Source organism: Sarcophilus harrisii, chromosome 1 (genome assembly GCF_902635505.1).
Source record: "Sarcophilus harrisii chromosome 1, mSarHar1.11, whole genome shotgun sequence".
Taxonomy (NCBI): Eukaryota; Metazoa; Chordata; class Mammalia; order Dasyuromorphia; family Dasyuridae; genus Sarcophilus; species Sarcophilus harrisii.
In genome coordinates this window covers 372,246,625-372,534,982 of record NC_045426.1, presented here as the reverse complement: position 1 = coordinate 372,534,982, position 288,358 = coordinate 372,246,625, and the positions used below count along the sequence as shown (strand labels likewise).

The 288,358-nt window shown below is 33.4% G+C and overlaps 1 protein-coding gene across 1 annotated transcript; it reads left to right on the top strand.

The window, feature by feature from the left end:
* Positions 1-61,560: 61,560 nt before the first annotated feature.
* PIK3C3 (phosphatidylinositol 3-kinase catalytic subunit type 3) lies at positions 61,561-240,812 on the top strand. Its single transcript, XM_031946013.1, has 25 exons — positions 61,561-61,702; positions 65,054-65,242; positions 68,379-68,522; positions 73,045-73,174; positions 83,607-83,693; positions 85,351-85,446; positions 87,695-87,766; positions 90,118-90,222; positions 91,022-91,114; positions 104,977-105,162; positions 113,393-113,547; positions 114,583-114,673; positions 117,972-118,039; positions 129,611-129,716; positions 130,730-130,846; positions 132,904-133,035; positions 141,715-141,843; positions 142,986-143,055; positions 145,313-145,377; positions 151,259-151,343; positions 158,756-158,830; positions 196,118-196,286; positions 205,014-205,104; positions 221,406-221,531; positions 240,413-240,812. Exons 1-25 carry the CDS (start codon positions 61,635-61,637, stop codon positions 240,425-240,427), a joined length of 2,664 nt encoding a protein of 887 aa, XP_031801873.1. The 5' UTR covers positions 61,561-61,634; the 3' UTR covers positions 240,428-240,812.
* Positions 240,813-288,358: the final 47,546 nt, after the last annotated feature.

The following is a 288,358-nucleotide window of genomic DNA, read 5'->3' as shown; positions in this document are numbered from 1 at the left end:
TATCCTATCAAATATTAAGAAGGAATGATTATAGCCTAAAGACATAAAACCTTTATCTCATCAAATCTTAAGAGGGAAAAGTTATAACCTGAGGCAGAGTAACTAAATAGGATAATTAGAGAAACTGGGTCAGGACATTAAAAGGGAACTGTGGCACAACAAAGGCTTACAAAGTACCTTATAAAAACTATCATATTTGATCCCTAAAACAACCTTGAAAGGTAATATTGTTATTCTAATTTTACAGATGAGGAAACTGAGATAGAGATTTGTTGTTTGTGTTTGATTTTTCCTAAGTGACTTGCCAAAAGTCACATAGCTAGCAAACATCAAATCAGATTTGAACTCAGGGATTCCTGACTTTAGATCCAGCAAGCTATTATTCATTGCACCAATTTGCTGCCTCATATAAGTTCATCCATAAAAGTCTTCTCATGTATCTTTGATCTATCTTATGGACCAATGTGTTCATTGTCCTCCTTATGTCCCAGAAGCATTTCCTTTGTTAATATTCTTCCAAAAATGGAATATTTTGATTAAGTCCCTAACCTAATGCTTTTGTGTTTTAAACTATCCAAAAGGAAAATAACCATCTTTCCATTTTCTTTGTTTCCCAAAAAAACTGTGCAGATTAATAAAAGGTTCTGTTTTGAAGGATTTTGAAGGATTGGCACTTTAAGAAATGTTTTGTGCACTAGCACCATGGTATCAGACTCAAATAGAAATAGAAGTCATCAAACAAAAAATTTTTATTTAAAAATTTTTATTTATTTTGTTAAATAATTCCCATTTACATTTTAATCTGGTTGAACCATGTTCTAGAATGTTTTTAGGCTGTGTATTTGAAATCTCTGTAGTTGAATACTTGGGTCAGAAGGGATGATCAGTGTCTTTTTGTTTGTTTAACCATACAAAGACAAAAAGACTCACTCATATTCAAACAGGACTGGACACTGAAGAACAATATCTATGGATACACCATGATAGGATGACAACCTCTAAGAATAAAAGAATGGATCTAAGAGTACCCTGCAAGAGAACAATTTAATCAGTGAAATCAAGCTCAAATTTCCTTTACTGGAGAATTTCTACTAAGGTCACACTTTTTACAATTTCCTCCAAAGCTAGGATGGGTTATTGCTATGTCTTAAAATTGACAGATCTCATTGAAAAATGAAAAATGCAGTAAATCACCTAGATGTTTTGTCTACTAGTGGCAAACATCCAGTCATTTCCAGATAACTGGATATTTGGCCTTGTGTAGATGAGCCTTCTGGATGACTGGATGATTTTTTTTTTCTTTCCAAATGTTTAGTGACTTGAGATGGTCAGATGCTGAGTTTGCTTCCAAAATAAATGGGAGTAGCTACTGTCAAGAGTACATAAAAATGACAATCTCTTTGTTTGTTTGTTTTCTCCAAGCCCTAGCCACCAATAAAATATCAATATTCAGTTACAAAATAATGCAAGATAAGAAGCTCCTATCTTATTTTGTAAACTCAAATGCAACTGTATTTAGAATGATATATATACTTATCAAGATTTTATTTGGTAAATAGGTAAAGTAATAAAGTAACATATAAAGAAGATGATAATATGTGAACATTGAACTACAAAAATTATTCTGGGAGAATAAATTGGGTTACAGTCACTTTAGGAGTTCAAGTTGGCTATCCATTGGCAACTAGATTGACTTTGGACTCAGAATACTATGTGTCTATTTCTCCTAATGAACAATGTACTAGTAAAATGTAGAGTTTTGTTGTTTATCCAAGGGAATAAGGATGTATTCTGAATTGATTACCAATTGTCTGGTAGTAACAATGCCAAATAAATGATCTGTTCCTCACTATCATACATACACTTTTCCATTTTAATGTGCTTTAGTGCACAGATGTGCAATTTTTCTCTTTTTATAATGAAAGCTTTTGATGTTGACATTCTAAGATTTCAACTAAAATATATTAGTAATATATTGAATATATATTGAATAATCACTACCATATATATCATCATGAGTTCTGTCAATACCTTTACCTCACCCCTGCTTTTTAGCTCTCTTTTATAAGCAACTTGAGGACAGTAGATATCTTTTTTTTTAATTTATTTGTATTCTTGGTACTTAATTCAGTAACTATCACAAAGGAATAGTTCCATAAATAATTATTGACTTGATTCTAGAATTACAGTTAATTTCTAGCCAGACTTTCAGATTTTTAGGGGCAGGGATCACATATTAATTCCTTTTGATAGGTGGAGCACTGAACTTGGAATCAGGAAGACAGCTTTCTATCTATGCACTTATTAACTGTGATTGTGAATAAGTTACTTAATCTCTCTTAGCCTCAGTTTTCCCATCTATAACCTAAGCATAATAATATCATCTACTTCACAGAGTTGTGAGATCAAATGAAAATATACATGTATAACATTTTGCAAATATAAAGTGCTATGTAAATGTTAATTATTATTAACACTCTTCCTATATGCTCATATTTCTTCTATAACCCTCACATAGTGATAAGTTATTGAACACAGTGCAAGTTTATTTTGGGGCTATTAATTTTTTGATAGTCCAGCATTTGGCCAAGAAAAAAAATTGCTCGCGCACACACACACACACACACACACATACATGTGTATACACCTTTATAGATATGTGCACACATATACATACATACATATATACAACAATATATGAATAGTATAGATAACAAATACTATGGAATTTAGAGGGGGAAAAAGTTTATGGATTGGAGTAGTATATGGAGATTTCAAGGAGAAAGAAGTACTTAAGCTGGGCCTTGAAGGATGAATAAGCTTTTTTATGAATTTATCTAAGTAGGAAGATCATTCAGGAGTATGTACAAGGTCACAGAGGTGAAAAAAGAAAGGCTAAAATGCTTAAAAATTAGTAGAGAGATCTTCATGGCTGGAATGATCACTGCTACATCCATATAAATCTTTCATTCTTCTACTTCTAGCCCATTAGTATTTTGACTCTTGCTATAACCTCATATCCTACAACTCCTATTTTCTCAAAATGATCCCTTCATAGTCCCTAATAAAATGTATCTATCCTTTAGACAAGCATCTTTTCTATCAGGAGTTCTTGGGCCATTCAAAACTCCCAGAGCCTGAACAAATCCCACCTAACTCCCATAGTAGCTAGTGCCCACTAAAAGAAAAGAGAAAAAATTTCTCTCCTGGCTGTAGCACATAATCACACTTTACACTAACAACCCCTTAGCAAGTTCTGAGAAATTCAAAGTGACAGTGCTAAAAGCCTCTAGAGGTTGACTACAAAAACAAATGGGGAAGAAAGCTCAACCCACCCTTTACTGACACCCCCAGTCTGTTGACCCAGGACAGCCTCATTTAGACAGCTTAGTATTTCACTTATTTACTGCATAGGGGTGGTAGGTGGCAACCACCATTCAGGAGAGTGGGATCTCAGCCTCTGGCAACAAAATAGAGGGTGTTCTGTCTTCTCGAAGCTTTGTATTCTCCTAGGAGCAAAGAAGATAAGCCATTGGCATTCTTCTCAGTTCTCAAACAACCAAAGAAAATGACAAGTATTTCCTTTTTCTCCACAAATTAAACAATATTTTGGGGGCCTCCAAAGAGATGTCATTCTAGTTGGAATAAAAAAATGGCTAATATTTGCATGGTGCTTTACAGCTACACTGCACATTACATACCTAATTATATGTGATGCTTCCAATAAACTAGTTCATAGCACAAATAGTATTTAATCATCATTTTACAGACAAGGAAACTGAGGATTTGTCAGATTAAGAAATTTTCCCCAAGGAAACCTAGCTAATAAATATGACAGACCTAGATCCCAACTCTAATGTCTTGGCTGCATGTCTGCTTTGGGGAGGATAATTTCTATTATGTGATACTCTCATCTTGTCACTTCCTCTAGGCAGAAAACATTTTTAAAATAAGTGGGTTTAATTCAGGTATACTTTGTGGGTTTCTATAATAGAGAATTAAATCAGAATATTTTCTCCCAAACAAAAATCTGTCTATATGGTCCTACTTTTCTAGAAATAATGACTGACATTTATATAGCACAATGAGGTTTATAGAAGATTTTACCTACATTATTTCATTTTATTGTCATAAAACTTCCACAAGGTACTACAGGAGTTTTTGTAGTTCTTGTCTTGGATTGGTGATGGTGGTGGTGGTGGTGGTGGTGGTAGTGGTGGTAGTGGTGGTGATGGTCCAGTATATGTTTGTGATTTTATATAAGTAATTTCTACCAAACTTCCCTCTACTAATGCTAACTAGAAAATGTTAGAGAATTACCTGGGGACGGTGAGATTAATTGACTTGTTTATATTTCAGAGTCAGTTCCTGAACCCAGGTAACGTTTTCCTGATTCAGAAACCAGTATCTATAATACTGCTTTGTCTTTTTTTTTATTATAACTTTTAATTTACAAGACATATGCACGGGTAATTTTTCAGCATTGACCCTTCTGTTCCAACTTTTGCCTCCTTCCCCCACCCCCTCCCCTAGATAGCAGGTAGTCCCATACATGTTAAATATATTAAAGTATATGTTAAATGCAATCTATGTATACATTTTTATACAATTATCTTGCTGCACAATAAAAACTGGATTTAGAAATAAGGTAAAAATAACCTGAGAAGGAAAACAAAAATGCAAGCAAACAATAACAGAAGGAATAGAAGTGCTATGTTGTGGTCCACAGGCATTTCCCTAGTTCTTTTGCTGGGTATAGCTGGTTCTCTTCATTACTGAACATTTGGAACTGATTTGGTTCATCTCATTGTTGAAGAGAGCCACATCTATCAGAATTGATCAACATATAGTATTGTTGTTGAAGTGTATAATGATCTACTGGTTCTGCTCATTTCACTCAACATCAGTTTATGTAAGTCTCTACAAGCCTCTCTGTATTCATCCTGTTGGTCATTTCTAATAGAACAATAATATTTCATAACATTCATATACCACAATTTATTCAGCCATTCTCCAATTGATGGGCATCCATTCAATTTCCAGTTTCTTGCCACTACAAAAAGGGCTGCCGCAAATATTTTTGCACATGTGGGTCCCTTTCCTTTCTTTAATATCTCTTTGGGATATAAACCCAGTAGTAACACTGCTGGATCAAAGGGTATGCACAATTTGATAACTTTTTGAGCATAGTTCCAAATTACTTTCCAGAATGGTTGGATGAATTCACAATTCCACCAACAATGCATCAGTGTTCCAGTTTCCCCGCATCCTCTCCAACATTCAGCATTATCTTTTCTGTCATCCTAGTCAATCTGAGAGTTGTGCAGTGGTATTTCAGTTGTCTTAATTTGCATTTCTCTCATCAATAATGATTTGGAGCATCTTTTCATATGGCTAGAAATAGTTTCAATCTCTTCATCTGAAAATTGTCTATTCATATCCTTTGATCATTTGATCAATGGAGAATGGCTTGATTTATTATAAATTAGAATCAATTCTCTATATATTTTGGAAATGAGGCCTTTATCAGAACTTTGTAAAAATGTTTTCCCAGTTTATTGCTTCTCTTCTAATCTTGTCTGCGTTAGTTTTGTTTGAACAAAAACTTTTTTAACTTGATATAATCAAAATTTTCTGTTTTGTGATCAATAATGATCTCTAGTTCTTCTTTGATCACAAATTTCTTCCTCCTCCACAGGTCTAAGAGGTAAACTATCCTATGTTCTTCTAATTTATTTATAATCTCATTCTTTATGCCTAGATCATGAACCCATTTTGATCTTATCTTGGTGTACGGTGTTAAGTGTAGGTCAATGCCTAGTTTCTGCCATATTAATTTCCAATTTTCCCAGCAGTTTTTATCAAACAGTGAATTCTTATCATTGTTTCTATTGGTTCCATTTAGTACCTTGTTTCTTCTGGCCCATGACATCTCCTTTTAAGATCAGATCAATCATACTGAGCCATGCTAAATTAGATAATTATTGTCTCTATCAACTCTAATGACTTAACACTTTGTAAAGATTCCAACACAACCCCACCACATTCTCCTAGTGAAAATAATATGATATTCTGGGTAAGCAAAGTCCACTGATAATCCAAAAGACTCCTTTTAGTAACCAATTGTATTGAATAAGAAGAAAGGGCCTTGAAGACCAAGAGTATGAATACCCTTGATAGAACATCTCAGACAGATAATCCATCATCTTCCAAATGGAGACTTTCAATAATGGAAAAGCTTCAGTGTATGAGATAGCCCATACTATTTCTGGATAACTCTAAATGTTAGGAAATTTTTCCTAAATTGAGCTGAAATATGCCCAATTTCAGTGAATTACTTATAGTTTTGCTATCTGGGTGAAGGCAGAAAAAGTCTAATCCAATCCACCTTCCATGTGGCATTCTCTGAAACACTGGAAGACAGTTTTTAAGAGTCCTATTTCTTCTCTTCTCTTGGCTAAGGATCTACATTCCCTTTAATTTTATGATCTATTTGAAGTCCTTCATTGTGTGGCCACCTTCTTCTAGATATACCATGAATTATCATTGTCTTAAAGATGATGCCCAGAAATTAATATAGTACTCTAACAGTGGCTTTATGGTGGCAGAGTACAATGGAATCATCACCTTCCTCATTCTGAATACCATATACTTATTAATAATGCAATAATGTGGTAAATAAAATAGAGGGTTAGCCTTGGAGACTAGAAAAAGGGGTTCAAGTCCTATCTCTGATTTATACTACATGTGTAATCTTGAGTAAGTTACATAACCTCTAGCTACCACACCCTTCCCCCCAAGACAACTCTTAAAGAATAAAAGTTGCAATTTAATTTAATAAATAATGCATTAAGTACCTTCTATGTGCCAGGCACTGTGTTAAGTGCTAGGGATACAAATAAGAAAAAAAAAATTAAAAAGACAGTTTTTTCCCTTCTAAAGAAGAAGATAGCACATAAAATGAAGGGAGTAGGGTGACACAAAATGGAAAAGGGAAGGGAAGGGGTTCACCTTGTTCTTTGAAGTTAAAAACAAGCAGGGCTACAATTAAAAATTGGAGCAAGTTGCAAAGTTCAAATGCTTCCCTCTACAAGGGAAAATTTTAGAAGAATTTAGCACTCAATTCTCCACCCCTCCAAGCAGAGCTACTAGTAGTAAGAGTTCCCTCCTAGGGAACCTAAACCAATGAAATAAGAAATTTGGACACAAAACAAGAAAGATAACAGCTTTTGGGGATTGTGCTGCTAACTCATTCAACTTAATGTCCACTAAAACCCCAAGTATTTTTTTTCCTTAACCACTTCTCTGTGTTATTTTTATTCAGTCATGTACAACTCTTCATGACCCCATGTTCAATAGAGGTTTCTTGGCAAAGATATTGAAATGGTTGTCATTTCCTTCTCCAATAGATTAAGGTAAATAGATGTTAAAGGACTTGGTCAAGGGTCACACAACTTATAAGTGTCTGAGGCTGGATTTGAACTCATCTTCCTAAGTAAACCCAGAGCTCTACCCACTGAACCACTGTCCCAAGTCTCTAGCATATCTCTACTCTTCTGCATTTATGTAGTTGATTTTTTAAACTTAAATATAGAACTTCATATTTGGTCCTTATCAAATTTCAACTCATTAAAAATAATCTATCATTCAGCCACTGAGACCTTAGTTATTGATTCTGCCATCCAATACTTTTTAGCATCTAACCTCTTCCACAGCTTTATGTCATCTACAAATGTGATAAAGTATGTTATTTATGATTTCAGCCAATTCATTTATTATCTATCTATACATATCTTGATATAGATGTAGAAAAGAATAGGACCAAGGAAAATCCTTGTAGCAGTCCAATGAAGGAATAATTATAGAATCTTAGAGTTATAAGACACTTCATAGATCATTTAATCCAACTCATAAATGAATAAGAGTTTCTTCTACAACCCAATTAGTAGTCACCTAGTTTTTTCTCGGTAAAAGATAATTCACTATGTCTCAAAGCTCGTGTACTGTAGTTTTTACATAATTCTAATTACTAAGAAGATTTTCCTTATGTCACGTTTATACCTAGTTTTGTTTTCTGTCAATGAGTATAAACATTTAACTTTTCTATTCTTTGTAACAACTCTTTTGAGTATTTTTGGACAACTAAATCCTTTCTCTTTATCCTCCACAACATATAGATCTATTCTGTTTTAACCTAAACATACTCAGGGTCTTCAATTAATACCCTTATAACATGAACTTGAAGTTCTACATTATCCTGATTACCCTATTCTGGATCCTCCCAAGTCAACCAATATCCTTTCTACAATATTTTTACCCAAAATAAACCCAATAGTCAAAATTCAATCTAACTATAGCAAAGTATAGTTACACTATCACCTTCTAAACGTTGAATACTATGTCCCTCTTCAGGAAACCTAAGATAACTCTCCTAGTTACATTATTATATTGCTAAGTTTAAAGACTATTAAAACCCTCAGATCTTTTTCAGACTATTTTAACTGGCCATATCTTCCCCAGATTATGAAGCTGACTTTTTAACTCAAGGTGAGACTTTACATTTTTTTTTCTTTTGAATATATCAAGTTTGAAGTCCTAATGGAACATTCTTTTTATTTATTTTTTTTTATTTAATAGCTTTTTATTTACAGGATATATGCATGGGTAACTTTACAGCATTAATTGCCAAACCTCTTGTTCCAATTTTTCACCTCTTACCCCCCACCCCCTCCCCCAGATGGCAGGATGACCAGTAGATGTTAAGTACATTAAAATATAAATTAGATACACAATAAGTATACATGACCAAAACGTTATTTTGCTGTACAAAAAGAATCAGACTCTGAAATATTGTACAATTAGCTTGTGAAGGAAATCAAAAATGCAGGTGGGCATAAATATAGGGATTGGGAATTCAATGTAATGGTTTTTAATCATCTCCCAGAGTTCTTTCTCTGGGCATAGCTGGTTCAGTTCATTATTGCGCCATTGGAAATGATTTGGTTGATCTTGTTGCTGAGGATGGCCAGGTCTATCAGAACTGGTCATCATATAGTATTGTTGTTGAAGTATATAATGATCTCCTGGTCCTGCTCATTTCACTCAGCATCAGTTCGTGTAAGTCTCTCCAGGCCTTTCTGAAATCATCCTGTTGGTCATTTCTTACAGAACAGTAATACTCCATAATATTCATATACCACAATTTATTCAGCCATTCTCCAACTGATGGACATCCATTCAGTTTCCAGTTTCTAGTCACTACAAAAAGGGCTGCCACAAACATTCGTGCATATACAGGTCCCTTTCCCTTCTTTATAATCTCTTTGGGATATAATCCCAGTAGTAACACTGCTGGATCAAAGGATATGCACATTTTGATAACTTTTTGAGCATAGTTCCAAACTACTCTCCAGAATGGTTGGATTCGTTCACAACTCCACCAACAATGCATCAATGTCCCAGTTTTCCCGCATCCCCTCCAACAATCATCATTATTTTTTCCTGTCAGCTTAGCCAATCTGACAGGTGTGGACTTTACATTTTTCTATATTAATTTAATCTTGGTTGACGAAGTCCAATCTCTTAGTCCATCAATAATATGTTTAAATTTTTAATCTGGTATCTGGTATATCACCTATCTCAGTTTTATGTCATATGAAAACTTAATAAGCATTCTATCCGTTCCTTTATCCAAGTAAATGACAAAAATGTTAAACAGCATAAAGCCAAATAGAGATCTTTGGGGCATTCCTCTGGAGACCTCCTTCCAAGTTGACATCACTTTAATCTGACATGAGTCAACTAATCACAACTATTCTTATGTAATCATTAAACCAACTAAAAATTCACCTTTGTTATAGTATAGCCTGCACCTGCTTTTCTTGTACACAAGGATAATATAAGAGACTTTTTTGTTGACTTGCTGGCATGCAATACCATGTTTGTAGCATTTCCATAATCTATCAATCTAGAAGCCTAGTAAACCTATCAAGAAAGAAAATAAGGTTACTTTAACATGGCCTGATCTATGCTGGCTCTTAGACACAGAACCACAACATGTTACAACTAAAAAGAACCTTAGAGATCATTTAATCTAACTCTTTCATTTTACAGATGAGGAAACAGTCAGGACAATAAAGTAACTTGCTTGTGCACAGAGAGTTCATGCAGAGCAGGGCTAGGACTCAAACCCAAGTCTTTGAATATTAAATCGAATGTACTTTTTACTAGATCACAATTTCTTCTACAATAATCACCACTTCCATTTCTAAGAGCCCACAAACTATTGACTCAGTAAGAGAGAAAGGAAAAGAAGAAGAAGAAGAAAGAAAGAAGGAAGAAAAAAGAAGAAAGGAAGGAAGGAAGGAAGGAAGGAAGGAAGGAAGGAAGGAAGGAAGGAAGGAAGGAAGGAAGGAAGAGAAGGAGAGAGGGAGGGAGGGAGGAAGAAGGAAAAGAAAGAAAGAAAGAGAGGGAGGGAGGGAGGAAAAAGGAAGGGAGGGAGGGAGGGAGGAAGGAAGGAAGAAAGGGAGGAATGGAGGAAGAAAGAAAGAAAGAAAGAAAGAAAGAAAGAAAGAAAGAAAGAAAGAAAGAAAGAAAGAAAGAAAGAAAGAAAGAAAGAAAAAAAAAGAAAAGAAGGAAGGAAGGAAGAAAGAAAGAGAAAGAAAGAAAGAGAAAAGAAGGAAGGAAGGAAGGAAGGAAAGAAAGAAAGAAAAAAGAGAAAGAAAGAAAGGAAGGAAGGAAAAGCTTTTAGTAGTAATCATAGAACTCATTTTGTTGTCTGAGATGGTAGTATTTCTGACATTTTAATAGGACTGTCACTCTTCTGTAGTTTCCTTTTATTTTATTTTTGCTTCTACTTTCAGTAAACATCTTTTTTTTTAAATATTGAAGTCATCCATGAGTTCCCTATATAGCTATATTGTTCTCTTTAGAGAACCCTTTCTTTACCATTTAACTCCTATGTTTTATTTTGTTCTTCAGAACATCCCAAGTTATTTGGGCCAACTTCCCATGTAGAATTTTACAACATGGAGTTCTCTTTATTCTTTCCCTGAAGAAATCAGTTGTCCTAAAACATAGAATGCATTATATATAGTATTCTCTTTCTTATTGAGTATCTAAGCTGGTATATTAACTTTTTCTAAGACTTTCCTTAATTTATACCTTATCAAACAGTTACTTTTCAGTGTTCAGTGCCAGGTTCAAATAGCATCTCCCCTAGTCTTTTTTGTTTGTTTGTTTTTGAGAATGAAATTATCAACAAGGCAAGATAAGAATTTTTCAGTAATTCTGCTTAAAGCAGAGAGAAACCTCCAGGAGATATCCAGATGGTAGATTTCCCCCATCACTTGTCAATTTTATCTGCTTCTTTGAATCATTACCCATTTTCTCCTTCTTGGTCAGGTAGTCTGTGGTCTCAGCACAAAAGCACTTCTTCCTCTATTGCTTTTCAATCCCTTACCCTGTAATCTGCTTATTCTTGGTCTTCCTAACAAAAATATATGATTTACAATGCTATTCCATCCCTTTTATCTGCTCTATTCCTTTGGAATAAGGTTATGCCCTTTCATTGCTACATCCCAGTCATGAGCTATACCTCAATAACTCCAAGTTTTATTTGTAAGGTAATATTTGCTTTTTTCATTAAGATTTCTAGGTCATTTTGTTTATTCCCATAATCTCATCTTTATGAACACATAGAAGAGAATGAGTATTTTTGCTGACCTTCATTTTCTCCAAGGATCTCTCTTGCTTTTACATAGGATCAAAAGGATGGCAGGTTTAAAGCTGAAAACTGACCTGAGAGGTCAACTAGTCTAATTCTTCATTGTGCAGATAAAGAAACTGAGGTCCATTGAAAAGTGAATTGCTTAAGACCATGTGGGTAGTAAGTATCAGAATGAAGATTTGAACCCATGGTCTCTCACCAAATTAATGGGGTTTTTTTATTATTATAAAACCTTCTCAAACTATTTTCTCTTAAATTTGTCAGTAATGATTTTTTTTAAAAGGATTAAAATGATTCAGGGTGCTTACAAATTATATGCTCTCTTAAGAAAGCAGCACTGGGCTTCACTTCCATTTTATGCCACACATTTCTCACTCTCCCCATTCAGGGCCCAGGAGAAAGAATAACAATACTCCATTTGTGCAGCACAAGAAAGAGACACATTTTATGGATCCAGAGAAAAATCTCACATTCACAAAAATCATTGAGTGAAATAAGAAAAAACGTGAGAAGAAAGAAAAGAAGGAAGGAAAAATAAAGAGAATAAGGGAAAGATGTGACATTGAAAAGAAGTGTATGAAACTGAGTTTTTAATTTTAAGAGGAATTTAAATTCTCCACAAGAAAAATAAATCAAAGGTACTTTTATAGGGTGACTAATACATTAATAACTTACAAGAAGAGCTGAGCTCTCAGGTGGAGCCTAGTTCAAGGACAAAGAGGCAAGCTTCTTTCTAATACACACATGGGATCTTTAATAACCTCACTACACAGAAACCTAGGATCCATATTACTAAGAGGGCTTCATCAACATCCAGAAAAGGGTGCATCTCACTAAGGTGTGACTATTGACTAACAGTCCTATGTGAATCACCTATTTGTCTGATTATTTACAAGCAAACATACAATTATTCCTGAGCTAATTGGGAGATTTCAGCTTTTCATTCCAGCAGGGCTTTAGTCCTCTCATAGAACCTTTTACAGTATGCTACATCACAAAAGGGTTCTTTATCTTTTTTTTGCAAACACACACGTGCACACACACACTCACACATACACACATATATATCTATATTTTTTTTAAGTGAGCTTCACTGGATGTCATTTCCTCTAAGAAGCTTTTTTTTTCCCCTTTCCATTAGTGGAACACTCTAATTACTGCATAATCAAAAAAAGTGAGCAGCAAATAGCTGCCTGACTTCACCACATTAACAGCATGGTGCAGAATATGTCTTAACAGTCCAGTGAACTGTCAGTGGCAAAAGTAATTGGAAATTGGTAGGCTATTTCACTATGTGGGGGTGGCAGGAGTTGTTCCTGAGCTTTGTTAATAGGCAAATCATTTTAGGGCAAGTTGGGATTTTGGAGTTATTTTGTAAAGATCTTTCATAATGTAGAAAAAGTTAAGCTGTCCCTCCAAACATTCCAATTATAAGTTAAATGGCTTGGTATTTGGGGTAATTCCATCTAGTGCTAATTCCCCAGTCAGAAAATGGCCTCTCTCCCTGAGCCTGGGGTTAATAGAGTGCACTAGGCCATTCTTATCAGAGGGTGGGAAAAGGGTGATTAATTTACAATATAAATAAGAGCATAGAAATGGGAAAGAAAACTGATTCTGAGATCTGGATTCATTCCATTTTCCTGGAGAATTGTCAGGATATATATTTTGTTATTGTTTTAAATTGAGCTTTTGTAACTATTTAAGCATACCCCCAATTCCAGGAAGAACTCCCAGCATGGATGAAACTATATACAAAAGAATATGCTTCAGGAGGCAAAATTAATAGACATAGAAGGACCAGATTCAGTGGAGTCTGTGGAGATATGACTGTGAGGCTTCCATTCATGTTCCTGGAGCATTATTTGGTTAGCTAATATTTTTACTCTTTTGAAAAAGAGAAACATGAGGTGTTAAGCAGCCCTATTGATGAGCATGAACCATCATTGATGTTTGTCTTCCCTTTAATCATAATAATGCTGGTAGTGATAATGATATCCCTTTGTAGCACACTCACAATGTGTTTCTAAGCGATGGAGAAAAGCAGCAGGTGAAATAACTACCAATCTGCTGATCGTGTTAAGAAAAGAACCAACTGTTCTTATTCCTAGATCTTATCCCTCTGATTCTAGGGAAATCTTTCTCTTTGTAAAAAATCTATCATTAAATAAAACAAGATGTCCAATTGTCTTTAAAAGCTTAAAACCAGATTAAGATTTTTGGGATAGCCTATATATGAACATTAAATAGTACAAGCAAGAAAGATTCAGAAATCCTTTCTATCATCTTTTCCTTAAGAGGCAACCAGCATCTTTGCACCTCCAAAATAAAAGTACTAATAGGACTAGCAAAAAAGAAAACGATGAGAGGAATCATTAGAATCCTTGCAATTTTTCTTCTGTATCTATTTCTACTTTTCAGGTACTCTCCCTGCTCAACAGCCCAAGCATCTTCAATCCCCAAGGATTCCTGGGATCTATTCTTTTAGGGTCCATTTTTTCTTTACATATAAATTCATTTTTCCTAGTTGATTTTATAGTCAGCCATATCTGGAACCTGTTTCCTAGTCTTATCTCCAAGTATAAAGGAAGCAATTTTTTTTCTACCTGGCTCCCAAAAAATCCACTTGTGAGGCTCAAGCTTCACCTAGTTTTCAGTTTTTTCCTTCTTCTTGAAGTTCTAGAGAATGGGACTCTTGAAAAATCTTACTTTGGTTCTTGTCTCTATTGGGTCCCAAAGAGGCTTCCAGGAGGCATTTTGCACAACTATTTTGTTCATTCTCCTGAAAGTTCTCAATGACTTGTACCTTGGAAGTCATTTCTTGATTTGACTCTTTTCTTTCTTATTTTATTGCTAATCAATATGTCTGAAGTGAATTGGCTATTTGGATAGTTTTAATAATGAAGAACAATCTAATTGATCAGTTAAAGGATTTCTAACCAGAGATTCCTATAAATGTACTTACTTTAGCCCAAACATTGATTATCTAGTGGTAGAAATTCTGGCACAGTATCAGCTTCATGGCTATATTTTGGAGAAATGTAACTTTTTGTGTTCTAGTGGACAATATTAAGCTAATTTCTAGTTTGACTATGGCCTTTGTACAAGACTAACCTTGAGTTTTCTGTCATACTTTCCACCTGAACTTCTGCTTAAGAGCTAGAAAAGGAAGAGGAACACAGAAACCATAATCAAAGGATAAAAAGAAAAAAAAAAAAGAATTGTCAAATGGATGGGATTATGTAGCAACCAATTTCATAAAGATCTGGCAAGGTGTTGAACTTCAATTGAGATAATTACATAGAGCAGAAAATAGAGGAACCAACTGATGGAACCAGAAAAAAATGGGGTCCCTTGATATAAAGAAAACTAATAATAGAAGATGTGAGAAGGCTAAAGCTTTTAATATATTTTCCACTTTTGTCTTTTCAGAAAAAAATTCAGATGGGTACAAATGTAAGATGTGAGTAGAGTATTGGAAGCCAAACCAAAATAGCAAAGGGCATGTCAGCTAATACTGAGACAAATGTAAGTACTCACATCATTAGAATCTGATGATGAGCACCCTTGGTAGTTAAGAAATAAACAGCTATTTTTATGGAGACAGAACTCACTCTTTTAAAAGAAAATAATGATTGACATAAATCTTGACAGATGATTGAAAAAGATCAAACATTAAATGTCCATCATTTAAAGGGAATAATTAAAAATCAATATATTTTTATTGAGTATCTGCTACTTCATTCACAGGGATAGATACCATGGGACAAAGAAGTATATGATATAGATCCCATCCATGAGCTTGCACTTAAGGTTAGGAGACAAGAGGTAGGTAAAGAGTTCAATGACATATAAATTAAGTAACAATAGAAGACTATAGTACCAGAGTTACTTCATCTGTAGTCTATAATGTCAAATTCATGATGTTATGCCAAGAAAGTGGTACAGCAATTGGTACCAAGAATTTGGAGAAGAGATTGCTATGTGAGTGGTCAGGGAAGGTTTTAATGGAGGAAATGGGACTTAAGTCTGACTTTGGAGAATCAATAGGTTTTGGATAATCAGAGGATAATCCAGTAAATTAGAGGATAGTAAGCTCATCATTAGCACTTACGAAGATGATATAAAAGCCATCAATCAATTTGAACCATTTAAAAGAACATGAGATACTAAGCCATCAACAGAGCTTGGAGAAGAGCAAATCATTTCAGATCAATTTAATTTTATGATAGAGTGGCAGATTACATAGGAAAGGAAGAAAGAGATAGAGGTGATTGATCTTGATTTTCAGGAGGCTTTAGACTCTGTCCCAGTTGACACTCTCACAGACAGATGAGGAATGGATGGTTGTCACAATAATGCTGTTTACTGAGCAGCTCAATAGTATCCCCAGGGGATTCATTCTTGGCCCCCTTTCTATTTATCTTTATTGATAACCTTGATGAAAGAACTAAGAATATGTTCACCATATTTGAAGAAGACATTAAATTAGGTGATGTTAATACCGTGAGAAGACAGGAATAAAATGTAACATGACCTTGACAAATTTTAAAAATGGCCCTTTGGGACACTGTACAATTCAAGAGAGACAAAGGCAAGATAATATATTCACTTAGAGCAAGAATGAGGGGAAATGAATTGGGGGAGGCAGAATGATAGAAAAAATATTCTCAGGTCTGTGGCTTGACCACCATATATGAATCAGCAAAATTATCAATGTGATTTGAACATATTTTAAAAGGGGAAAGTAAAAACCATCCTTTCATCTCTGTATTATACAAGCCTTTATCATAAAAAAACATACACAGCTTTTCTAGATACATGTTTAAAATTTATAAAGGAGAAACTAGATAGAGCACTGGACTTGGAGTCAAGAGGACCTGAGTTTATATTTGCATCAGACCCTTGGCATTTACCAGCTTTGTGACCCTGGACAAGTCATACATACAATAACAAAAGTACAAGGCGAAATTAGGGAAATTTTGGAAAAGAGTGACTTAAAATGACAAAGAACATCTAAAATAGGTCAGAAGTATTGTTAAGAAAAATGAAATAATGTTATTAAGTGTTAAAAATGAATGGTTCTAATGTAAATAAAACATTGCTGTCTATAGATTGGCTTCAATGTTGACATTGGTCAAGTTCCATAATCTCTTTAAGAGATTAAACTCTGAAGTTCTTCAATCCAAAAACAGAAGAGCAGAAATTTTCAAAGGGTCCTTGAAACCCTAAAATCTTGTGGATAACATTTTATAATATGAAGAATTCCATGATGATGTTCCTGAACATCTGATCAATTATTCTCCATGTCCAAGAAGTTTAACAAAAAAGAAAATAGGCTTACATTTAAGCCACAGAGATTTTGTTTATACCAACACCATTATCAACACCATACATATACACATACACCCCCACACATACACTTCTATAAAGATGATGGAGCTAAATTAAGAGCTATGCTTATCTACTAAGTCTGGAATAAATGACATTTTAGGACTCGTTCCAGTATGTTTCAATTATTTATAATGTACAATGAGTGATTACTCTCATTTATTTCTATAAAGAATGGACTTAAGGAACAATAATGACTAATGGAAAGCATGACATGGCAAAACCCTCATGTAGTCAGCATGAAGGGAGAAATATTCAGTGTAAGTGAAAATTCTTGATAATTGAAGTTAACTTGTTCAATAACCAAAATCTGTTTTTGCTTTTGATGGAAATTTTCTAAAATGTGATACATTTTCTGCCTTCTTAAGGAGAAGATATTAATCATAATATAATCTTTTTTGATGAATCAGTTTCAACATTATAAACCTCCACGTTTTATACAGCCTAGTCCTGAATCTTCTGAACTTTTTCCTCTCCTCCCTTACTGTCAGTCTGTCAGTTATTAGTTCTTTTGTCATTATGTTTTTGTCTCTATCCCAGCACTCACTTTCTTCTTGTTTATTGTTTCTAATCTGCTGTGGACTGTGAAACCAGAAATTGAGTTTGTTAAGAATTTCATACTAAAAAAAAGTCAATAGAGTAATGGCCTGAGGGCCTAGGCTGAGGAGGGTGTAGGGAAGCATAACATTTTCTAGTATTCAAAGACCTTTCTTACATATTTCCAGTTCTGAAGACTATGTTCCAGAGGGCCGAGGTTCCTAGAAGTCTGACCTCTGAATAAGTGGACTGTTACTATGTGTATTTTCTCTAGGGAGTTATAATGTGCTCATATAGTCCCTAGTGGCTGTTAGATTGAAAATAGAAGTGTCAACACTGGGGCAATAGTAATTTGCTAATCTTTGAGGGAAGTTATTTATTTCTGACAGTGCAAAAGGAATTATTAAGGCATGCATTCATTCCATTAGTTTAGATGACACTTAGGTGGTAATGTTTTTGTTCAAAATGATCTTTTGAGATTTGGCCCTTAATGAAAAATATCTTCTCCAATCATTAGAAATTCTTTGTTATTTTCCAAGGATGTGAGATAACTTATCATTGTATATCAGGGGAATAATGCTATTAGGATTTTGTTTCAAATTACATAAATCAAATTAAAAACAAGTATTTCTGGAGAGTCCAATGTGCAGAACACATGCAGTTCCATGTTAGGTGTTAGAAGAGCATCATGTTTCCCACTCAACTGGAATCATGTTACTTGAGTTCAGTGAAGGGTATTATTATAACCACACCCAGTTTTCTTAAGTCCCTACCCCAGAAGAGTAAGAATCTATAAATTCAGTTCTAGATACCTAGTGGCTACTCAATAGAACAAAGCAAATAACAAAGCAATAATCAGCATGTAGGAAGAATGGCCTTGATTCAGAATGCCTAGGTGTACTTTCTCTTCATGATGGTCACACTTAGAAGTGCTACAGAGGACCAGATAAGAAAAACTATTGAACAACAGCAACAACAAACGGGAAGAACATTTCAGGTGTGTTTTGTGGTTTAAAAAAAAAAAAAAAAAAAACATATCTCTAAACCTGGATTCCTCCATTATTTTTAAGTCTTGTTTTATATGAATGTCCCCATAAACTCAGGGTGGTCTGTAAACCCTTGGGGGTCCTTAAGAGACTTTCAGGGGTTCTAAAAGGCTAAAGCTATTTTTATAATAACACCAAGACATTATTTTCCTTTTTTCATTCATTCCTTTTTCATTTCATTCTCATTCTCTCAAGTATAGAGTGGAATTTTCCAAAAGTTACAGGAGATATGCATTAAAGATTTAACTGCAAACCTGAAGACTCATATAATATCTCATCTGCAGAATTATACTTTTGCCTTACAAATGAACTTATCTATAGACAGCAAGTTTGCTTGTATTTATCTAGTATTAGCAGCATGTTGAGTTTAGAAAGGAGTTAGGATTCAAGTAATCAGAGTAGAGAGCCTATGTTGAAGAGTAATAGGTAAGGGGGCAGCGAGGGGGGTGCAGTGATAGAGCACCAGCCCTGAGGAAGAGATGGAGGGAGGAAGGGAGAGAGAGAAGGAGGAAGAGAGGAAGGAAGGAAGGAAAGAAGGAAGGAAGAAAACTAGCATTTATTAAATACTTACTCTACATCAATCCCTGCTTAACCCAATGTTTGTGAATTTCTTTCTTTCTATGTTTTTTAGTAGTATAATTAGTTTGCTTTATAGTTTGCATTTTTGTTTTACAGTTTTCAAAACATCTTTCTGAGAAGGGGCCTCTAGGAGAACTAAAAGAGTCTGTGATACAAAAAAAAAAAAAAAAAGGTTAAATATCCTTGAGTTAAATAAATAAGACTTTTAAAGCATGTAAGTGACTTTTCCAGGGTAATAGAGGTAAAAGCAGGGCTAGGAAAAGAATCAAGTTTTGTTTTGTTTTGTTTTCTTATTCCAAACTCAGTGCTCTTTCTGATATAATACATGTGTATGAATGAATGTAATAGGAATTCAAAAAGTTAAAAAAAATAGTAGGAATAGGTTTGGCTAATTTTTTAAGACTTCATTTAGGAGTTAGGATTCTAATAGGACTCAGAAGAATAATTAGGATTCAAATTAAATATGAACCAAGGCACAGAACACAGAAATAGCATGTTGAGTTTAAAAAGGAGTTAGGATACAAGTAACCAGAGTAGAGAGCCTATGTTGAAGAGTAATAGGTAAGGGGGCAGCTAGGGGGGCACAGTGATAGAGCACCAGTCCTGAAGTCAGGAGGACCCAAGTTCAAATTTGGTCTGAGACATTTAACACTTCCTAGCTGTGTGATCCTGGGCAAGTCACTTAACCCAATTGCCTCAGAAAAAAAAAAAAAAAAAGGAAGAAAAATTCAAGAATTCAGAAAATATTTGGGAGCCAAAATATGTTCTAAAGAAGAATGGCATGATGCTTTGGGAAAATTAGTCTGACCATATTATATAGGATGGATTGAAAGAGAAAGAATTTCATAAACATTCATTGTAAAAGAGCACATATATGAGGAAAAATCTGCCTAAATCTACAACTAATAATTGTTTTCCTCTCTAATACTTAAGATCTTTAATAATATTAGGAAAATATATAAAGAACCTTCCTTCAACCAAGTTTTCTTTGGACACCTCATTTTGGTAGAGTGGTAAACCTAAGTTCTCAAAGGAGAACATAGTTAAGACCTTGTGAACATCAAAAGTTTAAGAAAATGAGCCACCACAGATCCAGGAAGAGAATCCATGAAGTGTTTTGTGGACAGCAAACCTAATGCCAATAATAAATCTTTAAGAACTACCTTTGGAACTCAGCTATGACCAAAAATAAAAAATTAAAATTAAAAAAGCCTACATAGCATGTTTTGGGAATCACAAAAGAAAATTACCCACATTTTTCAGAATCAAATAACAAAATGAAAACAAAGAATCCATCCATAACCTTTTGAAAGAAAGTTCAAAATGAAAATTCCCAAGAATATTCCAAAAGGAAAATTATATAAGCCTACAACCAAAAATAATTTACCTAAACTGAGTATAATCCTAAAGAGGGAAAATTGAATCTTTAGTAAAATAGGAGACTTTCAAGCATTCCTGATTGGGGGAAAAAAAAAAACTGGAGCTGACTAGGGACTTTGTAAAAATAAAGTATTTGAATTCTAATGAGAGAGGAAACAATTGATATAAGCATCTCTTCAGAACTATAAAGTCAACAAGAGTCACAGATGGGGTCAAATAAATTAAGAGGGCCTAGATGTATTTTGTTATTAATTTCATAATCTCAACAGAAAAATAGGAAGGCAGATAGGGAAAAGCTATATTAGGGAAGAAAAAGGGAAACAAACAGGTAGAATTTATTATTTCAAGTAGAAGTTTGTACAAACAAAACGGGGTGGAGAAAGTAGACATTATTTAAACCTTTCTGATATTAAGTGAAGTGAGCATAAATCAGGAGAATAATATATATTGTAACAACAACTCTGGAAACACATAGCTTTGATGTCCTTTCTTTCTCTGGAGATTCTTCTTGAAGTTCTTTTTTTCTGTATGATTGTAGGTAATAGATGTATTTGTCCATCTACTGCTTAGCTTGGCTTGCTCCTCAAAGAATATTCTGTTTCAATATTCTGTTTGACTGGATAGGTCAATTAGCTATTAGCCTAGGTCAAGCAGTTCACTATGCTGCAGAGCTGGCTCCTCAGAAACTTCAACTGCTTCTATGTTGGGCCAACCAGTTTGAGCAATTCTTGAGTACTGTTGCTATTATATTGGGGCAGGTCATTTTTATGGTCAGACAGTCACTACTGAATTGGACAGGCAAATTATTCTGGCATCAAAAAGCTACTACCAGGCAAATTATTCAGCCCCTGGCCTTTTCACAAGGTGCAGAGTGTTTGTAGGATGGACCAATCCTGAGGACTCCCTGAGTTACTTCTTCAGTTGACAGTTGCCGTCTTCATCAAGCTCTAGACTCCAGCTGCATATTACAGCTCTTTTTCAACTGTAATGTTACCATGCTTTTCTTAGGAAGGACAATTATGTCTTAGCCTAAGACTGAAAATAAAAACTCACATTACACAGTGCTTACTCTGTGCCAGCACAGGGCTAAAGGCTTTTTATTAATTATTATCTCCTTTAATCCTCACAACAACATTATGAGGTAGGTGGCTATTGTTATCTCCATTTTACAGATTAGAAAATTGAGTCAAAAAGGTGAAATAATCTGCCAAAGTCACACAGCTAAGTATCTGATGATGAATCTGAACTTAGGTCTTCCTGATTATAGGCCTCAGTGCTCTATGTACTATGGCAAACTCACTTTTATCTGCTTCAGAACTCCATCTTAGTCCTGTCCTTTTCAACATTCCTCCTAGATCAGAAGTGACTTTTCTTAGTGAGGAATTACACCTTTACTTTATTGTGAAATAAGTAAAGTGGGTAAATAGATACAGACTCCAGTTAGGTCTTTTAAAGATAAATAGTTGGGACAAAGAAATTATTTGTTTTGAGACAAATTCATTATTTCTCTGCCTTCTTTAAAAGCAATAAAACTATCAAAACCTCAGGTTCCTAAAGAATAGTGTTTTCTATTTTTTTATAGTTCAGTATCTGTTTTTCTCCTGATATTCATGCTAAAACTCAGTAGATTAAAGGATTACAAATACAAGTAGAATTATTTTTGTTGTTGCTTTAGCAGATGTCCTAGGTCCTCAATTAATATAGAAGATACTGGAAAGAAAGATTCAGATATTTTTATCTGAAAGAAAAAAGAAAGATCAGTAGAGAGATAATTATGGTGGGACACATGAGTATGGAGATAATGTCCCAGACAGTATAATATTTATTGAATGTCTATTTCAGAGTACTATACTAGTTTCTAGTTAAGATTTTAAAAGATAGCCTCAAGGAACTTAAAATCTACTGAGGGGAAAGATGCCAATATAAAATAAAGTAAGAACTCATACTTAGTAACAAATTTATAGGGGAGTTTAATACTAAACCCAAGTAGATAAATATGAGAAGAAAAAATCTCTGTCTAATGTAATCTACAGGTTTCAAATTAGGGAAAAGCTTAAAAATAAGACTAGTTAAAAGTCAGTCAAACAAAAATATCTCTATGTATAATTTGATTTATATTGTCTCATTATACTCCCTAATTTAATATGGATACAAAATCTATTTAATTGCTTTATACAATAATAAAATAATATTTTTAAATGAAAATATTTTAAATGCAAGCTAATTCTTTCCTTATTCTAAATAATTTCTATTATATTTAAGTTTAAAACCACTTTCCAAAATCACATTAAATTAGCAACTATTACATTGTGATGTAATGACATGATTAAATATGTTTATCATGTATATGATATAGATATGACATGGCATAGATATGACATCATTAGATATGTCTAATCAGGTTAAATTGGGAGAGTGACCATGCCTTAGTGTGGTAACTTAATATCATCCAGAATGTAACAACTTTTTGATACCAGTCCACTGGTAAATTGCAATACTATATTACAAATATACAAATATTTAATACAAATATTAAAAGGTATTCAAAACCAACTTGCATCAGCAAATTTTGAAATCAAGGCAAAAACCAAATTAAGTGATGAACAAAACAATGACAATATCTAGATAGTGGATAAAGATGATGATGGCATTGAGTCATAGGGAGAGGGACTGACTGGAGAAGACTTTTGCTGAATTTAAGTGTATCTTTTCCCCATCTGCCTTCCAGAGTCTTCTTTTAAGATTATTAAGTAGGCTTTTGTTGCAGTAGGCCCTAGTATAATTCCCACAGCTACTCCCTGAGACAACTAAGAAGGGGAAGGGACAGTGACTATCTTGTTCAACAAAGATGGGTCTTTGTTGCAGTGGGCCCTTATCAAATTTCCTGAATTGACAAAATTATTGTTACCCCACACTTATTTTATTCAATCAAAAGGCCAAGTTATAGATGTCAATAACTCCTGAAGTAATTTTTCTTGTATAAAAGAACTTACTGATACCCTATTTCTTTATGAATTCCTTTTAGGAACTTAGTCTGCTTACTAAGCATCATAATGACTGGTTCATTAGGAATTTAGTCCACTTACTCAGCATCATAATAGTTCATTAGGAACTGCCCACTTTATGATAACAAGTTCTCTAGGAACTTCCCCTACTTTATGGCATCTTTCTCCTTATTATAAATTAGTGAATTAGGAACTTGCCCTTCTTATTATGTTGCTAATTGCTTATTATGTTGCTAAATTCATCTTATGGCATTTTCCCCCTTGTTAATGGTGACTTCCACTAGGAAGTTTAGCCCTTGTCTTTCCCCTTGTTAATCTCCAAAATCTCTTTTGAAATTTAGCCTGCCTGTCAATGACATAATAAATTTTTGTCTCTTGATTAGGAGATGGTCTAAGCCTACAAATTCATTTCAGCAAACTCAAGACATTAGTCTGAAATCCCAATATATTGGACAATACCATTAATTTACTCTGATTTTGGGGCTATTTTCTTAACCTCTTTAAAGCTTCCATATAAATATTTGTTGAAATTAATTTAATTAAGGTTATTTAAAAGGGGAAGCTTTACTTTGTTTTTCTAGTCTGAAATCCCTAGGTTTTCTGTACCATTTGATTTCTGGGCTTCTATCCAAATCCTAAAGAAAAGCATACCTACTACAATGTAATTATACCTTCAAATAGACAGAAACAGTGTGATTGTCTATTCCCAATCAGAAGGGAGCAATTTTACAACTCCTAAAGAACACAGAAACATTGTCTCTCTCAAAAGGAAAAATTGTATACAGTGATAAATGCTGATGCAAGATTGTTTAAATTTAAATGCATTAAAATTCTCAAAGTTGCCTTTAGCAACAAGTAGCTTCAAAGCACATTTTTTGAACTGCTTTAGATTCCATTCTTTTGCAGACTTTTCAGTTATCAATTCAAGCTTATATCAGAATATAATTTTTTAAAAAGATTTTCAAAGTTCTTGAGAATTTATAATATTTGGTACAAAAGCAAAACAAAATAAAAATCTCATTAATTTGTTATGTATGAGCCTCTAAAGTGAAACTGGGTTAAATTGTATTATTGTTCTAAATCTGAAAAAAAAAAAGTGCTCAAAATATTGTAAACAAAGTTTCAAGAAGGAACGCCTACTATTTAAAGGAGAAAGTTTATCTGGTTAAAAGAACAAAGTTAATATCTATCTATCTCTATAACATAGCTAATAAACATAAACCATCACTTTTTAAAGCTTGTCTTATTACAAATACAAATTATTTTTTTCTCTATTTTTGAGCCAAATTTCTGTTAATTTCTAATCAGCCTATTATTGAGTTACTATAACGAATAAAAAATGATGATAAATTGCATTTCTTCCAAATGACCTTCCCAATTAATCTCAATTAGTGGGTTGTGGGTGAATTTGAGATTCAAGTATGGAAGAAATGAAAACTATTATTGTGTTGAATTATTTTGCTCTTTGTTGCTCTTCTTCCAACTCTTTAAACTAGTAAATACAAACTCTTATTTCTCTGTTTCCTGGCTTCTTCTTAAATGAAGTTTTAGGAGTCTGCTTCACTTTAAAATAGTTGACAGCATCCCAAATATTTGAAAGGAACCCACACCATGTTCATCGCATGGTTTAAAGTGTTTGAGAGTCTAGGAGGGAAAGTATTCATCTATGAGCTGGTCTTGGCAGGTATGTAGGAAAATACTGATAGCCACATCATTTATTTGAAAGTGCATCCATGTGAAACTTTTAAATCAACACTTGCATTTGGTTATGCCTTGAAGTATTTCTGTTTATCTTTGTAATCAGTTGCAGTCCAGTGGAAGTACATGTGGTATTACAAATCAGGTTGAAAAACAGAAATTGGGTGAGTCTAGACTGTAATTAAACTGGAGCTAAAAAAAATTTTGCAAGTGAAATCCTGCATATCTTAAAAAGAAAAAAAGAAAAAGAAAAGAAAACTTGATAGAGAAATAACATGATAGACTAGTCCAAAGATGAAATTGCACCTTTGTTTAGTTATTTCTTTTAGAAGGGGAAACTACTAGGGAGCACCATAAAGCTAGATGTCTTCTAGTAATTGAAATGATAAATAGATAGGACTGGGCAAAACCAGAGGTAGTTTGGGGTTTTGAGCAGAGTACTGCATTTACAATCTCCAACTTTTCTTGCTTAATGTGTGACTCTGGCTGAAATAATGATCTTTTTTTCTCTTTTAAATAAATCTTTCTCTGCTTCTAACTACCAAGAGAATATTATGAAAACATTCAGAACTAACATTAGAAAGCAAACATAGCTGAAAACTGAGCATCAGCATTGTAGAAAGACCTCTAATAGTTGAGAGAGAACCAAAAAAAAAAAAAAAAAAAATCACTGCAACCAAATTATAAACAATACCCTTTCCTTATGGGTCTAGTGTCTAGGGATACACAATTCCTACTTTTCAGGAGGAAAAAACTACCTGACTTAATTAACATTTTTCCCCTCAGGGCCTTATGCATCAGTGAGACCAAGCCTATACTAAACCATTAGAGGATGAAAGCAATGGTAAGAGGGAAGAGAAGAATAAAAGCTTGGGGTCTGAGTTTCTATAATGCTAAAGACATTTACTGTTTTTTTTTTTTTCCTCTAGGTTTGTCTATCTATCCAACAGAGGTACTGTACCAGAGATTAATGATAAGAAGCTGAGTTAGAAAGCAATACATGTCCTTCAAATCCAAAGGAGTTGGTCAGAAAAGGCAGGGCAGAGCATATAGGCCTGAAATTCTCAGGCTTAAGTGCTCTCCATACATATTTTGGCAGCTGTGATGAGCTAGAGATAACAGAGAACTCTGCTGCAAGGCACTTCCATTCCCTGATTCATTACCCTCTCTATAAGCTTCCAAGACAGAACGCCTTTACCATTTTACTGTTATTTGAATTTATAGCCACCCATCGAGTTTACCCAATCACACATTTGTTTTGAATTAGTAATTAACTTTTAGTAAGATGGTATAGGTGCTCAAAGAGGACCAATAGCTTTGATGTAAGAGCTTGCCAAGTCCTTTTGTTCATCTGTCTGGGTATCCATCTATAACTCAACTCTTACCTGTGATTCCACATATGCTGAAGGAGCCCAACTAGTAAAATTATTTTGACCAGGATGGTCATAAATGAGGGGCCAGTAAAACTATCCAGTAAAACTATCTTGATCAGGATGGACACAAATGACAGGTCTCAAACCAATTGGCAAGTCAGGGAGATGTCCATCCCAAGCATATGAAGGTTTCTCCCTGTAGAATGAGATGAGAATAATTTGTTCCAATGGCCAAGGAGATGGATGAAGCATGCATTTTGGAGTACTTAGAGTTTGGTCAGACATGGAAGATGAGGTCACCCACCACATCCTGGATCATCGCCAGTCATCCTGACTTTTGTCTTGCCCCTCAATTTCTATGACTGGAAGAGAAAGTAGGGCTGATGGCTGTGAAAATATGTCTCAATTAAATACAATTCACACATGAATCAAGATAACATCCTATGATGGCATTAGTCTATTCAAAAATAAAGGACAAACAATAACTCCTTATAGCTTGGATTAGGGAATTTAAGAATTTGTAACTTTCTCCTGCCATTACTGGTCACCTGATCTTCACAAACATAATATATTACTTGGTTCTCTTCTGAATGATCTCATTTTGTGCTTCCATATTTGTTCCACCAACCTTTCTGGAAAAAAAACACTATCACTTACTCATCTACTTCTGCTAAAATATAAGTGCATAGAAACAGCTAGGTGGCCTAAATAAATAGAGCACTGATCCTAGAGTCAGGAGAACTTGTGTTCAAATCCAGTCTCAAGCACTTGACATTTACTAGCTGTGTGATCCTGGACAAATCACCAACTGCTTCACCATAAATAAATAAATGCATGAATAAGCAAATGAAAATAAATATAATATACTCAAATTTCTGTTTTGTCCTCAGTCTATTTATTCAGGATGAGAGAGAGAGAGAGACTAAGGGAGGGAAGAAGGGAGAAAGAAGGAGAAGGAAAAGGAAGAGGGAAAAGAAAAAGAGAGGAGAAGAGAAGGAGAGAGACAAGAGGAAAAGGAGAGAAAGAAAAGAAGGGGAGAGGGAAAGAAGGAGACAGAACAGGAGAGGGAGAGATAGAAAGGAAGGAAGAGAGGGAGAGGAGTAGGGGAACAGAAAGAAGAGGACAGGGAGAGGGGAAGAGGGAGGAAGAAAGGGAGGGGAAGGGTGGGGGAAGAGACAAAGAAGTAGAAGGAGAGAGAGAGTCTTTGTCTTAATGGAGCTTGTGATACCACAAAACTAGACAGACCACTCAGAAAACAATGGGGAAATATTAATTGCTAAACTACATAATACAGGTGATTAGTATAATTCAATAAAAGTAGTGTTCTGATATGGGCTAGGTAATTAAAGAAGGCTTGATTTGAAGAGGCAGAAACTGAGGAGTATTTTGGAGGTTTTGAAAGATAAAGAGGAGATACTATTTAGGCCAACTAAGCTATTCATCAAACACTTCAGCTAAGTTTTAGATTCATTTGGAACAATGCAAAACCCAAAGCAGTTGCCCAAACAGATAAAATACAGAGACCCCCAAATTCCTTTAAATATTTTAAAATTCAAAGAATTATATAAAAGAGTTCTAGGAAATTGTCTGGTTTTCTTTTCTTTTTAAATTTTTAAAAATATCTTTAAAGTTTTGAGTTCCAAATTCTATACCTCTGCATCTTCTTAAGACTGTAAGTAATCAGATATAGGTTATACATGTGCAATTATATTCATTCCCAAATTAGTCCTTTTATACAAGAAGACTCAAGTAAAAGGGAAAAAAATGAAAGAAATAAATGAAAAATAACATGCTTCAGCATGTTTTCAGTCAATATCAGTTCTATCTGTGGAGGTAAATAGTTGGTTCATCATTAATCTTTTGGATTGTCTTGGATCATTGTATTGTTGAGAATAACTAAGTTATACACAATTCTTCACTGAACAACATTGGTGTTAATGTTCTCCTGATTCTGTTCATTATGCATCAGTTCATGTAAATCCTTCCAGATTGTTTCTGAAATCATCCAGCTTATGATTCTCATAACATAATACTATCTCTTTATAATCATATTCTGCAGCTTGTTTAACCATTTCCCAATTGATGAGCATCTTGTTGATTTCCAATTTTTAGTTACACAAAAGTGCTGCAATAAATATTTTTTGTACAAATAAATCCTTTCAGGCAGAGTCAAGATGGTAAAGAGGACACACATTTCTTTCTGACCTTCTCCCATGACCCTCAGACTAATTAGCCTCTGAATTAGCACTGGCCTGGCAGAATCCACAAATATTGGGAGTATAACAAATTACTAGCAGAAGATAATTTCAAAGATGGCCAGAAAAGATCTGTTTCAATCAGTCACAGAGGGAGGCTGGCCAAGCACAAGCAGGCCAAGCACAGACGCCAAGTGCTGGCATTGTAGTCCCAGGGCAGTGCACAGCAGAGAATCTACAGGGAGGAATCTACAGCAATGTTGGCCACTCTGCCCTGGCTGCAAGCCAGTAGATCAGCAGAGAAGTTATAAAACATCTAACACGAACACAAAAGGTAAATAGTAAACACTGAATTGCCAGAATCTCACAGGATCTGGCCATGCCCAACTACCACCTAGAGTGAGTTGTCATGGACTCAGCACAGCCAGCACTGACCCAGCACAGCTGCTGCCCCTGTTTGTAAAGGAAGCTTGGAAAACTTTCCGTGCCCTAAAAATAGATCTTAATTTTTAAAAAAAGAGAGAATTAACAAAAACAAAAAGAACTCTGACCATAGATAATTTTTATGGTGAAAGAGAAAAACATTTCAAACCTGGAGGAGACTAAAAACAGATTATTTCCAGATGAATCCCCAAAAGGGGATATAAGTTGATCCCCATCACACAAGACTCTCCTAGAAGAAATTTAAAAGGATCTTAAAAGAGAGCTAGAAAAAAAATGGGGAAAGAAAATGAAAACTTTGCAAGAGGATTTGAAAAAGGCAACACAAAAAAAGACTTAGTGAAATGGAAAAAGCATATAGCTCATTAAAAGATAGATTTGACAAAATGGAAAAAGAAAAAAAAACTTAGAAAAACAGAATTTGTGAAATGGAAAAAGGAAATAGCTCCTTAAAAAACAGAATTTGTGAAATGGAAAAAAATTCCATAGAACAAAACAACTCATTTAAAAATTCAATTGGACAAATACAAAAAAACAAAAAACAAAAAACCCAAATAAGTCCTTTCTTCTTCTTTTTTTAAATGTCTTTGGGATTGGTTGGTTGGTTAGCTGTTTATTTCCTTTATTCAAAGACCAAAATGATATCACTGTGTTAGAGGTAAGTTAGTGGATCCAACTGTGACTGATCAGACCAATATGAGCTTAAAATGCTTTGCCATAGGTAGGTCATAAATAATCCCTATAAACATTTGAGGTGGCTTCTTTAATTTTGGGCATCTGGCATTTTTTTCAGAGCTAATTCAATTCTGCTTTGCTCACAGAGCACAGCACCTTTTTTGATGAAAGCACACCATGCTGGAAATCCTATGCCAGTGTTTCCCATATCATACAATCAATTTTCAAATTATTAAGAGAGATGTTGAGAGAGTCTTTGTAACTCTTTTCTGATCACCTTGTAAGTGCTTGCCCTATATTTGTTTTTTTGGCAATTTTTACCTCAATTTTATTAATCTCTTCTTTGATTTTCAGGATTTTCAATTTGGTGTTTAAGTGGGGATTTTCAATTTGTTACTTTTAATTTTTTTTAAACTTTCATGCCCAATTCATTGATCTGCTTTTCTCTATTTTATTCATGTATGCATTTAGAGATAAATTTTCCCCTAAGCACCACTTTGGCTGTACCCAGTAAATTTTGGTGATTGCCTCATTGTTATAGATTTTTTAATGAAATTATTGTTCTTTTCTATGATTTGTTCTTTGACCCTCTTTTTTTTTTTTAGGATTAATTGTTTAGTTTAATTAATTTTAATCCCTCTTCCATTGTCCATATCTAATGTAATTTTAATTGTAATAATGTAATTTTATTGCATTATAATCTGAAGATGAAAAATGCTTTTCTGCATTTGGTTGTGAAATTTTTATGTTCTAATACAAAGACAGTTTTTGTGTATATACCAAACTCTGCTAAAAAAAAAAAAAAGGTACATTCCTTTTTGTTCCCATTTAGTTTTCTCCAGAGCTCTATTATACCTAACTTTTTTATAATTCTGTTTCATAATTCTGTCCTTAATGTTTTTCATGTTTATTTTTTGGTTAGATTTATTTAATTCTGAGAAGGGAAAGTTGAGGTCCCTTACTAGTATAGTTTTCATATCTATTTCCTCCTATAATTCATTCAACTTCTTCATAAATTTAGATGCTCTACCATTTGGTGGATATATATTTAGTACAGATAGGACTTCATTGTCTATGGTACTTTTAGCAATATATAGTTTCCTTCTTTATCTCTTTTAATTAGATTTATTTTTGCTTTTGTTTTGTCTGAAATCATTATTACTACCCCTGCTTTCTTTGCTTCAGGTGAAATATAACAGATTTTCCTCCAGCCCCTTACCTTTACCCTGTGTATATCTCTCTACTTCAAATGTTTCCTGTAAACAACAATATTGTAGGATTCTGCTTGTTAATCCATTCTGTTCTCTGATTCCATTTTATACATGAATTCATCTCATTCCATGTATAGTTATGATGACTAATTGTGTTTCCCCTCCATATTATTTTTGTTTATATATCCCTCTCTACTTCTCTTAGTCCCAACTCTTTCCATAATCACAAGTGTTTTACTTCTAATTACTGCCTTCCCCCATATACTCTTCCTTTTTTCAGTTCCTATGCCTTCTATTATTCCCATCCTTTTTTACTTCCTTATAGGGTAGAACAGACTTCTATATCCAATGAGTGTGTAAATTATTCCCTCTTTGAGTCAATTTTATAGCAATTGAGTAATTTGAGTCAATTGATAGTAAGATTTGCCTCACTATCACCTCACCTCCCCTATATTACAATAGCTTTTTCCTGCCTCTTTTATGTGGTATCCCATTGCATCATTCAATTTCCCTCCTCCTTTTTCTTGCAATACAGTTTTCTTTCTCACACCTTTATTTTGTTTTGGGAGGTATCAGGCCATAAAAACAATAGTAACAGAGTCTTTGTGGTGGCTGGCCCTGTAGAAAAGATCTTGTTGCTTCTCTTCCTGGGGATAAGGCATTGCTTCTGGGTCTCTCTGCTAGTAGGCCCCAAGGATGGGTCTTCTTGACCAGTCCTGGGGCAGAGATTCACTAGTGGTCAGCAATAAGATCAACCCTTATTGTTGGTGTTGGTTGGTGCTGACAATGGGAGAGCTGGGGTAGGACTTTGCTTCACTATACAGACACCTCACTTGCCTAAGGTCCTCTGGTTTCTTGGAGTCTCACTGTTGGATTGCTCCAGGCTCAGAGTCCTTACCAAGATCTCTTGCTATGAAGCTGGTTACTGCCATCACTACTCTTGACCCTTACTTCCTTCCCATCCTTTCATGCTTGGCGAGTAACCAGCTTCCCCAGTCTCAGACTAATTCTGATATGGTTTTCTAATTGTTTTAAGAGGAATTAGGAGAGCTTCAGATGACTTAATTACTTCACCATCTTAGCACTGGATGTCCTCTCTGGCTTTCAGTGAAATAATTTTACATTTTGCGATTGAACTTAAAACAAATAAACATGATTTTATATTATAGCACAACATAAACTTGCTTTAAACAATAATCTCAGTCTCAATAATAGGCCATATAATCCATCTCTTCCTATGTACATTTATCATTTTAAGAAATGGGCAAAAAAATAGAAGTATGATATTGTAGAAAACATTTCCTAACCACTTACTGTGTACAGATTCCTCTGCTAGGTATTGAAGAAGTTTAGATAAAAAGTGACCATGGGGCAGCTTCAGGGCTTCAGCCCTAAAGTCAGGAGGACTTGAGTTCAAATCTGACCTTAGACCAGTTGTTCTCAAACTTTTGTTTTCAGTACCTTTATCCTATTAAAAATCATTAAGGATCTCTCCAAAGAGTTTTTTGTTTATCTGGATTATATTTATAGACATTTACTATATTGGAAATAAAAACTATTTTTGAATTTGTAGACCCTCTAAAAGGGTTTCAGAGATCCCCAGGATTCTCTAGACCATACTTTGAGAACCACTGCACATTTAATGCTTCCTAGCTGTGTGACCTTGGGCAAGTCACTTAACCCCAATTGCCTCAGGGAAAAAGAAAGTAATCTCTACCCTCATAGAGCTTACTTGTAAAGGAACTTTAATCTGATAAATATTATATGAGTCCATTAGCAAGTTACAAAATTATATTATATTAGTTCTGAAAGGAAAATATCATTACTAAGCAGAGTGAAAGTGAACTAAAAGAGAATCTGTTTAAGTCAGATTCTAAAAATATAAAGTTATTATTATGAATCTAGGAAAGAGCCTAAGCAAAGGTCACAAGTTTAAGAGAACGTGTTACAAAGATTTCTAGTTTGATTAAACATTAAGTAGCAAGAGAAGGAATATGGAACCATCATTTTTTAGGTGATTAGTCTATCCAACACAGAATTTTTTCCCCTAAAACTGATCATATTTTTTTCCTTGATATCTTTTACTTAAATAGACATAAGACAAATATGCACATGGCTTTTTATACTTTAATTTTTTCAATTAAAAATTTTATTAAACTAATGCAGAGAAGATTAGAAGGGAAGCAATAAACTGGGAAAACATTTCTACAGTCAAAGGTTCTGATAAAGGCCTCATTTCCAAAACATATAGAGAATTGACTCTAATTTATAAAATATCAAGCCATTCTCCAATTGATAAATGGTCAAAATATATGAACAGACAATTCTCAGATGAAGAAATTGAAACTATTTCTAACCATATGAAAAGATGCTCCAAGTCATTATTAATTAGAGAAATGCAAATTAAGACAACTCTGAGATACCACTACACACCTGTCAGATTGGCTAGAATGACAGGGAAAGATAATGCGGAATGTTGGAGGGGATGTGGGAAAACAGGGACACTAATACATTGTTGGTGGAACTGAGAATACATCCAACCATTCTGGAGAGCAATTTGGAACTATTATCCAAAATAGTTATCAAACTGTGCATACCCTTTGATCAAGCAGTGATACTACTGGGCTTATATCTCAAAGAGATCATAAAGAAGGGAAAGGGACCTGTATGTGCACGAATGTTTGTGGCACCCCTTTTTGTAGTGGCTAGAAACTGGAAACTGAGTGGATGCCCATCAGTTGGAGAATGGCTGAATAAATTGTGGTATATGAATATTATGGAATATTATTGTTCTGTAAGAAATGACCAACAGGATGATTTCAGAAAGGCCTGGAGAGACTTACACGAACTGATGCTGAGTGAAATGAGCAGGACATGGAGATCATTATATACTTCAACAACAATACTATATGATGACCAGTTCTGATGGACCTGGCCATCCTCAGCAATGAGATCAACCAAATCATTTCCAATGGAGCAGTAATGAACCGAACCAGATACGCCCAGCGAAAGAACTCTGGGAGATGACTAAAAACCATTACATTGAATTCCCAATCCCTATATTTTTGCCCACCTGCATTTTTGATTTCCTTCACAAGCTAATTGTACAATATTTCAGAGTCTGATTCTATTTGTACAGTAAAATAACAGTTTGGTCATGAATACTTATTGTGTATCTAATTTATATTTTAATATATTTAACATCTACTGGTCATCCTGCCATCTGAGGGAGGGGGTGGGGGTAAGAGGGTAAAAATTGGAACAAGAGGTTTGGCAATTGTCAATGCTGTAAAGTTACCCATACATATAACCTGTAAATAAAAGGCTATTAAATAAAAAAAAAAATTTTTTTAATGAATTTTATTACCCTCTCACTTACCATCCTTTCTTTAAAACCTTTATAACAAGTATGCACAGTCAAACAAAAGAATGTTCCTTATTGGCCATGTAAAATATTAATAATCAGTTCCAGTCTGCAGCCTGAACCTATCGCCTTTATGTCAGGAACTGGGTAATATATAAATATGCTTTTGTCTATGGTATATTCATTCTTGGTATAAAAAATAAAGAGAGCTATTTAACTTTCTGTCTGACTCTTTTATTCAAGGTTTTGCTCAGGAACTACTAGTCTGATCTTATTATTTCCTACATTAATTTCTCTTCATTCATGCCAATCTAAATAACTACTTTTCTAAATTATTTCCCTCTGTTTTAAAGTTCTCCTTTTTTTTTTCTAAAACTTAAATAGAAGATTAAATAGAATATTGTTTTAAATAGAAGTTCTCTGTAGTTTTCAATATTTTCAGGGTTGAAAATGTTTAAGATGAAAGGTACCTACATCTATTAGAAATAATGTCTTGGAGAAAAATACAATTGCCTATGTAGCATGAACAAGGGAGTCCTGAGTCACCTACCTTGCAAATCTTCTTTCTAATCTGAGAAATTGCTTGAAGTTAAACTATTCAAGATTCATTATTTTGAATTAAAATGTGCCTTTCCAAATGTCCTGCTTAAAAGCACAACTTCCCCAAAGATTGAGATTGTCATTCATACCTTAATGTAAATTAGTCTGTACAGAGGTCTGATGAACTATGGTATGTGGGCCAAATCCAGCCCACCTTTTATTTTTATACTGCTACAAGTGAAGAATGTTTGCCTATCTCTGGTTTGTGTGATCACTGGTTTCTAAAACAGCAAGAGAATGGATATGAGGTTCCTATATGCTTCAGTTCAGTGAGAGGACCTTGAATAGAGAAGGGAGCAAAGAAAACAAGGTGATAGATTTCAATATTTCAATACTTTAATACATTAGAAATAAATTCACCCTATTTGCAACTTTGATTATGTAATGCTCAGCCAAGATTTTTTTCTAACTGATCCCTCTCTCTCCAAAACTCAAACTAGCTTTGAGGTCACATATTATCTATTCAATATCATCTACCATAATCATCATGAAGCATTTATTAAAGGTCCTCACAGATCTGTGCCTGATAATAATGCTGAATGACAGACAGGATGCAAAAATCCCTTGAAAGAAATAATGATGTGTTGAATTTAGCAATAGATATTTAATGGGCAAAGATGTAAAGTCCTTCAAATGGGTTCAAAAGAATCAATGGCACAAGGATAGAATAGGAAAGTTCTGGCTGGACAATACTATACTTCCCAAAGGATATACATTGGTATGTATAGAGCATGGGCTAGGACTGCTGGCATATCTGGGATGGGGAGAGGACCATATCATCTCCTTCTCTTCACACTCTATTTACATGCTTATGCACAGGGGGCTTTTACTTAACTTCAAACTCAACATGCATAATACAGCTGCCAAAAAGCTAATTCATACTGAAGCTATATTGAGAAGTAGATTGCTAATAGTAAAGTAAATTAGTTTTCCCTTATCTCTTCCCTGATCAGACCGTATCTGAAATATGTTACAGTTGCCATATTTTAGGTAGTACATTAATAAAGTAAAAAGCTTCCAAAGAAGAACAACTGGTATAAGTGAAGGGACTGGAGACCACGCCTAAGGGGATCAGTTGAAGGAACTGGGGCTATTTAGCCTAGAGAACATAAAACTTAGAGAAGGTATAACTGTCTTCAAATATTGGAGAGCTGTTACTTGGAAGAGGACTCTGACATGTTCTGTTGGTCCCTAGGAGCAATGGGATAAAATTGCAGAGGCAAACTTCAATTTAATTTAAAGATAAACTTCCTATCAATTAGATCCAAATCATTGGAGGCCTTCAAAAAGAAACTTAATGGCTATGTCTCTGGGATGTTGTAGAATGGATTCCTGTGCAGCTATGGTTTAGACTGAAGTTCCTTTTAATCTTGAAATTACATTATTTCAGTAGCCTACAATTATAAAGTCACATTGATTCAAATATAGAATCACAGGAAGTAGAGAGAGCCAATAAAACTATTAACTTAATATAAAACAAATACTGTATGTAGTTAAGTTTTTACCTAGTGGTGCTGAAGGTTTGGTGCAGTACTAAAAATTATAACAGTGGTCTCAAGCCTCTTGCAGAAGTGGATCTATTTACAGTTTATCTAAAGCCTAATGAAAAGTGATGACATATGGAGAAGAAGTGCTACTGCTTCAAGTCTTTAGTCTAGACTGTTAGGATATGAAATTAATAAAACATTTTGCATGGTGTCAGGAAGGTCTAAGTTCAAATTTAATTTCAGACATTTTCTGGCTGTGTAATTCTGAGCAAATAACTTCCCCTTTATCTGCCTCAGTTTTCTCAACTGTAAAATAGGTAGCATAACAGCCTCTACTTCCTGGAGATATTATGAGAATTGAATGAAATAATATTTGTAAAGTAATTGTCACATGATATAAGTGCTTAATAATGCTAGCCGGAGAAATGATTTTTATAATATCTCTAATAGAGTCCTCATTTATCAAATATATAGAGAATTGAATCAAATTTATGAGAATACTAGTCATTTTCCAATTGAGAAATGGTCAAAGCATATGAACAGGCAGTTTTCAGATAAAGAAATTAAAGTATAGTCATATGAAAAAACACTCTAAATCACTATTGATTAGAGAAATGCATATTAAAACAACTCATTCCTATCAGATTAGCTAAATATGACAGAAAAAAAAATAATAAATGTTGCAGGGAATATAGAGAACTAGGACATTAATGGAATTAAGTGGAATTGTTAATTTATCCAACCATTTTGTAAAGCAATTTGGAGCTATGTCCAAAGGGCTATAAAATTTGCATATTCTCTGATCCAACAACGCCACTATTAGGTCTGTATCCTAAAGAGATAAAAAAAAGTGGGGAAAGGACATATTTTTACAAAAATATTTGTAGCAGCTCTATTTGTGGTAGTAAAAACTTGGAGTGTTTATTAATCAGGGAACAGCTGAACAAGTCATGGTGTGTGATTGTCATGGAATATTATAGTGCTATAAGAAATGATGAATTGGTTGATTTCTGAGAAACCTGGAAAGTTTTATATGAACTGATGTAGAATGAAGTGAGCAGAACCAGGAAAATATCATACACAGTATTAGCAATACTTTACCATGATTAACTGTGAATTGACTTAGTTATTCTCAGCAGCATAATGATCCAAGACTATTCCAAAAGATCTAGAGAAAGAATTAATGGATTCTAAATGCAGATCAAAATATACTATTTTTCACTTCCTGTATTTTTTCATGTTTTTTTTTTTTTTCCTTTGAGTCTGTGTCTTCTCCACAATATGACTAGCAGGGGCAGCTAGGTGGTGCAGTGGATAGACTACCAGCCTTGAAGTCAGGAGGACCTGATTTCAAATCTGGCCTCAGACACTAAACACTTCCTAGCTGTGTGACCCTGAGCAAGTCATTTAATCCCAATTGCCTTACAGGAAAAAAAAAAACACCAAAATATGACTAGCATGGTGATGTTTTTTACATGATTGAAGATGTATAATATATGTTAAATTGCTTACTGTCTCAAGGAAAGGGGGAGAGTAAGGAAGGAAGGGAGAAAATTTGGAACTCAAAATTTAGAAAAAGAGAGAACACTTAAAATTGTCTTCACATGAACTTTGTAGAAAACAAAATATTGTTTAAAAAAAGAAATGTTAGTCGAGTATCAGTATGTTGACACTGGGCATGAGAAAACTTCACTCTTTCAATTATCAATTGCCTCAAGTGAGTCTACTCTCTTCTACATAATATCATTGGCCATTTATGACTCTTTTGAGCATGGTGGAGAGTGGGGAATGGAGTGGGATGCTAAGAGGAAGGAGGGACCTTCAATTCGTACACCAGCTTCTTTGGTTAATTCCCAGTTTGAATTATTTCTGGAAGTCTAGGCAGAATAAGTCAGATACTGCTCCTCTGAGCTCACTATTTCCCCAAGAGCCACTTGCTAATTTTCAAGGTGCTTCAGCATATTCTGTGGGGAAAGCAAATGCTCATCAAAATGGAGAAAAATCCTGAATCTTTATTTCCCCTGAAGCTTCTTGAGCTCTTGAAGTGCAAAATAGACAAAGAAGCTCAAATCATGCAGAGGAGCTGCTCACATTTTAAAAGGCAGTCTGAGAGTGGCAGCCAGCACTAGTTGGGAAGTAAGACACCTTCAAAAAAAAGGCAGCAAAAAAGTTTGTAGTTTATTCAGGCAGATGTGTTTATTTTAAATGTGGCTTTGTGAAGTGAGGGGCAGACAGGGATGGGGAGGAAAATTGCCTGGGGTCAGATAATGACCCTGCCCCAAGGCAAGCCTGCCTCTCTCTCTTTTGAAGTCCAAGTTTATACCAGGATTCAGGCCAGTTTCTTAATGATGTATCTATCCTTTGTGTAATCTCTGATTGATGGGACATAAAAAGAGAAGGAGAGAGAGAGGCAAGAGAGTTTATGAATTTGCCATAAGATTCAAATCACAACAGGGGCTCTGCTAGTCTCCTTAGGCATAAAATTGCACTAGATGAAGATAGGTACTGTATTTGTTGATGTTTCAGTTGCTTACTCTTTTCATTATATCTTTGCTTACTCTGTTAACAACCTACTGAACTTGCAAAATCTGACTACTCCCCCCCTCCACCTTAATTCAAATTCTGTGACATAAAGCACAGAGAAATGGAAATCTTAGCTTTTTTAATCACAGCTGTTCTATTGAGCCACAGCTGAAACTAGACTTATTTGCCTACTTTCTCCCATCCTTCCATGATATGTCCCAAGATTGTTTAATAAAATGGTTTTAAATGCTTGCATTGAATAAAAAAAAAAAGAAATTAGTGTATTAAAATAAATAATTGGAAGAAACTATTAAAAAGGTCTTACTTCAATGTAATTTAGTTCAATAAGTTTGACTGTCTATGGTCTGTGAAGCCCCATTGTTACTAAGTGCTGTGGGAAACAAAGTTAAAAGAAGACCTGGTTCCAGCCCTTTAAAATGGTTCCAATGAAATTGAGAAGGTAGATGTTACCAGGATTGTTCATATTTCATGACAAGCATTCTCATTCGCCATCAATATTGTTAAGGGAGTTGCTCCAAAATCTGGCAAAACTCCACAAATTTCCATTATCCTTAGTTTCTTTATAGAACTGATTCTGTAAAACACAGGTTCCCTTCTTTCCTTCCTCTCATGTTCACAACTCTTAATCTGGTTGACCCAGCATCTCTTTTCCTATGAGAACTTTGCTTGAGCCTCAGAACTATGTTAGACAGATAACTTTATTGGCCAAGGCTTTGTCATTGCAATCCCCACTCACTTGAATTGGATAGTCATTAGGATCTGATGCACTCTCAATCTATCCAGGTAAATAAAGATAGTGGGCTTCTGCTTCCTAGTACTCTCTTATTTTTCAGTTTGCCCACCACTCCCCTTGCTTAATAAATGGGAAGTTCTTATTGCCATAGACTCACTATGAACTTTTCTTGCTTCTAGTCCTGTTTAACTTGAGCTTCTTTCATTTTGTATCCTATTTCTTCTGAGTTTGAGTTTCCATATTTTGGATCGAGGAAGTACATATTCTCTCTCCTACTTGTATGGCATTTCTCACCAAATATTTCTCCCAATTCTGCAGTTTTATTGTTATTTTGGTCTGCTGCTTCTTCACAGAAGGAACATTATTGACAAGAAATTCTTCACTTATTTTGGTAACTCTTTTTGCTCTGTATTAGTTTATTTGAGATCAGTTGGGTCAGTCTTATCCCGTCTCTTCCCGATCCAAGGAAGTCGTGCTACTGAATCCGTGCTACTGAATCCTTTATGTTATATTAGAGACAAAACTGAGAGTATCAATGGACTGATTGACCCCAATCCTCTTTGTTAAAAGTATGTTCTCAGGTTGGCCTAATCTGTGTGTACCCTAAGAACTAAAAACCTCCATGACACCCAGTGGTGGATTTCTATAGCTCAAAGTACTCTTCCCCCATTTTGGACATTTGCCCTAAAAGCAATGATACATGAGCCATCACATGTTACAAAATATCTTGCTAGAAGGCCTTCCAAAGCTAGACATTTCTAAGATTTGCTTAATGTATACCTGTCTCTCTACTCCTTGGATGTATCTCCATTTTCCTGAAGCACTAACAGGGAAGCAATTCTTATGCTCCATAACCTTCAAATGGAAAATCTGTATCTATTATATTTATCCCCACCTATCCCCCAGTTATTTTTGTTTTCTTATTCAGTTGCTCAGTCATGTCAGACTCTTTATGATCCTATGGACCATAGCAAACCAAACCTTTTTATCCTACGTTATCTCCCAAAGTCTAGCCATATTCATATTTCTTGCTTCCATGACATTTAAATATCCTTCTCACCTTCTGCTATCTCTTTTTCTTTTTGCCTTCAACCTATTCCAATTTCAGGATCTTTTCTAATGAGTCCCTTCTTCTCATAATGTGGCCAAAGAATTTAAGCTTCAGCTTTGACTTCCCATTGAATAGTTTGAATTAATTTTTAAAAATATTTACTGATTTGATTTCCTTGCTGTTCAAAAGACTCTCAAAAGCCTTCTCTAGGACCAAAATTCGGAAGCAAAGATTTTGCAGTATTCAGTTTTTCTTATAATCCAGCTCTCACAGATATATATAATTTTGCAGACCTTTGTCAACTAGGTAACATATCTACTTTTTAGTATACTGTCCAGATTTGCCATATCTTTCCTTCCAAGAGCAAGTGTCTTTTAATATCATGGCTACCATTGCTGTCTGCATTGCTTTTTGAGACCAAGGGAATAAAATCTGACACTAATTCCATCTTTTTTTCCCTCTATTTGCCAGGAAATGATAGGTCTAGTTGCCGGATGTTAATTTTTCTTGATGTTAAGCTTCAAGTTAGATTTTATCATCTCCTATTTCATATTCATAAAAAGTCTTCTTAATTCTTCACTTTCTGCCACCAGAGCGATATAATCTTCATATCTGAGATTGTTGATATTTCTCTTGGTAACATTAATTCTGACTTTTGATTCAGCCAGCCTGCTATTTCATATAATGTACTCTATATATAAGTTAAATAATTAAGGTGACAGCATACAGCCTTGTTACACTCTTTTCCCAAAGTTAAACCAATTAGTTGTTCCATGTTTGATTCTAACTGTTGTCTCTTGATCAACACACAGGTTTCTCAGGAGACAAGTAAGACAATCTGTTGTTCCCATTTCTTTGTAGACTTGCCACATTTTTTGTGATGCATACAATTTAGAGGCTGTAGTACAGACAATAAAGCAGAAGTATATGACAGTTTGTTTGTTTTGCATGTTTTGTTTTCTGTTTTTTTCTGAAACTGCCTTACTTTTTTCCATAATCCAAAGAATGTCAGAAATTTGATCCCTTATTCTTCTACTTTTTCAAAAACCAACCTATATTTCTAGTAATTCTCAGTCTACATATTGTTGAAACCTAGTTTGCAGAATCTTAATAATAACCTTGCTGTGTGTGAAATTATCACAATTGCACAGTAATTTAAACATTCTTTGGCATTGTCCTTCTTTAGAAGTGAGATATAAAATTATGTTTTCTAATATAGTAATCACTATTAAGTTTTCCAAATTTGCTGGCATTTTTAGTGCAGCATTTTAACACATCATCTTTTAAGATTTTGAAATATCTCTTTTGGAATTGTCACCCCTACTTGCTTTATTGCTTGCATTTTTGTTTTTCTTCCCAATATACATATATTGTATTTAACATATACTTTATTATATTTAACATGTATGGGACTACCTGCCATCTAGGGGAGGTAGGGGGTAGAGGAAAGAAAGAGAAAAGTTGGAACAGAAGTTTTTGCAAGGGTCAATGTTGAAAAATAACCCATGCATATGTTTTGTCAATAAAAAGTTATAATAAAAAAAATCTAAAATAAATAAATATCTAAAAAGCTCTTGCCAATAATATTAATAATTAATAATAAAAGTAATAATACAAAATGAAAGAAGCTCAAGTTAAACAGGACTAGAAGCAAGAAAAGTTCATAGTGAGTCTATGGCAATAATGGCATTTTAAATAGACACACATTAGTGTTAGTAGATATTTGAAGTGCACTAAACATCCCAGAAAGTCTTTTGAATTATGCTAAATTGGGGGGCAGGGTGGGTGGCACATTGAGAGGGTGGTGGTAGAAAAAATGACAATTATGTCCATACTTTATGATTCAGAGATCCCACTACAAGGCATATGAAGGAAGCAGTTAAAGAAAGTTTACACATGCTTGGAAGTATTTAGAGCAAAACTCTTTTGTGCTAGCAAAGAACTGAAAACAAAACAAGCAAACATTGAGATATAGCTTAACAAATTATTGTGGAGTCTCTGAATGTAATGGAAAATTACTGCATATCTAAATATCTAAATAGACCTATTTTACAAAAAGAAATTGAACAGATCACAAATGAACTTCTTAAGAAAAAAGCACCAGAACCAGACAAATTTATTAGTTAATTTTATCAAACATTCAATGACAAAGTAATTCCAACATTAAATAAATTATGTGAATTAATAGTGAAAGAAGAGGTCCTACCAACCTCCTTTTATGTAACAAATAGGGTACCAATACCTAAACTAGGAAAAATAAAAACAAAGAAAGAAAATTATAGATCAATTTCACTAATGAACATGTATGCAAAAATCCTAAATAAATTTCTAGGTAAAAGATTACAATATATTATAAAGATTATACATTATGACCAAGCAGGATTCATACCAGGAATGCAGGGGTAGTTTAACACAAGGAAATGTATTAACATAATTGATTATACTAATAATAAAAATTATACGAATCATATGCTAATATCAATAGATGCAGAAAAAAGCATTTAACAAAGTAAAACTTTTTTTTGAAAGTATAAGCATAAATTAATTTTTCCTAAAATTGAAGAGAAGCATTTACTTAAAACCATTAGCAAGCATTATTTGTACTAAGAATAAGTTAGAAGTCTTCCCAGTACAATCAAATGTGAAACAAGAATGTCCACTGTTACCAATATTATTCAGTAATGTATTAGATGTCCTAGCAATAGCAATAATAGAAGAAAAAGAAATAGAACTAATCAGACTAGGGAATGAGATAAGAAAACTACTTTTTTTTTTTTTTTTTTTTTTTTTGCAGATGACATGATATATTTAGAAAATCCTAAAAACTCAACTAAAAAGTTAGAAATATATATCAATTTATATATTCAATGCCATTTCAATTAAATTACCCCAAAATTATTTTATGGAGCTAGGAAAAAATCATAACAAAATTCATTTGAAAAACAAAAGGTCAAAAATATCAAAGAAACTAATGGAAAAAAATATAAAGGAAAGAGGATTACAGTAACAGATCTTAAACTATATTATAGGGCAGTAATTATCAAAACTATCTGATACTGGCTAATAGAAAGCTAGAGATTATTGTAACAAAGTAGACATACAATCTATAGCAGCAAACAAATATAATTACTCAATGTTTGACAAGTATAAAGATTTAAGTCTTTGGGACAAGAATTCATTATTTGGCAAAAATTTGTTGGGGAAGCTGGAAAGCAGTCTGGCAAAAATCGGGCATTAACCAATATCTTAAACATTTATTAAGATAAGATCAAAATAGATATATTAGATATAAAGGGAGATATTACCACAAAATATGAAGAATGTAGAACATATTACCCATCAGACTTATGGATAGGTGAACAATTTATGAATAAGCCATAGACAAAGAGCATTGTGAGATATAAAATGCATAATTCTGATTATATTAAATTAAAATGGTTTTGTACAAATAAAACAAATGTAGTCAATATTAGAAGGAAAGTAGAAAACTGGGGAGAAATATTTTTATAGACAGATCTTCGGATAAAGATTTCATATCTCAAATATATAAAGAATTTTGTCAAATCTTTAAGAATGGTAAGTCATTTCCCAATTGACAAATGGCCAAAGGATATGAACAGGTAGTTTTCCAGTGAAGAAATCAAAACAATTTATAGTTACATGAAAAAAATGCTCTAACTCATTATTGATTAGAGAATTGGAAATTAAAACAACCTGGAAATATAATTTTACATCTATCCAATTGGCTAAAATGATAGTAGGGGAAAGTGCAAATGCTGGAAGGGATTTAGAAAAATTGGGACTTTAATTTATTATTGGTGTATTTGTAGCTGACTCAACCATTTTGGAGATAGGTTTGGAATTATGTCCAAAGAGTTATTAAACTACCTACACTTTTCGACCCAGAAATACTACTATGAGGTCTGTTTTCCATGATGATTATGGAAAATATGAAAGAACCTATATGTTCTAAAATATTCATCTCTCTTTGTATTGGCAAAGAGCTAAAAACTGTGAGAATGCCCAATAATTAGAGAATGACTAAATGAATTGTGGTATAAATTCATGTTTGAATATTATTCTGCTATAAGAAATGATGAATTCAATGATTTTAGAAAACTATGAAGAGACTTCCATGAAACAATGAAGAGTGAAATGAACAGAATCAAGAGTACATTGTATAAATTAACAGCAGTATTGTTTTAAGAACAATTTAGAGCAATCAAGTCATTCTATTATAAATAACCAAATTAACCTTAAAGGTCCCTTGAACCTTTTGTAACGTACCTTGGAGCACTATGAGAACTTCAACAGACTTAGAAAAATTCTGTTGAGAGCTGATATTATTTCTTTTGGGAAAAATAGATTTTCTAAAGTACAATGTGAAATAAATTCAGTAACCCAGAAGTCTTTTGGGATCATACAGGCAAAAATGTACTCAGAATTGAAACTACTGATAATATGTTTTGCCATTAATTTTTTAAAATATTCTTATAATTTTACTATCAGCTAAATTTTATTCAGGAATTGTTTTCTCTTCATTTTCCTTCAATTGACATATTCTAGGTTTCTTTACAAATAGGTAAAATAGGACATTTAAAAAACAAATGGCACAAATTCATGGTAGCAAGTGATAGGAATATCACAAATAGATGGAAAAGTTCAGGGAAAAGGCTCTAAAGATACAGTAATATAGAGAACATGGAATTTGGAATCAAGAGACTTCAAATCTTGGGTCCAAATCTTGATTCTCCACCTTTTGTTACTTGTATATGACCTTAGGCATAGTCCTTAGGCAAGTCCATTCACCTTTCTAGGCCTCAGTTTTTTCATCTAAAAAGCCAAGAAATTAAGACTATATTTTAAATATTTGTTCCATGAAAAATTCCTTTCATATCATTGGAACATTGAAGAACAGGTTGGGTTTTATTAAACAGATTTGATAAAAAGTAGTCCAGTCAGTCAACAAGCATTCATTAAGTAGTTGCTGTATGTCAGTCACCATTTCTAAGTACTAATAGTTCAAAAAGTAAAATAAATAAATAACGTAGTCCCTGCTCTCAATGAACTTACATTCCAATGGGAATATAAATTACAAGGAACAGCATGAGCAAAAGCTCAGGGGCTAAAAGTACTAGGCAGAGAAAGGAAGATTGGGATGAGATTGTGGAAAGCCTTAAGCATTAAGCTAAGAAAATTGTATTTTATTCAGTAGGTAATAAGGATCCATTAAAAAGTCATGAAATAGAGGGGAAAAAATAGTTACTTTAGGAAATAATTATTGATGGTGGTAATGGTGATGAGTATCAGTGATGATAATAAAGAGGAGGAGAGTGATGTTGATGGCATAAAAAAGCAAGTATATTACCTGAGACAACTTTTCCTGAGTTTCATCCTACTATCTGGGAAACATGTAGGTATTAGGCAGCCTGAATAATTCGAGGGACTAAATTCGAGGAAGGTCTAGGCCCTGAAGGAAGAGACATGAGAAACTATCTTTTCCTGTCATTTTAGCCAATCTAAGAGGTATGTAGTGGTAACTCAGAGTTGTCTTAATTTGCATTTCTCTGATCAATAATGATTTGGAATACCTTTTCATATGAGTAGAAATAATTTCAATTTCTTTATCTGAAAATTGTCTGTTCATATCCTTTGACCGTTTTCCAATTGAAGAATGGCTTGATTTCCTATAAATTAGTCAATAAATTAGAGTCAATTCTCTATATATTTTGGAAATGAGGCCTTTATCAGAACCCTTAACTGTAAAAATGTTTTCCCAGTTTATTGCTTCCCTTCTAATCTTGTCTACATTAGTTTTGTTTGTACAAAAGCTTTTTAACTTGATATAATCAAAATTTTCTATTTTGTGACCAATAATGATCTCTTGTTCTTCTTTGGTCACGAATTCCTTCCTCCTACACAAGTCTGAGAGGTAAACTATCCTACATTCTTCTAATTTATTTATAATCTCATTCTTTATGCCTAAATCATGAACCCATTTTGATCTTATCTTGGTGTATGAATGTCGGAGAGGATGCAGGAAAACTGGGATACTGATGCATTATTGGTGGAACTGTGAATGGATCTAACCATTCTGAAGAACAATTTGGAACTATACTCAAAAAGTTATCAAACTGTGCATATCCTTTGATCCAGAAGTGTTACTACTGGACTTATATCCCAAAGAGATCTTAAAGGAGGGAAAGGGACCTGTATGTGCAAGAATGTTTGTGGCAGCCCAATTTTTTGTAGTGGCTAGAAACTGGAAATTGAATGGATGCCCATCATTTGGAGAATGGCTAAGTGGATTATGGTATATGAATGTTATGGAATATTATTGTTCTTTAAGAAATGACCAGCAGGATGAATACAGAGAGACTTGGAGAGACTTATATGAACTGATGCTAAGTGAAATGAGCAGAACCAGGAGATCATTATACACTTCAACAACAAGAGTATATGATGATCAATTCTGATGGAAGTGGCTATCTTCAACAATGAGAGGATCCAAATAAATTCCAATTGATTAGGAATGAACAGAACCAGCTACACCCAGAGAAAGAACACTGGGAAATGAGTGTGGACCACAACATAGCATTTGCACTCTTTCTGTTATTGTCTGCTTGCATTTTTATTTTTCTTACCAGATTATTTTTACCTTTTTTCTAAATCCAATTGTTCTTGTGCAACAAAAGAACTGTATAAATATGTACACATATATTGTATTTAACATATACGTTAACATGTTTTACATGTATGGGACTACCTGTCATCTAGGGAAGGGGGTGGAGGGAAGGAGGAGAAAAGCTGGAACAGAAGTGTTTGCAAGGGTCAGTGTTGAAAAATTACCCATACATATGTTTTGTCAACAAAAAGCTATAATAATAATAAAAGAATTGCATAAAAAAAGAAGACATGAGACATAGTGGGAAGAAAATATTAAATATGATCAAACTCTCTATGGATTCCCAGAATGTAAAGTGAATAGGAGAGCCAAATTCAAATTCAGCATATTTTTATGAGTATCTACTATATGAAAAGCACAATTCAAAGCACTGCAAGAGATACGGAAATAAATTATGGAGTCCATTGGAGGAAGGCTAGGGCAGTACATAGTTCCAACTTATACACAACAACAAACAATAATATAAATATAATTTATAGTATTATATAATAAATGATATTATATATGAACTCATAAATGCACAGTGATGAGTTCCTGAGTAGCTAGGAAAAACTAAACTCCTCTTCCCTTCATAAAAACAAGGCTTTCCAGCCTCCCAGAAAACAATTCCTTTCTTCTATTGGAACTTTTTTCTTTCTCAGAAACTTTCTTAAAAACTCACTTTCCTTTCATTGTATGGTTTTCTTTCAAACCTGGTGTTGTGCCTAAATAGTTATCTCTCAGTACTTGCTTAATAACCTCTGGGGTATTTTTTTTTTTTTTTTTCTGTCATACATCTCAAAGGAATCTGGCATATATTTTTTTTATCTTTTCCCTTTAGGGCATTTTTATATTAGTTAAATGAATGGCTTGAAACTCACAGACATATAGCTTTGATAACTCCAACTCCAATTTGCTATGGCATCATTACATACATTAAAATCACAGAGAAAAACTTAGAGATTGTTGAATCCAATCCCCTCATTTTACAAATGAGGAACTTGAGTCTGAAAAGCTTAAATTGTATTACTCAGGGTCACACACAGAGCAAGAAAGTGATTGGGGTAGGTTCAACTCAGCAAAAATCCTGACTCCAAGCCCAGCATTCTACACAGTAAAGTTACCTCATTGCCTCAGATTTATAAATTCTCAGTAATTTAAGTTTCCTCTCTTCCCAATCTACTGGATGCACTCAAGTAAACAGAATTGGCACAAATCCGGATGGCTATTTGGCTTTTAATAGAATGTCACACATATAATGAGAAAACTTAAATCAATACTGCTACAAGAGATAAGAGTTCTAAAGGGGCTGGCCACTCCTTTCCACATGACAACTGGATTGGGGGAAAAAAAGAACACTACAGTTGTTTTCCATTTGATTCTCTCCTCCATTGGAGAAACTTGGAATGGAAGAGACGCTGAAAGCAAGTTCTGTGGAACAGGTTCCTGATGACAGGGGAGCATAGAGGAGAATTTCCATCTCAGTCTTAGCAATGTGTGTGCCTGGAAACCAGTTGGATGCAGGCAGAAGCTGGATTGTGACTTCCATTTTCCAGTACTCCAAGTCTGAAGATTTCTTTTCAGAGGTCTTGTCGTGATAAATTGAAAACTGTTCAAGACACAACTCAGCTCACACCATAAGGACCTTTTTTGGGCCACTATCTTATCTCTATCTCTGCTATTCTTCACTCTTTTCAAGTCCAAGACCAATGAGGACTTTTACTAAGTTCCCCCCAGAGCAGACCTCCGATAGAATTCATCTAGCTCCCAGACATCCAAAATTCTCATTGTTCTGCAGAAAGAAGCCATAGAAATGATAAATACAAAAATGGGCCTCAGTATTCAAGAGGAGGAAAAGACAGTTTCTGACTGGGGAGAATGGAGAAGGCTATATGGACAAAGTGGCATTTGATTGGGTACGATTTTATCAGTCTTTGGTGGATCCTTATTGCCAGTAGGAAAGTTTTTCACAAAATGATTCTATCCTCCTTTTCCAGCTTTATTGCACATTATCCCCTTAAAGCAGTCTACATTCAAGTCAAATTGTCCTCCTCTATGTTTTAAAATTGGCATTCCCTTCCCTTTTCACAGATTGCACTACATCCCAGGAATGAAGTCCTTTTTCAACTCCATCTCTTAAAATTCTTGGCTTTCTTTAAGAATCAACTCATCTGCCATTTAAAAGAAATATTCTCTGATCCCTTAGTAACAACTCAATGTTCTTCTTCACTTTAAATTGTCTTATATTTGCTTTTCTGTTTTTAAATCTAATCCTCCAGTAGAATATAACTTCCTTGAAGTCAGAGACTTTTGATTTTGTTTTTGGATTTATGTAGGAGTACATTGCAAGTAAAAGACACTAAGTATTTATTCCTTTATTTGATATGAGTTATGGGAAAAACCACATATATGTGAAGGCAGATGAGAGAAGGAAAAGTTCATAGATTGATGAGCAATGCAATTTATTTGGAACATTGAAGAATATGAAGGACAGTAGGTATAGATTGGAAATATGATATTGAGAGACGAATTCTAGATGAAGAAGTTTATTCAGAATCCTGAAGGATCCTGGAAGGTTTTTCCTGGTCAGAGCTGTATTTCAGGAAGGTTAATTCATCAGAAAATTATAACATGATATGGAAGTGTCAGAGATCCTTAATTTAATAATCCTGACTCAATTTGTTAATCAAGAGTCACCTATGAATTAAAAAAGATAGGTTGTACTACATACTAAAGACTGGTGACTTTTAAAGGGGGTGCTCCAGTCAGTCTGTGATTTCTTTCAAAAACACAGATCATACAGCCTTTTATTCACCATGAAATTTTCAACCATCATGTCTTGAATCAAAGTCTTTGAGCTGTTGTAACCTCCCACTTCGGGGCTACTGATTGCCAGGGCCATACATACCAATCTTCCCCAGATAAACATGGAAACTAGGCAATGTTAAGGTGCCAGTCTTTATTTATTGGTAATCTCAGCAGGGGTTAGCAGGAAGCAAGAGCAAGTGTATGTCCTCTGTCTCTCTCTCTGTACTTCTCTGAATTTCTCTACTTCTCTGTTTCTCTCCGCATTCTTCTCTTATGCCTATGACAAAGCTGGCCATTCATATTTGCTCTCCTCTGGGACTACCCCGTGCTTAGCCCACTCAGCACTGTGGAGGTGGATCCACAGAAGGGAGACACCTGGAGTTAGTGCTGCGTCCTAAGAAAAGATCTAGCTTAAGAACACACCCCTCGCCATTTCAAAGAAACACCTGTAAGACACAACCTCCTGCCTCAGAGGCCAAGCCCCCTTCTACCTCCTGGGTCCACCTTACCATCTGACATGGCGTACATGGCAATTCTCAGGAAAGTTTCTAACATATCCCCCTTTCTGTTTAGCAGGGCCACTAATATAAACAGCTTTGATATTAAAAATATAAGAATATATCTACATATAAAACATAGGCTTAGAGTTAAAAAAAAAAAAGTACAAAGATGCAATAAAGGGGATAAGAAGGGAAGTATGTTTGAGATTTATCTATGGCAAAGGAATGAAGGTTTCATCTTCTGTAGATACTTCAGGCTGACAAGGAGCATATAGCTGGCCCTACCCAATGGGTCCGGACTGAAGAGGGGAGAGAAGTGACTTGTAGGCAGCAGTAGCAGCAGCATCCGGTACCAAATACCAAGATCAAGTCTAAGGTGATTTCAGGTTGACCAAATGGTTGGTATTTCTGGAATTCCTCTGAAATCCAGTGGCCTTCCCCATCAAGACCTGCAAGACATAAATATCCCAGCCCGCTCCAGAGTATTAAGGTTAGACCTTGCCAGTGTCCTTCCTTGTCCTTTCAAGGGACTTTTTGAATGTTCTGATGCTTTATCCACATCCACCCGTCTGGCTCTCTAACATACTACAGCTGTGTCACTGGGCATGATCACGGGCAAACTTAGACCCTGACCCATTTAGGCATTCCTGCCTTCCTGTCTCTCAACGAGGCTGTTGAACCTTCCCTTGCAGGGCCTGACAATCCTCACTTGTAACCTCTCTCTCAGAGATTACTGATTGCTAGCATACCTAAACCCAGGCCGTCTGATGTCTCCAGCCACTGCCTCATGAAGCAGTGGTTCTTGTTCAATAGAGCACCTGGACACAGGAGCTTGTGAGCTCAAACTTAAAGACACTGGAGCCAACATTCTTACATCTTTTTATCATTTCTTCAAGGCTTGCATCCTTATCCAAGGAGGACATGGCTTTCTGGCCGTGGGCGTTAGTATTCTCTCTAGCTGATTTCCTGATAAAAAGAGCAGCTGTTTCTCCTTTACCTACTAAACTCTCAACAGCCACCTGTAGGCCAGCCACAAAATCAGGGAAAGGTTCTATCTACTGTTGAAGGCTAGGAGAGCCTGCAGCTCCTTAACATATGGAGATTCAACCCTATAAGTGTTAACTGCCTCTTTCAATTCCTTAAATTTCTTCCACTCTAATGGGGCCCATGTTCTTTCTTGGGGGCCATCAAACATGCCAAATCCTTGCTTCCTGGTTCTTTTCGTCTGCTGCCCTCTGTAACATACATCCTAATTCTGCCTGTAAATCTGTCTACTTCCTGCTTCTTTCCCCACTGCCTCTTCCTATTATGTCACATTTACTTTTGGCTCACTTTAATCAGTATTAGGGTCTTGTCTCCCTTTTCATGATTGGGCCAGTGGAACTCATGAGTCCCTGGCCAAGTCCATCCCTGTATGAAGATGAGCCGATCTTAGGGTCTCGTCTCCCTTCCCATGATCGGACCAGCCGAACTCATGAAGTCCCTGGCCAATCCTGTCCCTGTTCGGGTGCCATTTGTAAACTCCCACTCCGGGGCTACTGATTGCCAAGGCCATACATACCAATTGTGCCCAATACACATGAAAACAAAATGATGTTAAGGTGCCAAACAGCCTTTCTTTATTGGTAATTTCAGCAGGGGTTAGCAGGAAGTAAAAACAAGTGTATGTATGTCTCTGCATTTCTCTATCTGCATCCCTGAATCTCTCTATATCTTAGCCTCTCTCTACTTCTCTCTGCATTCTTCTCTTTCGCCTATGACAAAGCTGGCCATTTATATTTGCTCTCCTCTGGGACTACCCCGTGCCTAGCCCACTCAACACTGAGAAGGTGGATCCACAGAAAAGAGACACCTGGAATTAGTGCTGCGTCCTAAAAAAAGATTTAGTTTGAGGACACATCCCTCACCATTTCAAGGTAAGACACAGTGTCCTGCCTCAGAGGCCAAGCCCCCTTCTACCTCCTGGGTCCACCCTACCAGCTGACATGGCATACATGGCAATTTTCAGAAGGAAAGTCCTTAACAGTTTTGCTTGGTTATTATCTTGGGATGAGGGGCAATCTTTCACAGTTATGGAGAACTAGTCTTAAAGCAGGAACACTTATGTTTAAGTTCCACTTGTAATATATATGTGAGATCCTGGGAAAATCACTTAATCTTTCAGCGTTCTACACCAAAACTTCTTAAACTGGAGAAAACCCTATGCATATGTTTTGTAAATAAAAAGCTTTAATAAATTTTTTAAAAAAGTAAATGGAAGTCAAGAAATGGAAGAAATCAGTATAGATTTCTTTCTAAGCAATTTGTAGTTATAAGTAGATATATGAATTTCATATCCAAATTTATATAATACCGTACATATGGTAGCAAAGGAAGGATTTTTAAGCATAGTAGAAACCTAGATATATTTATAGGCACTAGGAAGCTGCTACTAAAAATGAGAGAGAGGTGAAGAGTGGTCAAAAGGGTAAATTTCTGTTAGAGGTAGAAGGCGAAAGGCCAAGGACACAAGGAGACACAAGGACAAAGTCATCTCTTTGTCAAAGGGTGACACAAAGAAGAGAATAGGAGATGCTCTTGAGGAGTTTTATGGTTGAGACCAGGGAAGAATAGGAAATTTATAACATATGGTCTCTATCTTTTCCTAAATATTTGAATATTTGAAGAGTACAAAATAGAGGAAATCAGAAAAAAATTGAAGAGTTGTCATGCAGCAGTGGGTTCAGAGTAGGGAACATAAATTTGTGTTTCTTCAAAAAAATTTTGATTTTATTCATTTAATAAAAATAGATTTTTTTTTCTTTTTCTTTTCTCCTCCAACATTGGAAAAGAAGAAGAGAAAAAACCCTGTAACAAATGTGCAAAGTTAAAAGAAATTTCCACATTAGCCATGTTCAAAATTATGTCTCACTTTATAATTTGAGTCTATCATTTTTTTTTTTTTTTTTGAGTGGGACACCATGTTTTATCACTGTTCTTCTGGAGTCATGTTTACTCATTGAATTGCATTGATAAGCATTTTAACTTTTCAAAATTATTTTTATAGTTTTGGGTTAACATATAAATTGTTCTTTTTGATCATTTATTCATTCACTTCCTAGATTTCTCTGAAAAAAATTTTTTTTATCATTGCTTAAAGCATAAATACTATTCTATCATATTCATTATACCATAATTTGTTCAGTCATTCCACAATTGATTTCTAGACTCAGTTTCTAGTTATTTGCTATTGCAAAATGAATTGCTACAGTTTTTTGTACATATGGATCTTTTTCTTTTTTCTATAATTTTTTTTTTTTTTTTTTTTTTTTTTTTTGGCTAACGGCCTTGTTTCCAGGACAAAGGATATACATGGTTTAATGAGTGCAGTTCCAAATTGCTTTCCAAAATGGCAGTACCAATTCACAGCTCCACAAATAGTACAATAATGTGTTTTCCTGCAGCTTCACCAACCTTTGTCATTTTCTCCTCCCTCCCTTTTTTTTTTTTTGCCAATTAGATTAATATGAAGTAGAAATGTGTAATGGGCTGAAGCTCGAGTTGATGCACTGAGGTTCCTAGCACGTCCAGCTGATTTTAAAATATGTGGTCATCACAGAAATGCATTTTGTATTAAATATTCTATCCATTACTAGTCATCTTCATTTACTTAATTAAAATTAATACAGAACTTTTTTATATAAATATTAAGAGTTTGTGTTTCTTCCTTTGAAAATTAGTCATATTCTTCAATCATTTATCCAGAAGAGAAAGGTTCTTCAAGAACACAAACATATAAGGAACCTAGGTGGCATAGATATATGATTTCCTCTAGCACTGTTCAGCTGATTATGTTTAGGAAGAGCGAAAGTACAGAGGAAGTGAACCTGAGTTGGGACTGGCCTGATATAAAGGGGTGAGAGAACAAGGAGAAAAGGAATCAGAGCCAGAAGATAGTGTGTAAGAGAACAGGTTAATCTCTGGATAAAGGTATGAAAAGGAGATAAGACCAGAGTAGGTGTGGCGAATTGGGAAAAAAAAGGGTGTGCAGAGTAATGCCCAGTAGATTGTAAGGATGAAGAATACATTCTAAAGGAGTGGAAAAATGGGAAGATGTAGTCAGAGGAATTTCAGAGTTTGAGATTCTGCAGGTAAAGTGATTATAAATAAAGATGAGATCAAGATTTATCAGTCCTTGTGTGTATAGCTGAGGTGGAGTTCAGGTGAAGAGGTTGATGAATTGAGAAATCATTGTTCTAAAGAGGACCTTAAAATATGTTAAAGTTCCCCAGTATTTTGACAGTGGTTGAAGTAATGAAGAAAATCATGTGTTATGAGTCATGTGTTGATGCTCTTAAGAAATAGATATCTGCATCCAGGAGCTAGATAGGGCTGGGTAAATGAATGTGGTAAGCCTCAAAGGATAAGGAGTTGCTCATTATTATCAAAAGTATAAGGATCTAAAGGTGGTAGTGAAGTAAAGAATGTCTACTTCTCGTCTAAATCTTGAGAGGAGATAGGGTGGATTGGGATGCTATATCTTTTAGGGGTTTGGTGAGTACAAAAAAAGTGAAAGAGAGGGTCATTAATAACAGCAGAAGGCACAACAGAACTGGAAGGCAGAGTAAGATAAGGACTCAGGAAACGTAGGATTAGGATAGATGGGCATTAGGAAAAGAAGAATGTTAAACTGAGAAACTTTTTTTTTTTTTTTTTTACCTTGAGATTCCCTGATTTTAATTTGGGTAAGGGTCACTGTCCCCCATACTGATATAAAGGCAGGAAAAATTCCTAAAAAAAAAAGTTTAGCTGGGAATTATATCATAGAATGGTAGGATACCAATGGGTGTAAAGGAGAGTGGGGATAAAGGAAAATACTAAGGTACAGGTAGGTTCTTTTATAGAAGAGAAATAACTAAGAAATAACTAACAATCATAACTTGGCCTTCTGATTGGCTACAGTAATTGTAGGGTTTGTCAATGCAAGGAATTGAACTAGGAATTCCAACCTAGCTGCAATAAAGGCCTACTTAGGATAGCAAAAAGGCCTAATCAAAACCAAAAGGTCCTTTTAAAAAGATATTGGTGTCAGTATTCCTCCTTGCTTGCCTCTGGGAGTAGCTTGGCTTCCAGATTATTTACAATAATTCAGCTAGCTTCCAAGGACTAAGGACCTCTTCAGTACTACTTACTATGACCATTTTACAGTTGAGAAAACTAAGGCATGACTTGGCAAGGGTTACACAGCTTGTTGATATCTGAGGCCAGATTTGAACTCAGGTCTTTTTGACTCCAGATCTAGCACTTTAACCACTATGCCATTTAGTACCCTGGGTTCATATCTTTAAAAATATCTCCATGTTTGTTGGAGAAGAAAAAACTTTTTTTTAAATAACTTTTTATTGCCAGAACCCATGCCAGTATAATTTTTTACATTATCCCTTGCACTCACTTCTGTTCCGATTTTTCCCCTCCCTCCCTTCACCCCCTCCCCCAGATGGCAAGCAGTCCTATACATGTTAAATAGGTTACAGTATATCTTAGATACAATATATGTGTGCAGAACTGAACAGTTCTCTTGTTGCTCAGGGAGAATTGGATTCAGAAGGTATAACTAACCCAGGAAGAAACACAAAAATGCAAACAGTTTACATTCATTTCTTAGTGTTCTTTCTTTGGGTGTAGCTGCTTCTGCCCATCCTTGATCAATTGAAACTGAGTTAGATCGAGAAGAAAAATTTTTAAAAAGAAATAAGTAGAAAATAGAAAACAAGTCAAAAATGAACCTTACAAATTACTGATCAATGAATAAGTCAGTTATCATTTATTAAATACTTTATAATAAGTACTTGTTTTAGCAGCTGAACAAAGAATAGATGAGAGGCAGGCAGACCCAGCAGCAGACTATTGCAGTTGTATTGTTCTCTTGTTTGGTTTCCTTGGGGTCTCTGGGAGCAGCCTTTGTTTCAGTTCAGTAATCACCACACGAGTAGCCAGGAGTTAAAGTCCAAATCCTTTATTGTCTCTTTCAAAGTCTTGTCTCCTTTCCTGGGGCCCGGTTAGCTTTTCTTAGAGGCCTATCTATCTCTCTCCCTGATTCAGAGAGCTTGAGCTCCTGCCTTCTTCTCTCCCCTCTGAGTCTCTCTGAATGAGTGCTTGCTAATGGTCCTAGGTTAAATGCTCTACACTGAGTATAAACCAATCATTATATCACTAGGAAACCATTATTTGTTATAAGATTAAATCAATCATACTGAACCATGCTAAACCAGATAACCATTGTCTTTATCAATTCCACTTTCTTAGCACTTTGTAAGAATCCTTTGTTTCAAGTTCAGAGTTCTGACCCATAACAGTAGTAATTCAGGTTTGAGGTGCTGCGCACCTATATTAGAGTAGTATAACTGTCAGAGACATATTCAAAAGATGTGAAGGTGAAATTGGCTGGTCTTGGCACCAAATTGAATAAATGGAGTGAAAGATGGTAATGTTTCCTTGGAAGCCTGAGAAACTAGGAGGTTGATATTGCCCTCTATAGTAATAGAGAATATCTTCTCTATTACAGGCAGTGTTTATGAGGAAAATAATCAGTTTGATGAGGTCCTGAATGGTGGGTGTGATAAGCCTAGAGAAACTTGAACTGATGATGAGGCTAGTGGTAGTGAAGAGATGTGACGTGTCATTTATATGCTCTCCCAAATAATCCATTTTCAAAAAAACCTTCATTAGAAACTACAGTCCCCTTTAAGTTATAATTACATCTTTCCTCCTTTCTTGGCCAAACTCCTTGAAAAAGTTATCTGTACTTGCTGCCTCTACTTTTCTCACTACTTAATATAGTTTCTGACCTCATCATTTAACTGAAATTGTATTCTCCAAAGTTATCAATGGTTTCTTAAACGCCAGATCTGCTTTTTTGTTTCTTTCTTTGTTTTCTTCAGTCTTCATCCTTCTCAACTTTCTTACAATATTTGATACTGTTGACCACCTTCTCCTCTTAGATACTCTCTGGGTTTTCCTGACATTACTCTCTCTGACGGTTTTCCTGTCTAATCACTCCTTCTCAGGCTCCTTTACTGACACATCAACCACATCATTACCTCCATCTGTAGGTGTTCCCCAAGGTTTTGCCCCAGGTCTTTTCTCTTTTTCTTTTATACTTTCTCTTGTGGTAACTTCAGCAGATCCTATGAGTTAAATTCTTATCACTATGCAGATGATTCTTAGATCTAAATATTCAGTCTCTCCCCTGAGCTTCAGTCTGTTATCAATTGACCAGTCAACATTTCAAACTGTCTAGGAGTCATTTTAAACTCTATATATTTAAAACTGAATTCATTATCATTCCCCTGAAACCAGAAATCTTAATTTGTGAATTAAAAAAAAAAAAAAAACTATTACTATATGGTTATTTTTGTAATCCTATATATTTTATTTTATGTACTTTTTAAACACCATATAAGTAAGTAAATAAATAAATGCAAGACACTACACTAAAAACTAAGAATCAAGAAAAGTTTCAAAATTGATTTTTCAATTTTTCAAAACTGATCTTTAAGTGAAACTGAAGATTCTAAGAGGCAGATAGGATACAAGAGTATATTTCAAATATTAGGGAAATGTTTGTGAGAAGGCATCCTGGCTAGAAATGAAATGCTTGAATAGTAAGGTTAATTTGCCTGAAATTATAGAGTACATGAAGTAGGGGGAAGAAATATTTATTTAATATGGAAATATAGTCTGGACCCAAATTGTGAAGATCTTTAACTGTCTTACAGACAATAGGGAACCAGATAAGATTGATACCAGACAAAACTTAGAACAAAGTACTAAAATGAGACTCTAAAAAAGATTCTCAGTACCACACATGTTATGCCTCAGTTTCCCTGAGTTATTATGCCCTGAATAAAATTATTATAGCCCTACTCTTTTGTTCCTTTCAATTAGGACTGAGGTCTTGAAATACCCCTCAATTATAAAACTCCAAATGCCTTATCTCACGTGCTTGCTAAGATAATTACCCCTCTTTTTGAGTATTGCCCCTCACCTTGCTGTCTTCTGCCCTCAACCTCCTTATCTTGACCCCCATCCTGTCAGGACTAAGTTATTTATGATCCTTTCCTGGAATTATGGCTTGTCTGCCCACCCAGTGTCCTAGCTCCCTTAACTGCCTTACTCAGGCCATATATCCTGTGTCACTAAAACAAAAACAACAAAAAAAAACCTATAAAAGGTCCCTGCCTCAATTGCGCAGAGTTGAATGATTTTTGAACATGAGTCCCATTAGACCAGCTAGTTTAAACTCTCCACAATTAAAATATTAAAAACCAATTTCTGTCTTGCCTCAGTTTCTCCAGCATTACAATTGTCACATAGTAAATAAACTAATTTTAAATGAATTTTTTTTAAATTAACAAACATATATTTTTTTCCCTCTACTGAAAAAAGAAAAACAAAACTCATAACAAATATGCCCAATTGGAGAGTGGCTGAAGAAGTTGTGGTATATAAAGGTAATGGAATGTTATTGTTCTATAAAAAATGTTGAACAAGCTTATTTTAGAAAGGCCTGGAAAGGTTTACATGAATTGATGCTGAGTGAAACAAGCAGAACCAGGAATACATTGTACACAGTAACAGCAAGAATGTTCGATGATCAGCTATGAAAGACTTGGTTCTTCTCAGTGGTTCAGTGATTTAACACAATCCCAATAGATTCGGACAGAAAATGCCATCTGCACCCAGAAAAAGAACTAAGGAGACTGAATGTAAATCAACACATGCTATGCTCACTTCTTTTTTCTGTTTTGTTAAATCTCTCCTATGTTTTTCCATTTTGCTCTGATTTTTCTCTACCATCATGATTCATAAAGCATTGTGTTAAAAATAAATAAAATCTGTCAATAAAAAGTTATTATAATTAAAAAAAGGTGTCTGTATTAGTGTTTCTAATAAAGACTTCATTTCTAATAAATAAATAAAAAATAAGCTTAAAAAAATGCACAAACAAAACAAATTTCTATATTAGCCACATTTTAAAAAGTCACATTCTACATATTTAGTCATTCATCTCTCCACTTAATTAAATTCCTTTCAATTGAATCTCATCTCTTACCCTCAATTTTTATAACTTCAATATTCATACTTTGAGTACCTTAGCCTTCCAATTATTCAATTTTCCTCTATTACATGATTTCTTTTTTTTCATTCTATCTCCCCACTGGAGAGAGTGATCACTTTAGCTCTTACCATCTACTCAAAACTATGCCTCCAGACTTTTGAATCTTCAAATTGTTCTCTTCGATCACGACCTACTGTTCTTCCATATCGCCTGATGCCTTACTCTTTTTTTAAAAAATTATTGTTAGTACACACTGCTTTATGCATCATGTTGGGAGAGAAAAATCAGAACAAAGGGGAAAAATCGTAGAAGAGATAAAAAATAAAAACAGAAAAAAGAAGTGAACACAGCATGTGTTGATTTACATTCAGTCTCCTTAGTTCTTTTTCTGGATGCAGAAGGCATTTTCTGTCCAAAGTCTATTGGGATTGCTTTGGATCACTGAAACCACTGAGGAGAACCAAGTCTCTCTCATAGCTGATCAGGGCAGGGACTTCGTTACATACTCACTCAAAGGCCTGGACCATAACCTCTTCATCCCTTACATCTCTTCCACAGAGTCCTTCTCTTTTTTGAGATGAAACTCAAACACAAAAAGAAATGGTGATTACAAAATTTCATTTATTTGTTATTTAATTGAGAAGCAAATTGGGAGATGGGACTAGAGTTTGCACTGAAGTATCCGCTTAATAAACTCTATAAAAGAAGCTGGAATAGTCAAAGGGAAGGAATCTTTCTGGGAGTGTGTAAACAAAGTCAGAGATCAAACCTGTGATTTCTGAAAATTCTGAAAATCTTTTAACAAAGAGTAAGATGGGAAAGCTAGTTTGCTTCCTGTTTGATGATATATGGGTGTCTGAAATTCCATTTTTAGCCTTTATTTGGGGAAAACAGCTGGTACATTTGATTGTCTTAAATTCAACACATCCCAAACTCACCCACCTTCCTAAAGTCGTGTTACTATAGGGAATATTCCCGTATCCTTAGTCTACACGAAGCCTTTTTGATGCCCTTTTAATGCGGGTGTGTCCCTTTTATTGAATATTTGCAATGTATTTGCTTGGGTATAGCTGTTTGCATCTTGTTTCCCCGATTTGACAGTGAGCAGGGCCAGTCTTTTGCCTTGGTTTGCATCCCTAATACTTGGCAGGGTATCTGGTATACAGTAAACGCTTAATAAATGCTTGCAGATTGACAGTGCAGAGCAAAATAATAGCTTCTCTCTGCGAAGGCAGGATAGCACATCACAGACCTAGAAAAGGCAAGCCTGCCCCCTCCCCCCCCTTCCACGTATGACAACTTCCGGGACGCTGCTTTCCCTTAAGCAAGATGACAACCGAACGCAGGCGCATGCGTGCCTCTGCTCCCCGCGAAACATTTCTGCGACGCGGGGTGAGGGGGGCGCTCAGGTTCTCTGAGTTATGATTGGTTAGAGTCGGCCCAGGGGGCGGAACCGGAAGAGACTACACAGTGTTGTGGTACGGTGCCCTGTTGGATCCTGCCTGCCCGGGTCTGAGCTTCGGCGCCATGGGGGAGGCGGAGAAGTTTTACTACATCTACAGCTGTGAGCTGGACATCAACGTGCAGCTGAAGATGTGAGGGCAGCGGTGGGCAGGGCTTGGGATAGGCCTGAGTGGTTGGGCCGGGCCGGGCCGGGCCGAACTGCCGCTGGGGTCCCCGGGGAGGAGGGGGGCATTGCCCGGGAGCCTGCGGCCCGAGTGTCGCTTTGCATGCCCTGCAAGCTTCAGGCGGGGAGCGAGCAGGCCTGGAGAGGCGCCGTAGGGGGAAGAGGCGAGACTGGGTTCTGCGCCCCGTGCGAAAGCGCTCGTTCTGCCGATGTCCGCGTCCTCACCGCCAGTAGCTGGCGTTTGGGAAGTGCTCTGTGTTTGGAGAAAGGCGTTCTTATTAATCGCACTGGCGGATGCAACTGAGAATAAGAGAGGTGAAGTGACTCGCGCAGCGTCTGGCAGCTAATCAAAGTCCGAGGCTATCGGAACTCGGCGTCTGACGCCAAATGCGGCCCTTGGTACTTTGCCGCCCGGCTGTCTCTGAAGTGAACTCGGAGCGGTTGTTAAAAACAAAACGTAAAAGGAAAAGCTTTGGTACCGTCTTCTATGGGAACCCTTTCCTGATCCCTTCTGTTGCCTCTTGGGGATCCTCACGCTTTCTAAACAGGGGGCCAGTTCACCGTCCCTCAGACTGTTGGAGGGCCGGGCTATAGTAAAAACAAAAACTTTGTCTGTGGGCCTTTAAATAAAGAAACTTCACAGCCCTGGGGGAGGGGGATGAACGTCCTCAGCTGCCGCATCTGGCTCACGCGCCGCCGTCGTTTTAAGGACCCCTAAAATATGAGTTTAGATTACTTTATACGCCTACCCCCTACCTACCCCACTCAGTAGAATGTATGATGTCATCTTAATGATTGGCTCTTTTTTTTTTTTTTAATAATAGCTTATTTTTCAAAATACATGCAAAGATAGCTTTCCACATTCATCCTTGCAAAACCTTGTGTTCTAAATCTTTCTCACTTTTCTCCACCCCCTCCCCTAGACAGCAAGTAATCCAATATATGTTAAACATCATGTACACTTTTTCTTAAAGATAAAAGACTGTGATTTAATTGGTGTAGAGAAGTATTACTTCTGTCAATGTAGACCAGTTGCCACTTTGCTAATTAATTAGTAGAATCGGCTGGATGCTTTGAAAGGTTAAGATACTGGTTCAGGATCACACAGCAAAAAAAATGAGTTAATAATTGTGTATTAAGTGCCTACTAGGCATTGGATGCAAAAATAAAGGCAAAATGGTCTCTGGCTTCAAGAAATCTATTCGAATATAGATAAATACAAATATAAATACGAATATAGATAAATACAAATATAAATACGAATATAGGTAAATACAAAACAGGTAAACATTCTAGGAGTAATGGAGGAGACTGGAATCATGTTATTTAAGCTGATTCACAGAGGAGACCAGGCAGAGAAGAGAGGGGGATTCCAAATATTGGAGTACCCATTTCTAAGACATAAAAATGGGAGATCCCATGTGGTATATTATGAACAAACAGTAAGAAGAAGTAAGAAGAACAGTATCATTGAGATTTTAAAGGCGAATAATGTTTAATGAGAGTGGAAAGGGAACATCAGAGCAGTTTGGGAAGAAGTTTTTAACGCTGAATGGGAGCTTTTATTTATACTAGAGGTAATTGGGAGCTTTATTAAGATGGGACCAGCTCTTCCTCATTATGTAGCCAACTTTTTATAAGCATTATATACAGCTATTTTGTATAAATAATTTGCTAAATTTGGTAAATGTGTGTTGAAGTAGATGTAAAAGATTTGATAGATTTAGTTTGAAATTGAAAACATTTTTCGAGATATATTTTGAGAGACTATAGAGAAGTTATTATTAAGCTAGCCCCCTCGTTATTAAATTATGCCATCTGTTATTACCTCTTAACATCAAGGCAGCTTTTAATTAATCAATAATTAATGTGTAAGACATTGCTAGGACAACACATAGCTCTTGCTTCCTGTCTTGTTCTTAATGTATACTTACTATTTTTCAAGAAATATTGAAATAATTTTAGTATGCACAATTTAGTTACCTTTCCCCTCCTTCTTATTCCCTTGACAACAATGCTAAATAGATGCTGTCAGGCACAGTGAACTTATCTTTTATAGTTTCTAAATATTTTTCATCATTTTCCCTTCCTTTTTGTGGTATTTGGAAATGAGTATAGGTTGACCAGAGATTTGTTTAGGAGTCCTGTCCAAGTCAACAAGATTTGCTTATGATTTAGGATTTAAACCCTTTTAACAAAGAGTAAGAATATCCAAATAACAAGATTATTTGATTATGGGGTTGGAATGACTCTTAGTAATCATTGAAACACTTTGTTTTGTAGATGAAGAAACTGAAGTTAGATAGGTTTTATGACTTGGTATAATAATGATTTAGTGACTTCTCTTTTATGGAAGAAGTTACAGATCACATGAAATGTAAAAATTTCCTGGCCTTTGAAAAAGTCATTCATGTTGGGTTGGGATTTGGAGATAACCCTGCGATTAGAAATTTAAAAAAAAAAAAAAGAAACTTTTAAAACTTGATTTATTTTTTAAGCATTTATTGACAGCATTGTATGAGGAATTCAGTCTTATGCAATGGAGAGCCAAAGACACAACAAAACAACAAAACTGCCTTCAGGGAGTTTACATTCTGTTCTCTTCTGTTGTTAGAAGTTAAAAGGTCTTTAAACTGGTTTACCTGACAAGCAATTATTGAACATTAGCTGTGTATAATAAAAGCACTGAGACATTTCCCCCTCCCTAACATCCCAAAAGTATTTGCTTTCAAGAAGCATAATTCTTTCAGGGAAAAACAGCATGTATTCACATAAATCAATTTAAAACAAATGCAAAATAATTTTCTAGAAGAGTATTAGCAATTGTGAGGAAAACGAGTAAATCAGAATAGATCCTGTAGTTGATCCTGAACTGAGCTTTGAAGGAAACTAGAGATTCTGAGCAGCAGATAAGAGGAGGAAAAATATTCCAGTGACAGGGAACAACCTGTGAGAAGATAGCAAGAGAAAAGCTATGTGGGTAGACATCAGGCAGGCAAGTTTGCTCAGAACATGATATATTTAAAAAGCTTTAAATGCTAAAAAGGAATTTGTATTTTCTTATAATGGCATTAGGGAGCCACTGGAATTACTTACGAGTAGGGGATTACTGGTCAGAGCTGTGTTTTAAGCATATAAATATAGCCACTTTGCAGGGGAGGAATTTTTATTAAACCAATTTCATATGTAGTTTTAATAAGTCCTTTCAATCTAAGTCACTTCTCATTAATGTTAATAGTTTTTTTTTTTTTTTTTTTTTTTTTTTTTTTTTAATGATCATCACATTCCTAATGCATTGTTATGATTCTTTTGCTTTCAGAGGAAGCCTGGAAGGAAAGAGAGAACAAAAGAGTTACAAAGCTGTCCTAGAAGACCCTATGTTGAAGTTTTCAGGATTGTACCAGGAGACCTGTTCTGATCTTTATGTTACTTGTCAAGTTTTTGCTGAAGGGAAACCTTTGGCTTTGCCAGTGAGAACCTCCTATAAGGCTTTTAGTACAAGATGGAAGTAAGTATTTGTTTTTTTTTTTTTTTATGTTGTGAGATTTTGTAGTCCCATTTTTCTTTTACTTGTTAGATGTATTTTTAGCTGACCTATAGAGAGGAAATTCTTAATTAGATGTCCCTTGACTTTTATGGTCTAGAAATTCAAAGTTTCTTACCATGATAGGATAATATTTTAGTTATATTAGAACTGTCTTAAGAATTGATATTTAAGTATATTTAGTATTGAATGTATTAAAATAAGGAGATAAGCATTTTGGATTTTGTTAAAACAATACAGAAGCATTCGTCCTTCAGGTAGATTTTTTTGTGCCTAATCCATATTGTTGAACACCACCTTGGAACAGCAAAAACCTGGGCTGTATCTGTCTCAGTCAGGTATGAGACTTATATATGTGGTGTTAGATCTCTGTCTATCCATTTTTGTTATAGTTCTTTTTTTTTTTTTTAATAAAGTTCAAGGACCTTTATCATCCTGAAAGATGCCATTTCTTTTGTATAAGAATGTGGTTTTGGAAACAGTAAAATGGTGGTATAGTAGATGGCATACAGGACTTGTATTAAAGAAAAACTTGGGTTCAGTTCATGCCTGATACCAGCCAAGTGAGTCTTAGTGAATCACTTGATCTTCTCTGTGTCTTAAGTTTTCTCATCTGTATAATGTTGAGGTTGCATATGATGGCACCTTAAATCTATGATTCTCTAACACCCTTCTGCTTTTATCATTCTGCCTTATATTTGAGCCCAGAGAAAGTTTTAAAAAAAAGTTCACTGTACTGTAGTTTGAACGAGTACTTTTGAAAACTCAGTTGTGCAATCATCATGCAAAATACTTGGTCAAAAAGGCAAGGAATTCTTTGGCTTTCAGAAGGATTAAGAAAAGACAATGAAAATTGCCTTTTTTTTTTTTTATCTGCTCTTTCCCTCCTATTTAAAAATTAGTAATAGGAGTATTACTAGGTAATTACTAGTAATAGGAGTAAAAAATAGTAACATGTAGGAGTAACAATTTAGGGAATAATTAACAATTAATGGGACTTAGTCCAGTAGTCTGAAAGTAAGATATTTTATCTGATGTGATTACAGTCAGGATAAAATTGTATACTGTTAGAATGATTGTACTTTAAATTATGAAGGGGACAATAAATATTTTAGCAAACTGAAATGCACTTTAAAAATTTTATTCTTTGAAAATTCATTCTATTCTTTGATATACTTTGCTGATTCATGAGAAGACAGAAAACCACATGTTAGCATTATCTGTATTTTATTGAATTTTTATTTATTTTGTTAAATATTTCCAAAATATCTTCTAATCTTATTGTGGGTATACTGCCCAAGCAGCATGTTTGATACCTGTTAGGTCAACCCCTTCCTTCACTTTACAAATGAGAAGTTTGCCTAAGATCTCAATAGCAATTTGTGACAGAGTCAGGACTGAAATCTTAACAATCTTTCCATGGTGCCATTTGTGGGGAATTCATATTCTGTGAATACTTGTTAAGAGGGATGGTGGAGGTGGGGAAACCAAAACATTATGCATACTTTGATTTTTCCAATTAGAAGGTAATTTTTAGTTTGAGAATATCAAAAATTCCCAGGTTTTTCTATGTGATTAAATACAATAGGTTGCATATTTATCATCTAGTTCTGCCCTTCTGATTTCCAGAAGCTCTGTTCTGTAGTTTTTAATGGGTATAACCTAAGAGTTGAAAAAGGAGGTTTCACTTCTTGGCTTTGTTGCTGATGTGTTCTTTGACTCTAGTCTAGTTAATTAACCTCTCTGCAGTTTGCCTCATTGGAAAAAGAGAATAATGCCTATTATTACCTTTTCAGCCTGGCTTACTGTGTAGGTAGAAATTAAATGAATTCACTTAATTACTTAAGCTTATCTGTAACTTTGAATGATTTTCTGAAAGTATGTGCATTATTTTTTAAGAACTGCTCAGAGACCATTTTAGGTATTTAGCAACTTTTAAGAATTCTCCATAAAATTGACAGGTAGCTATTATTATTTCTGATGTTTTTCAAAGGCTGGTGGTATATACAGCAATTAGTAGTTTGTTGTTGTTTTAAATTCCATTTGCATTTAAATAAATTGCAGGATATTTTCTTTTCTTACCAGTTCTGACTGTGAGCCAAATTTCCTTTGTATTCATTGCGTAGCATTGGGATATGCCCCTATGAGAATAATTTTGTGTGAACAGAAGCTTTTTTCCCCAAATCATTGAGTGTGTCTTCTGTGTATTACTTTGTGATTATAGTAATCACTTGCATGGTGTCCTTTTGGGACTGTGGAAAGCTTCTGCTGATTAGGGGAGTTCTAATTATCAAATGATTCCAGTGTGAAGCTTTAATGTAAAAGGATACTTGTTAGAGAGAAAAAACATTAAATTTGGAGTCAGAGGACCTGGATTTGAATTCTAGGTCTGTTCTAACTCACAAACTGGGGCAAACCTCTTTATATTTTCTCTGATGTCCATTTTCTTATCTTTAATTGTCAATCACAATGCCTGCTATGAGTGATTGGGTTATTGAAAAAGGCAAATGAGATAATGTATATAAAGCACTCTTTAAATTATAAAGCAGTATATAAATGTCAGTTATTAAAGGGAAGAATAGAAGGTAAGAAAAGACTTAACTTTTTTTTTCTTTGCATTTTTAGGAATAAGTATCCTTGGTAAGATTAATATATGTGAAAGTGCTTTGAAAATAAAAGATATAAAGTTATTAATGTTAATTAAATGAACATTTAAGAAAAGAACATGTCTCAGTTAAAGGAACAGTACTTGTCCAGCTGTAATATTTCAGTAATTACTAAAGCAATACCCTACATATTATGAAGGAGAAAGATCTTTTCTTTTTCCCTTTTATGGTGTTTCCTACATCTTTGTGAAAGTGCTGTGAATCATAAAATAGCCTGGTAATCATTTACCTTAAGAAAGATTATTTTTTATTGTATTTATATTTTCTCTGTTTTTTATTTTGTTGGGTTTGTTTTAATTTGCCTTAAGTTTGATTCTTTTTAGCCTTGGCCTGTTTTTTTTTTTTTTTTTGAAGGTCAGTTCTTTGAATCTTTTCCTATTTATAGTCAGTTTAAGTGAGAACTCAAAAACTAACTATGCAATTTCATTTTATAGTTGGAATGAATGGTTAAAGTTACCAGTGAAATATCCTGACTTGCCTAGGAATGCTCAGGTGGCTCTGACAATATGGGATGTATATGGACCTGGAAAAGCAGTCCCTGTAGGAGGGACAACAGTCTCGCTCTTTGGAAAATATGGGTAAGTACTTTCTTTGCCTTACCCTCTGTCAAAATTTTGGCTCTCCTGTCACAGTCTTTGGAGAGGAATGGTACTTTAAGGCCCAGCATGTGCCTTAGTTGCATGCATGCTGGGAAATGGATTCAGGCTCAGTGCATTTCCTCGTTATTCACAAGAATGAGAAATTACTGAGCCAGAGGTATGCCTCCTCCAGAGTGTCATTGTTTCCCATTTTCTCCTACTCAGGAGGGCTTTGGTTGCCATGGAAAAACAAATGCAAAACCCTATATTACTTTCTATATCTTATTGACTGACAGCCCTTGAGAAAGTGATAAACAGTCCTTTAGAACAGGCTAAAAAGATTTTGGCAGTAGTAGTAACCATCTCTCTGTATTTTCCCCACCCTAACTTTTTAGAAGAAAAACATTTTGCCTTTATAATCTTTGTGTAATCAGTAAGCTACATATATCATACTGTGGTTTTTGTACAAGGACATTATTTTAGAGCTTTCTTTCATTTTTTTAAAGCAGTATTAGTATCTTATTTCAAGATTTATTCATATTTATTCAATGTTAGAATGACTTTGGACAGTTGGTATAGGGCAAATGATTTTATTGAAAAGAAAAACTACTTTATCTTCCAGATAATTAAACCAAAGCATTTTATTATCCCATTTAATAATATCTCTAAAATATGAGAATGCATTTTTTGTTTTTCATAGAGATGTAATTCTGTCATAAGAACTAAAGAAATGAAAGAAGTTAATATTAGACAAACTGAACCTATCCATTACAGTTAAGTTAACTTAACTTAATGTAAGTAAATTAAGTTAAGTAAATTAAGTCATTGAGGCTTTCTAAATCATATTTGCCTTTTCTCTTGCCTGGCAGAGGTAGTTTGAGGAACAGTTGAACAGTTCCTAATGTTTGTATAAAGGATGCTGAACAACTCAACCTACAGATTCAAATGATACCTTTGGTGGCTGTACTAGTTCAGAAATGTTTGCATCATATTTCCCCCTCTTTATTCCTGACTATTAGGACTGCAATGCTCTTGCATGGCATTGTCAATATTGACATTGCTTTTGTGTGACATTATGACATAGTGTGGGTGCTATCTCATAACGGCATTATGACATAGTGTGGGTGCTATCTCACTATCTCATAACCCAATGCCACTCTGGGATTGATATTTAACTACAATGCCATATATACGTTTGGGTAGCATAGTTTCTTATAAATTTCTTTTAAAAGATGTCCCTAAAACATTCAGGACACTATCAAACAATTAAGAGAATTTAGAAACATTTTTTTGCTAATATCTGTGTGTGTGAGAGAAGAGAGAGATACATTGTGTTTCTTTTTAAAAAGCTGGTTTCCTTTATTAATACTTATTTCTTTACACTTCAACCACTTTGACTTTAGCAGTTTCTCTTCCATGGCTGAGTGTTCAAGCTGAAACAGAGCTTCTTAGTGAACAGCTTAAGAATTACGAGTCTAATTTATCAAGATAAGGCCAGGATAACTTATTTGCCCTGAATGTGAAATGATAGCTTGGATTATCTCTAAGCAGCCAAAGAATAGATTGATCTTTCAGTTGAATTGGCCTAGAACCAGAGGCAATCTGCAGAAGATTTCTCCTGCAGATGTTGCTTCCAAATGTGAATTTTGAAGTTAAGAGCTGTTGCTACCATAGGACAACTTGGCACTAAGAATTGGAGCAGCAGCAGCAGCTGTTGCTGGAGGCTGGGCCTGAGTCTGGAGGAGAGCCCGCCTGCTGTGCCTGTTTCTCTGTCCTGCCTGGTAAATTTAATTTCCCAAATGGTCACATTGCTGTGTTCTTCTTCTGGCATGCCACCTGGAAACTGGGAAGCTCTGAGCTGAGGCTCCATTAGTGTCACAAGAATGGAGATGATTTGAGTTGATCATTTTCAGTCACTTGGCATAACCCTTCCCTCCTCAACATAGGTGACCCTTAAATCACTTGGTAAATCAGCTTGCTGCCAAATATGTGTATTTCTTGTTCACTTGAGTTTAGCTAGTCAGAGTACTCAGTTTTGAGAACTCTTTGTTATTGTATTTACATTTACTGGTATTCTTTATTTCGGTTTTATATGGCACTGATAGGCTTTAATTTCAGGTACAATAGCAAATCCTGTTTATTGTATGCTATTGCAAAACATTAAGGAAGCATTTATGTAAATCACAGTTCTTGTTTCTTCTCCTCTTTTTTTTTTTTTTTAAAGATTTTAACTAAGGTTATATATCCAAAGGTTAGAATCCTCATCATCACTACTTTCTTTGTTGGACCTTTTAAGCTCTCTGAGATAGTCACTATACAGAAATTTTTGTAGGATCAGACATGATTCATTTTCTTGTGGAAATCAAATGTTAGATGCTCATTTGTTTTTTAGAACTTGCTACCTAAGATCTTGCATTATTACTTGAACATTGTTTTCATATCTAAAAGATTCCAAGGAAACCATTTTAGTACTCTTTGGGAAATACATTAATAAATTATTGTTCCATTGTAACAATAGTTAAAATGCAAGGCACATATATTTATATCTATGACAGTGTCTTTTTAAGAGAGGCAAAATGTTTTCGTGGAAAGAATACTACATTTGAAGTCAGAAAACTTAGATTAGAATCTTAGTTTTGCTACCTATTAGCTGCTGTATAACTGGACAAAGCAGGTAATTTTGCCGATTGCTTAATTTTCTGAACTATAAAATAGTGATAAAGTAATACCTACTTGAGCTAATTCACTGAGTTGTTGGAAACCACTATATAAATGATTTTTTTTTTTTCTGTAGGAATACTTAGCAGTAGATATTCTTAGAATGTAGGATAAAATAAATTTTAATTATTTAATAGTATGTAATGTATCTTTTTGAGAATATGTATCTTTTTTTTCAAAAGTACAAGATATAAACATAAAAGATGCCATTTTCAACCTACCTAGCATTTACAAATGCTTTGAGGAATAGAAATCACATATGTACCAGAATGAAATTTTTCTAGCATTTAAGGTGATTTACAACTTTAAATTGAGATACATTTATAAGTTATCAGTGGTTGAAAAGGAAAGCAAACAAGCGTTAAGTTAGTAGTATAATGTAGCAGTCTAATAATCATCCAAAGTCCTTTGAATTCTGCTTACCAGCTTATTCCATTGGTAAGTCTAGTTTTGGTATAGCTTTTCAAGTGGAAAATGATAATTAGAAAGGAATAGGTGCATTCCATTTTAGAATAAATATTCTGAATTTAATAGATATTTCATTATTTTATTAGAACTGTAGCCTCATCTCTGGCATTCCATTTGTAGGTGTGAAATACAAGCCAACTGTGGCTTTTTAAAAATCCCTTTTGGTTCTTATCCATTTTCATGTCCTCTGAGGATTTATAGAATGATACATTAGGAGCTTTCTGGATAGATAAAAATCTATTTAAAAAATATTTTGCAGATATCAGAATTAATACTTGGGTTGTCTGTTATCCTTCATTCATGGCACATGAGTGGTCCACAGACTTCTAGTCATATGTATTTATCCTTGGATTTGGGGTGAAGTTTGATAAGATGCACCATCTTTTTTGGGGGGAGTTGGAAGAAATATGTTTAAATGACCCTAATTTCATATTTATTTCTTTCAAAAACTTACCACAATGATATTTCAGAAGATCCATGATTTCATCTGACTGGATTTTTCCTTTGCTCACAAAGTTCACAAAACTTTTGCACCTGAAAGTAGATATTTTTCATTAGCTGCTATAACTAAAAAAAAATCATTATTTAGTGGTCTGCCTTGGTGAATACTTCCTTGTTGCAGAAGAAAAAGAAAGCTCTTTATTTAGTGAGAGAATTTATTTTTTCACAAATAGCTATAAATTAAGCACCTTGTATTTTCAGAGCACAGTTATTTAGTTGCAAAAGGAGACAAGACCCCTGTTCTCATGAATTTCCTTAGAATCTAATTAATGGGCAAATATTTTGCATTTTCATTTCATCCCCTTTAACCATGATGCTTTTCCATTGGGAAAAAATGTTGAACTAGATGACCCTTAAAGTCCTTTCCTGCTGTATGATGCTGTAATTGTATGGAAAGAACTGGATTTGGAATCAGAATCTGGTTTGAATCCCAGGTCTGTTACCTGTGTAATGTAGGCCAAATCCCTAATTTCATCAGGCCTTAATTTACCAATTTCTAAAAAGGAGTTTAGATAATTTTAAGAATTTCTCTATGGTAAAATGCATATAGATTCCCTTTCTGTCACATATACACACATGTATTCTCTTTCGTATTATCCACGTCTTTAGTTTTTAAATGAAATATCAGTGCCCATAGAGGGGGAAAATGGCATGTGAAAAACTATGACTGTTACATGATTTGTGATTGCTTTGTTAATTGCTTTACAACTCACTGTGGACTTAAAAGCTTGGCAGTAGAGACGCTCATTTCTTCTGTGTGCTTAGGAATCTAAACTTTGCCATAATCAGCTGCATTCATTTATTTCCTTTACTGATACATACCCCCTTCCCTTAGCATGTTCCGCCAGGGAATGCATGACTTGAAAGTCTGGCCTAATGTTGAAGCAGATGGATCTGAACCTACAAAAACTCCTGGCAGGACAAGCAGCACTCTCTCAGAGGACCAGATGAGTCGATTAGCTAAGGTAAAGAAGAAATAATTAGAACAGGTGGGAAGCTTTTTACTATGTCTTGCTTCAAGGAATATTATTAATTCTAAGACACTCTTGAAAATGTGGGCAAAGGTGAGAGAACTTTTGTTAATCAAGAATTACACATTAGAGTCTTCTTCCTTGTTTGTTACTGTATCTTTAAAGATGCAAATGTTATAGATTAGATACTTATTTTGGTTTTAGAAAATAAAGAAAACTCCTTTTTCCCTTACAAAGATGTATTTCTTTAAACAAATAATTAGATTCTAAATTACTTGTAGTAAGTTGTATATTTAATACTGCATCTCATCATTATTCTTCAAAATTAGAGGAAAGGGATTATTAAATAACTTTTAGCTCTAAGATTCTAGATTTTAAGTATGTGTATCCCTAGCACCTAGTACAGTATCTTGTACATAATAGGAATTTATTATTTGTTGAAATGATTTTAAATCAAATAGTTGATTAAATGTTTACTTAGTGTTTACTCCATGTATGTAAGTCATTGTGAAATAAGTGCTCTTAACTTTTGTTTGGGAAGAAAATTTCCACAGACTAATCTGCTAGCATGTTATTTTTATATCCTGTCATTGGTTTGGATGACTCTTTTTGTCTAGAGAAAACTTCTATACCAGGTGTTGTTAAAGTAGTTTTTCAATCTGGTGCTTCAAGGTTAATATGGAAGAAGTCTTAATCATGAAGAATGAAATCTTGAATTGGCTAGTATTTGTATTTCATCTTAAAATTTTTGTTGACTACTCCCCTTAATTGCATTTCTCCTTTATATAAAATGATACCACAGCTACCTAATGATTGAGCATTTTATTTAATATACTGTTGTCAGTTTTAAAAATTTGGTTGTCAGCTTGCCTTTTTGAGGCAAACATTTTTGAGATTTTGTTCATTCTTGAATAAGAGGGATTGAAAGTTGTGAAGCTATAAACATGTCCGCCTTCTCTTTCAGTGATTTATCATGGCAATAAAATAACTTTTCATTTAAGCTATTCTATGAGTCTTTTATCAAGCTAGCTAATCTTGAGTTTCTAATAGAAAACTCATTAGAGTCAGCTCATTTATTGCCTTCAGCCACTACAGTGTGAACAAGGTTGATTCTCAAGTACAATGAGAGTATAGTGTATGTTGAAACAAAATCTCTTAAGTTGTTTCTAGAGATATGGGCAAAGTTGTAAATCTCAGGTCTTTGAAGGGAAAAGGACAAGGAAGAGAAATAGATTGCTTTATAATTGCCCTATTAATCCACTTTGTTTCTATATTAAAAGAATTATTTAAGCTCTTGCATAAAATGTTCCTAATTATTTTTGATAAAAGAATTTGTATTAATTTATTATAACAACCAATAATGTGACTTTTTCCCTTCCAGCTTTATTTACAGAATGCAAATGTTTATGTTTCTGACATGGTTCTATTGTATGTATAGATTTTTTTTGTTTGTTAATGGAGTTTTAACAATATATAATCAGACTTCAAAATTTTGACTCTGATGTTTATATGGTAGCTTGTTTACTTGTTGTTATTATTATACTTACAAATATTCTTAGTTTATGTATCATATTAAAATTTGTATGGTAGTTTAATACTTATACTTTGAAATAGTCTTATTTTTATGTATAATGGTACATTAGAATTATTACAAATGATATATAAAAAATAATTAGAACTGGCTAACTCTTGAAGACCTTTGGGAAATTTACCCATTTCCTAAATTAGTAACAGTCTGAATTTTATATTGGATATTGTCAGGTGCCAGTGTTGTAAGAGAACATGTATAATACTTGAATTAATACTCTTGATTATCTCAGAATCCTTCGGTGATCATTAGGTAATATATTTTATACTTCATTTTATTATAAGTCTATAAAATGGCAATGAATACAAACCCACAGTCAACCCTACTCTTTCCCCACACACATTTTCTGGTGCTGATTGGAGTCATGAACTTGTCAATATACCTTATCCCCCTACTTGTAGTATGCTTTTTAAAAAATTTATAAACTGATTGAAATTTTTAGATTATGCTATAGTGTTTTGCCCTTCATTTTTATTCAATGATGTACCCTAGAGTATAAATTTGAGACTACCAAAAGCAGTATTTCCATTTTTTTTTTTTTTTTTGGCTGAGGAATTGGGGTTAAGTGACTTGCCCAGGGTCACACAGCTAGGACATGTTAAGTGTCTGAGGGAAGATTTGAACTCAGGTCTTCCTGACTTCAGGGCTGGTTTTCTATCCACTGTGCCACCTAGCTGCCCCTCAGTAATTACATTTTTAGGGGAAAAAAATTTCATGAATGAAGCATGACTGAAAGATTTGTTCTCTCTATTTGAGGAATATTTCTTGGCATTTTTGACCAACTGTTTCATTGGCTCTTTAAAATATATATATAAATTATGTTTGTTTTTTTTACCAGTTACATGTAAAGCAGTTTTTTTTTTTTTTTTAACTTTGAGTTTCAAATTCTCTCCCTTCCTTTCCATCTCCCACCTGCATTGAAAAGGCACATGTGAACTTATGCAAAACATTTCTATAAAAGTCATGGGACAAGAAAAAAAAAACACCATACATTCCCTCCTCCTCCTCCACAAAAAAACAAAACAAAACAAAACCCGAAGAACAATAAAATTTAAAAAAGGTATTTCAATCTATATTTAGACACAATAATTTCTTTCTCTAGGTATAGGTAGCATTTTTCTTTATAGTCCTTCATAGTTGTCTTGGATCACTGTATTGCCAAGACTAGAAAAGTCATTCATAGCTGATCATCCCACATCATTGTTATTACTTTATGCACAGTACATTTCACTTTGCATGAGCACATGGAAGACTTTTGAGGTTTTTCCGAGAGCATCTTGCTCATCATTTCTGTAGCACAATAGCACAATAAATTCCATTATAATCACATATCACACTTTATTTAGCTGTTCCTCAATTGATGGGGTTCCCCTCAATTTCTAATTCTTTCACCTGAGAAAAAAGCTGCTATAAATATTTTTCTGTGTGTAGGTTCTTTTTCTCCTTTTAAAAAATATCTCATTTGGAATACTTGCCTAGGTCAAAGAGTTTGTATGACTTTACAGCCTTTTAGCCATAGTTCATATCTTTTGATCATTTATCAATTGAGTAATGGTTCCTTTTTTTTTTTTTTTTTAAATAAATTTGACTCGGTTCCCTACACCCTTGAGAAATGAGGCCTTTATCAGAAAAAACTTGATTTGAAATTTTTGTTACAATTACTATTGCTAATTTATTCCCTCCCATTTATTTTCTCTCTCCTTTCCCTCTGTCCCTTCTTAAAAGTGTTTTGCTTTTAATCCACTTACCTCAATATGTCTTCTTTTCTATTGTCCTTCCCCCTTCTCATATCCCCATACCCTACTACTTTCCTGCAAGGTAAGATAGATTTTTATACCCATATTGAGTATGTATGTTACTTCCTCTTTGAGCCAATTCTGATGAGAGTAAGTTTACACATTCTCCTTCTCTTCCCCGTCCCCCCAACCCCCTCTTGTCCCTACTGGAAAAGCTTTTTCTTGGCTCTTGTAGAGAATTTACAGCATTTCACTTTTCACTTTTACTTTCTCCCAGGAAAGGAAACTGCTTTTTTCACAGTTTTCTCTGTCCTTTTAAATATGTGGTCTTATTTGTTTTTCACAATAAACCTGTTAGGCAAGTATTAGTCCCGGGCTTGAAGTTAGAAAGTCCTAGTTAATGTTACTAGCACTGCCACCACCACCACTACTACTATAGCACTTTTAGAGTGCTTTACAGTTTCTGAAGCATCTTAGAAATATTCTCCCTTTCTATCCTATAGCAATCCTGAGAAGTAGGTGGTATTATTCTTCCCTTCTTACAAATGAGGGAACTGAGGTTAGCAGAGGGTAAGTAATTTGCCCAGGGTCATAATAAGCTAGTTTTTATCTGAAGCTGGATTTGAATTCAGGTCTTTCCAATCCTTTGGCAGCTAGGTGGCTTAATGGATAAGAGTTCTGAACCTTGAATTCAAATCTGGCCTCCCTCAGATATTTAATAGCAGTGTGATCTTGGGCAAGTCACTTAACCCTATTTGTCTCAGCTTCTGTAAAATGAGCTAGAGAAAGAAAAGGCGAGACTATTTCATTATTATTATCAGTGTAAATCTGGAAAGTAATTTAAACCTCTTTACTTAACCTCTTTCATTTTTACTTTCTCATCCTTAAAAAGAGATTGGTGATAATAACTAGCATTTACCTCAGAGAGTTGTGAGCTCAAATACAGTAATGTATATGTATATAATGGCAAAATTTACTAATGTATATAGTAAAGTATATAGAACTTTTGTTGAACATTTAAGTCCTCAGTAAGTATCAACTATTATCAATAAATCCCTTCTAAAAGTCTCAGTTTCTTTATCGGTAAAATGCAAGAGTAGGATGAAATAACCTGTAAGGCCATTTTCCATCTCTAACTTATGATCCTTTAACTTTAATTTTCCTTTCAGAAATATGACTAGAAAGTCAGTCAGGAAATATATATATTTTGTAAGTTGGTTTTGTAAATTGGTCTAATTGTATTGAAAAATCATTTGGAAGTCTAGAAGAAAAGTGACTGAATTGCTCATCTTTGACCCACCCATACTATGCATATATCTTTTTTTTTTTTTTTTTTTTTTAATTTATTTAATAGCCTTTTATTTACAGGTTATATGTATGGGTAACTTTACAGCATTAACAACTGCCAAACCTCTTGTTCCAATTTTTCACCTCTTGCCCCCCACCCGCTCCCCCAGATGGCAGGATGACCAGTAGATGTTAAATATATTAAAATATAAATTAGATACACAATAAGTATACATGACCAAACCGTTATTTTGCTGTACAAAAAGAATCAGACTCTGAAATATTGTACAATTAGCTTGTGAAGGAAATCAAAAATGCAGGTGGGTATAAATATAGGGATTGGGAATTCAATGTAATGGTTTTTAGTCATCACCCATAGTACTTTCGCTGGGCGTAGCTGGTTCAGTTCATTACTGCTCCATTGGAAATGATTTGGTTGATCTCGTTGCTGAGGATGGCCAGGTCCATCAGAACTGGTCATCATATAGTATTGTTGTTGAAGTATATAATGATCTCCTGGTCCTGCTCATTTCACTCAGCATCAGTTCGTGTAAGTCTCTCCAGGCCTTTCTGAAATCATCCTGTTGGTCACTATGCATATATCTTAAGGAAAGGCAAAAAATGGCAAAAAAAAAAAAAAAAAAACAAAACAGTCTAACACATGACAGAATAGTCACAGCATTCGTTGTATAGGCCAAAAAGCTGAAACAGTGAGTGCCCATCAATTGAGCTAAACAAAATGTAGTATATGATTCAAAGTATCATTGCATTGCAAGAAACTAGAAGCAGCACTAACATACAAATTCAAAATTGCAGTGACTAAAGTTGATTCCAGGAAGTGGAGGAGGAATCATGCCTCATCTTTTTGCTAATATGGTAGGCTCTGTGGCTGCAGAATGATTTGTAGTAACTTACATTTGGGCTTTGCTAAGATTTTTATGTTACATGAGGATATTCAGTGGGAGAGAGGTATCATTGGAAAATTAATTCTAATATTTAAAAGTCAACTAAATTTACTGGGAAAGAAAAACAAAACTCATAATCATCCTTGAATTCTGCCATTGTCTTTGTGCCAAATTTTATCTATCAGTAAGAGCTTTTGTCTGCTGGTAAATATGCTTGATAGCTCTACATATGCTTTTGTCTCTGTCCAATTTTCCATTAAAGAATTATTTCTTTTTGGATAAGATTGTCAGAACCTTTTGCTGGATGTTAAACTTCAACATATTCAAAATGAAGTCTTAATATTTGACCTCATTTATTCCTTTTCCATTCCTTTTTGAGAGCACTATCCTTTTGAGTCATCCTGGGTGGCATGCTTATTGCCTGTTCTTTAGAGTTCACCTTGGTGACACATTGCAGCCTATTTGTGTCTACCATGCACCCTACTTGTCCTCTTGAGGGTGTTGGAGGCATGATATTCCATATTTTGCTGCAATAAGCAGCACCAGTAAAATGTTAGTATTGATAAAATGGATGGGTCTTTCCTTTCATGGCATGTTTGAGGTCAGTAAAAAGGAATTGGCATCATCATTTTCATCAAAAAAGCGTCACAGAGCTTTCGAATTGCCTGAATTTTATACTATGTGTAGGCTGGTAATATGCACTCGATTTGGTTTTTGTTTGCTATTTTCATAATGATGGACATATGAGAATTCTTTGGAAGCACTGGATATAAATACCAATGCTAAATGGTCGAATATTTATCAGTAACTATTAAATTACTTTTGTCAAAAACTTTTAGTTCTGTCCATCGTCACAAGTGGACTAAATGAGTTTTTGCCAGTTTCATATTGAGCCCTAAAAGTCTAATGATTTATGTTCTAATCTTGTTATATGAACCAACAACACCATCTATCTATAGGACTGTCCCATGATATCTCCACTTTCATGAACATACAGTTTTTTTAATTTCTTTTTTTTATTATAACTTTTTATTGACAGAACATATGCATGTGTAGTTTTTCAACATTGTCCCTTGCAATGTCCCTTTGCAATGTTCCAACTTTTCCCTTCCTTCCCTCCACCCCCTCCCTAGATGGTAGGCAGTCTCATACACGTTAAACATGTTAAAGTATATCTTAAATACAATATATGTGTACATATTTATACAGTTCTCTTGTTGCACAAGAAAAATCGGATTTAGAAAGGTAAAAATAACCTGGGAAGAAAAACAAAAATGCAAGCAGTCCACACTTATATTTCCCAGTGTTCTTTCTGTGGGTGTAGCTGGTTCTGTTCATCACTGGTCATTTGGAACTGAATTGGATCTTCTCATTGCCGAAGATATCCACTTCCATCAGAATTGATCCTCATATAGTATTGTTGTTGAAGTGTATAATGTTCTCTCCTGGTTCTGCTCATTTCACTTAGCATCAGTCATAAACATATAGTTTAAATGCTTTTGGGAAGATGGGAACCAGGAATAAGAAACTAATTTTCTGAATCACATAATAATAATAATAGGTTTTTAGGGCTCTTTGAAGCTCAGACATTGTTTTGTGCAGTTAAAGGTCTAGGTTGTAAGCCTACAGAGTAGTATTTTTGGGGGAATGTGTGTGTGTATAGTATACATGGCTTTTTAAAGAGCCAGCCATTTTGTAGAATTCTTATTCATTCCTCTCTCATAGAAGTTATGTCAGAAAGAGACCAAATTTAAGAGAAAAGATTTTACCTTTTTTTAGTGATATAGTCAGTATTATAGATATCAAGTACTATATTCTTAGTTCTTAGTATTTGTTTATTCATTTTTAGACACTAGTTAAATACTTGTCTGACAAGGCAAGTATTTTAGAAATAGCACTGATCTAGAAATCAGGGTATCTGGGATCTTGTGCTTGTTCCCCAATAACTAATTTTCTAACCATGATTAAGTGGTTTAAGCATTCTAAGCCAACATTTCCTCACGGTTCACTTAGTTCAAAGATTTTCATATGGGAAGAATGGGACTTCAGATGACATCTAGTCTAACTCTCTTATTTTACATATAAGGAAATTGAGGAGCAAGATGAGTTAATTGTGAATTGCTCAGTCACAAGTAGTCTAGTTCGTCCAACTTCAGATCCTATGCTTTTTTACACCACACCACAAATACTGATTTTAAGGGTAAAGTAAAGTAATGAAAACAGTTGAAAACTCAAAATTAAAAAAAAATTTTCTTTCTCTCTCATCTATTGTCACTTTACCTTTCCAGCATATGCTTATTTTGTAGGTATCAATTTTGACCTTTTGTAGAAGAAAGTACAGATTTGATAATCTTTCCCTTCCTCCCCTTGTCCCTTGACTATGTGTGTGCCCTCCCATTAAATCTGATAATACGTGATTAATTCCCTAAGCAGTTTTGTGAACTTATTATTTGGTTCTTAGGAATTCTTTCAATTTAATAGCATTTCAAACCCCATACTGTTTAATTCTTGTAGACTTTGGGGATGGAGGCTCAATAATTATGCCATTATTTCTGTGACAGTATGCTGCCCTTCAGTGCTTTATGTTATGACTGTTTGTGAATTCGGTAGAAATAAATCCCTGAGCCCAGAAAGAAAAGAATGAGGCATTTGCTACTTTCTTGACCTATCTCTTTCTTGGGATAGGCACCCTAGTGAGGATTACTTCTTCAGAGCCAATTTCAAAACAGATTGTAGTGCCATTACCCTGCTGTTTAGCAGAATGCAGATTTTCAGTCTGGAAAGATCTAGGTCGCTGACATTTTTAAGATTATAAAGAAATATAAATTGTTGGTACAGGAATAAATTACACATCAACAGTCTCTCATGAGTTTTACATTTGGTGGTAGCTGTTAGTTTTCATGGAAAGATGACTATACTGGAAATGACCAGTGACCTGTTTCAAATTTTAATAAAATGAACTGTCATGATCTTATCATAATTCTTTTGGGCAAGTTTGGCAATATGTGCAGTGAAATCAATGAAAAGCTATAACTCTTACATATGTACTTTTTAAATACTTTTATTTTTTAAAGTATTTATTATCTCATTTGGTTTGCAATTTCACAATAATTCTGTGAAGTAGAGGAATTATTTTTATACCTATTTTACCATTTAGAAAACTTAAGAGAAGTTAAGTGACTTGTCCAAAAATCTCATAGGTAATCACTGGTGAAGCCAACACTATAATATTACTTGACCCCTAGTCCATTGTTCTTTTCATGATTCAATTTACTTTATTATTTATTGGCTGCCTCCTATAGAGTTTAAAGTAATGTTAGGCAATAAAGAGGTGATAGACATAAGTAAAATAATTCCTTCATTTAGAGAACTTGTAGTTTCTTATGAGTTGTAAGATAAAAATACATGCATAATTTTAGTATAGGATAGACTAAAAGTATTGTAGTAGCAGGAGACATGCAGAAGAACAGCACAAATAAAGACATGGAGGTGGGATGATTAAGATAGTGACTTAATCCAGTTTGCCTTTTAATGAATTATATGTGAAGAGGAAAAAAATTTGGAGACCTTTAATATAAAGTTGCTTCTTTTTTAAAATAAATTTTTATTTATAGTTTTTATTTTTGCATGCCCTCAATTTTTCTGTGCCTCTTTTCTTCCCTATCTTCTAGAGAACTATCACATAAAACATACAAACTTTCAAGAAAACAAAAGAAAAAAGAAAAGAAAAAAAAAAAAACAATGAACAGAATTGACTAATATCTTGAAAAATTCTTTAAAATAATATAATTTTCTTATATTGGATTACTTGCTATCATGGGGGTGGGGAATTGGAACACAAGGTTTTGCAAGGGACAATATTGAAAAATTATCCCTGTATATGTTTTGAAAATAAAAAGTTTCAAATAAAAAAAAATGGAAAAAAAAAAAGAATAAAGCCAAAAGTACATGGTAGGGAGTAAAAAAACCTATACAGAAGCAAAGAAGGATAGCTTTGAACACAACATATAGTATTTTTTATGTGGGCTTTCTTGAAATGAAAATGTATTGCTTTATATTTTGAATCCTTTCTTATGTTTTGCTGTGCACATGGCAATTTTTTTTCTTTTTTCTATTTTGTATTTAAATTTAAAATGAATAAATAAAATAAAACAAAGAAAAATAATGTAGTTTTCAACAATTTTAACCTCAATTTCCTACATCTGGAAAGGAGTAGGAGGAGGTATTTTTTTCATCCCTTGTCTTTGAAGCTGTGCTTCTTCCTAGTTAATTTGACAACTTTCATTGTTTGTGGCTATTGTTCTCTACAATTTTCATTATATTTTGCAGTTTTATATATATATAAAATATCACTATATACATATATAATGTGTGTGAATGTTATACATGTCATCTATATACATAATATGTGCAAATATATGTTACATATTACATATGTCATGTACATATATAATTTTCTTGGCTTTGCTTCCCTTTGCATCAGTTTGTGAAGTCTTTTCACTTTTTGTATTTTCACATTTGTCATTTCTAAAATCTCAATAATATTCCATTATGTCCATGTACAATAGTTTGTTTTGACTATTCCTCAGTCAATGGACAGACATCTACTTTATTTCTAGTTCTTTGCTACCACAAAAACTGCTACTATAAATATTTTGATGTGTTAAGAGTTTAAAGTTTTTTCCTTTTTACCAGTGATTCCCTTGAGATATATGCCTAGTAGTGGAATATATGAGCCAAAAACTCTGGAAATTTTAGTTACTTTATTTTCATAATACCTAATTCCTTTTCAAAATGTTATAACTTATTTTCTCCCAGAATCAATTTTTATATATGTAAAAAAATTTATCTTTTAAAATTTGTTTTTGTTTTTTTTTGTTTGTTTGGTTTTTTTTTTTTTTTTTTGGTAGCTCACTAAGGCTCATCGACAGGGCCACATGGTAAAAGTGGATTGGCTGGATAGATTGACATTTAGAGAAATAGAAATGATTAATGAGGTGAGTCATTCTCCTTATATTTTTAATAGTAAGTAACTTATTAAATTTTAAACAAAACCAATAAACTTTGTTTTTTATATTTAAAATATAAATGGTTCTGTGTATTTAAAGAGACATCTGTTAAGTGTGTACATATGCATATACACATGTATACATACTTTTTTTCTTGCACATCTTTTCATGTAAGTTTAGGATTAAGCAGCTTGCTTTCATAATAGATTATTATCTTATTAAAAATTTTTTTTGATAATTTTTCTATTCAGGCATCTTATAGGGGTTTTGGGTAGCTAGATACCTTGTACACGTGAAGATGATCTGTATTGTCCTTTTAGGACTTGGTACTGGGAATTTTTTTTAGCATACCTGTGACTTCTCTGTTTGGCTTTAGAACCAGGAAGGGGGGATAATATCTGTCATAGGTATCTCATATCACAGTTGTTATGTCTGTAAAGTTTAGTTTTTATCCCTTCCTTAATTGTTTGCTCTTTGAATAGGACTTTGTGATCCTATTCATTTCCAATGTTTTGATCCAACTTTAGTATACTTTCTTCAGAAATAAGATGCTGCCTGTTTTCTATACTTTTTCTAGAAATATAGCAGTCCTTAGAATATTACAAAGTCAGGTTGGGCCTATCTATATTCCAAATTGTGTGAATGAAAATGACATGGGAAAGTAGTCTTATCAAAGGATGGAATTAGTGCAGTTATTTTCAGAAGTTTTTTTTTTTTTTTTTTTTATAACAGATTTACTTTTGAATATGGTGTTTGCATGTACCAGATGTTAAGCTTAACATTTTGTGTCTGGAGAATGGAAATAACAATTATATTAATCAAATTAGGAGAGAGGAATATCAGTTTTGTAATATGGCCCAGCCTATAATGAGCACCACAGGGTACATACAGACTTAATTTAGAGTCTCTGAGCAGTTAGAGCATCACTTGGAAAAGGAGAACGTAGTGGCTTTAAGTGTTCTTTTTTTTACAATGAACTCTTATTTAGTTGTTTTTTTTTTTTTTTTTCCCCTATTTACTGATTCATTGCTCTGTTTTACTCCAAAGTCACTATTGTAATTTTTAAAAAAATAACTATGGTCTCAGATATTATTATTTGAAATTTGAAAATAGGGAATTTTCTTTCCTAGTCATTTTGAAAATTTATTAGCAACAGATTTTTTGTAAGAACTAATTTATTTTCAGTTTTCTATGTGATTTTAAATGTTGAATTTTGGAATTTCTATTTTCTTGTTTTTCTTTATTCAACATACTTACCTACAAATGCTCTTTTATTTATAGTTTACTTTAAGTCACTGGGCTTTCTTAAATTTAAACAATATTTAGTTTCACTTGGAAATTACCCTTGTGATTGAACTATTAAATATTTTTGCTTTAAATACTAATGTGAGGAGATGTTCGCTATAGAAAACACAAGTCTTCTTTGTGTCAGTATTTATATAAAATACCTCTGAAGTGAGATTTGAAAAAGAAGTTTTTAAAATAACAGAAACAAGATATTTTGATGAGTATGGTAATATAAATAAAAATTATAATCTTATCAAGACGTATTTCTTTTTACTTGATATCCTAATTCATGCTATCCATTAATGCAAATTATGAAGTTATCAACCTTTATTTTATATAGTTTCTCTTTTTTCTTTAGAGTGAAAAACGAAGTTCTAATTTTATGTACCTGATGGTTGAGTTTCGATGTGTCAAATGTGAAGATAAAGAATATGGTATAGTTTACTATGAGAAGGTATGTTCCTTAGACCTATTTAATGGCTTCTCTAAAACAGATAGGGGGAAAGCATTAAAAAAATTACTGAAGTTCCTGCTGAGATGAATTATTTGTTTGCAAGATAGCAGCAGACAGCTGTCAGCAACAGCTGTTTATGTACATACAAATCAAATAGTATAGCTACAACAAAATTACAAAAGCCAATCATTCATGTAATGTAGTTCTAGATTACAGAATTCAATAAGAATGTAAGTGATTAAAACTTTTTGATTTATTGTTCTTGAAATTGGCAAGGAAGACATCAGTAATACTAATAAAATTAAATACTAATGATTCGTTAAAAGTATGAAGACCTATACATAGTTTTTTCGAATGGTTAATTTAATGAGAACAAGGTACTCTTTCTTTCCATTATGGAAAATAATTTCTCTTTATCTTTTTGCAATTTTATTGATATGGCTTTATGTACTCTATAAAATCTCTATACAAAATTAGTAGAAATGGGCCCCACTTTTTGAAATAGCTAACGATATAATAGTGATAATAATTTTATTTTGCTGTAGTATAAAACAGTGCAGAAAAAATTACAATGTAGCTTGTTTTAGAGATGTCAGATTAGCTATATGTTTTGATAATATTTTTCCATAAATGTTATGAATAATTAGTGATGTTCTTTTCTAATTTCTTTAATAGATTTTTGTGATATAAAATCAGGAAGTTTTTTTGTTTCTTTGTTTCGTTAGCTGATGATCATTTTTAGTGATATTTTTTAATTAAAATCATACTTTTTATTTCTCTTTTCATCTTGTTTTGTGGTTTACTTTGTATTCTTGCTTTTAAATTAAAGAATCCGAGTAATAGACTCATTTGAACCATTTTCAATGACAGTTGAGGTGAAATAAGGTAGAGTGGCTAATATTTAATGTTTTATAAACAAAGTCCACCCTAAAGAGTTAACTGTTAAGGTAGAACTAACTTACCAGCATTATATAATAATGTCATGTTCCTATGTATTTACTATACTCTATGGAATTAGATTTGAAAAATAAATTTCTTGATTTTGTGGGGCATAGATTCCAAGTAAAGGTAATAAAAATGATATAGTAGCCATATATTTAGAAACAAGATCAAAATTCTAAATTTACTTAAAAGAATTTAATGAATAGCCAAAAAAATAATTTTTAGGGGTACTTTTTTGAAAGCGTACTTCAACAAGTTCTTGACCCCTTTCTACTACTCCCTGAAAATTGTTCATAAATTAGTGACTGTCTATCTAGCATGTCACACTTCCACTTAGTGTAAAGATTACTGGTCCAGTGTATTGAATCTAATGGAAATAGACTTTCTTGTCACCTGTCTTTTGTGACAGATAGTCTAAGTGAAGATTACTTGTCACAGTTGGGTTGATAAATGTGTTTTCTGGTGTTGTGACTGAAAACCCAGTCTGTTAAACAATGGCTATGGGAATTTGTGGCTTTCTGTAAGACTCAGAAAGTTTAAAGAGGAAAATATATCAATGTTTGGAAACTTAATCTTAACAGATTGGCATAAACTCCAGAATTGTTCACAAATAACTAATCTTAATACCATTGATCCTTTATATAGACATACTGTTTGTTATGCTGCTTTATCTTCGTGGTTTTAAAGATTAAAAAGCAAAGACTATTTTGAGTTAAAAGATAATTTTTTTCTTTAGAATTAATTCACAAATTCTTATTAAGATTTACATGCTCTTCAGTCAATATACTTTGAGTAATATTGCTGCTGAATCTTGAACTGGGAGCTATGTTTAGTTGAACTCATCTCATCTATTTAATGATTTGTGTAGATAAATATAACAAAGCAAGTATATCATTTTAGTTGTAGTTCTTTCCAAATATCATATAGTTGGCACATGTTTCTTTTTGTTTTCTAGTACTTTTTTTTTGTCCTTATGAAAGTTTCAGAAATAAATAAAACATCATTGCCCATGCATCTCTGCTCGCTGAAATCTGTTGTGCATGTTCATTTATGGGCTTTAATTTTTTCCTTAAATCATTACCTTTTATCTGTACCCCACAAAAGAGTAAGAAACATATTAGATCTTTTTCTTAGAAGACCTCTTATTGAAATAGAGATTTTCATAATCATCAGCAAGAAATATAATGATGTAATTGGGTCCAAATGCATTTTTTGTTCTTTGTTATTAGAATATTTAAAAGTGTTATTGGTTTTTCTTTTTTTTTTTCCTTCATTCTTAAATTTTCTCTTTTTCTGTGGCATATAGGATGGTGATGAGTCATCCCCAATTTTAACAAGTTTTGAGATAGTGAAAGTACCTGACCCCCAAATGTCTATGGTGAGTTACTATGCAGTTATATTTCCTAGGATGATGGTTTTTCCCCCTTATACGGTTTTAAAAATATATAGCTATATCACTTTGACCTTGAGTCCACTTTGCTAGCATACTCAACTATATTAGAATACCCAAATGATTGAAGAAACTAGTGAGGATAAGAGAAATTTGAATGGGATATGTTATCTTTTCCCCAAAATTTGAAAACCAGTTATGCAATACAAATTGACTTTTTTCTTAATAGCTGTGGAGGGTAGAATTCAGTATAGTACAGCAGAAACAAACCAATGTATAGAAGATTTTTCACTCTATAGAAAGAAAATTGGCAAGAAATTAGAATTTTCCAGGGATAAAATGAGCATCTTTTGGAGGTACTTCAACTCCCTGTTAGAAATATTGTTCAGAGGATTTGATCTGTTTCAAATATTTTAGGGAGAATTAGATGATTTTAGAGAATCCTGTCAACTTTATGTCTCTGATTTTAAGTTGGGGGGAAAAGTCTCTCAGCAGTAGCCAACATATAGATGTCACAGAGCACATACACTAAACCTCAGTAGGGCCTTGCTTAGAACTGGCTTACTTATAAGCAGCAAATTATAAATAAAGGAGTAGGTGGGGCTGGAACAAGAAACCATAACTGACAACTTGACAGTAATATTGAAGACCAAAAAAGGCTCCTCAAACCATAAAAAGCATACATAAACTAAAAAAGAATAACTCTCTTAGAGCCATTTAATGTAGAAGCAAACTACCCTATATATTTCAATAGCCCTTAGGGTATAACCATATAATCATGGTACAATAATTGATGTTCATAATAATGACCCTGAGTCATCAAAAAAAAAGGTTAAATTATTTCCAGTATATTCTGCTTAGAGAGGCAGGGAAGTGTGTAATCTATATTAGAAAAATAGCTATCCAAAATGTTTAAAAAAAAAATAAGATCTGACATTTAAAGAGGGAAACTATAATTTACTTATGTTCAGCCTCCTTTCTTAACTGTTCCAGGCAATGCAATTTCAAAATATCTGTAAGAGAGAGAGAGTGTGAGAGTGTTTATGTATCTGTTCTTTTGCTATTATTTTCTGTTATATTTCCAGAATAGCACTAGATGTTCATATTAAGTTACTAATTTATGTATGTCTTCATCCTTTACCCTTTCCACCTTAGAGAATATATCCTATTGAATATTTTTTTACTGATTTCCTTTTGGACTTTTAAAACAGAGTGTCCCAAGAGGCTTGTAGTTTTAAGCTTTACTAGCACTAACATTTTTGAAACTTTGAAGATTAAGTAGTTCATATCAAGGTCAATGGATTAAAAGAGAAATAAATCTTGCAGGAGGTGATTATAATTTTGGGTGTTCTAGGAACTGAACTATTTAGAGTAAGAAAGAATATATAGGGGTACACTGAGAACAAGAGTGAGTATTTGAACTCTGGGTTTCTTAGGGTAGAAATGTACTTCTTATCATTGATGATGATGAAAAACATTGACTAAAGAAATATACAGCACAGTATTCTGATGCCTTATTGTAGTTTGGAGGTCACCCTGGACTTTTTTGTTTGTTTGTTTTTTAACTAATCCTTGTACCTCCAGAACTCTACATCATGCCTAGTACATAGTAGATGCTTAATAAGTGCTTGTTAGCTAACTAATTCTAGTATTTGAAGTACTGTTATGTGGAGGAAGGGCTAGACTTGTTCTAATTCTCTAGAGGGCAGTTTCTGAATCAGGAAGTAGAAATTGCAAAGAGCCTAAATTGCAATTTAAGGTCAATAGCAGGAAAACTTCCAGGTCAAAACTATCTAAAAGAGAAATGGATTATCTTGAGTGATAGTGGCTTCCCTATTTTTGGAAATTTTTAAACTGAAGTTTTAGAGGGGATATTTTTGTGTACTGAGTGGGCTAGATGAACTCTGAACTGCCTTTCAGATCTAAAATTCTATGCTATTATAAATCTGGATTTAGTATGGAGGCTTGTTGTATGCAGTTTCTTTGGGACAACAGGAGACATTATAATTGCAGATCTTCTGTTTACTAGCCATATGAAGTTTGTCTTGTAATCTTAATCTCCTTGAATCTTAGTTCCCTCATTTGTAAATTATGTTTACACTGAATGATATCTAATCATTGTGATTCTTCTGTAATTTAAAATTTTCTTCCTCAGTTTCCCTATTTTCAAGTTGGTAATACATATTTAATGAGTACATTAAAAACTAAAAGACTATTCAATATACAATATTCTGTTCTTTAAAAAATTGTCATATTTATAATAAATTGTTCTGTTATTCTCCTTCCAACTTGGTTATTAGAACTTATACATTCTTAATAATAATTCAAACTTATTTTAGGAGAATTTAGTTGAAAGCAAACATCACAAACTTGCTCGAAGTTTAAGAAGTGGACCATCTGACCATGATCTCAAACCTAATGCTGCCACTAGAGACCAGCTAAATGTAAGTTAATATTGATTTTCTTATGTACTTTTTTATGTATTTTATAAATTTTGTTAGTGTTGAATTTTTTTTTACAGAGAATTTGAGAAATTAAAGTGATTCTCTTATATAAGTTCTCATTTTAAGTGTAATTTTAGTATCATGGGCTGTTTAAACTTTTAAAATTTCTCTTTTATTTTTCCTCTGCCTCCCAGATCATTTTTGAAGGTCCATTGAATTGGAAGTTCAGTTAGATGGAATCTGTAGTTGATTTTTTTCTCATGTATTGAAAAATATTACTGAATTTTTTGCCTCATTATGAAGAAATATGCCTCATTTGGTGGATTTCTCTGAAGCACATATATGTACTCTTTTGAATGAATGAGTGAAAGTCGTGAGAAGCCTCTAAGGATCAGAGCATATATTCCAAACAGCAAAAATCAGGGATTACCTATATTTATTAATCTTACACATTAATTTTGTGAAATCAAAAAGACATTTTGATATAATTTATTATTAATCTAGGATCCATGGCATCAAGTTTGAATCCTTCTTCTGTTCTACCTTTAGATTAGTCATTTCATCTCTTTAGGCCTTATTTACCAATTTATAAAATAAGGTTGAACCAGATAATCTCCATGGTTCCTTCTGGTTCCATATTAATCTGATTCTTTTAAATGTAAGGAATATATTTGAATCTTAAATGCTTGTGCATCTTCCTTATTTTGGGAGGCATTATTCAAAGAGTTTATCATTAAGGTAAAAACAAATCTGAAATCCAGTTTTTAACAAATGAAATACATTTCATTATTTTTAATAGATCATAGTAAGTTATCCACCAACGAAGCAGCTTACATATGAAGAACAAGATCTAGTTTGGAAGTTTAGATATTATCTTACTAATCAAGAAAAGGTAAGTTTATGTCTATTTCTATACCAATAAAATAAAAATTCTTAAAACTTCTGTGGAACACATAATTTCTTGTAAGACAAAATCAAAATTCAGTGTACTAACTTCAGTTATATTAAAATTACACTTATGTAAAGTACCATTAAAAGTTGGGTTCATAAGAGAGAGCTTAAAGAAAGAACTAAATAAACTATTCATATAAATAAATTGTGCTACTCTGATCTACTACCCACCTCCACTATCTATTTCTCCTTATGTTTTTATTCTCTCTGATAATGAGACCATAAACCTTGAATTTAGGTCCTCTTCCCTTCTTTGTCAGTATTTTTTTGATTATCTTATCTTTTATCATGGATTCAGTTATTGTCTTGATGCTGATGATTCTCAAATCTACTTATCCAATCTTACCCTCCCTCCTGACCTCCAGTCTCCTATCTCCACTTAATATAGACATCTCTAAATGGATATTCTGTAGACATCATAAACTCACCATGTCCAAAAGCCAAGTCATTATTTTCTTTTTTCCTCAAACTCTGTCCTTATTCGCAGTTTTCCTACCTTTGTCAAGGACATTTACCATCTTCCCATACCCTTAGCCTCACAACTTTTTGCTCTTCACCCTCATCCCCATATCCAACCTGTCCACTTCACCTTCCTGCCATTTCTTAAATATGCTCTCATTGGTCTGTCTTCCATAGTGGTTTCAAAGGGATTTTCCTTATGTGCAGATCTGACAAATCACCTTCTCCTACTTAATAAACTCCAGAGGCTCTGACCTAACAGAATCTATAAAATCCTCTGTTTTACATACAAAACCCTTTATAACATACCTCCCCACGTTTACAGCCCCCAACATTCCAGGCTTCTTATACCTTACATAGCTCTTCTTCCCTCTCCTACTTTCATCCAGTGACACTTCCCTTCATGCTATTACTTGAATAAAATGTTTCATTTCTAGATTTAGGCTTTTGTTGCTGGGCTGATCCTCATACCTGGAATGTTCTCCATCTTTATCTTTTCCTCCTATCTTCTCTGTCTTCCTTCAGTTCTCAGCTAAAATCTCATCTTCTATAGGAAGCTTTTTCTGATCCCTCTAATTCTAGTGCCTATCTATTGATTTATTTCTGATTTATCCTGTGTATAGGTTTTTTTTTTTTTTTTTTTTTTTTTTGTACATAGTTCCTTACATGTTGCACCTGGAGCTCCTCATAATCAAGGATTGTCTTTTGCCTTTTTTTTTTTAAACATTTTTAAACATTTATTATATGCCCAGCATATAGTAGACACTTAATTGTTTGTTGATTGACTAAAATCATCTTCAATTTGTAGCCAGTTTTATTTATTCATACTTCTTCCTGCCTTTCATGTTTTCCCCTTGTTTCCATTTTATAGCAATTATCTTAAATAATGCATTTAGTATTTGTTGAAACAATTATAAGATTATAATAGCCTCGTAACTAGTTCCCTTCCTTTTGGTCTATTCTTATGCTTGAATTAATCTTCATGATTACAGGTTTGTAGTTAGTCTGACAATTTTAATTAGTGATCAGGCAAGGGACCCACTTTGGGTGCTTGTTTTGCTAATTAAAGGATACATAGTATCATTTTAAGAGATTCCAAATCTCAGTAGTCCTATCAGTGGCAGAAGGTGAATCTGTTCTCTTAGAATTTATGAGGCACTAGTGCCTGATTGAGTGGTAGGACTTGGGGGCAGATTAATAATGTCTCACACTTAGGTCCTAAGGCTTCTTAGTCCAAGAGTCAAAAAATGAGAGGAGAGGAATCCAGGAAGTGAAAGAGGAGATATTTGAGCTGAAATACTTGCAGCTTTGAATCCGTGGTTCTAGCCAAAATATTTGTAGGTTCTTCTCCACCTCTCTTCTGAGTTCTTTGCATCTTTAGATTTTATTTTAAATCTTAGTCTAGTCCCTGGACTCTCTCTTTACTTAGTTAAAGTTTTGTTTTTTAACTTCAGGTGAAGGACAAAAATTTTATTTCTGTCAGATTAGAAATGAGGACTTTCAGATATGGTCCTAGAGAGATTGATGGATAATGTAAACTCAGCGTGTACACTTATTATCTGTATGACCAAGTAATCAGGATAGATTTATATCAGCATACTTTTTATCCATTCCATATATTTGCACCAGGAACAAGATGATTCATAATATAGTAGGTAGAAAGAAGCAGATTAGATAGGAAAGATTCAGGGTAAGAAAAATAAAATGATAGATATGGCTGAAACTAACTTCTGTGGAGTCTTGAATTCTGTAGTCAGAATTTTATATCCAAAGGATCTGAAGATTTTTTATTTTGTTATTATTAAAGCTTTCTAATCAAAACATATGCATGGATAATTTTTCAATATTGGCCCTTACAAAACTTGGTGTTCCAGATTTCCCCCCCACATTTGACAGGTTTCATTTGTTTGTTTAGCCAAAAAAATAAAATAAAATAACCTTAGTCACACGGTTTCATACAAGCTGGGTTTCAAGAAATAATATTTTCTTTCTTTTTTTCAAAATACATGCAGAAATAGGTTTTAACATTCACATTTGCAAAACTTGCTCCAAATTTTTCTTCCTCTCTCCCCCACCTGCCTTCCCCAAGACAGCAAGCATTCTAATGTAGATTAAACATGTGTAACTCTTCTAAACATGTATCTATATTCATCATGCTGACCAAGAAAAATCAAATCAAAAGGGAAAAAAAACCACAAAAAAGAAAAAACAAGCAAACAGAAAAATAAAATAATAAAAAGGTGAATATAAACAGTGCTTTGATTCACATTCAGTCTCCATAGTTCTCTCTCTGGGTGTGGCCTTTCATTGTTGAAAAAAGCCAAATTCGTCATAATTGAGCATCACATAATCTTGTAACTATGTATAATGTTCTTCTATTACTGTATATGATGCTTACTTAATTTAGTATCAGTTCATGTAAGGTTTTCCAGGCTTTTCTGAAATCAAGTTGCTCATTATTTCTTATAGAACAACAATACTCCATTATGTTCATATGCCATAACTTATTTAGCCTTTCCCCAACTAATTCCCCATTAGAAACACTGCTGGATCAAAGAGGATGGATGCACAGTTTGATAACTCTTTAGGCTAGTTCCAAATTACTTTTCAGAATTTTTGGAGTTTGAATCATTCCACAACTCCACTAGCAATGCATTAGTATCCTGGTTTCCCATATCTTCTCCAACATTTATCATTATCTTTTCCTGTCATTTTAGCTAATCTGAGAGATGTGAAGTGGTACTTCAGAGTTTTCTAAATTTGCATGAGAAATAATATTTTCAATGTAATGTAATCTAATCCAAATTGCACTATAAGATTAAACCAGCTGGAATGTACAGACTCAAGAAATAAAATTATACTAATGGGGAACCTCAGCTCTTCCTCTCAGAAATAAATTAATCTAACCAAAAAATAAACAGAAAAGAAGTTAATGAGGTAAGCATAATTCTGTAAAAGTTAGATGTGCTAGATCTCAGGAGAAAACTAAATAGGAATAGAAAGAAATAGACCTTTTTTTCTCAGCTCCATATGGCACCTACACAAAAATTTCATGTATTTGGACCTAAAAATTTCACAACTAAAGACAGAAAAGCAAAAATAGTTAACATAGATGTTTCAGGTCATAATAAAATACAAATTACATTCAACCATGGACAATGAAAAAAAGATTAAAAATTAATTGGAAATTAAATAATCTAATTCTAAAACTAGGTGTGTCAAAGAACAAATCATAGAAACTGATAATTTCATTAAAGAAAATGACAATAAAGGGACAACATGCCAAAATTTATGCGATGCATCCCATAGGATAGTACTTAGAAGAAAATTTATATCTCTAATTGTGTACATCAGTAAAATAAAGAAAAATCAGATTAATGAATTGGGCATGCAAGTAAAAAAAAAAGTTGGAAAACAGAACAAATTGAAAACCTCCAATTTAATACCAAATTGAAATTCCTGAAAATTAGAAGATAAAATTGAAAATATTGAAAATTGAAAAAAAATCATTGAATAAAATTAGAAGCAAATTTTATGGAGGAAAAAACCCAATAAAATAGATAAACCATTGATTAACCAAAATACTGATATAAAAAATTAAAAAGATGAATTCACCATCAATGAAGACAAAATTAAAATAATTGTTAGGACCTATTTTTCTCAGTTGCATGCTAATAAATTTGACAATCCAAATGAAATGTGTAAATATTCACAAAAATGTGAATTATCCAGATTGATAAGAAATAAAATATTTATATAACCAAATTTTAGAAAAAGAAGTTGAACAAGCAATCAATGAATTTCCTTAAAAAAAAAATTCCTAGACAGATGGATTCACAAGTGAATTCTACCAAACATTTAATCTTAATATACTATATAAACTGTTCAGAAAAATAGGTAAAGAATGAGTTTTTACCAAATTCCTTTTATGTCACAGATACGGTATTGATGCTTAAACAAGAAAGAGCCAAAACAGACAAAGTTATTGATCAGTTTCTCTAATGCAAAAATTATAAATAAATTACAAGCACAGAAATTATAACAATATATCACAAGGATTATGCACTATGACCAGTTGGTAGATATACTAGGAATATTATACCAGAAATGTAGGGATCATGCAATATTAGGAAAGTTATTAGTATAATTGACCATATTAGGAACAAAACCAACAGAAATCATATGGTTATCTCAATAGATGCAGAAAAAGCTTTTGACAGAGTAGAACACCTTTTCTTTCAAAAACACTAGAGCATAGGAATAAATGGAATTTACACTAAAATGATAACTAATATTTATCTAAAACCATCAGCAGCATTATTTATAATGAGCATAAGCTGGAACCCTTCCCAGCACAATTAGAGGCAAAGCAAGGATGTCCATTATTAAGTCTATCATATTATATTATAGTAAAAAGGTTAGTTATATCCTTAAGAGAAAAAAATTTCATATTTTTAAAAATTAATCATTTACAAAAAAGGGAAAATTTCAATTTAAGTAACTTGTTTTGACAGCAACCAAGAAATTATGTTTGATCACAATCTCCTCTTCCCTCCTCCCCTTCTCTCCCCCCTCCCCCCAAAGCATTTTAGCACTTTACACTTGGGGAAAAAAAAAACATTTTAAACAAAGCATCCACATGACTAACTTTAAAATACCAAATCAGAACAAGTTAAAAAGCAACTAGAATAAGCAATGAGGAAACAAAACTATCATTCTATGCAGCTATAAGATGTTATATTTAGAAAATTGTAGAGAATCAACCAAAAAATTAGTTGGAATTATTAACAATTTTAGCAGACTTGCAAGATACAAAAAATCCCATAGAAATCATCAGTATTTCTATATCTTTCAAACAAAACCCAGTGCCAAGAAATAGAAAAATTCCATTTAAAATGATTGTATAAAAAAAAAAAAAAATGAAATGATTGTAGACAATATAGAGTACTTGGAAGTCTACCTGACAAAACGAATCCAGGAATTATATGAACACAACTGTAAAACACTTTTTTTCATACAAATAAAGTTAGGTCCAAATAATTGGAAAAAATATTAATTGTTCCTGTTTAGGATGAGTCGGTATAATAAAATGACAATTCTACCTAAATAAATCTATTTATTTCAGGGCCATACCAATCAAACTCTGAAAAATTATTAGATCTGGGAAAAAAATAACAAAATTCATCTGGAAGCACAAAAAACTCAAGAATATCAAGGGGATCAATGAAAAAAAAAGAGTAAAAGTAGATAGCTTAGCCATACCAGATTTCAAAATATTATTATGTAGTAATTATCAAAAAAATCTGGTACTGGTGAAGAAATGGAGCGATGGAGCAGTGAAATAGATTAGGTACAAATTACATTATAGTAAGTGACCATAATTATCTAGTATATATAAACCCAAAGATCCAAGCTTTTGGAACAAAACTACTAGGAGTAGAAGACAGTATGGCAGAAACTGTATGTATAGAGCCACACCTCACATTATACCAAGATAAAATCAAAATGGAGACATGATTCACACATAAACTTTGATACCATAAGCAGATAAGAGAGCATGCAATAATTTACTTGTCAAATTCAGGAATAAGGGAAGAATTTAGGACCAAAGATGATAGAGAACATTATAACATGTAAAACAATTTTGATTATATACATTATAAAAGTTATTGAAGAAATAAAAGCAATTCAGCCAAAATTATAAGGAAAGCAGAAAACTGGGGAAATTTTTATAACAGGTATCCCTGATAAGGCATCATTTCTCAACTATATAGAAAATATAATGATCAGAGCATATAAACAGGCAATTTTCAGATAAAGAAATCAAAGCTCTCTTTAGTCATATGAAAAATGTTCTAAAATACTATCGATTAGAGAAATGCAAATTAAAACAACTCTGTGGTACCACCTCATAACTATCAGATTGAGAAATATGACAAAAAACAAAAATATCAGCAGTTGGAGGAGTGTAAGAAAACTGGGACACTAGGGTACTGTTTGTAGAGTTGTGAACTAATCTAACAATTTTGGAGAGCAATTTGGAATTATGTTAAAGGTCTATAAAATTGCATACCCTTTCACCTAGTAATACTATTGCTGGGTCTATATTCCAAAGACATTCAAAAAAAGGGGAAAAGGACCTATTTAAACTTGGATGATTATAGTAGCTCTTTTTGTGGTGGCTAGGAATTAGGGGATGCCTAAACAAATGTTGGTAAATGATTGTAAAGAAATATTATGGTGTAAGAAATGACAAGCAGGCTAATTTCAGAAAAACTTGTAAAGACTTAGATGAACTGATGCAGAGTGAAGTGAATAGAATTAGGAGAATGTTGTACACAATAAGAGCAATATTGTTCATTGAAGAATTGTGAATGATTCAGCTATTCTCAACATTACAGTGTCCCAAAATAATCCCAAAAACTAATGATGAAACATGACTATATGCCTCCAAAGAAAGAAGTGATATTGATTGAATGTAGAGGAAAGCATGCTATTTAAACTTTTTCATTTTATTTTCCTTTTGAATCTATAAAATGATTAATATGGAAAAATTTTATATATTTGCACATGTATAAACTATATCTGATTCCTTGCCATCTCAGGGATGGGGAGGGGAAGGAAGGAAGGATAGAATTTGGAATTCAAAGCTTTAAATGAAAATACCAAAAAAAAAAAAAAAAAAAAAAAAGCTTGAACAGATTTACAGAGTAGAAGTAATTGCCACATGCAGAAACTTTTGCAAAAAGAAGTACATTTAAACTAATAGTTATTTCTTACACGAATTTAATTACATCCAGAAATATGAGAAATTAAATATGTAAGTGGTAGAAAGTGTGTTATACGTTTCATTTAATTAGTTGCTTTCACATTTTGGAAAGGTGGGCAATAAAACTTCAAATCCCAGGGCATATTACAGAATTCTTAGGATGACTAGTGCAGACTGAATTGTATTTCCTATTGTTCTTGAAACCTTTTCAAGTAAGCTAAATAAATATCCAATTTGCAGTGTCTAGAAGAATTATTATATGGCCATGGTTGTTGTATTCTTTGATAGTTTAAAAATGAGTTTTTTATTGAAACAAAATCTCGCCTATCATATTCTTTCTCCCCATCTCCCTTTCTCTCTTTTGTTTACTCTTTCCTCTCCCCTCTTTCTTTCTGTATGCCTTTCTTTTTCTTCCTCTCCATTTCCCTCTTTCTTTCTATCCATCTTCATCTTCCTGTCCTTTCCTCCTTCCCTCTTTCCTCCCTTTCCTCTTTTCCCTCCTTTTCCTCTCCTTGTCCCTTTTCTTCTTATCTTTGTGCTTCAGTTCTTCCTCTTTCCATTTCTGCACTTATTTTTTTTTTTTTCAGACTATAGTTCTGTTGTATGTATTATGGTCAAGAGGTAGCAGGAAAGCTATGTTTTTTGCAGAACAACTAATATTGCTTAGAATACATCAGCGTATCTATAATCTTGTTAGTATGATCACTCAGATTGAAGCATACCAAATGCTTTTTCATTCCATTTGACACATTTCCATTTCTGTTCATAAATCTTTTATAAAACAAATTGTATTGATATCTTTTTTTTTAATCTCTATTTGCATCTTCTACTAAGAAGCCATCTAATACAAAGAAGAAAAAAGAGGAGGGGAAAAAAAGGGAGGGGAGAACCTCTTTAAAATTGGCCAGCATATTTTTTCCCTCTGAGACATTTGGGGTTAAATGACCTGCCCAGGGTTACATAGTTAGGAAGTGTTAAAGTGTCTGAGACCAGATTTGAACTCAGGTCCTCTCCTGACTTCAGGATTGGTGCTCTATCCACTGCGCCACCTAGCTGCCCTGCTGGCATATTTTTAAAAAATTTCTTCTATTACATGTAATATTCCATATCTGGGGCAGTTAAGTAAATTGGAGAGGGAAATGGTAAACCACTCCAGTATCTTTGCCAAGAAAATCTCAGTCAGGGTCATGAAAATTGGACACAACTGAAACTTTAGTGTCACAGTATGTGGTCTGCCTTTAAAAAAAAAAAAAAAAAAAAAAAGTAGCCTAAACACACTTTAGCAGTTTTTGGTTGCTATATAATTTTTAATTTATATTGATATTGTCTTTAGAGGTGCTGTCTATCAAAGTAATTAAAGCCAAGCTCATAGACTTATAATTCACAAAACCTTTTCTTCCCCCTCTCTTCCACTTCTCTTTGTGGGGAATGGGGCTGGGAGCGGGAAGGGGGATAGGAATTCGATTTCTGTAGTCCTTTATACTTTCTCAGTTTCTTTCAGAGATCATAGATTTACTGAGCAGTTATATCTGCCGATTCTCAGTAACCTTCTATATAGTACTTCTGGGCTTGCTGCCTCAGATTCGGCTTCTTGCTTGCTTTTTATATCTGTACTTAAATTGTTTCAACTCTGAAATAATCATTTTTGTTCTGTCGTTTGAAGCACAAAGATTCTTCTCTATTGTAAAGAAAAAAGTCTCATAACATTCAGTAATTAAATTTGCCTTCTGTTTGTATTCTGGAGAACATTTTCCTTAAGGAAGGCCGCCCCTTCCTCCCCCCACCCTAAGCTAATATTTGACTTCCTCTTTAATGTCTCAATATTAATGGAATTTTTATCTAAATAAATTCTATTAATTTTATTTACCTAAATCTTTAATGCTTCAGATATGCATGAGAGGTACCTTTCATTTCAGGATTGTTTTTTGTTTTTGATTTTTTAACAACAAAAATTAAAAACAATGAAAATCTTTTTTTTCCCTAAATCTTTTAGTCAGTTCTATAAATGAAGGTGAGTTTTTCAATGTATAATTGCTTACAAAAGCCAAACTGTCAGCTTTTCATATTTTCACCATGTATATTCTTATTGTATAAAGATTATTCTCATAAACATTTTATAGGGATGAGGAAGGAATTTATATCTCACCCTATGAAGAGTACAAATTGTTGTGATTTTTTTCCAATTTAGTATCTTATTCTCCATTATCTTAAAAAATATATCCTTCTGTTTTCAATAGTATGCTGTTTTTGGTGTGGATCTTTTTTTTTATCTTGTTCTGATCCATCTGCTTTTCTTGATTTTGTCACCATAAAGTGCAGTTTCTTTTTGTAGCACTTTGGGAACTGAGGTATTAAAACTGAAGTGTCAGATTCTTGTTATATTATAGGTAAAACTTCTGTTGGGGCCCAAACCAGAATAAGATATAGTTGGGAAATATTTAGCAAAATAAAAAAGTACAATTGAACATAGATAATGTTAATGTATGGTTTTCTAAGTCACTATATTGCTGGCAGGGATCTATTTATATTTGAGTTTGACAACACTGTTTTAAAGAATTCAGATACACTGTTACCTGATGAAAAAAGTACCTATCTTTGAACCTTCTTCTTTTCTTCCTTTCCTTCCTAATGACCTTAAGACAAAAAGGATAAAATTTTTTGAATTTTTGTATCCTCTCAACTCCTGAAGTGGCTTGCAAATAGTAAGCCCTTAAATTACTTAATTTAATTTAAATTACTTGTTGTAAGTGACAGTATTTTAAAAAATACTTCAAATCCATAAATAGGCTGTGGAGGCTGATTATATAAACTTACACTTTTAGCACTTTTCACTAGTTGATAAACATCACTTTTTCCTGTTTTAAATACACAGGCAAACTTTGTTATAGTCATCTGCTTTTGAGTTGGATTATATAGGCAGTAGACTTCAATTTATAGGAGCCTTTTTTCAGAGGGGAGGTTCTTAGTTTTGTATTGGATGCTTTTGGAATGATCTGGTTTGGGTGATTTTTTTTCCCAAGGAGGTATGACTAGAGGTCAATGAATAAATGTCCTCATAATGAACGGTAGAGGTGGGAAACAGAGAGAGGTCATTTGGAGGTATGTTTAATATGAGGTACTCAGTTCAGTTCACCAATTCCTTTTTATGCCAGAGACTGCGGAAGAAGTAGAAAGCTCTTACAACTGGAGAGTTCAAATAAGGCTCTTTACGGGAGAGATTGCCTAAAGTGAATCTTTTTTGGGGGGGTTAAATGACTTCGCCTAAGATCACACAGCTAGTAAGTATCTAAGTGTGGATTTGAACTCGGATCTTCCTGACTCTAGAGCCATTATCCCTGAAGTGAATCTTGAAGGAAATTAAGGATTTCAAGAGGTGACAATCAGGAAGGAGTACATTTCAGGTGTGAGAAAGAGGCTATGCAAAGTCCTGGAGTCAGGAGATGTAATACTGAGTTTGTGGAATAGCCAGTAGTTCAGTTATATTATTACATCATGAAGGCAAATAATAAGAATAGTTTAGAAAGGTAGGCTGCAACTATATTGTAAAGGGTTTTCAATGTCATATTGTAAAGTTGTTAAACATCTAAGTGGATTACTTCCATGTGCATTTTGGAAGTAGTAACTAACTGGAGCTTATTTTGTTAATCACTGTTGGAACATTATTATTATGGAGTGGGTAATTGATGAGAAATATAGAGGATCTTTCTGAGGAAGAGAATAAGAAATTAATAAACACAGTCAAGGAAACAAATATTCATTAAGGTCTACTCCTTACAAAACACCATGATATTATAAACTGCATAGGTTAACATTTCAAGCCTGATAGTTGATAGTTCTAAAGAAACTGATTTTTTTCCCCTCTAATTCAGGGATTCTTAACTATAGATACCCCCAAGTGATGCTTTTAATTGCAACATAAATATATAGGCTTGCAGAGGAAATTAAAATGTTTTTTTTTTTCTTTTTCCTTTGAGTTCATAGACTCTCTGAAATCTGTCCCTAAATTAGGGATCCACAAAAGCCTTGCTGTTATAAAAATTGTTTTTTTTAAATCAATGGTATAACTTGAAACAAACTGAATCCTACTCATATCATGATTTTGCCCTGTGCTGGAAACCCAGGAAAGCTAAAGTTTAGGGATTTATTATTAATATTTTTTCATAAATTTCAGTTGTTCTCTAGTTCATATATCTTTCCCTTTTGCTTATCTGTCTTCTTCCCTTGTCTTTTCTGTTTACATTTATGAAATTTAACATAAGTAAAGTTCTGTGTACAGTAGTGCCTTGAACTCTTTGCCGACAAAGCACTATATATCTTGTTAATAAATCTGGATTTATGCATCTTTAGTTATTGATTTAAAGATGTTGGTCTGTGAAGGATTTATTTAAAATAAGTACAGAAAACTGTTATTTCTATTAAAACTTGACTTTCTATGAAATGAGGGAATATTTGCTCTAGATATTTATGAAGCATTGTTTTGCATTCATGTCCATCTTAGGAATGCATTTTGGAAATGAAAATGCATGCATTGAGTATCAATTGGCTGCATTTATTGAACCCTTGTATAGCTAATATAATCTTTAGTCAGGGAGAATATTTAGGGAGTGATTCAAATAATGCTGTAGGAGATAACAGGGGCTTGATCTAGCAATGGAAATGTGCATATTAAATGATAGAGAGATCCCAAAGAATTGATAGGAATTTATGTAGATTTATAATGAAAGGATAAGCATAAGTAACTCCAGTGTTGCAAACCTAGAGTAATAGAGGAAAGTGGGTTTGGGAAATGGGAATAATTGGCTGGGAGCTTAGTTTTTTATATTTCAGATTTTTAGAAACCTATACATTTGTTTTCTGATAATCAAGCATTGGTAAAAGGGAGAAGACACAAATGACTATTTGAGAAGTAATCTTGGAAATCATGTTGAGGTAACAATGAAGAGATAATTTGCTAAAGAAGTAATAAGATTACAGAGTATAGCCCTGAGCCCAGAAAGAAGATGATCAGTTGAAGAAAATCAGGGTATATTTAACCCAAAAAAAAAGATTTCTGGGGTTATGATACATCGAGATGGGTGAGATTTGTTCTTCTTGAACCTGGAGGGCAAATAAAGACTATTGGTTGGAAATTGCATAATGAGGAATTTAAATTTACTCTAAGGGGCAACTGAACAATTAAAATTGCCCACAAATGGGGCTCTTTACCTTGTGGGGTCTTAAAGCAAAGATTTGATGACTACTTAGGTACATTATAGAGGAAATTGATTTTCAGGTATGAGTTAAACTAGATGGGTCTCTTCTAACTCAGAGATTAGATGTTATGTAAAATGCCAATTGTTCTTCATTCTTTAAAAAGACCATAGCATCACAGAGCCATGACATGCAGGTAAACTGAAGTAGAGTAATATGGAAAGTCACCAGTCTCACTTTCTTCTTGGGAGCCATCTGGATCCATTGGCAAGATAGAATCAGAATCAGTAGAAATGGAAATGTTTTTGGATGGATTGAGAAATCTTGGCCTCTTTAAGTTAAAGTCTTTAATAGGTCTCATTTTGACAGAGGCTGAACCCAATCGGTGATTAAGCCTGGGTAAGAAAGGAGGCAGAAAATGGCCTCTTTTACCTAGTCAAAAAAAAAAAAAGTTTAAAAACAATTTTTATAACAGCAGGAGGAGAAATCCCTCAAGGTTTCTGGCCTAAACATAATTTCTATTTACATTCATTCCAGTCAATCTGGGCCCAAACAATGACCAAGTGAATCTTGGCCTGGAACCTATTGTTGGTCAATTAATGAAGGCCAGAATGATTTGGGCCTAGCCCAATAACCCCAAGATATCTTGTGAAAATTTACATTCTTTTGGGCAAAGCACCCACAGCTAAATTTATGTTACCCTGTGTGGGCAAAAGGAAAGAAAACTAAAGAAGAAAAAAAAGGAGCTATACTGCCCGGCTGGCCTGTTCTGTTCCCAACAGGACAGCTCTTACTCTTCCTCACAGAGATGTCATTTGTCTTTTCTTCTCAGAACAGACCATGGCAACAGGGAGATAAGGCCATGACATGTGAGTGAATTGGATTGAAGTGTAAGATAAGTCATCAGAGAATATTGGGTCTAAAAATGCTAAACAACTATACTACCAATGATATTATAAGGTACTATATACTTCCAGTGATCTTGCTGAGTGTTTATTACCTGTCTTAAGGATGAATCAAAAATTAAGTTCTAAGATGCTTACTACTATCTTTACTTTAATATTATTTTTATGCTTTCAAATGAAGATGTATATATGTGTATATGTGTGTGTGTATATATATATACATATATGTTTATATTCTCTTAACATCATTATTTGAATGCCTAGTTTTATATTTAGATACAAAATCTAGGCATATTCACATTCATGCAGTTGATTAGAAACAGATATGCTTATTAGGTAGGGGCAAAGTGTAGGGAATCAAATGAGTTAATTAGTCTAGAGTCTGCAGGCTGTCATGATGTTTCATGGTTCTGGGAAATGATTGTTGCTAGCCTTAACAATTTTTGGTTTTGTGTCTATTTTTGTTTGTTTTTGTTTTAGGCTTTGACAAAGTTCTTAAAGTGTGTCAACTGGGATCTTCCTCAGGAGGCCAAACAGGCATTAGAACTACTGGGAAAATGGAAGCCAATGGATGTGGAAGATTCCTTGGAGCTGTTATCTTCACATTTCACTAATCCAACAGTGAGGCGCTATGCTGTTGCTCGATTGCAGCAAGCAGATGATGAGGTATAGTTTACTTCTGTTTTCTTGGTATACCTTCCTAGAAACTAATATGTTTGGGGTTGGCAGAGAAAGGAAGAGGGAACAGACACCAAGAAGGAGGCAGAGAGGGAAGAGAATGATGCTGAGAAGAAAAGAGAGAGGAAGAGAGAGGAAATGAGAGTGAAAAGAGAGACAGCAAACTAGGGAGAGAGGGGGAAAAGAGAGACGGAGGGAGACAGAGATTTAGCAGGAGAGATAGAGATTCAGCAGGATGTATGTTGAACTGGGGTAGGGAGGTGCCATCAGAAGTAAATTAAAATATTCCTCCAAGGACTCTTCAGTGAAATGAAAATTTATTCCCTGAACTGTTATCTGACATGACAATTCCTCCCAGGACATTTACCTGGCAGCACAACTTGTACTGTACTGTCTGGAAAAAAGAATTCTAATGAAAAATGGTTTAATGTAGCACCAGTTAGGGAATAATTCAGGTCCCCTCCATCAGTCAGAATACAACAGGCCACATTTAGTTGTAGCCTTGAAAAGCCTCCAGGGTCTTCACAGCATAGAACTGGTTGGCCATGCTGCTTACAACTTCTCCCCCCTTCCCCTTCCTTTTCCCCTTCCCCTCCCTCCCGCCCCCGCCCCCTTGCCTCTTTAAACTTACAGTAGCTCACCATTATGTATATGTGTAGGTTTCCAGAAAGTAGTTCTAAATCCTTCTGGAAAGCAAAGACATCAAACTTTATGATTGCTATTTATGTAGATTACAAGGCCACTGGGGAAAGATTGTCTCTTCCGTTTACACAGGTCATTGATAGCTTTCAAATTTTAGGAGTTTTCAGTAATATTGACTTCCTCAGCAATTCTTCTCTCTGTTTTTCCAGTATGACTATGTTCCTAGAGCTTTCCTAGCCTATTGGGATTTCTTGGGTAAAGTAAAATGAATGCTTTGTTTGTTTGATATTCTTCAGATGTCTTTTCTTTAGGGAAATAGCTTTTAGGAGGTTATGCTGTCTTAGCCCATTGGGGAAACATTAGCTTTTTCTTAGTATCCTTGTGACCCTGGGCAAGTCACTTAACCCTAGTTGCTTTGGTTTCCTCATCTGTAAAATGAGTTGGAGAAGGAGATGGCAAATCATTCCAGTATCTTTGCCAAGAAAACTTGGGTCACATATGGGGTGTGGGGTCACAGAGTTAGACATAACTGGAACAATTGAATACAAAAACTATTAATTGAATAGCTTAGTTTAATCTTACAAAGGAAACACATAATAGTTCTCTTTCAGTATTTGAGGAATACTCAAGTGAGAAATTAGCCATTTTCATGCTTACTCCAGAAGAGAGAATTAGGACCAGAGTGTGAAATATGCAGTTAAGGTCACTGTAAGGGAACACTTCCCAATAAGTAGAGCTATCAGAAGAGAGAATATACTAACTTAGAAGGTAGGCGTCCTCTCTTTCCATCCAACTAGATGTCTTCAAGCAAAAACTTGACTACATTTAAGTGTTTTGTTTGTAGAGAAGATTTATTTCTGAGATACAAATTGTATAAATTGGACTGTGTAGCCTCTGAGTTACCATAGAAGTTTGAAATTCTATGCTTCTGTTTTGATGTACTGGATCTGTATTATTGAACTTATAGAGACTGTGATGGAGGTGGTAGAAGTAAGGCAAGATGACAATGTTTCCTATCTTTCTACTGTTGTCACTCGTCTTTATCTGCTGATAATTTCCAGTTTGGCTTGAAGGCTTAGATGTGAATTTCGCTTGTAATCACCATTGTTCATTGTACATAGGTGCCACCTACTTCCCTCAAATTTTAGCCATGACTTAAATACAATTAAAAACAAAAACTGTCACAACCTTCCAAATTTACAGTGTAGAACTGACATGATAGATAACTTCATTCACATTCTAAAACTCATACAGAATTAAATAGCATTTTAGAGTTGGTAATATAGCCCAGTAAAGTAATCTCTAACATGTTATGTAAGACTTCTAATGATGGGGGCTTCACTGCTTCCTGAGGTAGTAACCCATTACATTATTGGTTTGCTAGGAAGTTTGTTTCCTGACATTAAATCACAATATTTTGTGATCTCCAAATCTTCTTAGTTCTGCCCTCTAGAGCCATAGAAATATCTAATCCTTCTTTCTCCTGATACCACTTCAGAAACTTCAGAATACCTTTCTTGATCTGTCTGAGTCTTTTTCTTTTCTTTTTTTTTTTCCTACATTAAACATGCATGCTTTTTTCAGCAGATCCTCATATGGTAGGAATCTAAGGCCACTCAATTCTATTTCTGTCCTCTTTTATTTAGTATTCTTCTTAAAATGTGGAATATGAAACAGCATAATAACTGAAATGTGTTCTGAGCCAAGAACTTATCAGCTCTTATTTTTGGAAGCTATAATTCTCTTAGTGCAGTCGAAAGATGTAGTAATTTTTAAAACTGCCACATTATGGTGTTGCATCCCAGTCATGCTTACTCTCTTCCAAAACCCCCAGATCTTGTTCAGGAAAAGATGATGAATTTCATTGCCATAAGTCTCATTTCTTTTTAAGAAGTCTGTAGTTTTGACCCTGGGGCAGGCAGGCAGTGCAGTGGATAGAACACCAGGTCTGGAGTCAGAATGACCATAGTTTAAATTCAGCTTCAAGACAATTACTAGCTCTGTGACCAGAGCCAGTCATTTAATCCCCGTTGGCCTCAGTTCCTCATCTGTGAAATGGAGACATTGGAAAAAGAAGTGGTCAACCACTCTAGTATATTTGCCAAGAAAACTTCCCAAGACCAAAGACCATGCCGAGTTACACAGGACTGAATAGCAACAGGACAACAGATTTGAGACTGATCTGTGATTATCCGACATTAACTTTGGGACAGACCCTAGTCCTTTTTTTTCCTCTGAAACCAACATTCCTCTTCTCATACTTTTCTGAAATCATTGTTTCCAGGCATTAGTAATCTTTTTTCACATATTGGGTTCCACTTCTCTTAAGTTCAAGAGATGAAATGTGGCTCACATTCCCCCACTGAAAAAATGTTCAGGGAAAAATCTTTATAAATTTATGATACTATAAGCATAGTATACATACACATACAATCTAATAGCCTTATATAAGTTTCATTAACAGTCTGGAAAGTCCTGATATTAAACAGATAATTCATGCCTATAGCATACTTTAGAATTTATAAGTCACTTTTCTCTCAAAAACCTTGTAGTGAATGCATGTATTTTTATCCTTATTCTATAAAAGGACAGATTAAAAGACTTGCCTATAATCTTGTAGCAAAATACAAGTCTAGCTGTAACCGAAGACCTGCTCTTTTAGTTGTAGGACTGGTGCTTTTTCTACCATGGCACATTTTCCAGTATTTTGTGATCGTTTTGAAATATTTATCATCATCTCTTATGTGAATTGTCTGTTCAGATTTATGTCATCTATAAATTCGTTATAAATGCTATTGTGTTAGCTAAGGTATATATACACATACTGCTATTTTAAGATGGTTTTGATACACTTGATTCATTCCTGGAAGATTTTTATGGTTGTTACTTATAGATGATTTTAAAGCTCTTAGGGAGATTTCTAGTTATATTGAGATTGAAATCCAATATTTTAATGACTGACCTTCATGCTTAAAGAAACAATTTTTTTCCCAAATTGAACTATGTAATGGGAAGGTCTGAATCTTCAATTATTATTATAGTTAACAAAAGTTTTCATATAAGTGAAGGAGAGTGTACTTTAGACATAGATTGTCCAAATAGAATGTAAAAATGATATGGCAACAAAGGACTTAAATTGAGAAGGTGGTTGCTCTAATGAATTATTTATTTTCCTATAGAACTTAATAATGCATTTGTTTTGAATTTCATCTTAAATTAAGATGCCAAATACCAGATCATATATTTAACAGAAAAGTTTGTAGTATGTTTAAAAGTAATATATACTATCAGTAAAGCTGACCAAAGAAGAATAATAATTCCTATTAAATGTGTAGATAAGTTTAGTATTATGAGATGAACTTTTTACTAGTAATGTGAATCCTACACATTTATTGAGAACTGTAAATGTTACAGGTAATTAGTTATCCAGTTGTTTTCAATTTTTAAAGCTGCTTTTGTCTTCCTTTATAATTTAAAATAATACTAAAAAAATGGCACTTTAATATTCAAGCTTGTAAGTTGGAATTTGATATATTCCTGTACTCTGGAGATACAGTGTGATATATACTAGTCTTGTAATAGAGAAGACCTAGGATCATGTAAGCCAGAAGTAACAGGTTCACAGCTTGATTGCTACCTTTGAAATGTCCAAAAGATCTAATTGAAGGCTTGGGGTTTAGGTTCTTTGTGCAGAACCTATTTTTTTTTTAATTTATTTTTTAATAACTTTTTATTGACAGAACCCATGCCAGGGTAATTTTTTACAACATTATCCCTTGCACTCACTTCTGTTCCGATTTTTTCCCCTCCCTCCCTCCACCCTCTCCCCCAGATGGCAAGCAGTCCTATACATGTTAAATAGGTTACAGTAGATCTTGGATACAATATATGTGTGCAGAACTGAATAGTTCTCTTGTTGCTCAGGGAGAATTGGATTTAGAAGGTATAAATAACCCGGGAATAAGAACAAAAATGCAAGTAGTTTACATTCATTTCCTAGTGTTCTTTCTTTGGGTGTAGCTGCTTCTATCCATCCTTGATCAATTGAAACTAAGTTAGATCTTGTCTTTGTTGAAGAAATCTAATTCCATCAGAATACATCCTTATACAGTATCATTGTTGAGGTATATAATGATCTCTGTGCAGGTTCTGTGCAGAACCTATTGAGGAACATGGACAATAACTGCACTGAGTTAAAAGGTATAGATTAGTTGTGGTTTGTACTATAGAGGGAATATTCAAATCAGTGAGATTTCAGAATTTTTGGAATGATTATGACTAATACTTATGTAGAATTTTAAGGTTTGTAAAACCTTGAGCTTGGAATGATTTGTTAGATGTTAGCATACTTTCTTCCATGCTTTCCGTATCCCAATGCTTCCAAACTCCTGACTGCCCCAGTATACAATCCCCATTACTCAACTATAACTGCTTATATCCTTACTCTTATGCTCTCAGTGCAGCCTCTTGGTACCCTCCCAATGTCCAAAATTTATACCTTTACCCTTACTCTTTCCCTTTTTTGGCACTCACTGAAACCTGGCTCCCTACTGACAATACTGTATCCCTGGCCACTTTTACTGTACTACTTGCTCACACCCTCTTCTTCCCTCAAATCCTGGTTGGGTTGGGAGAGTTGGAATGTTCCTTGCTTCTTAATACCACTTTTAGTTTCTCCCAACTCTCACTTATTCTTCAAATTTTCCTCCTTTGAAGTTCAATCAATCTAAATTTATCACTCAGTGCAGATCCTAATAGCAGCTATCTGGAATCCCCAGGGCATTCTCCCTGCTTCTGAATTAGTTTAATGTCTGACTTGGAGATTTCCTCTCTCCCCCAACTCCTGCCCTCATACTTGTGAACTTCAGCATAAATATTGATGGTTCCTCAAATGCTAACTTCCTAGTTTTTCAGTCTGCTTAGTTCTCATGACCTCTACCCCATTATTCCACTTCAGCTATATTCACAGATAGCCTCTTGACATTTCTTACAACTTTTATGTCATGAATTCCACAATTTTTGTATGTAATCATAAACTTTTTATCATTTTGCCTTTCTTTATGCCTCATCATATCTTCCCTAGTTCTTTATCCATATTTTTAACCACAATTTTCATTTGTATTAATCTTAGTTCTTTTGCTCTTACTCTGGCTGTACTATTTTTTTCACATTTATACCCATCATTAAACTAGTACAATTCTATACTGTCTTCTGCCTTTAAATCCCTATTCTGTTATCAGAATGCTTTACCAGACTCCAACCCTAGATAACTTCCATAATTTACTTTGGTTCCTAGTTACAGTAACTAGTTCCTAATTATTGAACAAAACTGCATAAAATCTTAAAATAGTGCTGATTGGAGCAACTCAGATTTGTTATATAGTTTCATTTGGGCTTATGTGCACCAATGTAGTCCTTTTATATTTCCTTAATTGATTCAATATGTCATTCACCATAGCAGCTGTTTGAATGCTTTTTATCCCTCAGGCCTCTCATAGCACTCCATATCCTTACTCTTTCAGCTGAGAACTTTGCTCACACTTCATTGAAAAAAAAAGATGATTTGCCAAGTGACCTTTTTTTTTGTCCCTCCTCATCTCATTCAAACATCTTTCCCCATTATTTCTTCTCTCAGTGATCTCTGATGAAGAGGTTACCTTGCTATGGTCAACTCTCCTGTGCATTATTGCTGACATTGCCTCCTGTCATCTGCAGATTGCTCCCTCTTTCATCATTTTCTTTAATGTTCTGTCTCTTTCCATATCTTGGACAATTCTCTGCTGCCAAATGTTTGTTGTCCATTATCTTCTAATTCTTTTAGCATGTGGCTTTTGACTTTATCATTCAATGTAATTGTTCTCTCCAAAATTATAATGGAGATATAGATATAAAATTTGATACTAAGTATTATTCATTGTTTTATGTTGGATACTCATTGCTCTGTAGGTTTTCAAGACCCTGTTCTATCTCTTGATTGTCTTCTTTACCTATCTAAGTTTTTTCAGTTTCCTTTCTTCTTGTTATTTAGATCAAGTTCTCTAAATCTGGATGTCTCCCAAACCTCCATTGGTTTTCTTCTCTCTTTACAGTATTTCAGTTGGTGATATCATCAGTTCCCATCAATACAATTACTTCTGTGAAAGTAATTTCCATATCTATACAAGTCTGTAGAATTTTAGTCCCTCATTTCCAACCAGTCTTCAGATACCTTGAGTCAGTTGTCGTCATAGGCATTTCAAATTTTAAATTTCATAATGGAATTCATTTGTTAATTTTGTTCAGTCATTTCAGTCATGTCTGATTCCATGTGACTCCATTTGGGCTTTTCTTGGCAGAGTTACTGGAGTAGCTTGCTATTTCCTTTGCTACTTCCTTCTATAGATCATTTTACAGATGAAGAAACTGAGGCTTTCGGGGTTAAGTGACTTACCTGGGTCACAGAGCTAGTGTTTGAGGCCAGATTTGAACTCGGGTCTTCCCAACATTAGACCTGTTTTCTTTCCAGTTTTTGTGTTACTAACCGGGCCGCCAATATTTTTGTAATCTGGACTTGCAAACTATACCATACTGTATTGTCCAGTCATGTCATTTTTATTTCCTTTACAACATCTCTTTTATGTGTCCCCTTCTCTCTATCCATACAGCCATAAGCTTAGGGCAGGCCCATATCACTGACTCTTTCCTAGATTAGTCCCATAATTTTCTCATAGTCTTTTTACTTCAAGTCATTCTTGCTCATTCTAATCGATTCATTATTAATCTGCCAGAGTGATTTTTCTAAAGCTCCCCTAAAACGCAGTAACCCCAAGTGGCTTCTTTTTTGCCTCAAGGATCAAACATAAAGATCTTTGTTTTACATTTAAAAACTTGGTCTTTTTCTAATTTTCTAGTCATCTTATACTTACCTTCCTTTTATGTATTTTATGATTTGGCTTCATGGGCCTGCTTAATGGTACTCACCTGTGACATGTCAACTTCTGACTCTGCCTTTGCACACTAACTATCCCCATGCTTGAAGTGCTCTTTCCCCTGGCCACTTTGTTGACTTTTTTTTCTGTCCTAATTTACCTGTTAGTCATCACGAGGATTTTTTTTTTTTTTTTAATATACTTTGTGGCTGCTTAGGGCTATTTCATTCAGACTGTCTTGGAAGCTAACAGGAAAAAAAAATTGTTGCATTGGCCACGAACATATTAAAATGTCCATTGTTCCCCCGGCTCTTGTGGTCACCTGTCTGTCTCAATTCCCCAAAAGTGGCATTTTGATAAATTAGGGTTTTGTCTTCGAGCAGAAAAAGGAGTGAGAGATGCTTTGAATGTTTAAGGCTGCTGTTAGATTTTATTTGTATGGTATTGTGAAGGGACACAAGATTATCTAATTGGGTCTTAACTAATATCTGACTAATTAACATCCATCCCAGATTTCTTAAATTGGTAATTAATACAGCTTTTTCTTCTTTCTCCTCAGAAAGATTTAAAACATTGTTACAGCTTTAGATATAGAGAAGTTAAATCATCATGATCTTTGTGAAAACTTCTGCTAAAGTTTTTTTTTTTTCTTTCTCCATATTTCCTAGGATTTATTGATGTACTTGTTGCAGTTGGTTCAGGCCCTCAAGTATGAAAACTTTGATGACATAAAGAATGGATTGGAACCAAATAAGAAAGAGTGTCAAGGATCTGTATCAGAGAGTGTATCAAGTTCTGGAACAAGCACTGCAGAAATAGATAGGTATATATTTTCAGGAACAAAATTACATTTTAAAACTCATCACATTTTATTGTTATACTTTGTGTTTGTTCTGTCTTTCCCCTCAAATGTGCCTAATCTGTGTTTGGTGTTTAAAATGTTATTAGTATGTTATGAATATATCAGCAGTGAACTAATTACTAAGTCTTTTTAGGCCTTGCTGTTAGAAGAATAAATGAAAATGTACATTATGTTTGTACAGTTTCATTAAGATTTTGTGTTGGCAGCTAGGCAGGCGAATATATTTTCTTTTCTCCTTTGAAGTTTCTTCCATTATAGGAGATCATATTTTAGGATATTTTGAATTCATAGAAGCATTTTATTGATTTAAAAAAAACAAACAAACTCTGGCCCCCAGAAAGTGAAGTAAGTTCCTTGCCCAGCATTACACATGTAGATAATGGCAGTGAGAGGGTTAGAACCCAGAGCTCCTAATTGCTATTCTAGTATTCTTTTTTTCTGCACTGTTGACTTTTTTATCTGTAGAATGTAAGCTTCTTAAGGGAAAAGAATTGTTTTGTTTTTGGCTTTGAGTTCCCAGTGCCTGGTATGCAGTAGACAGCCAATAAATTTTTGTTTAATTGAATATTTTATATTTTTCTTCGTAGTTGTGATGTCTTCTGTATTTGAATTAAAAGAGGACTGGAAAACCTTAGGAATGTTCATTTTTTAATATTTTTTGAGAGAGTGATAGGGAAGGGATTTGTAAATATCTCAAGAGATTTATTTTCCCTATATGTCTTCTTTTTTTTATCCTCTACTCTTTTAAGATCTTTACATCTCTCAATATAGTCTGCCTCATAGCATTGTTATTAGATTATTATGATATAATTATTATAATATCATATTAGCATTATATTTAAGTTTTGAAAATGAATAGAATCTCTAAGCTGAAAGGATTAATTCTATAAAAATGAATTCCTCTTATAGACAAAATTTGTTATATGCTAAATTACTCAGCAGAACTCTTATTTATATATTAAGTTTATAACTTTTTTTGTTTTGTGTTGTTTTTAGTTCTCAGATCATAACTAGTCCTCTTCCTCCAGTGTCTTCTCCTCCCCCTGCATCAAAAACAAAAGAATCTGCAGATGGTGAAAATCTGGAGGTGAGATTAAGAGAGTTTATAGCTTCTTGTAGGAGGATGTTGTGTTAAGAGGTTCTTAATAGATATATGTTTTAATGTTGGTCCTTACGACACTGGTTTTGATTAATAAACTAAATATTACAAGTTCGTTAATTAACTTGTTTTATGATACATTCTTATGACTTTTCCCATCACCATAAATTGCCAGAGAGACCTTAACATAAAGCATTTTCCTGGAGTCTTGGGCATATAAATGGATTCATAAGCAATGTACAAATGAACTGGATATAAATATTTTATTAAGAAAAGCCAAGATATTTAATATAAGGTATTCGTGAATATTACTGTAATTGTTGTCAGTGTTCTGTGATTACATTATAGAGAACTGTGACTTTGGAATTATAGTAACTACAATAAATGGCAGCTTTGTATAGCTCATACTGAATTTTGGGCCAGGTCCTTCCTATTAAATAGATAAGCTAATTTTTGTAGGCTGTTTAGTTCATTAAATATGTATTAAGTACCTACTATGTTCAAAGCGTTATGTTGGGAACACAAAGATAATTACCAAGACAATAAACTATTTTTTCATTGAATCCCAATTGTTATAGCAATTGCCATTGCCCAGTAATAGTTGTTGAGCATACATATTTGGAAGTACTTTATATATTGTAGAATCTCTTCCAAAGTGACCTAAGAACCACTGACTAATGTACCTATTTCCTTACTACCTTTAGGCTGAAATGAATCTCAAACTTTGATTTTTGAAATAATTGTAGTAAAAATGACAATAAATGCCGGCTATCAATATAAAAAACTTAATATATTGCTCTGCTATTATTCTTATGTTTTCAGTCTTAGTCTTAATCTTCAATCTTGGGGCTGACGCTGATACATTGTTTAAGGAAGGAGTAATTTTTACTGAATTACTAGGATTATATCAAAGATGATTCCTGGTCTTCTTAGTTGGAATTCAGACTGTCTTTGAAACTGTTTACAAATGATGGTTTGATTTTTTTTTTTTATCTTATTAGTACTATACTTAAATATTTATAAAATGATTTTTGTAGATTATCTTGAAAATCACTTAAAGTCAAGTATTCTTTAAATTCCAAATCTTGTATAAGGAATGGCATGTTAAAGTGGCTGTTTTTAGACCAAAAAATAATTTGATATTAAATTGTTCTAGGTGAAATTAGCATGTATGTTGGTCATTTTCTGCTCTCTCCTGGTTTTCCTTCTAACCCTCATTCCTCCTTTTCTGTATTTTCCTAAACTGAAGTATCATTAGTCATCTATTCCTTTATAATGGTTGTCCTTCAGAGTTCTGAACCGAATTTATTTATGAACTGAATTGCTCTTTTCTTTTTTACATTTTTTGTTTCTTAGTGATGCTCTGCAGCACGTATCTAGCACTAATCTTTTTTAAGAACTCCAGTCCAACATCATTAACTGTTTTATAGATACCTACTTTTAGATATGCCATTAATGTATTAAATTCATTATGTGTAAACCAGAACTCAGTATAAAAAAAATAATTTGTACTTATTTCTTTAAATCTTTCCCAATTCCATGAAAAAATTAATAATCACTTTTTAAGTTTGTTTTAGATCTTTCTCCTTCTGCCCATCTCTTCCTCCTTATTGAAAAGATACTATGGAGAACTTAGTATTTTTCACATGTGAAAATACTAAGTTCTCCATAGTATCTTTTATTGTACCTGTTCTTCTTTTAGGGTCATTTGGAAGGATAAAAACAGAGAAAAAGCCATATACTTTAGTAATTAAAAGCTGATTATACTCCCAAGTTCCAATTAGATGTTATAAGAAATTTTTATAAAATAATCATTTTGGCATCTTTGGAAAAATTTTATTGTGTGGCCATTGGAGCAATGCTTCTTACATTTTCTTTATACACAAAACATATCTTTGACCTTTAAAAGCCTTCATGCTCTAGTCCCTTTGTACCTTTTCCAGTCTTCTTAGTCTTCCCTTTATTCCCTCCAAGTATTCTGTGATCTAAGGATCCAGGTTTTAGTGGTTCTTGCAAATGAAATACTTTCTCTAGATTCTGGGCTTTTTCACTGGTATAACCTATGGCTGTAATATTCTCCTTCAACTTCAACTTCTGGCTTCCTTTAAGACTCAACTTGTCAAATCAGTTTCTGCAAGAAATATCTTTCCTGTAAAATTACCTTCTATGTATAGTATGTATATCTTGTTAGGATATTGTTTTTTCCCTGTCTCTCCCATTTGAATGTGAGTTCCTTGAATTCAGGAGCTGTGTCCTTTATATATCCCCAGCATTTATCATAATGTCTGGCACTTTATTAAATGATTAATAAAGATTTGTTGATTGACAGTATTAACCTATTTGTCATATAAAAGGTACTTCATATAACTTTTTGAAAGAACTCCAATTACAGAGGATCCAATCATAATTACAATTTTCCTTCAGTTTATTTCAATATTTAACAAAGAAGAAAACCATGATTTTACTGGTAAATGATAGCTGTTGATTGAAAGGACATGAGAGTATATGTGTGTGTGTGAGTGTGTTTGCATGTGTGTTTGTAAAACAGATGGGAGTTGATTGGAGTTTTGTCAGAAAATAACACTTACAAATGGATTATTAAATAAGCAATTCTATTCCATACTCTTCCAGAAATTTCATTTGTTTGCAGTTTTTTCTCTTTACTGTGAGACCATTAAGAAAATTATACAGTCTTATTCTCTAATATTTCACAAGTATGTTTTACTTTATCTAAATTGTATATAAATACATGCATTTGTAGATGTATATTATAAATAAGCAATTTGTGGTAGTTTTCTGGCATAAAATTCTTTCATTATGCATGGATAGATTCCTGTGTTTATAAAAATATGGCTCAAAGTTGTAAAATGTAATGTGAACAACATGTGCCTTTAATAAAGTTCACATAAATCCATTAAAGTTCTCTGTAAACTCAGGATTATTCCATTTGTAGTTTACTGTCTCAACTATGTTGTTACTGTTTCTAGATAGAAATTTATGCTTAAAGGTAATTTGAATTGGCCTTTGAAACAAAGTAAATTAACTATTAGACTGTGTTTCTGCATTTGATCAAAGAATACATTTATTTGTTTTGCCTGGATATTTAAAATATGGTCCTCTTGAATAGTTGGATTCATTCTTTATTAACGGTAAAGTTTTTATAATGTACTGTCAGAACTATAAAGGAGAACTACTAGGTAAACATGGAATATCTCTTTAATTTCCCAAATAGTAGCAATAAATAAATGGCAATATGAAATTATATTTTTCTTTTTATTTCTTTCAGCAAGATCTCTGCACTTTCTTGATATCAAGAGCCTGCAAAAATTCTACACTGGCGAACTATTTATATTGGTATGTGAAATAAGTTCATTGTATTCATTTGTGTTCATTGACTTCTCAGGGTCATATTTTTTCCCATATAAAATATACCTGTAATACATGTACTATCAAGTGAATTGTGCAATCTCAAAAGGAAAAAAATGTATGCAGTCATTGAAAACCATATGCTACCTGTGGGCATAAAGATATGTCTAGTTTTACCCTTTATCCCTCACTTTTCAGAATGTAGACACAATTAAAGAATTGGCAGTGTAGTTCATATATTTCTTTTCTGCAGTTAGGTTTCCTTCTTTTAAAAGATGTGGCATTGGGCCAGCTAAGTGGTGTAGTGGATAGAGCGCCAGCTCTGAAGTCAGGAGGACCTGAGTTCAGACACGCTTCCTGGCTGTATGACCTTGGGCAACTCACTTAACCCCAATTGCCTCAGGAAAAAAAAAAAGGCAAAAAAAAAAATAAATAAAAAGTGTGGCATTAGTTGTTTATACTTTTATTATATAACAAAGTCTGAATTATCACTTACCAAAATATGCTTTACTTTCTTGAACTAAATTTTCAGGGTGTCACTTCAGAATTCTTTTCTTGGCTTGGGAAAATATGGCAGTTACTGTAATATGATATTGAAATCAGTGTGATTAATTAGTTCTACTTCAGTTTGACTCTACAACTGGATATAAAAACATTTTTATATTCATCTCCAGATTCTTTCCCTCTCTTCCTCTCTTACCCATTGAAAAAAGGTATAATTGTTTTTTACTATAAGGCCTCTTTTTCTTTTCCCTTCTTCCTTCAGTATCTTCATATTGCCCACTCTAATGGAGGGTTTTTACGATTTTGTAGAGCTATTTCTTTCTTTCTTTGTTTTTCTCAAGGCAAATGTTAGATTTCTCCAAGTGGGCTTACTATCTCGAATATGAGACTAAATGTGCATTTTAGCTACACCTCTCCTAAGGCTGTATCATTTATCACCCAAAAAAATCTGACCTTTGTTTTTGTCTGTTTTCTTAATTCTAATAAAAGCACCAATAGGTGTTTTGCAGGTGGATTCTAAGATTTATGGTCAGGTGCTTAAATTTTTAAATTTTAGGAATAGACATTCTCCTTAAACTTTCTCCAAACTTCCTACTGATTCTGCTTGTTGATGGTAAAATTTCTTTTAGAAGTAGCCCTACACAGTTTGAGAATTTCAACTTCAGTTACCACTTTGAAAAGAAATATAATAGCCTTAAATTCACAACAAATTGGATATAACTAATTTTTTTTAGGAGCATGCTTTGATATGGACAGAGAGGGAGAAAATAAAGGAAGACAAGAGGGAGGTGAGACTGTTAATAGTACAGAGAATCATTTGATGCTTTTTTTGTAGCTAGAGTCTACCAAACATCCATTTTCTTATTTCTCTCCTACTTACTTCTTAATGTCTTCCTTTCCATTCTTAATGCTTTATTTTCTATAATTCTCTAAAGTAATCTAGTTTCCCCTTTTTCCCCCTTTTTCTTTCCTTTGTTCTTATTCTCTATCCTTTTCTGAATTTTTATTTCTATTCCATAGACTCAAGCAAGCCACAATTCTGAATTTAAAGCACATTTTAAATTATTTGCTGCATTTAGTGAATAGTTTTGCTTGCTTTTTTCTTAAATGACATTTGTGTTTTAACTTTTCACGTCTCTTACAAAAATGCACAAATTAAGTTAACTTGTTTTACATTCCTTTGTAGTTATTTTTAAACCTCCTGTCATAGCAAAAAAAAGTTTGTAATTTAGTAATCAAACTTTACTTCTCTCCTGTGAGGTCTATATTTTCCTGTGTTTGTTGGAAGTACTGAAGTATTAGTGTGGATCTTACTTACTTACTTAAACAAGATCTTACCTGTTTAAATCTTTTTTGAATCCTTATTCTGTCTTCTATTGTATTAGCTGTCCCTTCTGACTTAATATAAATCTTAAATTTTATAAGCATATAATCTTCCATGTGTTAAAGGAAGGCCTTGTGGCACTTCATTAGAAACTTGATTAGAACTTAGTTTTACATATTTCATAATGTTTTTGAAATTAAATGCCTTTGTCATTGAAAGTTCAGAAGCATCTTTTGCAACATCCTCTAACTTTTATTTCTCTTTCATTTCTTATCTGAAATATGGAGACTTTTCCATTCACATGAAAGGAATCAAAAATAATAGGACAACTCATAAATTATATAGCCTCCACAAGGTTACTGAAGACTTCTTGTTGTTTCACGAAAGTATTGGGTTTTTTTTCCCTATGTAGATTTTTAAAAAAATAAAGCTATATTTATCAATTTTATATACATTCTACCAAGCTTCACTGCCACGTTTATGATCTATTCTGTGTCTAACCAGTCTACAGTATATGGCAATGAAAATAACCTTCTGTTTCTCCCGCATTTCTCTTTTGTCCAAATTCTGTCCATTATGTTTTTACTCTCAGATTTCTGGATTTTCTAATGTATGGATTCTTAATATATATAATATTTCCCACACTCTTTTAACCTGCCCTGTTTCTCATGAATTAGGTATACCTATCCAGAAACCATGCTCTAGTCTTGGATGTCATCCCATTAAATATTAAGATATCTATGAGATCAAATTTGCCTCCTTGAATTACAACTTTCTGCTTGTTTGTTGAAGAAAGACTAGAGATGTTCAGGCAGGAGATGAGTCACCTCTTGCAAAAATTGATGTATAAAGAATTTTTACTTCAAGGAAGGAATGGGCTGGATGACCTTTAAAGTGTCTTTCTAATTCTAAAATGCTATGATTTCACTGAACTGAATTGAATTCACTGGTCATTCTGAATAAGGAGAGATGTGCTGTATGTCAAATAGCTTTAAATGATTAAAGTTCCTATGGGCCTAAACTAGCCTATTGGGGCTCTCTTAACTTGGCTTGACTTGCCTTAGTGATGATTTAATTTTTTTGTGTTTTTTTTTTTCTTTTTCCTGAGCCAGAAGGGCTTTTTTTTTTTAGTAGAATTTTATTTTTTTTCAATTACATGTATAGTCAGATTTATTTTTCTCTAAGTCAGTTTTTTTTAATGAAAGCTTTCTATTTTTAAAATACATGCAAAGATGGTTTTCAACATTCATCCCTGTAAATCCCATGCTCCAAACTTTTCTCCTTCTCTCCTCCCCTACCCATTTTGTAGACAGCAAACAATCCAACGTAGGTTAAAATGTTCACCTCTTCTAAACATATCTCTACATCTATCATGCTTCGTAGGAAAAAATCAGATCAAAAATGAAAAAAAATGAAGAAAAAAAAAGCAATCTAACAACAAAAAAGGTAAAAACACCATATTGTGACCTACACTCAGTCCCCACACTCCTCTTTGAGTACAGATGGCTCTCTCTCCATCACTAGACCACTGGAATTGGTCTGAATCACTTCATTGCTGAAAAGAGCCATATCCATCATGTTAATCCTCACATAATTTTGTTGCTGTGTACACTGTTCTCCTGATTCTGCTCACTTCACTCAGCATCAGTTCATGTAAGTTTCTCCAGGCTTTTCTGAAAGTCTGCTCATCATTTCTTATAAAACAATAATATCCCATTATATTCATATAGCATAACTTATTCAGCCATTCTCCAACTAAAGGGCATCCCCTTAAGATAATTTAGTTCTTCTAAAGGTAAAGGGCCCAGTAAAGGGATTTTGGATTTGATTCTTTATTAAAAGAGAGGAACTGCTGAACTGGAAATGATGAGAACCTTGAAGAAAAGTCTCCATCCTAGAGTTGGTGATAGAAAAGAAAAATACTTTGCCATATTCTGAAATTACTCACTCTAGATTTTAGAAATCAAATTTTAAAGAGTGTAGAGATAGTTTTAAAAAGTGTGGGAAAGATATGTAGGATGCCATGGCATGGAGAGAGGAAAAAAGTGAAAATAAATTTTATGAGGCAGAACAGTAGAATTTGCCTAAAGATGCATAGAAAATTCACCAACCAACTCAGATTTTAAAAAGAAATGTATAGAAAATGAAAAAAGCCTGCTAACAGAAAATGGATATCAGTATAGTATGTTCCTTTAAAAACAATTTCAATAATACTAAATCTCACAATGGGCTAGATTTGGCAAGGAAGGCTAAGGACAAGAAAGAGGATCCCTTTGCTTGCCCTCTCTGCCATATTGGGAGGAGGAGACAAACATAACTAGTCATAGAGAAGGCAGAATTGCTCAATTACTATTTTGTTCTTTTTCTCTTCAAAGTAAGATGACCTTTCTGCTGAAAATGACAAAACAAAAATGAGTAATATAAATTGATATGCAAGATAAGTAAAGAAAGAGTAAGAGAATATTATGCTACCCTTGATGAATTCAAATCACCTGGCCAAGATGAACTATATCCTTGAGTCTTTAGGAAAAAAAAGTGGCAGGTGTGATTGCTGAGTAAGTGTCAGCGATATATTGAACATGTGCATACATGTATAGTGCCTATGTTTTATCAGTGATAGTTGGGCAGAAAAGTGAGTGATGGACTATTAGAATGTAGGACAAACATGGTTTCATTATTTTAGAAAAGGAAAAAAAGTCTGCAAATTATAGGTTTGACTTCCTCAAAATTTAGATACTCAAATTTGATTTTGACTTCTTTTTTGGGGAAAATTCTAGAATTGATTATTAAAAAAATGATTGGAAAATTTCTAAAAAGGAAAATGGTTATTAGAAAGAGCCAAAAATACTCCATCAAAATCAGATTGTGACAGATGACCTTTGTCAGGATGATTAAATAGTAGATGAGAATTTTTGGGATGGAGTTGACTGAGATTTTATGAAAGTTTTTGATAAAAGTATTTCATAATGGTCTTGTGGAGAAAGTGGAAACATGAATTAGACAGTAATAGAATTACATGTATATAGAACTGGTTGAATGACTGGATTCAAAGTAGTTGTTAATGGTTGTCACCATGGCAAGATGTCTCCAGGAGAATATTCTAGAGATTTGTCCTTGGCTTTATGCTGTTGAAAACCTTGTCAATGACAATAGATAGTCAAGATCTGAAGAAAAGGTCTTGACTGGTAAGAACATTGAGCTGGAACTAATAACAAATTCAATCAAGATAAATGTAAAATCTTTCTCTAGAATACAAAAAAAAAATCTTTAGAAATATAAGATGGGGAGCCATTTGAATAAACAGTGGTTTTTAAAAAATTCTCAGATTAATAGAGCATTTATTAGATATCTACTTTGTATGGGGCACAATGGAATACAAATAAAAGAAACAAGAACAAAACAAAAACAATTCCTTCCCTTAAGGTGTAAAAGAGGTGGAAGGTAGGTGAAGAGCATGAAGTGAGTTTAGCAGGAAGAATAGGGAACAGGAATAACCTAGACATGAAATGGTGGTCCCAGACAAGTAATCACCAGTCAGAGGTGGAGGGTGTAGTGCTAGAAGTAGTATAGTCAGTCTATGGATGCTGCTATTGATGAAGTGGAAAAGTTAAGAATTAGAAGTGGAATCAGGATAGAAGCTAGGGTTTTAGTTAACCTGTAATTGTGAATCAAAAGAATAATCTGACTGCCAAAAAAGTTAATGAGAGCTTGGGCTGTAGTGAGAGAGATAAAACTTCTTGGGATAGGCAAGTGCTAATTCCTCTATCTTCTGTCTTCACCAAACCTTACCTAGAGTTTTTGTTATTATGTCTAACTCTATTTGGAGTTTTCTTGCCATTTTTGTGGTTTGCCATTTTCTTCTCTAGCTCATTTTACAGATTAGGAAACTGAGACAAACGGGGTCAAATAATTTGCCAATGGTCACACAATTATTAAATGCCCGAGGCTGGATTTTAACTTGGCTCTGACTCCAGGGTTGGTGCTCTATCCCTTGTATCACCTAGCACACCTGTACAGATGATACACCTATCACCTGTACAGTTCTGAGATTGTGGCTCCTATATTTTTGGAAAGTGTCTTGAGCATGGTAGCATGAGTGGCAAAGAATCTTGAATCTATATCATATGAAGAGACTGAAATAATTAGGCATGTTTCACCTAGAGAAGAGATGACACAAGGGCACATAATAGCTATCTTAAAGTATTTGAAGGGCTCTCATGTAAAAAGGGAATAGATTTTTCTTTTTTGCTTCCAAAGGTTGAACAAAGAATAATATTTCCAAAAAGTCACTTTAGATGGGATATCAAGAAAAAATTTCCTTATAATCTCAGCTACCCAAAAGTGAAACTGACTGTCTTGAGATGTAACAAGTTGCTTCTCTCCATTCACATTGCTGCCATCCTGGTTCAGATTTTCAACAGTCTTTTCTAAGACTGTTATAATAACAATTTCCCTGGCTCAGGTATGACTTTCATTTTTCATTAAACTGTCAAAATAATTTTCCTTATGTGCAAGTTTGACCATGTCACCTTCTGTCTTATTAGTCTCTAATGGTTCTTTTTTTACCTCCAGGATCAAATATTAAAATAATAACAAAACCTATTTCATTCAATCCCTTCACCTGACCCCTTTCCTGTTTGCTTATATTCTTTTCCCTTCCATAGACTCTGCAATCCAGTGACATTGGCCTCTTGGCTATTCCTCATATGGAACAATGCGATCTTCTGACTCCATGCATGTGTACTGCTAATCCTCCATATATGGATGTTTTTTCCCCACCCACCTCTTCCTCTTCATTTCTGTTTCCTGGATTCACGGCTCTTTTCTAACCCCAGCTTGACTTCCTCCTTCTTTAGGCATCTTTTGGGATCTTTCCCAGTTTCTCCAGCTGCTGGGACTTACTTTTATGACATTGTCTTCCATTTTCAATGTATTCATCTCCTGTGTACATAATTAATTTATATGTCATCTCTCCATCAGAAAGTGAATTCCTTTAGTTCAGCAGTACTATTTGTCACTCTTTGTGTCCTCAGCATAGTTCTTGGCACATAGCAATAAATTCTTGTTGATTGCTAAATGATTTATATTCTTTAATGAAGAATCATAAAGTTTTAACTTAGATGTGATGATAGGACTTTAACTGGACCCAGTGTTTCTCATTATCTTTAAAACAAGATAATTAGTCTTTTTTCAATTTGTCTCTATCTTGGAGTTTATGGCTATTAAGAAGAATAAATGAAGCTCACCCAAGCTTCTAAAGAAAACTCTCATATACTTGAAAATTAATAAGTAAATATCTTTTCTTTAGAAGCTTGGGTGAGCTTTATTTACTCTCATACTTCAAAATTAATAGGTAAATATCTCAATTGTTTATAGGATTATAGTTTGTAAAATGAAGGAAGCAGAAATAAGGTATCCAACATTTACTAAAATATAAAAACTGTTCTCCTAATAATACCAGGGTGATTTGGATAGAAACACATGTCTCTAAATCAAGATAGATTTGCTTTCAAATTCTGCCAGAATGACTAGGGATGATCCTGGATACAGTAGGAATCTCTCTGTGTCTGTCTGTCTGTCTGTCTCTCTCTGTGTGTGTTTGTCTCTCTCTCTTTCTCTTGCATGCACACCCCTCACACACACCCACATACACACACATACTCTGTTCCTGGATAAGTCACTTTATTGCTCCATGACCTAACAACTTTCCAAGACTGTGCATTATAGACTAGATGAAAGCATTGTTAGAGATAATTATTTTAATAAGGAACTGCCTATATAGATCAAAATGCATCCAAACTCCAAAATCCCTACCCCTAAATTGTGTTCAGCATAGCTCAGAAAAACTAGGGAATTAACTGTATTAGAATGATGAATATGGTTGAGTGAAGAGAATGCAGCTATAAAACAAAACCCTTTATTTCTCAAATAGATGTTCACTGTTTTTTTTTCCTTGTAAAATTCTAAAATATATTATTAAAGGGTTGGCTTATGAGCATTTAAAAAGGAAACAGTTATTGGGAGCTAAGTTTTGGTCATCATCAGACTAATTTCATTTCTCTTTTTGACAGGGTTGCTAGGCTTGTAGATCAGGGAATACGAGGGTCAATGCATGTCAGCAAGGCATTTGACAGAGTTTGTCATGACAAATGGCAAGATGGAGAGATGAAGATTGAATAATAATATGATTAAGTAAAGTCACAATTGATTGGATGACCATATCCAAAAATAAAGGTGATTAGTGGATAGATGTCATTTTGGGAAAAAAACTCTTAACAGTGTTCTCCAGGCATTTGACCCTCGTCTTGTTTTATTCATAATTTTTTTTATTATGGCTTTTTTTTTTTATTTACAAAATATATGCATGGGTAATTTTTCAGCATTCACAATTGATTTTCTTCCAACTTTTCCCCTCCTTCTCTCCCACCTCTTCCCCCAGAAGGCAGGTTAACCAATACATGTTAAATATATTAAAGTATAAGTTAAATACAATATATGTATACATGTCCATACAGTTATTTTGCTGTACAAAAAGAATTGGACTTTGAAATAGTGTACAATTAGCCTGTGAAGGAAATCCAAAATGCAGGTGGACAAAAAAATAGAGGGATTGGGAATTCTATGTAGTGGTTCATAATCATCTGCCAGAGTTCTTTCACTGGGTGTAGCTGGTTCAATTCATTACTGCTATATTGGAACTGATTTGGTTCATCTCAGTGTTGAAAAAGGCCATGTCCATCAGAATTGATCATCCTATAGTATTGTTGTTGAAGTATATAATGATCTCCCGGTACTGCTCATTTCACTCAGCATCAGTTCGTGTAAGTCTCTCCAGGCCTTTCTGAAATCATCCTGCTGGTCATTTCTTACAAAACAATAATATTCCACAATGTTCATATGCCACAATTTATTCAGTCATTCTCCAATTGATGGACATCCACTCAGTTTCCAGCTTCTTGCCACTACAAAGAGGGCTACCACAAACATTTTTGCACATGTGGGTCCCTTTTCCTCCTTTAGGATCTCTTTGGGATATAAGCCCAGTAGAAACATTGCTTGCTGGATCCAAGGGTATGCACAGTTTGATAACTTTTTGAGCATAGTTCCAAATTGCTCTCCAGAATGGCTGGATGTATTCATAATTCCACCAACAATGTATCAGTGTCCCTGTTTTCCCACATCCCCTCCAACATTCCGCATTATCTTTCCCTGTCATTCTAACCAATCTGACAGGTGTGTAGTGGTATCTCAGAGTTGTCTTAATTTGCATTTCTCTGATTAATAATGACTTGGAGCATCTTTTCATATGGCTAGACATGGTTTCAATTTCTTTGAGAATTGTCTGTTCATATCCTTTGGCCATTTATCAATTGGAGAATGGCTTGAATGCGTCCTTTATCAGAACCTTTGACTGTAAAAATGTTTTCCCAGTCTATTGCTTCCCTTCTAATGTTGTCTGCATTAGTCTTGTTTGTACAAAAACTTTTCAACTTGATATAATCAAAATTTTCTGTATAATATAGCTTTTTATTTATAAAACATGCATGGGTAATTTTTCAACATTGACCCTTGTTAAACCTTTTGTTCCAACTTTTTCTTTCCTTCCTCTTACCCCCTCCCATAGGTGGCAGGCAGTCTCTTACATGTTAAAGTATATGTTAAGTAGAATACATGTATACATATTTATACAGTTATTTTGCTGCACAAGAAAAATCGGATCTATAGAGGAGGAAACAAAACCTGAGAAGGAAAACAAAAATGCAAGCAAACAATAACAGAAAGAGTGGAAATACTATGTTGTGGTCCACACTCATTTCCCATAGTTCTCTCTCTGGGTCTAGCTGATTCTCTTTATTACTGAACAATAGGAACTGATTTGCATTGTCTCATTGTTGAAGAGAGCCACATTCTTCAGAATTGATCATCATATAGTCTTGTTGTTGCCGCATATAATGATTTCCTGCTTATTTCACTTAGTGTCACTTCATGAAGGTCTCTCCAAGCCCTTCTGAAATCATCCTGCTGGTCATTTCTTACAGAACAATAATATTCCATCACATTCATATACCACAATTTATTCAGCCATTCTCCAGTTGATGGGCCTTCACTCAGATTCCAGTTTCTTGCCACTGCAAAAAGAACTGCCACAAACATTTTTGCACATGTGGGTCCCTTTCCCTTCTTTAAGATCTCTTTGGGATGTAAGCCCCGTAGTAACACTGCTGGATCAATAGGTTCCAAATTGCTCTCCAGAGTGGTTGGATCCATTTACAATTCCACCAACAATGCATCAGTGTCCTATTTTTCCTACATGCCCTCCAACATTTGTCATTATCTTTTCTTATCATCTTAGCCAATCTGAGAGATGTGTAGTGGTATCTCAGGGTTGTCTTAATTTGCATTATTCATAATTTTTAATCAATGGCTTGGCTTCTATCAGATTTGAATATCACACCAGTTGGAAGTGAAGATGTTTGATTTCAAAATTAGAATCCCAAAAGACTTTGACATGTAAGCATACACACCGAATTTTAAAAGTTGAAATTTAATAGAGAGAAATACACAGCCATATACTTGAATATAAAAATTTAATTGTGTAAATAGAGAGGAGAGGAAATCCTAAATATCAGTGTGAAAAAGAATTGGGAGTGGTACTAGTCTGCAGGTTCAATACGATACCAATATCAAATGGTAGATGGCTAAATGTTTTAGACAACATTATGAAAGTTCATAGTGACCGTATAGTCTGTTGTGGGTAGACCATATCTGGTATATTTGATTTGGTTCTGGTAAAAAGATTGAAAACTGTACTATATAAAAATCACCTGAATGAACTGGGCATGTTCGGCTTGTAGAAAAGACTAAATAGAAAATATGATGGCAACTTTTATGAGTTGAGAGCTTTTATGTAGGTGAGGAATGATATTTGGTCTTTTAGATTTCAGAGGGTAAAACTAAGAATAGTATCTGGATATCATAGAATGGGAAATTTTGGCTGAATATAAGGAAAAATTTTCCATATATCATCCAAAACATCCAGAAAAAAACTTTGCTATGTAAAATGGAAAGTGCAATTCTTATCTTGCTATACTTGCTGAACTGTTAATGAATTTCAAATGTATAATAGTTTAGAAGATGTTTCATAAAGCACAACATATATAACATTAATATCCCTATCCTTAGAGTACTTTTAGCAAAAGTGGTAGGTCACCAGATTAATTTTTCATCAATAAAAAATGTTTTCTTAGGGTTTTTAATTTTTTTTTGCTTATTTGTTTAAATCTGATTTCATTGGTGTGTGTGTGTGTGTGTGTGTGTGTGTGTGTGTGTGTGTGCGACACTATTAGAAAAGGAAATCTCCTGGTGATACTACTGAACACCTACTCAGCAACTCTTTAAAAAATACTTGGGGCACTAACAGATTTAATAACCTGTCATGGCTCCCATTGCCAGAATGTGTAAGGCATGGGACTTGAAATCAGATCTTCCTGATTTGGAGATTTGTTTTTCTCTGTTATGCAGTGTTGCATTTCATAGTTACATTGTGAATTTCAATCATTGTGTATTTGGGGGGAAAAAAAGACAGGTATAAAATTATGATGTTAATGCCAGTAAGAGAAGCTGACATTACTTTCTAAAGTTTGCCAAAGGGCCTTTTATTTATGAAACATGAGGTAAATCAGCTTCATTTTTATTTCAACCAAGAAAATACTCTTACCTACTTTTTAAAGGTATGTTATAGTAGAATGTGAAGATCAAGATACCCAGCAGAGAGACCCAAAGACACATGAAATGTACCTGAATGTAATGAGAAGATTCAGCCAGGCATTACTGAAGGTAATAATAAGACTTTACTTGAAAATAAGAAAAAGAAAAATGCTTTCTATGAGCTCTAATTTTCTGATTTATTTATAGTTCATTTATAAATAGAATCCTTTGCCTTCCAGCACTTTTCAAAAATATTTGATTTTCCTTTTCTGATCTACATTGATTCTTGAAATCATGTCACTAGTTAGCCAGTAGAGGGCGGAAGAGTAATAAGAAAGAATTGTCTTTCTGCTTAAATCTATTGCTTTATCTAGCAATATCTAGCACTTCTCATTTTAAATACATTCAATTCTAATTTAACTCTCAAGATAATTAAAATTGTATATTTGTATTATAGCATGACACTTCTTAGTTGTAAAGGACCTGGTTGATTGTTAAATTCTCCTCTTGATTAATTCACCTCACAGTCTTCTGTCATTGTCACTTATTTAAATTAAAAGCTTAACTTCAAAATCTATTCAGCCATCATGCCTTTCTTCTTAGTTTCAGGAAAGTTATTTCTCCATCTTCCATACCTCATAGAATTCCATTTATTGGACAAATACACAAACTGTCTCAGCAGTCTTAAACTTTTAGAATACTATCTATAATAGCCCTCTTTCCTACCATTTTGTTAGCACCTTGAGGAAAGATAGCTTTTTTTTTAATCTAAAAATTTGCATTTCTTTGAGTGCAACCAATTTCTTGTATATAGTAGGCACTTAATACATTTATTGAATAAATGTTAACTATATCTTATTACATGAGTTATGCTATTTGGAGTGTATTGTTGACAAACTAATCTTCAATGAAGATTACTAAGTTTTCAACCTAGATGTGATGATAAGACTTCTTACTGGAGACAATATTGCTCATTATCTTTGAATCAAGATAATTAATTTTTTTCAATTCATCTTTATCTTGGAGTTTATGGTTATCAAAAAGAATAAATAAAGAAAACCCCTATCAATATTGTATAGAAAAGTTTTTTTTTTCCTTTTTTTTTTTTTTTTTTTTTTTTTTTTTTTTTTTAATTCACTCAGGGTGATAAGTCTGTAAGAGTTATGCGTTCTTTGCTGGCTGCACAACAGACATTTGTAGATCGACTGGTTTGTTTAATGAAAGCTGTGCAACGGGAAAGTGGAAATCGTAAGAAAAAGGTAAACCCTTTGTTTTCTCTGCTTCTAATTTGGGACCCTTTGTGGCAAAGAAGTTAGTTTTATCTAGTAACTACTTTGGTTTGTTGATGTTTTGAAATTAAAATATCATACTTAGGATGATAAAATTTTAGAACCAGACATGATCTTAGTATACCCAATATCAAATCACCTAATTTCATAGATAAGGGAATTGAGGCTTAGACAAGTCAAGTGACTTATTGGGGAATCACAGAAGTTAATAACAAAATTGGGACTAAAAAACTTAAGTCTTTTTACTCATGATCCAGTTTCAGTATTACATTGTTTCTACTCAATTGAGTTTTTTTTTTTTAATTTAACTTCAGTGTGATGATGTCACTTTTCTGTGTCTCTGAAAATAATTATTCTCAAACTTATTCATTATGTGACTTTGCATGTTACCTAGCAGTCAAAAGAAATGAATGTTATTTCTTAGCTTTTGAGCACTGCTACCAGTTCTTATGAATTTAACTTTTTTCTTTTTTTTTTTAAATAATGAGTTTAGCCTTCCTCTTATCTAAACTCAAATTGAGGAGAGGATAGAAGCAATATGGGAGCAAGGAGAAAATGAATAGTAAGGTTAAAAGGAGGGATAGCTATGGTATCCCATAAATCAAATGATAATGGTATATTAACATAGAATGCATAGAAACAGCATGATGACATTCTCACTTGTATAGTGTCTAAGACATAATTTAAAATGAATTCCAAAAGGGGAACTTTGGCAAATAATTTTTCATATCCTTTGAAACAGAAATTTAACTCTTTAACTTTATTTAAGTATGATCATAATTATATCTTTAAGTATAACAAGATGAACTTTATTTCAAGTCCTTCATACAGAAATTTCTGTTAATAGGGAATTTTCCTTTCTTCCTTTTGCAACATAAATCACACCTGAATTTTATGAAACATATTTCTCAGCTACTATGCTTTTAAGCCTTTGATCTCTTAAGAGAGTTACACCACATCAGTAGCCCTGAAGTTAATCAAACAAATGTGTCTCATACACCTTGCTTCCTTCCCTTCGTCTTTCTGTCCCTTCATCCTTCCTTACCTTTTTCCTTTCCCTCCTTCCTCTGTCTCTGTCCACATAGGGTTAACCTTCCCTGTGGGGATGCTCTGCCCAAAGGACTATAAACTTTGGTTCAGAAGATATCTTGAGGTTTATTGGCTGGATTTCTTTTAATGACCATGTCTTAAACCCAAATCACTGTTACTCTCCATTGATTGGTTAATAATAGGTCCAAGCCAACCCTCATTGGATCATTGTTTGGACTAGGATGGCTCAAAGTAATTGCAGGTTTTTTTTTTTTTTTGGCTAGGTAAAATAAGCTGTGCTGCCTCATTTCTTACCTAAAGTTAATCACTCAGTGAGCATTAGCCCAATCAGATTGAGAGCTGGCAAAGAGCTTAGCTTAAAAATACCAAGGTTTCCCACTTCACCCAGGGCCAGCACTAGTCTGTCTGAATTATGTCTTGCCATTTTGGAGGAGATAGTGAGGTTGTTCACTTTGCACAGCCCTTCCTCACTTAATTCCATTTCACTTGCATGTCATGGAATCATCTTCTTCATGTCATTGGTCTTTTAAAATGAAGGACAGTGAACATCATATATACCCTATATGTGACGTATGTGCTTATATACATATTCATTCTGTTTGCTTTTTGTTGTTTTTATATATTGTCATTGAATTGCTACTGTCATGTCTGATTCTTTGTGACCCCCCATTTGGGGTTTTCTTGGCAAAGATAAGGAACAGTTTGCCATTTCCTTCTCCAGTTCATTTTCCAGGTGAGCAAACTGAGGTAAACAGTGTTAAGTGATGTGTCCAGGGTTACACAACTAATAAGTGTCTGAAGCCAGGCTTGAGATTTTATTCATTGCATCACCTAGATGTCCTGTTTTTTATATTTTTACATAAAATAGACTGCCCCTTAACTAATAGTGAAGAGTTAGTAATACTTCTCTTAATAGTTTCACCATTTAAGCTATTCCTTTTTAATTTTAATCAAGCTTTTATTGGTCTGTTCCCTAGAATGAAAGGCTGCAGGCCTTGCTGGGAGACAACGAAAAGATGAATTTGTCAGATGTGGAACTCATCCCATTGCCTTTAGAACCACAGGTGAAAATTAAAGGAATAATTCCAGAGACAGCTACACTATTTAAGGTAATGATAGATGCATAGGCTTTAATTTGTATGAGACTAATTTGATTCTCCAAAATTTTGGGAAAATTATTACAGTATAGGGATTACAGTTTAATCATTTAATCATTATTGGTGATTAATGATTAAATTATTAATGATTTGATTTAAGTTAATAAGATATAGTTAAAAACAAAGAAGGGAAACTTTAATTATTCATGCATTTTAGTCTTTATATCTTTGTCATGTCTCTGCATTAATATTTGTAGTATGTGAAATATCTTTTTATGTCCTTGTTTTCTTATTTAAAAGTCTTAAATGTCCAGAGCAAATTAATAATCTAAGCCATACTTGCTCCTGTAACACAGGACATTAAAAATTACTTTAAATTTGCAAAAACTTGTGCATAATACATTCAGATACATCTTTAAATGGGTATGACTCCCAGTTGGGTATTTTAATATCATCCCATCTCCATATATACTTTGTGAAGTCTGGATCGTGCCTAATATTTACTGAGTTGCAGTTCCCTTTAGTCCTTAATGTTCCCAGCTCTTTGGCTGGTTGCAAATTGACTTGGTATTGGAAATGGAAAGCTGACTTTGCAAACGGATGCAGATTGCAGCATTGGCATCAGAGTAGTGCATATCACTACACCATCATATGATGGCTCCCAGAATGTATGATTCAAAGAGGGCAGGATTGAATTAGTCTGGTTTAAGGATTGTGGGTAATTAGACTCACAAGAATCTAAAAAAAGAACATAGAAAAGTACAAAAGAGTGACAAAGAAACCAAGAAGGATTTAAACAACTTTAAAGTAATCTGTAGAAGATAAACTTATTTTCTTTTGTTCAAACACATTCAAAGTACAGATATTTCATAGAAGCATAGGATTTGAGAGTTCAAAGAAACCTCAGTAGCCACAAAGCAGGAATGCTCATCCAACACACTCTAGTCAGGAATAGTTTTCTGCCATCTGCTTAAACATTTCAAGAAGAGGGCACTTCCTACTTCTTAAGGGATGCTTTTTTTTTTTTTTTTTTTTTCCATTTTTCTGTAACTTAATTGTTAGGAAATTTGCCTTGTTTAACATGAAATGTGAATTTGTCTCTTCAACTTTTTTGCATTGTTTCTTATTTTGCATTCTGGGTCTAAAAAGAAAATTTCTAATCTATCTTCTATATGACAGCCTCTCATGTACGTAAAGACAGTTATCATGGCTCTTCTGAATGGTTTTTTGCCAAGCTTAATATGCCCAGCTTTGTTTTTTATTTTTTTTTTAAACTATTCCTCATGTAGCTCTGAGCTCTTCTTTTCTGGACAGTTTCCAGCTGATCAGTGTCATTTTTAAAATGTCATGCACAGAAATAAATATAATACTCAAGATGGAGTCTATTCAGGCCAGGTTGTAATGGGATTACCACCTCCTTTTTTGGGGGAGCTCTGCCTCCCTTAATAAAGAACAAGATCTCATTAGCTTCTTTGGCTAACATATCATACCACTGATTGTTGAGCTTGTAGTCCACTAATACCCTCAGATTTTTTTGGAATTGCTATTTTGTTCTTGTAACATTGATTTTTTTTGTATCAAAGTATAAGACCTTTTTCCTTATTGAATTTCATTTTATTAGATTCAACTCAGTCTCTAGCTAGTCAAGATCTTTTGGATCCTGAATCTGTTATGTTACTCAGCTTTTCATTTTATACATATTTAATAAACACATCATCTATTCCTTTATTCAAATAATTTAAAAATGTTTAACAACACTGAACCACACACAAGTCCGTGGGTTACGGTGCTGCTAGACTTCCTGCCTTGTATACATTAAACCATTAACAGTTATCCTTTGTGTCCTATAATCCCACCATTTCTGAATCCTGAATTCTGGTTATCATTATCTAGTTCATATCTCTCCACTCATTTCTACAGCAATAGTATGAAAATTGAGTGCAATTAGTATAAAAATAGAATTTGTTGAGGCTATTGTGTATACAATATAACTATAGTAATAGTTGACATTCATAGTTTTTTAAATTTATAAAACACTTTACATATATATCTTCTTATTTAATTTTCAGAACAACTCTATTATAATGTAGGTGCTATGATTATTAGTATTTTATAGGTGAGAAAGATCTAGATAGTTCACTGGATAAAATGCTCTATCTGGAATTGGGAAGACCTAAATTTAGGTTCTGATCTCAGATGCTTACCTGCCCTGTGACTTTGTTAATGATACATGAACAAATGTGGAGGTCCAACTAAGTATAGTGTTGCCTAGAAAGTTCCAAGGTGAGTCCAAAAGTTTGAGATGGGACTTAATTGTAAAAGTAAAAGCTTTTTTTTTTTCTTTCAAATTTTGAGGTTGCAGCTTTATTTATAGAAAACAAAATAACTATTGATGAGATCAATTTAACATATTATTCATTCTAGTAATAATTTTAATCAACATCTTTTGTAGACAGAAGACAACTTTAGTTTTGCACCAAAGGCAACACATTTAACACATTTAAAGGCAAATTGATAAAGTTTATGGAGTTGAATAGTAAAAGAAGACTATTTATTCTTAATACAAAACCCCTGGAAACATTTAGCTAAAGAACTAGAGATTATTAATTTGTTTTAAGTCATTATAATATAAATGTTTCAGTGACATTTTGTTAGCAATTTGACAGGATCTTAGACTAATACAGCAAATCTACGTCACTCTCCTTCAGATTTTTCACACGTGACATCATATTTCCACTTAGAGAAATGTATTTTTATTTTTATTATATTGTATTTTATATGTTTCTTTATATGTTATGTATCATATATATTGCAATATGTAATACTTATATAATATTTGTATACATTATATATATATGTATATATATAAAACCTTCTGGTTATACTTTATTACTGGAGGTCCCCAAAGTCTAGAAGATTCTGAAGAGTTGATCATTTTCAAATCTCTGTAGAACAGTGGCTTCTTTGTTGCTATTTCATCACATAGTGCCTATATTCCAAATGTCTAATAGATTGGAATATGCTGCCTATCCTACCAACTCTTAAATATTTCAAATATATATTTTAACATATATATTTTAAATATTTCAATAAAAATATTTCAAAGGTGTATGCAAGTCAAAAAAAGTTTAATTATTACTTTATTATCAATGATCTGATTTTTAGGTTTCAGATTTCTATGAAGAACTTTTCTTAAGAAACGTAAAACCAGTGCCCTTTAAGATTTGGCACAAACAACTTATATAACACGTGAAAAATCTAGAGAATCCAAGTATTTCTTGAAATCCATGAAAAGGAACTAAAAAATAAAGTGTTGTCTAGCATTTTGTATGACTTGAAGACTGTTTTTGTTAAAGTGATGAAGATTTTTTGAAAAGAGAAATATTTCTAATTGCAGTACTTGGAACTCCCTCCTCCTTACTTTTTATTCTGATTTTCTTTGTGGTTCTTTGACCTTACCTGTAGTTTTATGTTGATCCTTATATACAATATGATAGGTGTCATTCCTGATTTTCTTTATTTTTGTCTAGATTTTATTGAGTGTTTAAATTAAATGCTGTGTAAATCATATTCATTCCAATGGGAAATTAGAAAGGGGATAACCTTACAAAATTCTGGTCCTTGTCCTTTTCTTATAAAATATTGAAACTTAGACCAGACTTAATTGGGACCTCTAATAAGGCCTTGCCATCAGATTCAGTTGTTTTGCCAGTATATCTACCTGATGTTAACTACCTGGCTAAATCTATACTGACCCTCAATTCAGTATTTTTTTTTCTCTTTGTAGTAGTAGCTAATAATAGTATTCCTGGGTCAAATGGCACTGTAGGAAGTTGTTAAAGAAAACTAAGGAAGTTTAGCGCTTCATAGATTGAACAAATAACTTTAATTAACTATTCTGTTTTATAACAATTTTTTATTATTATATATATTTTTAAGAGTTTTATATATTTCATCCTGGTAGAACCATTCATTCTAAAATATTTAAACACTTCACAAATTTTCATTAATAAATGTTATTTTATTGGAACAAAAGGTGTAGCAATTGTCAGTGCTGTAAAATTACCCATGCATATAATTTGTAAATAAAAAGCTATAATATATTTTTTAAAATGTTATTTTAAATGAAGGGAAAAGCCATTGAATATTTAGAAACTATGATAAGGAAGGGAGTTACGGTATGGGGATTGAAGTTTTTTTTTTTTTTTTAAATTATACATGTACATTCCTTTTATTTATTAGCATATTTCCTTATGGATCATATTGGGGAAAAAAATTGGAACAAAAAGGAAAACCATGAGGGAGAAAAAAAGAAGAAGAAGAAAAAAAAAGTAAACATAATATGTATTGATTTACATTCAGTATCCATAGTTTTCTCTCTGGACATGGATGGTGTTTCCCTCCAAAGTTTATTGGGATTGCCTTGAAATGGCTGAGAGGAACCAAGTCTGTCAGAGTTGATCATTTTATAGTCTTACTGTTGCTGTGTACGTTTTCCTGGTTCAGCTTGTTTAGCTTGGCATCAGTTCATGTAGCTCTTTCCAGGCCTTTCTAAAATTAGCCTGTTCATAATTTTTCATAGAAAATAATATTTCATTACTTTCATATGCCATAACTTATTCAGCCATTTATCAATTGATAGGCATCTACTCATTTTCCAATTCTTTGCCATCCCAAAAAGAGCTACTACAAACATTTTTGTGCATGTGGATCCTTTTCCCCTCTTTTCTGATTTCTTTGGAAAACAGACCCAGTAGTGACATTGCTGGATTAAAAATTTTGAGTAGTTTTAGAACCATTTGGGCATAACTCCAAATTGTTCTCCAGAATGGTTGGATCAATTCACAACTCAACCAACAATGCATTAGTGTCCCAGTTTTCCTATATTCCCTCCAGCATTTTTCATTATCTTTTTCTGTCATCTTAGCCAATCTGAGAAGTGAGAGGTGATACCTCAAAGTTGTTTTAATTTGCATTTCTCTAATCAATAATTATTTAGAGCATTTTTTTCATATGAATATAGGTGTCTTTAATTTCGTCACCTGAAAATTGTTCATATCCTTTGACCATTTATCAATTGGGGAATGAATTATATTTTTAAAAATTTGACTCAGTTCTTTATATACTTTAGAAATGAGGCCTTTATCAGAAACATTGGCTATAATTTTTTTTGCTCCCCTTCTAATCTTAGCTGTCTTGGTTTTAATGTGTAAAATCTTAATTTAATGTAATCAGAGGAATGAATTTTTAAAGGCATATTTTATTTGATGCTTTTAAGTTTATTTGATGTTTTAAAAACATCAATTTAATTTCCTACTCATTCCCTTTATCCTCAATGGAACCTTTCTAACAAAAAATACAGTTAAGTAAAAGAAACTGATAGATTATCCATGTCTTAAAGCCTTTGTCTAAAAATTCAATACTTTTTTCCCCAGAAAGGAGGGAAATACATTTCATTATTACCATCCTAGAATCAGGACTGGTTATTATATTGATTTCAGTTCCAAAATTTATACTGTTGCTTTTCTTGAATTTATTTTGATTAGTTTTCGTAGCGTTCTCTTGGTTTGGCTTACTGCACTCTGATTTACTTCAATCAAGCTAATTAATAAGCATTTATTATGCACCTACTATTATTATGCACTGTATTAAATGCTTGCACAACAAAGGCAAAAGTGAAATATTTCTTGTTTATATTGTAACACACCTATACATAAACATGCATTTAAGAAAATACAGAATATTTGCAAAATAATTTTTTTGGGGGGGTATCCTAACACTTTGGGAGATTATAGAATTGTAGATTTAAATCTGGAAAAGGAGTCCATCTCCCTTATTTTTTGGATGAGATAGAGGTTTCATGAAAAATTATGTGATATCATGGTGTTGAACTTAAAAAGTTTCTAAGAGGAAAAAGTAAGAGTTCGTTCTAGGCAGGAGTAGAGGGTGTAAGGGGATGGACATTCAATAGAAAGACAGAGCTAGGAAACATAGCATCATGTATTGAAATAGTATAGAAACAAGTAGATGTGTATGGTTAAGTCATGTATTATGTGAAGGTGAAAGATATGTTAGAAGACATGTAAGAACAGACAAGGTTGTGTTGAGATTTAAATGACAGCAGATTTTATTTGATTATAGAGATAATGGGGAGCCATTGGGTTATCGAGAGATGGGAGAGAGGGAATGGCATAGAGTTAACATGTCAGACTTGAGTTCTAGGAATATAAATTTGATAGCTGTGTGTGGTAGTATTTAATTGGGAAGATTTTCAAGGATAAGAGACCAATTAGGAGACCATTGCAGTAGTTTAAGCAAAAAGTGCTAAAAACTTTAAAATACCATGCTATCTATATATGTGGAGAAAAGGGAATTTATGGGAGAAATACATTAGAGATATATAGAAATGACAAGATTTAGCAACTGATGGGATATGTGGAGTGAGTAAATGACACTATGAATGACTGGAAGAATGGTAGTTTCTTAACTGGGTTAGGGAAGTTTGGAAGAGGAATAGTTTGGGGAAAAAGATAAAGTTCTCTTTTGTGCCTTCTGAATTTGAGATGCTTATGGATCATCTAATTCAAAGAGCAATAGGCAGTTCATGATTTAGTAGCTCATTATGTAGATTGGACACATAGACTTGTAGTCATCTGTATAGAGATGATAGTTGAACCTATAGGATTTGAAGAAATAACCACATAAGAGTATAGAACAGAGATTAGCAAACTAGATAGGAATGTTTAAAAAATGTTAACAAAAACAAAAAACAACAAAAAAAAAAAACATTTCCCAGCTCATGGGGCCTAGTTCAGTGGCCAGATTTAGCTCTCAGGTCATAATTTACCAACCTCAAGACCCAAGGCTGAGCCTTGGTAGACACATGGGTTTAATGTGTTACATACTTGATGAGCGAGCAAATTAAAGGAGTATTCAGACCAATAGGAAAACTAAGAGAGTAACCATTAGATACCAATGTCCAGATAAAGAAATAAGTCAACAGTATCCAATAGTTGAGAGAGGTCAAGAATTTTTTTTAAGGCTATTAAATTTGGCGGTGAAGAGATATTTGAAAACTTTGGAAAGAACAGTTTCAATCTTCTCAAGTTTTTCAGAATTCCTTTTGCTTGTCATATCTCATGGTATAATAAATAATAATAAATATTTATATTAAGTTTATATACCACAGTTTTTTGAACCCTTTCCTTATTAGAGGGTATCAACTTTGTTTCCAATTGTTTTGCATACTGCAAAAGGTACCCAGTATAAATGTTTCAAACATTCCTGTTTGACTTTATTGGTTTGGGGAAGTATTAAGATAACAAGTATCATCAACTTTCTCTTTCTCTTGTCTGTCTCTGTCTCTCTGTCTTTCTGTCTCATCCTATCTCCTCTCCTTTCTCCCTCTTTCTTCTTCCCTCTCATTTTTGCCTCTTCTTCCTCCCTTCCTCCACCCTATTCCTCTCTCTATTTCTTTCTTCCTTCTTTTCTTCCCTTCTCTCTCTCTCTTCTTTCCTTCCATCACATCCCTCAGATATGAATATAGGTATTAACCCTCAGATTAAAAGTATAGGCTGTCCCTCTTTATACAGTGAGATCTTTTTATCATTCCCTTAGTATTAGATTGATCTTGATAGGTATTGCTTCAAATTTATGAATACTTCCTTTCAAACCACTTGCAATATTTTTTCTATTTCTTTAGTTTATATCATTTGTAATTTCTCAAAGAAGAAAATTGTGTGATATATGGTTAAAGTATATGAAGGGACAATTTTCAAATGGTGAAATTAAAGCCATTTATAATTATATGAAAAAATGCTCTAAATTATTATTGATTAAAGAAATGCAAATTAAAACAACTTTGAAGTACCATTGCATACCTCTCAGATTGGTTAAGATGACAGGGAAAGATAATTATAAATGTTGGAAAGGATATGGGAAAACTGGGACACTAACATAGTTGTGCAATGATCCAGTCATTCTGGAGAGCAATCTGGTACTATGCCCAAGGCACTGTTCATTTGACTCAGCAGTGCCATTACTGGGTCTGTATCCCAAGGAAATCTTAAAAGGTGGGAAAAGAACCCGCATGTGCAAAAATGTTTGTAGCAGTTGTAGTTCTTTTTGTGGTAGGAAAGAATTGGAAAAGGAGTGGGTGCCCATCAATTGGGGAATGGCTGAACAAGCTATTTTTCATGAAAGTATGGAATATTATTGTTCTTTTAGAAAATAATGAACAAGCTGATTATAGAAAAGCCTGGAAAGATTTACATGAACTGATACTGAGTAGAACCAAGAATACATTGTAAATAATAGCAGTAAATATTAATTTACTGCCATTAATTTACTGTTTAATTAATTAATGGTATCTTTCTGGGATTCAGGAATTATTTAATTCATTATATACTTGAAGTTCCTTTCTTTAGAAAAAGGGAACAGTTTGCCTTTATGGATTGTCATGAACTTCTTAAGTCTACTCTTATTTCTCAAAAACAGTGTTCAGCAATGCAGTTTGCCAATGCTTAAACACCATTTATAAATCTCTAGGGTTTTTTTTTTTTTGTTGTTTTTGTTTTTTTTTTAGTATTTTTCAGTCATTTTCTTACATTTCATTTTCCCACTGTTTCTTTGTTTTCATTAGTCATTAATTTAGAGCCAAATTTGAAAAAAAAAAAAAAATTCTTTTTTCAGAGTGCTCTTATGCCTGCCCAATTGTTCTTTAAAACAGAAGATGGAGGTAAATATCCTGTTATATTTAAGCATGGAGATGATCTACGCCAGGATCAACTTATTCTACAAATCATTTCACTCATGGATAAGGTAATTGTAATCATTTTGGAAGACGGAGAGTCATTTAAAAAAAAACAAAACTAAAACCTAAGATTTTTGGAACACAGGTTAAGTTTGTAAATAGTTATTTGTTATATTAAGGTGAGATATTAGCAGCTCATCCATCTTCACTTACATGTTGACTAGGAAAATTTTTATTATTTTTGTCAGAATGGGCCCTACATATTCAAAATAATACAGAATTTCATATTTTTACTATGATTTTTTTTTTTTTTTTGGCTGAGGTAATTGGGGTTAAGTGACTTGCCCAGGATCACATAGCCAGGAAGTTTTAAGTGTCTGAGGCCAGATTTGAACTCAGGTTACCCTGACTTCAGGGCTGGTGCTCTATCCACTGCACCACCTGGCTGCCCCTCCTTTTGCTTTCTTAACATAGCTTTCCCAGACCTGATTTTCAGTTTTATCTTTTTTGCTTTTTTTTTTTTTTTTTTGCATGGTCCATGCCTAGGTTTTCCCTTTCCTTTTTCTCCTGCTTCAGTTACATGAAGCTCCTTTTCTACTTCTTATTCCTTTTTTTTTTTAAATTAAAGCTTTTTTATTTTCAAAACATACACATAAATAATTTTCAATATTCACCCTTTCAAAGCTTTGTGTTCCAAATTTTTTCCCCCCCTTTTCCCATTCCCTCCCCTAGATGGGAAGTGATCCACTTTCCACAACTATTATGCTGCACAAGAAAAATCAGATCAAAAAGGAAAAAAAAATGAGAAAGAAAAAATGCAACCAAACAAAAAAAAAAGTGAAAATACTATGTTTCTCCATATTATTCCTAACATTACTGTGTTCCTTAAGAAGAATACTTAGCTTGTTTTTCTCTTTCCTTTGTTATCTAATTTAAATTGAACCTTTCATAACCTCTCATGGATTCTCATGGATAAGCCATATCAGGAAGTTATTGTAAAATTAAATGATAAAAAAACGATTGCTTTAAGTTGAAGTCAGAACATTTAACAGTTTTCTATGGAAGATTAATTTCATTTTGATAATTGTAATAGTTGATAATTGCCTAAAGATGGTATATACATGAAAGTTCTCTATTGCTCATCAAATAAATATATTTCATAAAATTATTTCTTTAGACTTGGCTAATATATTTGTCATTTACCTTGCAGTTATTACGGAAAGAGAATTTAGATTTGAAGTTGACACCATATAAGGTATTAGCTACTAGTACAAAACATGGTAAGTTTACTTCATATTTTCATATGTGAGCTTAATTGAATATTCGATGAGTATATTTTATTTTTATAAAATTGAAAATTTTTAAATACTGTTATATTTTACGTGATCATACAAATCATTGAGATCTAGATTTCTCTATATTCACTGGAATAAATTCCATGCAGCAAACATTTATTAAGCATCTTCTGTCATAAAATACTGTGTTATAGTGGAAGAGTAAAAATGAAATATTTCTTTCCTTTAAGGAACTTTCTAATTGGGAACTACTACACAAATAAGTAAAGTCAAAATAATTTGAGGAGGAAGGGAACAAGTACTAATTGGAGAATCAGGAGGGTTTCCTATTGGAGATATCATTATATCTTAACCTAGAAGGAATCTGAAGATCCTGAGAAAATGTAATTAAGTAAGGAGTATAAAACAAGAATTTGAGAAGCATATTTTATAGGCATGGAAGTGACTAATAGAATGATGAGTTCAGGAAACAGGCCAGTTTGCTTGGAATGTTGTATATATGAACAAATAAGATTAATATTGAAAGGTAGAGGATAGCTAGATACATAGGTTTTAAATGACAGTCTTTAAAAACATAGGAAATACATATGTATATAGTTATAGGAGACTTCTGACAATTTTTCTTTTCTCTCATCACTTAGAAACATTCAGGTGTTTTTATACCAAAAAAGTAGTAGCTAGTTTTTATATTACTATGTGGATGGGATTATCTGTATTTTATTTGTATAGAACTTCATCATTGCTAATTAAATAGCAAGGATTTGTTTAGGGAAGCAAAGCAAAGAGCAATATGTTATTCCTCATTATGAATGGAATGAAATTTCTAAGATGGAGATATTAATTTTAAAGAGGAAAATATGTAGATTTTTCTCTCTTTGCTTCTACAAAAGGAAGGGTAACCAGAAATGTCAAGGGTTTAAGAAGAGAAGGTTTGATGTAGTTATTATAGGGAATTTAATAGAAAATTAATCAGGAAATATTGAAAGTTTATTCTAAACATTTGGGAAATGTTAGATAATTTGGTACAATTACCTGACTTTCTCTAATGGTACCAGTGGCACAGAATAACAACAGAAAAAATAAATGATAGCGCTAACCTTGATTTGGAGTTTAGCAAGAGGGAGGGACTAAGTGTCAGTAGGACAAAAAACCGAAGGGATTTCAAAGGTAGAGGATCATTAGTTGAACTGGTCAGTCAAAAAGTCAAAAAGAAGAAAATGAAACCAAAATCTACAAAATGGAGAAGGATTGAAGGACTCTGGGTCATGGTGACCATTGAAATTATGGTTAGGTATATAGCTAAGGAAAAAATGAAAGGTTAGAATGTAATGATCAAATATAGGAATTTCAAAATTTGAAATCATAGAGATACTATACACTATTGAGTGAGTAGGAGATATAAAATATAACCTTTTCTGTGGTTGACTGAGGTATTATGAAAATTTATCTCATGGGTATTGAAGATTGATAAACTAGGAGACAAGTGTTCTTATTGAATCAGATCACTTTGGAATTAATTGAGGGGGAGAACTAAAACTCTAATGAGTTAGTCAATAAGTCCATTCTGTATACCAGATTCTAAGTTAATTGCTTTGATAAAGCTGTATGGTAAGATACAGAGATCATGGATGACATAATTCTTTCTTGCAAAGGTTTACATTATTTTTTTTTTTTCATTCTGAGCTTAACAAACACTAAATAAAATAGCATTTTTATATACGTAGTAGAGCCAGAAAAGAAGATTGCACATGAAACTGCACATCTATGTTTGTAAAGCTTGCTTTTTTTTTTTTTTTTTTTTAAACTAAATATAAAAAACTCAGCCAGTAGCTTTTAAAGTTTTCTTCCTTGTCTATTTTTTTTTTTTCCTGGCCTTCTGTTCTCTTATCTGTATTTAAGAAAAATGCCTCAGTGATTATTCCCTCTCCTTCCTCTTTTATGGGGGTGGCAGAAAAGAAAGGAAAAGAACAAAGCCTTTGTAACAAATAGGCATAGTCAGACAATACATATTCCTACATTGGATTTATCTCACAGTATCTCTTATTCTATCTCATATCCAGATATTCTGATCTAATTATTATTCTTTCCACTGTGCTATGAAAATTCATTCTAAGAATTTACCTTTTAGACTACAGGTTACAATCTTAAATTCATATGCACATTAGATTTCCTTGTATTTTCTTGGTCAAATTTTTATTTTTATTATCCAGTGGATGCTCATATTTAATTTATATATTTACAGGCTTCATGCAGTTTATTCAGTCAGTTCCTGTTGCTGAAGTTCTTGATACTGAAGGAAGTATTCAGGTACAGTCTCTATTTTAATGACTACCATTTCTTTGTAAACCTTGATTAATATAATAAAAGATGAAGACATTTCTAATTCTTGCAACTAATTAACATTCATATTTCATTCATTCAGAAAGTGATTCATGTTTATTTTAGGCCATCTCAGCATGGCAGAGAATCTTCAAGAACTTGCAAATTCTTTAAAAACCTAGATCACTCTTCTGACATAAAGTATAGATTTGATTTTGCAAGCACATAGAATGAAGTGGTATTTTATAAAGTAGATAGTAAACATGAATGTAACTTATTACCCTGAAAAAAGATTGAACATGCTTAAAATATGAATTGGATTTAGAAGTGAAACTATTTCTTTGATTGGTATATTCAAACTTTTTTGAAGTTGAGATTATAAAATGCAATTACTGATATTCTTCAAAAAGTGATTAAGAGACCTACAATAAAGCTAAATGGATGATGGTCCGACCTAGTTTTGATGTTCATAATTATTTATATAACTATAGTTTTTTTCATTCTCTTAAAAGAGGTAAAGTGATTTAATCTAATGTCTCATGGCTAGTGAAGAGCACATATGTAACTAAAATATAGTATGTTTTTCAATATCCTCAGTTATTATTTATTTGCACATATATATGTCTTTTCTCTCCTCCTGAGAAGTTCATGAGCAATTTATCTTAGGCATTTTCTATCTATTACTTAAGTGCCATGAACATTAAAAGTACTTCAATAGTTATCTTTAAGTTGATGTATATGTTTACTGCAATCTATAAATAATTTTGTCCTTTTTTAAAAGAAATTTCTCTTAGAAATTCTTAAATTCATGAATTTGTTCATTCATACACTTATTTTGCTGAAACGATAACTAAATTTAAAATTTTAAACTACATATTGGAGACACAGAGGGAAGCTTTACGGAATTTTTGGTTGAAATCAGGAGTATCAGGCACTGTTAGTATAAAGTAAAATAGAATATATTTCTTGAAATAATTAGAAAGTGTGATCTCAAAAAATTCATGCCAAAGGTATCATTTAAATTAGTATTAAGTGGGATAGATGGTAAGAGTGATGATGGTGGTAATGCCATTAAAGGTAGAATCTGGAGATGATCTGGGTTCATATTTCAGGAAGATAGGAGAGCTAAAAAAGCCACTATTTTTTTCAAGGAAAAATGTGATAGATATAAGCTAAAAAGAGGCCTTGGAGGAATTTAAAATGCTCTTTAAAAATCAATTAAGAGAGATCACGAAAAAATTAGGGGGAAAACATCAATTGGAGAATGGCTGAGTAAATTGTGGTATATGAATGTTATGGAATATTATTGTTCTATAAGAAATGACCAGCACGATGAATACAGAAAGGCTTGGAGAGACTTACATGAACTGATGCTAAATGAAATGAGCAGAACCAGGAGATCATTATACACTTCAATAACAATACTATATGAGGATCAATTCTGATGGAAGTGGCTATCTTCGGCAATGAGAGGATCCAATTCAATTCCAATTGATCAGTGTTGAACAGAACCAGCTATACCAAGTGAAAGAACACTGGGAAATGAGTGTGGACCACAACATACCATTTGCACTCTGTAATTGTTTGCTTGCATTTTTGGTTTTCTTCCCAGGTTATTTTTACCTTTCTAAATACAATTTTTCTTGTGCAACAAGAGAACTACACAAATATGTATACATATATTGTATTTAAGATGTACTTTAACATGTTTAACATATATGAGACTGCCTGCCATCTAGGGGAGGGGGTAGAAGGAAGGAAGAGAAAAGTTGGAACAGAAGTGTTTGCAAGGGACAATGTACAAAAATTACCCATGCATATGTTCTGTCAATAAAAAGCTATAATAAAAAAAAAAAAAATCAGGGGGAAAAAAATAAGAGCTATTCAAGAAAATCAAGAAAATTATAAAGAAAGTCCACCAACTGGAAATTAAAAACTAATGGAACAAAATAATTCTTTGAAAACTACAATTGGCCAACGGGAAGATGATAACATTAATACCAAGAAATAATAAAACAAAATCAACAGAATGAAAAAATAAAGAATGTGAACCATAACAGGGAAAAAAAACTTGTATGGAGAACAGATAGATGGGATACAGTATAGCTACAATTAGATAATTTCAAAAATATACTATTAAAAATACATTACTAATAAATACTAAATAAACACAAATAAATACTTAATACATTACTTAATAAAATACTAAGAAAAATTTCCTTGAAGTTCCAGGACAAGAAGGTAAAGCAGAAACAATAAATAATAAAAATCCATCCATCACCATCTGAAAGAGATCCTAGGAGGAAACTTTATGGGAACATCATAGATTAGTCTTAAAACTCCCAGGTGAAGAAAATATTGTAAACAACAAAGGAAAACAATTTAATTTGAATATCATGAAGTTAGGATTACATAAGACTAGTATCTTCTAATTTATAGAATCTTCAGTCTTAGAATATTGTATTTCATAGAGCAAAAGAAGGGAAGTTATGACCAGTGGTAACTTGACCAGAAAAATTAAGCATAAACTTCAATCAAAACCAAAACCAGATATTTAACAAATTGGAAGACTTTCAGGTATTCATGGCAAAAAAAAAAAAAAAAAAAAAAAGCAGAAGTTAATGGTAAATTCAACATGAGATTCAAGAGGAATATAAGGTAAACAACCAAGTATAAGGGACTCAATAAGAACAAAATGCTTACTACTTACATTCAGAAATATTATCCATCCTCTTGTGATTATCATCCTTATTTGGATAGTTTGAAAGAATGTCTTGGCTCTAAAAAATAAAACTGTAGGGAAAACTAAAAGAGAATGATTACTTCATACAAATGAAATGAAAAGAAAAATTGATACAGAAGAAACAAATGGGAATAGAAGGCTGTTAGTGCTAGAATCTTAATCTAATCAGCAGTATATTAAAGAGAAAGCAACATACACATTTATAAAAGGTATAAAAGTCTTCCAAATTTAGAATGAAATGAGGATAAGGGGATAAGATAATGGAGGGACATCTAGAAGAAGGGGAAAAAATAAGGGAGGAACCCTTAGAAAAATAATTAAGGTGGAGGAGAGGGGAGAAGATATTCTACCCATTTAATAGAGTGGGTAAAATAAGGAATTGGAGGGTAAAGTAGCAAGTGGAAGTAATTCAAATGAGTGGAGAGAAAGAATGGAAATAGGGTGAAAAAGGATAGTGAGAAAAATAGAAGGAAATATATAAGTAATTATACCTTTGAATGTGAATGGGATAAATTTACCCATAAAAACAAAACTAGTTAGTTGAATTGATTAAATATTTTTAATTTAACACTACAGTGTTTTCAGGATAAAAATTAAAAATACAAAGTTAAAATTAAGTGCAGAAGCAGACTTTACTATGTAAAAAAAAAAAAGCAGGGGTGGTAATCATGATTTTAGACAAAGTTAAAGCTCAAATAAATTTAATTAAATGAGAGAAATAGGAAAAATATACTAGATGTCACCAATATTCAGTATTGTTTATTTCTCATTTCTCTGATATATAAAGAACTTTGTCAGATTTATGAGATTATGAGTCATAACCCAATTGATAAATGGTCAAGGAATATGAACAGATAGTTTTTCGATGAAGAAATCAAAACTATGTATAAACATATGAAAAAATGCTCTAAATAAATGCATATTTAACCATCTAGATTCAAATTGACTTGAATAATAGATGCCCTTTAGTGGGGAAATGGCTAAATAAGGTGTGCTTACATGATTGTGGTCAAATACTACTTTGTTATATAAGGAATGATGAGCTGCTTTGTTTAGAATAACATCTATTTAGACCTATAAAGAAAGATATTATTTGCCTCCAAAAAAAGGACTGACAAATAGAAATATACATCGTGATCTTAATGTGTGTATGTGTGTGTATTTATAGTCATATTTATTTATGCATATTTATTCTTAGCTTCTTTAGGGCAGGAGGATTGGGAAGGAAAAATAAAAGGTACATAGCAGAGAGAGAAAGAAAACCTAGAAGGAAAACTTGAGTAGCTTTGAAAACCAAGTCTAGCATTTATTGCATGTTTTCTTGAAGTGAAAATTTATTGTTTTATATCAAATCTTCTCATGTTCTTCTGTATACATACAATGGCTGTTTTTCTTCTTTTTTTGTTTTAAGTTTAAAATGAATTAAAAATAAATTAAATTATTATTATGAGGGAATTACCTTTGAAGTTCCAGAATCCTAGAATTTGACAGAGATGCTTGTTGACCTTAGATATCATCTGTTTCAATACTGTAATTTTATAGGTATAAAAGCTCAGGTCCAGGAGATGATTTACCTAAACTGGAACCCAGATTTTCTTGATCCTAGTCCTTTTTTTTTTTTTTTTTTTTTTTTTTTTTTTTTTTTTAACCCAGAAACTGAAAAAGAGATAAGCTAACAGAAAAAAAATCTTTTAATTGATTATATGACTGGAATTAGCACATGATAGTGATTAATAGTGCTGGCAATTCCAATATACTTGTGATGAAGAGAATCTGCATCCATAAAGGAAACTGTGGATTGAAAGTGGATCATAACATAGCATTTTCACCTTTTATGTTTTGTTTGCTTTTTGTTTTCTTTCTCATTTTTTTCCCTTTTTGATCTTATTTTTCTTTTGTAGCATGATAATTGTGGAAATATGTATAGAAGAATTGCACTTAAGAGAGGGAGATGAAATTTGGAACACAAGGTTTTGCAAAGATGAATGTTGACAACTATATATATGTTTTGAAACTAAAAAGCTAAAAAACATTTTTTAAAAGATCTGTAAATAAAAGTGCTGGATTTGGACTCAAGAAGACTTGAATTCAAGTATTTGGAGTTGCAGTGAATCAGTGGGGAGAATTCTCCATGCCTAAAGCATCAGCACTTTTTTCACATGATACAAATTATAGAACCTGAATTTGATAGGAATTGTCATTTGTCATCAAAAAGAAAAAAATATATATTGTGGTATTTAGAGTAAGGTTTAAGATCTTATATGTAGATGACGGTGTACTTCAAAGATGTAAGAATTCTACATTCTGAGAAACTTGAAGAGATCAAGAGTATGTCTTTTGATTCGGAACACTTATATAATTGCTCATGTGATTCCTTTTTTTTTTTTTTAAACAGCTAAAATTTTGCACTTGTTTTGATTATTTTTATGTTTACCTTTCATTTTATTGATTTTTTTAAAAAGAAAAACATTTCAGTATATTTCTGTTTAAAAAGTAATTTTAAAATTCTGTCTTCATATTGTAAAAAATAATAAAACAAAGATAAAATTGGATGAGAAGTATAACATCAAAACAAATTTACTTTGCCTTGCCCTATTTAATGTTTTCTCATGATATGGTTATATCAGTATATATTGTTCTCCCCCCCCCCCCTTTATTAAGGCTTTTTTATTTGCAAAGCATAAGCATGGGTAATTTTTCCAAAATTGATCCTTGCCTAACCTTTTGTTGCAAATTTTCCCCTTCTTACCCCCACCCTCTCTTCCATCTGGCAGGCAGTCCAATACATGTTAAATATGTTGAAATATATATTAGATCCAATATGTGTATACATATTTATACAGTTATCTGGTTGCACAAGAAAAATCAGATCAAGAAGGAAGAAAACGAAAAACAGAAAAAAAGAAAACAAAACAGCATATATTCTTATGATTAGTCTTGTGGGTCCTCTAAATAAGACCACCAGCTGCTGAGTCTATTGTCTCAATATGATACTAGATTAACAAAAATTATAAACCAAATATTCTTTGCTAATTTTTAAACACTTCTTTGCACTTCTCTTGTTGTGTCCTTCATTTGTTTCAAAATTATATTAAATAAATAATCATGTAAATAATATCCTTTCAGAACTTTTTTAGAAGATATGCACCAAGCGAGAATGGACCTAATGGAATAAGTGCTGAAGTGATGGATACTTACGTTAAAAGCTGTGGTAAGTCTTCAAATGATTACTTTATACTTGTGTTCTTAGGCAGGAAAGCTACTCCTTTGTTCTTAGAGAATAATGGCATTCATATGTATTATTGACATAAATTACTTTTTGGGGCGATCATGCTGCCACAACCATAGTAATTTAACACATTAAGTTTTAAATGCTACATGAAATTATAGGAGTAAAAGCAAAAAGCCCAAGCATTCTTTATAATGCTTATAAGCAGTAGTGAATAAGAACCATTGTATTTTGCCAAAACAATCATGACACAGCATTAATGTAATTTAATTCTTTCTGAATGTGATGTTCCTTGGTCTGCTGGTTTTGCCCCATTTTTATTTGATTTGACTTCTTAAACTTTTTAAAGAAAATGTTTCAGGTCCTAGCTTGCCCCTGCATCTATTATATAGAAACAATTCCTATGATTATCCAGTAGATTAAATCATCTTGGAAAGACTCTGAGATCTGATGTTCTAATCTGCAGTCTGTCACTTGAACCCAATTATAACTGCAACAAACTTAATTAATAAGTTTATCCCCAAGAAAAAAAAGACAAGCATTTTTGATTAAAAATTTTTAACTAACAGGGATCCATAAACCTCTTATATATAAATGAAATTATTTTCATATTTAGGAAATATCATTTGAGACTGAATGTTTTTGTTACTTCTTTAGGATTCAAGTTGAATTCTGGAGGTGATTTCAAAGTTTTGCTTTCCAGATGGCCTCAAAAAATAATTTAGAATGAGTATTCAGTGATTAGATTGCTTTCTAAGGATCTCTTAGAATTCTAGATGTGTTATTGCAGGCTGAATTTGTATATAGCAAATGGAATCCACTAGTTATTTTGAAAAGAAATTGTTAACTCGAGGCTTCACTAAGAAGAAACCCAGATTTGTAAATCATGAACCTAATTCTGAATGCAAATTATCATTTAATATAGAAGAAAATATTTCCTTGATTCAAATGATTAGGATTTAGAGACAGTGTTATTTATAGCCAGGAAGACCTGGGTCCAAGTTTCACTTCTGATACATTTTTTGTTTGACCCTTAAATTTCTCAATGATGAAATTAACTATGAGATCCTCTTTTACACACACACACACACACACACACACACACACACACGTATATTTGTATGTATGTATATATAAATATAAAACAATTGCTGATCTGCATTGTTTTAGAGTCTCCTCACAGGGAATACCATTGAAATCATAGGCATGGTTAAAAAAAAACAAAAAAAACCTTTCATAATACCTTAGTATATTTCCTAATATATGCTTAGTAATAATCTTGCCATCCTAAATTTCAAAAAAATTATTAATATCCTTACAATTAAAACATATTTAAGAACTAAATATGACTTTTAAAAAAAGTAATGACAATAAATATTTGTTGAATATATGAATGAATTGATTACAATACTCAGATCATTTTTTTCAGGATTTCTGCATACCTATATTTAGGTTATGTTTTTAAAATTTATTTTATTTGAAAAAACAGAATAAGAAAAACAGAAAAGGAATACAAAACAAAAGAGAACATTGTTATGTGCCCAGTTGAACATCAAGGAGGATTGAAAATATATAACAATAAATTATCAGATCAAGAAAGTATATATATTAGTAGAAGAAATTATATTCATGAATGTTTATTTTTTTTCTTGACTTCCTTGTAAATTGTTCTTTGGTTCTCTACTACATACTTTATTTTATTCTTTTTTCCCCCCTTTCATCTCCACCACCCCTTAGCAAGTTATTGTTAGGAAAAGATATATTTATGTATATATATGTAGAGACACACACACGCACGCGTGCACGTGCACACACACATACACACACACCCCTTTCCTATCCTTGCTGGCTCTGCTTTAATTCTGCTTCATAAGTTGCCTTGCTATAACTTAACCTCCCTCCACTCAAGGATTTCTCCCTTACCCTTTGCTACCCCATCCTCCTGCTAGACCCTTCATAATATATAGTATTGCCTATTGAACTCATTCCTGATTTGAGTAGAATTTCACAACTATTCACCCTCTCTCTGTCCCTTGCCTCTGTGCCTATTCTTCCTCTGCATCTCATTTATATAATAAGATTTTTATCTTAACCTTAACCCTGCCAATCGTGAGCTGCCCTATTATGGGTGTGAATCTTAAACATATTTTTATCTATTATCTTAAACATATAAATTTCTCATTTGGAAAAAAAGATAATTTGTCCAAGTTTCAACAATTTGTAGATGTTGAGTTCCTTGAAACTGATCTTTGATATTTGCTCTTATATGTTAAATTTTCAATTAAGTTCGGATTTGGTTGATAGAAAGTCCTGAAAAATCTTCAATTCATCCATTTTTAAAAATTCAGTTTTGCTGGATATGATATTGTTGACTTCAGGCCTAGTTCTTTTTAATTGCTGGTAGATATGATTCCAGGACTTGTGTTCTTTTATTGTGGTTGCTGATAAATTCTGTACAGTTCTAATTGTAGCTCCAGCATATTAGAAGTATTTTTTCTTGTTTTTTTTTGCAAAATTTTCTCTTTGAGCTGAGGATTTCAAAAATTTGACAGTAATATAATACTGTGTGTTTTCCACAAAGGATCTATTTCAGGTGGTGGTTGGTGGATTTTTTTTTTTTCATTTCTACTTTCCTCTCATGTTCTATTGTAGTGGGAAGGAACTGTTTGCTTTACTATTGTTGTAATCTCTTTAAGAAATTGTATTTTCTTTTGATCTGTGATCCCTTTCTGAGTCTCAACCCCTCCTGGAAAAGGAATTTCCCTCCCCCCTCCCAGATAAATTATCTTTCCAGAATGCCAGAGCCTCTGATTCAATTAGAAATCTTGCTTAAAAAGGACCCCTTTGAAGTGCTTCCAATTGGAGATTGGAATTCCAATTGGAGATCTTGGCTGAAAACTGATAAGAATCTAAACTTGGGAACCTGGGCTCCTGAAGCCCCCATCAAGAATCCTAGTTTGATCAGCTTGGGCTGTCCCAGCCCCCATCAAAATACCCAATATAACAGCGTCCGTCAGCTAAGGTCTTTGCAGATGGATCGTGCACTTTGCTAGGACCCTGCCCGCTGAGCATTCTCAGTGCCAAAATTAATTTCCCACTAGAAACTGTTCCAACAATAAACTTTCATTTTGCAACTAATAATTCGGGAATGAGTGAATTCTTTCACTCTAAACCTGCAGCTGATTTAAAGGGGATATTTAACAACTCTCTTATTGCCACTAACCTCTTGACCATCAGAAATTGAGAGCATTCAAACTACATCAATCTCACTTCAGGACAATTTTCTTGGATTATTTCCTGCATTATTGTGTTAAAGTTCTCTTTTTGGTCACAATTTTCAGGCAGTCCAGTTATTCTTATATTCTCTTCGTAATCTGTTCTCCAGATCCATCATTTTTCTTATTAGATGTTTCATATTCTGTTCTATTTTTTCATTCTTTATAATCTCTTTTGGCATTTCTTGCTCTCTCATAGCTATACTGGCTTCCCTTTTTTCCAATTTTAATTTTCAAAGAATTATTTTCATCTTTTAGACACTATCTCCTCTTTGAGTTGTTTTTTTTTTTTTTTTCCATAAGCTTGTTTTTCTTGCATGGTTTTTATTTTATTTTAGTTTTAGTGTTTCTTCTGTCTCTCACTTGATTTTTAAATTCTTTTTTGAGTTCTATAAATTCTCACTGTTCATGGAGCCATTTCATATTTCTCTTTGGGGTAGAAGCTTTTTTTACTTCAGTATCATCTGAACATGAATCCTGGTCTTACCTGTTTCTATAGTAAGTTTCTATTTATTTATTTTTTTAATAAGAGATATTAGTGGAAACACCTCTTATTATGTGGTAGAGGGATGATGCCTCCAGCTTCACTTCAACTCTCCTCTCTGATCTGGAATTCCAAACCATGTGCCTCCTTCTGCAAGTGCCCACAGCCCTCACCTTCTCTGCTCCATAGCCTCTGCACCCTGGAGTGTGCTGGTTCCTTCTCACCCAGGGCTGTATCTCACTGGCACAACTGGGCCCACTGTTCCCAATCAGCCAAGGTTTCCTCTCTCTTCCTTGACTCAAACCCTGAAAATCTCTGTGATTCCTGCTGAGCCTCCAGCCACATGGGGGAGGGGGGAGTCCCTACTTCCTGTTTCTGTGAACCTAGCCCAGAGGATGTTCTCTGCCTGCACCTTGGAGGACCTCTATTCTGCCTCAAATCTTGATTTTTCACTGGAGTATACTTTTAAACAAATAAAATACCTATAATTACAATGGAAACCCATTGTATTGAAATAAAAGCATAACTTTTTTCTTGTTCAATTTCACAGATTTTTTCCTCTCCAAAAATCTTTCTACCTTTGAAAAGACCCTTGGTGGGGAGTATTTGTGAACTCCATTTTAGAAATATATTTATCCAGTATTTGGAAAAGAACACTGAATTTCCTCTATGGAATATACCATTAATTGTTTATCGTACACCTGAAAATCTCCAATGTCAAGGAACTTCTGGAAGGTTCTTTTCATTTTTTGTTTACCTCTGGAATTTTTCTTCTCATGTGGAACAGAAATCTCCCTCTCTATAATACATGCCTATTGTTCTTGATTTTTCCTCTTGATTCAAGCAGTTCCTTCAGATATATGAAGATCATCATCTTTTCCCCTAAATTAAACATCCTCATTATTGTTGTTACCATTACAGTATTCCTTTTGTAGCTCTATTTTAACTTATTTATAGTTTTCATTTTTGTGGCATTCAGTATTAAAGTACACAAGATGTGGTCTAAACCCAATGGTATACTGACTTCTATCTGATATACTAAACCCAATGGTATACTGACTTCTATTTTCTATACTTTTCTTGTGGCAGACTAATTTTATATTAACTTTTTTAGTTGGCACTATTATTTATTGATACTAAACTTCCATGTCTTTTGAACATAAATTGCTTTCTTGCTATATTTCTCTCATTCTAATTTGTGTTCAATTTATTTTTTTGCATCCTAATCTTAGCTGTTATTCTGATTTCTCTTAACTTAAATCTTGTTAACATAAACCTCAAAAGTTAAATTAGACTTAATGAAGCTCAGTTCTTTCATTTCTCTATTAGCTATTAATTCTAGTCTTGTATCATCTCCAAACTGGATAAGTATGACATCTAGATCTTCCTTTCCATCACTATAAACATGTGTAGCAGAATAAAGCCCATTACACTTGAGACCTCCTTCTAACTTGACATCAACTTTACTAAGTCACTATTCTTTCCAGTTGTTCAATAAGCACTAAATCCATCTAAATATGCTTCCACCAGCCTTAATCAGAGTAGTTAGAATACTAATTTAAAAACAGCACTCTGTAACTTCTTCTGAAGAAAAGTATATTGGTGGTAGCTGAATAGAATTTCTAGGACTAACTTCTTTATATTCCTTGCTTTTTGACATGTTCTCTCTAAGGAATGTTCTAGACTCTGTGTTCTGTTAAAAAAGCTTTTCTACCACAACCTTCTTAAGCTTCAAAACTCTTCACTATCACATTAAATATGATTGATTTCTAACTTATACACATGGAATTTATTCATGGTGGGAGCTGGGACTAAACTAATTTTTTTTTTTTTAAACAAATATACCCAAATTTCCACAATTCAAATTAGCTTGAGAGGGTAATAATCATTGCTCAAAATGTTTTTGAAACTTTTTAAAATTGCTTTTAAAACCTCCATAATATTCTTTTGTATAACTTCATTGCTAACAAATCTTTCAAGAGCTGATTTAACCTTTTTAAAAAGATCTAAAAGCCCTTCTGAAAACCAATCAATAAATAAATAGGTAGTTGGAATTGTTGAGAAGTGGGTCTGATTTTCTTGTGTAATTCATAAACTGTTGAAGCAATTACAGAAGAATTGCAAAATATTTTGAGCTTTGTCAGCATTTTTGGATTAAACCTGTCTTTTAAGTAATAGTCATAAAGGCCAAGATCTAATTGGTATATGTTTTAAAAACAAAACACAATAAAATCCCCCTTTTTACTGCCTTATTGTTATTAAATAGTGGTGTAGTAAAAAACCAAAAACAGAATAGTGGCCTGAGGCTGAGAATCTTTGTGACTTTGAGTAAGCCTCTTCTCCTTTATTGGTCCAGTGGATAGCAATTCCTGCCCTATCAACCTGAGGGATGGTGAGTGAAGTCATGCATCTAAAAGGTCTTTGGGAATTGTAAAATTCTATATGAAAGGTAGATACTGTCATTTTTGTACCCAGTTTCATACAAAGCACTGTTTACATGCAAACTAGTTCGACTAATTCCTTTTCTAAGTTTTCAAAGCCTGATATTTAACAAATATTATTTTAAAATGAATTTAATATGAGAAGAACATATTATTCTACTTTATTGTAACTTTTATTTTCTAGCATACTATTGCTTAAGGAGCATATTAACACATAAGTTCATTTTCAATGTTTCTTGCATTTGGACAGAATTGATCTAGCCATTGACAGAAATATTATTATAGGAGGCTGACTATATTTTATAATTATTATTTTAGTAATGGGGAAAACTGATATATCCACAAGAGCTGATGAGTTGTATTTTTAATTCATTGTCATTCTCAAATTCTAGTTTTTCAGTGTCTTTCTTTGCAGTGGAAGAGACACAAAAGTATGAAAGACAGGAAGAAAACTATATCCAAAGATTTTTTTTGTACCTAACCCTTATCATGTCACTTTTCTTAATGGGTTAGATGGTGTTCATAGCAATGGTGCTTAAAAGCCATTACCACTAAAATGAGTGCATCTATTTTCCCACCTGCTGTCAGTTCAGAAGATTCACAATTTAAAGAAAAAGCTCTTCAGCCTTCACTGTAATCTTGGCAGAGAGCAATTTCCTCTGATCTTATCAGGGTGGTAACTATCTTTTGTATTTCTACAGGTACTTTTTTCCTTTTCAGAATGAATTTTAAATTGGTATTCATATTTAAATATTACATAGGCATTCTTTTTAATTAAATTTTCTGACATGTCATTTAATCTTTGAGCGGTTCTATACTTTTGCAGAATCATATCTTTCTTGCAAAATTAGCAGATTTTATTTCCAAATGGTATACTTTTCAATGGTAGTAAAAAAAATTATAATTTTGCTAATAACTTACAGACATTTATGTAAGACGTTTAAATTTTCAAATCCTTGACATACATTTAATTTTGTTCACAGAACAACCTGGCAAGGTCAGTAAACCACATGTTATAATTACTGTATAACTTGATAATCTGAGGTTAAAATAGTTAAATGATTTGCCTATGATTACATAGTAAGTGTTGGAAGCAGGATAGTGGTACATATATTGTCATCATAATAGCACAAATTGAATTTACAAATTGTGATTGTGTTTTAAGTAATTTTCTTTTTTGAATTGTCATTGCAGCTGGCTATTGTGTAATTACGTATATCCTTGGAGTTGGAGACAGACATTTGGATAACCTTTTACTGACAAAAACAGGTAATGAATCATGGCAATTAATAAAATTGTGATTTCACTTCGGAGAAGAATAAATTTATAAAAAGTGTGTAGAGAAGGCTCTCCTATACAAAATTGTTGGTTAATTTTGGTTAGTGAGGTTGCTGCTTATTTAAAATACAAACCATATTAATTGATACTTTAATGGCCTTCTAGTTCAGCTTACCATCTAATAGAGAAATCTCTAATCTATTATATTTGTTATTCTTCAATTTCTGCATGTCATAGAGCAACTTACTCTATTCTTATATAGCACTGGTTGTTAAAAAAAAATTTGTTTTTTTGTATCATTGAATCTGCTTTTTTCCCCCCACACTTTTTTACCGTTTATTTTTCCCCACTTTGGTATAAAAGAACAAAACTTCTTTCTTTTTAAACCCAATTATACCTTACTGGAGTCTCTTTTACTAAGAGCTAAACAACTATAATCCCCTTAACTATTCTTCATATTATATAATTTTTCAAAGTGTGTAGGATCATAGATTTATAATTTTGGGGTTGGAAACCATACCATTCTGGTAGTCTTAGTCTGGACACACTATTTTTTGATAATCTCTCAAATTATGATACTCGGACACACTGACACATTAGCACATTTCAACCAGCCTAAGTATGGAAAGACTGTTGGTTTCCATGAAGTAAACTTCTAAATTACTATCTGACATCAAAAATCACATTATCGACAAAATTCAGTTTCATTCTACTTAGAAGCTTGTGTGCCTTACACATGTTAAGTGCTGTCTTTAAAAAAAGGAGACAACCAAACCACCCCTTTAAAATTTAGATACCAAGACAATATAATGTTATAGAATTAGGACTTTGGTCTTGTTAATATGGAAAGGCTAATTTTAAAAAGTTAAAAGAGTATGTAGAATATGGAACCAAAGTAGGAAGCAGTGTACTGAGTTCCTATATACAGGCTTTTCCAAACTATCTAAAAATGTACCAGATTGAATTCTGATGGAGAAATTCAGAAAAAAAAAATCACAGTGAGTCATTTTTCTAGCCCAGCTTAGCATACAGGCACACAGACACACAAAAAGGTCTGGGTACACTGGCATCTAGTTTAGAGAAGTGCACAGAGAGAGACTGTGCACCAGACAAGAGCAGATCCCATACCCATTTACAGGACTTCATTGCATCCATACCAAGCCATTGACAAGTGTGAACTGGCATCTCTGTTACCAATTACTCAGTTCCAGGCAGAGCCCCCAAGCAGACTGACAAAGGGACTTAGTGATGGATTGGTTTTTATATTCTCAGAGAGGAAAGTTCTGGACACTATAGAAAGGAAACTCAGAAGCTAGTAGCAGAGGTGTGTATTAGATTCCAATTTAGAGCAGAGTCTTATTTTTAGTATCTAGCTCTGCCTGCAGAGAGAAGAATAGCCAGAGCAGAAGTCCCAGACCAAAGGGAAACTTACAATTCTGCCACTTTGAACTTGCAGAGCTTCCCAAACTGACAGAATCTGGCTGCAGTTTGCCCAGAATCAAACCCAAGTTGCAAACTGTTCAGACTAGAGGTCAGATTGTCTTGGATAGATCACTTGGTGTCACTAATAACCTGCAGGTCTCTAGGTTGTCTCTGAGATCATGAAATAGAACAGCATTCGATATCCCAAGAAAGCAGCATCAGCACCAGCTCAAACTTTCCTTCCAGAAATATGACCAAGTGTGGCCCATATATAAAGGTCAGCAGAATAGGCAAACAAAAACACGAACCTTACATTAATGAGCTATTAGGGGGACAGGGATGCTCAAGTAAAAGATAGGATTAACCAAAAAATACAATACTAATGCACAAGTCTCTTAGAATCAGAGAGCAAAATAGATATACAAAGAAGCCACTGGTTACCTCTTCAGTGAAACCTGAAAATGTAAATTCGCAGGAACATCATAACCAGAATCCAGTGTTTTCTTGATCAAAGTAAAAACATAGCAAACGGCAAGAGAGAAGGAATTTAAATCCCAAGGATACATAGTAAAGGTCCTACACTATTTAGCAATCACAAATATAAGGAAGAGAACTTGGAATATTTTTCCAGAAGGCAAAGGATATGAATTTAGGAGACAAGAATAACTAGAAAAACAGTATAATTCCAAAAGAGGAAAAGTAGCTCTTACATGAAATAAAGGACTTCCAAATGACTTCCTCATTCAAAACCAAAACCAACCAACCAAACAAAAAAAAAACTTGATAAAAAGACTTGAACTATGAAAAACCTTTTAAGTTCTGAAGTAGGAATGAAGCGAAACATTAAAAAAGGGAGACTTGCATGAATAAATAAATAAAATGGATATACATAAATATATAAATAAGTAAAAATAAAGGACTAAAGAATAAACTGCATTCACATATATTGTATCTTCAGCGTAGATCAATTGGTCAAAGGCTGGAGGTAGTCTTAAAGATCTTTAAAATAATCATTAAGAGTAGAAAGAGAGGGAAAGAGGAATATACTGAAGGAGAACAAAAAGGCAAATTAGGGAAAATTATCTACACGTGATGAGTATCATCTGTGCAAACAAGAATGAATGAGTCGATGGACAGGGTTGACACTTGAAACCTACTGCCATCTGAATAGATCAAAAGAAAGACATACAAAGTTGGTTACAGAAATCCATTTCACTCAACTGGAAAAAGACAAAAGAAAGGAAAGAGAATTCCAGAGGAGGCAGTGTCAAAGGAGAGAAGGGGGTATGTTCAAGATATGTAAAAGTGAAATATGGGGGATAAGAGATAATGAGAAATCCAGGATGACTCCTAGGTTAGGAGTGAGTCTGAGGAACTTGAGAGTATGGTATTGTCTTCTATATAGTAGGGAAGGTAGGAAATTGGGAGGATTTGGAAGGAAAGATAATGAGTTCTGTCATGGGTATGTTAAGTTTAAAATGTCTGCTGGACATTGATTTCAAGATGTTGGATGGCTGTTGGAAATGCATGATGGGAGTTCAGCAGAGAAATTGAGGCTGGAAAGGTAGATTTGAGAGTCATCTGTATAGAGATGGTAATTAACTAATGAGATCTTGGTAATTGATGAGATCACCAAGTATTAGAATAGAGGAAGAAGAGAAGAGGGTGAAAGACAAAACCCTGAAGGACATAAATATGGAATGATCTGGAAGAGGATCCTTCAGAGGAGAGAGAGAAAAGGAGCAACAATTACCTCTTTGTAGAGAGAAATATTCTGTAGTGTAAAACTTTATGAAGTATGTTCTTCTGTTAAGAACACAGAACAGCCAATAGAGCACATAAGTACTTTAGTGATATTGAAATTTAGGAAAATGTAGGACAAGGCTTTCAAGACTGGGGGCATAGATCTTCCTGGGACTGTTTTTGGGAAGGAAGATAAGGATGGTTTAACAACATCTATACTGATAGAAAAATATATCCTTGATAATAAAATCATAGAACTCTTTGTATGTGTTTGTTATTTTTAGAATTCATCTCCATCTCATTCTGGACATTTCAAATCAATTACAGAACTCCCTCATTTGGAATTATTTATTTTTGTGTATTCATAGTTCATTTTTGAAACTTGTCCCTCCTTCTGGACTTACTTTCTCTAATAATTTTAGGTTTCTTTAAAAGAGTCTATTTTCTCAAAATCTAGGGTATTTGTTAGACTGTGCCTAACATTAGTATTCTAAAGTTGTAATAGTCACTTACCCCAAAGCTTTCAATATCTCTTCTTCAGCATCAGTTTTCTCTTTGTCAGAATTGGTTCAGGATAGTATGGCCAGAATAGCCAGATTATTGATGAGATCATAGATCCACTGAAATACATACTGTATCTTAATGTGTGTACATCTATACATACATGCATATACACACAACAGAAATGGTTGTGTATGTGTGTATACACATATGATTCAAATTTAAACTTTAGTGAACACACTACTATTGGCACAAAGTAAATAATTGGAAGTCAACTATTCTTTCAACCACCTCCCAACATGTTTTGCCAAACACCCTTTAAGAGCATTTTTTTAAAGAACACTTTTGTATTTGTGTTCTCATAGTATATCTAACATATTGTAGGCATTTAATAAATACTTAATTTTTTTTGGTATTTTTATGAATAAAATATCTTAAACTAGAAGCGATATATGGCTATGCAGGAAGGAGAATGAGAGTTGTATTACATTTCTAAAGTTTGTAAAGTAGATATTAACCTAATATATTTTGACACACTAACCTAAATCAAGATTTAGTTTGATTATCTTATTGAAAATGTATTTAATATTCCAAAATGAAGCTTTAATTTCATGTTCCATTATCCAGATACTGTTTCCCACTAGAGGGAGCTCTGAATTTGTTTTTAAAGACAAAGACATTACAGTCAGCTCAGATGTACTTATAAATAAGTGTTTTTTCTTTTCTTTTTTTTCCCCTTCTTTTTCTATGCAATTTGATTTGAGTTACATGTGTCCATCTGCTTCATAATTGTTTCTTGCAGCCATGAAGGTCAAGATTTATTAATTAAACATATGTTTTACAAAGGTATTGTACAGAGAGTCTTGACAACTGTTAGACATTTAAATGGAATTTGAAATGCATTCTATTATAGGCAATACATTTCAGTAACTGGTTAATTTTAAATGCTTTAAGCCTCATTTGTTTCTTTCTTTGGCACACATTTTATATTAGTTTATATATCAATTCTAGTGACATTAGATTCATATTTTACTAGATCAAGAATTTTTAAAAACCACAGATTCTTTTTTATTTTGCTGCTGTCTAAGCATTTTTGAGGGCAAGGAGCCCTTTTGTGTCTTCTACCATTGCCTATCTTTCCAATTAGTACTTATAGCTCACCCTGTTACTTTTCCCTCTCCTTCTGCTGATTATCATTTTTATTTAGTGATCTTGAAATGAAAGAACTTTTCTGAAATAATATACATAAAAATATATTTTAAAGTTTAAGCTATGATCCCAGTTTAAGGTAGGATCACCAACTTCCAGTTTCTATGTATCAGTAATAAATAGAAGAGTATAGTTTTTTGGGTCTTGGGACACACAAAAATGAGGGTCTACTTAAGTTTTTGCGTTGTTTTTTTTTTTTTGGTGGTAGAGGGGGTGGCCTGATGAGGGCTTATATCCTCTATTCTTCCTCTTTACTATGTTTCTCTAGAAGGTTTATACAGAAGGATCAATCTAAGAACAATAGATTCAATAGGCAATAGTTACTGCTACTAAATTCCCACAATTACAAATTTTCCCAAAATGTAATGCAAAAAAGCAAAAATGTAATGCAAAAAAAATTGAACAAATGTTTGTGATTCAATTTTGAGATCTAAATTTTTTCCTAGTTCATTTATTTTTTTGGCTATTTTAAGGTAATAATATCTGAGAAAAAATTTCCCAAGAAGGTATCAGCTGGTACAGCAGATGGCACTGTATCTCCACTAAGCATTCAAAGCTTATAAATTCTTTTGTCAGTAGACAGTAATGTATGTACATCATTTTGAACATTTTGGTTTTGAAGGTATATTTAACGAGAATAAATATGTCAATTATTAATAGAACTTCTTGCTTTTCTTCTAAGATGGTATCTTTGTAGGAGAAATCTTAAAACATTTCAGGCATATCCCCAAATTGGGAGAAAAAGCAGAGTTTTACTGAGGGAGCCTTTGGAAGTAGTTTTAGAAAGAACACTCAGAAAGATGTATTATGGCTCAATTAATTTGGAGTACAACTTAAATGTATTTGGATTTTTTTTTTTTTTTTGAGAAGGTATCTAGGTTATTAGTAAGTATTCATCAGGGAAAATACAGAACTAGGAAGGAGTTCAACCCAGTCCCCACTGTGTTTGGAATAACTATTTAATTCTCATTGTTTGTGAAGCTTATAGTATAATTAGCATGTAGCTCCTTGATAAAATAAAATACTAAAACATACATATCCAGGGAATTGGACTCTGAGTTAGGAGTCAGACATGGATCTTGGAGTGAGGTGGGACTGACTGACTGTGTAGCCTAAGGCTACTTAGCCTACCTACTTGTCAATTACTCTTGTCTTTGAAATGAAAAGAAAGTTCTTTTTCTCTGGACTTCATAGTGAGGACTAAAATGATGCTGCATATTTAATTTCTTTGAATCTTTTGGAAGAGTACAAAATAAAATATATTGGACAATCTTTTATCTTTTCATTTTATTAAGTCTGATCATTAGAATTTTCTTGAATTTGTTCAAATTCCTATTATCTAGTCTTACCATGGAGCTAAACAATTACTAAACAGTAATTGTTTCTAGTTGTAGAGTTAGAGATACAGTTTTTAGATTTCACTTTTTTTTTTTTTCACTTTTTCAAACTTCTCTTCCAAAAATGTTGCTTTATTTAAGAGGTTGAAAAAAATAATCTTTTTAGACTACAATGTCAAATTCAAAGAGAAATTGGGGCCATTTCCTGTAGCTGTATATTGACTTACAAACTACGTATTAACATTATCTGGTTTTGTTTTTTTTTTTTTTAATATTTCCCAGTTACATTTTAACCTAGTTTATCCCACACTGACTTGTGTGACACTTCTATTTTAAAGTATTTCTGGACTTAAACATATTTCCAGTAACCCTTTATTTCTATATAGTGGGGAAAAAACAGAAAAAGCTTCTCATTCGTTCATTAACTTAGTTATAGCTTTTTTGTATTAAAAGCCAAGTAGCAATGTTTTAAAAATAACATAGCACAGTTGTAATTTTTTTCTCAGAAAGACTGATTCGAAATTAATTTTTTGTTCAAAGTATTTTGTTTTATATAAAAGAAAATCTTCTACTAATAAATATTTTGATAACAATAGTAAATCAGATATTTGTATTTAAGTCTATCATGGTATAATTAATATTCTCACAGAAAATCATATGCTCAGACTTGCCTTCATAATGTATATTTTTATTCTCATGATTGTAAGGGTGACTCATATAGTGTTTTTTATACTCAGTAGATATCCAATGAATTCCTATTAAGTGAATAAATGAAATGGGTTTTTCATATCAGTTTTACTTGTCTTTAGAGCTTAGCAGATTTCTAGGTTTAGCTTTATATTCCATCCAGAGTTCTATTTGTAGGCATAATGAAGTTTTCTATTTAAATTATCTAGCTTGCCTCTGTAGAATTCATAGGAAATTCTGTGACTGAAGTTCTTAAGGGAAAAAAATTTTTTTCAGGTGTTTTCACTAAATCATTTTGCTTAAGTACTTTAAACCATATTATGGAGCATTTCTAACAGATCACGTAGAAAAAGTGAGATTTTGAACAGTTTTAACCTATTTTGAAAGAAGGAAATCTGTGTAGTAACTAGAACACATAAAAGAATACTCCAGAGAATTTTCCATTTCAGCCACAAATAATTTAAAGTCATATTCATTTAGTTAATCTAAGTATACCCTTTAAATATTTTGAAACTTTCAAGGATAATTGTCTTCTCATGAATAGATTTCTATCAGCTAAGTAGGATACTCCGTATTATGAATGTCTTGAATTCTCGCAACTTCACGAAGTCAAGTCAGCAAGCTTGTTGTCTAAAAAATCCTTAACACAGTTCGTAGCATATTAGAGAGAGAGAAAATGGCTCCCATCTTGAAGGAAGTCAAATGACCCTAGTCGTTGTAGCTTTACTATGGTTGGGAAGACAAAACTTCTTGAGTTAAGGAATGTAAAAGTTAATTTTGCATAGAGAGTAGAGATGAATTTGGATTGGAATAATTGAACAAAGACTTTTTCAAGGAAATGGAAATTGTCATATGGATAGAATTTGGAACTTAGACTGAGAAATGAAAAGGATTTTTGAAAATTATTTAGATAAGTGGAACGGGGAAAAGCTGAATATTGCAATGGAAAAAATGAGCAAAAACCAAAAAGCAAGAGTGGGTATTAGTTTTGTGTGGAACACCCAAGAAGGTGGGCCAGGTAGAGTAGAGAGTCTGAAAGGGAGTGAAAAATTAGTTGGTGTCATAAGATAGAAGGCTTTTGATACCTTCTTGGTTTATTTTTAAAATTTAGTTTCCATCATTTTGACCAAAAGTACTTTATAGATCACTTAAATAATCTGCATGCCAACAAACTATTGTGTAGTAAAATTTTCTTCTATCTTATGTACATTAAATCAGTGCTTTTAAATGAGACTGTGTTCCTAGGCAAATCACTTCATTGCTTTGAATTTTTTTATTCATCATGTAGGGCTTAACCAAGATAAGTGGCAGCACTAATTCAGGCTTTGTTCTCCCCCCCCCCCCCTTTTTTTTTTTTCTCTTTGCAAATGATTTTATTGTTTTAAGAAACCCCTTTTCCAGTGTAGGCTTTGACAATTTTTCTGCAACTTACAGCCTTGCAGGATTGTCTGGATTCAGTTAAGAGGTTAAGCTACTTATTCAGAATTATGCCAACTATACATGTCAGGATTTGAATTGAGGTCTTCTTGGTTCATTTTGTCATTTAGTACAAACTTCCAGTCTTTTCTAGATATGCTTTTAAGTGGGGGTGATCCCCAATCTCATTTATGGTAGGCTCCAAGTACTGTAATGGAGGATGATTAAAGATGTATGGACTCCTTATTATAATACTGGGATGGATAGATATTAGACTAATAAAGCCACCCTTATATAAGTAGTCTCTAACATCTCTTTCAGGTTAAAAAACAAACAGACCACTTTTATCTTTAAGTTATAGTATGATTTATAAAATTATAGGATTACCAGCTATATTTTACTTGATGTTTTTATTAAAAATGGTTACGGTACTTTATTTCTATCTTCTTTCTCTCCTCCTTCCTACCGGACTCCTGCTCCCATTTTAGCTAGACACACATAATTTATGAGTTGCATAGGCACTAATTGAAGCAGCATTCAATTCAACAAGCATTTGTTCAATTCTTTTCCCCTTTTGGTAAGACCCAGGATGTCTGGGACTGTTTTTACCTTTTCTTTGTAATCCCTAGGCTTAGCATAGTGCTTTACAATTATATGTAAGTAGGTGAGATGGATGTGATTTCATGCATATAAAAAAATCTTGAATGAAAATAATTCCTTCTACTAATGCAAAAGCTCTCTCTGTGCAATTTATAATCTCAGAGAGATTATAACCATTATGAGAGATTGAACCATTATGTTCAAGAGCATTACTTGAACTTAGATCTTTCTTCTTTGAAACACTCTATCCACTGAATCATATAATAAGAGCTTAAAAAATACTTATTGGTTAATTGATTGATAATATATTATGAGCTAGATACTGCTTTTTTTCCCTAAAAATAAAAAAGTATTACCATTGACCTGTTTTGAGTTTGAAGTCATGAGGATTAATGCACAAAAAATTTAAAATAAGACCTTTTCTTTTTTAAAAAACCAGGTATTTAATATTCAGACTTAGATATGTATTATATTTAGATCATCAAAGTAAAGTTCAGTTTACTCTGTTTGAGGCAGCTACACATTGGATAAAATGGATAAAGTGCTAGACCTAAGGAAAGAATAATATGAAGTTAAAATGTAACCTCTATGGTTCCTAGCAATGTAAACTTGAACTAGTCACTTTTGCTTGCATCAATATTTTTATCTGTAAAATGGGAATGATTAAAGTACCTATCTGTCAGAAGTTGTTGAGGGAATAAAATAAGAACATTTATAAAATACTTTACAAACTATAAGACTTCTTAAATGTTACTACTTTTTTTTTTTTAAAGGATATTTTGGAGTCTTATATGTCCTTTTCCAAAGTATTGATAATACTCTTGGCTTTCTATCCTCTTGCCTCTCTATTCTTCACAATAATATTGATTCTTCTCTCAAAGAAATGCCTTTCTTGGTATAAACTTTATTTTAGATAGTATTCTTTGAATGTTGACAGAATTACATGAATTACATGGTTATCGAGATATATAAAGTATATATCATGTAGATAGTAGCTACCATTTTTTTTGCTTTTCAAAAAAATAAAAACCATTCTTTAAAAAATGTCCCAAACCAACCACCATATGGGTGTCCCCTCAGAAACAGGCCCAGCAATGTGTCTTAAATTTCTGGCAATTTGGGTTGGAGGAGTACTTATTTTCTCTCCTAAGCTAATTGTTTTAAGTATCTCTTTTCATGTTTCCAAAGCCCCTCTTGAAGACTTGATGAATGTACAAAACATTAGTGCCTATTCAGGAATGATCTCCTGATTTCCACACATTTAAATCCAGGTGTTTTCTGAGTCCATCTTGCACTCTACTATATGCCATTGCTCTTGTTCTCTTCTCCGAATAAATGTGTAGTATGAATATATTTGTATATGTGTGTGTATATCTGTATATAAGAGATTATTGTCATAATAACAGATAGAAGGCCACTTTCACAGTCTCAGGGGCTTAGACTCAAGAACTGCTTCTGAAATAGTAGCTATTGACCCTAACTAAGTAAGTTACATTTCAGTCTTCAATTTCTTACTATTTACTAATTCATTTCCCATTACCTATGTACCCCATCCATAAAAGATCTTCTCTTGATTCTGCTGTCCTCTCAACTCTTTTCTCTTTAAAATAATTTGCTATTTAAAAAAATTATTGATAACTTGTTTTAATATCACCATAATTTCCTCTAATTACCCTTTCCCTCCAAAAGAGCCATGCCCATGTTAAAAAAAAAATAGCATTTTTGTTATTTATGTGTATACACATATAGTTGTAAATTATTCATATTTTATACACTGAACCTTTAAAAGATAAATTTGATAAAAATATTTTTTCCCTATTCATCTCTTTCATTTCTTAATCTAGATGCAATAATTTTATAATAAATATAATAAATTTTATAATAATTATAAAATTATAAATTTTATAATAATTTTATAATAAATATAATAAATTTAATAATAAATATAATTATAATAAATATAATAAATTTGTTGATGCAAAAGCTGTTCATTTGTAGGTAATCAGAGTTATTTTGTCTTCTTTAATTTTTTTTCTTCTTGGTTAAGAATATATCTTTCATAACTATTAGTGAGGTGTAATCTCCTTTTCTAAATTTTAATGGCACATATTTAAGGTATATTATAGAATATGGCACAAAGTATTAATCTAGTCTGATTTCTGGTAGACCATTTTCCAATTTTCCTAGCAGGTTTTATCAAATAGGGAGTTGTTTCCCAAGCAATATATTTTCTGTTTTATTGACCATTTTGTTGGTTCAGTTGTTTATGATTTTCCTTTGTCTAATTTGTTCCATTGTTCCATTTCTCTATTTTTTAACAAATATCAGAAGATTTTGGTGCCTGTAGTTGTATAATGATAGTTTGAGATCTTGAAGTATTATTCCTATTTTATTTCTTTTCATTATTTTTTAGATATAATAATTCTTTTGTTTTTTCAAAAGAATTTTGTTATTTTGTGGAGTTTTGAAAATTATTGCTATAATTATTTAGTTTTTTTTTAATTATAGCTTTTTATTTACAAGATATATGCTTTGGTATAGTTTTAAAAGTATAAATTAACTTTGATAATGCTATCATTTTTACTATATAACCCTATATCATACATGGGCAGTGAATATTCTTCCAACTATCTTTAAATTCTTTGTTCCTTTAAGGAACATTCTATAATAGAGTCTATTCAGGTATTTTTTTGGTAGATTGATCCCTTGATGTATGCATTTTGTAGTAGTTTGGAATGGAATTACCCTATTATGGCCAGTTGCATTTTGTTATTATATAGGAATGCTGGTGGTTTTTATTTTATAAAATTCTAGTGAAGGGTCATTTTGTAGCCTGCAATATTGCTAAACCTATTGCTTCGCTTAATATCTCTGCTAATTCCCTAAAATTTTCTAGGTAAACTGTCATTTTCAGCAAACAGGAATAGTTTTATTTTATTTTTTTCTTATCTCTAGGTCATGAATTGTTTTTTTCTTATCCTTTTGCTATATGTGAACATTTCAAGAACAACATCAGATAATTGTGAGGGAAGTGGGCTTTTTTGCTTTACTCGTGTATTTACTTGGGAAGATTTTAATATATTTCTATTTCCTGTGATGCTTACTTTTGGTTTTATATACTTTTCATAAAAGATCCTTAAATATCTCTATACTATATGATTTTTAGCATAATTGAGTACTCTTCGTCAAAGTTTTCTCCACATCATTTTCCACACCTACATTATTCCACAGTAATGTGTTTTTGTATATTTTAGTTTTCATGTGATTAATTATGGTGATTATTTTTCTAGTGCTGAACCTTCTTTGCCTCCCTGGTATAAATCCAATTTGTTTATGATGACTGATTTCTTGGATGCATCACTGTAGAACTTTTTGTCTCGGAAAAGAAATCTGATGAGAAGTTTTCATTTTCAGTTTTTGAGAATAATTTGCATACTATTGTTTTTTTTAAGTGATTAAACAACATAACAAAATTTCAAACAAAGCTAAAATTGGGAAAATGATATTCTTAAAAAACATACATTAACAAAATAAGAAAGGACAGGATTAATGAACTCAGTGTACATTTTAAAAATCAGAACCCCAACAAATAGCCAAAGTTCACATAAGAACTAATTTTAAAAAATTAGTTGAGAAAGTGGTAAATTGGGAACAAAACATCTATGGAAATGATAGACTCAAAATTAGATCTTTTAAAAGACTAATAAATTGATAAATATTGAATCATTCTGATTAAAATGATGAGGACAGACAATCATATCAACAAAAGAAGAAATGAACAAGATAAAAATAATAGCAAAACCAGAAGCAATAAAAAAATTATAAAAACCCATTGTATTCCCTGATAAGCTAACAAAACTGAGGAGACAAAGTAAGAAGATTGTCTTCAAAAATATAAAATATCCAAATTAGCAGAAGGCCAAATAGAGACCTTAAAGAATCCAGACAGAGGGAAGGAACTAGAACTTGCTATAAAAAAGTATTACCAAAGAAAGTCTCCCAAGTCCCAGTTCATATGCCCTGCTACTTCTTTTCTCATATATTTCTTCTTTTTCAGAGCCCAACTAAAAAAAGCAATCTGCACTCATTATCTCCAGTTCTTCTTTCATTTATTTCTCAGCCTCTTATGCAGATCACACTCATTATCTCCAGTTCTTCTTTCATTTATTTCTCAGCCTTTTATGTTCAACCTTCTTGCTCAGTTGAAACTATTCTCTTCAAAGTGACCAGTTCCATTCAAAGTCTGCCAAATGTGATGGCCTTTCTCAGGCCTTATGTCACTTAACCTCTTCATAGCATTTGACACTGTTGACTCCCTCATTTCTGAATATATTCCTCTCTGGGTTTTTGTGACACCACTAGCTCTTGGTTCATTTACTTGTCTGACCTTTCCTGCCTGTTCTCTTTAATGGTAAATATTATTCATATTTTTCCTTCTCACTGTGGGGTGACCTTCTTGGAGCTTATAGCTTATATTACCATTTTCCTCTTAGTACTTTTTAGTAAGATGTCCCACAGGCATCTCTAAATCAACATTTCTAAAACAGAACTTCTATTTCCCCTAAATAACAATTTTTTTTTTTTTTTTTAATTTTCTCCTACTTTTGTCATCACTATCCTTCCAGCTTTCCAGCGTGTCTACTTTGGTATCATTATTGAGTGTAGAGGGCTGAAACTCCAAAAAGGTATGCTTGAATCAGATAACCAAGCACTTAAGCTTAACTATTTAACATGAAATACTGACTCTATTAACATATATTGGATAAATGGCTCTTCTCATAGTTGGTGCTTGTTGAATGTTTGGTGTTAAGATAATCATAAGGCAAGGATTGGAGGGCGGAGGGAGAGAGGCCAGAGGCACTTAGCAACAGTAAGAGGAGAGAGGTTGGTGACTCCAAACTCTAGAGTCCAGGAGAGATCTTTCACTTCTCCCCCTAGAGACCAAGGACTTTAATTTATCCTGCTAAGGCTCTCCAGGGAGCTAGCCCGTACTTTACAATTGATTCTTTCCTCTTTCTAATTCCTCATCCCACTTCTCTGACCATGTCCATGTGGCAAAACTTTGTTAATTCTAGTTCCACCATATTTCTCACATTTATCTCAATAGCCAAATAATTGCCACCTTATGTAAGGCTCATATTACCACTTTGCTGGATTAATATAGGAGCTTGCTGATTCAGGCTCCCTTTTTTCAGTCTCTTTCCTGTCTATCCTCCACAGCACTTCTAAAGAGATAGTCCCCAAATTCAAATCTGACCTGGCTCTAGTCATTCTGTTGCCTTTAGGGCAACATGCAGAATCCTCTGTTTGACAGTTAAAACCCCAAACAATCTGATCCCAGGCTTCTTTTCCTGTCTCCCTACACAGTGCTGTTTCATACACTCTATGCTACATCCAAATTGGTCTATTTATATAAAACATACACAATATTTTATCTCCCAAGTCTGCCTTTGTATAGGTTACATACCCCTGTCCCCACCTCCCCCTAGACCTGCTTCCAATTCTTTTTTTTTTTAAATAGTATTTTATTTTTCTAAATATATATGTCAGCATTCACTTTTGTAAGACTTTGTGTTCTAAATTTTTTTTCCCTTCTTCCCTTACTGCCACCCCTTTACCTCCTGCCTCCCCAAAACAGCAAGCAAACTAATATAGGTTAAATATGTACTATCCTTTTAAACATATCTCCATATTTATCATGTTGTGCAAGAAAATTTTCCTCTTAGAATTTGGATGCTGTACTACTTTCATTCATATATGTTTAATACTGATATTACTTCATTATTAATGTTACCCTTTAGCAAGATGTCATTTTCTTCCTTATCTCTTTTAATTAGATCTATTTTTGCTTTTATTTGGTCTGAAATCAGAATTGCTACCCCTGTTTTTTTGTTTGTTTGTTTTTTTTGCTTCAGCTGAAGCATAATATAGTATGCTCCAGCCTTTTACCTTTTCTTTGTATGCATCTCTGTTTCAAGTGTATTCCTTATAAACAACATATAGTATTTTGGCCCTTCCTGCTTGCAATTCTTAGAGTGTATTCCCTCCACTCCTTCACCTCTTAGAATCTCAAGATGATTTCAGAATTCACTTCAGATCCCTTGTCTTCCATGAGGTCTTTCCACATCCTCCCTGCTACTAGTATTCTCCTTTAAATTACCTTTTATTCTTTTGTATATGTTTTTAATTTCTTTAAATGTGCACATGTTGCTTCCTTCTGTGAAAACTCCTTGAGGGCAGGGACTATTTTGGCTTTGTTATCCAAAGTATTTGACCATAAAAAATAAACCTGTTGCTGAGTGGCCAACCAAATATTAGAAGCCTGATCACTAGAGCTATCTGAAAGTAAATATAAATTAACATAAAAAGGATAAACACAGAGATATTACTCATATATACTTTCATCAATCCAGATTGCCACCCTTTTATAATTTAGTTGGTAATTTCTAGATTTACTAAGCTCAAAATATTCATTGTTCTGTGAAACTAACATATAATGCTAAGCTTCTCAGAGCTTATTTGTTTGGTCCTCAGATGGTGGACCAGACAAATCATCAGAATATTTTAAGTTTTGCAAGAAATAAGAGTGTATAATGTGATTCAGTGCTCTTGAAAATCCAGGTTCATTCTGCCCTCTTCATGTCACAGTGGAAGATAAGAATCAAATTTTAATTTAAAAAAATGTAATTGGTGAAGTTCAATGAATGTTTGTGGCTTTGTGCCATTTGGCTTATTGGATCATTTTTTAGTGTCTAATTCTGAAATAGCTCTTTATCTATGAATGCTTTATTTTGCATTTTTCCCTCATCAGTACGTAACAGTGATCAAATCTCAGACTACTTGCAAGTAAACCAATTTCTTTACGATTATGAAAAAAAGATATAGTAAGCAGCATTGGCTGTCTAGAGATTGGTCTCTTTTTACTTGAATAGATGACATTGCCAAACTCAGACATGACTGAAGATTAAGTTATTTTCTAACTTAATTATCTAACTTCCAGCAACTTTTTGAATAGGTTTATAGGATATGTTTCAGTGCATGAAAAACTTGACAGCCGCTGACGCAGGATATTGCATCCCCTCCCTAAACAATTTTGCATTTTTTGCTGCTCTGATTTTTAGGAGAGGTGATTTTTCATGATTTGTCAGGTCTGTGTTGAGAGCCTGACAAATTTCAAACAAGTAATGCATCGAAGAACCCTCTTGGAAGGAATACTCTAGTTTATTAAGTTGACAGAAACAAATAGCTAAGAGATATTTAGGGGTGTATTTGTATTGCATTTTCACAGAACCAGCTTTCTGCACAATAATTTTCAGCCTCCTAACATGTGTGTTCTCTAAAAATATTGTGTAATAAGAACATCTCTGAAAATCTAGAAATCCAGCATGTTTCAGAAGAATAGAACAAAAAAGAAATGGGGAAAAAATATAGGCCTGAAAGGGAAAATTTCCTTAAAATTAGAACTCTTCAGGAGTCAGCAGGCTGCCTGAAGATGGAATGAGTTCCCCCTCACTGGAAGCTTTCCAATAGAGACAGGAGGACGACATGTTAAATATAAATAAGATCAATGGAGTTTAGACCGTATAGTGACTTAGAAAACTAAAAACTACATTTTTTATATTGTATTGCATTACTTTGTTAACTATTTTCCAATTATGTGTTAATCTTTCCTACTATACTTTCCTGCTATCCCTTCTGTAAGCTTGATACCTCTACTGTAGAAAGTATCTCTGTTTAAGGATAGGATGGCTATCTCTATGGCTTCTGATGGCTTTTTAAATTAATAGTTTTTAGTCTAGTCTGACTGAAATATGGAACATAAGAACAGCAATTGTATGAGAAATTTTAGTATAAGGATTGAGGCTATACTTAGTGAGTTCCTGAAAGATATTTTTTCCTTCCTTTGACCTCCTTTCTCTCCACTCTCAGGAATCAAGTGCCAATCTTCTACTTCTAAGCTAACTATGCTACCATGGCTCTTGAGGAAACAGGTCTCAATGGCCTTGAAGTCCTTTCCATTCACAAAGTCTGTGATAGTGTCACCCTATTTGATCTGTGATCTGACATCATCATTAATTGCTATTTCTTAAAGTACTTCCCTTTCTTTTGTCTTTTTTGGTCTACACATTATTACTCACCTGTGTAAAATGAAACAAATACTCTACTTGTCCCTTCTACTTCCTTGAGTTACAGTTATTCACTATATAACTTGTAAAAATGTAATCAATACTCAATTTTTTTCACTTCCTCGCAGTTGAGTTTCTTAGTCTCTCAATTCATTGAAACATTTCAGAGCCATAGCTGACCTCTCTGTTGTAACATTATTTCCTGGCTTCTGTGTGAAGTTTGGGCTAGCTCCCTGGAGGGCTCAGGATCAGCCAGAGTCAGGATAATCTAAAGTCCTTGGTCTTTAGGGGAAGAAGTGAAGGGGATGGACAAAGCTGCCAGGAGTTTTGCCAAGGATCCTTCCTTGATTCTAGAGTCCAGAATCTCCACACTTTTCTCCTCCCCATCCTGCGGCCAAGTGAAGTTCTCTCACCTCTCTCATGCCATCCCCTAATCCTACAATTCTCTTAACCCCAAAAATTGAGCCAGCATTAACTGTGAGAAGAGAAATTCCAAACATATGCTAATAGAGTTATTGTCCAATAGGTAATTAGCCTTAAGTACTCAGTTGTGTGATTCAAGCACACCTTCTTAAGAGTTTCAGTCTTTACATCTCCCACTTTCTTTTTTTTTTTTTAGAACACAGGTGGTCATGCTATCCCTGGCTTTTCAGGGAGGTCAGAATCCCAAAAAAGAGGTGATTATGCTCTCCCCGACTTCTCAGTAAAGGAGGTGAAAACATCAAAAAAGAGTGATCATGTCCTTCCTGACTTCTCAGGAAGGGAGGTGAAAGCATTAAAAGGTGATGATCACAACCTCCCTGACTTCTTAGGAAGAGAGATGAAAAACACCAAAGGGAAGTGGGGAGTCAAGCCAGATATTGTTAGCGGGTTTCTGGGCTGAAGGGTCTTATTAAATACAGGTATGCACAAACCTATCAGCATGGGGGTTATTACACAAGCACATAGCAATAAAGCACAAGCTAGCAGTGATGACTCTTCCCATAGCTGGTGGAGGCTCAATGTGGTATAACAAACATGAATTATACATGCAAGTAGTGATATAACAATATAAATCAACATAGTATTGTGAAAGATTTCCAGAATTCTTAGAAGGAAAGTATGTAAACAACAATCACACATACACCTCCTTCAGCAACCAAGAGATAGTACAAAAGCAATCTATTGTCCATTACTTCGTGTATCAGGGAATCCAATGATCCCTGCAAGTTTTTGAAGTCCAGCAACAGTCTTTATGTTTTGAAGTCCGGCATCAGTCTTATTAACAATTTATGATGTCCATGAGTCAAACACCATAACTGCCATGCTCTTTCTGTGGTGGACACAGTCAGCGATGGGTCTTCTATGTTTCTTGGGTCTTCTTCATTTCAAGGGTCTGCTCCGTCTCTCTCTGATGGACAAGGCGATTATGGCTCATTGGCACCCATCTGATTCCTTCTTCATCTATAGAGATACAAGCAAACCCTCTCCCCCAAGCAGTTAACCTATGTGGTGCCTTCCATTCACCACTTTCTGGATCTCTCCACATCACCTGGCGATTATTTAAAGATTAGTAGAGCTGCTCACCCTGAACACTGCCTTTCCAGTGGGTTATAAAACCTATCTGCTGGAGCCAGTACATCTTTGTCAAAAATCAAGAAGTTAATTGTATAAAGAGCTAGATTTAGAAGTTCTCTAGGGGTTTTTGGAGGAGCGTCTTAATGTCTCTGTTTCTCCTCTCTACTATTGCCTGTCTTTGAGGATTAAAGGGTATGCCAGTGTGTGTAAAATCTTATATGTGCACAAAAGTGTGCAAAATGTTTAGAAGTATATTCAGGTCCATTATCTGTTTTTATTGCTTGTGGCACACCCATAATTGCAAAAGCTTGGATAAGGAATTCAGTGACCACTCAGGCTATCTCTTGCTGCTGGTATTGCAAAAGTGAATCCTGAAAAGGTGTCTACCACAATGTGGATAAAAGACAGATGATCAAAAGATTTATAATGAGTCACATTCATTTGCCAAATTTCATTGGGTCTCAAACCATGAGGGTTCTTCTCAGGAGGGAGTGTAGGAGCGTGGAAAGGAAAGCAGGCTGTACAGGCTTTTACTATGCTCCTAGCTTCCTCTCTTGTTATCCCAAATTGTAAACATAAAGTTCAAGCAGCCTAGTCAAAATTCTAGTCAATAAAATTCTAGTGCCAGGAGGTTTCCCACTCTATTACACTGTCTCCTTGATGAAGAACTGCTGTGGGTGCCTCTTTTGTAGCAAAAACAGATATTTTAAAGGGTTTTTGAATAACTCTTTCAAACACATTGAATGTAGCCAGTTCAACTTCTCTCAAAGCCTCTTGAGCTTCTTTTGTAAGCTGGCGTGGTGAGTTTAAAGCACTGTCTCCCCTTAAAATGTCATATAATGGTTGTAAGTGATAGGTAGTCAAACCTAACACTGGATATCTCCTAACAATTTCTGAAAGTCATTTAAGGTGTTTAGCTTCTCTGTTCTTAAGGAAAGTTTTTGTACTGTAAGCACCTTACAGATATGAAGTATACTTCATATCCTAAATATTGAAAAGGAGCATGTCTTTGAATTTTTTCTGGAGCTATGTGCAATTTGTAGTTCCTTAGTGTAGACATGCTTTTAACATTTGCTCCTCAGTGCACATCCCAATATATCATCCATGTAATGTAATAACGTTACTTTTGGAAATGCTTTTCTTACTGGAGTAAGAACAGCAGCAGCATACATTTGACACATAGTAGGGCTATTTTTTATTCCCTGTGGCAAAACTGTCTTTTCATATCTTTTATAAGGCTCAGCTAAGTTAACGCTGGGCACTGAAAAGGCAAATCTTTTCATATCCTCCTTATCCATAGGGATAGAATAGAAACAATCCTTAATGTCTATGACCCAAAGAGGCCATTCTCTAGGCAATTGAGTAGGAGATGGAAGTCCAGGCTGAAGAGTTCCCATGGTTTCCATCTGTTCATTTACCTTTCTTAAATCAGTCAACATCCTCCATTTTCCAGATTTCTTTCCTACAACAAATACTGGGAAATTCCAAGGACTTAGAGAAGGTTGTAAGTATCTTGGTTAAGTTGCTCCTATACTATATCTAATAAGGCCTGAATTTTATCGTTAGCTACGGGCCACTGTTCTCTCCACACTGATATATCAGTTTTCCATTGAATATGAACAGGTGAGAGTATTGGCAGGCCTTCAACAGCAGCCCTGCCTAAAAAATCAAAGTAATCATTTGTAATACTAATTGTGGTAAAATGTCTCTTTCCCACAGATTGATGGGGATTTTTTCAACTATAAAAGGAGTAAAAACTCCTGTTTCACCTTCAAAATTCCATCTCAAAGGGGTAGCACTAACTTCAGCTGCTATTGATTCTCCTATGCCAGATATGTAGGTGTCTGGTTTAATCTTTGGCCAGTGACTGGGCCAGTTGGCACCTCTAATGACTGTACAATCTGTACCTGTGTCTACCAATCCTTCTAATTGTATGCCATTTATCTAGATAGTGAGTATAGGTTGGTCAACTGTAACTGCTGCTATCCTGAATATTCCTGGATTTTGTGGCTTGGAATCAGAATCTGGGGACTATCACCAGATTGCCTGTTAGTACTCTGTATCAGTAAGCCAGATGCTACTACTTCTCCTGGTTGATAAGTCACACATTGTCTATCTGTATTAGTGACTGGGATATTAGTTACACATTCCCCAGTTTCCCACATCAGTGTATATATGGGCACTGTTTTGTAAGTATTCTTAGGAGGTGAAATGCTCAAGCTTACTGTACCTGGAAACAAGCGATCCATAGGCTGGAGACAAACAGATTTCACCTCTCCAGGGGGTATCTCAGTAGTCCCAGTGGCATACAATTCTATTCTCCCCAATTGTAATCCCTTTCTCCCATCACATTGCTTCTTGGCTGATTGATTGGTCATGTCTAGGTATTGAAGTTCTAAAGGCTCTCTGGGTGTATCATCGGCTGCCATCATGCCCCAAGTGTTTTTTGCCTTGGGCCCTGGGACTGGGCCCCTCATCCCGTTTCCCTGAATCAGTCTACATTCTATTCCCAATGGAAGCCTCTGTTGCTTTTTGGACATGGAATTTTGGGTCTTGTTCTCCCACCCTGTTTTCTCACTCTGTCTCTATGCCAACATTTGAGCTTTCAGATGCCCTACTTTACCATATTGAAAACATTGATGAGTCTCTCTGGAAGTCCCTTGCCAAAAGGGACCCTGTCTTCCCATATTTGGATCTTGGGAAGTCTGCATCATAGCCTGTCTATAAAAGGCATTTGTGCCCACTATGGCAGCATCTTATGATCTCCTCTAAAGGCGCATCCTTGTGTAGTCCTAGTATAATTCTTCTTCTTCTTTTTTTTTTTTAAATAGCCTTTTATTTACAGGTTATATGCATGGGTAACTTTACAGCATTAACAATTGCCAAACCTCTTGTTCCAATTTTTCACCTCTTACCCCCCACCCCCTCCCCTAGATGGCAGGATGACCAGTAGATGTTAAATACATTAAAATATAAATTAGATACACAATAAGTCCTAATATAATTCTTCTACAAACCTCATTAGCATTTTCTTTAGCAAGGTGCCTCATCATAATTTCTGTTGTGGCATTTTCATCAATAGTTCATATGACAGCTGTCTGCAAACGTCCCACAAAATCAGTAAAGGGTTCATTTGGCCTTTGTGGTATTTTCATGAAAGCCTCTCCTCTGTCCTGTTTACCTGGGAGAAAATCCCATGCTTTCATAGCAGCAGAAGCAATTTGCTCATATGCTGCTGTGAGGTAATTAATCTGTACTGAAATGTCTGCATAAGAACCTACACCTGTTAGTTGGCCATAGGTGTTTGGAGTATGATCTCCAGTTTGACCATTTAATTGGGCTTGTATCCTATAGATAGGAAAGCCACAACAAGTTTTGTCCAGATTCTAAGCATGTCCTTGCTATAGATTTCCAGTCACTAGGGGTTAAGACTTCATAAGCCAAATTCTGTAATAACATCTTAACATAAGATGATGTAGCTCCATAAAGAGTGCAAGCCTTTTTTAGGTCTTTGGTGATTTCTAGATCAAAAGGAGTGTATCTTCTACTTTCTTGACCTGAAGAGTTAAACTGTTGAATCACAGAATACATTTCTGTTCTCAAATCGGCTGTATTTTGTTTTGGAACAAAATTTTGCAAAGGATCCCTTCTTGATTCTAGAGTCCAGATGTTCCACACTTTTCTCCTCCCCATTGTGTGGCCAAGTGAAATTCTCTAACCTCTCGCACTCCACCCCCTAATCCTTACTTACAACAATTATGTTATCCCCAAACATTGAACCAGCATTAACTGAGAGAAGGGGAATTCCAAACATGTGCTAATAGAGTTATTGTCCAATAGGTAATTAGCCTTAAGTGCTCAGTTGTCTGATTTAAGCACACTTCTGTGATACAAAATTTTCTATGTGCCCCATTCTTATCTTTAATATATTTGAACCTCTGACTGTTACATCTTCTTTCTCTCTCCTTCCCCCCCCCCTCCCATCTCCATTTCTGCAACTTCTGCTGCTCTGTACAAGGGAGGGGCTTAAAAATAATTCAAGAAAGAATTTAGTTGCATCTAATAACATAAATAGTTCAGTTATGAAAATGGAATAAGATAATTCTCAGAGTGATGGGTTTTAAACTTTATGTAAATAATGAATTAATCTACCAAAATGCATTTTTAAAATTTACCATTTTTAAATGGTTTAAAAACATTCACTATAAGATGTCACCAGTTTCACATCATTCCCTTCAAGTTATCTAAGTATGCTAAGCTATCTTGAACTAAATTTTAGAAATTTCTCAATGTTTCTTATGCAAATAATAGAAAAATTAATTAGCACTTCTTATTCTCTGTGTATTGAGGATCTGATTCAAAAGAATGTAATTAGTCACCAGAATTGATTTATTTTATGCATACTTTAGCTCTTGAACGGTCAAGGTGATGGATTTGAATAAAACCAAACTCCCCAAACTTCTTAATTAAACATGTTTTCAGCTTCATGCAGTATATTCCTAAAGCCCTATTAGTTTCATTTAGAGAAATTGACTTTTAAAAAGACATTCTCTTTGGTATGTATGAAGATGAATTTTCTTGAAACATTAATAGTCTCTTTACAAACACAGGCTCAGAACTTATAATGCTTAATAGTTGTTTCATTATCAAATCCCTGATTCTTTAATATCTTATAATTAGGCAGTAATCCTGATCTTTGTGGATACTCTTATAAGATATCAGACTGTGGTAGAATGGGAATTTTGTATTTCTAGCTTGGAGCTAATAACAATGAACTTCTGAATTCCAATATAGCATGCAATAAAGCATGAGTTAACTGAGTAGTTGCAGTAAATTTCTCAGTCTTCAAAGTACATTAATCCAGATTATTAGGGTATCATTTAATGCATAAGAACAAATAGGTTTATTTTTAGAAAGTGAACATACTTATCAAAATCAAAACATTTGTGTTTAAGATTATAGTTGTGTATATAAGATTACCTTATCTTATGTACAATGGGTGGACAAAAGAGAAAGTTCATGAGTCATTTGAGAAATTTCCTTGCTGAAGACTATAATTATTACTTTTTTCTTATTAATAATAATATTTCCATGAATTTGGGATATTGCTTGTTAATGGGAATTTCATTTCACTTACTGATTTCTTTTTCTTCCTTTTATTCATCTAATTCTTCTCTTACTCTTCATTTTTTCCCATCTCAATGAGATGTTTAGTTCAAAAGCTCTCCTTTTTCTCTAATTTTTATTAGATATTTTTTCCTTCTGTGCCTTTTTCTAAGAAGGATTTCCTTTCTTTGTTGTTTTCATTAGTTATTATGCCTTTTTTTAATTATAAATTTTTTTATTCCACGTCTAAATACTTATATATTTTTTAAAGCAATTCAGTTAAAACTTCTGAATTACCAAGCTTGAACTCCCTCTTTTATTTAATTTCTTATATGTGTAGCTCTGGTCTCATCATTCCTTTTTTTCTGTTGTGTCTTATAAGTTCAGTTTAAGAAGTTTATCAATTTGTGAAAGATAAATGCATTTCCACACAGTGGAAATAGCTGATTTCAAATCATATAGCTCACTTCTGCCACCTGCCCTTCATATTTTCAGTGAAATCTCTCTGGGTCCTAACTCCTCACTCTTCTGGATGCTTACCTCTAAGTCTAATTTTCTTTTTTCTCAAGTAGAATGCTATCCTTGGAGGTACTCAGAAAGTGGTTTATTAACTTGTCCTAGATTAGAACCATTATAAGATAGTCATCTTCCATTACTGTCCCACTATTTTAGTACCTTCCTTCTACCATCTTTTCTATTTTTTTTTTTACATTTTAAAAAATGTTATTTTTAACTTATCCACAATATAATACAGTAAAAAGATGAATATATATAGATATGAAAATGCAAATCGGCTATATACAATATGCTATTCCTTTCAAATTATACAACAGAAAAATCATGTAAATTCTTCACTGCCTTCCACTAGCCCTAGAGATGGCTATCACTAGATACAATTAGGTAAATCAGTGGAATAGATATTATAGACAATTTATAGCAGCAAATAAACAAAATGACATTGTGTTTGTTAAGTATAAAGACTTAAATGTTTGAAACAAAAATTCATTATTTGGTAAAAATTATGGGAAAACTAGAAAGCAGTATGGCAAAAATTGGGCATGGATCAGTATCTCACATTATCAAAATATAAGGTTAAAATGAATTCATGACCAAATATAAAGAGAGATTTTGCAAGAAAATTACAAGAACATGGAATACAATACTTTTCAGATTTGTGGATAGGTAAATAATTTATGAATAAAAAAGTTAGAGAACAAAATTAAGTCTAAAATGGAAATTTCTTCCCTTTTTTTGTTAGCCACTCTTTCAACAGAAAGAGTACAGAAATTATCTTCCTTTCATTGTTCATTTATAGATTTTTATCAGTCACTTCCCATATTCTCCATTATGTAGTTGATTAATTGAAATGCAGTGGTACCTTAATACTCATCATTAATTGGTTCCAGAAGGCACAACCAATGGCCACCACTTTCACCTCAGCTTCCATTGCTACTGTTCAAGCCACCACTGCTTCTCCTGCCGATTCTCCTGCTGAGTACATCTGCCACTGTGTGATCTTCCACCATTAATGTTTTGGGAACTAGGGGATTGTACAATGCAGCCACATCACCTTGCAGGAAATCCCCATGACCTGCTGGCTATTGTGCATGACTTCTGCATCATGGCTCCACCTTGACAGCCCTGCACACTGCAGCCTTCCTGGAGAGGACTTGCACATAGCAGAGGGCATTAGCAGCAGTGGTGGGGGCTGGGCAGTGTGCCTGGCCAATCTTGCATCCCTACTCTCAACCAAGACAACAAAGTGCAATGAATACTGAGCAAGCATGATGTGCTAAACCATATTTTTCCTCATAGAAATGTGTAGCATTCCAAATTTGATGACTTTCAAAGCAGAAGAATACTGAGGTACCACTGCATCATCAAAGTTTTCATAACAGAAGCACCTGTAGGGGAGAATGGCCAAATTAGGAAGGAGACACAAAATCATATCAATTGATGGTCAATTCAAAGAATTCTATCTTTTTTTAACTTGTCAATAGTATTTTATTTTTCTGTTTGATGGAAAGGTAATTTTCAACATTCATTTTTTATAAGATTTTGAGTTCTAGATTTTTTTCCCTCTCTTCCTCCTTTACCTCCTCTCTTTACTTTCCTTCTCCCCAAGACAGGAAGCAATCTGATATTAAGTTATACATGTACAATCATTTTAAACTTATTTCCATATTGTCATGTTGTGAAAGAAAAATCAGAAGAGAAAAACTACAAATAATAAATAACAAGCAACAACAACAAAAAAAGGTGAAAATGGTGTGCTTTGATTCTTATTCCAACTCCATAGTTCTCTCTCTCTCTTATGTATATGGCATGTTCCATTCCAAGTCCATTGGAATTATCTTCGATCACTATATGGCTAAGATGAGTTGAGTCTATCCTAGGCTGATAATCTATCTCATAATCTTGTTGAAAAAGTATTCTTAACCTGAAAAAATGAAATCTTGGGATACAGGCAAAACTTGATACTGTGCTTCAAGTATCTAAAGATATATCACAAAAAAGAAAAATTACCCTTTATTTAAATCCATAAGACAGAACTTGAAACAATGAGTAAAAATTGTAAGGAGTCATATTTATACCTTTTAAAAGGAAAATTTCCTAATACTTAAGAGCAGGCTATCTTAGAAGATGACCATTTGTTGGCTTTGTTAAAAATTTTCCTGTGAAAATAATCTTCAATTCTTAGACTATATAATTTTCTAATTATTCTAGTGGCTTCTCGATTTTACTGGTAAATGATGGAACAAGAATCAGAAGCTTTTGGGTCACTTCTCTTACTTTATACTAGACTACAAAGGACCCAAGAATCGCCATGACTTTTTTTGTAGAAATTGTCTTAATATATTGCTGTAGTCAAGAAAGCCAGTAGGGCTGGAAATGAGAAGAAAGGATTAAAGTGTTTTTGGTCATAGTAGCTCAAGAAGAAATATGGAACTAGTCAAACTAAGATGATCAGACAAGAACGGTGAGGCAGCTAAATAGCATAGTAGATAGATCATTGAACATGGGATCAGGAAGACCTGCGTTCAAATCCTCACTTGGACATTTATCAGCCATAACAAAGAACAATCCCTGAAACTTTAGGAAAAATATCTTTAGGGCAAATAGCTGATTTTACATTTTACATGGTTATTATTAAATTTGTTATGGTGATTAGTATATAAGAGTGTAGCACATACTGAAACCATTTGAGTTAGGACTTAAATGATTGCATGGTAAACCCATAGCAAATTATTAAGTTTAGGGCTTTGTTGCTAACAGTTTTAAGAAGAACAACAAGTTATATCTCACAAAGCATTGACACTACAAAACAGAATACAGATTTGGTGGACTGTTTTAAGTGTAGCCAATTATAGTAATTCTTATGTTCTTATAAGGATCAAAGCCTGTTTTCCCCCTTGCTATGTATGCTTTAAGCTTTTTATAGCTAATTATCATATTATCCCACTTCAACATTCAGTTGGCTTTTACTATACATAGTTATTTTAATTTGTGTGTTTTTTAAGCAATTGTTCCAAGGCTTTGATCATTTTGTTCTCCACATTTTAAGAAAAATGTTTTTAAATTGGAGTTAATCCAGAGAAAAACAACAGATATGTTTTCAGAACTGGAAAATTGTTCCTAAGAATAGCTATAGTAGTTGGGATTAGTTTTTCCTGGAAAAATAATGTGGTAATAACTGACTTTAAGAATTTAACGATTATCATAATGAGCGACCTTCCCTTCTGTTATTCTTCATAGAGAACAGAAACTTAAAGGTACAATCTTAAGTTACCATGCCTCTATTTTGGGATAATCTCATTTCATAGCTTGTCTCTTTTCTTACCAATTTCCATTTGAAACCCAAATGTCAGATCGTAAATCTGTGTCCTTATTGTCTCTGCTAAGTTGGTCTTTTTGGATCAATCAGTACTTAATGAGTTGATAAGTATCCTGTAACATGGCCCATGTAGGATTTAATTCTAGGCCTCAAATGCAACTACTCATATGTCTTCTTATGGACCCCATTTAATTTTCATTGATATAGTGTGTGTATGTGTATATATGTGTGTATACATAGTTAGTAAGAGCTATAAGTTGAGAATTGGCTGTGCTGGGTAACCATTCTTCATATAGTACACATATTGTTAGATTTGAAAGAAATAGAATGAACTAACGTTTAATAAAAATTGGAAATTGAAATTTTACTAAATAGAATATAAGATATTCAGGATAGAAACATGAAAAACAACATATAACTGCCTTTGAAAAAAAAAGTATTTTGCAAAGCCTTAGGATTATAAATGTAAATGTTGTACTGATAAATTGATAAGATACTGGTTTGCAAAGATTTTTATTTAACATGATTGTATTTAACAGAATTTAACATCAGGACATAATAAATAAATTGCCTAAAAATGAAAAATTCATTCATTTAGAGTTTATCATGCATAGGAATACAAATATAAAAGACTAGGCAATCTATAGTTTCAGCAAGTTTAAATTCAAATTGAGGGTTGCAATACATGAAAGAAATCAGCTCCAAGGTAAATAGAAAGACTGGGAAGTCCTAGAAGTTCAAGATCAGGGCAAATAGCCCAGGAGTCTTTAGGCTATAATAGGTATGATTACAGTACCAAAGGAGTACAGAGTTAAAAACAGTGTAGGCTTAAGCTCAATGGGCTTCCAGCTTTCCAAAAGGAATAGCATTGATGATCCCCATCGTATCTACCAGTATGAGCAGTTAAATAGAACAGATGGGTTCTGGGAATCTTGCATAGAGAACAGTTCCCAGGGAGCACTTTTCTCATAGATTCCCTGTGATATAGGTATATAAGTATTATTACTCACATGTTACATATAATTTACTGCATTTGAGACATTCACTTTACCATGTCTTTAGTGTTACATATTAGAATTTTCTCAGAAATTGAAGTCAAATTATTGACTGAAGTCAAATATAAACTGAGGTTTATAGACTGTTTATTTAAAAAAATTTTTTTTTTGTTGTTGTTTTCCAGTCTTCTTGTATTCCTTTGATTTCCTGTAATCTCTCAGTTATTACTGATAATAACTCATTAGGTACATATGTCTGTTCTTTCAGTGCTTGAGCATTTAATTTTTCTGGACAGTTAAGAGCATCATTGACAAGAGCAGCTAAGCCTCTTCTTTTGGCCCTTCTTATATTGGATATTATATATCTTTCCTGTTTGCCATTTTTATGCTATCATTTTCAGTGCTAACAGAACCAAAATAAAGACTGAACAGTTTTATCCTCTCTGTTACTTGTTAACATCATTCCAGAGAGATACACCCTGCTTTAATTCTTATTCTGCCAGTTTAGGGATAGAGAAAGGGCTGAAGTATTGATTTCTTTGATAGAAAGAACTGTCAGATGAGGAAACTAGCAATGCAATTCATACTTTGTCTGAAACTTAGTATTAGCTGCGCAGAATGTTTAGAGTCAGAAGGGATTTGAATCCTGTGCCCAAAATTTGCTGGGAAAAAAGATTTGAAATTCATTTAACTTTTAAGGTCCTTTGTTTCCTCATATGCAAAAATAAGTATAATACAGTGTAGTAACTGACTTACAGTTATAAGCCTGAAATGGGATAATGCTTGTATTTTAACCCCCCTACATACATACATAATGTCAACTATCATTATTATTATACACCGGTTCACCGTTAGACAGCTCTGATTGCTAGGTAATTTTTCCTTACATCACAATGCAGTTTCTCTCTTTTGACTTTTACATCTTGTTTCTGGTTTTGCCTTGGGTGAACACATAGAATAAATCTAATCTTTTGTCCACCTGACAGTCTTTAAGAAACTCAAAGATAACTATGATGATCTCTCTGCTTCCCCAGCCCCTTTGGGGAAAAAAAAATTCAGGCTAAATATGCCTGGTTTCTTCATTAGATCCTCATATAACATGGACTCATGACACTTCAGTATTCTGGTGCCATACTTTCAACATTCCCCAGCTGCTCATTGTTCTTAAAGTGTGGTGCCCAGGACTGAAGGCAGTATTTCAAATGGCTTTGGATGAAGTGCAGAGTACAGTGGAACAATCAACTCCCAGTTTTTGAAGGTATTACTCAGCATAAAGAAGAGAAATATGAGAGGTGATTTAATAAAATAACTTCTTGTATTTGAAGCTGTAATGACATTCTCTACTTCCATTGGGAATTGAGTAAATCAGAGTAAGTTTAATCTACATCTTAAAAGATTTCTCACATAAAAAGAATGATACCCTTAATTTATTATATTTACAAGAGCAAATTATGCAAAGTAGATTTAGTTTCATGTGTTTTTATATAGTGTGTTATGAAAATTCTTGTTTTATATATGTCAGATGACATGTCACTCCTCCTCTCCTCCCAATTACCTATTATTTCTATACCATCAATCTCAGCCCCCTTATTGGGTAGAGTCAAATTCAGAATGTCAGTGTAATAACCTAATTCCTACCCTACCCCCTATTTTTAAAGATTAATTCTTGGAAGTCTTTTAAACAAATTTTTTTTATTATAAGTATTTCCTTTGAAGATATGCTACTTCTTCCCCTCGTTGAACTCTCCTTTGCAACAAAGCACAATAATATGAAAAGCTAACCAACAAAGTCACCATGTTTTACAAAACATAAAACATTCCCTTCCCCCCATAAACCTTTGCCTCTGTACCCAGAGGAGGGATGCATCTTTCTACCTCTGATTGAAATTCCTTGGACTTCTATTGCTTTTCAGTATTGTTTTTATTTACATTATTGTAATCAGTATATTGTCCCACATTATTTGCTTTCTGGAAGAAGAAACTATCAATAAGGCAAGTAAATAATATTAGTTGCTTCGCATTTTTTCATAAAGGAAATCTTAACTCCAGCAAACCTCTAGATAGTTGAAGTCTCTTTCCTAAAGACTAGTTTTGTGTATTGTTCCAGGACAGTTACTTCCTCAAGCTAGTCTAATATATTTCTTCTTTATCACTTTTATTTATGCCTTTTAGTTTTTCATTTCTTATATTTCCTTCATTATAATTTCACTACATTTCTGTTCATTATATGTGTAGATCATTTTCATAAAGATTATTATAGAGATAAGCTATAGGCAACCAACTAGAGCAATGCAGAGTGCTTGATTTGGAGTCACGAAGACCTGAGCTTCCCCCAGAACTTAGTAGCTTTGTGATCCTGAGCAAGTTAACTGTCCTCTGTTATCTGACTCAATTTCCTCATCTGTAAAATGCTGATGATATAGCTCTTCTGCATTCCATAGTGGTTGTTAGAATACAATGAAATATAATTAGTTACGAGTTTTGGGCCTTAAAGTACTATGTAAATGTTAGCTATTATGAATGAGGAGGTATATGGATCTGTATTTATTGACATACACATGCTTTCCATTTCTGATAGCATCAGCTATAATTACTCTTAAAAGTATACTTCAGTCTTTATTCAAACACCATCAGGTCTTTTTCTAGGGTATGAATAACATCAAGTCGTTCAGAATTGTCTTGGATCATTGTACTATTGAGAATGTTGTTGTTGTTTGTCCTTCATTTTTGACCATGACATTAGAGAGGTGATGCCATAATATGCAAGTGAATTGGATTTAAGTGAGGGAAGGCTGTGGAGTTCTGTCATTCACAGCTGATCACCTTACAGAATTGCTGTTATTTTGTATATAAAACATTTCACTTTGTATCAGCTCATGGAATTTTTTCCAAGTTTTTGTGAGAACATCCTGATCAGCATTTCTTATAGCACAAAAGTATTCCATCACAATCTATTCAGCCATTCCCCAATTGATGATCTCAATTTTCAGTTCTTTGCCCCCAGAAAAGAATTGCTAAAAAATAGGTTTTGTACATATAGATTCTTTTCTTTTTTTCTCTTTTGGAATATAGATCTAATAGTGGTATGTATTACTTAGACAAAGGTTATGCATGGTATGATAGTCCTTTGGGCATAGTTCCAGATTGCTGTAAAAGAATGGTTAGATCAGTCCACAATGCCACCAATAGTACATTAATGTCTCATTTTTCCCATATCCCTTCCAACATTTTTCATTTTCTTTTTCTGTCTTATTAGCCAAGTTAATAAGTATTTCGTAGTACTTCAGAATCATTTTAATTTCCATTTCTCCATTCAAAATGATTTAGAGCATTTTTTTAATTTGGCTATAGATAACTAATTACTTCATCTGAAAATTGTTTATATCTTTTGATTTTTTTGTTTGTTTGTTTGCTGAGGCAATTGGGGTTTAAGTGACTTGCCCAGGCTCACACAGCCAGGAAGTATTAAGTGTCTGAGACCAGATTTGAGCTCCGGTCCTCCTGACTTTAGGGCTGGTGCTCTATCCACCATACCAGCTAGCTGCCCCATATATTTTGATTCTTTAATAATTGGGGAATGCCTTTTTTTTTTCCTTATATATTTGACTCATTTCTCTCTATGTTTAAGAAATGAGATCTTTGTTAGAAAAACTTAATTGAATTTTTTTTCACAATTACTCTTGCTAATTGTATTTCCCCCTTATTATTCTGTTCTTTCTTTCCTTTCACCTGTCCTTCCTCAAAAGTTTTTTGCTTCTGACTATCCCCTTCCTTAATTTGCCCTTTATTTTATTTCCATCTCCCCCATTCTTTTATCTCCTTCTCCTTCTCCTGTCCTGTCGGGTAAGATAGATTTCTGTACCAAAGTGAATGTGTATTTTCTCTCCTCTTTGAGTCAATTCTGGTGAGAATAAGGTTCATTCATGTTCTCTTCTTTCCCTCTACAGTAAAAGCTTTTTCTTTCCTTTTTTTTATGTGAAATAATTTATTCCCATTCTATCTCTTCTTTTCCCTTTCTCCCAGTAAATTACTCTCTTACTCCTTAATTTTATTTTATTTAAAAAAAAAATATTATCCCATCTGATTCAGATAACACATGTTCCTTCTGCTAATTACCCTAATAATGAGAAAGCTCTTATGAGTTACAAGTGTCATCTTCCCATGTAGGAATATAAACAGTTTAAATTTATTAAGTCCATTTTGATTTTCCTTTCCTATTTCCTTTTTTTTTTTTTTCCTGAGCCAGTTGGGGTTAAGTGACTTGCCCAGGGTCACAGAGCTAGGAAGTGTCTGAGACCAGATTTGAACTCAAGTCCTCCTGACTTCAGGGTTGGTGCTCTATCCATTGCACCATCTAGCTGTTCCTCTTAATTCCTTTTTTGCTTTTCTTAAGTATTGTATTTGAGAATTAAAATTTCTATTCAGCTCTGGTCTTTTCAAGAATTCTTGAAAGTCCTGTATTTCATTAAATATCCTTTTTTCCCCCCAAAAGGATTATACTCAGGTTTAAGGGGTAGTGGGTGACTCTTGGTTGTAATTCTAGATTCTTTGCCCTCTGGAATATTATATTCCAAGCCTTCTTATCCCTAAAAAAGAAACTTATTAATCTTGTGTTATTCTGATGGTGGCTCCATTATAATTGAATTGTTTTTTGCCTGGAGAGCTCTAGAATTTAATTGTAATAGTCCTCGGACTTTTCATTTTTAGGATATCTTTAAGAAGGGGATCCGTGGATTCTTTCCATTTCCATTTTACCCTCTGGTTCTAGAATATCAGGACAGTTTTCCTTGACAGTTTTTTGAAAGATGATGCCTAAGCTCCTTTATTGATCATGGTAGACCAATAATTTTTAAATGATCTCTTTTGGTTCTATTTTCCACGTCAGTTTTTTTTCCCCAGTGAAATATTTCCATTGTTTTCTATTTTTTCATTCTTTTGGCTTTGTTTTTATTACTTCTTGATTTCTTATTAGCTTCCATTTGCTCAGTTCTTATTTTTAAGAAATTATTTTTTTCAGTGACTTTCTATACCTCCTTTTCCATTTGTCCAATATAAAGGAGTTGTTTTCTTCATTAGATTTCTCTCCCCCCACCCCCCACCCCCCACCCCCCAATTTGGCCAATCCTCCTTTGTAAGAGGTTTTTTTCTTTTGTGAACTTTTTAACCTTTCTTTCAATTCGACCAATTCTACTTTTTAAGGCATTGCTCTCCTCATTGGCTTTCTGTATTTCCTTTACTATTTGGTCTATTTTTTATGGTGTTATTTTCTTCAGTATTTTTTGTGTCTCTTTTACCAAGATTTTGACTTGTTTTTCATGATTTTCTTTCATCATTCTCATTTTTCTAACCAATTTTTACTCTATTTCTCTTAGTTGATTTTCAAAAGTCCTTTTTGAGCTCTTCCATGGTCTGAGATCAATTCACATTTTTCTTGGAGTGTGTGGATATAGTTTTGACTTTGTTATCTTTTGGGTGTGTATTTTGATCTTCCTTGTCACACTAGTACCTTTGCATAGTCAAAATCTTTTTCTGTTGTTTGCTCATTTTCTCAGCCTATTACTTGGTTTTTAACTCTTTGTTAAAATAGGAGTCTCCTTTCAGGGAAGAAAATGGACCATCCCATGCTTCAGGGGTTTTGTGTAGTTATTTTCAATGATTCTTCCAAGGAAATTGTAAGTTTTTAGTTCTCTTAAGTTGGTATCATCTAAAGAGAGGTGTGTTTACTACACTTGTGATCTTTCCTCTCTTTGGTCTGGATACAATCATAAGCACTCTTTTCTGCCCTAAAACTGTGTGGAGGGTCCTAGCTCCATTGTGGTTGCAAATTTTAGTGTTCTGGTGCTCCTCCTCAGCTTGGGGCTGCCACTCAGCACTGCAACCTGGATCCAAGTGTAAGCAAAGCAACATAATCCTTCTGACTAGATATCAGAACCCTAACCGTCTCTGGGCCAAGAACTCTGAAAGTCACTGTTGCTGCTACTGATTCAGAGATTCCCAAGGTTTTTGCCTAATTTTCTGGGGTATGGCCTGTCCTGGACTGTGCCTTATTCTCATCCTGATGAGACAGACCTTTGCTGCTGACCTTCCAAGTTGTCTTGGGCTAGAAAATTGTTCCATTCCATCATTTTGTGGATTCTGCTGCTCTAGAATAAGTTTAGAGTCATTTTTAAAGGTATTTGCTTAGGTTTAGGGGAGAGCTCAGGTGAGTCCCTGCTTTTACTCCTCATTTTGGCTCCAGCCAGCTCAAGTAGTCTTTAATACTGGATTTGCGGAGGATTTTGAGAAGATGGAGAAGTAGCTTGGTAAATTTCAAATTCTTAAGATTTTCCTCACAAACAGATAACATTTGCACTTAAGGGGGGAACATAGGCTGACGAAAAATCAAGATTTGGTACAAAACAAGGATTCTCTTGGTACAGCCCAGAAAGATCCAAATGAAGATCCCAGGAAAGAGATTAACATATCTTCAGGCTACCTCTGCACAACCAGAGTACCCCTGGAATTAGCTCCAGGAACCCCAGAGACTAACTTCCCAGAGTGTTTGTCCAGTCATGGTTTTAGTCTTGGAAGACTGAGTGAACCTTGCTTGATTGAGAATGCTAGGCCCTGCTGTGCTGCAAAGATGCAGCCCTGGAAAAGAAGGAACCAGCACCCAGTGAGTGCAGAGGCAATGAGTGGGCAAGGAAACTGCTGGCTATGGGTACTTTCAGGATTGGGATCCTCTTGATTTGGGGTTCCAGGTCAGAGGGGAGAGCTGAAGTGAAGCTAAAGGCATTATCCTCTCACCCCCACCATTAGAGCAGCTTTTACTAATACTTCTTATTAAAAAAAAAAAAAAAAACGAGCAAAGATGAAAGAATCCACCTATGAAAACTTTATGGGAACAGGGAAGACTGGGGTTTATCTTCAGAGGAGAACCTTGAAGTAAAAAAGCTTCTTCTATCTCAAGAGTAATGTAAAATGGCTATTTGTCCAGAGAAAATTTATAGAAAAACTGAAAAAAAAATTTAAAAAAGAGAGAGAAACATTGAGAAAAAACTAAAATCAATAAAATAAAAATCATCCAAGAAAACCAAAAAGATTATGAAAAACATTAACTAATTAAAAAAGAAGATACAGAGTTTCAAAGATGAAAAAACTCTTTGAAAATTAAAATTAGGCAAAAGGAAGCTATGAAAGACCAAGAAATAAGAAAACAAATTACAAAGAATGAAAAAGTAGATTAGAATGTGAATCATAAGAAAAATCACAGATCTGGAGAACAGTTCAAGAAGAAAAAATATAAGAGTATTTGGACTATCCGAAAGTTGTGATCCAAAAGAAGAACCGTGACACAATAATGCAAGAAATAATTCAAGAAAATGGTTCTGCAGTGATACATCAGGAGGGGAAAGTAGAAAGAGGAAAAATCCACTCATCACTATTGCAAAGGGATCCTTTGTAAAAATCACATAGGAATATTATTGCCAAATTTTGAAACCCCTAGATCAAAGAAAAATTTTTGCAAAAAAACAAGGGGGAAAAAAAAAACACAATTCAAATATGCTGGAGCTAGGTTAGAGTTGTACTGAACTTATTGGCAATCACAATAAAAGACTGCAGATCCTGGAATCATATCTACCAGCAATTAAAAGAACTAGGCCTATGGCCAAAAATATTGTATCCAGCAAAATTATTCATAATATTGACCGTGGAAAAAATGGACATTCAATGAATTTGGAGATTTTCAGGACTTCCTATCAACGTAAACTGATCTCAATAGAAAATTTAAGATAAAAGAGCTAATTTTAACATGTAAGATCAATTTAACATGGAGAAATTATTTATGTTTTTTACCTGGTAAATGTATACCATATATTTAAGATTGACAACAGCAATAGGGTAACTCAAAAGAAATACTGGTGCAGAATTAAGGTAAAGATAATATTTATGTTATACAAATGATGTAGAATAGACAAAGGAAGAATAGACACAGAAGCATTAGAGAGGGGAGGAGAGATTGAAGTTCAAAAACCTTCTTACATCAGAATATAGGCAATTATATATATATATGTGTGTGTATATATATATATATACACATACATACATACATACATACAAAGAATTAAAGGGTGAGGAGCAAAGGGTCAGGGAAAAAGACAAGGGAGGAATTCATGGGTAGGAGGGAAGTTAAGGAAAGTTAAAGAGCAGATTTAGAGCAAAAAGCTAGCAGTGATAGGAAAGGGTTATGTGTGTGTATGAAAGAGAGAGAAAGATATGTATGCATGTTGCTCTGTATATGTGTGTATGTAGATATAGTTATGTGTATGTGAACATATATGTGGGAGGTGGAGGAGTATTGTCATGTGCATGCATATATCTATATATGTATATATAAATATATCTGTTTTTAACTATAGCCTGCTTGGGGGAAGTAGGAAATAAACAATTAAACAAAAAAAAAATACAATTTAAAAATACTGGATATGGTGTTTGACTTTGTCTTAAGAGTAAAAGGTAATCACTTGTTTTATAGTATAATTGTGGTCTTGAAAGGTTAGGGATATGAATTGAAAAAATTTTGAAGATAATTCGTGATTATTTGGCAACAAATTTTTATGTACTTTATCATGAGCTAGTATGCCTTCTAAAAAAAAGTTATGAGTTCTATTCAAATAAATATTTCTAAAAGTATTGTGTGAATTAAGCTTCTAATTTTTAAATTTTAAAGAATTAATAGAAATAAATCTTTTCTTCAAATGTAGGTAAACTCTTCCACATCGACTTTGGATATATTTTGGGTCGAGATCCAAAGCCTCTCCCTCCTCCAATGAAGCTGAATAAAGAAATGGTAGAAGGGATGGGAGGAACACAAAGTGAGCAGTATCAAGAGTTCCGAAAACAATGTTATACAGCTTTTCTCCACCTGCGAAGGTAAAATTAGCTACATGCTATTGATGATTTTGAAAATCTTATCTTATTCATGTTACATGATATGTATAGTACCTCCTTCATTATGGAGATCAAAGTAAGGTCCTACATGCACAGTCTTCAGGTTTCTTTGTATTTTCTTTTCCTGAGTGACCTAGATGACAACATTTCTTATTATCTCATTAGAAAATGTTTGAATAGCAATATTCATAGTACTAGATTTGGTGTCAAAAAACCTGATTCTAAACATGACTTTACTTTATACTTGTAGCAGTACCTTGAAAAACCCAGTCCTTGAATCTTTGGGTCCAAGTTTCACAGATTCTTAAAGCTGGAAGAAACCTTGGTTATCAATCTAGTCTAACCCTTTATTAACTAAGAATTCATCCAAACTTCACTTTCAGACGCCTTTTGAAGTAAAACTTAATACCTAAGACAGCCAAATTCTATTTTTAAATAGTTTTAATTGTTTAGAGATTTTTCTTTACAAAGAGGTTAAAGCTTCTTTGACTGACTAATTCTGTCCTGTGGCACCAATTGCTCCTAATTCTGCTCTCTGCATACAAATAAAACATCTAGTCCCTCTTGCATGTAAGAGTCCTACATAGAGTGACTCCCCCTATGCCTTCTTATTTAGACTGAACATGTCCAGTTCCTTTAATCAATTCTTATATGCCATAATTTTTAGATTGTTGACCATTGTGGTTGCACTTATGCTTTCAATATCCTTCTTAAAATTTTGTACCTTAAGCGGAACACAAATAATGCTCTAAACAGGAGACGACACAGTGCACCTCCCTACCTCTAGACACTACTCTTTTTAACAAAGTCCAAAATTTTTACTAGTTTTTTCTACAATATGTGAAGTTATTGACTCATATTTTGCTTGAAAACTATTTAAATACCCAGATCTTTTTCAAACATACTCAATCTTTTTTCAATTAAATTCTATAAGCATTCACTAAATACCTACTATGTATCAGGTACTAGGAATACAAAAATAAAAATAGTATTTATCTTCATGGAGCTTGATTTTGCTTTTTAAATCCTGTGTCATGCTCTTTTTTATCTATGCCTTTGATATTTATGCCATCTTTAGTTTTCATAAACATGTCACATATGCATTTTTCCTAGTTATTGATAAAAATCTTGCATATTTTAGAGCCAAGCACAGACCCTGCTGCATTCCACTAAGATGCTCTTAAAAGTTGTTATTAAACCATTAATTTTGGAAGATTTTTTCATTAAACAACTTCCAGATCCTCCAGATTATGCTGTTGTCTTTTTCCAACTCTCCAGCATTTCCATATAAATAATATTTTAAATATTTTGGCATAATCTAGACAAAGGATATCTATAACAATCCTTCATCTATCAGTTTTATAATATTACAAAAAGGCTCTCTATGATCTTCATAATCCTTTTCTAGATGTTAATAACTATCCTTTTTTACCAAATAATTTAAAGCTGGATATAGTGGTACATGGCTACAATTTCTCCTAATGGGGAGAATGAAACTGGAGGACTCCTTGTGCTTTGGGACTCTGAGCTTCATTGAACTAAAGCTGATCAGGTATTGTCACGAAATCAAGCACAAATATAAGCTCCAGGAAAAAAAAGGGTTGCCTAAGGAAGGGCAAACTGGCCCACGTGGATATTGAGTAAGTTGAGTTTTCCATATTGGTCATTAGTGCGATCAAACCCATGAGTAGTCATTGTAGGCAAGGTAAAGAAACCTATTTTTAAGAAACAAACAAAAAAATTAGAATTTCGTCAGAAATTGAATTAGACTCGTGTTTTTTATATAAAATACCCTTTTTCTTTTTCTTTTTTTTTAAAGTAAGATAATCATTCCTTCCCCATTCCTACATTTTCCCTACATTATCTCTCAGGTCACTGACAGCAGCTTAATAATCATATCTGCCAGTTATTTTGCTAGGACCAATCATAACTCCCTAGGACCAGTTAATTAAGAATCTTCTTCCTGGTGGACATTGATTTATTTATATCTACTATACTACCACTAATTCTATGTGCATAGAAATTTTTAAGGAAAAGAAAAATGCAAAATGGTCCTCAATCCTTCTTGGACCTTTTGATTCCTCAGTGGTGTGAGAAGGATCTAATAATAATAGTAATTTTAGATTGTTTATAAATATTACTGTTATAATATAAATGAGCTCTTTATCCAATTGCCAGTAAATCTGTGTTAGAAGAACTGAACCACATCAACATTCTTTTTCATTTGTACAAATTTAGAAGATAAAACATTAGTAGAGTGAAATTTTCATTATGTGCCTCCAAAGCAATAAAAAACATAATTTCATGGAGCACTTGGTTATCTTGCTATTCAATGCTCACAATGAACATAAGCAAAGAGATTAACCTAAGGATAATTATAGCTTATATTGTAACATCTGTTACAGACAATAAAGAGGTAGAAATTTCTATTAAAATTTTGACAAGATCCTCCAAATCAAGGCAAAATGTGTATTGATATTTGATGACATGAAAATAAAAATTTGGTTGCAGTCTGAACTAATAGGTGGCATAGCTGTATCAGTAAAATGATAGATCATTTGAATTATTACTATACATACACACACACACACATACACACACACATATATATATATATACATTCTATACATGTATATATCTCCAGTTATACATACATAATATATACATATATTTCCAAATGTACATACATACACATATACTTTCACACACATACATATACGTATATCTTCAGATATACAAAGCTCAAAGCAAAATGGTCAAAATAGCACCTATCAGAGTTGTTATGAGGATAAAATAAGGAAATAAGTGCTTAACAAACCCTGAAGTGCTACAAAACATTAGCTACTATTGTTGTTATAATTTCACATTACCTTTACCTCCTTTTTGAAAAATCTCCAATTTCTAGTTGTTTTCTGTAATCTATATATTTAATATAAAAATTTTTTTTTAAAGTTTAATTCTCATATAGCATAATTCTCATATATGTGAAGTGTTGTTTTTTACATTAGCTGTCAAATCAAAAGAAAAGATGTTACCAGAGAGTTGTATGACCGAAAAATGAGATAAGCTAGTCACAGTAATAGTAATATCAAAGTATATCTTCTTAGTTTGTATTGCTACCCTGCTTTCACTTTTACCTCTTCTGTTCATGATTCCCAAATTCCCAAACAATTTTCTAGTCATACTTGTTATGTCAGATAAAGTTGTATCTTACCCTAAGACCTTCAATTTAACTTTTTTTTTTTTTATTACTTTTAGTTCATATTTGTGTCTAGCTTTATTGTTAATAATGTTTCCAAAATCTCACTTGATTTCATTCTCCTGGATGTATGACTCCTAAGTCAATAATTGCACTATTATGTTGTTGGTGATGTCAAGATCTTTCTTGTATAGTTCTTTTGTTATTCTTTCTATCCCTTCTTAATCTCTACTTCTGTTAAGTCCCTCCTATTTTTGACTTTTATCATGCCCATTTTGCATGAAACATTGTGCTTGATATCTCTTTTTTTTTCTTTCTTTTTGTTTCCCCTGAGGCAATTGCAGTTAAGTGACTTGCCCAGAGGCACACAGCTAGAAAGTGTTTAAGTGTAAGTGTCCGAGATCAGATCTGAACTCAGGTCCTCCTGACTTCAGGGCTGGTGCTCTATCCACTCCACCACCTAGCTGCCCCAGTAGCTCTTTTCTTAAAGAGATCTTTTATTTTTCCCCATCTTGTTTTCCTTTTACTTCTTTGGATTGCTCATTAAAGAAAATCTTTTCATCTTTTTTCTTTTCTTCGGAATTCTGTATTTATTGGGTATTTCCATTTCTCCTTTACATTTTACTTTCCTTCTTTCCTCAGCAATTTGTAAAGCCTCCTCGGATAGCTACTTTGCTTTCTTGCTTTTCTTTTTCTTTGTAATGTTTTTATTGCTGTGTCCTCTATAGTATTGTGAACATAGTTCTTTAGGCACTCTTATCTGCCATATTTAATTCCTTAAATCTGTTCTTCACTTCCACTTCATATTCATATTGGTTGTTACTTAGATCATACCTATGATGGTCTGATAGTTTTCCTTGTTTTCTTCATTTCTTCCCCAGTTTCTTCATTTTCTTAAGAATGAAATTTGCAATAAGAAGCACATAATCTGAGTCCTAGGACTTATTTTAATCGACTGTATAGAACTTCTTTGATGTATATAATAAACCTAATTTCAATATTGACCATCTGATGATATCCATTTGTAGATTTGTCTTTTGGGTTGAGACCCAGAGATGTTACATAACTTGATAAAGGTCATTCGGGTTTTAAGTATTGCAGAACAGAGTAGAACATGTCTTATTTTTGAGCTGGTATTCTTTTGAATGCATCAGTGTCAAAGAGCACATTATTTTTAAAATATGGGGTAAAAAGGCATTATCAAAATGCCAAATAAGAATGCATTTACAGCTACCAATCCAAAAATTTCCTCTCTATCTCTCTATTTTTTGAATATGGTTTTCACTAAGGATATTCTTTATGAAGATATGTAAATGGAATAACTATGTAGAGAATATATGATTCTGATGTGTTTATTACTTATTACAAAGCATTTGACATAAAAGAGCAAATGTAGATCTTAGAACTCTCTTCATATTCACCTATACAGTGAATCTGTTAAAATCATAAGAAAATATATGAATGTCAAAGAACTATATTTATTCATTTGTCCTCTGAATATTACTATCGTGCAAAATATAAAACAGGAAAATGTGTAACAAAGATATTAAGTGTCATGTATAATGCTTTTCATATAGCCTAAGTGGAAGAGAGATTTCCTTTTAAAAAGTGAAGTTCTCCACATTTCTTTTGTGCATGGTGTTGTACTTATTACATCAAGCTCCAGAATGGTATGGGGCCTTCTCAGTGAGATCTATGGTCATTAGAAGAAAAAAAAACAAACAGGCTTAATAAATTCATACCAGAAAACCTAGGTAGATGAAGAACACACACACACAACTGAGACTATATTTTTCAGTATAAAAAAAGCTGGGAAATTCCATTTGACTTTTGTCTTAAGTGTGCTTTTCACTCATTTAAACTATTTTGACTCCAGTAACTCAGACCTTTATGTTTATACATGAATTCCAGTACTTTCAGAATACAAATGTGAATGATCTGTTAACTTGTTAACTACAACTTGAAAATTAACTGATATACTGTTGTAAGAGAAAAATATTTTTAGTTTATTCTTTCAATCCATATTAAATATGATTATTGAAAAACCAATTATTGGTATATATTATGATTTTTGAGAAAGGAATTTTAAATATATACATGGTATCCCAAATTAAATTTAATAAATTAATTTTATTACCAGGCAAGAAGTTATAACAATTATTTAAAATAGTTCTTGGGAACATATCTTTTTAAATACAATGTGTGATAGTAATTTGCTTTTATTGTCTTTCTTTTTGATGGAACTTTTTTTTTTTCATTCTGTCCCCAAACTTTTTATATCGTGATGATAAAGCATATCACAATCAGCTGATGTAGAAAACAATTTTAGAAATGCATAGCCTTTTAAAAGAATTCCAAATTAAAAAAAAAAACAAATTTAGTTGAATTTAATTGGACATTTATATATTACTATGGCTTAGAAGCGGTAGGATAAGATCTGGGTGTGATGCCAAGTATAGCTGAAACATGCCAGATTCTTAGCCCCTTCCAGTCTTCCCTTTTCCTTTACAAGTCTAATACTCCAATATGTTCTATACAAATAACTTTTTTTAAAAATGTGATGATACATGTTTGAGGAACTTTGGCCCAGAAAGGTAAATTCCTTATCCATAGTCATATAGCTAGTTAGTATCAGACCAGAAACCAGGTCTTCTAAGTTATCCATTACTTTTTTCCTCTTGTGTTTAAAATGTGCATTGATATTCCGTATTTCCTCAGGGAACCAGTCTCAAAGAAAACTAGCATTATCTGCTAAATGACCACATCAGATTACAAATAGCTAGTCCACCTTTCAACACTATCACAACATGTTTAATAAAATGTTGTGTTTCTATATAATGGACCAAGAATTAAAATGCAACAGGAGTAATTAATGTGTGTACGCATACACATACGTAATACTACTCTCCCTTGATAGAAAAAGCTTATTAATTAAGCTTTTCAATTAACAAAATGTTTAAACTTCATTCTGAAATATATTGGAAAATGAAGGAAAAAAGAAAAAAAGATGATTAAAAACTCACATTCAGTTATACTGAGTTCTTCAGTGTAGTATATGAAAGGATATTTTCTCTATCTTCATTTTTCAAAAATGTGCCTGAGATAAAGATGAAATCCAATACAAAAGCATCCATTTAAAAACTGTATACTAAAGGGAGAAAAAAAAAAACCTTATAGTTAATGGTGAAAGACAGTATGACCAACAGATTCACTGAGGATTGCACTGGTGACTGGTCCAATAAATGGAAAGTGTAAGTTAATGCTGACAGATGTAAAAGCATTAAGTGAGAGGGCAGTGATACAAAATAGAAAGCACATATTAAATGGAGCAGCCATGGCCAGAAAAACAGATTTAAAGGTTATTAGAAATCTTTGAAGCCATTATCAGCATAGAGCAATTCTAGGCAATAAAAATAAGGTGGAGATAGAATGGGATGCTTACACAATAGCATAAAGTATAAACACAGATGTGAAAAGGGAAAAATGTAACTGATTTGACAGGTTTTATCTTAGTTAAAAAGTAAGGAAATTTTAGATATCAAATAATGTGAGGGTTTTAATGTCTTTCCATATATTTACTTTTAAATACAGTGAACCACTATAGCCAACTTAATTTTATATATAAACACATCCATTTAGTTTTCCATTTAAATAAATTAACCACATAATATGCAATAATTTTTTCAGTCACCCACTCCCTCCAAATATTACTCCATTCAACAAGCATTTATTGAACATCATCTTAGTATAAGGCAGGCAATAAGTGTTGGTGATACAAAGCCATACATGCATGTATACATACATACATATGGAAAATATATATAAAGAAACAAGACTTGAAGGGATAACAACTTCTAGTTGGAAGTACCACTTGAGTTGACAGGCATAGTTCTCATTCCTTTTCTGCCAGCCCCTGCCCACTTTGCTCCTTCCATCTACTTAGAATGGCCACAATCTATTTGTGAAAAATTTGTGTTTATATATCTTTAGTTCTAACAATTAGCTGTTGGAAATTATTCTTTTTTAAAAGGAGAAATAATTGAAGTGTATTTTTTTTTTTAATACCTGCTGTGGCCATTGAACTTCAGAGTAACTGAGTGATTTGTTTAACCTCGCACAGAAATTCTTTGTCAGTAGTAAATTCACATTGAGATCCAAATTCTTTAGGCTACACCCAATTTATTAAGTAATGTTTTCTTCTGTAAGAGAAAAGTTAATTGTCTAAGGTTTATTTTTAGTGAAGATTAAAAGACTTTATCAGGATAAAAAATTTTAATATAGCCTTTGCTGACTTTCATGGGTAATGTAAATTTTTGAAAATGTTAAATGGGCAATTTATGATTTAGATGGTCATTTTGTCACTAGAACTTAACATTACCATTGTATTCCAAGTGTCGTTATCATACACTAGTGATTTTCTCTGCTAGTACTAATTTATGATGGAGTCTTTTATGATATATCTTGTACTTGTCATTCTTTGAATAAACTTCCTTATTAAGGGGAGAAAAAAGTTCAATACAAACCTACTATTACAATAGTGAGTTTGCAAACGAAAAATGCCAATAAAATAGATATCTCCAAATGATCAATTCCCTTTAGTTTAGACAAATGGAGAATAAAATTAAAATTTGTACTATTTTTATCTGGGGACGAAGGCACTTTACTGTCAGACACCCATATGAAGCACATGCTTAATGATATATATTTTCCTCCCCAAGGATTGATGTAAAAGAATGTCTAATTTGACTTTAAAAATCAAATTCTTTGTTTCTCTTCTATCTCCTTCCCCTTGCATTACTAGATTGTTTCAGTTTCCTGATTTCTCTAACTTATATTTGAACTATATGAATGTCTTCAGTTCATATTTCTGGTTCTACTTTTCATACAAAAATTTACTAGGTGTTCTCCCCTCCACCAGTCTATTAGTCAACAAGTGTTTATCAGACACGTACTTCAGCCATAAGTGTTACATTCAACTGGGTAACAGCTGATATTATAGAAGGCCCTGTTCAGCAGGAATAAGTGATACTGTATTCCAGCTGTCAAATATGCATTTGAAATCAAATATTGTCCTTATGAGAATGTATTAGCTATGTTTCATCCTTTGTAACAAGCATTGCCAAAAATGCTGACAAACTTAATAAAGGAGAGGATTTATCCAGGGAATGTTTGGTCTAAGACGACTTCTTGGAGTTTAGGTTCCGATTCAACAGAGAACTAGAGAATAGCAGTATAATTAATGTCTTGTACCAAGCTGTCACAGAGTAAAGGCATTTTATGAAAGATCTAGATATCTTAATAATAATTATAGTGCTATCTAACATATTTCAAGTTATTTTCTCATTTGATATTTTAATTTACTTGAAATGGTGGTTGCCAGAAAAAATAAATTATTTATTGTTTAAAAAGAAAATGTTTATTTCTATGTCATGAATTGTTGATATGCGAGAAATGCAGAATACTGACTATCTTTTTCTTCCTTTTCTTCTCTTAACTCCTGATCCTTTTAGGTATTCCAACCTGATTTTGAATTTGTTTTCTCTTATGGTGGATGCCAACATTCCAGATATTGCTCTTGAACCAGATAAGACTGTAAAAAAGGTAAACTATGAAGCTTCTTTTTTCAGAAAATATTAACAGATAAAGCCATGGAGATGTTATAATTTATAAGATTATTTGAATGGTAAAATTGACAGAAGATGGCTTGATTTTAGGAATGGAGATGCCTGGGTAGAATGCTTGTGGAACTCATTGTAAATAATCAACAAGTCCTAATATAACTGCTTAAATAGTTTCCAGGTCCCTTTATTAGATACTAATAAAATAAAGGTGGCCATTTTCTCTTTTATTATCCCAGACATGTGTTTTGCCTATATGTTTACTTTGCCTATATGTTACATATCATTTTAATATAATCTCATTTTAGCATTCATTTTTATCACGACAGAAAGTAACTTTGGGAATGCGTTTTTTGTTATTTCTTAGTCTTATAGTTAGATTATGATACAGAATTCCATAAATTCTTTTATCCAACTTGTGGATGTTTAAGTAAAGAAGCGTGTTCCTGCCAAGACCAAATAGACTATTCATGACACTCACTGGCTTTTGACATGCTTTGCTTTTTGTAATTTTATTTTTTGACGTTGACTATAGCTCATCCATCAAAAAATATAATTGGCTGATATAAATTTCCTTTACTATACTCAACTGTTACACCAGATTTCAAAAGTTTCTGTCCTTTTGGCATCTGCTGCCTTCGTAGTCTATCTTATTGCTTATTTTCATCCCATTCATCTCTGTCATAGCCTCATTGTTCCTCAAATTGATTTTATTCTTCTTTTTGAGGTATTTTATGAAAATCTTGATAGCATTTGTCAAGTGAAATCTCCAATTTCTTCTGCCAATTTAGATACAGTACTCTTCTTCTTTATTAGTTCCATATCTATTTCAATTTGGGGAAAAGAAAAACTTTTCATTTGAAAATATTCTTTTTTCCCAGCTATTTGATTAGTTATATATTTATTGTGATTTTTTTTTTTAAGTCTGATAGTTTTTAGAAGAAGCACGCACTTTTTCTGTTGCTATATATCTTATTAATATCTCTGGAGTTTTGGCTCAGTTAAATGGATTTTAAAACAAATTTTTTTTTCAAAGAGGGTATTTCAAAAAAACAGTTGTTTTCTATTATATACATTTTATTGATAGCTAAAATCCTATAATTTTTCCAATAAAATGATAATGTAGAAAATGTGACAGAATATTTTAAAATGTATTGTATCACAAAATGAGTTTTTTTATTTATTTTATTTGAAAAAAAAAACAGTAAGAAAAACAGAAAAGGAAAACAAAACAAAATAAAGCAAAACAAAAAGAGAACATTGTCATGTGCCCAGCAGAATATCAGGGAGGATTCAAAATATAAAACAAGAAATTACCAGATCAATAAAATGTATATATTAGTAGAAGAAATTATATTCATGAATATCCATTTTTTCTTTCCTTCCTTGTAAATTGTTCTGTGGTTCTCTGCTGTATACCTTATTTACTTTTCTTTTTTTCCCCTTTCATCCCCATCATAGATAGATACACACACACACACACGCGCGCGCACATGCACAAGCAAGCACGCACGTGCAGGCTCGTGTACCTTTCCTGTGCCTCCTGACTTTAATTAAATTCTGTTCCTTAACTTGCCTTGCTATTAGTTAAACCTCTCCTCTCCCCCCCCACTCAAGGGTTCTCCTTTGTCTTCTTCCCTCACCGTTTGCTTCCCCATCCACCTATCCTACTCCCCTTATTTCTTTATAGATCTTGGAGAGTGATATTCCCCTTCATGATATATATATGTAGTGTTGCCTATTGAATCCATTCCTGATGTGAGAAGGTTTTCACAACTGATTCCTCCTCCCATACCATGCCTCTGTGTCTATTCTTCCTCTGCACCTCATTTGTATAACATGATTACTATTTTTACCTTAACTCTGCCAATGCTATCCTATTATTGATGTGAATCTTAAACATAGAGTATACATTTCCCATGTAAAAAGACCAGGAACAATTTGTTCATGTTTAAACAGTATGTCCATGTTGAGTTCTTTAAAATTTATTTTTAATATTGGTTCTATGATGTTAATTTTTGTGTTGTTTGTGTTTGTAAGGCAGCTAGATGGTTCAGTGGATAGAGCACTAGCCTTGAAGTCAGGAAGTACTGAGTTCAGATCTGGTCTCCAACACCTAATACTTCCTAGCTGTGTGAATCTAGGCAGATCACTTAACTCCAATTACCTCACAATAAAAATAATAATAAAATAAAAATTAAAAAAGTTTGAGTTTGGTTGATAGAAAATCCTGAAATCTGCAAGTTTTTTTGAATGTCCATTTTATTTATAATTTTGCTGGATATGATATTTTTGGCCACAGGTCTAGTTCTTTTGATTGTTGATAGACACCCTTGTTCCAGGACCTGTGAGCTTTTATTGTAGCTGCTGATATGATTTGTACAATTCTAATTGTAGCCCCAGCATATTTGAATTGTTTTTTTCTTGTTTCTTGCAAAATTTTCTCTTTGATCGGGCGGTTTCAAAATTTGGCAATAATATTCCTGAGTATTTTCCACAAAGGATCTCTTTGAGGTGGTGATCAGTAAATTTTTTCTATTTTTATTTTCCTTTCATTTTCTATCTCTACAGGATGATTTTCTTGGATTATTTCCTGCATTATTGAGTCTAGGTTCTCTTTTTGGTCCCAACTTTCTAGCAGTACAAATTTTCTTATATTTACTCTTCATGATCTGTTTTCATTTTTCTTATGTTTCACATTCTGTTCTGTTTTCCCATTTTTAATAGTGTTTTATTATTTCTTGGTTGTTCATAGCTACTCTGAATTCTTTTTGCCCAATTCTAGTTTTCAAGAATTATATTCATCCCTGAGACTCTGTACCTCCTTTTTTAGTTGGTTAAAACTGTAATCTTGTTTTCCTGGATTTTTTATTTATTTATTTTAATTTTTCCTCAATGTCTCTCATTTGATTTTTAAATTCTTTTTTGAGTTCTTCTATAAATTCTTTCTGGGCAGGGAGCATTTCATGTTACTCTTTGGGGGTAGAAGCTTTTTTTACTTCAGTGTCCTTCTCTGAAGATGAACCCTAATCTTCCCTGATTCTATAGTAAATTTCGATGGTGGGGTTCTTTCTTCTTAGCCAGTTTATTATTATTTTTAATAAGAGCTATTACTGCACCTCTAATCATGGGGGTGTAGTTTTGGTGCCTCAAGCTTCCCTTCTGCTCTCCCTTCTGACTAGGAACCCCAAACCAAGACCTCTACCCTCTTGCAAGAGCCCACAGCCAGCAGCATTCCTGCTCCAGAGTCTCTGCACTCAGGGGTGTGTTGGTTACTTTTTACCCAGAGCCATGTCTCTAAAGCACAGCTGGGCCTAGCATTCCTAATCAGCCTATTGAGGGATGAAACACCCTAACAGTGTTTGAGCGTCCCCAGGCCAGTGTCACAGGTTTTGCTGCTTAAATTTCATTAATTGTTCCCTGGGCAAAAAAGCAAATTATTCATATCACTTGAAGCAACATGACCAAGTTTATTTGAAAGTCCTTCCTTGAGGAACATAAATCACATTAGTTAAAATGACCTTTAAAAGATCACTTAACTTCTGAACTTCACTTTTCTCATGTGTAAAATGGAAATAATAGTTTTAGTACTACTTTCTTTTCTTCAATTGTTGTGAAGTTCAAATAAAAATGTATGAAAAAGTGCTCTGTAAACTATAAAGTGATATACGGTTTTAAGATATCATTTTCAGTCTAGGACATTTGCAGAGTTCATATGTAAGTATGTCAAGATTCTTTGCCTTTTAAAAATACTGCTTATTTTCTCTATGTATTGATTTTTCTACCTTATAAAGTTTTAATTCATATTTATGGTATGTGGTATTTGATATATAATCAGAATAAACTCATTTGATAGAATTTTCTTTTTCCCACAGAATTTCTGGCTTTAGCACAGTATCATCATCAGTATTTTAATATTTCACTGGATGGCTAAGCATGAAATAATAACAACTTTAAATGATTATTTACTCTCTCCAACTTTAGTTATACAAATGGCAATTCATTTTCCACCAGTTTTTTTTCCTCCTAACCAAGAAAATTACAGAAAAATAATTCCTACCTTCTTTATGTTTGTAATTTAGAGTAATATGGAGAAAGGATATCCAGATAATCTGATCAAAATTTAAGTAAACAGCAAACTATTTTGTATTATATCTAATGTTCATCAAATAGCTTACATCTGTTACTTTGCAAATTAGCAAATTATTTTGGGAACTATCCTTCAGATCTCTTTTATGTAGTCTATTTAGCTGTTTAATGCTGTCCACAGAAACTATCATCAGCACATCAAGATACTACTTATTTAACTGAGCAAAATAATATATTGTATTTTATATTGAGGTTTCTTCCTCATATTCTTTCACAAACCTTTTCTAATGGGGGTACTTAAGTAAAATCAACCACTAGGTTGAAAAGTTTTGCACATAATCACAGTCTACTGATTTACAGATCCTTGATGGATATGCCAGTTAATGAACTTTAGCCCTGACATTGATGACAACAATAATAGGTCAAAAAAAAGAGTAAAAAATAAAAGCATACTTATAAAACTGAAATGTTAGAAACAGAAGTATTTCATATGGAGATAAGGTACAGGGGAGAAACTATGAACTCTTCTTAATCTAAGGGTAGCCAGGAGACATCTTAGGAGTCTGGGTTGAAGAAAAAAGGTTCTAAGCATTTGACAGGAGTAAGAATAAGACGAGGTAAGGAGGGAGTATTTAAACAGAAAAATGTGAGATAGAATACACTCAAAAAGTATTATCCTGTTAAGGAATTTTTTTCCTGCTCTTTTGATTTGTGTAAAACTTAATTCTCTTAATAGATCTGTAACATTGATACAGATATTTCAGTGATAATGCACATCACAACCTATCCATGCCTATTCACCTTATGAAGCATTCACATTCTCCCCCATATTAGTAAAATGTGCAAAAATAAATACTGTAGTGGGTTACTAGCAGTGCTAAGCTGTTACTTTGTATGACTGGTGAGTGATACCATTAAGAACAGATATTCTTTTTAGGAGATTGTAAATGGAGTACTAGTTTTCAAAGAATTATTATAGCATCCACAATCAATTGGTGTGTAACAAAATGAATAGTAGATGTTTTAAAGACAGACCCAGTGTGGTTAAATTTACCTCTAATTAAAAAAAAAATACCTATAAAGACTTCATATAGGAATACTAAGGTAGAACATAGATTATAATAAATTTAAATCATAAGGAATGAGCCTTTCAATCATGACAAGATTGTTCAAAGTTGTTTAATAAGATAATAGTGTACTTTTTGTGGAAGAATTAAATAGATGTTTTCAGCTTCTGAATCAATATTTCTTAAATTTAAACAAAAAAATCTATATATATTTCATGCAACTCCAAATTAGCTAAAGATCCATTTTGGTCTGACTTGTAAAATTAAATTCTGTTTGGTGTCTGTAAAGTCAATAGCCATTCAGACCATAATATCATATTCATGGAAAGCTTAGCAATGTATTTCTTTTTTGTTTCACTAGTATCCATGTTGTAATACAGGGAAGAGACTATTTCTGTTTATTTTTTTTTATATAATTAAAAGCTTCAATTATAATCATTTGCTTCTGTTAAAATGTTCTATATTTTTGATTCTAGGCTTTATTCAAGGCAAGAGAAAAAATTATCTAGTTCTGCTAAAATAATCAAGTGAACTCAGCAAGAAAATGATGATTAGGTTAAAACTTTTCATTTTAACTTGATGAATCAAAATTGTGTTTTGTTGTTATTGTATTTTGTGTGTGTGTGATTAAGCCTTTAGGAAATGTGTAGAAGGAAAGAATTTTTGTTAATATGGATATCTCTAAGGAGACTTTAATTATTTTAATAAAAAGCTTTATTACTTAAGGGATACAAAACATTAAATTATTTCAAGTGAAAATCTTAACTCATTTTGTATTAATAGATGCAAAATAGTGTTTTCAAATGCTGTTTTGAGGTTTGTAGTCAAAAGAGTAAAAATTGCATTTAAACTTTTCAGAAAGATAATGAATTTTACTCTGTAAATGAATTTCAGCTTTTTGTTTGTAGTGAATAACTTTATATATTGAGTATGTAAGACCTGAGAGAGCAAATTTATAGATTGTCCTGCTATCAAAGGCAGGTTGAATATTCAATATAAATAAGAGAGATGTTTTCTAAGTGTCTATCCTTGTACAGTGTTTTAGTAACAAGAAAATTACATACTTCTGAGGCAGATCAGGAATTTCAAGCTACTTTTTCTGTCTTTAAAGTGAAATAATGTAAATTAATTCCTAGGAATGAAAAAAAAGACAGTAGACATTTAGTTCTGACTGAGGCAAAAAAAAATATGAGCCTTAGGCTCTCTACCAATAGACATGGATTAGGTAGTTACAGATTGTCTCTAGGAAAATCAAATTTTAAGCGAGATGAGGTTGTTTCTTTCCCAACTTATTAAATAGTGTCTAATACCTGAATATGGTGCCCAGGGGAATCATCTGAGATGAAATTATCTCTAATTGTCAGAAGTACAAAATTCTAAAAAAAAAAAAAAAAAAGTTATCCACTCCAGAATTGGCTAAAAAGCAGGATCTGAAGCATCAGAGCTGTATACTCTTGAGCATCATCATCTTTCCAGTAATGTTTTAACTTACTATGGATCAGCTATTAGGATATAATTTTATAATCAACCTCCACATGTAACTGAAAACATATTGCCTAGTTATCACTTCTGTCTAATACCTGTAAAATATTCTAGTTGAAATATATGAATGGAAAATACCAGTTTTTGTCATGTTATTCCTACAAAAGTAAGTACAGATTATACAGTTTGACAGTTTGTGTAATAAGAAAACTTCATTGTTTACTCATTGGGGAAAAACACTTCATTTTTTTTTTTATTTTGTTCAAGAAGAATAAAGTTCTTTTGGATTGTGTAATTGATTAGTTTCTTAAGTTTGGAGGTAGAAAAACTACCTAATGTTAGATGTCTGGGTGTGGGTGTGGGTGGGTGTCTTTTTAGTTATAACTTTTAGTTTTAATTATTTTCGTTACAGAAGTGTGGATATACTAGTTATGTTATAAGTGAAATAAATGTTAGACAGAAGAGAAGTAATTGACCTGTAATGTGGACAACATGTAAATTCAAGTTTATAAAGCTAAAAACGAAACAAACATGTTAGAAATTTGAAAACAGTTCAGTACTGGGTTCAAAATGGGTACTGAATATATTTTTAATTTGGTTGCTTGGTCCGCTTTAAGAAATCCCAATCTAGAAAAATTCAAACTTTTTGGAGGGATAATGTTTGTTGATGCTTAAACCAAATTATATTACAAAAAGAATTTTCATTTAAAAAGATCAGTTCAGAATTTTTTTTAAGTTTATATTTAACAATAAATAGTCATGGAATATATTTACTAAAAGCATTATATTTCAAATCTGTCCTCCGACACTTAACACTTCCCAGCTGTATGATCCTGGGCAAGTCACTTAACCCCAATTGCCTCAGCAAAAAAAAAAAAAAAAAAAAAAAGCACTATACAAGGGATTTCACTAAGCACTAGTTGCAACCTAAAGTTTAGTTAAGTTTGCATGATTCTTGCCATTATAATAATAATAATACCTCTCTCACCTCATGTAATTTTTATTCAATGATACAAAATTACCAAGTGTAAAATGCTTTAATATATGCTAAGAAAAGAGAGAAACTGAAGTGTTTGAACAGATATCACATTGAACCAGTGGATTAATCAATACTTAAATCTCCTCTCAGAACACAGCTTTTAAGAAGACTTTGCTTCAAATCTTTCGAAACTTAATGCATCCTAAAATTGAAGCTTAAAAACACCTACATGATAGAAATCTTATATGATTTGAAAGCTATAAAATAGATCTAATAGATTGAAAAATATCTTAATATAATATAATACAAAATTAATGAAACAGAGTCCATTAACAACCTGTGCCAGTTAAAGAAAAGAAAATTTTAACAGATATTTTCAAAGCAGGAAGAAGTCAAGCTAATGATAAGTATATACCATTGAATTTGTTGAATATGAAAAAGGACCTTCATGAGCCATGGGCAACATCCACATTAACTCCATGCACATTTTGCATACAAAGATGACTCAAATCGATGGCTAAATTTGCTTATACAATTTGAGAGGTTTGTGGTGGCAGGGGTCCATGTCAATACTGCCAAAAATTACATAAGGAATATTCTTTGGGAGTCCAAACATTAATATATATTATACAAAGAAATAGTAAATTATTTAACACATGAATTCAAGCAGTAAGTAGATAAGACCTGGTACTGTATATCAGAGACCTGCTATCTTCTATGGACTTGCCTATTGCAAATCCCCCTTGTTGAAAAATAGACCTCAAATAGACCTCAAAATATCCTTAAGAATTTAATCCATAACTATATTGAAAGTTAATCATTATCACAGACGGAACTGTTACATAGAACATAGTTACTCAGACACAATATTGATTTACAAGACCTCACGAGCAGCATTTTTAATAGACATCATAGCAAATATTCAGTTTTTAAGTTGCATGTTGAAAAAACATGAAAGTTGAAAAACTTTCAAAAACCTAGCAGAAGAAATCAGAATCCTAAGGGAACAGGGTGAGGTATATATCATTTCTTTTTTCCTCTCTATTATTGGAATTGTAATCAGGGAAAAAACAGGAACCTTCAGAAAATGAGTTTGTCTTAATGATTTTTTTCATTGACTAAAATAGCCCCTATTTTGTAGATTTATGAAGTAACCTATAGAACATTAAGTATAAAAAAATAATAGCAGGAAAGTAACTTTTCCTTGATGGTTTCTATCTGAATTCCATTAAAAAATAAAAATGAAATTATAATGATAATGGTAACTGACAATTCATATGGTACATTTTAGGTGTACAAAATGCTATTCATATGTTATCTTATTTGAGCTTCACAACAATTCTATAAGGAATGCATAATAGGTACTTAACCCCATTTTACAGATGAGTAAAGTAAGACTTGGAGGGAGTAATAATTGTCATAGGAAATCAGCAAGGCTTCTTGGAAAAGAGAATTTGGGTCGTACTTTAAAATATGTTTAGAAATTCAACAGGTAAATAGAAAGGTCATTCCTGGAATATAGAGAGTATGATGAATAGATGCAGAGCAATCAGAATGCAGAATATTTTGAGGACAGAGTAGGTCATTTTGGTTCTAGAATAAGGTACAGAAAAGGAAATGAGACAGTTGAGAAGATAATTTGATATATTATATTGTAGAGTATCTTGAACTTTATTTGAGGGTCACTGGTAACACTGAGCAAAGGGATGACAACTTATAGTCATAAGAAAAGTTATTCTGCAGTGTGCTAAGTTGGGACAGAGTGAAAGTAGAAAGACTAATCAAGATGCTGTAGAATAGTACTTACAAGTGGTAAGGTCTGAACTAAGATAATAGTTGTGGGAATGGAAAAGATGAGTCAGGCAGCTTGGGAAATGTTTCCATAAGATAATCGACAGGATAAGGAATCCTGAGCATTATGTGTAGGCAGTGGTAAAGAGAAAGGTACTGAGGATTCAATAGAGAAAAGGCTGATGAGAATAAAATCCTGAAGGAGGTTTGAGGGATAGGATCAAGGATACAGAGCTTTTAGTTTAGGAAGAATGTGTGTGTGTGTGTGTGTGTGTGTGTGTGTGTGTGTGTGTGTGTGTGTTGGTGCTCGCGCTGCTATACAGTTCAGTTCTGTCAGCACTGTGTGTAACTAGACCATTTGCAATAAATATGTAGCTTATTTTCAAAAATGCATTTTTATGTAACTCTGGTAATAGAAATGATGCATAAAATATATTATTTCAAAGACTCCATGGCCTATAATATTAAACTTGAAATTTTTCAAAATAAGAGATTAACTTCATGATTAAGAAAAATGGAAAAGTTTAACACCATAATATACCATCTGTTTTTTGTGTTTGTGTAGTGTATCTAGACATGCAACTTGTCACCTTTAAAATCATGAAATGGCATATAATATAGGAAAAGTAATCTTATTTATCCCAAACTTTGGGCATGACCAGCTCAAATCAAGTTTTTTTTTTTTTTTTTTTTTTTTTTTTTTAAAGCACTATGGTAGAATATGAGAATTGTCTAAGAGAATTGTTATTTTAATTTTATTTTAAATTTATGGAATAAAACAAGCATTTTCATAACATAGTAGGAAATTTTTTTTGAAAAGATGCTTGCACACGAAACTGCAAATCTATTATTGTAGGACATATATATTTCATATGTTATGAAAAAATTAATTTTGCCTGAAATTAATGTTAGATTTTTAATTGAGATATTAGTACTAGAAGTTACAGAATTCTAGAGGATTACTAACAAGAAAAAATATTTTGCACATGAACAATTTTATTTTGTATATTGCATTTTATGGGTCATTTCTTGGTTACACTTCAGAATTATTAAAAATTGTATGGATAAAAGTATATTTTCAGGTATCTAGCAAAAGTGTATTGTTTTAGCTGTCATTGGAACTTAATGACTCCTATTTCCCATGGTTTCAGTATATATTTCAATATTTGTGGTTTTGATTTTGTGCCATTTTCTAGGAACTTTACCCTTGAAAAAGTTGAGAATTGACTATAATTCAGAAATGTCAGGTTATTGACAAATGTTGGATTTTAGCTTTATGCTTATTTATTAAATGTATATTTGCAGTTTGGGAGGGAGATAATATCAGTCTCCTTAATATAACTTTTTCTGCTCTGGATTCTATATTTTCTAATACCACCAATGCAGAAATAGTAGTTTTCTTATAGCATCTTGTACACTTTCCAATCTCAAGTAAATATGAATTAGTATTGATAGCAAATGAACCAAAAATAACATTTATAAAATAATAATTCATTATATTCTTTCTTGGCACATTGGATCCCTTTTCTTCTGGAATATTTTATTTCTCCCTACTATTTAACTAAGAGGATATCAGTACTAGAGATTTTAAATAGGATCATTTCTTTAGTTTTCTAGTGATTGTCCTTGTGAATTGGTAGTCCCAGAAATGTCTTACACAATAAGAAAGCTTCAGTAATTAGTAGCAATGCAACTGTTGCATCTCCAGAAATGAGAAAATCATGTTTGAGGTTATGTTTAATCCAAAATTTAGTTAACTAAATTAAAACTCATATTTAACTTTGAAATTATGTTATCAATTGCATTTAACATTATGTTTTGCTGTAGCTATTTTAAACACACCACATTTCAAAACGTGTGTGTGTGTGTGTGTGTGTGTGTACGTACATGTACACTCAATTTGTGATTATTCATTTTCTGGATTTTTTTTCCTGGTCTTTCCCTGCTTCGTTCTTTTTTTCTTCTACTTTTGTGTTGGTGGGGGAATGTAATTTTGCAATTTACTAGGCCTATTCAATAATAGGAGTGGAGATTATACAAAGATTATGTTGCATTTTCAATAACCAAGTTTTTGGAGAGTCAGAGTTAAGAAGAAGATTGGGCAAAGTAGGCAACCCTTAGAGAATAACAGGCAGGGTCACAGTAAGGTACGCTGCCTAATATGATTGTTATCACTGCAAACATTTGCTAGAAATGTCAGAAATTTCTAATATCCATCACATATTATTCATTCATTTTGTGATTAGTCACATGGGTTACTATTACAACCCAAATCTTCTGATAGATGATAACATAAAGTCAAGAAGTTTGGTAGGAAGATAGGAAGCTCTATCTTCAAATGTAGGTCAACAAATGCTCTGCAAATAATTGTAAGGAGTTTCCTAAGGTGCCTGAAAGTTAGGTATCTTGCTCACCCAAAGGCATATGATTAATATGTTATCAGAAACAGGAATTTAACCCATACTTTTCTGTCTTAAAGGCTGGACTAATGTTCTCTATACCAAGTTTATTTATAAAAATAACATGGGATATGTAAATACATACACATACATATATGTGTGTGTGTGTGTGTGTATACAGATATATTTAATATGCATTTGTGTATATACAATATGTGTATGTGCATGAATATATATTCATGTTCTAAAATCTATTAAATAACAGTAATTGAGAATTGGCTGTTTTGGTGAATAGTTCAGTTGAGATTCAGTTGAATATATTTTAAGAGATCATCGAATTAAAAATCATTTAAAAAAAAGAATAGACTTCTCCCTTGTTTTTTTAATAGCTTCAATAATTGTCATTTCTTTCCAATGTAGTTGAAACTGAATTTAAAGAGTTAGAATTTCAACTAAGTGGTCAAATTCAAAACTAAATGTAAAGAAGATTGGTCCTCTAGATTTAACAGGAATATTTGGAAGATTTGATTAAAAAAAAAAAAAGAAAGAGAGAGAGACTTGCTTTTTTGTTTTGTTTGAGGCAGTTGGAGTTAAGTGACTTGCCCAGGGTCACACAATTAGTATTAAGTGTCTGAGGTCGGGTTTGAACTCCAGTCCTCCTGACTTCAGGGCCAGTGCTCTATCCACCTTGCCATCTAGCTACTTCTGAAAAGACCTGTTTTCAATTGGATTTAAACCAAAAAAAAAAAAAGTTTGCTTCTATTTTTCATTATAAATATAACCTTTGAACTAGACACATAGGAATAAATGATTCATTGATATATAAATAATTATGTAAGTATTAAAGAGCACATTCTTCTCATTACCTAAGGTTAGCTACAAGAATGTCCACTGATACAGTACATTCTTCTAATGTGAAATGCTGTACTCTCTAGGGAATATTTTTAGTGAAAATTCTTTCAAGCAGGAAGTATAGAACTCATCAACAGAATGTTCTTTCCTTTCAAGTTAAAAGAGCTATTATGTATAAAATTGGCATCCTAAGTAAGATTTGAATGTCTCAAAGTAGAGTTGTCACCAGTTGTGTTTATCATTAATTATATCCCTCCTAGTATCATTCAAATTAAGTGACAAATATTCAGAACCATTGTTATTATAGTGTTTCAAGTTTTTCTTCATTACATCCTCTTGAGAGAAATCCTTTGCATCTTTGTTTTTTTGTTTTTTCTTACAGCAATTAAAATATCTGTTGAATTTCTTATATCATCATTGAATTTTTATATATAGGAAACTGAAGCAAGACAGAGTAGGTGATTTATCTACCCAGGAAATAATAAGTTTAATTTGCCAGCCAATTTTACCAATCAGAATAACTTAAATGTTTAAAGTATCTGTGATTTTGACATTAGATACTTACTATACTAATAGATCACAATCAGTTTATAATTTTTTTTTTTTGTAGTCTTTTAGGAGTTACCAAAAGATTCAAGTCATTGCAAGCCTAGTAATAGCTAGAATGGGATCATTGACATCATATGAAATGCTTCTCCTGTTTGACAAGACCTATAAGCTTGTGTTGTTGCTAGTATGGGTATGAAATGAGATATATCATAACTGGAGTTTGAATTCCATATCACAATCCCTTATCCATCCTATACTAGATTCAAACTAACATAACCATAGGACAGATAAAGAATGAAACAGTCAACAAGTAGGAAAAGTTTCCCACACAGGCCAAAATGGTATAAACAAAATAGCTTTAGGAAGCTCTAGGATTTTTTTTTTTTTTTTTTTTTTTTGCTCTTTATTCTTTTCCATGTATCTATTTTTACCCATTTGCATTATTTTAATATTAATTCAATTGTCATTCATTTAATATGAAATCAAGAGCAAATGATAGTAGTAAAATTCACACATCACCATTTTCTTTAGTTTTCCAGGGACAAGGAGAGAGAATTGCTTTTAACATTTTGTCCCAAAAGAAATCTTGGCAAAATATTTCTTAATGATAGCAGTAGTATAATGGATAAATGAATAATTATTAATTGCTGGTATCCTTACTTGGATTTGAGCAAGTCTGAGTCAAGAGTGGGCTTGAGAAGGTGGTGGAATTGGAGGGTGGAGGGGAACTTTTGCTACATAGAGTGCCATCCTCTTTCTGTCTGGTCCCCATCAGGCCTTCAGCCAGGGCTACCTCCGACTCTGGGATGCATCTTTGACCTTAATATCACTTAGAAGTCATACCACTTCCTTGTTTATATATTCCAAAATTTCTTTTACTTATCATAATCTTTTATTATTCTGCTTATATTATGCCTTATGAACCAACCCTATTCTTCATAGTCATCTTGATTTCCTTTCTCTTCTCCCTATCCCTACTCCTTGGCCAACTAACTCGAATCTACACTATTATCCATCCTCTCTTCCCCCTTATCTCTTCTTCTACTGATTAAGCCTTTGGCAAAACCACTCAGTTTTCCTCTTTTGCTCCTATTCATGTACTATAAAAATAGAGAAAATCATGAAACCATGATGTACTTCTACAGGTCTGTGTTATCTAATCTCATCTGGATTTTTACTATACTAAAACAAACATTCTGTTTCTCCCTAATTGATGAGCTATTCTCACCATCTTTTCCTGACTTCTCAGACAGATTTAATAACCTTTTCTCAGTCTTTATCCTCGGTTTCTCTGTAGCATTTGACACATGGATCACCCTCTTCTTGATACTTTCTTATTTCTTAAGTTTTCATGACAGTATTCTATCTTGGTTTTATTTCTGCCTATCCAGTTTCTTTTGCTGAATCTTCAAACAGGTTCCACCTGTCAATGTGGGTGTCTGACACAGCACTCTGTAATGACCGCTTTCCTCTTCTTCCTTCATACTACTTCAATTGGTGATCTCATCAATTTCCATGGATTCAATTACCTCTATGCTAATGATTCTCAGATCTACTTATCTAGTTCTCTCACTTCTCCAACTGCTTGTTATACATCTCAAAGCAGATATCCTCATAGCCATCTTAAACTCAGGAGTTTAATGGCTATTAAACTCATTGTTTTTCTCTTCAAACACTTCCTTCCTCTTACCTTCCATATTATTGTTGAAAATATCACCATCCTCCAAGTCATCAAAGACTCTTTTCTCATAGCCAACTCTTTGTCAAAGCCTATTCATTTTATCTTACTTTTAAGTTAGAAGGGCCTAACAGAATTTTATTTTTATTAACTATTTTATGTAAATATTTTGTCCTAAGCATAAAACTTTTTAATTATTTACAATTATAGAAAGGGGTGTGTGTGTGTGTGTGTGTGTGTACACGTACAACATTATCCTATAATGTCTATAGAATCAGTATCTCTAGGCAGATGGTTCCCAGATTTCCATGTATGTCCCTTGTTTCTCCTGAGCTAAAAATCACAATTACCACCTCCTTTTCAGCATCTTAAACTGAATATTCTTTTGCCATCTTAAACATATCCAAAGCAGAACTCATTTTTTTTTCCTCCCTAAACCCTCTCCTTTATAAATTTTTCTATTACTGTTGAGAACACCACCATCATCCCAATCATCCAGGTCCTTGATGTCATCCTCTTATCCTACTTTTTATTCTGAGTATTCATTCCTTTGTCAAATTTCCTCAATTTGTTCAACTACTTTCCCTAGTTGATGAGAACCCACTTTGTTTCAAATTCTTTGCAATAACAAAAACTGCTGCTGTAAATATATTCATGCATAATCTCTGAAGTTTCTTGAAGACCAAGAACCAGACATTTGTATTATTTCCTACTCTTGTAACAGTTTCATAATAAAACATCAGAAAAGGAAGGGGAACATGAACAAATATAATCAACAACTTGCAATTCTTTTTACATGGTGGTTCTGGTTTTTTTTTTTTTTTTTAAATTATAAATCCTTAAATATGTATTGCAAAGAACTAATTTAATCTGCTTTACTTTTAAGGTAGAAGGGCCTAACAGAATTTTATTTTTATTAACTTTTTTATGTAAATATTTTGTCCTAAGCATAAAACTTTTTAATTATTTACATTATAGAAAGATGTGTGTGTGTGTGTGTGTGTGTGTGTGTGTGTGTACAGCATTATCCTATAATGTCTTTATTCAAAGAAATACTCTTATACTGCATTCAGAATTGAATATTGTAAGTTATGGGTCATAACTTTTTTTTTTTTAATTTAAAATTTTTTTTTTCCCTGAGGAGGCAGTTGGAGTTAAGTGACTTGCCCAGGGTCACACAGCTAGGAAATGTTAACTGTCTGAAACCAGATTTGAACTCAGGTCTTCATGACTTCAGGGCTGGTGCTCTAACCACTGTTCCACCTAGCTGCCTCGAATCATAACTCTTTAGTGGAAATAATTTGCTATATAGTATAACAATACCTTCATTGGTTTGATTCTTTTGTTAGAGAAATCTGTGTTTTTCATCATATAAGATGCCATCAAACTTTTTTCTAGGTGCAAGATAAGTTCCGTTTAGACTTGTCTGATGAAGAAGCAGTGCATTATATGCAGAGTCTGATTGATGAAAGTGTCCATGCTCTTTTTGCTGCAGTGGTGGAACAGATCCACAAGTTTGCTCAGGTATGTTTGTCATTCAAGGATATAGTTAATTATCTCACTACTTTCCACTTCATAGGCTTGGACTAATCCTGCTTTCTTCCATTAAACTACATTGTTCTTTTAACATCAGCTATTTCTTACAGTGCCCCATCCTCCTGAACTACCATTATTGCTGATACAATCCATGCTTCTTATTTTCAGTGATGAATATAATGAGCTTGATTTCAGTGTGGAACCATGCATCAGTGCCCAGGGTGTATGTGGTGCTAGAAAAGTTGGGAATCTAAAGAATTGAAAAGTTACCACAACTTACACACAATTTATGGTGGTCTCTATCTGTCTATCACAATTAAAAAGTAATTTAGAGACTAACAGGCTTTTTTGGTGATAATCCCTCCACATAAAACTGCATCTTGTTTCAAATGTGGCTTTTGTAGAAATGATTGGGAAAGACAAAGGAATCTAAGAAATATGTGCCCTTTCTCCCTAAACAGTTTCTCCTAAAGACTTGTACATTTTTAATTTTAAAAAAAATTGTCCTCATTGATACTGCTTGTAACTTAGTCTTAGAGTTACCTGGGACATGGTATCTTGTACATGGTCACATAGTTACTATGTGTCAGTGGTATGGTTTTAACAGAGGTCTTCTGATTTCAAGATCAGTCCTCAATTAGCTATGGCACTATGTTGCAATTTTGTTCAGTTCTTTGTCCTTTCTCTCTTCCTGAGGCAGCGAAGTGGTATCATAGTGCACAGAGTGATATGCCTGAAGTCACAAAGCCTGAGTACAAATCTAGCCCCAGTCCATAACTGGGTAGTCTTGGCAAATCATTTAATCTCTGTTTGCCTCAGTTTTCTCATCTGCAAAATGGGAGTAATAATAGTAACTACTTCTCAGGGTTGTTGTGAAAATCAGATGAGAAACTATTTGTAAAGCACTTTACATAATGCCTGGTACATAGTAGGTGCTATAGAAATGCTAGCTATTTTTATTATAAGTCCTTTCTAACATCTTACACATCAATACACACACACACACACACACACACACACACACACACAAACACACAGGTTAAGTAAATATTTCACTGAAGGAATGAAAACTTATTCAGCAATGTCACACTCTACATGATCTCATGGATCATTGCATGCCAGTACTGTTCATTGAATTTTTTTGGCAATGATGCTAAAGTGGTTTGCCATTTCCTTCCCTAGTGGATTAACCTCAAACAGAGGTTAAGGTTAAGGTTAAGTGACTTGCCAGGGTCACACAGCTAGTAAGTGTCTGAGGCTAGATTTAAAACCAGTTCTTCCTAAATTTAGGCTCACTGTTCTATTCACTGAGTAGTTTAGCTGCTCTGAACACTTATTACCACTGATGGTTTGCACTTTCTTGTTTTATACTAGCCAAGCCATCTGTAGCATAGCATGGAAGTAAGCAGTGGTAATTATTTCTACCTTTTACATTGAGATGCAAAAAATACCATTTTTGATGTAAAAGAGTAATGAAAATAAAGTGCAGATAGCTCAACCTTGGGTGACCAGTGTCAGAGGAAATCCTGGCCCCAGAACATTTGTTATCCCCAGCTTTGAACAGCAATTAAACCCAGGGCCATGTGATACCATGAGTTTGGGTACTGTATGGTTATTTATTGGAAGCTCCATCCCTACCTCAAAAAATTTTATAATCATCCCCCAAAACACTGAAACGTGAAGAAATGTATCTTTTAGAAGCTTTCAAAACCTTTTTTTTTTTTGTTTAGAAACTAGAAAAGTTATGTTGAAAACTGAGACAATATATATATTTTTTGTTGTCATTGATCCTTATCAACTTTGTGGCCTAAAGGAAAGATTTTTCACTGTTTTTTTGCAGTGAAAGTCTTAGAAAACTGATAAAAGGCTTATTAATATCTAGAAGTCAAAGTTTATGAAACTTTTTTTTTCTTCAAAGTAGAAGGGTGACAAGTAAGGTTGGTGAAATAAGAACATTTCATGTCATGAGCTGAGAAGTATCTTTTTCTTGGCATACTATAAGGAATCTATAGAAGGTGAAGAATTAAGAAAGAAAAATGGAATGGATAATCCAGATGAAGAAGTTAAAACAGTAAGATGGAATGTTAAAAAAAATCAACCCCCTGGTTACAAAACCCTGGAATAATCAAAAATTAACTGACTTTCAGAAATTTGTTCAACAGTATTAGTAAATTATTTATGTAAGTTGTGTGTATTTGTTTTCATGGTGCAATATCCTTTACTTTTATGAAATAGATTCTTATTAGCAAGATTAGGTTTAAAGTGCCACTTTCTATTAAGGAAACCTTTCATGTTTGACTTCTATTATAAAATCAGAGATTAATTCCCATTGAGAATAGTCATTAATAAAAAAAAAAGAGAGAGAGAATAGTCATTAATAGAATTAGTTGAAAGGTAGTGATGAATAATAGGTATCCATAGCTTAAATTAGCATTTCTTGTCATTTTAAGTATTACACTTCAAGAGCATCACTCATTTCTTCACAATGTCACTTAGACATATTAGTTCTTTTCTCTGTACATACAGCTACACTTGTGTAGAAGTATGTATTTCATGTGTAGAAGATTACAATAGCCTCATAATTGGTCTTAATTGTCTTTAGTCATTATCCTCTTTGATTCAGCCACTATACTGCTACTAGATAATAAACTATCTCCAGATATCATTAGTATCATCACTATTTTATCAATTCTACTATTAATATTACCTTTTGAGATTCCCTTTGTCCACATTTATCACTCTATAAGATCTTTGTAACTATTACCTACCATACTTTCTCAAGAAGTTCAGTATATTATTTATAGTCTTCCCCTTTACCAAAATTCCTGTCCTTGTACTAGGGAACATCTGCATATGTTCTTCCAAGCATCCTTAATTTCTAGTTGCTCAACTTACTTAACTCTTACCATTTATTCCTTGGTTCTATCTCACCTACTCATAGGAATGGTCACGTGTATCATGTTGCTATTTTTCACAGTTTTTTTTTTCCATTTCCACAATCAAATAATTCTAATTCTTTTAATGAAGTATAACTTCCTTTCCATCTTACAGTCCCTATACATTACTCATTCTAAACCTTCTTTCATGCTCACTAAGACCTCTAGTCCCTTCACTCCTCAGGACTTTTCTAGGTTATTAATCTTGCTCTACCTTCATTTATTTCATTTCCCAACTTGGACATGTTAATTAAATAGTGTAATACCATGCTATCCTCTATTCTCAAGTCCTTTGCTCCCTTCCTCTTGATGTTCATCCCTTGCTTAATTCCAGTTCTTGATTATACGCACCATTCACCTCCTCCTTCCTTATTCAGGTGTTGTTGAATGGAATTGGAGTAAGTTATACAACCTTACCAACTGGGTTCTCAGGTAATAGTTCATACTCTACCTTCTACATGAAGAATTTCTTGATTTCCTTTAGGTTCCTAAGGTTGTTACCTTACCTACCCTTATATCTCTATTTATATTTGGATATATGTAACATGTCTCCTTTAATAAGTTCCTTGAGGTCAGGAACCATTTATTTTTCTGGTTTTATATCCAACACTGTCTGTGGGACATAATTGATACATAGTAAATGTTTATTAATTAATCGATTTATTTAATCTTAATTATTTAAATTATTACATTATTTAAACTTAATTATTTCCATTACAAGTTTCTTAATTAATCATTTAGATTTGTTATAGTTCTACTGTATTTACCCATTCTTATCTTCTACACAATTTAATTCAGTTGAGCAAATATTAATTTATATGCAAAATATTGTGATAGAGACTATAAATAAAATCCCCTGTTCTAGTGAGACTGGTGTCCTTACTGTTTTCCCATTTCATGAAAATCTCATCCCCTCATCTAGGTTTTCACTCATACATTACAGTATTATGAAGTAGAGAGAGCATCTACAACATTTGTTGTTTTTGATCTCCCTTTAAGCGAACATAAATTGTAAGATTATTAGTAAATCATTAGTTGTCTAAAGGTCACATCATCAGAATAGCTTGCAAGAAATTAGAAGACAGAATGAAAACTTTTAGTTGGGATGAGAATTGAATCAGGAAAAAATTTGTGGAAGAGGTTGCAATTGAGCAGTCTTACAGAGAAGGAAACAACCTGAACAAAAAGAAAAATGAAAGAAATAGGTTCCTAATATTCTAGTCTCTCCTTTTTCAGATCTTGATTTTTGTCTCCAGCATGTTAGCAGACACTACTTTTTAATCATCTACAAAAATTATAAGCAATCCATCTGTGTCTTTAGTCAGGGGATAAAAATGTTAAACATATGCCCTGGGCATGCCACTAACGACCTCCTTCCAAGTAGACATTGTATCTTTATGCTATTGTAGACACCCTGCCATTCAACTAGTTATGAAATCTTCTAATTTTTTTGTATTCCCTATATCACTCCATCTTATCCACAAGAATAATATGGAAAACTGAATCAGATTGCTTTGCTAAAATCTAGATGAGTTTTATCTGTGGTATTTCCCTGATCTACCAGTTTCCCAATCCTTCCAGAAATGGAAATAAAAGTTGTCTCATGACTCATAATTGATGAAGCCCAGTTACTTCTTTGTGATCACCATTTTTATTTTGAGATATTACTATGCTCTTTAATAATACTTCGCAAAATCTTGCCAGTAATTGGAAATCAAATTTCTAATATGTACTTTTATTCTCTTTCATATATATATATATATATATATAGCTAGTTGGGAAAAGCATCATTCTCTTTCTGCAGTCCTCTAATACTAAATTCATTCTTCAGTATCTAACTACTTGGCAGTCAGTCCCAATTTCTAATTTCTTAAATAACTTGGATTTCAGTTCACATGAGCATGAATTTATCAAGGCAAGTTAGGTGGTTTTTTTTTGTTTGTTTGTTTGTTTTTTTGGCTACCTTCTTATCTTGGATTTTAACTCCCTTTTATTTTTATTTTTTTAATTTTTATTTAATAGCCTTTTATTTACAGGTTATATGCATGGGTAACTTTACAGCATTAACAATTGCCAAACCTCTTATTCCAATTTTTCACCTCTTACCCTCCACCCCCTCCCCCAGATGGCAGGATAACCAGTAGATTTAACTCCCTTTTAGCCATTTTTGTTCTGTCCTTTCTCATACAGCAGTGCTTTGCTTGGTATATATATATATTTTTAAATCAGAAGGAAAATAAGGTTAAAATAGTTTTCTTTGTCATCTGTTATCACATTCCTATTTACTTGGAACTCATCTGTTCTTTTATTGGTTTTTTTTTCCCAATGTACCTTTAAACAAAACAAACAAATTGTGTGTATATGCATGTGTTTTCTTTAACCTTAGCCAAGACCCTCTGCAATTTTGTTTTATCCTGCTTTTCAGGACTGGTTTCATAATTCACCTTTTAACATTATCTTTCGGCAAAATTGGCTTACCTACCTTTCTTTAAGTTCAATTTGTATTATCCTCACTTTCCTTAGCTTTTATATACTGCCTCCTATACTAGGAACTGTTTCTTTCATTTCTTTTTGTTCAGTTTGTTTTCTTCCCTATAAGATGCAGATCAGGTGCCACCTATTCCATCATTTTTTCCCTGATTCTTCATCCCTAACCCCAACTAAAAATTTTCATTGTCTCCTAATGTCTTGTAAGTTGCTCTGATGATGAGACACTTAGACAATCCATCTTGTGTTGTTTTTATTTGCACACCACTTATTTCTTGCCTGCTAAAATGTAAGGTTTTTTTAGTCTGAGACTATTATAGTTCATCTTTTTATCCTTACTTTCACATACAACACTTTGTGTCAGGTGCTTAACTAGTAAATTTTGATTAAAATTGAATTGAATGTATGCAATTCAGCTGTCTCAATTGATCAGCTTCCCTACATTAAAGCTTAGTTCTTTGTGCCATAGTAAACACAGCCTTAGTGGTAAATATATTCTCAAAAAAGATACACATGGGAAAAAAAGAAATCTATTATATTACAACTTCCTTTTTCATTTTCATTTTGTCTATAGGAGTGTGCATTTAAAAATAGGAATTAATATGGCTATAACATGAAGATATTAAATTTAGTAAAACCTTGCTTAGATCCTGTAGCTCAGAAATGCTAAATAGGATCTTAGCTGCATATTAATCTTAATCCACTATGATATGTGACAGTAGTTGGTTTTTGACTAATCTCCTGAAAGGAAGTTCATTTTTCTTTGATGACTACCACACTATCAGTCTTACATTTAGTTAATATATTTGCTAAGCAATGATACTAATAAATCATATACTCTCAAATTTTGATGTTGGCCATCTATTTTGGTAGTCATGCTAATATGCATATGCTTCCTCAATTTCCTTTTGCCTATTTTAATATACCATACCTGTAGCTATAAGAGAAAGAGAAGTTTTTAAGACCCTTAAAATCATTTAAAAAAACCTTCTTAATATTATGAATGTAATAGCATCAGTCAGTCAGTGGATATTTAATGATGGATTATTTTAATTTGACTCAGATTAATTTAAAGAGACAAGCTGACAGTTCATCAAAACAAGACTTTTAAAAGCAATGTATTCCACTGTAAACATAATATATAATTTTTGATTACTAACTGCAGACATCTGCTTGTGCTCCCTTGTTTGACAAAAAGCAGAGCAACTTATAATTTCGTGATTTACTTTAGTGATGATTTCATCTTTCAAAAGTCAGAGTAATCAACAAGCCGAAATTCTGTTTTTTATTTGATTTTTAGTATTGGAAACTGGTAATCAAAGTAGAAATGATGAACACATTGGAGGGAAGTGACTAATAGCTTCTGGAGTTTTGTAATAAAAATGGAAAGAAAATCTCAGCATAATCTGACATGAACTTAGATATTTTTTGAAAGAAGATTTCAAGAGTTGAGAAGAAAGACAGGTATGATCTAGTGAACAAAAGTGCCACAGGATAGGCTCAGTAAAGAGAGAAGATGCTCAAGAATGAAACTCTTTAGACACAAATGGAAACAATTTCAGTGACAAGAAAAACTGCTATTTGCCTAAAAGGTCTAACCAATGTGCACAGATAACTTACTAATCAGTTTAACATATAGAAATACACATACACTCTTACAAAAAAAATTGAAATAGCTTCATAAGTAATCATGTATTGTTATTTTCTCAAATCCTTCTCAATGTTCTAACCTGTTAAGATTTTCTTAAACTGTATCATGTAATGTGTTGACTATCCTTCCCAGCAAAGTGTCGCTCACAGACTTAATGAGTGTTCTATAAATGATTTTATCCAGTACATCAGTAAAAATTATCCAACTTGTATGTAAATTTCTGGACACTTCTTGCCAAGGTGACATTGAGTCATTAACAACTACTATTTGAGCCCAACTTATTCAGTCAGTCAGTGCAATCAATCTAATTATATTATTGACTAGAAAAGACTTAGAAGGGACATGACAACTAATTTTAAGTAGTTGAAAGGCTGTCTTAAGGAAAAGGTATTAGGTTTTTTTTCTATTTGTCTTCCAGAAGACAGAAATAAACAGGTTCAGTGAATGGAAGTTGCAAAGAGACAAATTTAGACTTGATATTAGGATAAAGCTTCTAATAATTGGAGCTGTTCAAAAATGGTCTATTTTGAAAGGTACTAAGGCCTCCCTTCTTTGACATCTTTCAGGCAGAGACTGGATAACCACTTATTGCTTAATGGAGATTCTTTTCTTATATGAATTGAATTAGGTGGCTGCTGTGAGAAGTCTCTTCCAATTCTCAAATTCTGTAACTTTAAAAAAGATTTATTCCCAAAATACTTCCTAAAGGCTTGAAAGATTTTGTTAGATTGAAATTTTGAAAGATCTTGTTTTCTTACACCAAGCAATGCACTAAGTAAAGTGGAGAACTAAATGGCATATTTAGTTACTTAGCAACAAATCTACGTGTTAAAGGTGTAGATTTCCACCTTATTAAATGTGTGCATATAGTTACTACTTGGGTTAACATTTGTAAAATGTTCTTGTTTAAGTTTGTAGGCCTTGAAATTGCATAACCTAGAACTTGGTCCTAGGGAAACAATAGTTTTCTGACTGCTCTTAGAGGACAGACTCTAGGTGAGTCATTAGTCCTGAAATTAGAAATTAATCAATATCTTCTGATTTTTGACAGTCTTTTTTTTTTTTGCTGTTTTTCCTATATTCTTTTTCTCCTCTGACCATTATTAGAAGGAGTAAGTTTGCAAGGTATAGGGAAGGTAAAAGAGCATGATAAAGGTGAAAGTTTCAGAATTGATTTCATCTTGCAAAATACGTTTCTGAAGATCATGAAGTCTGAGAAAGTAGCTGAATTGGAAATGATGGAGTGAATTCCTAGAAAGCCCTCCTTATATGATGGAGTATCAATAAAGGTGCCTTTATTTCCACCTTTACTCTGTCCCGTCAGAATGAAGGATTGACCCCAGGGGCAGGATGTATTGAAAAGAAGTGAAGAGTTGATTTCATCTTACAGAGTAATGAGTTTCTACAGAATAAGAAGTCCAGGAAATCAGTTGTAAGAGAAATGAATATGATATCCAGTACAATGTTGCGCTAGTCCAGAGGAAAGGAATGTCCAGGTCACGGGCTGTATAAAGCCTGCAAAATTATTTGCTCTGGCCCTGCCAAACGAAGCAAGACGACGACAACCTCTCGTTGCTTGAATTCTTCAGTTTTGTTGGCTGTCCCTCCAGTGGTGTTATAAATATGCAAATGATCCTTGGCAGAAAAAGGGTTTCTCACCCCTGCCCTAGTCAAACAGTTCTGGACATTTTTGATAAGGATATTGACAAATTAAAGAACATTTAAAGAAGAGAAACTAGGACAGGGGAGTATCATATTTTATTAAAAATGTTGAAGGATCTGGAGATGTTTTACCTTAAAAAAAGAGATGGCTTAGGGAAAACTTGATAGCTATAGGAAGAATGATTCTTGACTCTACGGGGAAAAACTAGAAATGATGAGTGGAGGTTGCAAAGAGTCATATATAAGGAAAAAAAAATCATATGAATTAGATATTTCTCAAAGTGAACTGAGCTTTCTCAAAAAGTACTATGTCTCCTCAGTGAAAATCATCTTTTTTTTTTTTTTTTTTTAAATTTATTTAATAGCCTTTTATTTACAGGTTATATGCATGGGTAATTTTACAGCATTAACAATTGCCAAACCTCTTGTTCCAATTTTTCACCTCTTACCTCCCCACTCCCTCCCCCAGATGGCAGGATGACCAGTAGATGTTAAATATATTAAAATATAAATTAGATACACAATAAGTATACATGACCAAATCGTTATTTTGCTGTACAAAAAGAATCAGACTCTGAAATATTGTACAGTTAGCTTGTGAAGGAAATAAAAAATGCAGGTAGGCATAAATATAGGGATTGGGAGTTCAATGTAATGGTTTTTAGTCATCACCCAGAGTTCTTTCTCTGGGCATAGCTGGTTCAATTCATTACTGCTCCATTGGAAATGATTTGGTTGATCTCGTTGCTGAGGATGGCCAGGTCCATCAGAACTGGTCATCATATAGTATTGTTGTTGAAGTATATAATGATCTCCTGGTCCTGCTCATTTCACTCAGCATCAGTTCGTGTAAGTCTCTCCAGGCCTTTCTGAAATCATCCTGTTGGTCATTTCTTACAGAACAATAATATTCCATAATATTCATATACCACAATTTATTCAGCCATTCTCCAACTGATGGACATCCATTCAGTTTCCAGTTTCTAGCCACTACAAAAAGGGCTGCCACAAACATTCGTGCACATACAGGTCCCTTTCCCTTCTTTATAATCTCTTTGGGATATAAGCCCAGTAGTAACACTGCTGGATCAAAGGGTATGCACAGTTTGATAACTTTTTGAGCATAGTTCCAAACTACTCTCCAGAATGGTTGGATTCATTCACAACTCCACCAACAATGCATCAGTGTCCCAGTTTTCCCGCATCCCCTCCAACAATCATCATTATTTTTTCCTGTCATCTTAGCCAATCTGACAGGTGTGTGGTGGTATCTTAGAGTTGTCTTAATTTGCATTTCTCTGATTAATAATGACTTGGAGCATCTTTTCATATGACTAGAAATAGTTTCAATTTCTTCATCTGAGAATTGTCTGTTCATATCCTTTGACCATTTTTCAATTGGAGAACTCAGTGAAAATCTTCAAGCAAGGGTATTGATAGAATGTAAAACAAACTATTTCAGGACAGAGAGTGTTTGATTTTTGTCACTATCATCATCGCTTAGGACATTGTAAATACTTTATTAAATGCTTGTTGATTATTCTTATAGAAGAGTTCCTTAAATATGAGTTAAACTGAATGGATTGTGAAATCCCTTATATGTTGAAAGTAAAACTTTAATATATAATCACTTATTCATTTATGATTGTCGGATATTTATCAGTTTTTCACAGTGCCTTTAAAATATATTTCTGTAGGTTGTATCTGAACATTAGCTCACAGTCTCTACTGGCAACCTGTGCTATATAGTAATGCTAAAGATCAAATACTATCAAATTATTTTGTAAGGAAGGAAGTAACAACAGCATGAATTATATAGCTTATCATGGTAACAGTAGAAAGCACAAAATTCAGAGTCAAAGGACCATCTTTCAGTCCTCTTGCTACCTCTTCTGATCTGTGAAACCATAAACAAGTCATTCTCTCTGTGTTTCAGTTTTTCTCATTTGTAGGGCAATGGTAATAACAGCTATATTACCAATTTCACATAATTTTGTAAGAATAAAATAAAATCGACTATAAAATTGCATTGTAATCTGCAAGGCATTATAAAAATGTAAATTGCTATTATTAATAATAACTTAGTTATTATTGCTTTCAATAAGGCCATATTCCTTTCCTAGCAAAATCACTCCATGAAGGTATGAAATACCAAATTTGTGAAAATTTTTGCAGGTACTTTTTCACAGATGGTATTAAAATCACAATTTAACATTTTGCTGCTATCCCTTGCTGCTTTCATTTGACTTTTAGATGTGACACATACTATTGTAAAAAAAAAAATATATATATATATATATAAAATATGTGAATATGTATGTGCAATATATACTTTATATCACTGTTTCTGGTATGATACATAACTTCCTAAAGTTTCAAATAACTATTTAATTGGATTCTTTTTTGCTTTGTCAAAATATCTGATTAGCAGCTTTTTCCTAAATTTTTCAAAGCAAATTATATATTAATGATCTTTCTGAAAGCCTTTCTATTTCTATAAATAGTATCCATATATAATTTATTTCTTTCTCAAATGTAACCTCTTTCCCCCTTTTATTTTTGCTCTATTTACTTAAGATCTATCTAGAGTCAACATGGAGCCTAAATTTTCCTAATGTGAATAATATTTACTGTTAATTGTCATGTGGAAAAGGCATATTTTTATTCCTTCAGTAGGATCTATTTTTAGTATTTTCCCAAATCCATCCCTTATTTGTATTGTTTCAAACATTGCTTACTCCTTATACAAATATCACATCACTTTAACTGGTAAGATCATATACACTTCACATTTGAAAATGATACCCCAATGAAGAAAAAAATCCAGTACTACTTTGGACCAAAAGTCCTGTGGACTTCACACAGGTTTGAATCACATAGAATGAAAGGCAGCAAGTATTTTGCAGTATTTTATTGAACAGAGCACTGAGTCCAAAGGCCATGCAGAAATAGCTTGGCTGTAAACTTAAGTTGGTCCAATATCAGTAATTCATTCCACAGCCTCTCATATCACTTTTATTTTGTGCCAGTTGTCTGTATAGTCGATATTTTTTTTTTTTTGTTTTGTTTTGTTTTGTTTTTCCAACAGCATGTAAAAAAAAGAAAAAAAACATTCAGGTAACACCAAAGGATTTTGTAAAATCACCTTTGTATAATTTAGCAGTTAGTTTACCATAAACCATTTGAGTTAGAACTGGCATTTTTTTTTTTTTTTTTAGCATAGATCTAAACTACAGTTTGTTACACATTAATATTCTTAAGTACAAGCAAGAAGATTTACATGCACTTGGATTTTTTTTTTTTTTTTTACAAATGACATTTTAATGTTTCTCTTCTTTCTCTTTCATCTGACCGTCCAAGAAAGATATCCATCAGCTACACAAATAGCCAGGAAAAGTTGGTGGATAGAGGGGGTCACTGGGATCAATTAATATTACATGAATATGCAATATCATTTGTTTTGCCCATTGTCCAAAACCAATCTTGAATTTCATTTTGCCCATATTATATTCTCTCAGTGTCCTTAATCGGTACTGCTGCAAAAAACAGTAATTTAACCCATAATGTTTTTTTTTTTCCTTTTTCTTAACAGGCATTTGTTACATGACAAATGTGTTAAGACTATATGATTGGTTGATTATTGGAACAGCACTGTTAGCAGAATGCCCTGAAATTTTTAGCTACAATACCCTTCAGTTTATTATCCATCCACATAACATTTATTTTTCTTATATCCTCAAAAGAAGTTTTTTTAAATACTTGAAGATAATCATTAAGGAGGCTTGCACCTACTTAGTTTACAGTTTTTATAATGGTCAATTGTTACAGTATCTATTGTATTTCAGTGTTGCATGCATGTGTATGCTTCTTATCAAAGCTGTTAGAGGCTAGAAAGTGAATTTAGTAGTAGGGGTTTTCTCAGCTGCTGAAAAATACAAATTTCATTTTTCTAGGTATTTTCTTCAGATATTTGGAAGTTTTACTACATCCACTAGATAAGATTACCACAGAAATTATCAAAGACATGTATATTATGTTCCTTATTGAGCTTTTAAAAGATATTTTATTCATTTTTATTTTTGTTTGATTTGTTTAGTGCCATACCTTGAAATCATAGGTTCAGGATCATAGATGGAGAGCTGAAAAGAAAGTTAGTGATCATATAGTCCATCTCCTCATTTGTCATGTGGAAAAAGCATTCTCAAAGAGGTAAAGAGCCTTGACCAAGATCACATAGCTAGTAAATAACAGAGCCAAGATATGAATCTGGATCCTCTGAAAACAGCCACCACTAAAAACATATTTGGCTTCTAAATATTATTTCCCTGGTCATAAATCTGCAGGTATTTCTTGTTATTTGTATCATTTCCTATTTGTATCATTATTTCTCATACCTTTCTATAAAACTTTACCAAGTGAGCCGCATAAACTTAAAATCCTGATTTCTCTTTTTTCTTCTGCCCATCACACTTGACACAACTTTTCTGTTATTTTGATTCTTCCCTTCTGAACTGCTACTTTGAATCTGTGGGGTACAAAATTAGAAAATGAAGTGTTTTTAACAAATCACGATGTAGTTTTGATTAGGGAAATATCCTCTAGAATTCTTAACAGCATTCAAGTCTTTCCACAATCTGTAGTTTAAGTGAGAAATAAAGGAGGTGATAGCTGTGTGAACAGAGAGAAGAGATCAGATAAATAGTTGTTGAGGTAGAAATACCAGGATTTGACAACTGATATAAAACATTCCTTAGTCTCTTTTGTTGGATCCTTCATATCACTCCCTCTAATCATAGGTTTCCCACATGACTGTCTTGGGCTCTTTTCTCTTCTCCCTCTTTACTACTACTGCATTTGGTGATCTCATCAGCTCCCATAGATTTAATTACCATATCTGTATTGACTATTCTCATATTTACCTGCTCTAAATCCTGCTCTAATCTCTCCCTTGATCTTCAGTCACATATCACCAGCTGCCACTTGTGAAGCTCAAATTGGCTGTCCACTAAGAATTTAAAAACAACTCAGATCTTTTCCCCTAATCTTCATCTCCTCAAATTATTTTTGAGAGTAACACCATCCTGCCAGCCTCCCAACCTAAGTATCATTCTTTATTCTCTTATCCCTCATCCCAGGCTTATTGATTTCACTTTTGTAACGTTTCTCTCACATGCCCCCTTATCTCCTGACACTTCCTCTTCTTTAGTCCAGGTCCTCATCATCTTACCCCTATTGTATAATGGCTTAAGGCTCTCTTCATTCAAATTCCTTCTTTCTCTCCTGCACTGGATTGTAAATTCCTTGATCAGGAACTGTTTGCCTCTTTTTATATCCCCAGAACTTGGTACATTGTCTGTCTTACGTTAGTCATCTAATAAATATTTATTACTTGACTGATATGAAATTAAGGAGGAGAGAATAATGCTGAGGTGATGAACCTGGGTCACTGGAAAAATGATGGTGCCCTCAACATTAAAGGAGAAGTTAGAACAATGCTTTCTGGATTTTCTGAGAAAATAATGAGTTCATTTTGCATATGATGAATTTGAAATATTTCCAGGATACTCACTGGAAATTTTCAATAGGCAATTTGTGGTATGGGATGTGGGGAGGGAGAATGGTTGAATATAGAAATGCAATCAAATGAGAAATTAAAAGAAGACCCAAGACAGAGCCTTGGAGTATATCCATAGTTAATGACTAAGTAGTGATTGAATATCTTACAAAGAAAATTAAGAAGAAACAGTCAAATTGTTAGAAGGAAATTTAAAAAATTAAAAAAATAACAATGCTACAAAAACCTTGGACATGAGAGTATCCAAGAGAGCATAATCAGTAGCATCCAATGGCTGTACAAGGTCTAGATGGATGGGTATTAAGAAAAGGCTGAGATTTGGCAAATCATTGAAAATTGGTAACTTTGGAGAGAGCACTTTCAACTGAATAGTTGAATTGGAAACCAGATTGCAGAGAATTTACAAGAGGAGATACCACTATAGATGGATTTTTTAAGGAAGTTTAGTTGCAAATAGATGAAGAGATATAAATAAGATTATGGAGTGGGAGGAGGCATGTTTTGTTTTGAGGATAGTAGAGCTGGACCTTTTTGTAGGCATCAGTAAGAAAATTAGTAAACAGAGAAAAATTGAAAACTAGAGAGACAGAGGGAGTAATCTTTTTGGAGAAAATGAAAGGAAATACCATCCCTTTGTCAAGAATTGACAATGGAGCTCTCAGTGAATGGTCTTATTTCTTTTAGTCAAATATGAATAGAGGCCTTCAGCTAGGAGGGTCAAGTGAGAGAAGAGGAAGATTGTAGAAGAAAAGAGAAGGGAGGAGTTGCTGATGCTGTGAAGTCTGAGCAGGTTTTCTCTTATTTGGTTGTTAAAGCATTAATAAAAACAAAGCAATATTTAACATATTTAGTACCTTCAGCACCTGTTAAATTTCTCAAAATTAGCCATTACTTTTGGAGACTTAAAAAAATAGTAGTGATTGAATATCTTATATTCGCAATATAAAAATACTAAAATACATGTATTAGTGGTTTTAAATTAATGGTATCATCTTCACATTTAATGGACAAGAAAATGTTCCAAATTATATTTTAAAGGTTTTGTTTTCTTAATGGATTATAATTTAAAATTATTCTACAGTGATTTTACAACTTCTGGTAAATATAAATACATTCTCTGATAAAGTTCTGCAATTTTCATTTAAAAAAAAATTCCAAATAAAATCCTTTCACTGGAAAAAGATTTGAAGTTTTTTCTTCTAAAAAGATGGACATAAACTAGATAAATGTGGGCAAAATTTAAAGCCTTTTTACCCTCTTGTCCTAGTTTTGCTCTCTGAAACTAAACAGTTTAATCCTACATGATAGCCTTTCTAATATTTTAAGACATCCGTTTCTCTACCCATTTCTTCTTTTTCAAGATAAGTTTCCTCAACTCTTTTAAATATTTTTCATAAGATTTGCCACTTCACCATCCTAGTTGCTTTTTCTGGAAGTTCTCTAGTTGGGTAGACAGTGTTAGAAGATATAGGAAGCCATCTAAATCAACCTAGACCTGATGGAGACTTTCTTCTGCAGAAATTCCCAAAAGATGCCTGTATATTTCTTAAGATTAGTATCCTACCACAACATAGCATTTGCACTCTTTCTGTTGTTTGCTTGCATTTTTGTTTTTTTTCCGCAGGTTATTTTTTACCTTCTTCTAAATCCAATTTTTCTTGTGCAAGAAGATAACTGTATAAATATGTATACATATTAACATATACTTTAACATGTTTAACTTGTATGGGACTGTCTGCCATCTAGGGGAGGAGGTGAAGGTAAGAAGGGAAAAGTTGGAAGAGAAGTTTTTGCAAGGGTCAATATTGAAAAATTACCCATGCATATGTTTTGTCAATAAAAAGCTATTAAGAAGGGGGAAAAAAAGATTAGTACCCTAGACCAGGGCTTCTTAAACTTTTTCCGTCGTGATCCCTTTTCATATGGGAATATGTTATATAAAATAGATATTCAAATTAAACATTTATTGATAATAAATTATAATTTTGCAACTCCACATTTAGTTATGAGATACTGTATGGGGTCATGACACCCACAGTTTAAGAAGTTTTGCCTTAGATAATAATGATATCTAGTATTTACATGGTACTCTTAGGTGTGCTAAGATATTATATGTTATATAATTTGGTTCTCATAACCCTCTAAGGGTAAGACTAAATGCAGTCCACCAAATGTAGTATATTGGGACTGTTGCAATCCTCCCTGAGTCTGTATTTCATATTTCTTTTAGTACAATGAAGTTTTTATTTCTGGCATTCATGCTACAACATTATTAATGACTCATTGAATTTGCAATACTCTCAAACTGCCAAGTATTTATTTATTTTCTTTCTGTTGTTTTTTTCCCTAATCTGTTTTTATTGGAAAGGAAATATATGTAAAATGTGTATCAGAAAATTAACCAAATATATCCATGAAATTAATTCTCATTCTCTCTTTCTCATTCTTTCTCTCTCTCTCTCTCTCTCTCTCTCTCTCTCTCTCTCTCTCTCTCTCTCTCTCTCTCTCTCTCTCTCTCTCTCTCTCTCTCTCTCTCTCCTCCCCCTCCCTCTCCCCCTCCCCCTCAGTATATGCAATATTTACAAGTTAAGATTCTCCAGAATTAGGGAAGTGAGGTGATACAGTGGATAAAGCACAAGATCTGAGTTCAAATTCAGCCTCATATAAGTAATAGTTGTGTGACCCTGGATAAGTCACTTAACCCCATTGCTTCCATCTCACCCCCCTAAACAAGATTGTCCAGAATCACCTCACAATGTCCTCTTGTGATAATACCATGTTCTAGCCTCTCCAGGAATGTTAGCTCACATCTCCTTTGAAAGGACAGCTAGGTGATATAGTACCTGGAGTACTAGGTCTGGAATTATAAAGACCTGAGTTCAAATCTAACCTTAAACACAGATATATGATTCTAAATAAGTCACTTAACTTCTGTTTGCCTCAGTTTCCTCCCCTCTAAAATGAAAATAATACCAACTCTCTCCTGAGATTGTTGTGAGGGATCAAAAAAATATAATTGTAAAGCACTTAGTATAATACCTGGCATATAAGTATTATATAAGTATTAGCTATTATTATACTGCAGTGATTTAACCCTGTTTGTCTAAATTTCCTCATTTGTAAATGAGCTGGAGAAAAAAATGACAAACCATTCCAATGGCTTTGCCAAGAAAGCTTCAAATGGGATCATCAAGAGTAGAACATTTAAATGAAAAACAAATGAACTCAACTCCCCTTCTCTTGCAATCTCTGATGCAACCAGCCTCATTTCTGTTCTTCATACATAATAGTCCATTTCCCAGTCTCTCTACCTTTGTACTGGCCACTGTCCTTGCCTAGAATTATTTTCCTTTCTCCTGTCAGCCTTCTAGAATCCCTTCCCCTTCAAAATACAATTTCACCAGCACTTTTGTCATAAAGTCTTTCCTGATGCCCACCTTCTGGACCCCAACTGCTTTTACTCTCTTTTCTGTTTATTCAGTATATACCTATATTTAGATTTGTCTTCTCTGTTAGAATGACATATCCTTAAGAGTAGAGATTATTTCTTTCGTTATATTTGTAATCGAAGCATTTTGTACAATTTCTGATACATAGGCTTGTAACATTGATTAATTGATTTGATTGATATGCAGTTTTGGTAAGTATCTTTTTTTTTTTTTTTTCCTGAGGCAGTTGGACTGAAGTGACTTGCCCAGAATTGCACAGCTAGGAAGTGTTAAGTGTCTGAGTCTAGATTTGAACTCGGGTCCTCATGACTTCAGGGCTAATGGTCTATCCACTATGCCACCTAGCTGCCCCTGATGTAAAAACTTTAATGATTATTTTTCAGTATGTCCATTTTTCTCAGCAACATGTTTCTGGGATGAAAGGGAAAAAAGGTGCTATCAGATCATACTCTATCCCCTAGCTGAATACTACTTGGTTATGTGTTATACTAGCCATATAGTAATTCAATTCAGAACATCATAGGAAGGTGATGGTTAGAAAGAGGTTTTTCCAAGGAAATGAAAATTGAGGTAGGGTCCGTAACAGGCTGGTTCTTCTTGTGACATGTTGATTCTTCCCCCTGCAAATTTTCATTAGTTTTTGACTAATTTAAAGGGGCACAGAACTCCCAGATCTTTTCCATATACATTGCTACTTCATTTTTGTTCAATAAATAAAGATATTGAGGTATCACTTTGGTATATAAAAGATAACTCATGAAAATCAAGGCTGGCCTCTCCCTTAATTTCCTTATTTAAGTGATAAAACTCTGAGAAATCCAGCAAATGCTTTAGTTCAAAGCAGATGTCTTTCTACATTTAGCAAAAAAAAAAAAAAAAAAAAAAAAAGTCTATTATTTATCACATAGCATAACTTAGACACTTAAAATTAATCCAATTAACCCAATCAGCTGACATGCTGTATTAAATGCAGTCTTTTCAGGCATGTGTGTATTACCTCATCTTCCTTAAACCTTTTGTTTTAGAATTCTAAAATTCACATGTCATAATTGTATGTAAACATTTAAACTAAGTACTTTCTTATTTTGTTTATTTTTAATTTTTTCTAGTACTGGAGAAAATGAAAATGAGTTGTGCTGAAATGTCAAGAGATTTCACTTATTAAAAAAGAAAACTATCTTAGAAGACACGTAGAGGATGTGAAGACTTGGATAACAGCTGATGGAAAAGAAAACTTCATCTTTGAGTTACTGTGGTCTCTGAAATGTCAGGAGCTTGAATATAGTTTCCTGGAAAACCATTGTTTTGAGTATTGCAGAAGATTTTGTCTTGAAACACTCTGTATATTTATTTTCAAGTGTACACATTGTTAATAAGAGAAATAAGTTTCACTGTTTATAATCTATTGTTAACTTTCAAAGGAATTATGTGGCCTATGTAGAACTTGTTAGTTGTAAGGGCCTGGGAGGGTCCACTGCCACCTTCACTTCATTAAAACCTTCCAAATTATGGGATGAATTGATTATGTTTCATTTTTGTTTGATTGGAGGTTGGGTGGGGTGAAAAATGTACATCTTTAACGGGAAAAGGTAAATTTTTTATTTTATTTTGCACCTAAAATTAGTATTTCATAATTTATGAATGACTCTCCCATCAGGAAATGTTGTCATTTGGAAAATACAATCATTTCCTTCTACTTATAAATAACTATTTTGAAAATATAGATCATTGGTCAGATAAGTTGTAAGTATGTAAAGTAGAAGAGAAAAAAATAATTTAACTGGTTAACCTAATGGCAATATTGTAGTAGTTTTCAGTATTGACCTTGAAATATTTTTATGTATAAATATAAACATACATTCTGTGATTTCATTAAAGTCTTTTTTTTTTTGACAAATTTTGCATCTATATGCTCTCTCAGTTGTAGCTTTCTTGGTACTTGTGAAATGGAGTTATGGTTTCTCATAGATTTAAGTTTAAATCAGGTCTTTCATATTTTAATGCTATATGCAGCATGATATGGTATCCAGCGACTGGATTCAGATTTCTGGCTCTTGATAATTGCCTTAGTTTTTGATAAAATGAGGTCATTAATATACTGCTTTTTTAAATCTAAAAGAGTTACTTAAGGTGACTAATTCATAATCTTCCAGCCATACTCATACTCATACAGATCTCATATAGATAAAACAAAATAATTGTGTGCACATAAGTTCATATTTCTAAAGTTGACACATGATCATGGCTTATTTCTGAAGGAAAATCATGACACCATATATTTGATGCTTGATAAATATTAATTAAAGCAACCTTCTGAAAAGTCTAGATAACAGAGCTCAGATAACAGTGGTTCAGTGACAATGCCTGTGATTCACAGAATTTCAGTCCTATTAAAAGCTCTTAAAAGCTGTCTGATCCCTCCCTATTAGTTTTGTTGATAATGGATTTGAAATTGGAAAAGAATTGTAGAATTTACGGAAGGAAGTGACCTGAAGTGCTTCAAGAAGTAATCAACTTCCCCAAGATCACAGAACTTGTTAGAGACATTCTGATCATATCACTCTCCTGGTCAATAATCTTCATTCATACCTAAGATCAAATAGCAATCCTCCCTGACATCTAAAGTTCTTTACAATCTAGCCATAACCCACTTTTAGTTTTATCATACATTTCTACCTATTATATAATCTGTGATCCAGTCTAGTTGGACCTTGCTAATTTTATCACGGAACACCCTTTTTTTTTCTTCTTTCTATCTTCCTTATTGCTAAGGGAGGGGAAGTAACCTCACATCACCTCAAGAGTTCACTTCAAGCCCTTGCAAAAATTGGCAACTTCACATCTTGTTAGATCTGTGCAAGGGGAAATAACATAAGGTAGTAACAAAACATGCCTCCTTGGTCAGCTGTGGGCCCTAGACCCGCCTTATCAAAAGGGCAGAATTTGGAAATGCCCCAGAGAGTAAAATGTCTATTTTCTGTTGGTTACCTTACCACAAGAGCCAATCAGGAGCCTGCAGTGGACCAAAGTCTTGATTCCTAGATAACTGTGTGTTCACTGGCTAACCTTGCTGAGCTGTGATACCCACTCCTATAAAACATCCCCCTTTCTGTGTCTTACCTATTTATGGAAAAGATTGTCCATTTTTTCCCCAGCCCCTCTCTAAACCTCCACTTTGTAGATCTCCCCTCCCTCTCCTTGGCTTGGGGCTTTTTCCTTTACAAAAAAACAAAAAATTTTCATCTTTCTACTCAGCTTGAATTCTGCATTTGGAAGATTGGGCTTTACCTAGGTGACATCTTCATATGTGATACTTTTTTTTTTTTTCTGTTGCTCCCTCCTGGATCTAAGAGTGTACAGTTTAGTAGCCCTTTAGGCATAACTCTCCAGAATTAGCCAGATCAGTTCACAACTCCACCAGCAATGCATTAGTATTCATTTTCCCACATCTCCAACATTTATATCTTCTTCTGTCATCTTAGCCAATCTGAGAGGTATGAGATGGTACTTCAGAAACAAGTTCTTTCAGTATTTTAGCATGTAATTCATCTGGGTTAAGTAATTTGAAATCTTTCTGGGTAGCTCTATGTTTTCTTTTTAGTTATCTTAAGTATCAACTTCATATTTATCATTTTTATTCTCCCTGTCCAAAGCTCATAAGAATATAGAAACGGAATAAAACTTGAGTAACTTCATCATCAGACATTTTTGTCTTGTCATCTTTTCTTTGATTCTTTGATCCAATGTTGCTTTAAAAAGCAACACTCCATTTTGTTACCATTAGCTTCCTTTGCCAACCTTAGCTGTAAAAATTCTGACATTTTTCTCACAGCTTTTTTTTCATCCTTAGTTACATTCCCTCTTTCCATTTTATATGTGTGTTTATAAAACTAAATTGGTTGGTGAGATTCTGGTGCATTCAATAGGTCTCTTTGCACAATTCTTGTTCTTTTATCAGGATTCTTTTTGTCTGTGTAGAGAATTTCATTCTTTAGAATAGAGGTGGGGAACATCTGGTCTACAGATTATATAAGGCCTATGAAATCATTTGCTAAGGCAACCACAGACGATGATGAGCTGAAGGCTAGGTACAACCTCCCACTGCTTGAATTATATAAGTTGATAATTTTGTATGGCCTATGTATGATGTTATAAATATCCAAATGATCCATGGCAAAAAAAAAAAAGGTTCCATACTCCTGCTTTAGAACTTCTTTAGCCTTTTGAACAGACTATATTATATCCATAGAATATTAATCTATACAATCTTACCTATTCTTTCTCTAACCTTCTGATCTCTTTTCCTCAAAACTAGGACATTTCAGATTGTTTCCAGCTTTCCTTTTCTCCATCGTAAATTCTCAGAAGGATTAATTACTGGCTTACTAGGTTACTATCATTTTTATTCCAGTAACCAATTTCTCCTGAATGGTGAAAATCAGATATAGAATAATATTTCCTCATGGTTTCTCTAACTTTTGAAGGATGAAATTGTCATTATGGCAAATCAAGGAATTATAGCTGCTCAGCTTAGATGTTGTCTAGATACCCTTATGGCTCTAAAGGCCTATGATCCTTATTTCTGATTTATTTCTTTAAAAATTGAATTTCTGTATTGGAATAGAAAACTTTAAAAAAATATTCACAGTTTAGAAAAATACTCAGACTTTGAATGATGAATGAATGAAAAAGTATGTATTGGCCAGCTAGGTGGCCAGTGCATAGAGCACCAACCCTGAAATCAGGAGGACCTGAGTTCAAATGTGGGCTCAGACACTTAACACTTCCTAGTATGACCTTGGGCAAGTCACTTAACCTCAATTGCCTCGGGGGGGGGGAGGGGAATATGTATTAAGTGCTAATCAGTGAAGCACCAAGGATTCAAAAAAAAAAAAAAAAAGACAATTTAGAGAAGACAATAGATGTCTTTATAAGTTCAGCTGCTAACATAATGAAAGGTTTGAAGTTCCCAAGTGTTCAGCAAGGCTGAGGAATCCTCAAGGACTTATCACAGTGTCTGCCTTACAAAAATAAACCAATCAGAGAGAGTATTCTGAGTTTTTTTGACAAGGGTGGGGATGTAGGGCTCGGTGTCAGGCCAGAAACAGGAAAGGAATGATTAACAGAAAAATTGGAAATGGGTTATAAGATAGATGAGGGAGAAGACATTCTTGTTCGGTTCTAACTAGAGCTTGGACCCTCCAAGTATCTTTTGTGGAGTCTGTGGTGTCCTACAGTGAGGAAGAAAGAAGTCAAGTCCTGCTTGGTATCAGCTTTGACTGACTTTCTAGCTTTTCATTATGGAATGAAGAGTGTGGGTGCCAAAACTTTATATACGGAATTATATTCCCATAACCCTTAGAATTCAAGTTATATATTCTAGAGTAGGGGTTCTCAAACTTTTGTTTTCAGGATCTTTATCCTATTAAAAATTATTGAGTATCTCTCCAAAGTGTTTTTGTTTATCTGGATTATATTTATAGACATTTACCATATTGGAAATAAAAACTATTTTTGAATTTGTAGACCCTCTAAAAGGGTTTCAGAGATTCCCAGGATTCTCTAGACCATACTTTGAGAACCACTGTTCTAGAGAGAGCAATAATTAATTAATTTATTTGTTTATTTTTTTGCTGAGGCAATTGGGGTTAAGTGACTTGCCCAGGGTCATACAGCTAGAAAGTGTTAGGTGTCTGAGATCACATTTGAACTCAGGTCCTCCTGACAACAGGGCTGGTGCTCTATGCACTGTGCCACTTAGCTGCTCCGAGATCAATATATATATTTTTTAATCCCCATACACACCAAAAAAAAGTTTGTAAAAACACTTTTTTATAGTTACAATTATTAAAAAATAAAACTATGTACTCATTAGCTGAATCACTAAATACGTTATGGAATAGTGTCATTCTTTCAGAAATGATATATATAATGAATAAAGAGGACAGAATGACCCAAATAAATAAATAAAGGATACTGCAGCACAAATTCTAAAACTAATTATCTTACACCAAAGCTCCAAGCTGACTGGGTGACCAGAACCTGGCTGCCACATTTCCCCTCAGAATTCTGGGCTTAAGCTTTTAAGTTCATAGGCCCCTGACAATTTACTTCTTTATTGATTATGTTAGTATCAATTGTATCAATCATGCAAAGAATAAAACAATTCCACTATACCATATTGCTTCCAAGAATATTGCTATTTCCAATATGTTAGAAAAAGAAGCAGTATATAAAATAACATTACAAAATACAGTTACTGAGGTGGTAACTTTAACTGTGGTGGTAAAGAAGCATTGGTATGAAACATCACCCAAAAAGTATGAAACACACTCTTTTGCCAGTATATAATGAGTCCAGAGTGGACTAATGTTCAGAGAACCTTGTATGCCAAGTCCAATTTACTGGAAGTACCTTTCTCCCTTTTGTGGAGTGTTTGGGAAGTTCCTCATAAGTCTAATATCTCTCCCCTGTTGGACTGTCTGTATTAAGTCTGTCTAGTTTGTTTCTAGTTGTCTAGGAATCATCTTAGCTTTTTCAGAGATGGTACCAGAACTATTTTCTCCCCTTCCCTCTCATGCTTCCCAGCAATTCTTTCTTAGGGACCTACCTAGAAGGACTCTCCTTTATGCTTTCAGACACAAAAAATCCTATCTAAACTACCTTCTTGATTTTATAAAAGCCTTTTAGAGCATCAACTAATGTTTCATCCATTGATTATCAAGAAATTCTTAATTAATCAAAGACACTTAGTCTAAAACTGTTCACTGATTGATTGAGGGCAGGTCTTTTATCACTTGCTTCTAGTGAGAGGGGGTGATTTGATTTTCTTACTCAATATATAAATCGACCAGGAAAACAAAATTACTATAATGCAACTGAAAGAACAACAAAAGAGCAAGAAGTTGGGAGATTATAATGATCATGCTTGACCCAAAAGAAGAGATATGAGAGGTAACTTTCCTTCTTTTCAGTGGTCAGGAATTCTATATGTAGAATCACTACATGTAATTTCAGAATTGATTCTTATATTTCTTTTGCCAAACTTTTTGTTTTTACTTCCCTTTTTTCTTCTTGCAAGAGATAAATTTTTGGGTAGGGAAGACAGAGGGACACATTGGAAATGCAGAGGATTTAAAAACAAAAAATTATTAAGTATCTACCATGTGAGAAGTACTGTATAAATATACATGCAAAGAATAAAACAATTCCACTATACCGTATTGTCTCCAAGATTATTGCCATTTCTAATATGTTAGAATAAGAAGCAACATATAAAATACCATCCAAAACACATATAGCTGAGAAAAAAGATGGGCCTTATATCATGTAATAAGATTGAGGCATACTAGATGAACAGCATATGTGTTTTTAATGAACCTTATTGTTTGTCAAAAGGCATTAAAATAATTAGAGGAATTTACTGCAATCATTCTGCCAAAGATTTGTTTAAAATTCAAGTTTTTCAAAGCACGAAGTATGTAGAGATATGAATAAGAATGAGAATGCACCTGTGCTGTTGGAGGAAGTATTCCTTCCAGTGAGATCCCTAATTTGTTGAAGTACTGAAATAAATTCAATCATGTTCTCATAAGGTATTTAGATTTGTTCCCAGCCCCATCCCCATTAAAGGAGGCAATGAAAATTCCTGAGAAACTGGATAGATGGTTTTTTGCTATTATAATGCTAGATATGAACAGCCCCTAAATTGTAATTTTCACTATTTCCAAGTTTTCCTAAAGTATTTTTCATGTAAAAAAATTATCACTTATCATTGTAAATGAAAAATTAGGGCACTTGATATATAACTTGTTTTCCTAAGCCTGAAATAACTTGTCTCGTGTAACAAGATGATTTATTGCAATGTAATATTTTTAGTTTTTAATCATCAGCTATATATTGAGCACCTGCTGTGTGCCTGCCACAGTGCTGTTGAGTTCCAAACTGAGTGCTGAAATAACGGAGGCTCCATCATTTAAATCTGACATAGACGTATTTTTAGAATTCCTAGATCTCATTCTAAAGGGTGACTGAACTAATTTTTCCACGATTTTCACATACTGGAGCAGTAATGGATTAAAGTAAATAGTTTGCCAAGATGACCAGAGGTCCATGGTGTCATAGATTTAGAGTCAAAAAAAGAATTTAGATGTCATATATTCAAATACCTCCATTTTACAAAAAAGAAAAATGAGTCAGGATTTGAAATTTTTTGACTCTAAATTCAGTGTTCTTTCCATTGTGCCACAGATAGCATTGCATCTACATTATTTTTCCCCAGAGAAATAAATAATTGTCTAAAAAATCTTTTGATGTTCCTATTTGATCATTAAGTAAAATGTCAGCTAACTAGAATTCTAAAAATTTCAATTATTTCTAAGTCAGAGGATACCAAATTAAGTACCAAAATATGAATCTTCATTAAAATGTACCACATGGGTACTTGTATTGAGAACATTGTTGGGAATTGGGAACAACTGGGAATTGTATTGAGGTAGCTCAAAGCTACTCCAGGTGTAAGGAAATCTCTGGGTAAGTATACACTAGAAACAAGATTTACAAGCTCCCACCAAAGTATATACTTTACCAGCAGGCCAGAGGGCACATCATTTCCAAATAAAATGGCATTTAATTAAACAGTATAGCAAATGTCAACCTCAGAGTTCTGAGAAAAATTATTAGGTTGTATGTGTGCTTCATTTCTCTCAAGCTAGCAGTATATATGGAGAGCTGCAGTTAGAACTGAACTCATCTGGGATTTAGGTAGCAAGGATTATAAAAAGATCACAAGGCTGGGGAGGGATGATTGTATAGTGGCCCAAACAGGTACTGGCATGATTTCTTAGGTTCAACTTCCATTAACCAGAGAACAGGGTCATTTCATAGAAATCCTAAGACACCTTAGGGCACAGAACAAGGATGTGGGTTGGAATGGTAAGTTTCCAGGGACCCTGGACAAGGATGTTAGTACAAGAGTTCTGTCTGTTAGGGGCTGGTATGAGCCAGATCCTGTGGTTGCTTGTACACAGAGAAGCTTCCATGTCTAACTGATGGACATTGCAAAGGCTCTCCAATGTCAACCTTGAGAAATCCTTAATCTGCCTCTTGATTGGCAGATTCTGATTCCCAGGTCACTTCAATTTCTGCTCAAAAATAAGGGAGCTCATGCAAATCAAGGTATTTAGTAATGATTTATTTAGTTAAGTCATTCATCATTTCCTTTTCACACAAAGTGAAAAAGAAAAGTTCTTCCTATATACAAAGTCTACACCTTTCTAAAGGTACCATGAAAGGAGGAACCTATGCAGAGAGTCTCCCCTTGCCTCAAACTGCTAGTACTTCCTCCCTGAAATTACCTTGTATTTAATTAGATATTCTAAGAACATGTATGGTAAGAATCATGGAGAGTTGCCTGAGAGCCAATAAAACCTGAGTTCAAGTACTGCCTGTGACACATACAGTCTATTAGAACCTAGACAAGTTTTTTTATTCTCTCAAGGCTTTCCACACCTCCCTAAAATTATATAAGGTGAAGAGAAAGTGTCAGCCTGAATTATTAGAGTGAGTTTTTCCAAGTGTTTTAAGTGTAGCAAGGGAATCACAGTCCCTATCCTATATCTATAACTATGAGATTCCTTTAGGATATAATCTCCCAGAGGACAAGAGGAGTTTTATCTCTTTGTATCCTTGGTAGATAGCACACTGTCTAGTACTTTGCTATTGTTCATCCTTTGTTCTTGAAGAGGACCAAAGACATCAGGAGGATGATGTTATGACTTGCAAGCAAATTGGTTCAAGTGAGGTAGAGCTGTGCAGTCATCAGACCCACTCCTCCCAAGTCAGTGGGCTCCCGTGGCCAGATACAAATCAAGAGTGTCTATTGCCCAGTGGGAGACTTGGCTTTTTTTAATTAAGGTCTTTTCCAGGTCTTGGTTAGTCTGAGGCAATATCCACATTCAGTGATCAAAGACAAGGTAAAAATGGGTCTTGATTGACTCAAAATGTAAATAGCAAAAATTTCTACTTTGGTCAGAAACCTGAGGGTCCTCCCTTCCTCCATTTATTTATTCTTTTATTTAGATTTTTTTTTTGACTAGGTGAAAGAGGAAATTTTTTGCCTCAATTGCTACCTGGTCTTAATCACTGAATGAGTGCAACCTCAGTCAAATTCATACCTGTTGAAGACCTTAGTTTAAAAAGGCCCAGGTTTCCCATTGCATCCAGAGCCATTTCCTGGTGTTCTGATCTATAGCTGGCTACTGGATCAAGAAGCTCTGGAGGCAAAACTGCAGTAAGTGACCTCGCACAACCCTCCCTCACTTAAATCCAATTCACATGCACATCATGGCATCTCCTCCTTATATCATAGTCCTTTTCAAGAACGAAGGACAAACAACAAGAACTGAGACAAAAGATTCTTTTGCCTTCACAACAGAATCATTTTGGGAGAAGAACCTCAGAGTTTCTAGCCACAGCAGAAAAAAAAAATTGCTGTTTGCACTCACTCATCAAAACCCAAACAATAAATTAGTGAGATTAGACTATGAACTCTCTGAGGATAAGAGCAGTTTTATAGTTATAATAGATGGAAAAGAATACAGCAGATGAAGGTTGTTAATGCAAAAGGGGAGGAAATTTTTTCTGAAGAGACTGACATACAAAGATGGCAGGTAGGGAAGGAGGTGTGGGCAGGCTGGTATCTTACACATGTAATCCAATCCAAGGATTCTTTTCCCTCTATTCAGTAACTTTTTGTTCTTGCTTTCTTACCTAAGTGTTCTTTTTCAGTCTCCTTTGCCATCCATTCAGCTATTTCCTTAACTAATGATGTACTGCATAAGTTAGTTCCTCTTTTCTCTCTATTCTCTTCCTGGCAATTCATCAGCTGTCATGAGTTCAGATTTCACTCAATGCTGATGACCCTGAAATCTGAATTCCCAGTCCTAGTCATTCTCTTAAACTCAATCTAGTTCTACAATACCAATTGTCTATTGGGAATTTCAACTTGGATATCCTGTCAGTATCTCAAAGTCAACATGTCCAAAACAGAACCACTATTTACCTCCTCCAAACTTCTCTGTCGGGGTTTTTTCCTCACAGTACAACATTTTTTATTCATCTAAATGTTTGCAACTTCAGAATCATTCACTTTCCCTTACCCCACATATCCAATCATTTACTAAAGCCTGAAATGTTCCTTGACATTATCTGTCACACTCATCCTATTTTCTCTACTCACATAGTTATCACCAAGTTAAAATCTTCCCATGGATCATTACAATGGACTCCTAATTAATCTTCCTGCCTCAAGCCTCTCATCATTCAGAAGCATCCTTCACAAACTGCCAAGAGGTATTCCTAAATCACAGATCTAAACATATTATTCTACTGCTTCAAAAACTCCAGTAGCTCCCCAGTACCTCTAAGATCAAATACAAATGCTTTTGTTGGGTAATGTAAAGCCCATATAATATAGCTACTCCTTCATGCATCCTTTGTTCTCATCAAACTGATTTCTTTCCCTTGTTTTTTTACAATCAAAAGTCTATCTTTGATCTCTATGCCTTTGCTCAATCTGTTCTCCCCAATTATAATCCCAGTTACTATCAAAGTTCCATTCAAATTGTCAACTTCTATAGGAATCCTAGATTCTTATAGCTTAGTGTAACCTTCACAAAAATTCTTTAATATTTTAAAAAATGTAATATGTATATATATATATATACACACACACACACTATATATATATATATATATATATATATATATATATATATTCTTACATGTATACATATTATTTCTCCCTACAGAGTAGAAGATGTTCCCTGAGAGTAGGGACTTCTTCCTTACTTTTTTCTTTGTCTCCTATTACCTAGACAAGTCCCTAGCGTATATTTGGCGCTTAATCATCGCTTATTATAAAATAATATCTCTTTTCTTAGCATTTACACAACCTTTAGAGTTACAACAATTCTTTTATCCTATTTAGCTAAACTGCTTTGTGGGATTCAATTTTGTTTCTTTGAAGTTCGTAAGCTATATCACAAAAGTTTATAATTTTTTCAAAAAAAATATTACATACTTTTTTATTTTAGGATCATAGGATTTAAGGCTAGAAGTAGATTTAGAGAAACTCTAATCCAACCTCCTCATTTTATAGATAAATATTAAATGATATATTTACCAAAGTCCCATTCCAATGTCCCATCTTGGTGTGGAGGTGACCTGAATACTCCAATAGCTCTTTTCAACTTGCAATGGTTTTTAAGTACAGGTCTGGTGATTGACTCATTATCCAAGAGCCAGCATTTGTTTTGCTGAAGGTTGATCATTAGATACTGATTTTTCTAACCTTACTAACTCACCACATCTCTCTATTAAGGAACAAGGGGTCAGTGAAGTGCCCATAATGATGAGTCATGGATCCCTGAAATTTTAAATGCAGTAAGCATTGAATGATAGGCACAATCACTTTTTGTCCAGACACTCTAGGCATCTGGGCTCTCAAACAGACTGGCCATAGCCAGTCAACACTATGCCTATCATTTTGTATTACAAAGATACAAAAAAGTGGAAGCAGATGTAATGCTGCACTTGGAATTAGGAGGACTTGTGTTCAAATTTTCCCTAATAGTTTACTCATGTGAAACTGAACAAGTCACAAAACTCCCAGACTCAATTTCTTTAGTTGTAAAATGTAGATGTAAAATAGTCCAGGGTTCTTGTGAGGATCAAATGACATAATACATATAAAGCACTTTGCAAAACTTAAAATACTATATAAATACTAGATATTACTATTTGCTGTTCCATAGGTCATTAGATAAATGTCAGAGCTCTCTTGGGGTAAAACCAGGCCATTGTAGAGTTATTTGCTATAATTAACATAATTAAACATATATTGAAGCTATATTAGTACATTATTTAAATTCTCACTCCCACATGAGGGAAAAATAATTAATCCTTGTGTTAGTACAGGATAGCTGTAAAAAGCATTGTTCTTAGAGAATCAGAAGATCTGGGTCAAATTCCACCTCCCACATTTCCTTGCTCTTCTATGATCATGAATCTCTCTGATAAAATGTATATATATTATATATATTGTAAATGTATATAAAATTGATCCATTATTCACAGCAAAAAAATTCAATTGTTTGGGAGCTCAAAACATGAGTTATTGCAATCATAACTCTCTAATTTTAGTGAGAGTTTGGGGTTACTGATGTAGAAAAGGATGCCTCATATTAGTCCCACCTGGGTTTCTTATTTGTATTTATTTTTTGCACCTCTTTCCCCTTTTTGTTTTCAAGGAAAGACCAATATATCTTGGATGAGAGAGGTTTAGGAAAACTAGGATTTTCTAGTGTGCAGAATGTCAGTTGGGCCAGAATATAGAATCTGAGGGTCCTTTGGTGAGTCTCAGATGTTGTTCTGCTGTTTTTTCTGGTTGCTGACAGATACAGGATTCCAGATATTTTCTTAGTTATTCACTCCTGGGCTTTGATCACATCCAGTGACCTGACCACAGTTATAGGATTAGAACCAGATGTGATGTCAGAGATCTTCTAATTTGTTGTTCAGAATTTTGAATCCTCAGCTATTCAGAAATGGAATATATTGTCACTCTCAGTGCTTAGGGTTATGAAACAATCTCTTTTTAAAAATATTGGCATCTGATAAGGAGAAAAAAGAAGAAGCTTAATTCCCCCTTAGTTACTTAAATCAGTCAGTCAATAAACATTTAATCAATCAAATCAATCAATAAACATTTATCAAGCACCCATTATGAGCCAGGCACTGTGTTAGGTGCTAGTGATACAAAATAAGGCAAAAGACAGTTCCTGTCCTCAGAGTTTGCAACCCAATAGAAGAGCCAACATGCAGACAAACATATATAAAGCAAGCTATAGATAGGTTAAATAAGATATAATTAACAGAAGAAAGGCAATGGAATTAAGAAGGGTTGACTTCCTATAGAAGGTAGAAAGATCTTACTATTGTTAGATACTGTGCTAAGGTCACCACATGGCTTAGTAGATATATTGGGCCAAGAATCAAGAAGACCTGAATTCAGATGCTGTTTAAAGACACATTTTAATCTCTATCTTAATCCATTGGAGAAGAAAATGGCAAATCATTCCAGTATCTTTACTAAGACAACCCTATGCACAGTATAGTCCATGGGATTACAAAGAGATGGAAATGAATCAGCTAGTGAACATAAATGTGTGCATGCAAAGTAGATGGACATATAACTTTTAAGGAGAAGACAATAGCAACAAGGGGACTATGAAAGGCCTTGTGCCAGAGATGCTCCTTGAGTTTCATCTTTAAGGAAACAAATAATTCTCAGAAATGTGAAAAGTAGGACCGTTCCAGTCATGAGGGGCAACCAATTCAGTGTTGGAGATAGGAGATTAAACATCCTGTGTGATGAACACATAAACCAATTTGCCAGGACCAAGACTGATCAAAGGAGAGAAATGTATAAGAAATTTGAAAGATAGATTGGAACTAAATTGTGAAAAGCTTTAAATGCCAAACAAAGGAGTTTATATTTGATTCTAAAAATATTAGTGGGTCATTAGAATTCAGGTGATAAGCAAACCTGCGTTTTAGGAAAATAACTTTGTCAATTTTGCAAAGAATAAATTGGAGAGAAGAGGTACTTAAAGCAATTCAGTTAAGGATAGTAACAGTGCAGGTGAGAGCTAAAATAGGTTTGTACTAAGGTGATAGCTGTGTGATCAGAGGAAAGGGCACTATTTGAAAAATGCTGGGTAGAAAAAAATTACAAAATTTGACAATCATATATGTATGGATGTAGGAGTAAGGGTGAGGAGTTAAGAATGGTACCAAGATTGTGAACTAAAATCCAATCTTTTATAAGAACTCTTTCTCAACTCTTAATTCGAGTGCCTTCCCTTTGTTAATTATTTCCTATTTGTTCTGTATATAGCTTGTTTTGTATATATATGTTTACATATTCTCTTCCCCCAGCCTCCTTAGATCATAAGCTTTTTAAGGGCAGGGATTGTCTTATCCTTACTGTATTTCCAATACATGACAGTGCCTGAAACATAGTGGGTGATTAAAAAATGTTTATTGAATAGTTGATTGACAAGTTAAATAAAAGCATCCTTAACATTAATAAGGAGGTTCAGAAGTAGGGGTTTGGAGTAAAGATAATGAGTTCTGTAAAGGAGAAACCAGATTATGAATAATGGAAGTATATGGAAACCTCCATCTTAATTTTAAACATTATGTCTTTGGGAAAGTCCTCTTTCCATCCTTACTCCCCACTTCAGTAGTTTTTTTTTTTTTAATCATATCTTGATATGGCTATCACTTATGTATTCTAACACTTATCTCTTCTTGAACAAGAGATATCAGTGAAATCTCTAAAAGAAAATGCAGTGAAAATGATACACTAAATATTTAGTCCCTGAATAATGCACATTGATGGTATAATAAAGGGAAAATGTGTGAATTAGCTAGCAGAAGGAAAAAAAATATGCCTCCACATATATATGGAGGTATAATAGAACTGAATTCTTGTCTGTGTGTTTTGTGACATACGTGAAATTGCTGCTGCAGGGAGATTAGATAGAAATCACATTGCTTTCATAATGATGTTTAGAATGGTGAATGGTGAATGAACACTAAATACTAATGATCATTGTATCATATCCATATGGGAGAATATTGAATTTCTTTTTCTTGAGTCAGAATTGCTTCATTGTAATTTCCCACCCTTGGTCCTAGTTCTGCCCTCTGGAACTATGTGGACCAAGTCCAATCCTTCTTCTATTTGACAGCCAAGGATCATGGAATTTAAAGCTAGAAGGGATGGTAAAGCTCATCTAATCCAATCCATTTATTTCACAGATGAGGGAACTGAGGCCTGGAGAGGAAAAGTTCTTCAAACACTAGAAAATAGCAATCATGTTTCCCTCCAAGACTTTTTTTTTTTGCTTTTCGTTTTGTTTTGTTTCAAAGGACTACGTATGAGAGAGACAAGGAAAATAATTGGAAATGGCAGTAATATAAAAGCAGAATATATCAATGATTTTTAAAAATTTGTCTTTGTATTATGAGAAGCTCTGTATCCTTAAAAACCCTGTGGATTTATCAAATGAAAGCCAATCCACTCTCTTTTTCTCAATCAAGTTTTTGTTAAACTTCTATATATCTGTAATATTTGTCCCAGATACATGTATTAATCATTTCAGTCAATGATCTAGCTACTCCACTGTGATCTGGATAATTGGCATTTTAAAATTTAATTTAATTTAATTCTTCCTGTATATATTATTAAATTAATTTCTTTTGAACAATCTTGGATCTTAAAGAATAGACCCTATAATATTCTGGGATGTTTACTGTATCATCAGCAAAAGAAGAATCATGTGGATCTCACCAAGTAGAGGAAATTCTTTTCATATTTATACCTTTCTCAGGATTCTTAGCAATAACAGAAGATACCTTTGGTGTGCATATATGTCTTTGATGCCTCATTTGAGAATAATTACCAGTTTTTTTGTTGAACAGTCATGTGTATGATAGCATTTTCCAAGATTCATGCATGATTTTAATATATGCCTGAGAGCTTTATTGTAGGAGAGGGCATTAGGCTGTATTTTGCTCTCCAATTCCAATATTTTTAAAAAAGCAAACAAACAATAAAGACAGAGTGACGTATTCCTTGCATTTTTGAGTCAATTATGTGACTATAAAGATGTATTTAGCTATAGAAAATCATTTTTAAGAGCTTGCCTATTTCTCATTGCCCAGAAGGAGAAATTTTATATATAGAAAAAGACCATTCTTATAGAGAAATTATAAGGATGAGAAAGTAGGTATATGGGTCAGAGATTATTGAGGATCTCTCAGTCACTTTTAAGGATAATGGTATTGTCTGATATTTTTTCCATTGTTTTAGCTTTTTTCTTTTTGGGGGGAATATCTTGTAAGATGATCCTTTGCTGCTTACAAATTTAAGTTGTATTCAACCCAGAATTCTTCAAAGTACTTCATTTGGCCTAGCCATTTCTCTTGACTATGTTCTTAAACACTTTGTCTAATTAATTTAGCATATTAAGGTCTGAGATGCTAGAGGCTGAATTCAGTAGCTTCATTATCATTGATGATAAAAAACATCTTACTATAGAAATGCTTTTTAGATGTGCTCCATTTATAAATATTTGCTGACTGCTTGTTGGGTTCATCTGCGAACACTCTTGAAATGAAATGACTTTCATGAGTCCCATGCCAAGTGGTCTACATGTTCATTTATTTCTCTACCTTTTTAAAAAAAAAATGTGAAATAAGAGTACTCATAATCTGCCACAGTCTTCCTTTGTATTTTGCACATAAGTTTGCATTTTAAACTAGTTTTGCCTTTGTTTGCCATATCTTCCCATTGGGTAATGTGATCAAGGACTCTTTGGCTATAGAAGTTTTTGTTTCCTCATTATAACAACTCCTTTTCATCAGTTAACATTTTATAATTTATATTCATAATCATGACCAATATCTGTGTCTTTTCCTGTTTCCTTCTCTCTCTCTCTCTCTCTCTCTCTCTCTCTCTCTCTCTCTCTCTCTCTCACACACACACACACACACACACACATACACACACACACACACATTTTGAAGGGTTGTGTGGATTGATCAGGCTGAAATAGTATCTTTTTTCATTTTTATCTATTCTCTCTGATTCTATGATGACTTTGACTTTCATTGTAACTAATCAATGGACTATGTAATTTTCTCCCATTAGCCTGATAATTTCCTATCTCTTGAAATATAGTCAGTTCATTTTGGGGATAATGTTTAGTTCTCACAGTGTACAGTAGTGTCTGACTGTTTTCTTAAAAAAAATTCTTTGTGATATATATCAGTCTAAAAGACTTTGACCCTTTTATTTCTTAAACTAAGACTATATTTTATATCATGCTTTTCAACATTTTCTCCTGTTTTGAAATAAAGTTACAAACTATCAAAATTTTCATTGATTTGGAGGACTCTTTCCAGTTTCTTACAGAATATCTTTATCTTTCCATCCTATGCAACAGATGTTAGTTTATAAACTTTAATGGTTTCCTTAGACGTCTTTTTTGCTGATGGTCATCATGATTACTCTAAGACAAAGTGACCAAGTATGAATGTTAAATCATGATTAACTACAAAATCTAAACATTGGAAAGGATCATTGGGATTCCAACTACTACCTCGGATATTACAATATCCTCCAAAAAGCTGTTAACAAGCCTTTAATGAACAGCTTGGGTTACAGAATACTTACTAGTGGCCAAAATTCTACTGATAAGTAAACTTCAGTATATATCCTACCAATTAATATACTAAATGAGACTCAAAATACCTTATTAGTAACCATCTAACTTTTCAACTCTTAAAATGAAACTTACTGAATACCTCCTATGTTTGAGAGCTCACCTTCAGTCAGGTCACCTATATTTGACTCACTAAGGAAAAAATGTAATATTATCTAATAGAAAGGAGGTGCAAAATAGAATCACTGAATGTTGATTTCCATCAGGCATAGACTTTGTGAATTTTTTTCTTCTTCAAGATTCCAGCGATCATTCGGCGTTTTTTGGTTTTGTTTTGTTTTACAGCATTAGAACATTTTATTAAATAGGGAGAACCACTATTTGGCTTTGGCTTTAAGGATTCAGAATAAAGGTCAGCAGCTCCATCCCTGCGTCTCCAGTGTTCTAGTGTATAGGGCAGGGACAGGAGTTTACTCACTATAACACAGATGGTTTGGGGGAATTGTCACAGAGATGTAAGCAAAGCAGTTGAAAATACTGACTTGACCTAAAAAACCCCTTTGGTGTTGGTTGGGTGGGTTTAATTCCCAGAAGAGTTGAAGTAGCTCAGAAGCTCTGGACTACAACTCTCAAGAGCTTTAAATCCTCCCCATGTGAAGCCTGCAGAATAGCTTCATTTCAGCGCAGAATCGGCAGATGGCAGTAGCAGCTTATCAGAAAATCAGCCTGTGGTCCTTAGAGAAAGGAGCCTGATAGAGAGGAGCAGCTCAGCAGAGAAAGATGCAGCACAGCTTCCCAGGCGGAGGAGGCAACATGGGAAGACAACGGATGTGGCTTCCGCTCTGCCAAGGAAATCTTGTGCAAGGCACTTGGTCTCCTTCAAAATCACAGAGTAAGTAAGTAGAGTAAGCTGACCAGGACAAACTAAATTTTATCTCTAAAGCTACGGTGTTTTGGGATGTTTTTGTGAGAATACAGCCCTAGGATAATGAATTGGTTGGAGATATACACACACAATACACACATACATACATATTTTTATATGTATGTATGTGTGTATGTATATTTTATTATGTATAATCCCTCACCCACTAGGGACATAAAACTTTGTGTAGAGTACACTGCAGTTTTGGAGTGGGGAAGATTTTTCCCCAGAAGGATAAAATAAACACTTTGGAATGGGAATGGGAATAGGGATGGGAATAGGACCCTTAAATGAGAAGCCATTAGCCCCGTTTCTAAATTTCTAAATTTAACATTTTAAATGTTAGCAATTAACAATTTAACATAAATTAAACATTTCTAAATGTTCAGTCACTTAAAGTCCCAGGAGATTTCCTCTTTTGGAGACCTCCATCTTCACAAATATTGCCTTTACTTACTGCTTTCTGCTGGCCAGAGGTGAATGTTATTATCTTTGTTCAATTTCTTTCCTCTTGACTATCTCTACAGCACAGCTACCAAGTCCATAAAATTTCTTCAGCAAAGCAAAGATCAGTCTCTAGTCTTCTCCATCTTTCAGTACTATTTTCTCCAAGCAAATTTAGGATACAAGCTCTGGAGTCCTTTTGTCCTGAGCTACCTGATCTGTCCTTTTCCTTTCTCAGATGGTAATTTTTCTCCTCTTTTCTCTTTTCTCTAATCTCCACCAATTATCAAGCCATACTTCATGTATTCCATTAAATAGATACTATTTATTTCTTTAAATCACTCAAGTGGGAGAGGGAAAAAGAAAACACCACAGCCTTTGTTACATACATAATCACATTCTAAATTATGGTTTATTTGTAAGGATCTGATCTTTGCCACCTCCTTCCTTGTACTTCATCCCTTCCTCTTTATCTTGCTGATCCCTTAGCTGTTAGCCTTCAAATTTTCACTTATTCATCTTTTTTTTCAGTTTCTCTGTAAATACTCTCATTATTTCACTAGTTTCTTTTGATAGTCTCCTTAGTCACAGTCTTCTATTCTCTCTCCCCCTGGAGCTCTTTGCCCTACTAATACTTTTGGTTAAGTTATTAAAGCAGAACTTTGATGATGTCATTCTCCTACTCAAAAACGTTTAATAGTGTCCTATTGTTTTTAGTATAGTCAAAACTCCTTAGCTTGGCATTTAACACCTTTTGTCTATCTCCAGACAATCTTTCTGGATTCATCACCTGCTATAAAGGAAGTCTATCCTAGTATTCATCTTCCCAAACCCTTTGCTCTAGCCAAACTCAGTGATTTTCAAATGGTTTCTTGAGTTTTCCAACTTGAATGCCTCTGCTCATAGCATTCCTCTCTGGCTCAGAGGGCAGAACAAGAAGTAATACATAAAAGTTGCAGGAAACTTTACCTCAGTGTAAAAAGAAAAAAAAATCTTAACAATTAGACTATGCAAAAGTCTGATGAATGGTTTCCATAGTAACAAGTTCTCTATGTCTAAAGGTTTTTAAGTAGAAACTGCATGGCTACTTCTCAGTAATATCATAGAGAAGATTCTTGTCCTGCTAGAGGTTGAAGTAGATAAGCTTTTAGGTCCCTTCTCAATTAAATTCTGTAATGTTAAAGGTCCTAACAACTCCTTTATGATATTCTAAATCCTACCCATCCTTCAAAGCACAGCTTTTCCCTTTCCTCAAAAAGCCTTCCTAAATCATGCTAACCTGTCATTTTAATAACCCACAAAAAAACTAATTTTGTTCTTAACCATTCATGTGACAACAGAATGTTCATGCCATTATCAGTGTATTAAGCTGGTATTTTTTCTGATATTAATTTCTGTTAACTCATTTGTATCTTATCTTTACTTTTAGATCATAAACTTCAGAAAAACCTGATTAGATTTAATTAATAAAATAAAAAACGTCTATTAAAGAGCTATTTATCTATTTATCTAGCTGTCCTTCATCTATCTATGAATACATGCTACAACACTGGGCTAACTGCTCTGTTACAACAGTAAAGAAAATCTATCTTCAAGATGTTTATAAGCTTTTAAACATCTTTTACATATTTTTACTTAATTAAAAAATTCATAACCTAAAAAACAAAACATGATGAACATTTCATATACAAAAAAAGAGCAGAGAAAACATTGCCTCCTTCAGTACTATGTGCAGCTTGTTTCTCCATTCATGTACACAATAAACTCTTGTTATTTTCAAAGCTGCTTGTCTGTGTTTCTAACTATCAAAGATACTTACATTGTGATAGGGGAGACAACCACAAAAGGGGAATAATCTAATAACAATATTTGCCTTTCTATCCAGCTAAATAAAGAGAACTAAGGAAGCTTAAAAACCGGATTAATCCTATCAGAGTAAGACCAACAATAAATAGTAGCCTTTTCTCTATGTCATGGAATTTGAAGATCAGTTAGTTCCCAATTTTCTAGGAATCTCTCAACAGCATGAATTAGTATCGATACCCAGTTCCAGATTCCTCAATTCCTGCCCCAAATTCTTGGTCCTGTTTGACCCCATTAAAGACTCTATAAATATCCACCAGACATTGCTGGATTTAAACACCCAATTTCGCTCAGAGCCTTATTGGGCCTTATCTCTCATGACATTTCTTTATTTTGAGTTTGTCTCCTCAATATTCAGCTTGCTGTACAGTCTTGTGTTCTCTGGTACTGGGTTATTGGTAACTTGAACCTTTTCTAAATCCATAATGAGACATTAGTCAGGGAGGCATTTTAATGTGAAAAATTACAGGGATGGTGGGTGGAGACCTAGGGGAGTAGAATGAGACATCCTTTCCAGGGATAGCATAATTGTTTTGATCATGATTCTACAACTGGAAGTATATATGTGTAAAAGTAAATATGTGTATATGCATGCAAAGGCACACCTCTGTTGGACAGTTAGCAAGGTATCTGGCTGGGGAGAAATGAATACAATAAATAAATAAAGCATGGTTAAAATACTGAGCCCACTGAGTGAGTGAGGCTCTCACTATTCAAGAGGAAAATGGGAGCAGAGTGGGAGCAGAAAGGGTAAAAAGGTTCAGGGTTTGGTCTCTGATGCAGTGGGCAAAGTAGCTGGCAAGATGTCATTGGAAAGTATTGTCTGCAACATATAGGATAAGATCTCTCACATAGTAAGTATCTAGTAAATATTAGAATAAAACTCATTCAAAATTTTGAGCCAAGTATCTAGTAAATATTAGAATAAAACTCATTCAAAGTCCTCATCTCCTTAAAAGTCTTACCTACACATCTAAAAAACCTTGTCTTTCCTCTATCAATGACTCAGGCTTTTTTTTTTTAATTAATTCAGCTAAATGTACAATGTTCCCCAAATCTGGGCTGCAGCCTTATTTCACAGTACCATAGAATTTGAAAATTCATAAGGACCTGATAACAATCTAAAACTAAAAAGTTCTAGAAACAAATTCTCACTATAACAAACAAAACATGTGGCCATTCAATTTCTGCCTAAAGACATCTAAGGAGGGAGAGCTTACTAGTTCTTAGGGCCACCTAAATATTTGTGGATAGCTCTAATGCTTAGAAAAATTTCCCCTCACATTTAGCTTGAAATTCATTTTTACAATTTCCATCCATTGTTTCCGATTTTGTTCTCTACCCCGAAAAAGAACAAGTCTAATCCCATTTCCATATGACAGTCCTTAAATACTTAAAGAAATCTGCCATGTTCTGTCTCTATTCTGGTATAAACACACTGTCACTGAATCCTCCTGTGAGGTGAATTAAAAGATCCTTTATCCCTCTAGCATTTTAAATGCCAAAAGGATAATACTAAACACTAGGGAAACAGACAAAAGTTAAAATAGGCCTTGCCTTCAAGAAGCTTATATTCAAATGAGTTCTTATAAACTGCTACTATGTCTGAGATAAATTACCTTCTAATACCCACCTTTTATATCTCTTACTTAAACTCTAGTTTAGGTTCTAACTCTTCAATAAAATCTTTCCTTCTCTAGTTATCATGTTCTCCCTCCTTAGATATTCCTAGCATTTTTTTTTTTTAATCTGCTTTCTCCCTTGGCTCATTCATGCTCTACCTTGAATTATGCTTATTCATTTATAACCCTAGAGGAGGCCAGTCCATTCATAGGTAGGGACTTTTTTTTAATCTTTTTTTTAATGAGCTCCTAGTTTTGCATATAGTAGCTAGTTAACAAAAAATTGGTTAACTGAATTGAATGTGGTATTAAAATAATATGATTATTATCTTATTATTGTTAAATAATTACGATGAGAAATGCTGCTATATGTTATGTTTGACATATAACCTAAAGTTTTAGCAAGTTATTGCAAAATAAAGAGAAAAGATAGTTGTTTTAAGAATCATAGAAACCTTTCAAAGACAGAATCCTGATAATAAAACCATGATTAATCTTAATGGGGAAGAAAAAAAAGATAAAGGTATTTAAAGAGAATGATGTGACTGTACAGGGACTTTTATACTAATATCAGATTTTACAAGTGCATGTACAAAAGGTGAGAAGTAAGGCACTTCATTACAAGTAAACTACTAAAGGTAGCAAAGTTTTATAACAATCAAGAAAGTAAAAAAATCAGCTGAGATTTACCATTAAAGTTTTAAGGATAATAAAAAGGAACTTTTTAGCTCTATTAGAAGTTGAAAGATCATGTCTTAGTATGCTATCTGGAATGGATAAAAGATTGTTGATGGATGAAGGTAAGAAAGCAGAACTGAAATCTAAGATTAAGGAATAGATGGTGTAACAGCACCTGTAACATCTGGTGCAGATGTCCTGATTTTAATTTTGATATTTGATATTTGAATGGAAATATATATAGTATATAACATATATACTATATATATAGTAGTATAAAAATATAATTTACAGATGAAAAGTCAAGAATTACTTGACTTTTAGATTAGTCTAACTAAACTAAACAGTAAGAATATTTGACTTCTTTTTATACAGCCTAAGTTTCCAGAGAAACCTATTTGCCTAATTCTCAAACTCTTAATAGTAATACATTCCTTTAGAACTAATTCAGAGATGATTAGAAGTTAGTCATATATCTGACTGATTGGTTCAATATTCTCTTAGGTCAGTTTTTCTCCCTTGTATTCTTTTAAAAAATTGAAATATGGCCAAGTAACGTGGGTGGGTATCTCTAAAATCAAGGAAAATATTGAAGTACAATTTTATTACTTCTGTAGCTGCTTGCTACAAAAAAGGTGGTGGAGGCCATATTACCACACTAATTTGTTCAGATAATTTTCCTCAGTTGGATAGTCTGTCTTCCAGATCCCATCACTGTTTCTGTTGGATTGATTTGGTGATGTGCTCTTTAGATAATCCCAACTAATTTGTTCCAATATCTAATTTTAGGTGACCATACTTAGTAAAATTTGGAGAGGCTGGCTAATTGCCAGGAGAGTTCCCTAACCAGGTGATAGATTATTTGGGCCAATGGAGGAATGACTACATCAATGAAACCAAAAGACTTGAAAAGATTATGAAATCATTCAGACTCCTGAATGAATGTATGGATGATCCATTGAGAACTTCTGAGATTGTATTGAGGTATTCTTTTTTTTTTTTTTATTTCGCTTCTACTTGCTCAGTTTTTTCTCTCTCTCTTATCCTCTTTATCTTGTATTTGCTTATTTGTATAAATCTCATTTGCCTTTTATTTATATCTTAGTTTTTATAGTTTTGATCCATTTCTTTCATCTGAACACAAAATATCTAATAATTTTTTAGATATATTAAGAGCAAATCAAATGACAGTAACCTCCTTTCCTTATTTGATAAAGTTATTTAAAATAATAGCAGCACCTACTAGTAAAAGGTAGTGTGATAGCATGGGAAGCCTATTAATTTAAAGTCAGGAACTATTGCTATCCTCTAATAAGCTTCTTTTGATGTTGACTCAATAACAACCTTTCATAGCCTTATTTTCCTTATCTACAAAGAGACAATAATAATAATACTGGCACAACCTACATACTTTACAGAGTTATTTCAAGAAAAATGAACAAATTCACAATGGAAATGTGATGAATGGATTATGGAATAATACAGATAAACTACCTGGACTACAGCAAAGTATATGACAAAATCTCTCACAATATTCTTAAGGATAAAGATAAGATGGAGAGATATGAGTAGGTTGGTAGTAGATTTGGGTCAGATGACTAGATCAAATGATTGTTGATTTGTTGATTTCAATGTGAAGACAGATTTTTGGTGACATGACACAAGGCAGGCTCTGTTCTTGTTCTCTATGATCCTTGGCTTGTGAAATAAGAAAATTTCTTGCTCAACTTTATTGTCACCATATACTTAAAGTGAGCAGGTCATGTGATTATCTAGAGATTGCAAAATTAAGCTGAGAAACCAACTATAGCCCTGTTGTTATCAAATTAGTTTCTACTCTGTTTACACTTTTCAGCTTGAGAAATCAACTATAGCTCCAGTGATTATTGTCTAGTTTCCTGTTTTATTTGGTAATCCTTATACATCTGTTCTATGGTCTGCAAATAGTCATTTTCTTTTATTTGCTTTTTAAAAATACCATTATACTCATTTGGTTTATGTAAATAAAATCTATATAAGATTCCTGAAACTGATGTTCAGGGCTCTCTGATTTTTATTTCATGCTCTGCCACAATAAAATGATTTTTTCCTCATGTCTCTACAACACTGATTATATAAATGACATTAATACCTATCAACAGATCCTTGAATACCTTTTGTCACACTTGGATCCCAAAATTAGGATGCAATAAGATCTCAATAGCTTAGAATAATAAGGTGAAGTTATTAAAATTATATTTAATAATGATAATTAAATGAAACTTGTAGGATATCTCCAGTCATGTTACCTTTCAAGTATCTCACCATCTCCTTTTCATATCCACAGTTCCCTTTTAGACTTTAGAGTCTTCTCCCATTAGAATATAAACTACTCGAGTGTAGGAATTATCTTGCTTTTATTCATATCCCAGACTTGAGCACAGTACTTAGTACATGGAAAAATGTAAAAATTTCTGTTTCTCTCTGTCTGTTTCTGTGTCTCTTATTCACTGTCTCTGTCTCAGTGTTTCTGTGTCTCTCTCTTTCTCCATCTCTGTCTTTGTGTTTGTATCTCTCTGTTTCTATCTCTCTCTGTGTCTGTTTCTCTGTCTCTGTCTTTCTCCTTTCAATGGAGTTAAAAAAAATCATTTGTACAATTAAACAGGGTGGATGAGCAATAGCTAGAAAGTAGTTCATATTAAAAAAAAGAGAGAGCTTATTAGATTTAAAGACTTACTATGAATCAATAGCAAGATTATGGTGATGCTAAAAAGCCAATTAATTAATGTGGAGGCTGCATTAATAGGAGTACAATGGCCAGAATTAATGTCACAGAATTCTCTTGGAGTTTACCTAGCCTTGCCCTCTGGGTTTTTTAGACAAGGACATGGAAGCCCATAGAGATTCTGATTTGTCTAAGACCACACAACTAATAGAGCTCAGTGTAGTCACCAGCTTTCTGCTAAAAGGGTTTCTAATGCATTATTTATTATGAGACAGGCAGTTTTATGGATAGACTGCAGCCCTTTTAATCCTGAAGGTCTGGTCTCTAGCCCCATCTCCAACACAGTAATCTTTAAATGTTTCAGGTTACTCTGAAGACCTTAAGTCACATCAGAATATCTTTTGTGGGATTCTATATGGGTAGAGCTCTTCAAATTCACAAAATCAGTAGTCTGGACAAAAAAAGGTCAAATATTAATAATATTTGTCATCTTATCTCTCCCTCCCCATTCCTCAGGGTATCTCCCCTAACTCCACTAAGTTTCCCAATCCCACTTCTCCTCCTTATGATGCTGTTTGAGTGGTCTAGAGTAGTGGTTATAAGAGTTGTTAAGAATCCCCTTTAAATCAGCTGTGGGTTTTAGGAGTGAAAGAATTCACTCATTCCTGAATTATTAGTTGCAAAATGAAAGTTTATTGTTAGAAATCAGTTTACCAAGAGACTGAATTCTATAATGACAGATCTATGGAAAATGAGGTTTTGCACTGAAAATGCAGTTCTCAGTGGACAGAAGGTCCTGGCAACAAAGGGAGCTACCAAGGTCCATCTCTAAAAGACTTTCATTGAAGGAGGCCATTATATTGGGTCTTGGTGGGGGCTGGGACAGCCCAAGTTGTCTCATTTACAAGCTGCATTTCAGCTTGCGCTGGAATTTGAATAGAATTGAATGAGTTTCTTTAATTCAATAAGGTTGGAATTCTTTCACTCAGGACTGAACCAATAGATAACAGAATGAAACTGTCTTGTTTCCCTTGGGCGAGGCCCCTCACTGAGGCAGAGTTAAAGATTTTCTCCTTCAAGGAGTTTTAGAGTTTCGGGGTCCCTTCTTACTTATAGCTAATTCTTTTAGGGTGCTAAAACCCTTTAAAGGACTAATGTCCCTTAGGACATGCCCCAACCTCATGGGGTGTTGTTCCCTTTCTACTGGATAATTGTGAGTTCCCCTGAAGAATTGTCTTTCATATGCTCTCCCACTCTATTTCACATTTACTATTCCTGGTGTCTATTGCATCCTTCCATTTTGTCTGTAACTTCTTCCCTAAATAAATCTACCTCTTGTCAAAGAAAATGGCCAGTGTGAATTCTTCAAATGACTGATACCTACTTGATACCTACCATCATCTGGTATCTACATCAACTACATTACTTTAGTCCTCAAACCACATCCATGCTTTTTTAGGAGTTTTCTATGTTTTCTTGGACTCTCTTGAGATGGGTCACGGTTAAATTTGTTTTCTTACTCAGCCTTAATTGTTTTTTTCCCTTGAACTTTGTAGCTCTTGCAAAGATAAACATCATCCTTGAGAAGAAGATTTAAGTGTAAATTTCAAGATGATAAGTATTCGTAGCTCTTATAAGCATTTCAGAACAGTAACAAAGTACAGGCTGAAGTAGTTAATTTTACTTGAAAGCTATATGGGGAGAATTTTAGAGAAGCAAGTTTGGAGAGCAGTTGGGAAGAATTGTTTCCACCTGCTCCCTAGACACTCCAGAGGTGTTCTTTTTTAGATTTACATTTATGAGTACAAAAATGGTAAGAACAGAAATACACATTTATTTTTTTCTTCTTGTTTTTTGCAAAAATACTTGAACATTTTACAAAATTCATTCCACATCCAAGGCTTAAGCATAAGATGTAACTTGTGGTTTTAAAGGTGTAATGAACTTTTAATAAAGAAATCCTTTCTGCCAATGCATTAAGTACCTTCTTCATATTCTATAATCTTAAGAGAGTTGCTGGAGACACATATTAATATTAGGTAATTCAATTAATGGCTCTGAGTCTCGGTTTCCTCATCTATAAATTGGAGATTATAGCACCTATTTCACAGAACTTTTATTAGGATCAGATAAGACAACAATGGCAAAATGCTTTGCAAACCTTAAAGAGGTTAATATAAATATCATCTATAAACATTGGGAGTGTTGTGCCACAGTTCCCTTTTATTGTCCTGCCTCAGTTTCCCTGAATTGTTCTGTCTCAGTTTCCATGGTTGCAACCCTCCTTTTTTGCCCATTAGAATTGAGATTAGGGCTGTGGAGATCTGACATTCCAGAAGATAAGACTCCAGATGTCCTATCTCAGATACTTATTGGCATTGTTTATGACTCTAAGTTTCAGACTTCCTGGCTCTAAGCTGGACACATCCTTAACTCCCAGTTTGTTAGAATTTATGGTCCTACCCCCTACCCTGTCAGAACAGGATTGATGGTCCCTGCCTGGATATTCCAGCTCACCAGAGTTTGGACTCCACCCCTCTTTGTCTTAGAGCCCCAAGCTTGGAGCCAAGGATATATATATCACTGAGAACTCACATTTGCTGCTGGATGCTTTGGACATCATCCCTGGGGGCAGCATGTCCCAGCACAATCTCTCCATTTCAATAAAATATTAAAAACTTTCTAATCTCTATCTTGCCTCAGTTTCTCCAACATTAAAGGAGGAAGTGGGAGAACATCAGAAAAAGTTTCTCAATAAAGAGGCAATATATGAACTATGGCAATGGAGGTGGTGAAGAGAAGGGAGGATGTTTACATTCCAGACACTGAGGAGTCAGGAAATACTACATCAATTCAAGATTGGTAGGGAAGCTGAATTGACTGAATCTTAAAATGCATGAAAGTGAAAGATGTCCCAATAACATTGGAATCATAATCTAGAGCCAGTTTGTGAAGGGCTTAAAAATGCCAGCATGAGGAATTTCTATTTAATCCCAGAAGCAATAGGGAACCACTCAGGTTTGTTGTTCACTTATTTCAGTCGTGTCCAAATCTTTGTGACCCCATTTGGGATTTTCTTGGCAAAGATAGTGCAGTGATTGCCATTTCTTTCTCCAGCTCATTTTACAGATGAGAAAATTTAGACAAACAGAGTGGTCACACAACTAGAAATTTACTGAGGCTAAATTTGAACTCAAGATGATTTCTGGTATGGCACTTTATCCACTGATCCACCTAGCTGCTTTAATCACTCAAGATTATGGAGCAGGAAAATAATATGGTCTGATATCTGTCTTAATAACCTTGAAATTTAGTTCCTAGTCTTATAAAGGGACAATAATACTTGGACTAGTTAGTTCACAGGGTTCTCATTAGGAAAGTATTTGTTAAACTATACAAAAGTACCAGAATATGACCTATGACCATTATTTCTCAAGGATTGAAGTCCTATTTATGCAGGTGAACTCTGTAAAAATTGTATAAAACAATCACTGAGACTATGTCCCCTTTGATCTGAAAAGAAAGAGAGACCACTATAGAGAGTCTAGAAAGAAAGCACATCCACCCAGATTGAGATAAGCAGTATCATTCAAGGGAAATCACCCCCATTAAAAACTGGATCCCCCATTCAGGCTACAAAAGCTTTCAAAGTGATTTTTATTCAATTGGGAGATCCTGGTTTCATAATCAGTTCAAACTGCCCTCAGATTTGCTCATAATATAGGTTTTTGCCAGCTCATTCTATACAATTTTCTTCATTAAGAAATCTGCCTGCTAAATGAAAGCCTCTTATTGGAAAATAAAACCTCCTTTTTTTGCCACAGACTTTGGGATTAGTGAATTATTTCGCTTCTGAACCTGCATCTCTGAGCAGAAGGGATCTCATTCATACACATCACTATTATAAGGCCTCACTGTGTCGTGGAAGCTATTCTGGATTCTTAAAGGTTATGCTGCAAATTCTGTTAAATTCAGCTTTGTTAGAAAGGCATTTAATTATAAAGCTTTTATAGAAAGGCTTTTATTATAGATTTAGGTAGAAATTCAGCCTCTTGTTTTATGGATGAGGAAACTGAGGCCAAAGAGATTAAGTGATTTACTCCCAAGACCATCACAGTAATAACTGCCTAAGGCAAGATGTAAATTCATATCTTCCTGATCCAAATGCAGTGCTCCATTATGTGATAGTACCCATAAGGCCAGTGAAAAAACATCTTTTGAGTTTCACACTTCAGATTTCTACATCATAGAATATTGATAATAGCTGATATGTATGTTTGCAAAGTGCTTTTACATGTTATCTAATTATATGTAATTATTATCATAACTACTATGTTCATGATAGTGTTTGTATAGTGTTTTAAGTTTTGCAGAACATTGTACAAATGGTATCATTTGACAGTCACATCAACCAACTGAAGCTAAAATGGGTTAAATGATTTGCCTTAGGTCACCCAATTAATAAGTGTCAGAGGTAGAATCTGAGCCAAGACTCTCAGGTCTTTATATTCCTCACTCTTTCCCTCACATTATGCTGTATTAATTCCATCTCTGGCATTAGCAAAATAAGATGTCTGGGTGAAGGTCACTTGAATAAAGCTACTACTGAAATTTATCACTTTGTTAAAATGTCTACAGGTATATAGCTGCTCAGGGTTTATGTGGCAGCAGCAGGTGTCTCAATGGAACTCTAGGGTTTTTTTTTTAGTTAAATCAGCATAGTGAAGGAGATTAAAAGCAAAAAAAAATTATTGTAAATAAGTAGGAATACTGGGAATCCTGCTATATATACTATTTGGTGCATGGATAATGTTATATCCAGATCAAAAAGGCATTTTTTTTTTTTAGCCAGCCACTCATAATTTTAAAATTGTGAAATATAGGTGATAAAAGCATGTAGGAAGACAAGCAAAACTGTCCCTTTGGAGTGGGACCCTCATTTAGAAGAAACAGAAATTCCTATTAGAAAGTTTTCTTTAACTGTAGTGCAATTTGGTGGCATGATTACTTTGGGCTGAATGATACAGTAGGAAGAGCTTTGGACTGGGGAACTCTGGAAATCTCAGCACTAGTTCCAGTTTTTCTACTAGTAGTTTGGCTAAGTTGTTCCACCTCAGAGCTGTCCTTTCCTCAGATGTGAAAGAAATAGGGTTGAACTTGGTCTTCTCTAAGGACCCTTTCAACTCTGGCATTCTATGGCTGTATTACTCCAGATTACTTTCATTGATTGGATAGAGTGTTTTTCTTTTGCTATCTGCACGCCATGAATACACACCAAGGCAAGAGATACTTCTTTAAGCAATTTCCCTCACAAGAATCCTGTGAGGGAAAATTTAGATTATTTAATTTCTATAATTAGTTTTTAGTCTAATTCTAATTCTAATTTAGTCTAATTCTAAAAAATGAGTAGGTCAAACAACAAATCATAGAAATAAACCATAACTTCATCCAAGAGAATGACAATGAGACAACATACCTATGGGATGCAACCAAAGCAGTTCTTAGAGGAAATTTTATATTTCTAAGTAGCTACAAGAATAAAACAGAAAAAGAGGAGATCAATGTATTGCATATGCAGCTAAAAAAGCTAGAAAAAAGAAAAAATTAAAAACCCCCAGTTAAATTCCAAATTAGAAATTCTGAAACTCAAAGGAAAGATTAATAATAAAGATTAATAACTAAGAAAATTGTTGAACTAATAAATAAAACTAAGAGTTTATTTTATGAAAAAACCAACAAAATAGACAAACCTTTGGTTAATTGCTTAGAAAAAAGAAAGAAAAAAACAAATCACTGTCCAGTGTGAGCAACTCCACTATCTTTAGATAATCTTTAGATTATCTTTAGATAATCGCCAGTTGATGTGGTAAGATCCAGAAAGTGGTTGAATAGAAGGGACCAGATAGGCTAACTGCTTGGGGGAGAGGGTTTGCTTGTATCTCTACAGGTGGAGAAGGAATCAGATGGGTGCCAACGAGCCGAAATTCTTCTTGTCATTGGAGAGAGACAGAGAAGACCCTTGAAACAAAGGAGAAGATGCAAGAAACATCAGGTGGTTTCTTCTCTGACTATATATACCACTGAAAAAACATGACTGTGAAGATCAAAAATTGTTAACGAGACTGATGCAGGACTTCAAAATCTGCAGGAATCATTGGACTCCCTAACACATGATGAGACTATTGTAGGACTTCAAAACTTGCAGAATTATTGGATTTCCTGACACATGAAGTAATGGACAATAGATTGGTTTTGGACTATCTCTTGGCTACTAAAGGAGGTGTATGTGTGATAGTTATTTATATACTCTCCTTCTAGGATTTATGGACATGTGAATATTGTGTATTATATTACTATGTGCTTGTGTAATACCTCCCATGCTGATGGATTTATGTATACCTGTTTCAAATAAGACCCTTCAGTCCAGAGGAAACCTGTGAACAATATCTGATTTGGTGTTTTCATCCCTTTGTCTGAGAAGTCAGCAAGGGTGTGACCACCTGTGTTCCAAAATATGTTTGATTTTAATCATTCGGAAGTTTCTTCTATTTCTGCTGAGTATCACATTGTAGTTGACTTTCTGAGGGTAAAATTCTGGACATTAAAATATGGTCTGATGCAATGGAATTGCATCTCCTTCTCCTAAGGCCTATAAGAAAAACCCTTCAAATTTCAGATAAAAGAACCAGTCAAGGGCATATACCCCAGGGAGGCACATGAAAAATAAACAAACTGTTCCACTAAAAGATTCCTAGCTGTACTTTTTTATGGTAGCAAAGAAAGGGATACAAAATTGGTGGCCTAGAGAACCATTATATCACCATACTAAGTACTAAATATATATGTGAACTAGAGACATCATCTTATCAATTCCACTTAGTTAACACCTTGTTTCAAGTATACATCAAAAAAGGGTGAATTTACCACCAGTGACAAAGAAATTAAAGCAATTAAACAGATCTTTTTTAGGGAAAAATGATGTAAATTGTGTCCCCTTTAACCTTTGGGGAGCCTCTGATGTAAACTGTGTCCCCTTTTGGGGGGAAGGGTGTTCCTGAGTCTCAAACTCTCCTCTAAGAGGGGTACACCTTTCCCAGACAGCACCCTTCCCAAGATAAGTAATCTCATTCAACTGGAAATCTTGGCCAGGGGCATAATCACCTCCCTCTCTTGAACTGGAGATTATCCCCTCAAACTGCTTCCATCTTGGGGGACCTCGGCAAACTCTGATGAAGCCTCAGAAGGCTAATAAAAGATTCTGAACCACAAATCCTTGCCAACTCCTGATTAGGAAATTAGGAGTTTGCCTGCTAAGAAAGTTATCTTCTTAGTGTACTGTTTTCTTAACCCACCTTTGCCAATTCCTATTCAGGAGCTATTTGCCCTTGTGGACTTAGCCCACTGATGGGTTAAGTTTTCTTCTCAGTGTAAATCCATCTTTGTAGAAGTCCTAACAGGATTTTGCCCACTGATGAAGATATTTTCTTCTCAGTGTCAACCCATCTTCACAAAATCATCCTAATAGGATTCTTTGCCCACTAAGAAAACTGCCTTTTTAGGGCAAATAACTCCCCTTTTGTCACAAACTTCTGGTTTGTGAATCCTTTTGCAAGGAATCTGTGCCATCAATCAGAGGGGATCTCTTACTCTCAATTCTTGCACCTCATTAATAATTAGAAACTATTTTGACCAACTGTATGGCAACAAGTCTGACAATCTAATTGAAATGGATGAATGTTTACAAAACTATAAATTGCCCAGATTAACAGAAGAGGAAATAAATAAATAATCCATTTTAGAAAAAGGAATTGAACAAACCATTAATGAACTCCTTAAGAAAAAATCGCCAGGGCCAGATGGACTCACAAGTGAATTACCAAACATTTAAAGAATAATTAATTTCAATACTATGTAAACTATTTGGAAAAATAGGTAAAGAGCTAGTCCTGCCAAATTCCTTCTATGACACAAATATGATACTGATATCTAAACCAGGAAAAGCCAAAACAAAGAAAGAAAATTATAGATCAATCTTTTTAATGAATATTGATGTAAAAATTTTAAATAATATATTAAAGAGATTACAGCAACTTATCAGCAGAACAATACACTTTAGCCACCAGAATAATATACTAGTGGGATTTATACCAAAAATGTAGGGCTGGCTCAAAATTAGGAAAACTATTACCATAGTTGACCATATCAAGAACAAAACCAACAGAAATCATATAATAAGCTCAATAGATCAAAAAAAGCTTTTGAGAAAATACAGCATCTATTCCTATTTAATACCCTAGAAAACATAAGAATAAAGGGAGCTTTCCTTAAAATAATAAGCAGTTATCTATCTAAAATCAACAGCAAGCATTATTTGTAATGGAAAGAAAATGGACTCATTCCCAGTAAGATCCTTTTTTGAGGATGCCCATTATCACCACTACTATTCAATATTGTACTAGAAATTGACTTTAGTGATAAGAAAAGAAAAAAAAATTAATGGAATTAGAATAGGCAATGAAAAAACAAAATTATCATTCTTTACAGATGATATGATGATACACTTAGAGAATCCTAGAAAAATCATCCAGAAACCAACTGGAAAGAAAAACTTTAACAAAGTCGCAGAATATAAAATAAACCCATAGTCCTGGTAAGAAACTAGAATCTGATGAGAGATACCTTTTCTTCAAATAAAGTATTATAGCTTCAGGCAGAGGGATGACAAAGTTCCTGGCCAGCCCAGGGCTGTGGGGCCATGGACTAAGATGTAGGGAGTAGTAATGGTAATAGACAAAATAAAGAGGAGGTCTTTCAGGGATTTACAGGCTTTGGAGGAGGGAATATACTTCAGAAACTTTATATTCTGTCTGGAAATAAGGAGCATTTCAGGGTCTTGTCTAGCAAAGGACAAAGTTTGATCTTTTTTGGGATGGAATATGTGTTTTTCTATACCACATTTTGTACAACATATTTGGGGATGGGTTACATAGATCTTGGATTGCCCAAGAAAACCAATGGGCTATAAATCTCCTGAACCAGTAATCTCCAAAATTTTAAATCATGTATTTCTATCAGTAAAAAATTTGAGTGTACATTCCAATATAGACGTATTATTATGTATTATATTAAATATTATTTATTATATTATATTATATAATAATTAATTAATAATAATTAGTAAAATTAATTAATAAATAATATTATTATTGTATTAAATAGTAAATAAAAAATAAAAATACCATATTGAAATGGTATAATATACCATTTTACTAATACATTAAGAGCATTTTAAAAACAAAAATAAAAATTTAAAAGAATAAGATGAAATAAACAATATTTTAATTTTTATTAATATTACAAACCTTTTCACTCTCAAGAATATTATTGTTAATATTATTTAATGAAACGTGTTGGGCAGCTAGATGGCATAATGGACAAATGGTAGAGTAAAGGGGTTTGGAATCAGGAAGGCTCATCTTCATGAATGCAATTATAACCTCTGACCTCAAACACTTAATAACTGTGTGACCATGAGCAAGAAACTTAACCCACTATGCCATAGTTCCTCAGTTGTAAAATGAGCTGGAGAAAGAAATGGCAAACCATTCTAACATCCCTGCTAAGGATAACCCCAAAATAAGGTCACAAAGAGTTGGAAAATAAAAAAATAATTCAACAGATACAACATACTTCATTATTTTCTGATTTTTAATTAATAATTGAGTGTTAACAGTTATTCAATTCATTGAATCACTATAACTAGGTGGATTCTTTAAGATACATTATTTTATCAAAACATACAACAAATCATTAACAATCAGCAAATATAAAAGATTTTGAACAAGTCCTGTTTCTTTGTGCATAGATAGATACCATTATACAATGGTGAAAAAATAAACAAAAGTTAACTTTATTGAATTTCATCTCATCATAAAGTTTTTGAGATAAATCCATTCATCTTACTTTGCCCAGTTCTACTTAATGGCTAAATTTTCTCATTTATATTTGAACATTTTAATTTTGTTTTCATATGAGCACTAGGAATAGCAAAAACATTAATTTGGCTGGTTCATAACATACAGTAAATATAATAAGACTCAAATGATGGTTTAGATTCACATTGTGAAGGACTATCAATGACAAACAGAGCAGTTAATGTTTGATCCCAGAAGTAATGGGAAGTCACTGGAGTTTATTGAGAAAGGAAATAACAGATCAATAGTGTATGAAAATCCCTTAATCTTACATTACAATTCCAAACCCTACAAATAGATATACCTTATTTTTTTGATGAAGTTCTTTTTACTGAGGACATCCTCTACAATGTACCCATGATTCCCATTCATGTTCATCTTCTTCAGTACATTGACTCTACTGCCCTCTTCCTCTCTCTGATTTTCATTTTCTCCCTATATGCTGGTTTTTCCCCTAAAGTATCATTTATCCATTAAAAAAATCCCCACTGGATCCCACCATCCCTAATAGCTAATCCTATAACTGTCTATCCTTTCTCAGCCTACCTACTTTTAAAAAGCCATTCATTTCCTCCCCTCTTACTTTCTTCTAAATCTTCTTCAATATTTGTAATTATGTCCAGAAGGCTATTAAACTATGTATATCTTTTGACTCAGCAATGCCATTACTAGTTCTATATCTTAAAGAGATCAGAAAAAAGAGAAAAAAAACCTAGTTGAACAAAAATATTTATATTAACTCTTTTTTTTCCATTTTATTATAGCTTTTTATTGACAAAACATATGCATGGATAATTTTTCAACATTGACCCTTGCAAACACTTCTGTTCCAACTTTTCCTTCCTTCCACACCCTTCCCTAGATGGCAGGCAATTCCATACATGTTAAATATGTTAAAAGTATATGTTAAATACAATATATGTATACATATTTATACAGTTATCTTGCTGCACAAGAAAAATCAGATTTAGAAAGAAGGTAAAAATAACCTAAGAAGAACAAAAATGCAAGCAAACAATAACAGAAAGAGTGGAAATGTTATGTTGTGGTTCACACTTATTTCCCAATGTTCTTTCACTGGGTATAACTGGTTCTGTTCATTACTGATCAATTGGAACTGATTTGCATCCTCTCATTTTTGAAGAGAGCCAGGTCCATCAGAATTGATCATCATATAGTATCATTGTTGAAGTATATAATGATCTTCTGGTCCTGCTCATTTCACTTAGCATCAATTCATATAAGTCTCTCTAGGCCTTTCTGAAATCATCCCCCTGGTCATTTCTTATAGAACAATAATATTCCATAACATTCATATACCACATTTACTCAGCCATTCTCCAATTGATGGGCATCCATTATAGTAGCTCTTTTTGTAGTGATAAAGAATTAGAAATTGAGAAGAATATGATCAACTGGGGTATGACTGAACAATTTATGCCATATGAATGAGATAGAATACTATTATGCTACAAGAAATGATAAAAGGGAGAGTTTTAAAAAGCAAACAAACCTGAGAAGACTTATATGAATTGATGCAAAGTAGAGTGAGCAGAGCCATAACAATTAATTCATTTACAGCAATATTGTAAAGGTAATCAACTTCGAAAGACTTATTAAGTCTGATCAACATAATTACCCAGCACAACTGCAAAGTATTCATGATAAAATATACTACCCACCTCCAAATAGAGAACAGATAGATTCAGATTGCATATTGAAACATTTTTTTCTTTCTTTGTTTCTTGGACATGGCTATTAAGGGGAGGTTTTGCATGACTTCACATGTGGGCTTTGTTCTTCTTGCCTTTTCAGTGGATGAGGGAGAGAGGAGAGTGAAAGAATTTAAAACTAAATACTAAATAAAACTGAGTCAGTGGGAAAAATTATGCAATCTAATTTGATGTTATCATTAAAATGAAAGTTTTCTCTCCAAATTTACCTTCACATAGCTGCCAAAGAGATTTTCCTAGTGTTGGTGAAAGCCATGTCATCTACCTATCTGATAAACTCTAACAGCTTCCTTTTACCTCTAGAATCAAATATAAACTCTGGCATCGAAGAATTTTAAATCTATTTCTTTCCTACCTCTATATTCTCTTTCATACACAATGTAGTCTAGTGACCAAAGTGCTATTGCATAAAGAAGATACTAAATCTTGTTGCCTCTGTGACTTTTCACTGTCCCTCCTATCCTCATACCTGTATTGTTCCCTGTCTTTACTATTTATTGGAATCCCGATTTCCTTCATGATTCGGTTCAAGTATTACACTCTACAGGAAGACACATCTTATCTTCCTTTCTGCTAATGAACTTCCTTCCAAAAGTACTTTATATTAATTATGCATATATTTTGCATATTTTTAGATATGTATATGTTGTCTTCCTTATAATGTAAGCAACTTGAGGATAATGATTTTTTTCTTTATATTTTTTCATCATGTAATGTAAACTATTTGAGCATAAGGACATTTTTCTTTATATTTTTTCATCATATCCCAGTTCTCAGCATAAAACTTGGGACTTTGCAGATATTTAGTGCTTGTTGATTGATCTTACTTAGGAACTAGAATTCCTAGTGAGGATTCTATCAGTTGGAGTAGACTTCTGGCTGAGTTTAAAAAAGGGAAATATAGCCAATTTATTCAATAAAAAATTACTTGAGTTGTGTATTCTAAACACTGTGCTAGTTCTGTAATACAAAAGAAATGTAGCCCTTCCTCTCTAGGAATTTACAATCTAGTTGGAGGAAACAAAACATATAGACACAAGTAACAAAACAAGGTTTAAATGAATAGCTAATAGAGGGAGAAATGCAGCTTCATAATGGTCTAAGGAAACTTGAGAGGGCTTCAAGGAGAAGATTAGACTTAAGATGGACCAGGTTAAAGCATGGTGGAGTGAAAGAAGCTACACCAATAAAGAGAAAACAAAAACACATGGCAAGGTGGCATGTTGGGAGTTCAGGGCAAGCACACTTTCCCCAGTCCTAACTGTGCTGAAATTCCTTTGCTTTAATAGTAAAACATTTTGAAAGAAAAGTGCCAATAGGGCCAAATCAGAAGGAAGATACTGCGGTAGTCTAGAAGAAAAGTAGCTGAAAAAGCTCAGGTAAGAGATTAGAGTTTTATCTTTTTCCTTTTTCTCTTTTCTTAAACTCTACCAAACATTAGATGGAAATACAAGGTGGCTTTTCACCTCATACCTATGGGCTGAGGTCAGCATATTTGCAGGGGAGGAAATTTTAATCAAGCCTTGGGCTGTATGAACCACCAGCAGAATGTTTTAACTCTCAAACAGGCAGGGCTGACGCTTTTATCACCCTTTCCTCGACTTTGAGAAAATGCAAAACAGGGTGGCAATTTGAAAGGCAGCCTCCAAAATGAGAAGGGGAGAAAAACAGAGGTGGCAGTGAAAGGGGAGGGAGAGAGGGAAAGAGGGCTGCTGACAGATACATTTGGAGACCTGATATCAATTCACAGATCTCAGGGAGAAACTGAACAAATGCGAAGGATTATTGGAGATGATGCTTTTCTCTTTTAATATGACTGATGGAATGGATCAAAAAGCAAGGAGCTAAGGGAGATTTTATGAATCTAAATAAGCAGCTTAGTAGTGCTGAATAGAAAAAAAGCCTAGATAAGAAGAGATGTCTCAAGCTTGCAACTTTTGAGATTTAAAGAGAAGAAAGAGAAAGTGGAAGTGATGACTTTCTGTGGCATGAATCTGAACAGGGATAGCTAGAGCGTGTAGGGGGGGAAGAGGAAAGTGGAAATCAGATGACAGAAGGTTTAATTGAAGTCTTGGCAAGCACGTTCTCTATGGGAGATAAAAAACCCAATTGGAACAGTCTTTGAATCAATTTCTTTTTCAGTCAGTGATTGAGTAAACCTTGTTCTAAAAATGCTACAAAGTTCCCCAAGAGTGACAGAATCCCATCTGAATTTTACATTGAACTTAACAGGGAAAAGAGGCCCTTCTCAGAGAGATGAAAATGTATATTTATAAAAGGCCAGAATAAGGAAACAGTGGAAGCATTTAGTTCTTTGAATTCAACAGAGAGAAAATAAAAACTAGATTTGTAATCCAATTGAACTCTTTTCTGAGGTTCTGAAAGAAAGGAAAATAATTTAGTAACCATTTTATTCATCTCACCCTCAGCCAGCTAGGAGTTTTTCCACTATCCTCTCCCCAAGGGCATGGGCTTGTCTTGCCCACCTTTTAAGTTTTCTTAGCTCAGAAAAATGTCCCAGCCAATTCTTTTTACTCTGCTACTCCAAATTTTTATTTGAAGAATTGTTTTAAAGTTGTTTGGAGAATGAGAGTTCAACTGGGTGGCTACCTCTAATCCATCATTCTGGCTTTACCCTCCACCTTAAATTCTTATGGCATTTCATAATGTGGGTTAACTTCTCTTCCAGGTTGTTGCATTCCTACAGCTCTCCTACCTGTTTGACTATTCTTTCCATATTGGTTGGCTCCTCATCCTTAGCTTGATATCTCAGTAGACAGAGTAAAGATAATCAGAAGACCTGTATTCAAACCCAGCCTCAAATACTTCAACTTTATGACCTAGTAAGTCACTTAAACTTCTGTTTGCCTCATTTTTCTAATCTGTTATAATGTCCAGGTTAGCTCCCTGGAGGGCCTCAGGATCAGTCAGAGTCAGGATAAGTCAAAGTCCTTGGTCTTTAGGGGGAGAAGTGAAGGAGGCAGACAAGCTGCCACAATGCTTGCCAAAGATGTATCCTGGATTCTGGAGTCTGGAGCCTGAAATCTTTCTCCTCATCCTTCAGCAGAACAACTCTGACCTTTCTCCCTTAGTCCTCCAATCCTTGCCTACAATTACCTCACCACCAAACATTCAGCAAGCACCAAAGGTGAGGAGAGCCATCACATCTCATCTAACTATATGTATATAGAACTATTATCTCATATTGAATAGATAATTGGTCTTAAGTGCTTTGCTGTCTCAGATTCAAGTACACCCTTTCAGAGTTTCAGCCCTCTACAATCTGTAAAATGGGAATAATTATAGTACATATTTCTCAAAATTGTTGAAAAGATCAAATGAGATAATAAATTATAAAACATTTAGTGTACTGTTTGGCACAAAATGACACTATGTAAACATTAGCTAGTATTGTTCTTTAATCCCTTAAAAGATACCCTTCCCCAATATTATTGCCTTGGCCCACTTTAAATCTTCTTTTGATTTATCCACTCCTATGACATTAGTTATTCTTTCTTTGTAGATTAATACTAAATTTATATATACACTTCTAATCTTACTCAAGAGCTTCCTAGTTCTGTATATCTAACTGAATGAATAAATTAAGGAGCCTTTATTAATCATTTAAAAAGATCTTTAATAGTATTAAATTCTGATTGGGTCTTCCTTCTTACTATTGGTAAAATCACATATAGGAGATTTATCTGCACAGTTGATTATTTTTTTATACAAACTTCAGTGAGACGAAAACTCATCATGGAACCTGCTTTTTCCCCAGAAAAATCAAGAGTAATATACCACATAAGCATTACTAACTCAGCATTGTTATTATAGGTATGTGTGTATAATCTTCAAGATTCCATTAAGGAAAAAAGTCAGGTGCCACTACTTTTGCTGCTGTCAGATCTGGTAAAAGAAGACTTAAATTTATCAATTTTTTGCTTTTTTTTTTTAACCTAAAGGTAAATTACCTGGTATTGCTTCATATCCATTGAATTCCCCCTTGTACCAATAAAAGGAGTTAAATGAAACCGACCAACAAAATAACCACATTTGACAGAAAATGAAGGTGTCAGACCTTAATTTGTGATACTTATGGCAAATCTTTTAAATTCATGGCAACACAATTAAGCAGCATCCATGACAATTTTTTTGTTAATATGATTCATCATTTTTATAAGTCTTGGTAAAATGAAATAAAAATTTCTGTTTTAAAAGTGATTAAAACATTGATTTTAACTGCTTTAATTCACTCAAGGGAAAGTTCAGAACTAAAACAAAATATTCAGGGGACAGTGGGAAGAGAAGAGAAAAGAATTTGGGGAAAAGAATACAAATCCAATCCAATAAATCTATTGTTTATTCTTGCCACCTACCATGCTAAGCACTGGGATATAACTATTTAAAAAGAGAGTTCTTGCCCTAAAGGAGCTTACAATCTAAATTGGGAGACAATACAAAAAAGTAGAAAAGCAGAGTGGGGCATCTTGTTCTGTGAAATTGGAATCAGATAGGGTAGCAGGTAGGGAATGAATAAACTGAGAAACCAATTTCTGCCCTTTATAAAGCAGGAACTGGGAGAAAGTTGGTACTTCACCCTCCAATCAAAGGAGAGCAGAGCTGAGGAAAGTAGTGTTAATGAGTTGCTCTTGCCAGTTGATTGTTCCATATATAGGGGAACTCAATCTTTGACTAAGGCTTTGGTTTATATAGAGTTTAGAAACCAATATTTTTCTCCTGCACAAGAAGTCTGGGAAGTTTCACCTTTTACATTAATCCATTTTCTTGACCCTCATTGGTCTCATCTTCTTGGAATCCATGTGGAAATAATAATCTGTACCACACAATTTAATACCAATAATATATTTGTGATCTTGGGCGAGGCACTTCTCTGTTTTGGCTTTTGTTTCCTCATTTGTATAGCCAGAGACTGGAACTAAGAAACTGCTAAAAGTCCCTATCAGCTTGCTAAATCGATGGTTTTGTGATTTCGGACTAGTGTTGATGCACACTGATAACTCTAAGGTTTACATTTCGATTACCAGCAGTTTGAAACCAGGGACCTTTTTAAACTTTGTTTATTCTAGTAGCATTTAGGACCAAAATGAGTATATGCATTTTATTACATGCTTGTTGATTTACTGATTTTCTGCTTACTAACCCTTGAAGCCTGGAATCTTTCAAAAGACTTTTAAAATTAAAATACTTATTTAGTATTTTTAAGAGAGAAAATTACATTAGAGTGATTTGCATCAGTGGAGGAAGTACTGTCATCCAAGCTTAGGGAAAAAAAATCAGTATTATGGGAAGCACCTGGACAAGAAGGACCATGTATGGGGAAATGATTTAGGGAAGGAGGAGTTATCTTGCCTAACGAGCCTTCCCAAGCCCCACCCCACTTTAATCCCATTCTAGGATACTATAGAAGTAGCCATACATGGGATTCACAAAATCCTCTGTGTAAGAGAGGATAGCCAAGAGGGCAAAGGAATCTGGAGATTTTTTAATAGCATGAGACAGATAAATGTATAGGAGTGACTTACTGATGCCATGTTGCTGTCCCAAATACATCCTTTTCTTTCCACCCCCAAATGTAATGGGATAGGACTAAGGCTAAGTATACAGTGAAGACATCATCATCATCATCATCATGATAATAAAGTTATAAAAATAATAATAATGATATTAGCTAGCATTTACTTATGCATATGTTGTTATCTCATTTATCTCCTCAGAAAAACACTGAGGGGTAGGGGCTATTATTGTCCTCATTTTCAGGTGAGGAAACTTAGGAAAAGAAAGGTTAAGTAACTTGCCTAGCTTTGCCTTGTCTGAGACAGAATTCAAATTTATGTCTTCCTGATTTCAAGGCTAGTGTTCTCTCTATTGCATAGACTAGACATTTCCATTACTAAATTTGAAACTTGGAAAATAATAAATTTGTCTTTGAATTTTATCCTTTTTTGATGAATCCTTACATTTTATATTTATTTTTTATTAATTCATTTTTTAAAAAATATGCAGTTTCAAATCTTTTTTCCCTCTTAATTCCCTCCCCTAGCCATTGAGAAGGCATGCAAAATAACACTCTGTTTTAGTCATTTTCTGAAAATATTAAAAAGCAAGAAAAACAAAAAGAAAAAATCCTTCAGTCTGCACTCTGACTCTATAAGTTCTCTGTTCGGAGGTGGATAGTAATTTTCATCATGTGTCCTTTAGAATTATGGTTGGGCATTATTTTGATCAGAATTACCAAGTTTTTCACAATTCATTTCAATATTGCTATTTCTATGTAAATCATTCTTTTGGTTCTACTCACTTAATTTTTCATGAATTCACATATGTTTTGCTAGTTTTTTCTGGGGTCCTTGAATCTAGCATTCAATATTACTGTGCTTATTTGTTTCTTAATCTATTCCCTTGATCGATCATTTTATTTCTTATCCAGGATCAATTTTTTTTAATGATTACAGCTTTGCAGTTTAGTTTTTTATCACGAACTGTGATACTGTACCATCCTTATCATTTTTTTCACTGAATCTTTTGATATTTTTGACCTTTTGTTTCTCCAAATTAAATTTAAATTTGTAAATATATTTTTCTTTATCTTTTGATTTTGAAGGATAGGGGCATCTAAAAGTAGCTGATATAATCTGCTGTGAGGCAGATTTCATCTCAGTGTAAGGTGAGGCAGAATTTGGCTTTGAACAGCCCAGCCCCTAAAACAAGCTGTGACCATGCGTTAAGTCACCCAAATTCTTGGTATTTTAAGCCATGATTCTCTAAAATATTTCAACAATGAATCTCATTATTTATAATCATTTTTTCAAATTATATTCATTGCCTCCTTATTTGTACGTTACATTATGAAACATATACAAAAAAAGAGATTAAATAGGAGATAAAGGTCAAAGAAATGATTTTTAAAATTTTATTTTATCAATGATTCAAAAACCTTTTTCTTCTCACTAAAATATTAATTTTTAATCTTTAAATATTGATAATGATAGCATAGTCTTTATATTCTGAGCAGATACTTACTTTTGATGTCTTCTATATTCACTAGCTTAAATTGTGTAGTATAGTGTCTTCTGTTAACCAGTGCTATCTTAGAGGCTAGATATTTTGTATATAGATTGGAATATTTTCATTTTACTTATTTTAAATAAATGTGCAAAGAAACCTCCTATTTTTGCAGTTTCTAATATGCATGATAGATGAAAGATGAAATAACTGAAGAAACAATGGTTTGAGCTTCTGAGAATATCTCTTGATTAAGCAATGCATGCTAATTACATGATAAATTGGGACCAGGTCTTCTCAGCTTTGTTACTAAACCCCCACTACAAGGGAAAACATCTTATGCATTAAAAACAATCAAATAAGACAAATTAATTGAAAGATATCAATTAACAGGGTAAAAACCAAGATGCAAAATTAAATGATCTGATTTCTTATTGGAGGAAAGATTAGGTACTTTCCCAATTGGGAGAAGAGTGAATAGATCCAATTCCCTGAAATCAGAAAAAGAGATCCTATTTCCCTCATGTGTCTGTTTTCAGTCAAAGGAACAAAGAAACAGAAATTAATTGACCAATATCGGGCTAGTTTTCAGATAAAATGTATGGATTGCTTGAGCTATATAATTGTGAGAAAACTCCTTTTATCAATCTTCAGATCTGACTGAGTTTCTGGTCAGCATAACCTAGGTCATTAGTTAAGAGTCTCTAAGCAACAGATAGAGATTGTCCAGCTGTCAACCACACAGGACTGGGTTCAAACAATGCAGCAAAGTTTTCTCACAAATCACATAATTGAAAAAGGTTTTCTCACAGACAGAAAGTGCATTAGACATAATTGAAAGGGAACTGAATTAAATCTAGAATGAAATCATAAGATGGAATTAGTATGATTCATTCATTTCCCACAATTTCTTTACATTGTTATAAGTTTGTATCAATATTTAAAATTTAAGTTCCACTTGGTTTCATTAATAAATGCAATTTTGATGTATTTTGGATATTTAAAGGAAAAAGGATTTTTTAAGTATAGAAAAAAACTTTTATTGTATCTGAACAGAGTAATACAAGATTTAAAAACAGTGTCACCATTATATTCATTTATTTTGTCAATTCAAAGAATAATATCAAAAAACTTTAATATAAGACATAAAATTATCTGTTTCATAAAAATGAGTATCCTGGCATTCTATGAAGGATCATTTTTCATGTGAAAGGTGCAGAAACAGACAATGATAAAGTTTTATTCAGTCTTTTGACACATGCTATTACAAAAAGGAAAAGATTTAAAATTTTTCTTTGAATGTGTATTACTGAGGCATGAACCAACCCTTTGATATATTCTTACCTCCAGGTATTGTCAAATGTTATAGAAAACACTTTCCGAAAATGAAGCTCTGGGTATTTGTGGTATGTAAAAGGGAGTGAGAGTCATATAGGAAGGAGGTAAGCCATCCAGCTTTCCTGAAATATCTGATGAATAGCATTACAAAAAGGGAAATGTGTAGGGGAATTTACTCTTTAATTCTCATGTACTGATAAATCAATATATTTCAAATGGGCCTAAAGATTTTGTAATAATACTAAAATTTTATTGTCCTATAAAGTTTGTAAAGTATTTTATAAAATTATCTCACTTATAATCGTCACAATATTTTACAGATGAGGAAACTAAGGCAGACAGATTTAATCTGACTGCCTTAGTTTCCTCATCTGTAAAATGGGGATTATAATAATAGCAACCTCCCAGAATTGTTATAAAGATTAAATGAGATAATTTTTGTGAACTATTTTACAAAACTTTATAGGACAATAAAATTTTTAGTATTATATAGTCATATATCCATTAAGTGTCTGATGCTGAATGTTAACGTTGGGAGTTCCTGACTCCAGGTTCAATCTCTATATTACACATATCTTCCTCATTTATTTTATGTATTTACACTAATTTTTTAAAATATACATTTCTTTATGAATTATGTTGGGAGAGAAAAATCAGAACAAAAGGGAAAAATTACAAGAGGAAAAAAAACAAGAAAAAGGAAAAAAAAAAGGGTACACAGCACATGTTGATTTGCATTCAGTCTTCATAATTTTCTCTCTGAATGCAGATGACATTTTTTATCCAAAGTTTATTGGGATTGCCTTGGATCACTGAGTCATTGAGACGAATCAAATCTTTCATAATTGATCATCCACAATCTTGCTGTAACTGGGTACAATATATCTTTGGTTGTACTTGTTTCATTCAACATCAGTCCATGTAAATCTCTCCAGCCCTTTCTAAAATCAGCTTGTTTGTCATTTTTATAGAACAATAATATTCCATTACTTTCATGTACCATAACTTATTCAGCCATTCCTCAATTGATGGACATCTACTCATTTTCCAATTTTTTGCTACAACAAACATTTTTTGCACATGTGGGTCCCCCCCCCTTATTATTTCCTTGGGAGCTGCCTTATTTTTTAATCAAATTGCTTAGGTAGAGAGTTTCTCACCCCCTAAAATATTACCCAGAATCTCTCACAACATAGGGATGTGTATTGATATGCAATATATAGATGGACTGATATACAAGGTATTTGAAGATACTACAAAACAAAAAACAAAAACAAAACTTGAACCTTAAAACCAAAGACAAGGGTTAATAATTGAATTTGTGTCTTCAAATTCTTCTCAGGATCAGCCCTTGCAATTCCCTTACTCTATAGCTATTTGACTTACTGTTCTTTAAGACACAAACACATTGTTAGAGATTCTTGCAAACTAAAAGCTTTATTTCTAATAAGGTGGAAAAGGAACTGACTTTGGAGTTGGTAAACTTGGGTTCAAAAGTTCTAACTCTAATACGCTATATTATTTGAAACAAGTTACAGCCTCCCTGGACCTTAATTTTCTTATCTGTAAAATGAGGAGTTTGGTGTTAACATTTCTTCTGAGGTCCCTTAGAACTCTCTATGATTATGATCTTAATATCAAAAAACAAAAGGCAACCAGGAAAACATAAGAAACTCTTGGCACATCATAAGGGCTTAAAGACTGCTTTTCATTCATTAATGTTACTCTCCTGCTTAAGAATTTTTAATGACTTCATATCTCCTTTAGGTTAAAATGAAAAATCCTTAGCTAAGCATTTTGAATCCTATACCTTACTTTGCTGGTCTTATTTTATATTATTCTACATCATACACTCTAAATCAGAGCCAAGTTGCTTTCTGTAGCTAACATTCCATCTCCAGCTCCCATTTATTTGTAAAAGCTATCCACTATAATAACAACAATTACAATTACAATTTGCAAAGTGCCTTTTACATGATGTCATTTGATGTTCACAATGTCTCTGTGAGAGAGACGCTATTGTTATTTTCATTTTAAAAAGGAGAAAACTGATGTTTTGTGAGGTTAAGTGACTTGTCCATTTATGGGATACAACTCAGTCAGTAGGATAATAAGTCAGGATTCAAATTCAAATCTTCTGACTCCAAGAGCAACATTCTATTCACTGAACTCTCTAGCTGTACTTACATATCTCAAACTATCTTCCATTATCTCCATAAAACTTTCTCTGGTCTTACTTCAATTGATAACACAATATCTTTCATCAATTTTTTTTTAGAAATTTATTTATCTAAGTGTCTGTCCTAATCTCCTAACCATATAAAGCCAGTGGAATATAAACTGCCTGAGGCAGGAAAATAATTTTTTGTCTTTGTATCACAAGAATCAGGCATAAGTCTCTTATATGCAATAAGTATAACACAGGGACTTGCTGAATTGATTTAAAGTTCTAAGA

What these genes read in the sequence shown, in the direction of transcription:
- PIK3C3 (XM_031946013.1), top strand. Translation starts at nt 61,635, where the DNA reads ATGGGGGAGGCGGAGAAGTTTTACTACATCTACAGCTGTGAGCTGGAC. An exon ending in AGCTACTAGTACAAAACATG is followed by an intron (nt 143,056 to 145,312) that starts GTAAGTTTACTT and finishes ATATATTTACAG; the next exon opens with GCTTCATGCAGTTTATTCAG. An exon ending in GCTTTTCTCCACCTGCGAAG is followed by an intron (nt 196,287 to 205,013) that starts GTAAAATTAGCT and finishes TGATCCTTTTAG; the next exon opens with GTATTCCAACCTGATTTTGA.